Source organism: Anabas testudineus, chromosome 13 (genome assembly GCF_900324465.2).
Source record: "Anabas testudineus chromosome 13, fAnaTes1.2, whole genome shotgun sequence".
Taxonomy (NCBI): domain Eukaryota; kingdom Metazoa; phylum Chordata; class Actinopteri; order Anabantiformes; family Anabantidae; genus Anabas; species Anabas testudineus.
In genome coordinates, this window is record NC_046622.1 from 9659465 (window position 1) to 9947822 (window position 288358).

General features: G+C 39.4%; 5 protein-coding genes across 5 annotated transcripts; 3 read left to right on the forward strand and 2 right to left on the reverse strand.

Moving 5' to 3' along the window:
- Nucleotides 1-2829: 2829 nt before the first annotated feature.
- LOC113164752 (T-cell surface glycoprotein CD3 epsilon chain) lies at nucleotides 2830-5646 on the reverse strand. Its single transcript, XM_026364208.1, has 5 exons — nucleotides 5395-5646; nucleotides 4786-4977; nucleotides 4547-4690; nucleotides 4366-4418; nucleotides 2830-3971 (listed from the first exon to the last, which is right to left on the reverse strand). The coding sequence occupies exons 1-5, from the start codon at nucleotides 5456-5458 to the stop codon at nucleotides 3912-3914; spliced, it is 513 nt and encodes a 170-aa protein (XP_026219993.1). The 5' UTR covers nucleotides 5459-5646; the 3' UTR covers nucleotides 2830-3911.
- A 2751-nt stretch (nucleotides 5647-8397) lies between these two features.
- LOC113170124 (myelin protein zero-like protein 2) lies at nucleotides 8398-24462 on the forward strand. The gene is made up of 5 exons (XM_026372057.2): nucleotides 8398-8670; nucleotides 19110-19279; nucleotides 19603-19813; nucleotides 20572-20743; nucleotides 22143-24462. Exons 1-5 carry the CDS (start codon nucleotides 8616-8618, stop codon nucleotides 22273-22275), a joined length of 741 nt encoding a protein of 246 aa, XP_026227842.1. The 5' UTR covers nucleotides 8398-8615; the 3' UTR covers nucleotides 22276-24462.
- A 3117-nt stretch (nucleotides 24463-27579) lies between these two features.
- On the forward strand, nucleotides 27580-38017 carry mpzl3 (myelin protein zero-like 3). Its single transcript, XM_026373548.1, has 6 exons — nucleotides 27580-27812; nucleotides 29811-29977; nucleotides 33415-33628; nucleotides 34637-34793; nucleotides 36147-36216; nucleotides 36433-38017. The coding sequence occupies exons 1-6, from the start codon at nucleotides 27743-27745 to the stop codon at nucleotides 36511-36513; spliced, it is 759 nt and encodes a 252-aa protein (XP_026229333.1). The 5' UTR covers nucleotides 27580-27742; the 3' UTR covers nucleotides 36514-38017.
- A 4820-nt stretch (nucleotides 38018-42837) lies between these two features.
- Nucleotides 42838-55369, forward strand: gap43 (growth associated protein 43). Its single transcript, XM_026363457.1, has 3 exons — nucleotides 42838-43154; nucleotides 50016-50667; nucleotides 54080-55369. The coding sequence occupies exons 1-3, from the start codon at nucleotides 43125-43127 to the stop codon at nucleotides 54157-54159; spliced, it is 762 nt and encodes a 253-aa protein (XP_026219242.1). The 5' UTR covers nucleotides 42838-43124; the 3' UTR covers nucleotides 54160-55369.
- A 1517-nt stretch (nucleotides 55370-56886) lies between these two features.
- lsamp (limbic system associated membrane protein) lies at nucleotides 56887-217492 on the reverse strand. Its single transcript, XM_026341770.1, has 8 exons — nucleotides 217112-217492; nucleotides 110902-111046; nucleotides 109990-110077; nucleotides 86351-86476; nucleotides 70526-70657; nucleotides 69288-69408; nucleotides 62413-62561; nucleotides 56887-60677 (listed from the first exon to the last, which is right to left on the reverse strand). The coding sequence occupies exons 1-8, from the start codon at nucleotides 217264-217266 to the stop codon at nucleotides 60580-60582; spliced, it is 1014 nt and encodes a 337-aa protein (XP_026197555.1). The 5' UTR covers nucleotides 217267-217492; the 3' UTR covers nucleotides 56887-60579.
- Nucleotides 217493-288358: the final 70866 nt, after the last annotated feature.

Below are 288358 nucleotides of genomic sequence, written 5' to 3' on the forward strand. Positions count from 1 at the left end.
ATCTTGTACATCTAAATCATCACTGGAGGAGCCAACCGGGTCAGGGAAGTCACTCAGTTAAATGGAGATCACCAGAGGTCTGTGGATGCCTTTCAAGTCCGATTACTGGTGGTTTGAAAAGGTTAGTGAAAAGCAAAGGTTAGGGCATTTGAGGAATATTTCTCTGCCCACATCAGCCCATCCTCAAAGATCAGGATTGAACTGACTGAAGTTCCACAGTGTAAATGAGAGAGACTGTTCGTATAGCAGCTACTGTCAGGTTATTTCACCGCTCCTAGCATCAGTACAAAGGCTAAATCCTCCATTTTGGTATCATCAGACCACCATCACTCAGTTTTAGAGGCCTGTCTGCTGTATCAGCAGATTCACACGTGTTGTAAGCAGAAGGAATAGGTGTGAAAACTTCCAACAGGGAATTTTATGTATTTCGTTAGAGATTTCAAGATTTTAAATATGTATATAATACATCATTAGTATTGATCATTTCTATTTGATAACAAATGTTGAGAGAAGTTGTTGCATGCTATTTTAAAAGTGTCCTGGAAAACTGTTTCTGAGAGGTAGGTAGGTGTCCCACTGATGGACATTGGTGGCGTCATTTATTCTTTCTTCTGTATTTGACCTGGAAACAAGCAGGAACTGCAAAAAGCTCAGCGGAGTGGCGTTTTATTTGCTGACATATGAATTTGACGCCATATCGGCAGCTGTTGTGCACGAGGCAGAGCGGCCGTCTATCAATCGCAGGGCCTATCTTTTCATGCCAGACTCCTCCTGTCATACAGTTTATCGAGGTATCCTCACCACTTTGTTATAAAACTGTTAGAAGTGGGCTCACAAATAAGGTTTCTCAAGACTTTCGGTTTTTCTCCATCTAGTAAAGAACCTTCTGAAAAGATTCTGGAGAAACCACTGTTGAATCTATTTTATACAATTGTGCATCCTCATGTCCCAAATAAATAAAACAGAGAAATAAAAAGAAACGGTGATGTAAGGAAAAAGGAAGGCAAAGACACTGAAAATATGTTTTTCTAATATTTTTTTGTTTGTAGTGACAGACATAGCTTGAGCTTTCCAAACTAGATTTTACCTTAGAGCAGCTTTGCCGTAGTTTAGCTCCTTTTGAAAACTAACATTTTTCTGTGTAGTAATTAGTAGCGTGTAAAACTACTCAATGTAGTTTTGCCTACTCTGCCAGTTGAAACTCTAATGATGCTAGACTGTAGGCTGGGATGACACAAAAAGGCTACTTGTACAGTGATGGACCATTATTAATCTAATTAAATGATATGAAATAATTTATTATTCAGCATTCGGACGACGCTTTTGTCCAAAGCGACTTACAAATCAAAGAACAAATGAACTGAGTAAACGGTTTCCTTTGATGCCATATTTTCACTAGTAGTATTCAGCATAATTACTGTGTCTCTCTGTCCAGTACATTTCATTCTTAGTGGCGAAGTCATTTCATTCCTGCTCTGGACTCTGTCTGACTTACAGTACAGTGTTATTGTCACATTCATCAAATGGATCAGTCTCAGTCTGTATTGAATTACTCCCGCTTAGGGATCACCAGATTAACCAGGACAGCAAAACATATTCATGAAACTATATTTTTTATTTTATTTTCACTTTGCTTGAGGAACACTTCTTCCAGCACTTATAACTGTGACTGTCTTTCAGAGGTCTGTTTTTAGTCTGTTGCACCAAAGATACGAATAGATGAGAATAGATCGAATAAAACAGAGAGAGAGAGAGAGAAAGAATTACACAAGAAGTGTAAAAAGGATAGAGGTCAATGGAAAGAAAGATTAAAAAAGCCCTAAAGGTTGAAGTAAACACAAAGAAGAGAAGAGAAAGAAGCGAAGAAGCTGACTTCAGAGGAGGCCTCCCCACGTCAGACAATCTAATAGCTCAGATACTTTGATCACTGCTCCTGACGCTGCCGAGTCAAAGCTACAAACTGCAGTTTTCTACCAGAGCTGAGGAGGAGAACACAGTTCAAACGCCATCGCTTAGACAGCTCGGCTCAGAGGCACCGATCAGCCCACACACTCGCACACACTCCAGCTAAGTTCTGACTCCAATGAACATGCACACACGTTTCGTGCACTCGCACAAGGTCTCGCACCACACCAATGTGTGCATCTGAGCACCGGTGTTCACTCATGCACACACACGCACACAAGCTTGTCAGCCAGATGTAGGTCTGTATGTGGGAGCGGTTTTGGTTGAAGACAGTCAGACAGCAGAGAACATCATCTGTAACACCCCCCCCCCCCCCCCTCCCATTTCACCTCTTTGTTTCTCTTTCACACAAACATACAGCAGATGTAGATTAAGATAATTGACGTGTGGGAGTGTTTCCACTAAACACTACACTTTTAAACAGCATACAGTAAAAATATTAATCACTAGTAATCTGCATGAAGAAAAACACATGTGGCATCACATTTCCTGTCATCGTTTCCATCTGCACAACTGTGCTCATTCGTTGCTGGGAAAATCACAGTGATTTTGTTAAAGGAGGTTCAAAACAAAGCACCATACGTTTCCATTGTGTTCAACTGTATGAACACATTAGTGTACGCGTTGTGAAACACTTCAGATGTACGAGATGTTTCCGAAGACAACATGACATGTCGCTCACTCGAGGGAGGCTCTAGTGATGAAGACGTAATGAAGGGGATTGTGTTCATGTGGGTGAGCTGCGGATATGAGCTGTGGCTCTGAGGCTGTTTCATGAATCACATATGCATGTGGTAGCTGTACCTGAAGAAGCATTTCAGCACCGTTTCCAACCGAGAGCAGAGACAAAAAACGAGAACAACGTAGAGAGTGTGGTTTGTTTATTAGTGACACTTGTTGTGCCCGTTGCATTAATAAGAAGATAAAGGCAGCAGATTAGAATGAAAATGGAAAAAAAGACAAAAACCAAGTAAGCAAGTAACAACAGCTTTGTACAGGAGCATTTTACACGCCTCTTTTCACTATGTGATACATCAGAATGTAATATAATATAAACATAAATGAACATAAAATGCGTGCATCTCTCCATTCGCATCTACACCCAGCGACCCCTCTTTATTCTTATTTGAAATTTAATTGATCAGCGGTGCTTTTCCCAACAAACAAAGGTCTTGGACACAGTGCTGTTCAATTTGTTGAATGGCCAATCAGGTCAGCTGTGTACACACTTTCTATTCTATTCTATTCTATTCTATTCTATTCTATTCTATTCTATTCTATTCTCATTGTGCATTTTACTACTATTACGTTTAAATACGTAACTGCAACACTTGGTTGCAAAGTGATTACATTAATAATTTAGAAGGAAACTGCCAGACAACGACAGTAGCTAATTGATCAACGCGTTGACGATAGACGAGCATTGCACCTTTTAATTTTTCTTTTGGTGTGTTTAGTTTCTCCCAAAACAAACATGACGGGGTTATTTACAGTTTTATGTTGTCTGATCAAATGTTTTTTTTTTTCGATCTGATTAGCTCTATTTATATATCTTCCTGCAACTATCTATTCATAGCAACATGCTGAAACTCTATTATACTGAATAATCCACCAAATGCTCAGTAGCTAATTTTGGCGGCAACATTGTTTTCAGTGTAACTTTTAAATACTGTGAGCACCACAAACTAACATCTAACAACTAAACATCCATTCACCTCTGTTATTTTGCGGTGGTTAGAGAACACCTGGACTAATTCAATCTAAACTAATATAATTGGCTAGGTAACACCAGGGAAAGAAAATTTGTCTCCATGCCGCTCGGATTAAATGACTCAAAAAATCCCAGTGGCACTGGGAGCATGATGATTCTCTCTGGTTTCTTTTGTGATGTTTGCCTTCGTTCATGTCTTCAAACCAGTGACCTGGTGCAGTCAGGTGACTCTGCTCTATCCTGTTCTGTTCACAATGGAGTAAGTGTCCTGGGAGCGAGTGTGAACGTTCAGTTGCTGCCAAAACAGAAACAGTGTCTCAGGGTCAATCACACAACATAACTCGTCATGTTTGTCATGAAACGGTTCAGGATAACAACATCACAATACGCAAAATCAATTTGAAAACAAGTAGATTTTCATTCATGGTTAGTTTATTAACCTAATAAAGTAGTTTTAATTAAAGAAAACATTTAAAATACACTTATTCACTTTTACTTTGTGAGTAAAATAAAAAAAAAAAGTCTAGATTTCAGCTGGACTGTGTTGGACTGTTTGACAGGACATAGGCACTTCCTGGCGTCTTTAGTTTTTTCACTTTGGTTTGTGTATGAGTGAAACAGTAAGTATTTCTACTTTTGGGCAGAGACAGCCTAGTGGGTTTTTTTTTATTCCAAGCTAATTTACCTACCTCATAATCTCGAGATGGGGTAGGTGGAGCTGGGCCTCCTGAACGAGAAGGAGCTGGATAATGACAGAAATACTGAGGTCATGCATTTGTCCATGAGACGCACTGTGGCTGATCTTTAAATCAAGATAATAAACACTGTAGATGTAATTCTGTGCTTGAGTGTGAATGAGTGCGTTCTTACGTTTGGAGGAGCGCACTGGTCTAGCAGAGCCTTTCTTCTTGGTGCACCTGTAGATTATCATCATCACAATCCCCGTCCCGATCACGTCCGCGACGATGATCAGCCCAAACAAAGACGCGTCCAGCTCATAACAGTGTTCACATACTAGAGGACAAAGAACAACGGTTGAAGAAGTGTTTAGTCAATAAGGAAAACTAACAGATGGGACATTGTAAGAAATCATACGACTCTTTACTCACCCTTTCCTTTCACATAGAAATAGTACTTCAATTTATCGCTGTTTTCACAGTGTTGCACTTTGCTGAGCTTGTCCTCATATTTGACTGTATAAAACTCCGATTTAGTTTGATTTATTTCTTCTCCATTTATGACCCAAGTTCCCTCTTGTGGACAGGTCATTGTGACTTCTTCCTTCCAGAATTCTACTTTTCCTTAAAACATATGGACAAATATTCATTCATTTCAGTGAGTTTGCTTTTGTAAAGGTTCCACATACCTATTACCTCTTAGAAAGAAAGTCAGAAGGCTGAAACTGGCTCCTAAGACTAAACTTCACACACCACTGTAATGTTTTAAAAAATAGCTATACACTACGGCAAAGAGCACAGTATATGAAGACATCAGAAGTGATGCAAGTTCACACTTTAAAACATACCAATCTTTCAATGCAGCACTAACTGCAGTAAAGTCAAATACAGGAAACTGGTGAAGATTCTTTGAAAATGCACTTAACTGTCTTACATTTGCCATGAAATGTGTTGATTTAAATCACGACAAACATTGTGAAATGTTTTGACTTGACTAAAACGTGAACTAAAATTAAAAAAGGCATAAAAAACTGTATTTACCATCAGCAGCCTTCACAGTAGCTACGAAGAGGAGAACAACAGCGAGCGCAGTTTGAACACCCATCCTGATTACCACCTTGTTACAACCTCTGAGTTTCCAAATCTTATTATTGAATGAATCCGATTTGTGAATGTCTCCTGCTCAAGAAATAAATAATATCTGCTGAGTGAGACAAAAAGATTTAAAGAAGATGTGCTGGTTCTCACTCGGTCTCTCTGTCTGTCTCTGTCTTTCTTGCTTCTCGCAAACACACCACATATGCACACGTACACGCACACGCTGCACACAACAGGAAGCGTTTTTTCATGTGATGCATCCACAGTTAAACCTCAATTTGAAGTCAAACTGAAGAAGTATTGTGTATAGAAATAAATAGTCATGTGGATTTAGGATTAATTCTTGATTGACTTCTAACTCATAGGCTACAACTGCAATCTAAATAAGAAACTAGAGGTGAATAGATCCTCTTAGTTTAACTGGTAACACCACATTCTGCGATAATGAATTCACTTTCCAAACCGTTCTTAAGTCATTTTTAGCAAGATGTAGCTCTACACAACAGGTAAACATTCAAACTGTATAAATGCAGCCAAAATACTCGATCAACTGTTTGAGCGACATTGAGCTTCGAAGATCTGAAAACCTTTCCTGGTGGACTTTGCCTGTGGGAGAAATGGTGGCATCGTCCTTGGCTGTCATGTAGTTTGTAGACTTATAAGAATGTAGCACGTGCAGTTTAATTTCTCACTTCATTTCATGATAGATTTCAAAGATAAATGTAGGTTTCTACAACAGTGTGTAAACTGTCATGTTTCCTTTCTCTGCCTCCATCTGTCCCCCACCCTGTCCCTACACTAACCTGTCTCCAGTTCTCAATCTCCAGTCCTTCCACACACCTGTTCTGGTTTCCCTACTCCCTGTATACGTACACACTGTCCTTTTCCACCTGATCCGTGCTTTACCTGTCTCATGCTTTGTCCTGTCTGATGTTTCTGTGCCTGTCTGTCAGCCTGTGTCACTGTGAGCCATCATCACTATTTTCATTATTAACCGTCCTCTGTCCATCCTTGTGTCCTCCCTACCACCTGCACCAAATGTAGAAGTAAACATGTGCAAAACGGAGCGTGGGTAAGCATAGTTTTGTAGTTGCTGAGTTCAAGTCAGCAATCAATTCATGAATTTTAAAGTCTGTGGTCACGGAGTGCATTTTGTCTTCAACGGCAACTGACCTGACTGCTGTTGTATCGGCTGTTTGAGGAGTTTAGTAAAAGTGTTACCAACTGTGAACTATTCTGTAAATGGAAGTTACTGTAACTGTTCATGATTAGTTGTAATAAACCTTCATCAAACATACACTGGAAAAGGCAGAGAAAGAAGCACTTGGTAACTCTTTTTACAAATGACTGTGAATGGAGGTCATTTGTGAGCTTTATTTGTACAATGTTAAAGATTTGTTTTTCAGATTTTTTTATGTTTCGTGTGTCTGTTTTTTTTTACAGCAAAACATATTGAATATTTATACAATACTATGTTATAATTTGCATTTCCCCACATGTCTACACAGTATTATACAGATGAGGATAATTGTATTAATTATATAATACCCATAAAAATAAAAACAGACAAAGAAATCTGACAGAACTTTAGCTGAACACAGTAAAAATATATTTTTCAATATTTAACTGATATACCATCATTATATATAACTACCTATGACACATAATAACTTCTAATGTGGTTATTTGGCTAAAAATAACTGGTTTTAAAATACTAGTTGCACCTTTTATAAAGTGTGTCGCTGTTTACTGATGCAATACATTGGTTATTAGCCATATATACTAAAAAGATGTGACCTGCATGGTTGTGAAAAAGCTCTTTGGCTGTCATTACGAGCCGCCCTGAGAGTCAGCCGGTGATATTTCTTGCACATTGTTCACCATCCCCCTATTTCCTGTCCTCTACCTGTATCAGCTCTCTAATAGACATAGGAAATGTCTGAAATGTAAAGTAACTGATAAACGATCGAGGATTTCTCCCTTCCAGCTCTTAGCTGGTCATCTCTAACTATAGTTATAGATTATAATATACGGCGCTAACAGGAATCCATTACATTACATTACATGTGCAGCTGTTAATACATTTGTAATCAATGACTTTGGGTCCATATGCTCTGTAGCTGCCCTCCACAAGGACAGAGATCCAACACTTCAATGCAGCATGATGCCTTCAAGGTGAACTGAAGAGCTAACCAAAACAACAAATGTCATGCTGGGGGCATGAGGAGTGCCAACCACCACCATTTGTGGTCAGCCAAATGTTCTTCTGTACATGGGGATTTGCTGGAGTCACTGGGCTTTTTCAACTTTCTGACAGACTTCAGACTAGAATCACAGTGCAGCCTACATCAAAGTGCGGCTCTGCCCCCAAGTGGTTCAGCACAACACAGTCAGCCATTTTCATACAGTGAAGACGCTGTGCAGCCATCTGCTGGTCTCCAGTTGAAGGAAAGAACCATCACATCAGTACCTCCCATGGATGTTTTTTTACCATGAACACGTTCAATCAGCACTGAGATCCGTGGTGTCTAATTAAATGTGCATGTAAAAACTGAACTGACCAGCTTATTGATAGAAAATATGGAAATAAATACTGCACATAGGTCAAGACCACGCAAAATCCTATAACATGACGTCATACATGTTAGTGGCCTAATTTACCACGTCACCACATTAACTCAATGATCATAAATCAGACCTACATCTATTAAAGATCCTGCTTGAGCACATTATAGAGGATTCAATGCTGATTGAACTTGTGTGTCGGCGCGACAGCTCAGTCACGGAGCCTCACATGTGCGTTTTACGCAGGAGAGGAAACGGTTAAGTGAAGAATGAAAAACTGGCAGACTTGAGGTTTTTAACATGTGCGAGAGATAAGCAGCGAGGAGAGCGGCAGACTTTGTTACTCCGCCCGAAAATGTGGTGGGAGGGTGCTGAAGGGAAATGTTTGAGGGCAGCGGCGAGTCGGGACGCGTCTTTGGAGAGACAAGGTGGAGGACAGAGCTCGCCGTGGCTTCATGTTTGCATCCCGCTCGGTGGGGGGATAAACACACTTCTCGGCCTGTTGTTGTTTGTTTGTTTGTTTGTTTTTTTCTGTCACTTTGTGGCGACGGAGGAGCCTCAGTGGGTTAGTTGACTCCCCGGATCCTGTCGTCCATCCAATGTGCGTAAAGTGGTTGTGCTTCTTCACCGTCCTGTCTGGACTTGCAGCTTCAGGTGAGACCCCTGTTTTTAATGTGTAGTAAGGAGATGAGTGAGTGATCAAGTGAGTGAGTGAGTGATTTGTGTTGAGATAATGTCAGATGATGATTTGATTTTATCTAAGTGTCTGTTTTGACATTTTTAAATTTCAACTCGACACATTTGTTTAATAAGATTATTACTATGTTCAGTCTAGGAGCCACGTATCTATCTATATACTACGTAAATACAATATCCTAATAAGTAAAGAAAGTATAAAATAGCATTTCTTAACCATGAAATTAGATAAAAAGTCCATATTAGCCAACTTGTCAGTGTTTTATGAGAATGTGGTTTGTAAAAGTTCACATTGCCAGTGTTTTTTTTTAAAGCCTGTGGAGACATAACAAGATGCAGGAACCTTTTAAGATGCTTGTAGACTCCCAACAATCCAGTTTCAAAGTTAAATTAAATTAAATTAACTCCGAGCACCCGTCGTGCGTCTTTGGGAAGTGGACATCTTGGCACCGGGCGGGTCGCTGTAGAATTCCTGAACGCCTTAAAGCAGCCAAGTGCAGGAGCTACTTGTGACACTGTAATGACTTTACAGGATTCATCACATCCTGGCCGCATTGTGTTTTGTTTTTGTTGCTTTACCGACCATTAATATACAATAAGACTGTAATGTTGCCCGATGGACGCATCAAGCCACATGCTTCCTGCACGGGGGGGTCCAGGATATGTCAGCTGGATCACAACAACTTGACAGATACACACACAGTTATATAAAGAAACACTAATGGGTCATTTCCGTTTGTATAGTTGCTCACATCTCAATACTTTAAAGGCTCATAGAACCTGTTTCAACATCATGAATTGGTGGATTAATGGAAGTTGTCTGTGCAGATGTCAGGTTGTTTAACCTGTGTCCATCCCTGTTAAGAGGATTATATTGATTGAGCATGTCCATTCACTGCCAACTGGGTTTTATTACTGTAGAAAGCTGCAAGAAGACTGTGGCTGCACATTAGTAATAAGACAGTCACAGACGAAAATGTGCAGAGGCCGAGATAGTTAAATACCAACATGTGGATTGAAGGAAGCGTGTTGGAACTGATTACAGCCCCGCCGCATCTCACTTTTCACGCCTGTTATCATTTCCATCGCCTCTGGCGTTATTGTTTTGTCAAAACAGCTTGGCATGATGAAACAAGCCAGCCAGACTCGGCTCGTCTTCACCAGACACACATGTTCTAAAATTGCAAATATGTGTGCAAAATATTTTCGTTTTCATTTCTCTCTTTGCTCAGTTCTCTTTCTTCAGGTAGACAGATAAACAGCACACTGGCTGACACGTTCAGCCATCAGCCCTCCACTGTTTTGACATGCGTTTGCTCTCATCAAAGACAGTTGGTGTTCATTTGCAGCCTTGCTGTAACGAGTCTATTTTTAGGAGATGTGATATATGGAGACCAAACAAATATTCCTGCTGCACCGAAAATGAAAACATAATCACCAAATCACACACTTGAGTGCTGTAGTGGTAAGAATCCATCGATAAACGCACTGTTCCTGTTTGGCAGGAGTTTTAGAAAACACTGTGAATCATAATTTGTGTCAAAATCGAATTGCTTTCCAGAAGATGCGTGATCATTTCCAGATTTTATGTTGCAGTCGTTGATCGTCAGCTCCTGTGGTTCCTGACTCTTACGGAGGTGGTGGCCCACACAGTCCACAACCACCACACTCGTAAAAAACATAAATGGATGGATTAACTTGCTACTTGTAGCTCAAAGGCAAACATTTGTTATTGGGGTGGTTTTTAGTTTACTGTCATTATTTGTGCTTTGAGTGTTCACCCAAACTGGAGTTGGTGGACAGAAACATGATGTGTAAATAATCAGCTGTTAACATTTTATTAGCTCACCATTAAGGGTAATGATGTGTTGATGTTGGAGCCACAACTTATTTCTGCTTTAAAATTATTAATGCTCCTCAAACAAATTGCAGGCCCCACCCTAGACGTGGGTGTGCTCAGCTGTGCAAATCCTTTGACAAATTCTTCTGTTATTTAAAATGTTGAACTGCTGCTTCTGGGGGGAACCTGTTCAAAATGAACGTGTTGCCCGAGGGTACAGTGTGATCTTTATTGAAATAGTTCATTGATAGATGAACTAAATATCTGTTGCTGGTGTCTGCTGATAGTGGTGTGGACTCATTCACCTGCTCCACAAACTGACTCTTGTTTTGAGCTGTTGAAATATTTATAATAAAGCTTTTTTTATAACTCTATTTACCATGGACAGGTGGCCAAACGTCTTTCCTGTTGCTTTGCTATTGACAGTAGCTCTGCCTTTTTGTTGGTATGCTACGGAAGCATGAAACGTTCATAGGCTGACGTGCACCAACCTGCTCGTACTTAGAGACGCGTGCGAACAAATGGCCACTGTTGACTACAGAATATGAGCTGATCACACTGGTTGTTTAGGCTTCAGTTTAAGTCCACAGCAGACAAACATCTTGTTGTATCTATTTACTGGGAAATAGTTATCTCCCTACGATGATGGCCTTAATCTCTCCACAATAATAGGTGAGGGTAACAAAGCATGGCTGAAGTTTCTGCTATACTGTTTCGATACACCCGGGAGGACATCTGGTTTGTTTGTGTTGGGCTGAACAAACTGCCTTGTGGTGTGTGGAGTTGACGCGCTCATATACAAGAACGCGCATCTGTGAAGCATTTCAGTGTAAAAGGAAAGCACTCCATGTGTTTTTTTTTTTAATCCTAAGACTGCTCGTCTCCAAATGTAAACAGGAATTAGAAATCCATTTCTCACTGACTAGAAAGCGCCTGTGTTTGCACGTTCATCTGAGGTGTGAGTGTCTGTGCGCATACACACCGCGTCTGTGCCGATTAAAATTCAGCAGTGGGATTACGGTTTGTGTAGTTCCAATCATGTATACTCTCTGTTGGCTGGTCCTGCACTCTCTAAACTATTTAGAGTTATGGTAAACAGGTTGATTTTCTAGTGAAAGCAACACCACTAGATTTACCGCATAGGGAACGAATAAAAAAAAAAAACACACCAGGAGGCCTTTTTGAATCATCTGGTCTACAGAGGAATTCCATCATTACTTTTGTTATTTGGTGAATCATTTGTGATTAAATACAGAGGAGCCAGGGTGGTGATTGATGGTGCGAGGCTGTCTTAATTAGCCTTTTTTCATGTCTAACGTTCGCGTGCACTCTGGTATCTCACCGATGAATAAAAGTAAACACTGCACATTAGTTAAAGCTCAGCACAGGCAAAGACCTATCTGCCTTTGTGCAATTATCTGGCACTGCTCTGAGCTCTTTTAAAATGATCTAGGGAGTAAATTAGGGGCAGGGCAGGTGAGAGGCAGGCTTCATAAATTAATTCACACACAAACACAAAAAAAGCATGGGACTGACATATGAGAGTGGTTTTCTGGATTTGATATGATTTGAAACTAGCTTTGGAACATTTATATAAATAGCACTGCAGCACAAGGTCCAGACAATTTCTTATTCGGGCTCATAAAAAATACAGACACTAGCTATATAGCAGGGGAATACTACTTTATCATGTTTTATTACATTTCCAAAGGCCATAAAGGGCATATTGCATGTTATCAGCCACTCAGTGTGTCAGTGTGTAGAATAAAACATCTAAAAAAATCAATATATGCTACTACTGTACATTAATAATTGCAACAAATCTTTTTTTGAGGGGGTTTTGAGACCACCTCAAAAAGACTAAGTGACCGTGATGTAGCAAAAGGCAGAGAAGCCGAGCTAGCAATAATTTAACAGGAGGAAAAATAGTTGACACTGCTCGTTTTTACACAAATGAATACAGTACATGTATATATTGGACTTCAGCGGTATAATAAGCAGTATGTGAATTGTACCTGTGGTGAGAAATTGCTGCAATGAGGGGTGAATAATGTGAGAAGCTGCTGCTGACAGTGGCTCAGCTGAAATACCCGTGTGTACTGAAGGAGCAGCATTAGCTGTCAATCTCACATGGTCCTATGTTCGACATCTCATGGAAAACTCCCTGATTAACGGTCAGGAACATAATCCTCACGTCTAAAGTGAGAGGCATGCAGGACGGTGCTTTTCATTGCAGTGACAGCGGTGATGTCTTGTCTCCCTTACTTGCACACAGCTCACTGCAGGCAGGGAACCTAAGTTAGCTCTGTTATTCCTCCAGGTAGGAAAGCAAGGATGGAATATGTGCAACATACAAAACAACTCAGTAAGATGGTAAACTGAGGTCCACTTAACTATATTTTAATTTGATCTGTGGCAATATAACAGATCTGAATTAATGTGTTATTGTTTTTTTAGACATCACGTCCTCATTTCAATGAGCATATTGTCTGTTGTCTGCACCTTACAGGCTATTAAAATAACATAAGATAGACCACTAGCAGCTCTTGGGGTCGATAAAAAGATTTGTTGTTATTTTTGTGGTAGTTATGCTTTTAAACTGAGAAACAAATTATGCTGTTGTGGCTGCACAGTGCTTGCATGTTGGCTAAATCTGCACGTGTGACAATGTAGGACAATGTGGATACATGTCAAACATGAATTCAGAAAATGTGATTCTGCCTTAAAGATTGGAATTAAACTCTAAAGCCTGTAGTATGACTGTAACCAAAATCAAAGCAACATATATTGTCATTTGCTATTATTCATTTGATCTGTAGCAGCGGTGGAAGTCACTGTGGAACTGAATTTACTCATAGTACTACGGGACACTAAAGATGTGGTGAATTAGTGAGACTAAGCCTGTCCTTTGAGGTTTGGATTGTTCTTCCAACAGAGGCCTGTGGGTGGGTGAGTTTGATTGAGGTGTACGTGTTGGACCCCCCCCCCCCTTGGGGCGGTTTAATCCCAGAGAGGAGTTGTTGAGTCAGCTGCGAGGTAGGAGTGAAAGAGGTTTGATGGATTAAACTTATCCTCACTGACCCACTCCACATTTCCTCTGTACACCACTACCTGATGAATTACAATTGGCCTGGAGGAAGCAGGAGGAGAGCGAAAGAAGCAGTGGAGGAAAGAGTTCAAGATCGAAGACAGAGATCGATGCTCGGCCTTTGTTTGGGCTGACCTTTTGAATGTTTTCAGAAACACTTTTGTGTAGTTGAATGTGGGATAAGTAGAGTTAAGGGAGAATATTTGCCACATTAAAACAGCAATATGTCTGATTTTCATACAGGAAATAGTTGTTTATTCTCCTCAGGCTTCCTTCAGTGCTGTTCCAAATACCTGCCGTCTGGTATTTCTCTCTTTGATAGATTTTTTACTGCAGCATTTTTTGCTTGAGCAAATACAGTAACTAGTGATGAAAGAAAACAGCGCCACCTGCTGAAAGTCAAACTCCTTAAAGGAAAGTCCTGCCCCCACAGTTTGACTGACAAATGATCCTGGGGAGTGTCTAGCTCCTTGTCTCTGACAACCTCGGCTCCTAAGATGTCTACAAGATTTTCTCACAGGATGGCGACTGATGAAAACAGACACCCTCTCTACTTTGAAGACTCGGCTTAAAACATTACTTTTTGATGGAGTCTGTACAGTAAATGAAAACTGAAGTTGAAACAGGGAAAGAGCTTTTAAAAAAAACTTCTGCCGCAAAACCTACATGGCTGAAATTTACAGCTCCATATTTCCACTTGGCAGTTTCCCTCTCTTGTCAACTCCTCCTCTGTGAACTTGTTACCTGAACCTACTATTCCCAGCCGTGCATGAAAGACAGGCCTTGATAAGAAAAACAGAGAAAACTAACCTGACCCCGTGAAACCTCTCACAAAGGACAGAAGAGGATCTTTGTAATCCACTGAACGCTCTGTGTGTTTGGCCCCGTCCTAAGTGTTTCCTCCAAAACCGGTGTAACAGAGAATCACGTTTCCTCCGGTGGTCCCTTTGTTTCTGAGCCGTAATGAAGAGAGGAAAGGCACAAACACAACCTGTCTGGGAAACAGTGTAATGAAACCAATTTCCTGATTCAAGAGAGCCAGGCCAATGATTTCTCCTGCAGAGTTTCCTCGTCTCTTTAAGAGCCCGAGAATACATTTTTGCAAATGGAAAGACCAGATCTACGGTGCTACAGGAAACAACTCTTTAACAGCGATAACTGTGTGTTGTCCTCAGATACCGTGACGTGATCTGATCATGGATATTATCATACGTAGGAAAAAAATCTTTGTGCCACCTGCTTTCCATTTAAGTAAGTGCAAAAGAAATCAGATTGTGTGCTATAAGGGAGGAATGGCCGGTTCGCTCTGTGGCTTCATTTGTTTTTAAAGATATTTGGAGAGAATATTTAAAATACCAGAGAATGTTTACTGAACAGATATGATGAGAGTTCAATATAGCAAGCGTGCCTCCCAGCACTGTGAAACACTCCCTAAATGGCTGAAAATGCAAAAGTTTTGGAAATAATGTCCTTGGTAACGGTTACTAAGTAGAATAAATAAATTGGATCTAACGGTTCAGTTTGTTTGCCCGTTGGCAGAATGAATATCCCAACTAGCTGAGTTGAAAGTGGAAACATTTGTCACACACGATGAGTATTTCTCTCTCTTTTCTAATTAATACGTCTAACTAGATACTAAATATAGTATAAATATGTTTATTATAGATAATAAATATAGAGTGTCATTTCTACACCCCTCTCCCCGACAGCAATTGTCCAATCATAGCTGAGCTGCCAAAACTAGGCACAGCTTCAGGTCACTATTCACCAATCCGTGAATCTGACATTAATATATTTAGCTTGCTTACTGTAACTGAGGCACTGTTGAAGAAATGTGCAACTGTGCACTGGCAGATACAGTATATAACTGTTTTACTGTTATATATCTGGCAGCGAGAGACATTGTAAAGGATCTGTTGATGGGGTTTTGCAGTAAACCTGCCTACACGCTTTGACATTAGGTGAAATAACATGAAGGCAGGTCAAACACTACTTAATATTTTCTCTGGCTCTGTGGAAGGCGTTTATTTAATCTCAGAACGACTGCCAAGCACAGAAAACCCAATCACACTTGAGTGGACCTGTTTTGATCATTTGTATTTGCACTGTGTGGCTTCAGATTTTGCAGTTTGTCTCCAGTGCTATTGACACATCAAATAAAGTGCATTAAAGTTTCAGCAAATTCATTTTATTGTGATATATTGGACATAATGATGGATATGGACCAATGCCAACAGCAGTAAACATGGAGAAACTAAATGTATGTTGGATTTCTATGGTTGTGAGAATAGATTTAATTTATTTTATGTAGCATCTGTTCTTGAATACAAACTCCCATTGCATTTTACAATGACAGGAAACATGCATAAACACACACAACACGTATTCTTTCTCCAGTTTTAATTACAATAAAGTCATATCTTTGCCTCTATTCTGGATCTGCCCTCGTCTGTAAGGTACATAACTTCATCTTAATAAGCCATGAAGGCTCTGTCTCTGGATGCTGGGTGTGGTCAACATTGGCCAGACAGGATGTCCAGACATAAACAAGTGAACGACTTTGTATGAGCAAAGATATACTGATATGAGCAGAAGAATGGATGCACAAACAAGCAAATATACAAATAGTATTATCTAATGCCCCCCTTCTTCCATGTAGTTTAGGCCTGTTATTGCAGAATGTAATTATGTCGAAGAATACGTTTTCCATCACTTTGTTGTGCTCTAACTCCATCCATTCACTCTTTTTATCCACTCCTGCAATCGATCATTCTGCTCTTTTGTGTCACTTAAACTGTCTCTCATTTCCGCTTATTTATCTCTCTCCTCTAATTGAGTAACATTCTGTGCTCTTAGTGTCTTCACTCATGTAACGGCATGCATCCCCCTCACCAATTAGTGCCTGCTAATGACGATTAAATAGTGATCACGCACTTCTAGCTGCAGGGATGAATTACAGTAGTAATTGGGGCACTGTACATAGCCCTAACTATACTGTTTTTCTGCTAATATCAATTTTGTCTTCAAAAAGGCCTAATTAACTCTAATTTTTAATAAGCTCAGCTTACGTCAATGGACAGCGTAGTTAAAGGCGCTTTATTTATTTATTTTGCTCAAAGAAGATTAGCAATGCTTATTTAAATTCTTATACTCTAAATAGGTTGGTTAAGGGGAGATTTTTGAAAATGTGTGTTTTAGTCTGGAGGACACGCTTCCTTTCCTCATAATACGAAACATAATGAATCATTTGAGCATGAGCTTTTACACTATTTGCCAGTAACCTTCCACGTGCACGTGTACCAAGCTGAATGTTTAGGTGCATAGAAATAGAGGTGTTTAACTGTTGATGCTGATTAATGACCAGTGAATGTTATTGTAGAGACGTACCCCTTCTACTGTACATGTAAACAGAACGTCGCTACAGGCTCGCCTCAGCCGTGCTGGCATCAGTTAAAGGCTAATGTCACCATGACTGCAATGTCTAAGGAACATTTAAACGGAGTTCCTTAAAATTTAACACAAATTTGGCACAAATTTCAAAGGTCAAGGTTCTAGTGACCTTAACTTCAGCAAATCCTTGTGAACTGAACTGTCAGAAATACATTGAGGGAATTTCTTGAATGTTCCCACAGCTGTCAACTTGGACTCTGTGATGAATTGCATTACTTGCAAAACAAAACAAACTGCTTCAGCATATTTCTTGACTACAGCAACAATCTATTGAGATAAGCCTTAATTTAAATGTGCTGTTGAAGAACTATTGCTTAGTAAGCAGATACTGCAGTCACACTGCCCTGACTTATTTTGTTTCAAGACTTAATAAAAGATGGACATTTCTTGCAGTGCTGTCTTGCTCGCGTGTACTGTACACACTCCTTCGAGGTTTCATCCGGCTCATTTAAAACACATTAGGATGTTAGAGCGCTGTCAGTGCTCAGCAATGAGAGAGAAAACTGTCTTTTGAATGGTGAGCTGTGGCTGTCTCGCTGCCCCGCTCCCTCATCCCAGCCCACAGGAAACTCGTGCCAGCCTGATAAGAAACAGAACACCTTGGCCCCAGAGGGTCCCCACTGAAACTTTTCCATGGCTCCTTCTTTAATGCTGAATGTGACTGTAATGCAGCCAAACAGCAAACAGTATTTCTCAATGGATTTCTTCAGATTATTCATATGCATCATAATAAAATGTCATAAAAGTTTTGTGCAGACCTTTTTGGTAAGTGATGGCACAGTATTTAATTTATTATTTATCATTTATTTATATATTTGTACGGTATTTCACATCATTTTATATTACACTAGTTGACTGCATCGACTAAAGCCACCATATCATTTAGTACATTAAAATAAAACCTGGGATGACACTTGTGCTCAGGTGATTGAGTCTTATAAACTAGTCTTCTGTCACCGTGTCACTGATAGTCAATGCTCTTATCAAGTGTTTGACTTGTTCTGCAGGGTCCTCATATAGAGTGTGCTAATCAGATTAGTATAAGTCGTGGTTACCCTAAGCACGTCACGCCTGCTCGTTCTGTAAGCTGATGTGTGCATGTGCTGACTTTAACAAGGAGAGACATGCCTTGTGATGTTATTATCGCATATAGAGCTCCCTCTATAAATAGCTCAGGTTATTTGAATGAGACGGCCTACATATAAACTCCAAGACAAAGACTTACATACACATACCCACTGATGCTAATTTATAACAGCGAAGGGTCGGAGCTGCCTTCACAGACAGTGTGAGGGAGATGTGATCTGCTGGTTCCTGGGCAGCAGCTCAGCATTTAGTCTCTTCCTGGGACAGTTCATATACGTGGACATGTTTCTCCAGTGTGTGTGTGTGTGTGTATCAGCACTAACTCCATTCTGGGGAGCTCCATCAATCTGAGCCAAATCGTTGCCAATATTCCTCTCCGCTCTTCCACTCCATTCATTTTCCATCTAATAGGTCTGCCATGTACTGTAAAGATTGATATAGTCCAGATCTATGTAATATAGAGTAGACTCTCAATTTCAGCCCTGTCTCAGCTGCAGTAGTGAAGCTAAAGTGGTTGTTATTGTTGTGTTGTTATCTGATGATCTGAAATGAGTTTGGACTTTTAGGATGTAATGATGAAGATGTTTAAAGAGAGTTTGCTTGATTACAGATCTGATCTGTTTCCTTTAGCATTTGGAGCAGTCTGCAGGATTTTAGTAAGCAGCATGCTGTGTTTATGTAACCAACCTATAGAGACAATTAAGAATATTTTTCTTGCAGTAGCTCTGTGTAGGCAGAGGTAAGATCGCTTGGGTACATTGAATACTCTAAAAATATATTGATGATGGTGAATTCAAACTGCATATGGTGCACTGTATTGCCGTTTATGTATTTTGTATTTCTTTAAAAAAATGTATTGATTTTGCTCTGTCTTGCATTCTTTGCACTGCTGAAGCAAATTGTGCAGCTGTGACAGATATTTGTATATTGCAGGCGTGCTGCAGGTCAGCGGGATGCGTATATATACACCTGCAGATGTGCAGGCCGTTAATGGGACAGATGTTCGTCTGAAGTGCACCTTCCAGAGTTCCTCTCCTCTTAACGCAGATAACATCGTCATCACGTGGCGCTTCAGACCCCTCGTATCAGGGCAGGAAGAGACGGTGAGTGTGTGTGTGTTTTTGAATGTATGTATGTTTTGGGCTAATTCAAATAAAACCTGCCTCATTGTGTCAGGGAGCTTCCACCCCCTCAACCGACTGAGAGGAGCCAGTGAGTCATCATGCTCCCAACAGAGTGTCCGAGACAGACTATGTGTGTGAATGTTGAGAGTATAGAGAAAGAAAATGGAGCAGGTCCTGTTGTTATTTCTGTTTGAGAATAAAATACCCTCTTTCCAGCTCAAGCATCATTTCAGTATGACTTTCTACATGTGAAAATCCAATCACTGGTCCAACCAAATCTACCTTTCAAATTCCACCTGTAGGTCTTCTTCTACCAGCGAAAACCTTATCCTCCGATGGATGGCATTTTCAGGAAGCACATAACGTGGACTGGTGATGTCATGGGTCGTGATGCCTCCATCACGATTCGAGATGTCAAGTTCAAGTTCAATGGCACTTACCTCTGCCAGGTCATGAATCCTCCGGATGTCTCTGGCTCTGTGGGTGAGATTCGACTCCGTGTCGTCACCACAGGTCAGCAGATTGATTTTCCGACGTTATACATTCATTCGGTATGCTGTACTGTGCAAATATACTGTAAAGGAACAGCTGAACATTAATTGAGTCTTTTGTTGTGTATAAATATTTTAGAGGTCAACATAGCAGTGTAGCCATAAGTTATCCCAAAGGTGCTGTTCAGTTGCACAATGTTCTTGAAGACGGTTCACCTCTCCTGAGGAAGACTTCATCAGTTCTGACTAACTGGCCTAGAGTGGCAGGTGTATAAACTCTGCGGGGTCATTTAGCTGTTGACACTTTGATGGTCACCTGTGGGTTACTGTTCTACCCAGTGTTCATGCGCACCATTAGGTTCCATGACCCAAAGTGTGAATGGCTGTGAAACTGCCTTGGGAGTGATGAAACAACTGCATTATAGTTGGTGTTGCCTATCTGCTTGTGGGCTTCATTCCAGTTTGATGTACGGTACATGTCCTGCTTAATGCCCACTTCAAACCATCAGTCTTCAGAGTCTTCAAAGTAGCGATGAAGACTATCAGATGATAGGTGACATGCTGGGCAAGTCCAGTTGCCACTGAACAGCACCTTCGCTTTGATAACCATGACCTGAATGACTGAGTATCTCCACAGACCATCCAATAGTCCATTAGATATTTTAGTCTGGGGCCAGAGCCATGTCTGTAGCATGTCTAACAATTCAATTAACACAGATGTAGCTGTGGGCAGTGATAGCATTTTATTTCAGTAATCCCATGTTTCCTTCTCGCCTACAGCCTCATTCTCTGAGCTTGTCCTTCTAGCACTGGGCATTGGGGGTGGTATTGCTGTTGTGGTCATCCTCCTCGTTATCATCATGTCCTGCAGGCGGTGTAAGAGGAGGAGACAGAGACAGCTAGAAGAGAGCGAAGAGGCTCCCCCGAAAGATAGAAAAGTCCCAACTGTGTGGTAAGAGAAAAACGAACGACAGAGGGAGAGGAAGACCCTCTCCGTCTGACTCTGGGGATCAGAACATGTGTGGCTCCTTTCTGGAGCTGTTTTCCTACAGGGTGTTTCACTTCCTCCTTCGTCTCCAGCTGCAGCCTTTGGATACCAAATCTGGATCAGATGATGGAGAGCTGTCAGTGAGCAAAAAATAAATTGACAATGTGCCTTCAGTGTAGACAACTTCAGACAGAACTTTAGCCACACGGCGGTGCAGCTTTTATCACCATGTGTTTTGTCGTTTGTGGAGAGGAACAATTGTTTTATCGGTTCATCTTTTCCTGTTCAGTTAAATGGGCTCCCAGACAGATTTCCTGTTTATACTTTATGTTTGATGATGAAAAGGTAGAACAATGGTTTATTCCTGCTGTTTAATTTTCCATTCATACATGTCAACCCCCAACATACAGTACTAACGCAGTACATGCCAGGTATGATATATTATTTCAAACAATAATCAAACAACAGAAACAAGAGAACAATGACTGAAATTTTAAGTATCAAATAATGAGAAATGTTGTGTAGCCCTGCACAGAGCTTTTATTAACATTCATTTCAATTATTTTCTGTTTTACCTATCTGGTTCACCTGCATATGCACATGGATGCTGGTGTACAGTTACCTTTCTATTTTGTTTCACTACTGAAGTTATATTGCTGTATCTGTTTTGAGATTCTGAGGGGGATTTTGTAATTCCTGCAGAAGCTATCAAATAATCAAAACTTGATTAAGAGCCCATGTTGGAACAGACAGAGTTGGAACAAGACATTTCGCAACTTTGCAAAAAAATGTTTTTAGCACAAAGCCAAATACAGTATCTAGCCTAATGTTCTAAGTTTTTTACCAGCTTCAATGGTCTACTCTGTTTCACATCATGAGTTATTTTGTCAAACTGATGATTTGTCTGTATATAGGAAGGTCTTCCCTTTGGTTTTCAGATCTTTCTGTAATAGGTGCCATGTGTTGTAATAACTTATGCACAAGCCTTTTTAAAGCCAGGCCTCTTAAGGAAATGTTGCCAGCTTTGCTCTCATCTTGGTTGATCAGATTCTTTCAGACTTCAAACAGAATCAGTCACTGAAAAACTTTGCAAAGGAAGGAAAGATTTTCATCCCAATCACATGCACATGAATAAACAGAGATTTTCACTGTTCACTTTCAACTTAAGGTGACTTAACCCTGTGCGACTCTAACCCTTTGTCCTTGTTGTGTTTGTGTTGTCTGTCTTTGTCCTCTCCCTCTTTTGTGTGACTTATGCACATGCATGTACTAATAATTTATTTATATGACATGCATGAATCCCTTGCTGTGTGTTCTTATGTGCTACACGTCTCCCTGTCCCCGCTGTATGTGCGTGTCCCAGCCACCCATTGAGGGCAGCACACACCTACCTATCAGAGACGTCCTTAAAGATTGACAGTTCTGGTGACATGGTCTCAGAGGAGGAGGGCCTGAGGTCAGATGATGATGACAATGATGGTGATGACTCCAACTGAGAAGAGGGGGACAGACAGAGAGACAAAAACACAGATAGGAAGCCACGAGGAAACTTGCTGGAGAAAGGCCCCTATGGATTTATATCCATGGTTCTGCTGAGTATAGGCTAGACTAGGAGTTGGCAACTGTGGTCCTGGAGAGCCACAGCCCTGCTTGTTTTCCAACTATCTTTCCCTCCTAACAGGTTTAGAATCTGAAGCTGTATTTTCTGGGATGGTTGGCAAACAAGAAGGACTCCGGCTCTCAAGAACCAGGTTTGGTTACCACTGGGCCAGACAATGAAAGTGCAGCTCCTGCTGCTGAGCGGAAAAACAAGCACCTCGTTCCTGAATAAAGGAAAAACAGAAAGAACAGAACGAGAGTTACGTTTTCACGTTTCCTTATATAACAACAAAGAGATTGTAACAATGCTCCAAGTCTTTGAGAAGACAACATATGCTGGCTTTATTTTTAAAAAAGTGCAGAAATATTCATGTGAGGGAAATACATGCTGGGTTAAACCTGCAGGGAATTGTAGTGAGGCACTGTAATTCTTATGTTGACTTGGCTACCAGGGGTCAATTTGTGCAATAACTGTATGTTCTTCTAAACATTGATCTTGTTAAGTATATAAAGTCAATACTAAAATCAGCTGTAACAAGCTGCTTTAATTTCAGATCTTGGCATGTACAATTGCCTACAAAAACATACACACATTGTGCATGAACATGACATGGGAATATTAGGCTTTAAATGACATCTTTGTCTTACTGTATGTACAACATAAATGTTTCATAAAAAAATAATAATTTGGTGCACAGGGTTCAATTGATCTGAAGTTATCTGACATCGATACAGGCTCAAAATGAAACATATATGGTCAACACTACAGCACGTGGTTTGGTTAAATGTCCCCTTTCACTGGACGGGAAACTTAGGGGTTTGGAGGTGCTTCTGGTAGCCATCAGCAAGATTCTGCCATCATTCTGGTTGGATGTCTGACTTCTCCTCTTGGCAGAATTGATAGGGTTCAATACATTTTTCTAGTTTTCTGGGACAGATCTGACATATGTGTATGGAGATTGTCAACCATCCAACTTGTGGTTATCCCAAAGGTGTTGTTCAGTGGCAATTAAATTGAGTAGCAGGCTTATGAACTCTGTGCAGGCATTAAGTCAGTACTACTTTGGGTTGTTGACTGAGGCTTTTGTAAATCATTGTCCGCTCCGTGACCCTTCATAGAGCGGACAATCTGACTATCAAAGTGTCAACAACCACAGTGACAAGATGGTTCCTGGGTAATTCCTGGTCGAACCAATGTCGTCTCAGTTCTAGAGCCAGTATCTGGTTTGCCTGTTCCGGGGTACTGTAGAAAGATGGTGCTGCACCAGCATCCTCTCTGAAAGAGGACCCTATGTGGATACGAAAGGCTAAAGAAAATACAATGCGAACACACACACCAATGAGTACATGCTCAATTTCATTTCTGCTAATCGATCCCTCTAAATCTTTCACACTGCACCTTTAAGAGGCCTTGAGCTTTGCAAATTAAAATACATTTTGGAACTTTCAGCACCACTGAAATCATAATCAGACTCTGTGTGTTTAGTTTTGATCCTGTGTAAATGTCAGAAAATCTCAAATGTACTAAACCCAAAATGGTTGTGGTTTTTGTTTTAAAACATATGTTGTACAATTGCTTCAGAAACCCTTTTGTTTGCCATTGTCAGTAGTCAGGTCAGGTGTATAGATATAAAGAAAGGTTGAGCTTGTATTTGAGACAGTAATGCACAAGTCCAAGAGCAATTTAGAAAGTGTGTTCTCCTCCATCTGCATACTGACAAGCAATATATCATGTCACGTTACTTTGAATAAAAAGCATAAATGGGGTGTTTCTGTCTTTTAAAGGCCAAATACTTGATCGGCAAGCCTGGAACTCATGCATGCACCTGTCCTCAGTGTCCCGTGGGAGCACACAGTCAGATCTGAAAACCCTTTGATTGCAAAATGTCCTTGAGTGCCTGTTTTCTGTGTGTGTGCCTGTGCGTGCACCACCTCTGCTAACAAATGATTGTGATAACCTGTCCTTATTCTGATGTAATACTGAGCAATATGTTTATACAGTAGATTTGCTATAGTTGATGTTGTTAAAAGATTTTATACATGTATAAAAAAAGATTTTCTAATAAAGATCTTTAAATCTTCTACCACATTGTGTCACATTTTATCACATAAATCTGGGCGGACACTGGTTGACCCATGGAACTAATAAATAACACACGCAACCTGACATGATTTGATAGAACTCATCTATTATGTAAGAGATGAATCTTGTTATGCTGCATTTATTATGCATCGTTATCTTTAATGCAATGCATCCAGATGTGTGTTTATGGTGTGTCTGCTTGCAGAGCTATTATTTGTTTACCTGTAAGCATACTGTGAGTCATTATTTAAATTGTTTATGCCTGCCTCTGTGACTTCAGGCTGGGCTTTGCTCATGTGTTAGACGAGATTGTACATGGCTATGAATATGTTACTCGGTACTGTTTGTGTGTGTGTGTGTGTGTTTGAGCCTATTTGTGTGTATTGATCAAAGTCTATTCCGCTGGGTGCAGTTTAGTTACTGACTGACAGATCTAAAGTGCTTGTGCATGCATGTGTGGATTGGTTGACTACTACTAAATAGTGGGGAACTGTGGGTGAGAGATGTGGGCTATTTATTTCGGCGAAATAATTACATTTTGTTGTAGAGAAAGGCCACTACAGTTGAGCTGACAAAACAACAGCGTGGGTGTGGAAATGAACATGTTCATGGCTTGTTTTGTAAGCAATGACTAGGGTTTCTTATGCTGCCCATGTCCAGGCACGACATGACACTTGCATACATACAATACTGCACATAAATAATCTCTAGATGTGACAAAGATTTTTCTAGCAGGACCATTCTTTAGCGCTAACCATTCATTGCAGGAAAACAGCCGCTATGCTCTCTTCTCTAGTAACAGCATCCTGACTAGTCCAGAACATGGAGCGACACACAGAGCACTTTGCGTTTGAGTGTTTCCTTGACCGCTGTTACTCTCTCCACCCAGACAAACACAACTACAGCTGAGTTCAGTGGGTTCATGCCTGTGGAAAGGCATTCTGGGAAATATATACATACATTAAATATTCAGTGCCGATAGTCTATCAACACTCGTACTTTGAGTATAATGAGAAACATAATTATTGTATTGTTATGTTAACCAAACTCTACAGAGAGTTATTTCAGTGTCATTGAATAAACAATTCTCCAACAGTATATTCTCATTAGGCTACTGCAAACTAGAAGGAGAGACAAATGTGGACTTTGTGTAATAGAGGATGTCTTAGCCAGTCTTTCTCACTCTCTCTTCATCCCTGTCTCTAAGTTGCAGGCTGCCTTCCACACCTTGGGGAAGAGTTGTACCTAGCACTGAATTCCTTTACTCATACTTACATACTTAAGTGCTTAGTTGTACTTTATGCGTATGCACACACACACACGAACACGTGCTTGAAGAACCAGGTTGCTAAAAAAAAAAGAAAAAGAAATCTAACTAATCAACACACACACGCAGCACTTGAAACACAATCTATTTATAAATCTATTCATTCTGCAGGTGAAGAGTCAGCTCTACATTCCTCGGTCCTATTGTAGAATAGAGTCTTGGATAACCACTGAGTAATGTTGTTGTGCTAGTTTCACTTCTGTACAGCCTCTCCTGTATATGTAATACCTTCAAAATACATGGAGTATACTGCGGTGTAGCAGATGCCATAGATGCAATAACTATTCAAAGCATATAAAGATGATGAAAAAGGCTGAAAGACTGTTGGCCAAATGATAATGGGTAAATTACATACACTGTCTGTCTCCAGCAATTTAAGTCACCCTTATTAGACCTCTCCTGTGCTGACAACAGAAGAACAGGTCTCTTGTTGACCACCGTTGCCAGGAAAGCCAGTTAATGAGGAGATACTTCGATGTGACTGAAAAGATTTCAGCTGAAACTGACACCACGCTACTGTAACCAGACAGAGAGGCCCCTGTATTCACATACACAATAGACGGCACAGTGTAATAGTTTGTCTGACTGCCTCTCGTCAGTGGATGGTGAGATTGCAAAAGATGGTTTACTCAATACTACACTTCTAGAAGTTGGGAATGCTCCCAAGACAAGTCCTGTTACTCAGTATCTATTCCTACCTCAGTGTGGGAACTTGTACATAATATCGTTAACAGATACAAGACAAACACTGTACTTGTGAATGGATGCAGGATGGATGAAGTCTTCGTCTCACTCGACACGTCTTCATCTCTTATCAGTGAGAACACGAGGTGCAGGACAAGTGTACATGTGAAGAAATCGTTCTGCTCTGTTAAAGGGTAAACAGTTGCCCCGCATATCAGCTTTAATGTAAAGAACCTGCATCTCAGCCCCCAGGCCCCAGACTCAGAGGGATAATTGTACATGAGCTGTAGCAGATTAGAAGTTAGTTGTACATTAATTCATATGGAGTCATTTGTACGCATTTGTATGTATGAAACCCCTGATTTCCACAGTCCCTTATTAGTAAAACTCTAGGCACAGCTACTTTATAATTTTAATCAAGTCAGGGAACAAGGTTTAAAATGAAGAATAGGCATTTACCTCGAACCCCTTTACTTTTACAATACTCCAAATTAGTTTGCACAATAGAAATAGCTGTACAATACACAGGAGATTATTTGCTTTGAACATTTCCCCCCCTCTAATGGAGCCCTGCTGTTGTGCATTTAACTGTTCATAAAATATCCAGCTCTATATACAGCAGGCTGCAATTCCCTCAAACACTGAATAAGACTGCGGCACAAAGCAGATACATGCGTACACAGTTTATTTCACAATGAAAGGTGAACAGAATGAATAGAGGACGTTGCTCTCACTCGGTGATGGGCCATGAAATTAAAATGAGGATATGCGACATGACTACAGCATCTCTGCTGTCAGAAAGTAGGAAACGCTCCTGGCGCAGACCAGATAGATGGAAGAGTGGAAGTGATCCATAAATAAGCTTAAATGAAAAAAAAAAAATAAATAAAAAAGATTGTACTTAAGTGCAGCTGAGAGAAAAAAGCATTACTGTAAATGTAATTTAATTCAACTATATATATATATATATATATATATATATATATATATATATATATATATATATATATATATATATATATATATATATAAAAGCTTTAATCTGAGTGACTACCACCTTAATTAAGGTAGTTTTTTTTTTTTTTTTCCCAGCAGCTCCACTTCCTGGTGCACCTGTTAGTCAGGTACCTCCTCACTCAGCAAGCGATACTCACCTGAATCATGGGCGGATTTTTTTCTACAAACTCTAACGTAACTTGACCTTATTATTATTATTATTATTCATTTTTTTTTAATCGTCCCACAGCTCAACTCGTTTCCACAAACTAAGATGCGTCGCCTGCGCCGTGGGAACAGCGCTCTGAACGCCGTTCTGCTGCTGTATTTGCTCGTTTGTGTCGGTGAGTAAACGGGACGGAGCTCGGCTCTCGTGTTTCAACACGGGTTTCAGCCACAGAGAGGGGAAAAAAGAAAACGACTCGTTTCATGTTTGTTTTAGTTTAGCAGGGGGCTGCCACTGCCTTCAGCTGTTCCTCGAGAAGAAAGTCTCAGTTTGAATAGTTTAAAACGCGCTTTTTTATTTTTTATTTCTTATTTCTAAGCCCAGACAAACAGAGCCCTGTTGTGTAACATGATGAGTCTGACTGTTGGGCTTTAAATGCCTGTCAAAGACTGGGCTGAGATCTACATGTTTTTTTTTATTTTATTTTGTCTTCAAATGGACCCATCCAGCTAACACAAATCTCTAATGGAAATATGTAACAACAACACAACATGGTCTTAAATGATGACATTTGTGGGAATAAGTCAAACAGCCCTCTGAAGGCAGCTGTAGTCCAGGAACAGGCCCTGATAATCCCAGGCCTGTGTAAGAAGCCAGTCCTCTGAGGGATTTGGACAAGTGGTATGCAGTAAGTTAAGAGCGCTGTCTTTTTGCCAAGGATATTACAAACATGGCTCTGAACTGTGGGCAGTTGTTTGCCTCTCTCTGGAAGCATCTGACCTTTTATTGAAGGGGGGGGGGGAGAGAAAAGAGAGGGACACATACGGTTAACTGAACGGAGCTCGGTGCAACCTGCAAACGTAGGAGCAGCTTCACATTATTAGGATTTGTCTTCAGTAAACACTTGGGTTTTGTCTTAAAAGTGTCTGCCAGGAAGTCGAACACATGCTCTTTTTTTTCCCCTGTCACACCAGGGCAGCCAGAAAACACAATACCATGCTCTCTTCTTCCTGATTTTTTTTTGTTTTTTAAATCTATTTTTTCCCAATTAAATCTGGAGGCAGGTTGTTGATCAGAAGAACAGGTGTAAACATGACCACTGGTGAACTGCCGACTTTTCCTGTCTCGCCACTATCTCTTGATTGTCATGTGTCTTCAGCTTAAAGAGTGATTCATGCCTCTGCTTGTTTTCCACTCACCAGACTAAAACTTTGTTTGTACTGTAGACATGCTCACCTCTGGGTCTTTGTAGATGATCCTGTGATATTTCTTACACCCTATTTTTTTTTTTAAATTATCTTGGATCTTATCATGGATAATATGAGTGCCTGTAGTGTTGGTCTAAAATCACATGGTCGCTGATCGCTGGCCTTATTTTGCTCTCATTTAGTCTGTAGAGGAACATTTGCTGATAGGATCTAGGAGGTTCATGCCTTGTTAATTTTGAGTAAAATGTCTTGACGACTATTTGATTGCTGTGAAATATGTTAGATTAGAGCATTATTCATTTTAACTTTGAATTCAGTTAGTTTTAATAGCGTGGTTAATGATGTACACCTATGAAGAGAACATTAATTTAATCTTTAGATGATTTGGTGCTGAAATGATCTAAACTCAAATGGTTTCTTAGCTAAACATTTAAACATCTTCTGTAAAATAAGCTGTAAGTCTTAAGGTCTTCTTCATAGACACAATCTAACAAGCTCTTATGCATCCAGTATTGCTGTGGACGCTCTCTCACTGCCCTTGGCATTCTGAACGAAGTGATAACAATGGAGAAACGTATAGAGAGAGACACAGGGACATCGTTTTATCTGCAGTTGACAGGCAGATGTGTCACAAGTCTGTCAACACAGCAAGAGAAGCGTGTGAGAAACATGTATTAAATGTCACTCAGTTCACTCTTTGCTGTGCCGGCTCTTTCATGTCACTATAGCGTGGACACATTTGTAGATGCTATCTTTTTTTTTTTTTATTTGCTGTTTTTCCTAAAGTACATGTTTAAAGTGTCACTCACAATATATCCTCCTTTCTGTCTGTTTCCGCTCCGCTTTGTCTTCTCGTTCTATTCCAACACCTCAACCTGTGAATCTGCTCCCCTCACATTTTGTTTTCTGCTTTCTTGTGACACTCTCTTGCTTTTTCTACTTCTTTTTTTCCATCATTTTATCTCCAGCTCCTTCTTTCGTGTTCTCCATCAAGGTGAATACTCCAGCAGAGCTGCATGCATCGAAAGGAGGTACCGTCACGTTATCCTGCACTTTCACTTCAACGAGTAGGCCGACAAGTAAGATGACTGTCGACTGGTCATATACGCCCCAGAGTGGAGGGCCATCACAGACTGTGAGTATATATTTATCTTAATTACTGTGAGGACAAAACTGGAGTACGAACATTGTTACAATCGTTCCTAAATCATTGCAGTCCATTTAAATTGTAAATTGTAAAAGACATTTACTGTGTAGGAGCATTTGCGCAAAATCCCTGCTTTGATTTGTTCTTCGATCTATTCACTTTCACTGAAACTAAAAGTATAAGAGAACAAAGAAAAGGTCGGAGTCGGTGCTATAACTAATAACAATAAGGAAGGAATTCAGTTGTTTGCATTTAATTTTTAAGACCTGACACTGACTGTGTTCATTGCAAAAGTGTTCAAGTTCCTTTGCTTACTCTGCATGGACGTGACTTATTTGCATTATTCAAATTCTTGACTCATGATTTCTGAAGCTACAGTGGCGAGAAAAAGTATGTGAGCCCTTTGGGATTACGTGGAGTTTTGCATGAATCGGTCATAAAATGTGCTCTGATCTTCAACTAAGTCACAACAATAGAAAAACACAATCTGCTTAAAATAATACTACACAAACATTATATGTTTTCATGTTTTTATTTAACATAACATGTAATAATTTTTCCGACCGATTCATGTAAAACTCCACGTAATCCCAAAGGGTTCACATACTTTTTCCTGCAACTGTATATGCATAAATTGTACTGTTTGTACCACTAAGTTTGATTCATTAGCATCATAGTAGTAGTCATCCGCTAAGTTTTTAGTCAGTCATCCTCCAGCCTTGCTTTTGTGTCTATTTGAGACTTCCTCAGGAAACCCCGGCTGGTCAGCAACCTTAACATCTCTTCCTCTGTGATGGGATTGTGGTCTTGTTTGAAATGTGTCCAGATGTATCCATCTCCACCTTTAGCTGCACTAAACCCTCTATCTCCTCACACTTTATCCCCTGGGTTCAGTTTCAGTGACCAGTCCACTCAAAAACCACCGCATAATTTAAGCAGTTCCATTTGGACTTGAAGATAGACATGGCGTGTGGTTATATGTAATTGCATCAGAAGCATAGTAATCCATAGTATGGTAGCTGCAACCCTATATCCTATAATTTCCTATAGGAGCACTCAGAGTTAAGTGTAAGCTAATGTTTTGTGGCTACACTGACATGGCGGTTTGCTGGTTTATTTGTTAAAATGTAGTTGTCTGGTCTCCAAGTGTGTAGGCGAGGAGAAGAAGGACTAGGTGCATATTGTCAACATGGTGTGTGTGTGACTATTAGTCAACACATAGGTATTAATAAGATGTAAGTGCAGGTTGGGGAAAAAAAAAAGGTGTGTCAACTGCTTTGCAAAGAAAAGCCACACCAGTGCCAGCGTTTCCTTAAACCCAGACCAGCTAGTTTGTTTTATCCCACATAAATACAGAGTGGCACTTTCTTGATACGACCTATCGATGGAACCAAGTCTGGAAGTTTCTAATTTCAGCTTCTGAGCTTTCATTTACTTTCCATCCAATTTCATTAACAGTTTTGGCCGGTTTATTGGCTTGTGTGTCCCGCTCGTATATCACACTGGGAAAGGCCATGAATAAGCATGTGAAAAGCTCCATCAGAAAATATAATTTTGCTGCCAAAGCTTTAGTGTCAATCTGAAATGCTGCACTGCCTCAGTGCCTTGCATAATTACCCCAGTCGTGACGACAATTAATTTTGTAGATTGGAGAGAGGCTGGATGTTCAATCACATATCAGTGGACGCTGATGATAATTGGAGGATTTGGCAGTTGAATTCTGCTGAATAATGCTAAAAATAAATGTGTTATGATGATCTAAAACTTTAGTTGGTCACTATTAGGTTTGCCAAGTCAGTGAAACCTTTTGTCTAAAATGAGATTTGCAGTATAGGTGGCCCCGGATGAAAACAATCCAATATCCTTGGCTGTGTTGCAGCAAAATTCTCCTAAGTTTAAAAGGACTGTTGGATCGTTTGTTTCTAGACTGAGCAGACTTTTTTCTGTAGTCACTGAGTTCAAGCTGCTCTCATGTAGGCTCGTTTCTGCCAGTTCCTCAAATAATAAGTGAATAACAGTACAGAGAGATGACCAGGTTTATCAGACTGTCAGGAAAATGCAGCTGATAGACACAGTTGTAAAACCATTAAGTTTTATCAGTGTCTTAATCATAAAGTGATTCTGTTTGGGTTTATTTATTTAGTTGTAGGATGGTCATAAACGGTTATATATGTTGACATTGTCTCGAGTGTGCAAATGTTTGGGCAGTAAATGTACTGTGATCACACCAGGCGTACGTTTTTGCATCATTAAGTATGGAGTTCATTTTACGTTGGTTACTAATCTGTTGATTCATAGTGGTGGAAAATAAAACCACGTGGTCTGTGATGGTGTCTTGTATTAATATTTGCTCTTCATGTGCTGCCCATGATTGTGATTTTTGCATAAGATCCAGAATCATCTACTAATTGGATAGTTAGAGATGTGGAAGGTTTTATTCTACTGTAAACTGATTGTAAGGTTCATTTACATACGTAGTATGCTTTCTCTTCTGCTCTTCTTTGAGTACTGATGAAGGCCATGCAGCACTGATCTTATCCTGCAAATAATCATAAGTGCCTCCTGAAATCCTCATGTTTCTCATCTTTCTCTACCAGATCCACACAAGATGTAGTTGGGAAGAGTAATGTCCACCCATTGATATCACATGACTACTTACTAATTCTATTCCCTTATCTTAATGTAAGAGTTTCTTTTCTGGTTTAGACTAAAGTTTTGCCCTTTTTAACCGTTCAAGTTTGTTTGAAAGACTTTATTTTCCACTGAAAACTATTAGCTATAATTTAATCATTTCATTTTTTCGTTTGAAAAGTTTTCTATGTAAATCTCTAGTCCTTGGTGACTAATCTCATAGAACTTCTTCTATGATCAACCCTCCACTCTTTGTTTACTCTGTGAAATTACATACACTAGTATTTTCATGTTCCCCCATCTCCACCCACACAAACAACATACTCCGGATGTTGTGTTTTGGAGAGGTCTAGGTCAGCTTGATGTGAATGTAATTAAAGGGATACAGTACAGTTTGTTGTCAAGAAACAGACTGAAATTCAGTGTTTGTGAAACACATACAGAAAATGTCTTTATCTGCAAAATTTCACACACTTCTTTGCTTGTTGCTCAATCAGGTCTAAACTTGTATTTCTTATACTGAACACAGAGCCCTCTTCACTCTGCTGTTGACTGTATTGCCAAAAGAAAATGTCCCACCATCTGTCCCACCACCTGCTGCTCTAGACATTTGCTTTAGGCAGAAAAATGCTTAAGATTTAGGAACTATATGCTCTTTAAACAGGCAACTGATTAATAATTGGTCATTTTTGTAGAAGTCAATCTTCTTGTGAGGTTACTATACTTATCTGACAAAAGACAGTTGATCTGTTTTATAATTGAATATTTTTTTACTCTTCCTCTTCTCCCTCCAGTTTTTCCACTTCTCCTCCAAGGCGTTCCTTCCATCTGTAGGTCAGTTCCTGAATCGCATCCAGTGGCAGGGAAGCCCATCACGTGGGGACGCCTCGATCTCTCTGATCAACGCCACTTTGAATGATAATGGGACCTATACATGCTCCGTCAGAAACCCTCCTGATGTCCATGGGTCGCCAAATTCACACACTGTCCTTACTGTCACACCAAAGAGTAAGATGGCACAGTCTTAAAATCATGACCAAGCAAGCTTCTAATCTTCTTGTTTCACTATGCACAGTACTCATTTTTGACCTGTGCATATATTATATTATCTTATATACATGTAAAATAGTGAAAAAAGTCAAGCTGGACTTCTTTAGATGCATTTTTTTATGTAAAATAATATTTAACTTCTAAAACATGTAAAGTTTTATATTTGTAATGAGTTCAGCTCAGATTTCCTCTCAATTATATACTGTTATATGCAGAGATATCTAGATCCTTAGTGGTTGTGTAAGTCTGCCGTATGCTGACTCATACAGTACGTATTTGCGTCATTATGCTGTGAGAAGCCTGTAGATGTTTAGAGACGATGGAGAGTAACTAATCAGATTGGCGTTACATAGGTCAATGTTCCTGGCCTAAATTAGTAGGTATACAAATAATCAGTGTAAGTTAGAAGAGGATAGAGGTTCTCGTAGTACTTAAACTGCAGACTGAGTTAGACGAGCCTGAACTCTTGGGTCTGGGTGGAAACTGCTGTATGTAACTGGAGGCACTGGCTGGTTAGCTTAGCGTAAATACTCAAAGCGCTTAGAAACATTTAGCTTGCCTCTGGTGCAAGGTGATAAAATCCACCCACCAGCATCTCTAAATCTCACGCACTGACATGTTATATCTTGTTTATTTCCTGGCTGAGGGCATGTGCCAGACAAGCAGAGACAGCTCCTGGCAGTTTTTGGGCTCTGCCAAGAAATGGGGACATAATATGCACGTAACCCAACGTATAACGATGACACGTCTGTACACTTGTTAAACATGATAATGCTTTATGTTAAACTAAACTACCTGGCTGCTGGCTCCAGCTATACAGTATATTGAACCTCCAGTATGAGCTTAAATGGTCAGAAAGGAAAGAAATAGTTGACTGCTTACAAACAGTGTGACACATGTACTGTGGAACTGACTGATATGTGTGGTTAATGTTTGTGTAATGACTTCACATCTGTCTTTCTCTAGAGCTCAGCATTCGCTTCTCGGACGTTGCGGTGCTCCTTGGGTTCATCGTCCTCCCCTCCGCTCTCATCACCCTCATTCTGATTGGACGGATGCTCTGTCCCAAGAAACAGCACAACCAATCAAAGTCTCACAGATCGCCCATAGAGGTCACTGAGGGGTGAGTAGATTTAGCCAGCTGCTGCTGAGGGTGTTTGGTGGGGGGAGGTTATTGGTAGTCATTACAGGCTTTCGTAATTTACAGTAGATGAGATTCTGGAAAGCTGGTTTGATAAAGGTTAAACAAAAACGTATGTTTGCGATTGTATAATTTACATGGACAGGATAGAATAGTTCACTTAGGCCTATTATATATTTTTTTGATACACTGTGGAAATAGAAGTGTACCCTATCTTGATACACGATAAGTACAAAGCTATTAAAGTGATTTTCAAAAAGTATAATTTTGCGATATCTCTGATGTGAAGATGCACAACGCATTTATCTACCCTAGCACAACAACAACACAAGCTTGTTGTCTGAGAGCAGGAACAGTGTTACAGCATCCAATAACAATTTAAAAGCGGCTGAATGAAGGAGAGATGCGTACCGAGTGATGCTGCCTAGTTTTTAAATCAAAGTTTGCCTAAAGTCGCACAACACAAAAGTGGCTCATAGAAATTTAAATAAGGCAGTTTCTACCACAGATTTCTTTTATTCAGATATTTCACTCTGCATATCAGCTGCGTCTCTCTCTCTCTCTCTCTACTCTTTTCTTTTCTTTCTCCTCCTGCACTGCAATATGAACAATGCAAAAATAGACATCAGAAAGCAGCGTGTTCTGTCAAGATACAGTTAATATCTGTGAGCCGTGCTTTCAAAATAAGTCTGAGATGGAGGAGAAATCAGATTGCATGTATATGTGGATTTCCAGTAACCAGTTTTTAAATTGCATGTAAACTCCATTCTCTGTATATGCCCACTAATAAGTGCTGCCCGTGACCTGTGATAATAAAAATGAAATATAATATAATTTTTAATCCATATCACACTTATTAAAACGCGTATGAGAAAAAGATTTTCTAACATTTTGAAGCACTCTATTCAAACTGCATCATTACAAATCTTGTTTCCTTCTATTGTTCTCTTTACTTGGCATTTCTACAGTGAGATGACCCAGAAAACTTTATTCAGGGTCATCAAGGTGTCTTATTAAAGCAGGAAAAAAACATATTTTTGAAAGACTAGTGAAGTTTAAAAGACTAGATTATTAGACAAATACCAGTCATACTGGAGCCTTATTTACATAGATAAAAAAAACAAAAAAACAAGATACAATGGGTAATTTTGAAAAAGGTGTTGATATGTAGGAACAACATCTGGCTGATAATCATAAGAAATCATTAAACTGAATCAGGCATTTTTGGCGTAAATAAGGGATTTATGTTGATAATAAAGATCCTTAGCTTAATACAATTGTTGAATAAATGTTCTTGACATTACTGACCGTTATTCTTGTCCTTCTTTTTGTCAGAGAAGAGTACGGCATCCACCAACCGGATGGCAAAGTAAAGAAGGCCACATGCTGTAACCTATATCTGATGGTAAAGTACAGAATATTTAATTATAGCACAATGTCTTCCATCCCATAAATATCTTAATGAGACTTGTCTGCCAGATTCTTTTCACTTGTTTAATTTTACATGCCCTCTATGGCTGGCAACAAGACTTAAGGGTTTATAAAATATTGATTTTTCCAGTTGTTTCTGGGTCTGTAAAAAAGTGTGTGTGTGTGTGTTGTGTCTTTTCTGTCTGTGCAGGACTCTGACGATGAATATGAGTATTACAACCAAAAAAAGAGGCCTTCCACAGATGAGGGCTATGCTGAGTCTCGGTGTTAGAGAACCCTGGTGGTGGGCAGGTGGAACTGCAACCTCCGCACAATGTGGTGCCTTTACAACAGGAGATACTGAATGGAGATCAATACTGGAGTAGTGTCATTTTCTTTTTTTTTTTGCCACAGTGATTCTTTCTACAGTACTGATGTCCTTATATTTCTGTCACAGTACCTCATTGTTGGCAACAGATTCTTCTTCTTGATAAACAGCTTTTCAGATTTTACACTGCAAAGAAATTGGGGCCATGGTGTACATCGTACTCGAGGTTCAACTGAGGGTCATATAAAACCTCAGTAGTCCGACTAAGCTAATTTGAGGCAAAGTTAAAATGTTATGAAGACAATTTCTGCTCGTTTTGTAGTTCTTGGTCAGCAGCAGCGTAGGACTGCAGCTTTTTCTAATCCTGGCTCCTGGTAGTTGGAGAATTTTCCCATTTTGTCATTTTGAGACACAAAGAAGTTGCTTCGACTGTGTGTTTGGCTTATGACAGCGCATGTGTGTGTGTGCCTTTTAAGAATCGATCAGCCTTCCTGCTGTCATCCAGGCGCCTTCGGTTTGCTAAGTAACACGCTGTTTGTGTTTATCCAGGCTGTTTTCAACAATGCGGGAAATTGTTCCACAGTTTACCACCTCAGTGTTCTTGAAAGAACCAGGTTATAGCGCAGGTGAAAATGGACATACATGCAGCTTTTGCAGGGAGACAGTAAAAAGTAGGTATAGGCAATTCTCAGAAAACATATATAACTACTAAAAGGCCATTAAAATAGTAACATTAATATGACTTTTACCTGAACCTTGGAGTGTAATGTTGTGCAGAACGAGAGCTGTATATCTTGGCCCTATTTCCTTGCAGTGTATTTGCATTCCTGATGATATTTGAAACGCTGTGTTCAATGACAAGAGGCATCTGTAGCGACCAAGACTTAGTAGATATAGTAGATAACAACAAAAAAAAAAAAAAATCCAAACTATTTCTTCATTTCTAAACTTGAGCTTGTGGGCGTATTGGAAATGTGTTTATTCCATCTGTACAGGTAAAAAGCTGGTATCATTCAGTACCAACAGACATTTGCATGCAAATACACAGATGAGCACTATATTTTTATATTTTGCGGTGATTTGAAGGAGATAAATATTTGTTGTCTAATTTATTCCTAATGTCTGAGCAGCTGTATGAAATCTGTCTCTGTATTATGTCGAGTATAGAATATTTCTGTTAAGGTTTTATTATAGGAGAGAAAATGGCTAAATCTGGAATATTATGTGTGACTACTCACTACTATTTATACACATGTGTATATATATAAGATTTGAGTTCTCTGTATATTACTGTACTATGTCAGAAGCAAATGTGTGTGCCATCTCATTTCTCAGTAAACTTTGTGCATGTCTGGATGTGGTTATTCCATGTAATATAACAGGACTGAGTTGTGGTTTTGGATGCACAGCTTGCTGGTGTTAAATTTTTTAGCAACATTTTTGCCTAAATAAATAGTTTATGAGCAGATTCATTTGACTTTTGTGAGAGGATCAACATGACTTTTTAAAAATGAAATGGATACTTCCATCAAGTTAATAGAACGAATGCGATCATTTCAATTGATGCGTCTTTGTTAGCATGAGAAAAGAGAGAACATTTGTTTTTGTTGGCCACCATTTTCCAGTCTGCTCTTTTTGTTTGGTCTGTTGCACTATTCATGAATAGGTCTCCTCAACTATTCATGAATGTTCTTGAATATTCCTTAAAAACTCTAAGGACAGCGTGTTATCTCTGAGCTTTACTCACAAATTGTGGCAGCGTCTGTCTTATCTGCATAGTCGTGGGACTTGAAAGTCATGAGAAGACCTAATAAAAAGTCACCAATTGAAATACCCAGAAAATGATAAGTCCTCATTCTGTCTCATTTCTTTTCTAGTTCTCATTTAGCTCTAACATGCCCTCTAGGTTTTAATAATTTACGCAGTGCTATGGCGAAACAATTATCATTCCTGCTTCATCTGAACTACCATGGCAACAGCTTACTCATGACAGGTATGAAGAAGAATTTTAAAATTAACTCAAGAAAGAAAATCTCTTATTTAGATTTTCTAATCTCTAGTTTTAGTTCTAGTTAGAATTATCATCCCGATGTAGATCTGCTTTTTCAGATTTTATTATTGGCTAAATGTTGTCCAGCAGAGATCACTGAACATGGAACCAGATATAAAACCACCACAGGATGTTTGTGTTTAGTGATTAGTGATGTCAACGTATGTGATCGTACCTTGGTAAGTAGGTTTGATTTTCATCCTACATGTGATTGAGGAGTGTGTGAACAATAAGTGATTTTATAATTTATTTGCAAATAATATTGTATTGTTGTATTATTAGGGGCCAACTAGCTAAGTGATTGCATGCATGAGCAAAAAAGAAGAAAGAATGCTAAATCAAAGAACTATGCATCTGGAAATGTGTGTGTGTGTGTGAAATCTTTTTTTCAAATCTGCAGAAGGAAAGCCAATATTTCTAGAAGGATAATGCACTGACTTTTCTTCTTAGCCTCAGGTTGAGTTTCAGTTAAATGTATTAAGTCTAGAGTGAATGTAGACATGACAGGAAGTCAAATACTTCATACTCTATTGCCCATAGGTTTCTTCTTTCTCCAAAACATTCAACGCTGTAGTAAGAAAAGGAGACTGTTGATTTAGAGAACTGGCGTTTTTAGAGACTTTTGCCAACATTGCACGTAAAGCATCTGTTGGACTAATTTCACTAAATGTAAAGTTTGAGAATAACAATTTGACAAATAAGATGAATATCTTGAATTAAGATTGCGAGAAATTCTATACTGCAGGTTTTTACATAATTTAATGCTGTTCTGGTTGTGGCTAGAGTTTGTGTGCACCCACAGTTCCCCTGAGAATTGAAATGCTGCAAAACTTTTGAATGCTTTGAAACCGAATCTGATGGAGGTATGGGGATTAAGAATTTGACGTACGGACTGTAGAAGACACTTGAGGCCATCCCCCGCCAACCCCTCCCCAGTTGCTATAGTCTAGGTGATTCATTGCAGGCGTAACACCTCATGGATATGTTTTTAAATAAGGAGTGACCTTAAATAGTGGTGGAAAGTAATTGTATGCATTTACTTTAATCAGATCTGTCAACGTCTCTCATCTCTACAAACAGAAATAGTTATTAAATGATCTATTTTAAAGATGTCAAAGAAAGAGAAGTTATGTGTTTATTCAGTGCCAAGAAAAAGTATGTGAACCTTTTAGATTTTTATGGTTTACTGCAATAATTTCTCATAAAATGTGATTTTCTTGCTGCCTAAAATAATAACACTAAAACATTGCTAATTCAGATCTTTCATGTCTTTATTGACAACAGCCACCTTTATAAAAAACAACTGGTTAGTGTGATTAACATGTTTTTACCTCAATAACCTTGATAAATTATACTTAGATTGCATGTGAATCTCATTATCTTTCACAGTTAGTGACCTTTCACAGTGCAAACGAGGCGCTCCATCTCAGACTGCGCTGTTGATGTACAGAATAGATTATGTACTGGTCAAGATTGATTTACGTGTAAAAATAGGATTGTCTCATGTACAAACGCCCATTTTATCTTTAATTAAGTAAAGATTAAGCTTTTGAACCACAGTGACAATATAAAACCGGGCTCCCCCTTGCCTCTTTTTTCTATAAGGTATACTTTGCCATCTCAAATGAGGTGCAGTTACCTGATATGCAGCACATAGAGCTGCTACAGCTTTCTTTAAATAGTTTACAAAAAGTAGGGCAAAAGCAAACAAAACAAAATGAGAAGCAAATATGATTTAAATGACTGGGTAACTATGCTGTAATGTTGAAAAATAACTAATCAGTGTAACTAGTAAGTTACATTTAACCTGCCGCTTCACTCTATCTACTAATGACAGGACGATGTGACAGTATTGATTCCTGTAGTCAGTAGAACAGCAAACTGCTACACAACAATCAAATAACTGAACATAGATTAGTGCACTAAGACACCAGGAGCTGCTACTTTAGGCTGCTTCAGTTTGCAGTCAGCCTCAGCCTCATTTGGCCTCTGGGGATTTGAGTGGTTTTTATTTTTTTCACTTACTGTAGATAATGCTGCACATTTTAATGGGAGATTATGATTGTGTTGGTATTATGTATTCCTCTCTTAAAGTATTTAACATGCCGCTCCCAGTGTGGGGATTTCATGTGAAGTGATTTGCCACTTGATGTTTAAATGCTAATAATGTGAAATGTTTTATCAATGTGTAGCAAACAGTACTCGCTGTCTCCATTGGTGAGTACTGTTACTGAATCGCAATCGTGTAGTTAATTATGTAGGATATAAAAGTAAAACACATACTTAACAGATCTTCTAGTGTCTAGTGGGGTATGTCTGTTTCTCCAGCTAATAATTATTTTTATAATACCTTAATCTGTTGCTTAATTAATTGATGATTCAGCTTAGAAATGAAATTTAGTTAAATTTATAAGTTAAAGAAGAACAATTATGAAACATCCATCCCTCTGAGGTAGCATGTCTACTGATTAAATGACTAATTATTGGTGATTTCAGTTTTATTCTGGGTCATAGCACATCATTTGGGTCTTTTTTGCACAATCATCAAAATCACTTCTGTCTTCTTTCTTTAGTCAGTCTTGGCACAAGCATTTGAGACATTCTCAAGACAACTGGACAGAAAAAAAAGTCAGTCCCTTTGAACGTGGTGCTTATCTGCTTCTTATTCCAGTGGAGTGGCTCAGTCGGGGACAGTGAACTGGCAGCTGTTTGGCATGAATGTGCACGACTGTGTGAAAGTAAAGCAGGGCAGTGCTAAGAAAGATCATGCACACTCAGCACAGCCCTGCTTTATCACAGTGTCTGTGTCACAGAGTTTGCCGTAGACTATGATGACATATAGTGATGATGTACTGCAGCCAGGAAATGGTGCTAGATTTGCATTTGTGACAGTGGCGACCACCACGAAGGCTAAGCCTCAGTGGTGCAGGTTAATGATTTCCCCCACAGTGAAGTGGATGTGGAACAATCCTGTATGAGAGAAGAATAGCAGAGCACCACCTCTCAGGACTTTACCTCTTCTTCTCTCCATCCATATGTTTGCCTATACTCCCAATCTCCATCCCTCCCTCCATCCTCATTGTGTCTGTAGCATCTGCCGGTGCTTGCCGTGTCAGAGCGGGGGTGGGGACTCTTTTGACACTACAGTGTGTGTGCGTGTGTTTGTGTATATGTGTCTGTGTGTTATGAAAGACAAATGCAGAGTGTGGGTGTTTGCATGAGCATGTGTCTGCTTGCCACACTGTACAGTAATGTTTATAAATGTAGTTGTGGGGATAATGCATGCGCTGTGCCTGCTCATTATTCCAGACTGTGTGCAAATTTGTGCACAGAGGAAGGAAAAAAAAAAAAAAGGGGGGGGGGGGGGGAGAGAGAGAAAGAGAAGCAGTTTGCCTCGCCTGCCTGTCTGCCACACCCGGCCTCTTGCTTCCTCCTCCTACCTTCATCCCTTTCTCTCCCTCCATCTTTCCTCGCTCTCTCATATACACTCCTCCTCCTCCTCTGCTCTTCTAGTCTATCTGCTGGTGTTTCCATGAGAACAGAGAGCGTTGGGTATGGGGGGGTTGGCGGTGTGTGACGTGTCCTCAGATCCTCGGAGTGTGTGTATGTGCACGTATGATGCGCGCTGCTCTCTTTCACACGTCTCTCCTGGCAAGAGCTGCTCCCGGCTGTGCCAGAAAACATGCTTTTGGCATCACCGTGGCAATTTGGACTGAGAGCTCACAGCCTCATAACACTAGTCTAAGATCCAGAGAGTCTGAGAGGGAGCCTGAGCAATCAGAGCAAGTGGCTTCCATTTGAGTGTCTCTTTTTCTTTTAAAAAAAAAAGAGACACCTCTTTTTGTGTGTGGAAGGGGAGGGAAAAAACAGAGAGGCAGTTATACTGCGGAAAGAAACAAAAATACCTAAAAACACAATAAAAAAAGATGTTAAGGCCACAAATTGGAGGTATCCAGTCAGTTATTAAGGGAGAACCTTTTCAGGGTGGGGCCGCAGCTTTTGCCGGAGCCAGGCTGAACGAGAGGAGGAGGAGGAGGAGGAGGGTGAGAAGATGTAGAAGAGAGGAGTGCTGATCTAAAAGAGGTGGGGGGGTTCATCACTATGAGCGAGAAGAGAAGGAGGAGGGGGATAGTGTGAAGGAAAGAGGGGAGGAGAGGAGGGATGGAGGGAGAGAGGCGAAGGGAGGGGTTTAAAGGGTGGGCTTGTAGTCATTGTCAGGCAGCGAGGAAAGAGAGAGAGAGAGAGAGAGAGAGAGAGGTGCGTCCAGGCAGACCGACTGAAGAGCGCGTGTGTGCAAACTGGGATGAGTAAATGCACTGGGCAGCTTAGCTGTTGATACAGCCAGAGAGAGCGAGCGTGCGCGCGAGAGAGAGAGTGTGTGTGCACGAAAGCGAGTGAGAGAGAGAGTGAGAGAGAGAGAGAGAGAGAGAGAGAGAGAGAGAGAGAGAGGGTGAGAGACAAGAAGTGAAAGGGAGGAAAAAAGGGAAGAAAGAAGCAGAGAAGAAAAAGAGAGGATACTACAACTATGCTGTGCTGCATAAGAAGAACCAAACCGGTAAACTGCTCTCATTTGCTTTCCCACTATTTTCAGCTCTTATGACAAAATGCTGCGTCTCAACTTTGAACTTTGTGATTATTGGTTAAGAGTCAGATTAGGGGGCTTGAGGAGAGATTTGAGGGAAACGTTGGTGTAATTTCCTTTGACTCCGGGCCTGGCTTGTCTTTGTAGAAGTCTATCCAAAGAGCCCAGACACGCCTAGTTAATGTGATTATCCCGCATGAATGGATGCTACCACAATGCCTTTCAGACCTCACACTGTACTTGCAGAGAGGCACGAGACTGTAACTCGATCTTGGGCATCTGGGCATTCCCTTTTATTGATCAAGCACTTGAAAAAAGTGAAAGATTATTGAAAGGCGCTTGATAGATTCTGTCTTGTGTCCATCAGAGCTAAAATGCTCCCTCATCTATTCTGGAGCCACTACTAAAATGAACTTAGCCGAATCTTTCATTGTTAACGATGCAACCCATGCATTTCTAATTGATGCCTTAAACGGGGGTCTTAGTGTCTTTTGTACTTCTGTTGTCTTGAGCAGAAACGGGTGGCACAAGAAAGTAAATTTCCACACTGAGGAGGAAAAAAAGGGTGGGGTATGGATTGAGTGAGCAGCACCATCATGTCAGTGGCCTCAGGGGAATACAATGGGAATAAATGAGTCTAAATGGATTATCATAGCCCTCCAGCTTTATAAGTGGATGCTGTCAATGGAGGGTACAATGAAGTGTGCACTCATTTAAAGGGTGTGAAAGGGTGGTGTTGGGTACTTTATAATAACACATAGCTATTCACAGTGGCAGGGAATAATAAAAATGGGTGTTGCTTTAAAGCGGGTGGGTCTGGACAGTCAAAGAGAAGATGGCACTCTCTTGAGCTTCACTTGTATTCCAGCAGCTATCATGGAGATTTTGTGTGATGAGGATCAGAGCCGGGTTCCTGCTGCTAAAACTGATTATGATTTTATCAGACCTCCTAGCACACTGGATTCCGATGGCACTTCATTGCTTTTTAAATGTCAGTCTGAGTGAGTCATATTAGCTCTGGCAAGGAGGACAGAGCGAAAGGAAGCAAGGCTTGCCAGTTGAAAGACATGCAGGATGCAGCGAGGCAGGCAGGCAGGCAGGCATGGAGAGAACAAGCGACAGGGTGGAGTGAGGCTGGCGCACATGGAGGAAGATGGAGGGAGTGCAAGAGGAGGAATGAACGAAGAACGAAGGGAACCTGATTGAAACAGAAACGGAGGTGAAATAATTAGATGGGGGGGATGTTGCAAGATATGGGGAAGGAAGGGAGAGGCAGGCAAGCAGCCAGGCAGAAAGAGAAAGAGGGAGAGAAGGTGGATGGTGGCTACAACCGACAGGAAATGTGCTGGTGACAGAGTAAGAGTTGGAGAAGGTGAGTAGGTGAGCAGGCGCAAAGGTAAGGATGATCAAAGGGGGTGGGAAACGTGAAGGAATAGAAGCCGGCACGCTGCTCACTGCAGCCATGTGGGTGAGGCACCGGCTTTTCCCACAGAACACCGTCAGTGCCTTCAGTGTGCGTGTCTCACCTCAGGGAAAAATACCCTCCCAGCCTATGAGCACTTATCCTCCCGCTCCTGCCTTTGAGGAGCAGAGGCATAAATTAATCCAGACAGACTCTGTGGGCTTCATGGATGAATGAGCAAAGAGCATGGTTTTTCTGCTTTAAAACACAACAGAGCTGCTGAGGGTCCTGCATCTGTGGAGTGTAAAGTGCGGCTGCAACATCTCCTCTATGGGAGTGGCAACTAGCCATTTATTTAAGTCTCAGTAGCTTCAGCCTCTAGTTTTAGTCTTAGTTTTGTGCAGCTATCAAAAATAAACTGCAGATCTTAAGATTAGATCCACCTTAAGTCCAAGTTCTTCTAAAATTCAGGCCTTCCTCCATGAGTAGGTCTATTTGAAGCTGTCATCCCCCACCTGATCCTTAATATTGAAAATCCCTCTCATAATTGCTCTACTTCAGCTCCACCCCGAACACCGTCCCCTTGTTCTCCTCCTAGGACCATGCCTGCCTCTATAGTCATAACTTGTGTCTGCTAATCCCCTTGCACTCAATGCCCTTTTGCCAGAGTCTGGCTTCAGCCACAATGCATATTTCCAGTTCATGCTTCATCCAACCCCAGCTCCAGCTATTCCATCATTCTCCTTGCCCCTCTCCACAGCCCCACTCCCCATCCTTTTCCCTGGACCCTATGAGATCAGTGACGATTGCGGAGCCTTTGTTCAGGCTGAGAGCTGGTGTAATTCAATTAAAGGCTGCTCCAGAGGATGTAATGACACCGGCATATGGCCACTTATTTGTTGCTGCGGAGCATCTTTTTCCTGAGCTGTTGTAAAAGAAACAGTGCATCCTTTAACATTGCTCATCAATGCACTGTCAAAGGGGCGAGAGAGAGCGAAAGAGAGCAAGAGAGAGATGGTGAGTGGGGGCTGTGGCAGTCACCACCTGAGCCCCCCTCTCCTCAACTGCAGGAGATAGCCGGCTAAAAGGGTGTGGTGCTTCGCTGTGTCTATGCGTGTGTGTGTGTGAGAGAGAGAGAGAGAGAGAGAGAGAGAGGGTGAGAGAGACAGAGAGATAATGAGTGGGTAGCAGTTAGCTGAGTGAGAAAGAGAATGAAAGGCGACAGAAAGAGAAAGAAACAGAGGGAGATATTCAGCAGTTGCAGACAGCAGCCAGTCTCTCTGGTGTCTGGATAGTTCCTGCAGAGAAATAGACAGCCATTGGAATCATGCTGGCATTTTTAAGAACGAGGTGTCATTGCAGGTAGTATGTGTGCCACCAGCAGGGTGGCTTATATTATATCCTCGCCTGCCTGGGAACTGTGGTAATATGACAAATGTTTTAGGGGATTTAAATGAGACCAAACACTGTTCTTACCAAGAATATCTGCTTTAATAATCACACATTTTCACCAATTACACATCAAAGTGAATGAACTGAAGGGCAATTATTTGAGCAACTGCACCTGTACGATTTGTGATAAAAGAGCAAAGCAGCGTTCTGTAAGTTCATCATTATAAAGGCCAATATTAAGTCATATATTTATGTCACCTCTAATAATGGCATTAAATCAAAGGCAGATGGGTAAGAGAAAGAGAGTCTTTCACTTTAATGGATCAGACTAATTAAAAATAAAAAAAAAACCAAACATGATTATATGCACACCTGGTGTATACATTAGCCCGAGCTGGTTGTTCAGCCAGCATTAACCACACTGCTTCATGTCTAACTTTCATTTCTCCTCCCCCTCTCCTCCTGAAACAACTCTCTAATTGCACTGGCACTGAGGCAGTTGGAAGGTGGTGGATTGTTACTGTGTGTCACTATGAGGGGGGGGGGGGGGGGGGGTAGGGGGGGGGGGGTAGGGGGGGGGTGGGGGGTGGGGGGGGGGGGGGTGGTTTGCGTGTGGCTATGGATCTGTCGGTAAAGCCATTGACTCTAGGGTGTGGTTCTCACGACAGCCAGTGCCCACCCAAGGACAGAAACAGACAGGGAGAGAGCACCGACTGCAGTTGATAGGCAAAGCTGTAATAGACACATCCAGCTGTCAGATAATGTACTGAGCACATTTTAGCACGGCCATTTATTACCTTTACAGACAGCTTAGGCAGAGGGGTTTGTCCTGTGCTGAATGCCACACTAATATTTAGATAAATTAATCTGTTGAGCTATTGCACATTAAGATTCAGAGCATGAAGGAAGCAGCCATTATTTGTCACCTACATACAAACTACAGCAAGCATTTAATGCTACTGTATATTGGACTCTAGCTGTTGTAATTGCAGGAGGATTGCATAATTGTCTGTTTTGCAGTCATGTAAGAAAATACTATTATATTGCAAACATACCACTCTGCTAGATAATACAAGCAGTTTTCAGTGGTTAATGTGGCGTAGCTATGGCAACCAGCAAGGCCATGTTCTGAGAGGAAACACTGCAGGATAATTGCAGTATGTTATTTGATTAACCTGATAATGCAAATATGTTGTCTCACTGCAAGTTAGTCAAGGAAGAGTTTGAGCGGTCATAGAGTCTAAGTGTTAAGACTTAAACAGAGTGTACCTTGTGGTGTGTTGTACCTTTGGGAGTATGCTGTATTTATGAATGAAAATGTGTGCCGCACAGACACGGAGTGGAATAGCGCCTGCAGGAGGATACGTGACCAGGGTTCAATTAACAGTCAGTCTTCAAGAAGCAAATATTAAAGGATGTGCAGTCATTTTTGTACAAATAATATTAGATTTAATGTATTACAGCTCCTATTCATTAACCACAGGTGACTGTTAAACATGCATAACAAACATAGTTAATTTTGACAGTGAAAGCTCTTTAGTGAACCAAACGGGCCATAGAAACACACTACAGCAGTCAAAAAATCCCAGCACAGCACTTCTGAAGGGTGATGCACAGACAAATATCAATAATTCAAATGATGATGCTACAATTGTGGTCAAACCATGATGGCAATCTTTCTCTCCTGTCCTCATACACTGATATGAGATCACTTGGCACTCTGCTGGTATTTTTATTACATTTGCACTCACACACACCCAGATCTCTAATGTAAATGACATCCTCTCGGTTCCAATAGTGATGTCATACCCCTATATTCCCAAACACCCTCATCCATCGCTTCCTTTTTGCTCTGACTCACTGTATGCAGCCAGTAAGTAATTCTATTTAGAGTTAAGTGCTCGAGTCAAAAATTTTGGCAATTGTCAGCACCCATGAGATCAGATATTATAAAAGTCCTGTAAGTCACCAGAGACCTGCAAAATATTAAGAGCAGAGGGCGTGCCAGTGGTGCTTTGTCTGTCTCCATGCAGGTTATATGCTTTAAATGCAAGTTTATTTCCTCACTTAATTGCAAATAGTTTTTTTTAGTCTTTACTTCAGGTTTTAAATATTACTAAATTCAATAAGCAGTGTTAAGGCTCTGGAAATCTACCTCTAACAGCCAGCACTACTATGATGTTTTTTTAATATAACATTGCACAAAATTGCTTCAGGAAGATGGTATATATATTAAGAATTACAGAACGGCCCCAGGCAGGATTTACACCCTGAACTCAGAGGATCGCATGTGAATAAAGGTGGAGGAGGTGAATATACCAACACAGCTGCACCTTGGCCTCACTGCTCCAATATTGCACTGACACACTGACCCTGAAGAAGACATGTTGGTTTAGGGCCTCTGGCTCTTAAATCATGTCACATAGATGTGATTCCTCACACAGCCAGTTGCCCAAGTCAGATCTCATTCACAGCATAATGATGCTCCTAGAATATCACAAAATAGACTGATGGATGTAGCTACCGAGTCACATATTGAAAACCATTTCTACTGAAACTCGCTGACCCTAAACAAGATGCTACTGCTCGGTGGCACAGTCTGACTGCATTCATTGATACATACACAAACATACAACCCCCCACTGGCCTCACACCACACCCTGCCACTACATCACACAAAACCCCTCCTTAGCCATGCTGATTTATGTGTTCCTATTGGCCTGCTCCCCTGAGGGGGTCAGGTGCGTTGCCAATCAGGGTGACATATAGCCCTCCATAGCACCAACCAGCAAACAGCGCTGTGATGAGTTAGCACTCTGGTTGTCAAGGTAACCTTTGATAGCTGGGAGGGGTATGGTAGTGAATGCTGAGGAGATTCAAGCAGGCAGCTTGTTCCCTAACAGCCACAATTGGAGCAGTAGAAAGCTACTGTAGAGAGGGAACGGCCTCATTATTGAACATTTATTTCTTCTTTTCTATTCACAATTTTAAGGATATCGTGCCATAGAGATGTTTTATATTTAGGCTTAATGTTAACAAGAGGACATAGAATAACTGCAATAAATCCCTACAGTCGTTTACCATGTCCTAAATCCAAATGTATCCAGTTGAATAGGTGCAGACAGTTATACCACACATATATCTTTTATTGTTGTCATTCATAGTGACACCAAATCTCCCTTTTCTATTATCTAGCCAATCAAATGACAAAGCCTTGATACCTGGAAGAAAGAAAAAAAAAAAAAAACACACACTCAAAACCATTCAGTTCTGCAGCCTCCTCATATTATCATTTGGCTAAGTGATGCTGCACTGCTTGCATGCTATTTGACAATTTGTGTTTGCTTCGTGTTGCTTATTCACGTTCATTTATGGTGCACATTTAAAGCTTTTTATTGGTTGGACCTGTGCTGGACAGTGTTTTATCTTGATTTGTTTGCCTATTCATTTTGAATGTACTGATTTATTTTGTTTGCTCATCATTCATTCATTTGATTTGATTTGATTTCTTTTCATTAGATTTATATGACTCATAGCACAACCCACTATTTGATGGACAGCTATGGACCCAGTTGCCTAAGGTAATATCATTGAACCCCTTTCCCCTCACACCGTGCACTGCTCCTAACCCTGTTCCTCATGCATTTGTAAACCTTTATTCAATTCTAAACCTGTCCTGACATCTTACCCCAACTGCTCCTGATCTTTAATTCTACAATAATAGTTATTATAATAGTTATTAATATACCCCTTTAAAAGTTAGCTAACTACCTAATGTTATAATATATACTTTTGTCTTTTTTGTCTTCTGATCTTTTACTTTATTACATATTTAATAAATCCCTGCTGGGATTCTAAGTACAAATAAAAATATTCCATGGTATTTTAGGATGATCTTCAAACTACATACCACCACATTAGAGGAATAGTCTAATGTGTAAAAAGGCTTTTTAAAAACCAATACATTTCCTTGGTAGTCTCCAATAGACACATACATGTGCTTCACATGTTGATCTGCTGTATTTCCTCTTGGCTACCAGGTGGAGAAGAATGAGGAGGCGGACCAGAAGATTGAACAGGATGGTACCACCAATAAACCCGAGGACAAGGCCCACAAGGCTGCCACCAAAATACAGGCTAGCTTCCGTGGACACATAACTCGGAAAAAGATGAAAGACGGAGAGGAAGAGAAGGAAGGAGACAGTCCTGCTGCTGCAGAGGAAGCAACAGAGGGAGGAGAGGAGGAAAAGAAAGCAGAGGGAGAGGAGACACTTGCAAAGGAGGAGGAAGCTGCAGGAGAGGAGGCCAAGAAGGAGGAAGAGGAGACAAGCCAAGCCAAAAGCCCAGTGGCAGACAAGCCAGATAACTCTCCAGCAGCTGCTGCTGCCTCTCCTTCAGGCGCAGCTACGTCTACTGTAGCGGCTGCCCCAGCTGCTACCTCTCCTACGGCTGCTACAGCACCCTCTGAGCCCCAAAAAGAGGAGCCAAAGGCAGAAGAAAAAGCTGAGGAGAAGCCCAAAGATGTGGAGGCCCCAGTGGCGGCAGCCAAGAGTCCCACCACAGCCACAGCTGAGGAGAAGAAAGAGGAGAAGAGTGAAGAGAATAAGGAGGAGGCCAGACAAGCCGATGTGCCTGCTGCTGTCAGCCCAACAGCTGAGAAGGAGGAGCCTAACCAAACAAAAGATAAACAAGGTACGAATATTATTCTAAAGCCATTATCTTCAATTCATCACAGTAGTAATCATTAATAAAAAAATATTTCTTTGGCACATACACACATGCCAAATAAATAAAGCCAGTCTGAATAATTTAAGGTCATCTAAATCAAACACAACTTTTTGCACATGTTTGCAAAGAGTTAAAAGACGAAAATAGTTCCAGACACTATTACCGATCAAGATTTTAGGAAATTACTTACTGGAAAAGGCTTTTAAAGAAGAATAGGCAAACTTTCCCATAGTTCACTTGGCAGCCACTGCAGGAAATAACTGCTTGTTGAGACTTTGGGATTTAAAGATTTTTTGGCACTGCTCCATTATTCACTGGTTAACACCAGGACACAGCTCACTATTATACTAGACAGCTGTGTATCTCAGTGTCTGCAATATGATGAGGCAAAGATAGGGATAGAAATACCGGACGGGAACCGTTCAGTGTTTGAGAAGAATGATGTTGTATAACAGGCCAGTGCTATCTTGGACATGATTATTGTGAAGAAACACGGTTCTATTGTTTGGTTAATAAAAAGACTTTAGGTTGTGTAAAAGGTTCATGACCATTTCACAAGGGCTCATAAGATTTTCATGATAACGGGAGCAACATATTAAAATTGGTGCTACAATAATATATTTGAAAACACAGTGGCGAATTGATGGTCCCATTAAATACACACGTCATAGCAGTTCAAAATATTAATATCCGTACTGTCTGGACACCAGCCAGTAGATTTAAAAGCTATAGTAGAACATGTACCTAAGAAGAAATGCAATGAAATTATAACATGGAGGCAACTCGCTCTCACAACATACACTTGACATGACCTCATTCTGGTCCAAGGACTCTCAGACTGGGTCAGACAGGTATATAATGGAGCATGCTCAATCTGGAGTAGGTGGGGGTGTGAGGTGGGAAACACACACACACACACACAGTTACACTACACAGAAACTAGGTCACCTAGGTAGCACTGCCTCCCTGTTGTCATAGTTACCACCACGATGGGATATCTGGCCTGCATGGAACAGAGTGGGGATAACAGGTGCTCTGATTTAAATGAATGATTAATTATCCCTACTGGTCATGATCCACACCAGGGAAGTCTGTCACAAACAAACACTACTTGACAAAGAACTGCTAATTAAGGAATGAGCTGCATGCTTGAATCTGGCTGCAATCTGCTTTACCAATTGAGTTGACTCAGAGAACAAATGAATATTTATAAGTAAGTCACTAAGTCAAGGTTTGTCAGCTCACAGACCAGAGATGAATGCACAAGAACGCCAGGTACTCTGATTTGACTGAATAATTTATAAGGTAGCCTAGATATGAACCAGATTCTCCACCAAGTCTGTGACACTGACTCCTCTTAGTTACATCTAACCAAATTGTTAATGATTAGCAAATCATGATGACATAGTACTGTATATCCACATATGAAATAACAGCATAGTGCTTTAGACAATATAAAAAAGTAAAATATATTTAAAAATTGTATTTATAAAGTAAAAATGGCCTATAGTAAGAACTGGTATTTTCTTTGAGCAGTAGCACATGATAAAAAAAATGGAAGTGTAGTAGCACAATACTGTTATTTATATGATCAGTGTTGAACCAAGGAAATATCTTTGTATTCCTTTTAGGTTATAGACGGTACAAGAAACCAATGCAGGAATTTTTGTTTGTGCTAGTTTAAACTGAGCCAATGAGCTGACATGGAAACATAAATTCCTGGTGCAATGTAAAGTATTAAAATGTAGGCTCTAAATTTTCTTAAGAGAGTAAAGAGAGAAGATTTTTAGAAGTCTGTGCCATCTCAGTTTCAGTAGAGTTGACACCTCAGAGTGAATATTGAAACTGGGCTTAAGGATGATGACCACTAATGGCACCATAAAAAGAGTGAAAAGTATTGGACCTAGGATAGAGCCCAGTGGCACTCCAAATGTCCATTATTTATAATAAGCAGCTTTAAACTGAGAGATATGTTATGGTACAAAACCACAACAAATTACAAATGCAAATGAAATTTAGAAAAAAGTAATTTGCGTACAAAATACGTATTTAATGCTGACTGATGTGAAGTTTTTGTACTCCTATTTGCTTTGAAAATTGCACGGTAAACTATGAGTAATGTTCTCATTAACAGTTTACTGAAACAATTTTTATTTGCAAACGCATCAGCAATACTAAACAAGCATGTCAGCTAGTGACATTACTGATGTAGATAACTGAGGTGCACTGATGTAAAAAAAAAAAAAGGGTTAACGCCATGTAAATTGTTTAAAACTGTATTTGCATCACACAGATCAGTGACTGCAGAGAAGGACATTGTCCAGTCTGTCATACTAGCTAACAAACTAATTACCTCTTACCTGGAAGATCTGCTATGACTCATGCTGCCTTGAGTCACACATACCAGCATTAACGCTTGATTGCCCCACTTCTCCTTCTTTCTCTCTGCCTCGCCCTCACACACTCGCACAGACAACCATGCCCACACACATGCACTCCATCACCCCAATCTCCAATGCAATGATGTCATTCTTTGATGTCTCCTCTCTCTATTAAAGAAGTATGAGATCACCGGCATATGACATCATTGTTCTCAGGGCACTTGGTCAAGAACAATGAAATTAAGATTTTATTATTTTTAGGCAATGACTAGATATAATAAATATATTTTAGCAGCAGAATATCATACATTAGAAATTATAATAGATTAACAGAAAAAAACATAAATCACTAGCACGCAACAAACATGTTTCGTAATGGCTTAGTGATGTATCATTGATATGTAATCCACCACTGGATGTTTTCACAGCTTAGTTCACTGTGGGCATCACACAGTATCAAATGTGACAAGCTGAGATACTGCTGTTAGCTTTGTGTTGTCAGTTCAAATGCTTGATGCGTCCAGTAGGAGCACTCTCTTCCTTTATTATTTAAAAAGCCAATGTGGGATTTCAGACGTTAGGTTGCATCTTCTGACTGATGTGTTCTCTCAGATTCAGTAGAGTTGACACCTCAGAGTTATGTAGTTGTATTTGTGTATTTTCTCCAGAATGAAGAAATCCATTTTCATGATTTTTTTATGTTAACTTATGCTTTTATTCTTATGAAGAATCATCTGAGTTGATATATTTAAAAGCTGATGTGTGAAATCTTTGATGATCATCCTAAAAAACTCAAAATTAATGAGATAAAAATGAAATAACACAAATTAAAAACTAATATCCATAGGCTAATTTTCTCTCTTTCTTTTTCTTATCTCCAACTCACCTTTTATCTCTTGTGTTCCCCTTCTTTTCACCCTTATATCTCAATTTCCCCCCCTTGCTTTGCCTTTTTCTCTTTGCACACTTCTTCCCCCTTTTCTCCGTCCACACAGATGCTGCAGAGGAATCTAAAGCAGAGGAGGCCACCCCGGCAGATGCCGCTGCAGAGGCCACTGAGTCCAAGGATGACTAAGGCAAAGTCTAACCTAAAGAAAGCAGAATTAAGAGTATGAAGAATAACACAAAAACAAAAATCTAAAAAGGTTACTCTTTGCCTTCCCAACATGAAGGCAGTCCGTTTCTATTTGTTTGTCATTTTTTGTGTGGCAATGATTTTCTCATGTTGGGGGAGTTTCCAGCGTGAAGTTTTTTGGCTCAAGCTAATACTATCAGCAAGTGGTGATGATGATGATGATGATGTTGATGTTGTTGATGATTTAAAAAAATGATTATTACTTTGATAATGATGATGAGGAGAAGGATTTGATTTGGTATTACTATTTAATATACGTGAAGCAATGGAATAACTGACCCAACTGGATATTTACACATTTAAAATGCATTGCCAATGCAACACACTTTATTTGCATTGCATTGCAACCTTTTCTAAACTTATATTGCAAGTAAAATCTGTTCTGCAAATGCACACATAAAAGCAAGCTGGTTATAAAGTGTAACTATAGTTTTCAACACGCAAGTGTATTGAGAACACGCCAAATAGAAAACAGACTGACACATCCAATAAAAAACAGAATGTACAATTAAATGTGTGATATTTCCAGCTGGGCAGCTTTATTCTGGATCCAAAACCAACATATACAGGACAATATTATTACTCTCTCTCTATTCTGCTTGACTCGATCAAGCTCGGTTTACACCCCTTTTACAAACTCTGGTTACTTACAGTACATTTACAATAAAGGACCTGTTGCCATTTAAATGACATGATCATATAATAAACTATAGAAAACAGCTATAGTATTGATGTAACTGGCTCTTACATAAAGATTTGTGTTCTGCCAACCAAACGTGAGAACAGTAGCATGAACCATCGAACCAGATGCATGATGGGAACTCTCCCTCTGAGAGGAACTTTTTCGCAGTCACAAAAACTTAAGAGGTGTGGCGGCTTCTTTTTGATGTCTTTGGTGTTGTTATGACAGTTTATATGAATTGGAAAAAAAAAATACTCTTGCACTGATGTTACGAAAAAAGTAAAAATAAAAATCAAACGAAGAAACAAACAACAACAAAAAAAAAAAGACTAACTTTTCCTATGTTCCAGTGAGTGCAATGTCCAGTTTCAACCTTATCAAGGAGTTCAAACTTGTGAGAAAAAAAAATATGAAAAAATAAAAATGGTTTCAATGTCTGTTTTCAAAATAAAGCAAATGTGCCAATTACCATCATACACTGTGGAGTTTGTTTAAAGCCGAGGTAACGTTTGCTGTTCCCTTCAGTGGGCAGAATATGGGGCCAACACAAGAGTCAGATGAGGTGATATCACTGCGATATAGCCAGCAGCTGATTATCACTGGTTAGCATAAAGACTGGAAACAGGGGCAAACAGCTGTGAAGCTGTGTGAAGCTAAAGAAAAAAAGAATGTACCTTACTAAAAAGTCATTAGACACTTCTCTACAGAAACTAGTGTAATAAGGATGTGTGGGACGGTTCCTTGACTGGCCGCACATCCCTGTCACTCTTATAAGTAAGGTGTTTATTAGCAAGCTTTAACTGCTTTAGATGTAGTTTTATTAGTAGAGGCAATGTTTATGAAGGGAACAACACACAATTTAGCATTTTGGCCTGGAATTATCTTGGTTATATTCTAATTTGAGAAAAGAAAATAATAAAAACAAGATAAATCTGGTTATCTGCATTCCCATGTAAGTCATCCTAACAGTATACATAACAGTTTCTAATCATATATGTAGGGTTCACTGAGGTGGTTATTCTGGACCTATAGGAAATAACATGACAACTTCTGCTACCTGGGTTTGTTCATTTGTTGTTGTTAATTAGAGATGCTAGTATGCATGTGTACATGCTAATACAGAGACATAATTGTTTAAAGGATCATATTAAACCTATATTTACTATATATACATTAAAAAGATTGTTAATATTACACTTTTTTTCTGTCTGGATAAGACAGCATACAACGTACGTGTAAGCAATTGTAACATCCAGTGTACAACACAGTAAATCCCAACTTCAATACAAACATATGACTGCCACGCAAGTACAGGTGGTTAATAGGAATGAGGATCACTTCCCTGTAAAGTTTAAATTGCCATCATCTTTACTTTACCAAACCTTCCAGTCCTTCACGTTGGAAATAAATAACACTGTGCTGAGCAACCCCCATAGAATAGTTTAAGATTAGATATTGTACTCAGAGACCCCCCAACTGCTCTTGCAGGAAATTCTGAATGTTCCTCATCTGCTTCACTGGCCACGTTTTCCCAGCTGGTGTGGGGGTTTGAGCTGGAAACCGAGCAGCTACAGATTTGTTTTCCCAACCCTTGACACTGTTACTTCCCTCGTTCATCTTAAGAGTCAGAGGCAAATAATGCAAAAAAAAAAAAAAAAAAAAAGTCTGCAAGTCTGCAAATATCGTAAAAGGTTAGAAGCATAATTTGGTTTGCTCTGACACCTAGTGGAGAAACATTTCACTGCAGCGGTTCTGTGGCAATAAACCGCAGCCACATGATAAAAATAAATAACTGAAGCCTGTGCCATATAGTCATTAGTGTGTGTCCATATGTGGTGGTGGTAACACCAATCTTACCTTTCATCATCTGGAACATCCGCTTGTTGATGAACAGAATCTCTGTGGTATTTTTCACACTTTTCGAGGACAAAAATGTCTTCCAGAGAGAATATAACAATACATATATTATTTTATTTGCATGTTACATGGTGATAAACACAACAGTACCATTAAGATTCAGTGTGTTCCAAGCTATCTTCCAAAAACCAAACAAAAAAACAAACAAACAAAAAAAACAAGGTTACTTTCCCCAACATCTCAAGTCACATTCAAATACAGAACATTAAATGCAAACTTTATTTTGAACATTTTCTTTTATACCTTTATTACATTTAATTTTTTCAAAACTAACTGCAGTTACCTTATGCCATAATAAAGTAAAGTAAAATAGAAAAGAAGGGACATTGCTGCGTCATAATCCATGATTGAATCTTAATTTCCCAAAGGGAAGTACAAACGTGATAGTTACATTTTTTTTTTTTTTGTTGAAAACTTTCAATGTGGAGTTGTATAAACACGATCGTATGGATTTGCTGACTTTACAACATTCTACTGTAGAAATATCATACTGTATATACACACAGAGGATGAAAAGAAAAAAAAACAATCTAAACTTAGAGGGTTATCACTGTAACCATAGCTCAACAGAACGTAGAAAGTTAGCTGCTTGGCCAACTCATTATGTTTCTCATGCCTCATGTATGTCACCTATCAGGTGGGTTAATACCAGTGAACAGTATCAGATGAATACACACTCGCACATATGTAAGCCAGTTTTTTTTACAGTGAAGCGATGTTGATGTTTTGAGGCAATGCTCAACAGTAAACTAGAAGGTCGGTCTACAGGGGTTGGTGCCGTGTTCATAGGCTGGCTGCTGGTCTCTATGAGCAATGGAAAGACTGTATTTTTAAGTTTCTTTATGCTTCATGGATAAGACAGAGCTTCATGGCTTTTATATGCTGTAAGTGGTTTTAGTACATTAGTCAGTGCTTATTGGCTGGTTTTAGCCTGCGTGGACACACCGGGACGTGAAAATAACCTGAACTGCAGAAGGCTTAGACAATGATAGTCGATTTATTATCCTTTAAAGAAGGTTTACTTCCACTTTTTGCCTCGATGCGCCAAACTCCAACCATCATGGATCTCAAGCAGGGTACAATAAACCAATAAAGGTTAAACACAATTTTGAAATAAATGACCCTGTTCTGGTTGTCTATTAGGGTATCCTCAAACCAAAAAAAAAAAAAAAAAAAAAAAAAACGAAACAAAACCTTTGTCTGAGAGTCTGCCCAAGGCCAGCATTGCTCTGCCCTGAGGTTTTATTTGTATCCGACACACACTAAGACGGACAGACTTCCTGGTATCACAGGCCGCTCTCATGCAAGCAGATCATAAAGAACTATCCCACCACAGCTTCCAGACCACTCAATTGTAATTACAGTAAGAACACAGCTTCTGATGATAAACTGAATTCCTCAAGTATGGGCAAGCCTGAGGCTAAATATCAGTCTGCAGAAATATAATATATTAGAAAACATCGGGCTATTCCACATAAAGTGGATACACAACGGTCACTTGCTCATTTGAAATAATAAACATAAAAATAAGATGATAAAAGCATAAAAACAAGCAGCTTTCATATCACATCCAACACTAAGCACTTCGACTGTTAGATCTTGTTTATGTAGAGGCTGATAGAAATTACAGAAATGTTGTTTTACATTTTTAAATGTATTAGTTCGCATCCAATTCTGGCCTGTTTCAGTCTCTGTACATTTCTACTTTTCACCCACACGAAAATTAGTCTGATCAGATGGCATCACTGCAAATTCACACTGCCGTAGCCTCAGAAGCATTTACAATGAAAACACTGGGAACAAGTCTTTTAATGTACGATGACAAGGATGACATTAATTACATGTGTGTTTTACAGTACTAGTACTATCTTGCCTTGGTTGTTAGAACACACATCCAGGATGGGATCCAGGATGAGGATCAGAGCTGCGAGCTGGAGTCCATTAACTATGTCATAGCAGGTCAAACTAAATGGCAAAAAAAGCCAGTTAATAGTGCACAGAATGAGCAATTCTCACCACAACAGCAATGACCTCTCAGCTGTTTCCTGAAAGAATTGCACTGTTTCAATGGTCTCCTTCTTGCAGGTTTTAGAAAATATTGACACAATTTGGTCATTTGGAAATAAATTCTGCAATAAGCCAAATAGATTTTGTTGTAGAACGTGTAATATAACAATATTATTCTGTTGTCATTCTAATATATTGGTGTAACCATTTAGCATTTCTTCTCATACTGAATTCCTGGAAGATGGACAAGCTAATTATAAACCCATTCCCTCCCATCACATTCCCTTTAACATAATGTAAGCCAACATTTGTTTTGTCAAGCATAGGTATAATGCAGGGTTGTCATTTCAAGAGATCTATGCCTTATCCATCCTTTAATTGCTACCCTATTCAGAGACATGGACACATAAAATCTGCCTTTTCATATTGTATACGGACATTTGGATTCAAGTATATATACACAATGAGGCAAAGACAAAAAAATAACCTCAATTTCAATATATTATGAATTGTTCTTTATAATTTCATATTAAACCACACATACTTTTTTTGAAAGAGAAAAACTATAAAGTAAGTCATTCATTGGTGTCATACATTGTTATCCAATTTTCAGCAGTACAGAAAAATCATCCTAAAACTCAGAAACTAAAAGCAAACACTGTTTGTGGGACAGCGTATGTAACTAAATGTGGTGCAACCAAGACAAACAGCACTAACAGTGCCTCTGTTTCCTGTTGTTCCAGTAGCAGAACAAGTCATCCTATCATAGAGAAATACAAAATTGTATGTACAGTACTGTATGTATCATTAGAACCTACTGTGTTTCTTTTTCTTTTGAAGTGACAGTCCTGCTGTTGCAAAAAAGAATAAAAAAAAAACAAAAGAAATGGGGTTTTCATTTGGAATAAAGGCGAGTGAGCCAATGAATGACAGCGTAGATATTTATCACCAGATAAAAGCATTTCCTTCTACTAGTAATCTGCATACTTAGCCTCAGTAGGATCAGGACGATTCTGTTCACTGCATCCTCAATTTCTGGTTTTGGTGTAAACAATCCAAGTGTCTACAGCATCTTAAAACATCGTCGCTGATTGGAGAGATACCTGGCAAATGTTCTGTATCTGGGTTTCAGTGTGGTAGCATCAAATTATGTTAGCACAGACTTTAATATTAGGCTCTAGTCTCATTACAGAATCCGCTGCAGTTTTTCCCTTTCATTTCTGGAGGTGTTAGTTTCAAATCATTCCGTATATATTTGGCAGAGCGTTTGCATGTTGCCCATTAATACACTGGCTAAATACAATTTAAGTTAACATTATGCATCTATGAAAGTAAGAAAGGAATACAACTTTCATCTTCAGTACTTCAGCCCCTGCGAGTTGCTTCGGCGTTTCATTCCTATGAGGACAAAAATACAACAAATTCCAAACCCATTCCAGACCCCGAATACAAGATATAGCAGAAACAAACAAACAAACAAACAAACAAAAAGAATCACTGTTTGCTTGCTCTGTCCTTCATATGACTGTTTTTTGTTGTTCTTATAACATTTTACTTATAACCCTTCGCTTTTTGTATTATCTGTAAGCAGTGTTTGAGAGCACGTAAGGTTTTTGTATCATGATGCAAACAGTCTGGGCGGGGAAAGGCGGGACAGTTGGTAATAAGGTAGCAATTAGGATGTTGGTGAGCAGGAGAAAAGGAAGAGGAGGTGGGGCGGGGGTGGGCGGAGGACGAAGAGGAGGACAGTGGTATTAACACTTGAAGAAAAGGCAGGCGAAGGATGCCAACAGGAGCCACAGTGATTGAGATACACAGGCAGAGCCGTTGATATCTCGACCTGTCCCAGGTCCTGCACACACAGAAAGAGAGAGAGTTTTAACTTACAGTGGTGGTCAGAGTCAAAGCTCACTGCCTTGCAGACCCATTTTATATACAACAATCACTATAAACTGTTTCTAACTATTGCCATAAAACTACATATTGACATTTGTACCTCATCTGAGTCGGCAAATACAATAAATGTCACATAAATTAAGCATTTAAACAAATTAGCTGGAACCTGGCTGAGGACAAACTTTAGATGTGTAGAGACATCTGGTGGCGGTACTGTGGTACTGACCCAATTAACGCATGACAGTACAAGAAAGAAATAAATGGTAGAAATAAACACTGCAACTTATAAAAACATGCAGAAAGGAACAAAGCAATCTTTAATAATCTGACATTTCCATTTAGAAAAGTGCTGCATGTCCACGATGGCTCATGATGTTCAATCAATCGGTCAAAATAAACAAACTATCCGAGATAAATGCAACTACAGTGTTGCTCCATAACAGATGATGACATGTCAGCGCTGTGTTCACAGCTTGTTTCCGCTGCCCCAAAGTGGCCGAAAAATTGAACTGAATTAATTGAATCTTTTCATAGCTTTTAAATGTTGGCAGAGACAATACAACACTTTCCCCCATCAGAATTCGCCCACTAAAAGCCATGTTAAATATATGGTCATTGGTCTGTATTGTGTATGGCGCTGCTGTTTGAGTGCCAAATTGAGATGGAGTGGAAACCATGTCCAACTGGCTCAAACAAGCACTTTGCTAGTTGGGTTTTGGAGTGCATGGAAAACACCTGCTGTGAAATCACTGATGGGTGTGGGGCCAGAAGTGCTTCAAAGTGTTTTTGCGCCTTTTTGTAATTTAGTGAAACAGCTGTCTTTGATATATGTAAGCTGCTTAAAAGTCGATTGTTAAATAGTAAATTCAGTGTTCTGGATATAGAAATGAATCAGATATTTCAGATGTCTAATGTGGTGGAGTCAGTCACAGTGCCAGATGAATCTTGAGCACATTTTGGCTCAACCATTTACCAAGTACATTGCCCTCCAGTGACCAAAAATCAATGACACAATTTGAAATTGCACACCATTCGTCTGCTTAAGAAATGTATCACAGCAATTCTCCATCAAGGTAATAGAAAATTAGATTTTGTACATTTAGTGATTAACATATCGGTCTGAGTTGATGTACAAACCCTGAACATTAATTTACTTCACCCACATATCAGACGTCACCTTCCATCTTAAGCCACATTCCTGGATTTCCATGAGGACACACACACACTCGCACACATACACAATATTCTGTCATGCAGCACTGAGTGAAGCATTAGCCAAATGACTAAAAATTACAACAGCATGGTTTTACTTTTTACACTAGCTTCCAGTTGTTCAGCTCTTGCAGTGAAGCTTAAAAAGAATCATATAAAACCACGGGGAACTTGCTCCCTGCTGATTTTCGATGATTCAGTGGGAAAATTAGTTTAATAGAATTCACTTCAAACACTTCAAAGTCATCCTGTCTCACCTTGAAACTCGGTGATTTGAATGATGGATTGTTCGAACATGGCGTAGAGGCGATACTTGGCATGATACGTTATGGTCAATACTTCATCTGCATAACAAATAAAATCCCTACAGCAGCCACAGTCACATCTGTGGCACTGTATATGGTCAATAAAACCTAATAATCTCCCATTTGGGATTTCAGTGGTGAAGCGAAGTGAATAACAGTTGTTTCTGTACTCACTATAGAGGAAAAGGCTGGCATTCTGGACGCCCAGTCGGTTGGAGGCCACACAGGTGTAGTTCCCGTAATCCTCTTCAGTAACATTAGCAATCACGAGGACAGTGGTAGTGCCAAGGATTTGGATGTTGATGCCCTGGGTATTGGACAGCCTGGATAGGAGAGACATACAAAAGTGAGGGTATGTTAAGTAAAGTACAAAGTACAGTTTCTGTACAGGAAAGAGAGATTTTACCTTTTTTTTTATTTTTCTTTACACAAATTATCTTGGATTTTGATCAAAAGAGAAGACACACTTCATGTATTCTGTACAATTAGTCATAACCTACTTCTGGCTTAAAATTAGATTTGATTATCAGCCTTACAGCAGCATGACACTTTTCACAATGTGTTTGAAAGGATTCAGCTGTATTTCTGACGGTGGTGTGACATCCCGGAGGTGCTGCATCTTCAACGTACTGTCATATACATCTCCTAACATTATCCTAGCATATTAATCATGATATAATTCAAATTCTGTCAACATCTAAAATTTCTGCTGAACTTATTTCTATGAAAAATAGATTTCATACATATTTTATTTGCACATTAAGTCTGAATGTTTCTGTAAAACTAAAATGAATTTCTCGCTAAACATGGAAGGGCAACAAGAGTCTGAATGCAAACCACTGAACTCAAACATGAACAAAACCTTAGAACAACTTACTCAAAAAGTAATAGAAAGTATTTACTGCATAAGAGGAAAGGTCTTCACATGATTATATACCAACTTAAGTTATACTTTTGCACTGCTGAACGCTTTGGATTTGCAGGGGTTAGCTTAGTGTCAATGAACTTTCTGAGTGTAGGCGTTGTGCTTTTTAAAAGAGGAGATAAGCCTTTCTCCTTCTGGAACAAACCTGTTTTTTTTCCTTAACAGTACGACACAATGCTGCTTTTACCAGAAAGAAATCTTTAACCTCGACCTTAATGATGTGGCGAGAAAAGAAAACATTTCACAAAGGCAATGTCACTGTCCACGCTTTCACTTATCTCTGCAGAAATGTAAGATGCAAACCTTTTCTCAAGCATGAAACACACACGTTGCTGATGTTTTGTTTCCAAGCATGTGCAGTTTTTATCTGTTTTAGTAGAACACATGACTTTGTCGTCTTTTGTTTTTGCTATCAAACAAAGAGGATCATTGTTATCCCATTATGGGATTAGTATTCCGCTGAAGTGGCACTTCTCACCTGTGGGAGTCTTAATGAGCACCAAATTCTGCCAATCAATTATGTTAACCTTGAACACCTTTTACACCAAATGAATCAATACAATTTGCTGACTCAGCCTGTTTACCTCACTGATGAACTACTCCTTGCATCACCTCCTCACAACCAAATAAAAACTCTTTTAATAACCCAGCACGGCACACATAATGGATTCTGCTTGTTCTGGGCTGATTGAGCCCTTTCATATCATGAATGAGGTGCAGTTCATTTAAGGCGCCTCAACTTAATCCTGCTTAAGTCGGGATAATGTGGTAATCGGAATTTGAGCAGGGGAGCGAGAAGTTTATGCTGACACATACTTGGCTGATAGAAAGTATTAACATAAAAAGGGAAGCGCACATCATGGCACAGCATAATTTGGCTCACTGGGGAGTGGCAACTTGATAAAATGCTGAGGTTCTTCCCATAGGGACACCTTGGGAACAGTGGCGTCTGAAAGCAAGAAAGTGAGCGAGTCCTAAGGTAAGGCGAGTGCACCAGCAGTGTCCGCACTCCATCTTAAAGCCAACCCCCCCCCATCCAATGATAAGACCGGCTGCAGATATATTCTCCAGTGTGTCCTTCATGAGAAGTGACTGCACTATTAAAAAGGCCTGCCTGTCCACAGAGCATGCTGAGAGACCCAGATAATAAACAGCACTACAGGGCGCTGGGAGCCTACAGCTATTTTTTACTATAGATTACAGTGCATGATTGTAATACGCTAACTGGGGAATAAAGTGACCCAAACAGGTCAAAAGAGAGAGAACTCTCTTTTGTTTTCGCAGTGAAGGTTTGAGGTTGGCTTTACTTGCAAACAGGCTGCGAGTTCAAATGGCCAGCAGGGAACTAAATAGGAAAGGAAAGAAACGGGAAACTGGATCTCTGTCCTCTAAGTGCGACTTCTCTTCTGTTAGAATTTATTGAGCTCAACATTTTGGCCGACCATTTTAACTTTTAACACGCTGGCACACGCTGAACTTCTCCTCGCTTCTGATTTCAAGTTTATCCTAAAATATGCCTGTGTCTCTGCCAGCTTCTTCATCTGTTCTAATGGACTGGAATAGATTATCACAGAGGCTGGCAGAAATTATGCATGTCTCCCTTTTGTGGAGGAAAGTTATGAAACGTCCTCATCACCACAGTGCCGCACTTCCTTGCTTCCTCACAGGCAGAGGGCAGCAGCGCTCCGTCGGCTATCTGTAGTGATTACTTCTTGATGCACAGAGTCGCTCTGCTACATTAAACCATAGAGTGAAATGATTTGACCCCTCTATTTGGCAGAGGGCATGGAGTGTGTGCAAAGGCCTGCAGTTGCAGGGCGGCAGAGATGAAAGACCAGAGCAAATCATCAGATGGACAGATTTGATTCTGTAGCGTGTGGGAGCATCTAAAGTAGGTTATCACTGCCAGAGAAAGTGACAGGCCTGTTATGATTCAAGGCTGATGATAAATGAAATCAAGTGGAGAGTCCTGCTGAGACTTGTAACCCAGAGATGATTGAAAATGGTCCGGTGTCTGTGACAGCCATGCATCAGCTGCCAAAACACACAAACATATCTGTCTGTCAGGTTAGCCAACAACTCACTTTGGATTTAGATAGACCGATTTACTGCACAAAGAAGAACCATTCTAGTTTGAAAGATGCACGATTAGACAAATGCAATTATGTAGAATTAAGTTATGTGTTGATTTGAGGGGTTCATAACGTCTACTGCAATTTACAGCCTAAGCAGATTTGATTTGATTTACAGCTTGATCCACCACGCGCTGTCGTTTAAAAGAGAAGGGAGCGTCCTGACACCCACGTGGTAACCGTTTGATTGGTTATGAACTACTGGTCAGCTGCTTTAAGACCATGATCAGTCTCTACTGATGCTAAGTGAGTCTCTAAGTGGCACGGAGACGCTCAGATCCTGTAGAAGTCCGAGATGCTATGAAGTTATATTTCATTTATGTGTTAGAGCATGAGTTATGTTTGATGTTTTCATGTGGATATTAGGAATGACGGAAGACGGACAGGCACAAGGTTAGGTCAGTTAAGCCGCTCCACTCAGAAGAAGAGGGAGAAAAGTGAGCTTTGCAGACCAGTATGTGTTCAGCAGCTTGTGCCAAGCAGTTTGGCGTGTTTACTCCTTCAGTTTGGTTTGATTGGACAGGTGTGAGCAATGCTTTTCCAACAACAGAGCTCGACCAAAAGTGTGTGTCTCAGTCCTTTTCCGAGAGCACTGCGGCGTTAACAGAACCCACCGTGAGGAACCAAAAAAGTAGTGAGCTGGCAAAATAAGCCAAGGTTAATTTGAAATTGTTGTGGTTGTCACGCCGTTCACAAAACATTAAGGTCCTGAGTGATAGTTTTAATACCACTTTTCCTCACAACAAAGTACTTTGAAAGTATTATAGGAGATTAAGGAGAACAATCAAATACATCACTGCCAAAATAATCCTGGATCTGAGGAGTATCAGTAATTAAAATATGAACAAAAATATTAATTATGAACAAGAACATTAGTTTGTTTGTCAAACTTCAGTGTAAAGAAGGGATTAATTGTATTTGAGGTTGGAAAAAGGGGAGACAAGTCCTCTGTCTTCCCCTTTCATGGGTTTCAACTTGGACGAAAAACAGTCAGATGTCTACAGATTATGGAAGCCAAACTGCAAATGCCACATACAGGCCAAACTGTCCACTGAGCAGTGATTGTCCACTTTAACATAACTGGCAACCTTTGGATTTCTCTGTATATGTAAACAGTGTTCGTAAGGCTGTCATCAGACCAATCACAGTTCCCTAGCCTAAACAAGCACACAAGGTTATAACTCAACTGGCATTTATGTGTTTCTGCACATTTCACTTTTAATATGCTTCATATTTAAAAGTGAGATTTTAAAGAGGAAGTAACATATGTGAATCACAGTGACAATAGCACTCTCAGCGACAAGTGAGTGGATCTCCACCGCTAAAAGCTACTGAATCGGTCATTCAGCAGAGACAGTATTGTTTGAAGTGGTCTGAAAGATGCAGTTTAATCCTCACTTCTCACACAATATCATGTACAGTTTGTAGCCACCGAGTGCATATTTAACAACACTTATACTGTGTTCTCATTTTAAAATGAGTCAGAGGGAACCAGAGCAAGATGGAGACGTTGATTTCAAGCAACTCATGGCGCCAACATTATCTAAGTAGTTACAACTGATCGAATCTTCAAGAAGAGCTGTTGTTTTAGGTGTCAAAAACTGCATAACGATGTGTGAAATAAGTCATTTGAGTGGTAAATCTGGCACCGTTTTTTAAACTAGGTCCCAAGTGAGAATTAAATGCTGGGCAGTCACCATAACAAACAAGATTTCTTTGTGATTTAAATGCAGATTTCAGGGTTTCCACTGATAACTTGGGTTCTGATGAGGTTAAACTGATTCAAAGGGAAGCAACTGCAGGAGCAACCCCCCGACTAAACAATCAAGTAAATAAGACACAACAGGCTACAGTGCATTAGCTCTGATTCTTGGGGAGGGGGGCTACAAAATTAACTAGCCAAGCAAGGATAAATGATTTTATTATGGTGCATTAACATCATCATCCAAGGAGAAAGTGCAATAACACCTTTCTCTAGAAGAGAGGAAAAAGGGGCTATGAACAGGCACACTGCCAAAATCCTCCAGGGGAGAAAACAACTGAGATAGATGGAGGCTGGAAACAACAGATAATGCAAAATATTTCAACAACCATAAATCTTTCTATTCAAGCACTCGCATGATAGGCCTATTACTTTAGAGACCATATCTGTGATAACACTTAGGACATTCCTCTAATATTTTTCTCCCAATCTTCACTGAACTTTTAATGCTGTGGTCTGGATGCATGTAAAATTGCAGATCATGCTGCTCCACGTGCAATATTTTTGTCATTAACTTTTTCCACTCGAGCGGCTCCGTACCGGATCTGACTCAGATGGTGAGTTTGCAGCAAAGGAGGGAATCTCTGGGGTTATTAAATGACAAGTGTTGGAATGGGGGAACTGGTTTGTCACTGCCGTTGAATGTCATTACACTACAATCATTTTCAAGTGTTTTCCTGATATGCGCACGACACTTAAAGTGATAGCTTTCCCGATGAACATCTGTGTCTGGTCACACGATTTGCAGTTTCACAGGAGACAGTACAGTGCAGGAAGCCTGATTTCCATTTCAGTAGAATTACTTGTGGTATGAGAAATGGGTTACCGAGATTTTCAGTGACTCCAGTTCATAAATTGCATGCGGGCGAATGCTCGATCTGCTCTTCTTCTTCTTCTTCTCTTCTCAAAAGAATGTCACAGAATTCACAGCTGTCTTACACAGCGATGTTCACCGAACAATGGAATAACAGCCTAGTGAGTGATTAAGTGGGTGATTAGTCATTATCAAACTACACAGATGATGTCATCAAATTATCACCGGGATGTGACAATGGGACCACCGTGAGGGCACATTTGACAAGGGGATCAAAGAGATCCATTGTTCCCACTGGGTAAAATGATATGGAGCATGTTTGGCACAGAGAATAAAGTGATGAGGCTGCTGCCACAATTGTGGGAAGAGGGGGAATCATCTCGAGAGAAAACATGTTGAAAGCCTGTGACCTGGGCCACTTCAAAAAGGACTGCTCATTGAAACACAGCGGGTAGGACGCCAGTGTAGTCCTGTTGTTTGAAGACAGCTCTGAGATTAATGCTCATATTTACCAAAGGGTTGCACTAAGGTAACAGTGTTCATTATGGTTTATAATTTAAAAAACAATGCTATTCATTAATTTTGCTCATAACAATAAAGTCTCTTTCTGGCTGTCATAGTCATGCCTAAGTAAATTCAATATAAATCTCATTATTTTGCCACGTAATTTTAATTGTAGGGGCTACAACATCAAATTGCGCCTTCCCTTAAGGCAATTCAGGTCAAGTGATGTAAAGGTTATTTTTGCAATGTTTCATTATATACGTGTCACCAGCCTGCATGCTGTAGCTGTAACTAATAATCAGTCATCACAAATCGGTATTTTTCCAAACTGACTCAAAATAATTAAAGTGTAAAGTAGTTTAATACAAAATTAGGTACAAAAACTCTTTCCCAAAGAGTTGTTGCACAAGTACAGTAAAAGCTTTTCAAAGTGTTGTGAAAGCATTTTTCAACACTTCATTGTTTCCAGTAATTTGACATGGAAGGCAGAAGGTTTTCCATACTGGAAGCATTATAGGAGATCGTTACCGTAATAAAGAAGCTTCAGAGCATCAGGGTACCAGCCTTGGTGGATCAGCCTTACAGCTGATGGTTGTGATAAATGAGACTAATGGTGTGTGCTCCATTTAATGGCTGGTTTGACCGGTGGTAAACAACTCAAGTATTTTAGCACAGGCTAAAGCATAAAACAAATGCAAACTGAGCTTGACACATCCTCGTCTATCAGCGTGTTTTTTTAGCTACATTTGTATTCCCAGATGTCATTCAAGGTCATGTTACCGTAAAATGTCTCAGTGCAGTCCGAAACAACTACAGAAGATCTTTTTAAGGTGGATAAGATGATTGCAACTTGATGCACTTGTCTTTTTGTTACACTGTTGTAAAGACTGATAAATGTGCAGGAAGTTTTACCTTTTTTCATCTCTGTACCATTCGAACTCTGGCGTGGGCACAGCAGTGACTTCGCACTGCAGCATCCCCATCCGGCCCACCGGAGTTTCCGAGCTCTGGGTTTTCCTTATTGTCGGAGGATCTGCAGAGTAACACAGTGTCGACATAAAAACAACAACCAAACAATTCTGATGTATGGCAAAAACCATGCCTTCTATTGCCAGTCAGTGAATACAGAAGTACACCCATCTCATGTGGCACGTCTTGCTTTCTTTCGGTTTTCTTTTCCTAAAAAGTGAAATACTATTATTTAAGAAATAGTATCGTGTCAAGTGTGTCTGAGTAGTATGACTGATATAAGCCTGAGGCAGAGTTAAGCCTTTTGACATAATGACAAAGTCGCTCTGTATTGACTCTCACCAATAAAAGCAAACAAGTAAAACAAACAGACAAATATATTGGACAAGCTGAAGGCTCTTTTAGCTTGTGTGACTATTTATCCCAGTGTTATGATATCAAGTCCCAAAACTGCTGTAAAATAAATTATTTGGGGTTCGACTTAAAACGAGTCAGTGCTAAAAGTTCAGATTTATCAAGTTTTTGTGAAATCATTCATATACATATAAACGAATTCTGCAAATATCACACTGGCCAGAAATATATCCCATGAGGATTAATGTTCATTTTCCATTTGGAATTAAACACCAAAAAGTGCCCTAATATAGAAATATTTATCATTTAATCCAAGCACTCAGACTTGGCTAAAGTACTGTTTGGGCAAACAGCCATAAGTGATTTGTTCAGATCAAAGAAAATTCTGTAACTCCTTTGCGGGGAGTTGGTTGATGATGTCTCATGAGCTGATCATCATTCCTGAACAGCCAACATATGAATTACACTCATCTGATCCAACGTAGACTCCTCACAAGATGTAATTAGGTGATCTTATTTTGAAATGCTAAGTGTCTCTTAAATGAAGATGTGGAAATTAGTATGGAAATTTGCAGTTGCAATCAAAGTTATAGAGCTTTCTTTTTTCTTTTTTTTACTTGGATTTGTGTCAGCAACACTCAAGGGTTCTCCAAAACTTTCAAGATACAGACTTCACTTCTGTTCTAACCTTAACTGTAATCTTGACTTTTATCCGGATTTATCTGTTGAGTACTGTTTATCATCCATGTCTGATGTGAAACGTGACGAGAAAATTCAATCACTGTTCAATTAGGAATACACTGCAGTATGCGTCTGTTATTACTTACAGTTGACAACCACGTTGACGTACTTGATGTCTGGTGTGGCAACGTCATTGCTGGCCTTGCATTCATAACGACCTGCTTGGTTTCGCATGATACCTATAATGTCAAGGAACTCTTCTCCTTCCAGCGGCTCCGCTGCAGAGTGGAGAAAGAAGGATTGAGAGAAGCAAAATGGAGAAGAAAAACATAAAAGGAACAAAAGAGAAGGGAGAGGAGAAAAAAAAACAGAGGTGAGAGAAGTTAATGTTTGAGCTCTAGTGCAGGGTAATGAGTTCTTTATGACTCCTTTTCATTTTCACTCTTATTTTTCCCCAGTGACTGAACCAGCATCATGTACTGGTCAGCTCTGGGAAATGAGAACACAACTAAAAGATAGCTCTTTTTTTTTTTACTGATCATCAACTTTTTGACCCTTTAAAGAAATAGTTCAACATTATGGGAAAGTTAACCACTCTCATATCGGTCTATTAGCTATGGAGCTGCAGCGAGCAGAGAGCCTAGAAAGCACAAGGCTGGCTCTCTCTGAGAGGAAAGAAATAGCTACCGACCATTGCATAAAGCTCAATAAACAGAATAAAAACAATGCAAAGGCTGCAAGTTGTGGGTGAGGGTTGTGTGCCAGGCTATTTATTGGCTGGGCTCAGTTATTTTCTTAATGCTTGTGGCCAAGAAATAGTCGGTTTGGACAGCAAAAGGCTGTATGGAGTCACATGTGCAATCCTCAGATATACACACCGAGACTGAATTTAACTGTAGGTATAAAGGCACTGAAAATGGGGGTATTTCAGACAGACACACACTTTTCTCAGATCTATATAATGATCGACAACATAATCTCATACAATATACACAAATGTCATGTATATAGTTTCTTTTGTTATACTGAACCTACAATACTGAAACAGACTGAAACTGAAACAATCACATTCTGTAGTAAAATATCATAATAAAAATATACATTATCTAGCAAAATAATCTGCAAAAGAAAAAAAAGCAGGATAAACAAACACACTTGAAAAGTGGATATTTGTCAGAGTTACGCAAAGACACAGACTTCCCTTGATGCTACGTTTTATCTGGTTTCTAAACTCTGGCATGATACGAATGTAAATCTGGTGTCCCCTAAAATGGACGTTAGTTTTGCCGCCCACGTCCTTTTGGCTTGTCTACCTTTGGAATGGAGAACAATACAATAAAATACAAAGCAATAAATTCTAATACAGGATCCACCCCAAACAGAAAACACTGTGTATTTACATGAATGTATAAAAGAAAATGCATGTTGTAAATGTCATGTTTTGCAGTATCAGATGAATGTTTAAAGGTGTTGGCATTCTGAATGAAAAAGTAGAAAAAGAAAATTAAGAAGTTTGCAAAACAGATCGGCCAACATGTTGGTCGTGGTAATTGTTCGAATTAAGTTCACAGCACACACTTTAGTGCCGTGGCTTTAGTACATTTATAGTGTTGTAAACACACTCACAGAAAAAAAAAATCACTAAAGCACTCCATGAAAAAATAAAGCACAGAGCTGCTTAGTTCTTCACCTCAACCTGCATGAAGTAGTCATGCTTGTGGGACTGTTGGGCTGTGAAAAAATGATATCAGTTCTGATATTAGAAAGGTGTGGGGGAAGATACCTTTTCTCCATCCATCAAGCACTTGCAACATTTTAAATTTAAAAGCCGTAAAGAGATAAATTAATAAGGGAGCTGATTTAGCTGCAGCATGCTTCCACATCCATATTTCACAAGAGAATAGGAAATAAGATATGTACTGTGCAATTCAAATTCACAGACAGGCCAAGTTCAAGAATTAAATACTTTACAACTGAAAGTTTATTCAATATTCAGCAAATTGTTAACCTTCGTTTTAGTAGTTGTTTGTGTGAGAAATTCAATTAACACAGGAATGATATGTGCAAATGTCAGACAAAACATCCGAACTGCAGACAAATGTCTGAGTATTTGTTTAATGAGTAATCCAACTAATTAGCCATGTTAAGAACATAGTGTCTCATTAGGAAAGAGCCGCTATGTCTTATTAAGATCCCTGGGTGCATCAAGAAGAGGAAATGCTACATTCTGCCATGTTCATTGCAGTTCACCTTTAATCCCACATACAGGAAGCATTGGTGTGAAGCCACTGAGATATGTTTATTGTGTTCAATCATGTATTTTATGCGACATAATACTTTAGTTATTTGGTGTGTGTAACATAACAGATAAGTTATAATTAATGCTGCCTATGATATACACATTATACACAACATGTTTGACCTCAACATTTATGCATACATTCAAGACGGAAAATGAAATGATTGGAAACTGTAATAGCATAAAAAGAATCATGTGTTTTGCAGGCAGTAGGTCAGCCGTGCAGATCTCAGGGTATTTCTGCAAAAGATACAATTATCTGACTGAATGAGGGAAAGAGTCCCAGAGGAGCCAGCGAATGCAATAACTACAATAACATATGGGTCCCTTAATCTAGGAAAATAAGGAATAATAAAATCTTGGTGGTGGAAATGAATTGCACATAGGAGATCTCTGGGGTGGGGTGGGGGGGGGGGGGGGGCATGCACCACCGCCTGTAACAACAGTAAATGTCAGTAGTCTCAGTTGTGGGCAAGTTCATGCTCATGTTCCGAGTGAGGGGCTGCAGGCTCTGTGAGACCGAAGCGCTGTGCCCTGAGAATTGAACCGGCAATTTCAGGGCCCCTGATATGGGAGGTTAGTTGAAAAAAAAGGCGGCTGTTCTGCTTTGGTGAACACACAAAATGCTGTGTCGTTTCATGCCATGAAGCTCACAAAAACAAGAGTTAGCAACACCCCACAAACATCAGCCGAACTTTTATACACGACTGAAGCTCAAATGCCGAATATCTCGAAAACTTCGCCGGGCTTTGTTGTTTGACGCAGAAAGAAAGAAAATCAGAAACAAACAAGCACAAAACAACTCAAAATTGGAATAGTGATCACAATCAAGTGCATGATTGAGACGGAGGTCAGCTGATCCAGCCTTATTTGATGTGGAATGAAAGATCAGTGGGATCATGATCAAAGTCTAAGACATCTCGTATCCATCTCTGGCTGGACGCTACGCGACTAGGCAAGTATGATTGAAAATCTGTTGCCATGGAAATTCTACTAAAGCTCGATCTCTTCTTCGGGGCTTTGGTTTGGTGCTGGATGGAGAGTGAGAAAGAGAGAGAGAGAGAGGGAGAGAGAGAGAGAGAGAGAGAACCAGGTGACGGCGAAGATCAAAGGAGAGAGACGAGAAGAGAAAGAAGAGAATTTAAATGAGAGATCAGAGGAAATGGCTTGATTAGTTGTATAAGCACAGCAATTAGCTGTCAGTAATCTCACCTGTTGTGTGTAGAGTGCATCATAATCCTGAAGAATGAATGGGACACGATATATGGTCTACAGAAACAATCAATTACAATATAGCATGTCACACATGTTTGTCCCCAGTGCAGCTTCCTGCAGATGAAATGCGCACTTCACGTGTTATCAATTTAATGAAGCATAATAAAGATAGATCAGTTCATCTTCTTTAGGGAGAATTAATAAGTGTGTGTGTATGCGGTTGTGTACACACACGTTATTATGCCTGTGTGCTGAGCCGTAATATTTCTATGGTGGGTATGAAGCAAGCGAGCATGAATAGGAGTGACGACACATTTCCTTGAAGGTTTTCAGGGAGCAGTGAACGCAGTGACTGATTCAAAGTGTGCACATTAGAAAAGCCCCATGAATTCTGGCATTACACTGTATTATATCATCACATTTTTATGCTAATCTAGATAAAGGAGGGAGAGAGGGTGACAGAGGGGAAAGGAGTAAATTAAGTATGGGAAGGATGACGTGTGACTATATATTTATATATATTTTTTCCGTATAGGTCAAGATAGGTAAGTTATTTAATAGGTATACAAAGCTGTATACAAAAGGTATACAGCTTCAGTAACAGCTTGGTGTCTTTTCTTGGTGGAGCAGTGGGTGAGAGGGATTGTAGACCTGGATGTGGGAGATGTTTTGTTAGTGGGGCATTGTAGCTGTGCTACAACTAGTGTACTAAAGATGGAAGAGATGCAGTCAGCAAACTGTAGTTTGTCATCAATGATTCTCTAAATTGATGTTCTCCCACAGAATCACCTTTAGAAGAGTTTAAATTGTGTGAATGAGACAGCCTAAGCTTTTCTATTTGTGTTGTTTTTATCCACAGAATAAGGTGAAATCAACATTTGCCATCTCGCTGTCAACCTTCAGCTTCCACTGTGTCTTAAGATGTTAATGATGCGTATTCAGGTACAACTTTATGGTATTTCTAATTCAATCATTGTCAAAACTAACCACACAGATACTGGCAAGGCTTTCATGGCTGTACCATCACCTCTAACATATTCCTTCTCCTTTTTTTCCACACTCATTGACACACACGCACGGACAAAATCACACAAACACACACACACACACACATGCGCTTGAAGGTCAGAGTTTGAATCCCAGCCAAACAGCACTGTGATTTTTGCATGTCCTGTGATTATACATTATGAGTGTTTTTCTCCAACTTTTCTCCTGGAACACCTGGAGTTGGGGGCACAAAAGAGTCAGCAGCCTTGAGCTACACCAGCTATAGAATTCACAATGAGCATCACAGAGAATAGACGGCAAAATGGATTGTCTGATTTCTACTCTGAAAGAAAAAAGCATCACGATCGCAGAAGGTGTGCTGGACCCTTGAACTGTACTGTTTGGGCAGTATCCTCCTGTCAAAAGTGATACAGTTTTAAATATATTTTTTGATATGTGCTCTAAGTGCATGATTGTTGGAGCTATCAAAGTTTTTAATAAAGCTAGTCCATGACTAGCAGCGAGGACTGTGCCACTAGTCTTAAACTAAACTACTCTTGCAAAGCATTTCTTTCAGAAAGCAATGTTTTAAGAGCTGTTGAGAAGTAATATCTCACATGTGGGAGTTTGATATATTGGTGGAAATAAACCCTCAGGCATACAGAGAATCAAAAATCACTTCACTCAAAAAAAAAAAAAAAAGATACTGTAAATGGAAACCATGTAATAATTGAGAATTACAGGAAACATCTTGGAATAATTAAGTTACACACTAAGCTGCATCACAGCCGAGAAATGAAGCACTTCAGCCGGTCTGTCTAGCCATTATCATTTAAAAGCTTCTGGAATTTGTTGGAAAACTAAATAAAAAAAAAAAAGTCCAAACTTTGGGACCTTCCAAAGTTGAAATATTTACTGAGTACTAACAACAAGTCAAATATGTTTTTTTGTTTTAGATTAGAGATTTAAATGTGTTCTTTAAACCGCCTTTCACCCTGTCTTGGACGACGGCTCAAATTGTTTTTCTGCCACTCTCTAATTTGCCATGCAGCCCTGGCTCTAGCCATTCTGCAAAAACAGTGCATATAATTGCTGTCTTTTTCCACACATTATTCTGTTGAAAGCCCCATGGCCTTTTGGGATATGCAACAGCAGGCTTCTGGAAGCTGTGGGGCCTGGAATAAGTATTGTACACTTCTACAAATGTCTGCTGGATGCTGATTTGCATTGCACTGGCAATTTTAGGGTTGTGTGAAGAAACTACAAGTTTTCCATGTCAATTAAAGGACTCTGTAGGAGTGAGGGACAGGTGTAGGATAGGAGAACCAACACACTTACTGTAGGTCCGTACATGGCCTCCACCTCCCAATGCAACAGAGGGGACCAGAGGGGGAAGAGAGAGGCAGAGACGGAGGAGGGGGAGGGGTGAGGGATGTGAATCACAAACTGGCAACTTCAGCTGGCAACTGGATGGCACTTATTTGCATATCCTCATGCATCATTCATCAGCATCATTTTACCACAGTGCGAAACATTACATTTATTTTGCAAATGCTAATTTATGTTAAGCAGTTGATTTTGAGAAACTTCAGAGTTGAGTTGCATAAAAGATCTTGCGACATTTATTTTCTTTTGTCTGCGTGAGCGTGACAGTGTGTGTGCTGGTGTCTGTATGTGCGCACGTACCCATCACGCCCCTATGGACCCTCAGTAGAGTGTGTGTGTGTTCGTGCTTGGACCGTTTGCCTTGACTTCATCTATAACAGCCACATGGCTGCTATCTTCCTGTCAACAGTTAGTGTGATTTAAATGATAGATCAACACATAATTACTGAGTAAAACTGAAAATATGACTTAGTTTAGAAACTTTACCTCATTTAACTTCATAGAAATCCTGTTGCCCAAACCAAACATGACATAAAATGCAAATATTTATCAATGGAGCAAAATATTTCTATGCTAAAAGTAAAACTGGAATCTAAGTTCCAATGCTTGTGTCAGACATTAAACAACAAATTTCCTTTTTACACTAATAAAACATTCATCTCTGCTCTCTAGTAGTTTATGGAAAATCCACCTGATGTGTTTTACATCCAGGAATAAAAAAAAAAAAAAGCATGACACATATCCTAATGGGATTCATCTTGCTAATGTGCTGAGTTTTATTTCCTGAATTCTAATGTCCTATTACGCTTGGCAGCAATATCTGAGGAGAAATCCTACATGAACAATATCTTTTCAGCAGTCTGAGGACAAAAGGAGAACTTCCACTTCTATTCACAAGCCATTTGCTGCCTCTGCTACTGGCGGTGCAGAAATAACACAGGTGTTGGAGCCAAAAACAAGACGGCTGTTTATTTGCCGCTTCTTGAGCCGAAGAAATGATATGCACAGTGGAGCGGTGCAGCCGTCTGTTTTTCTGAACACTGTCATTCCTCTCTCTATCTCATTTCCCCACTCTCTCCTTCTTCTTCAAACTGCTCACAGACCTTTGTTGTTGTTGTTGTTGTTTTTTTTAAGCTGCTTCAGTGTGGTTCCTCTCGATGTGGCCACACATTGTACAGCACGGTGTAACGTGCGGCTGTTTGCCTCATCCAGGTCCGATGGTTTAAAAGGAGATTAATTGTTGATAAAGCAGAATAGGTTTAGTGATTGAATTCCCATGAAGGGGAGTTGGGTTGCTTTTTCTCCTACTCACCTGATAAACGGATCTAGTCTATTGTTGTGGGAAGACTTCTCATTAGTGTCTGGATAGATTCAATGGGCTTGCGCTCGCCATGGGAGAAGAGGCTTTGTGTTACAGGAGGATAGCAAGGTCAGGCACAGAGTATCACCGCTTACTCCTGTATCGCTGTTTTTTATCTGCCCTCTCCTCTCATGTACACACACACAGGAATAGCATCATTCATACACCCACAGTGAGAGTAAGATAAACTCATAACCACATTGCTGCATCTCTAAAAGGCTGTGTAAGGCTTGGATTTATGGATACATGTCATCAGTAAGTGCACATAAAATAGTAAAAGGATGAGTTTATATATAAAGATATACCACTGTCATGTGCACTTGTCACTACACATGAGTTTTATTTAGTTACTGAATATAACACCTACATAATAACTGTAAATGATTTGTCTGCACTGTAACTGACAGATGACATTACTCTGTGTAGCACATGTAAAGTTGTGTAACAATTTGATATTTTTATAGACCTACTACTACTACTACTACTACTTGTCCTATTACTCGTCATAGTATTAGGGCTGCTGTAAGGATTAAAATAAAAATGTAATATTACTATTTTAAAATGCGAGCCACATTCTTTTGGCCAGCTTCTAGGTGTGACTGTGGGTAACTGTGTTAATGTGATTTGGCCTTCATGAAAATGCGAGGTGGCCTCACAGTGAAAATACCCAATAATTAAGTTAAAAATATCTGAATAAAGTGGTAATTTTAATAAAAAACCTAATTATATTTACAAAAAAAAAAAGAATTTGGATTACCCAACTCTAGGATTTTAGTATGAAATTGCATTTTCCCATCAAATATTACAACACATGTATAAACATGTATTACAATTATTCTTCTATTTCTAATATTTAACGAAGAAAAACACACGTTGGTTTCTTTCAAATTAACTAGGCTATCCACACACAGAAATCATTTTCAGAGCCCCATAGTGAAGTGCTGACTGTATTCAGATCACTGTATAGACTCAACCAATATTCTTGCAACACAAGTTGAACCTGAACTTGAGGTCAGATATTTTCCCTGTAAAAATGTTAAGGCTGCTATCAATATGATAAATAATGATTTAATGTAAAGTTATATTCTCATGCATCACAACACAAGCAGTAGCATTTAGCCACCAAGACCTGCTTATGTGCCTTCAGTCGGTCTTGACATTCATCCTACAACACTGGATAGATGAACAACATTCTTCCAACACATATATTCCCTCAACTGTAAAAAGGGAGCAGTGTCTAAAATGTCATCTCCATAATTTATCATTTCAAAGCATTCCAACATTTCTCCACTAATTTCGTTTTTTCTTTCATTTTTCATTTCTGTGTTGCTCAAGGGCATGTGAGAAGAGGCTAGATAATGCGTCTCCATTCTCCATTCTCTTCTGCTACTTTTAAATTTGTGCAGAAATTCAAACCATAAACCTCCGAATCACAAGTTCACTTCTCCTTCAGGATACTGCCTCCCTCAGGGGCCGTGTGTGACTGGGGGCTTTTGAAAAAGTGCTTATGGACTGAAAAAAAAAAAAAAAAAGTGCTGAGTTTCGGTACAGTTGTGACGTTAAACAAGTAGGAGCTCCAGTGTTGAGCTCGGCCCAGCGGTGACTACACCTAATGAGGGTGGGCAGACCCGGGGCGAGCTGTGCTCGTGATGTTCTGAACGCCGTGTGACAGCAGACTGATTTCAGACCAGCTGCTGATGGTGCTGATTGTAAACAAACAAGCGACAGTCAGCAGATCTGAGACCTGCCGAGAGATGAATGAACAGCTGTCTTCTCTTGCTTCGCAAAGGGATGGTGTTCAATTGGCACACATGCACACACACACACACACACACACACACAAAAACACAAGCCTGTGCACAGCTGAAGATGGGAACAGGAGGTATGACCTGGACTGTTCTGACAAAGACCTGTCACCACCTTACCCTTCCCTCCCGCAATCACCGGGGCTGTCAGCTGACAGCCTGGCACACGATGATGTGTGTGTTTGTGTGTGTGTCCTGCCTAATCTGCTCACACTCTCCTACTACAAGACTATCTCCAGTCTTGCCTGGAGATAGGCGCCCTCCCCTCTGAGAGACACAGATACAGTATGTGCATATGTGCAAGTGCATGTGTGTACTGCGCTCTTGAACTCCATGTGTCTCCCCAGACAGTGAGATGAAGTGCAGAGAGGACAATTGAAGTGACTGTCATAGTCTGCTGCAGGAAGAGATGGGAGGATGATGGAAAGAGGTGGAGACAGAGTGAAAATGAGGCAGACGAAGACAGAGCGACAGCTGAAGATGGATAGACAAAGAGTCACAGGGAGGAACAGGGAGAGGGCCTTCCAGACAAGGTGACAGTGCTGGGGAGTCTTTCCTGAGCCTGGTGCTGGAGCATGGCCGACACTGGTGAGGCTGGCGTGGGAGGGATGTCAAGGGCACTCAGCATCAAACCTCTAAAAGGCTGCCCTGCCAAGCACTGTTATAAAAGGGTTATGACTTCAATATTCAGACAGATCATATAGCATAGAAGCTTGGGCTGTGATCCAAATCAATTCATTTGGACAGATGTCTTTGTTGCAATGAAACTGCTGTGGTAGATTCATAGCTTACCATTTAAAGTTAGGAGATGCTATTATCTGGGGGGCCTTAAAGGTTCAATGTGTTGCTCAAGGACATTGCAACAGTAAACATGACTGCTGATGGACAGGTTATAGGTGCTGAGGAGCTTAAACCTTTGAGATTTCGGTTACAGGGCGTTCTCTGCAGCCTTTTGTCCATTCAAATGCCAGAGTGCAGCATCGTAAACAAGTCAAGGCTGCTTTATAGCTTGAATTTAAATCATCAGCTCCTCAGAAATCCAGATGTGTGTGCCTTTGCTTGAATGGAGCTAAGGTTTACTGTAGCCGTCCTCCCTGCAGCGCCAACACTCATATTACACCAGAGAGGTGAGAGGATCTTGAATGCATAATTGAACGTTAATTAACTACTGGAGTTACTGTAAGTAATGATAAGAATGATTGCACATCTAATGAAACTGGCCATTTGCATACTAAAACGCTGTTCTCTCTAACGTGATCTCCTTCCTGTCTCTCTTTTCCCCCTGTCTCTTTTTCCCCTTCCTTCCCCAGGGATAGCATAATTTCCAACAGTTTCTCTTCTTTCCAGCGCCACATGGGTCCTCTTTGTGTCATGGAATACCAGAGGCAGCCAGAGGGCATGTATTTTTCATACTTGTCTGGCTCATATTTTTGGTGGTCTTAAGAAGGCATGCAGTGAACGATTCCTTGCTTGACCAGTGGCTCCATTTCCCCCCTCATCACTCTCAATGGGGTGCTGCAATCCTCCCAGCCTCCCACTGCCCAGAAGCTCCAATGCCCGACGTTCTGCTACTGTTCTGGGGTGGTTAAAGAAAAACAGGAGCGGGCCGAGGGTAGTGGGGTCAAGCTGGGAACCAACCAACTTGAGAGATGAACACGCTTGCAGGTTTCAACACATGCATGTCGTTCAGACACTGGACACTTTGAACATGTACACTGTGCATCCACTCTCTCTTCCTCACCCTCGTCTTTTATCTTCCTTCCTTCGTCCCAGCCCACTGAATAGCCCTGCTTTCCCAGTCCCTCCATGCTCTATTGATCATTCACCTCACAAGTCCGGGCAATGAGCTATTCAGTCAATATTCACAGCAGCGCCCACGTAGTGGCTGAATAGAAAAAAAATAAAAAAAGAAATGTTTTGATAAAAACTACAAGACCTGCAAGATGACACACTCCGCGCAATATGCCTCCTGTCTCACAAGTAAAATAGATGTCACACTGCTTCTGCAGGCAGTAATACACAATATGACTACCTCGGATCTTCAAAGTCTCCGCTACTGCACTCAGTGACTGTGGTCAAAGACACCTATTTAATGAGACACCGATGTGATGACACGTAAAACTGATGCGTTGGTTGTTTGTCCTGTGGTTCTTGAGCTGGTTGCATAGAAAAGCTGAATGGAGCCAATAGTTCCAGTCAATATTTTTACATTAAAATTCTATGTATATACTGCTTACTTCTATTGATGAATTACATTGATGAAAAAGCCAGTTTAAAGTCATTCATGGTTGCTAAAGAATATATACGGATCATCCACAATTAAAGGTTTTCATCATTACTCTGGCCACTAAAGAGGGATGTACCTTACTGAAACTCAGCTCAAGTGACGCTGAGCATATGAAGAAAATAGGTACACATATATTACATATATTTTAACAGGTATCGAGTAAGACTAACAACAATTAAAACCCTTTAGGTGAAATGACACATGCACGCTTTAATGAGTACCTTGTTTGCTTATTTGCCTGCGAAAAGTGTCTCCTGCCTCTCTGTCATCTTAGATCATACTCAGAAGACTGTAATATTTACCAAGCCACAGTATTCCTCATTTCAGCTGATGGCTCTCAGCAGGCTTGACACACAACGTCAGAAATCTCTGCTTCAGACCTGCTTTACCAATGCATTATGAGACATCAAAAAAATTCACTCAGCTCGGTCCCAACAAACAGACGAATGTAGCAAGCAGTAACCAGTCTTTGTGCCTAAATGACAAACACAAGCAATATGTTTGATATAATAATAAATATATACAGCATTATACTGTACACATCCTCAGCACTGTAATCGCTCTCTGTTTATTTTTTAATCTGTTCGGCATGCCATGTTATTATTAAGAAACCCAACACGTCAGTTATAATCTAATTAGCTTTGTGAAAACTTGGCAACAGAAGCAACAACAGTTAGTGCGGAGCTGAGAAAGAGCAGTTTCTGCTTGGATGGCCCCTGAGAAACCCGGCTATTAACTATCTCATGAACTAATCCTAGGATGGAATACCAATTTACACAGTCAGCTGTCAACGTTTGACTCCAGCACTGGAGGCTTCATTCAATTCAGGTTTCAAGAATTGTATAGGATTGCTTTAGGTTTCACGTCTGAGCCCCTGAAGAAAAAACAAAAAAAAAGTTTTACAGCAGACATATTCCAGAGCTGATTTGTTACCAGCTGCAGTTTGATGACTTTCTAAGTTGTTACAGTCAATTTGTCAGTGTGGTTTGTAGCAGTCTCACGTTTTACAGTTTGTCAGATTGATTTAAAGCAAACTGGGCTCCTTGCTTGCTCCTTTGGCATGAATTCTATTTCAAATTTTACAAAATACATTAAAAAAATGCATAGTGTTACCTGTTTATACTGTACTGCAGTAATATCTCAATGCTGAAAACAGTCTCGTTTTGAGGGTCTGCCAAAGATTAACTGCTTAAGCAGGTATGCATATATGACTAGGACAGTAAATTATTATTGAACACAGATCTGCTGGTGATGTTGATGATGATGATTATTATTATTATTTGTCAGAATATGGTAAAGTCTAAAGTGACATAATTAACAATCCAAACCCATATATTTAATATATATATATATATATATATATATATATATATATATATATATATATATATATATATAATATATTTAAAGCTTTGTCATAAAAATGAGGAAAGACAAAAAAGCTAATTTGACATTGACTGACTAACTGCTGAATTGAATCATTGCAGCTTTAAATATGACCGACTGAATTGGGCAAAGTGAGCTAGTGCCATTTAAACCAGTTTTCTTCACGTATATCTTTAAGGGCTTGCTCTAGCTTAAGGTTAATTGTCCCTAAGGCCCACATAGCAACAATCACTACAACACCATCCACAATAGGATGGATTATGCTTTAGCTAGTGGAGCTCATCCTTTTAGAAAAATTTACATTTCCATTGGGGACTTTTCAAAATGTGAAAAGTGTCACCATGTCTTTTTCTCTTCAAACAGTAAGGCACAGTTTGTTCCTCTGTCAAGGCCATGCAAATGTATTTTCTAAAAATAATTGCTCATTTAACACACTTCGCGGGTCTAAAGAGAATTTCGAGTTTAAAAACAAACAGTGTATCCTCTGTCTGACAGACCAAAATCTCAGGGTGAAAGTCATTAATCTGAAGGACAGTTGTATTATGTGGCCTAAAGAAGATACCACACTGTCATCAGTTTAAAGAAGATTTTCCACACGATGTGCTTGTATCTGTGTTTGGACGATCTCAGACTGCAATTTTGTGAGAATGAGAGTCTAATAAATTGACTACGAACACTTGCTAAATGAGGAGATTTTGCCAGGTTCCCTCAGTAAAATCTGTGGTTTAGGATTAGATTTACATGTAAATTAAAGGGGGCTTGAATTATGCATGCAGTGGTCAGGGTTAAAGTCAGAGAAAATAATGTAGTCACTGGAGGGCTTCAGAAAGACAGAAGCACAGGGAATCTGGCTATGTAGTGAGTTTTTTTATTTTTATTTTGGTTTTGTATGTGCGAGGACCATTTCATTTCCACACATTCATGCTCAGCAACATGCACATAAAGCCACCAATCTGAATATGAATATACATGCGGTTATGTAAGGAGGAGCTCCAGCCAGCTTTTTTGGCACTTGTATTGGTGACTCAGACCCCAAATTGCAGTCTAGTCACAAATTTGACTTGAAAGGTGGTGCCTGCCACGGGACTGTGATGCAGAACAAACCAACTGTCTAAATTGTGTATAATTAGCCATTAGCGCTAACCTTGACCTCGTGATACTGCTGTTTTGGATGCCTGATGTTTAAATGAGCTTGTTAACTTTGTTTAAACAGTTTTTCATCACGTATTACATTTTAATAATGAAGTGTCTTTTTGCATAAGCAACTGCCTGTTGCTAATTTGAAGCACTTTATAAATGTATTATTTGTTAAAGGCTGCTACTAAAATAAACAGACACATAAAATACAGGTGTCTGTTTATTTTCGGCTACACATTTTATTATTTTGTTTTATTTAGATTGAAGTTACATTTGGAAACGTTAATTATTCAGCTACCACACACAAAATGCTTAATGTGTTTGCCATCTGCGCCTATTGTTAGTTTAAATATATTCAGTTAGTGCATCTCCTTTGAATGCATTCCCTCTTATAGGTTTTAGCTTTTTCTTAAAAGAAATATAGTATTGTGCTTAGAAGCTTTTAGTTGTGGCTCCCTTTTGCCAAAAATATAGTTTAACTGCAGTAAAGTTTACCAAGTCTGACCATTACCATATGGAGACTTGATCCTCCTGCTACACAATATTTCACTAGAATACAACAAAATATTCAGGCTCTGAACAAAAGACTTGAATCTCGACTTGGACTCGTATATTGTGACTCATGAACATCTGTGGTCCCAGCAAATAGTTGAGAGCCTCGCTAGCTGAGCGAGGCGGCGTTTCCACTCAGGCAGACGATAGCATGAGGCAGTGAGACCACAGGCTGCCAGACATCATTATCTCTCTCAGCAGTCCCCCACACGCTCTCGAACTGGGTTAGACTTATGGATTCTGGGGCGAAAGACACCCACAAAACAACATAACAAAAATATCAACAGTTCCTGTGTTTGCAAATAGTGTGGGCCCCCCTCCCCACCCCTTCTCAGCGGCCACGTGTGCTTATGTAGACTTACAGGATTCGTTCCTGCAAGGACACTGACAGGATTTCCATTTTATCACACTGTTTCCCTTTCACCATTCACACTGTTTCAGCAAAGAACAAGGGCTTGTTGAAGGTGGTCTGCCCACTACTTCTTCAACAAAACAAAGAGAAAGTGAATAATGAAAAGAACAAAAATACCTTATGGAAGAAATTGCTGCACCGGCCTAAAGCCAAGTCTACTGGAGCTCCAAAGGTCTACCATTGGATGTTGCTCTTTACCTCCCTCTATCTCCGAGTCTCCATTCATTTTCCTGGAACAAAAGCTGTCTAAATGTACAAAGAAGCTTTACCTACAGCAACTTTGTGAGTTATCTGAACCTTGAGGGCTCCTCTGCAGAATTCTAGGAAGAAAATGAAAAGGAGCTTTCAGCTTTCACCACAGATGTATAAAGCAGCCAGTCAGATCCATATGGCTCTCAGGATTAGGCTGAACAAATCACTCTCCTTTAATGTAAGCAGACAAAAAAGGCAAATCCACCTATGCACGTTGTTCAGCGTCAATGTGCCGGAAACAGATGTGTTTGATGAAACATGTCTAGGGAGTTGACAAAGTGACGCAGTAACTGATGAAAACACACAAGCAGAATGGCTTTCAATCACAGCCAGGCTGGAGCATCACTATTTATCACACTACATGCTTATCAGTGGTTGGAGAGTGGCTTTCTCCTAACCTAAATCTCAAAGTGACAGTGTCACTAATATCTGAGGAACGCGTACTGTACATATCTATCTATACACTTATGTATATTACTGTTATTTAAGCCTTTAGACTATTTTTTATATTTAGGAAAATCCACACCCTGCAGCTTTGGCTACTAATAGCTCTTGTTTTCACTATGATATATGACGTTCTGAGGAGCACAGTATTTTTAGTGTGTGTGATGTGTCAGTCAGTTGAAAACTTTAAACTTCAAAAAAAAAAACAAAAAAAAAAACCTTATAACAAAAATACGGATGGTGCAGCATGTTTGGAGCACATTATTTATTTATCACACATCTCGAACCCTTACATACTGTACAACATTAAATGATGCCGATGATGTTCAAAGAGAAACTTTGGTTTTTAGGTCACATAAAAAAATAACCTGGCCTTTGTATGATGAAAGACTTTAGAACAGCACTAGACTGGCGCACGTGATAATGTGTACTGATGGGATGATTCTTACCTAAGGGGTTGAGCAGCCGCCAGGTGATGACAGGCTCCGGCCTGCCACTGGCCAAACAACTGAGCGTCACGTTGCTGCCCTCGTTCACTGTGATGTCTTCTGACACCTTGTTGATGTTGGCTGGAACTGGAGACACAACAAACATGACATCAAGGTTAATAACATTGCTATTTTTCATGAGTATGAAGAGCAAAATGTGCTTCATCTCGCACAGAGCATGGTGCAAAACGTACTGAGAGATTCCAACATGTACAAAATTACCGGCCAACATTTTTGTTCTTTTTGTGTAACTTGAATTTCTGAACATGTTTTATTCATATTTTCCACTAAAGAAGAACATGTTTCCTCAACAAAAGAGGTGAGACTGTTCCGCTAGACGCCCTGCTAGCTTATCATGAGAGAACAGAAACTGTTGGCGACTGTATAAACAGAAGTTAAATGCAAACATGAGCTGACCTTGATTCTCTCACTTAAAAAGTTTGAAAAAAAAATGCTTTGGAGAACCGTTTTTCCTCCTGCTATGGCCCTCAGAGGTACTTACTGTAAACTTTCTCAACCAAGGATCCAAATAAGCAATTTAATCTCCTGCCCCGGGACCTGAGCTCATGAAAACAGATTGCTTCTCTTGTCATATGGGGACCCACCAGACGCTTGGCACCGATTCTGACTTTAGACACATACTTTCAGAAAAGTAGGCTTTAATACACGACTCAAAATGTAAAGGTGAAATGAAGAATCTTTTGAAGTGTCTGTATGTGTGTGTGTGTGTGTGTGTGTGTGAGAGACACTAATGTTCAAAGTACTACAGAGTCATTTCATCTCGTCTCAGCGTTTAATGATCATCCTGCCTTGCAATCACCATCTAGTCTTCATTTCTACTGCTCTCACTCCCACACAAACAAAAACAGAAGCCTAAAGAGAGAGAGAGAGAGAGAGAGAGAGAGAGAGAAACCCAAAGAAATAGATGAATTGAGATGACAGAGGCTGCCTTTAAGTGAGTCAGCAGCTAAGATGCAATTAATCACGAAGTTTGTAGAGGGCATACATCACTGTTTTCACAAACTGCGCATGAAGTAGTTAGGATAACGTATCATTTATGCAGATATGAAGCTAGAAATACAAGTAATGATCAATGACTCTGGAATATGCTGAATGCTGGAACATGCAGGTGAGCAAATGAAGAAGATTTTTTTTTTTCCCTAAAGTTAAATCTGATGAGTGGATTTATGTGTGTGTGTCATGCCTACATTGATAAAAATTGGATAAATCTTAACGTGGAGAACACCGGTACCTAATTGGTTACTGTGGATGCTATGCAACTGTAGTCTGGCTGTGGACCTTTGTTGCATGACATCCCTCTTCTTCTCATATCCTTATGTTTCCCAGCTGCATCTCGACAATCAAAAATGAACAAATAATCTCGAGAAAAGTATTGTTAATATTTTCAGCAAAACATGTACATATCTTTGAAATGTTTATGTGATGCTAGAGTTAAGAACTTTATATGTTTATCAATGTTTCTTAGGAGAAGAACAAGCAAACAGACTTTATTATAACCCTATGTAACCCTTTCTCCAAGTTTTTTTTATGGTTGTTCTCAATAAAGACACGAGACATTTTGTTCACTACAATAAAAAAATTGGGTCCTAAAGACAGCAACTAAAACTCATGAGTTTTCTATTAAAATCCATCTGCAATGATGAAATGATGAACAAAACAGAGATGAAGACGAAATCATTAAAACTGTTGACCGTATCATAAACCTATTAGGCTGGTATAATGTTCGTTAAATTCAGTGTTTTCATAATGAATGGTTAAATATGAGTAGTTTATGGGGAAAATAAAAATCATCCTACCACTTACTGCTTTTTATTTTTTATTTTTTATTACCATTCTGTCTGTTTGAGGCTACTACCTGTTCATTTAAGCAATGTGATGAGATAATGCTAGGTGAATAGTCGCAGCTTGTGGCTTGTGGTATTTGCGGTTAGTAGGACTGAAGGTTGCCAAGAGTTGTATCCTGCTGCTGTCAATTCACAACACAGAACAGCAATGTTCCCTGACGCCAGCTGCAATGATAACTGGTTGTTTTCTGAAAGCACTTTTACTGCTTGTCTAGAGTTCAAGATGAGTATATATATATATACTGTATTAAAGTTTGTGGTTACATGTATCTAGGTTTTTTTGTTTGTTTGTTTTTTATGACACTATGATTATGATACTGCACTAAGGGCACAGTTGCTGTCACTTAAACTCTGTGATAAGTTATTTGTCTTTATTTCCCAAATACATAGACAAATAACTCTCAAATACAGTGTATGTTGTCATGTCTTGAATGCAACTACATATCAGGGAAGCTCGGAATGGACTTGAATGCAGCTACAGTATTATAGGTATGCATTTGCTTTTATCATCAATGAAAACAAAAAACATTTTCTCATGATAAAGAAACAAATGTTCACGCTAGCCTGAGAAAACAAAACCTTTTTTCCTGATAATGACATCATTTATTGGTTCATTTGATCACATCTGATGTCTCATCCTTCAAAGTTAGTGTTAATGAAAATATGACTCAACTATCAGACACTCATTTTATGTTAATAAATTATATCGAGATCAAGAAATAATTAACTTGTGACCTCGAGATAGATAATGGCATAAAAAAATGAATATGTGGTCGTTCCCGGCTCCCATACTGCACGTATCTGGATGTTAGTCATCTAAAAGATGAAATCATATTGTACTCATAACCATCAGTGAGCATGTAAATTACAAATTGTACAGATGTAATTTAGGAAGTTAAAATATTTACCAAAATGTCGTAAGTATGAGTCAGTGGTGTTAGACCTTAATTGCCAATGATTAAAATAACAGGCTAAGGTATAGACACTTTAGTTTGACCTTTATTTATCCATTCACACATTTATCCATAGCAGCAGGGTTGGAGAGGAAGCTATTAAAGCATATTGGTTACCAGCTGAAAAGTGTCAGCAGCAGCACAGTCAGCTGTATAAAGTTTGTGTGCAAAATTACAGACTGCCAACTCTTGACAATTGTTGTCAATCTGTCCATAAACAGGGCACTTAAACCCTGACTGCTCTATTAAAGTTACTCAGTGGCCTTGCAATAGAGAATTCACTACAGCAGTAATCCTGCTGTAGATGATATCCATGCCAGCAGGTATTATGGCTTCCTCTTGCAGGGCGGCATGTTTTCAGCTTCACATCTTTCATTTTGGTGGAGCGACTTTAAAGCTTTCTCTTTCTGTGCTGGCTTCACTGTATCACTAACAAACACACATATGGAAAATCCATACTGAAAGCATTTAAGGCTGCCAAGCTGAAAACACATTTCTGAGAACTACATCATGAGGGAATTCATATGTTATTTAAATCTAATAGAAGTTGCTGTGTTGAATTGAAATTAAGCTGTCCCGTTCCTCCATATCGACCATGTTTTCCAAGAAACAATATTTCACTATTTGTCTCTTTTAGATTGTTTCTCCAGAAAGGTTATTATTGAAGCTTTGTCTCCGAACAACATCGCTAACAGCCTCCACTGAACTAACATCTCTCTGGCTCTCCCTCTTACACACACGTACATACTCACAACATCCCCAAGTAACCCGTCTCTGTAATACCAACTGACAAGACAGTCACAATTGTGCCAAACTGCATTTTAAATGAAGTCATACAGAGTTACTGCTGTAGTCAAATGACCAGGCTGAAATGAAGATGGGTTTTCCAGATATGGGGAGATGGAATGCGGGGATGCCGGGGCGTAGGAACTCAATTGAGGTGACAAAGAATCCAATTGTTTTTTTCCCCTCACCTCAAAAACAACCAAAGAGGGGTGGGGTGGGAAAGTTGATTTGCTCAGTAGGTAGGATGTGTGACTGGAGAATGAATCCTTGGAAGCGTAGATAACAATGAATCGGGTATGAAACAACTGCCCATACTCTGATAACCCTGTCACCTCCATAAATGAGAAGAGCGACAACAGGAAAGATGGAGAGAGGAGTGGAAAAAGGAGGTGAAGATAGAAAGACAATAGTGAATGACATTTCAGCTCTAACAGCCACATAGTGCCTGGTGTCCAGCTGTCAGCACTGAAGAGGGAAGAGGGAGAAGCAAAGAGTGAATTGTATTCTTAGTCATAGGTCAATCTTGAAAGAACAATGTTGGAAAGGGCAGCTCTTTGAAAAGCACTTCATCCCTACAACTGCAGAATGGATGAATTCCGCAGAGACACGCTGCACTCTCTGCTAATGTCTTTTCTTATGGCTTGGTTTGGGTGAATTATGTTATAGGCACAGGCATGGGCTAAAAACATCCACCTTTAATGTCCCGTTGAGTACAGAACAAAACAAAAGTGCACACTCCCTTTCACATGCACTTACATCTCTGTCCTCTAGATACTTTATTACCTTATTTTCTCCTGTAATTATATCTTTCACATCCACTCTCCAAAGCACAAGCTACACTTTTCAAGAGCATTTTTCCTCTTCAGATTTGGCAGCCTTCATCCCCCACCCGCCTTAAAAACAACACACAGACAAAGAACCAAAAAACAAAAAAAACATGGCTTCCCCAGCTAACGATCTTCTATTTGGTCTGGTTTTCCAATTCCTCAAAAATAATAAATCTCTGATGAAAATGTTATAAATACACTGACCTTGCATTCAACTCTAATTCCAAACTTCAAAGTACGAAAGAAAATAAACACAGTGAAAGACAGCGTGAACAGAGACAGGCAGAGAGAGAGAGAACAAGTAATTAAGGAGGGATGTGTTTGTAGGTTGTAGGTTGTGCATTACCAGTGTGCCTAAGTAGAGGAGGCGACAAAGCATTGAACTTATATCTTTGCATGTTTGACAGCTCGCTGTCCTTTCATTGTTGGCCCTATGTGCACACACTTATTGCAAAACAGCCCAATAAAAACAACAAGCAATTGCAATGTCGATAAGAATTGAATAGAAAGAAATAACACAAATAAATAAATTATGATTTGTGTCTGACTGTAGTCGTTAGAGCTTACTATTATTACTTCAACCACTCCGGATGTGTGATTAAGCAGTTATCACGACTGTCATTATTCAGTGTCCACTTATGCATCAGAAACCCCGGTGTGATTGTATATAATGACTCTGCACCATTTCATTGTTAAATTGAAGGATCTGTCCCTTTTCCTCCAGGTGGTTGTAAAGATTAATTCATTGAACAAAGCTTTCATGCAGCTAAATGATAGATAATTGGAGAAAATGGGTAAACGTTTTCATTGAAGTAGTAGTAGTAGTCTTGCTATAATTACAACGAACCTATTTTTATTCCACTAAACATTATTATCCTCCACTTTACAAATGACATCCGATGTGGCAGGTGGTTAACACTGTCACCACACAGCTAGAAGGAGCTGGGTTTGAATCCACCAGTCAGCCAGGTGACTGCGTGCAGTTTGCATGTTCTCCCCCGGTTAGGTTGAGTGGTGACTCTAAATTGCCCATAGGCGTGAAATGTGAGTGTGAATAGTTGTCTGTCTTCATATGTCAGCCCTGTGACAGACTGGTGACCTGTCCAGGGTGTTCCCTGCATCTTGTCCAATGACAGCTGTGACTGGCTACAGCACCCCCACGGCCCTTAACAGGAAAAGTGGTTTAAGATAATGGCTACCTTTCAATACCAAAGAGGGAGAAATCAGGGACATGGATGGGGTCAATGGGTGAGTAGCATGACTGTCTTCCACACGGGAGACAAACAGTTAATCTCCTTGTTTTTATTAACCATACATATCCAACATGCCCTCATGTCTATATTTCCTGAATTCCAGTGACTAACTAAAATGTGATTGATGTGAAAACACCACTAGTTTGTTTCAGGTAAAAACCAATCCTGGTAATGTGCATTTGTCCTTTAATTCAGTTACGTCTGAAGTAAAATACATGCACAAGCTGTGCAAGCAGCCTAACACTGGATTGGACCAACAAACCAGACAGAGACAACATCGACATTAAGCCAACTAGATTCTAAAACACAGGTTCAGTGCAAAAACAACTTGCCCACAGGCATTTCAATAAACTCTGTCTGGCAACATTAAAATACCAAAACAGGTACATTTGACATGCATAGTGGATAGATGAGCAAGCCAGACACAGGAAACATCAGGAAAAAAACTGATCAAGTGTGTTTGGATGGACAACAAAGTGAGTGTTTATAAGAGTATAATGTTTCACTACTGTTTGGTCACTGATACAACAGTCTCTGTAACAATGTGGAAACAGAGTTTTCTTCATATACAGTACAATGCCAAGTCAGCATTTTCATTTTTAGAGAGGCCATTTTGGAAAGACTCCATGTTGTGTGGAGAAAAATCCATTGTAGTCTGGATGAAGGGCAAAAACAGAGAGAATAGTGTGTCTTGATGAAATTAGTTGGATTAGTTTTGACGTAGCCTGAGATACTTTGAAAAGGAGGGTCTTCTAAAAATCTAAATGCCCATAAAGATTATCTGTCCCTCAAACAACCAATAGAAGCATCATGTGAATTAGTACTCTTATGTCTGAAGGCATTTCTTGAGATACAGGGAAATAGCACCCCCATGGCAATTCTTGATGCATCATAATGGTGGATGGCAAACCAGCCACTTCCTTATGTTTATAGAATACAGTTTGGTTACCTTGAGGCAATAAAATACTAGGCATAGACACAAAAACAACATGGTTAGGGCACTGTATGCAAAAATAACTAAATAATAAAAAAACTGAATTGAGTGAATATAATCTAGGTTATACAGAATGGTTCAAATCATATATTCTATCAGGCGATAAAGTTGCAAAATGAAAAGTTGAAGCATGTATGATTCATTTCGATGTTTGTGCTGCCAGTATGAACAAAACAGTTTGTATGTACCATCCATGCGTACACATGATTGTGTGCAATGAAGAATGGCAAATCCCACCTGCTCCACATCTGCTCATACCCAACAACTAAAAAATGTCTCTTTTGGTGTACTATAGGCCAAATGCTTATGAAAAACAAAGTAGGGCAGTTCTTTGAGAGAAAATGGTGCAATTATTAAATAAAAAAAGAAAGAAGATTGTGAAGATAAACTTCATGGACAAGGTGGTTGTGCTCAATGTACTGCAGCTCAACCTTGATGTTTGATTTGGTATTTTAACAACTGACAGGTCCAGTTTAACAAAAGTCATGGCTCCAAGAAAGATGATTAATGTTGTGAACACTCATGGAAATGCTAGAAAACACAGCTTGACCTTAAAGGTGCACAAATAAACTAATAATTAACAACAATATCATCCCTGATTGTCAAAATCTGGAAGGAACAAAAACAACAAATAGATAAAGCATGCACCTTAAATCAGGATCAGAAAAATAACCAACTTGTTATAGTGCTACTTGTTCCCAGAGAGCTCTGCTCAGAATTTCTCCAGTACTCTCACTCTCCCACTCTCCATGTTTCCCCTTCGGTTCTTATTTCTTATAATGGCAGGTGGTCTATTCTCTGATGTATCAAAAATACACAAACACTCTTGCTTAGTCCGTCTCGGATGCAGGTGTATTGAGCATGAAATTAGCCTTTGAACAGAAACAGAGGAGGCAGCAGGTAATACAGGATGCAACCTTGCCCACCTGGACTGTGTCAGATTGCTTTATATTGAAGCTAAACTGTTCATTACAATTCAAGGATTACTGAGCCAAACTCGGTTTTGCTCTTCAGGACACCCATAGAAAACTGCAAACAAGAAGTTTTGAGCCTTGCATGTAAAAAATCACTCTTAGTGTGTCCCCATCGTGGACGACTGGCTAAGAAGAAAAGGAAAACATATGTGACTTTACGGACAAAACATTTTGGATTGTAAATTAACTATTTTTTGTGCAATGGCATAACTACAGTTTTATATCAAAAACATTAAAGTAGGGCACTAAATGATCTATACTGCCATTGTTTTATGTGTATACCATTTTACATGTTTTGTATTTTCCCCCTTGGGTTCATTTTGCTTCCTCCTACATTTACCCCCCACTGGCTCTCAATGCGACATTTAGAGGAGTGATGTGGCAGCGAGTGTAGAAGAGGCGGGCGATTATGCACAGCTAATTTGAAACCATTAGAAGATAATCAGGAGAAAACACTCACAGCTCTTTAGCTTTCAGTGCTTGGAAGCTTTACTGCCAATTACCTGCTTTCTATAAAACAAGGTCATCCCAAAAACTCCTCTCCAAAAGCCCCAAAAATGAACAATAACCAGCTTGTTGGTCATCAGCGTGGCCCCTGTCGCAGCTCTGATCGCATAACTTTACTTTAAACAAGCACACGCTGTGCCTCGACGCTGCTGTGTGTTTATTTCCGTGCTTATGCGATTTTTGCCTTTTCCTGCGACTCCACTTTAACACATGGATTTTACAAGGCAATCCGTCATTGCTTAAACTTTAGGACTAGAAATTCCAGGGATGAAAACACACATCATCAATCTTTGGCTTTTCCAGGTGAAAGGAGGAGCAGAAGAACACGAACCCCACAGTCACATGATGTTGGTCTTTAACAAATCTGCAAGAAAGATTTGCCATCTTACACTTACTATGGCTTATTAAAAGAGTTTTTGAAAGAGGAAAAAGGGCCAAAGGGTAGATGAGCTACAGTACGAAAGAAGAAAAGTACTCACTGTGCTAAATCTCCATATGCCTGCAATGTGCTTTTGTTGATAAAGAATATCTCTTTAGGTTAACACTAAGCCTTATGGCTGGGCTGTCGGTCATACTGAATCATATATTCACTACTGTATGCATATCGTACACCCAAACACAATCACAAACACACATTCTCTAACTTAGGGAGTTATTGATGTTGACATTTTTTCTCAATGTAGGACAAGATACATCTGCATGAGCCACACACACACGGTCACACGTTGTGGCACCACATGCAAAATACAGAGGAGCACTGATCTCGTTTGATCTGAGACCTCGGGGTGTGTTGTCTGCAGCAACACACATACACACTAATTTCTCTGTGCCTCTCACTGCAGAATTGAAAGGAAGGGGAATACATAAGTCTGAGAAGTGGGCTGACGCTGCTGTTAGTGCTGCAGAAGAAGGAGCTCGAGTGGCTCGGCTATGCCACTGGGCTTAGCTGTTGCGAAAACAGGAGAGAAAAAGAAAAGGTAGATGAGAGGGGTGATGACAGAGAAGACACCAACTGTAGCTATCAGCAGCGGCAGTGCTTTAAAAAACCCCAGATGCCTGTGCAGCTTTCAAAGGAAGTACCAGATACGAGACAGATGCAATGGCCTGCTAGAGGCACCGATGGAAGGGAGGGAGGAAAAAAACTGAGGTTTCTCTCTGTGTTTTTCTAAAGGAGAGATTTCTCCATTTGAGACTGATATTTAGAGCTCATTTTACTCAGGGACACTAAGGTGATTAATTAAGGAGATGCTTTTTCAGGCTGTGTTCAGGGTTCCACAGGGGCAGCAACTTGTAAATCACTTGAAGATTTAATTGGTGTTTACACTGAAAAAGGGAAAACAAGAGCTGTGAGATAGAAAGGTGTACTATAGCATTTTATTTTTGCTAAGGAGACATACACACTCAGCCAGGAAGGGTCAAAGAAGAGAAAATGCTACAATTTGTTTTCATCAGACCAATAATGGCAGCTCTTGCACTTATGAAAAATGTCTGTTTATATATTCTATAGAAGCTGTAATTCTTATCTTGGCCTTACTGAAGTAGCTCCGTAAACCCGTTGCCTCTTCAGGAGGCAAATCTTGGTGCCCACAAAGTGCGGAGGGCTTACCAAAAAAAGGCAAAGCAGATTTTGCGTTCAAGCTGTCAGATGATTTAAAGGCTGATAATATCACACAGGCCCATGATAATAAGAAAAACAAATACGGCTAGACAAGCTAAATCCAAGGTTACAGAATTTGGCTGTAATGGCTGCCTCTCCCTCTAAAGGTACCATTTCTTCAGCTGTTTAATACTTCCTGCCCTTTGTTCTTCCACTCCCAAAGCCCATTCCTCATTATGTCACTTTGCCCAGACAAGGGTTATTGGAGACCACAAGCCCTCCCACAACCCAGATACCTCCGCAGCTCAGTTTGGATGCCTTTTATGCCCCACTACTTCCCATTTTCCTCCCAATGTGAAATCACCCTGATCTTCTCTTTATTATTCCAAAGCAATTTCCAGCCTTGTCCAGTACAGCTGGTTCAGCAAAACATGATTTCTTTTAGGGAGTCAAAGGTGTTGTGCATTTTTTTTTTCTTTATCTTCTCAAGTTTCTCTCATTCATCGTCCCACGACTTGAACTGATTAAAACTGAACAATTAGGCTTCAAACTGACAAATTACATTCAAAACTCCAAAGTGCTAAATCTACAGTATATGAGCTGCAATGGTTTGATTAAGAGAGTGAACATTTTAGAACACACACAAAAGACTGGAGCTGCTCGTGATTACTGAACAGAAGTACTTATTTTCTTCATTACAACACATTAGTGAGCCTGCACAGTATTATATTGATTTATGCAAAAGTGAAACTAGAATTCAAAGCAACAACATACTATCTCATGCAGGCATTAAAAAGGTTCTATCAAATTACAGCTTGAGTTATTGTGGCATTCAGATGGCCTTTCAGGATAATTCCCTTGATCCTTAAAAGCCCTCAAGGATGTTCTGTGGAAGTCAAGCCAGCAATCAGCACTAGCTAATCAATACTACCTGATTTGCACCCATTTGCTACTATTCATTAGATTAAAGTGCGCCCCATAAAGGGGAGCGTGAGTGTGTATTTCTTGTGCACATGCATGTACAACAATGCCTGTACAGAATCAAACGCAGACTTCTTTGCTAGCAGCCTTTAACTTTGAACTTGCAGCCTTGCTGATGAACTCTCACCACCCAAGCTCTTCAGTGGGACAGTGCAAATGAGAGTGCATCACATTATTCAAACTTAATCTTTATAAATACGTATGTTGACTATATAATTCTCAGTGTGTGTTGGAACAAGGTGTAGAAGGAAATGGCTGGGTTGGGGTTCACTGTGGCTAATAAGCCAATTATCAATAAGGAAAATGACACACTCCAAGCCTGCACAGGGACCTCACAGACTCCTGCAGTCGCTACAATGACATAAATGTGCAGGGTTTTGCACCGCCTCCTGCAGGAAGCATAAATTGGCCTTTATAGGTTCAATTCGCTGGCCCAGTGGGCTAAGGTTAGATTAGAGGTAAGGTTTCATGTTGGAACTGAATGTCAGTCTACTGTTGTAAGGTTCTGTTCTTTCTGACCAATCAATTCAACCTTCTCCTGATGTAGTCTTACTTGTCATATATGCTGCAGTAACTAGTAAGGCCACTAGATGTTGCCAATCTACATTACATAACTGTTAACACACATCCTCAATCAAATAAAACTGTGTGGGAACCTGGCGTCACTCCTGTTCCACACAACATACAGTGCATTCAGTAAGTATTCACAGCTTTTGCTCAGTAGTTTGTTGAAGCACCTTTAGCACCAATTACAGCCTCAAGTATTTCTGAGTGTGGTGCTACCAGCTTGGCACACCTATTTTTTGGCAGTTTCTCCCATTCTTCTTTGCAGTAACTCTCAAGCTCCATCAGTTACAATGGGGAGTGTCGGTTTCTCAGAGGTCTACAGACAGTTTCTTGGACTTCTTGGGTTGGTTTGTGCTCTGACATGCACCGGTGGAGTTGTGGAAACATCTAAAGGATGATCAGTTGACGCACCAGAGCTAATTTCTGGGTGTCATGGCAAACACTGTGAATACTCATGTTTTTTTTTTCTTTCAAATTGTCACTATAAAGTTTTGTTTGTAAAATAATGTGAAATAGAGTGAAATAATAAATGTATCCATTTTAGAATAAAGCTAAATGTGGAAATAAGGTAAGCTGTGAATACTTTCTTAATTTCTTCTTTTTAATTTGAGGAAATTGTCATTTAAATGTGGCATAAACTTTCTGGTGTCTCAGAAATTAAGATGTATGTAATTTTAACTTTCTGTAATTTTTCTGTCATGGTATATTAAATCTCTTCAGGTGTTAGATAGTCGTTGATCTCTGGCTGAAAAAATACAGTAACTACTGAATAAAACAACTACTGAATACAAAAAAAAAAATGGGTTGGGCGAATCTATATGAAAGTTTACACAACTTGAAGTGTCCCATTTTGCTTGGAAATGCGAAAACGAATCACTGCCTTTGTGTTAGTGTTGATTGGGTTCCAGATCTGTAGACTCTCAACCAGCTTGTTGGTTCATACTGTGTGAAGAGCTGTGAACAGCTGGTAGAGTGGAGAGCACCTGACACACTCAGCTGGAGACCACAGCACCGTGCTACACGCACACGCACACACACACACACACACACACACACACACACACACACACACACACACACATACACACACACAGGCTGTAACTGGGCTCACAGCTGCTGCTGCTGCTGCTGCTGGTGTTACGCTTGTTGATGGGCGGGTTGTGCCATCACACTATCTCTCCTGTGCCTCAGTGGTTGTCACTCTTACTGCCTTTCAACTTCCTCTTTTAAATAAGCAGCCCTTTTATCAACTCCTTTTCTTTTTAATGGAAGCATGCACATTTGCACCTGCGCATTAAGTTTGTGCACACAGTACATAATACAACCTCTATCCCTATGCTTATCTTTTTCCCTTCCTATCTTGCTTTAAATCTCTTTTCTCTTTGTCTTTTGCCATTCTGTCTCCTCAGCTCATCACTGTCACTCCATTTCCCTTCCTCTCACTCTTCCTTCCCTTAGTCTCTGTTTCTGTGCTTTGCCTTGAGATGCAGTCTAATGAGCAAGTGGCTGGTGGTGGGAGAGTGTTTTCTAGCTCTGAGGAGAGATAACAAGCCCATATGTTATTTACCACAGTGGCCACCGCAGCAGCCGCCCAGTGCCAACTCTCAAAGACCCTCCCAGGAACAAAAAAATAAAAAAAACAAACAAAAAAACAAAACAAAACATATTTGCCATCAAATCCATAGCTGTGCCATCAAAGTGCTGAGATGAGGCACATACTCGACAACACTCAGCTATTTTTTCTGTGAGACGCCTTTGCACTAGAGTGCAGCATTTTGTAATGAAGAGTCGTAAATATTTTTCTTCCATAAGTGATTTAGGGAAAATATTTTTTTTTCCATTGCTGAGATCTATTTTTACTCCCTCCAGGTGGCTGTGTACTATGCATGTGTGTTTAAAAGAACTTCAAACTGTTTGTGGATTAGTGTTAAGTCTGAACCAAGTGATACCGAGGTACCTTTGAAGTCAGTTTAAGTCACTTTATTAAAAGTAACCTTAGATCTGATGCTTTAGTTTTTATATTCGCATTCAAATATATGAACTATCTTCAGTGACTGACAATTGTCAGCATCACCTAAATGTTTTCCTACTCCAGCATTTTTGAAAAGCAACCTTACATCAAAAAGTTATCTAACAAGACATATGCTCCATCACGAGAGATGTTTAGCACACTTCTGTCACACAGACGACTTGGTACGTAAAGCACTGCATCAGCATTGGCTGCCATATGGGCCAAGTAAATAACATGCCAAACATCTGGTGGGGCACTGGGCACTGGGAGATGGAGCAGCCAAATACACTCACTAGAAAAGGCACAAGTGTGTAATCATTCACAGCACATGACAGATGTCAGCCAATAAACAAAAAAACTACTCCTGACATGAACAATAGTGTTCGGATCTCCTCTTGCATATGCTTGTCAGTTCAAACTGAGCATTAAACGTGACTAAGACTCCACAGACACGTTAGTGGTGCTGTGCAGTTTTTTTTTTTACTGACTGCTGGCAGGAGAAAAGGCTACAGAAGTGGTTTGAATCCACATGGGACACAGTAGTGCTGAGTCTGAGTCGTCAGGAAGCATCTGAAATCAGATATCTCTCAGTGTGCATCTGAAGAGCTGACTTGTGCCACTGACACACACACCAAATGCACACAAAACAAAGACTATTCTTCTTCATGCTGCTTTCTTCTCTTCCAAGTTCTAAATGGATCTAATAGGTAGAACATTTAACAGAGCACACCAGTCACATATAATGGTTCATCAGTTGAAAATGATTAATTTCTTCTAATTTTTCGTCTTCTGTCCTGAATAAAAGCATCCAGTTAATGTACAACAGAGTGAAATGTTAAAAATACAGCTGCAACAAATGTAGGTGACATTCTTTAAAGACAGCCACATGTTGTAACACATAAGACACTAATACACTAATACATCCTCTATACACACCAAATGTATTATTTTTTTTACCCCTTAGAGAAAGCAGGTGAGGTCAGGTTTAACTGTGCCACTCAATCTCACTTCAAGAGGCATTCACAAGCACGAGGAACGGCATGCCAAAGGGTTGTCCATCTATCTGACAGGCCCGGGACACATAGAGGGTGGAAAAAGATGGAGAGACACGATACTGGCAGGTCCTACACAAGTAATGGGTATGTGTTCAGACAGTGGAGGCGATGCAGAAAGAAATAGTGGCCCTCTACATCAGAGATAACACCAGGGGCAGATGCTGGCCAGAACTTATGGCCAATGGTTCACCTGGTTAGTCTGTGAAATATGGCCTAGATGGCTCACTTGCAGCCCCTGTCAATACCCCTCCTGTCATGTGTGTCCATGGGATGCCCCCATTTAAATGCATGAGAGCTCCTCTTGCAGCCAGCATAAAGAAGATTAAAGGAGACTGTAGTTTTATTTTATTCTTTTACTTTTTAGAGACTCAGCCTAGGCAACATAAGCTCAGCAGCCCAGGGAGAAAAGGGAATGGTAAATAGTTGCTTTCATTAAAACTTCAAGGAGTCAGTTTCATTATGAAGGTTCAAAGGCAATGGAAAATGTGTGTGGCTGCCTTCTCCCTCTCTCTTTCTCTATCTCTTACACCTCTACTTCATCCAACTGTGTAGCTACATGGAATAATGGGCAGTGTGACAGCTGCAATGTGGAGAGTGCAGAGTATATGGATGTGTGTCTAGTCACTGGTCTGCCATCATGCTCACAACTTGCACAATGAGGTGAGGCAGTGCTGATGTCTGGCCTTGAGACGTACAAGCACTTCTGCAGGGTTTATTGGGGACGTTTAAAAGTCTTGAACCTTGGGCTTTGATTTCTTCTTAATGTGTCGAGTGTTTACACTCTACAAATAAGGCATCGCGAGTTTTCAGAGATGGATGAATCTACGTTTGTAGCGACAATATGAAGTGATGCATTTAATGCTGCACTGATTCATATTTTGATATTAACAGTGGATCAAAAGATTATGTGTCAAGTAAGATAGGTTGCTCCTAGTGACAAACCCAGAGAGACTTATCACCCAACTGTGCTGTTCTCCACAGCTCAGCAGAGAGGCTTAATGTCTTTTCTCTCACTGGCTTGGTTTTTACAGCTCGCAACTTTACTGACAGCTCGGTCACATATCACATTAGTGTCATTTCTAGACACGAGCGAAAAAGTTCTGCTAAATTGATTATGTGCTACCTGGTGCTACCATTACCAAACAGCATCAAGATTAATTGGTGGATATGGTGGTAGTCTAAAGAGCCAGAATTCTCCCACAGGAGTTGGTATTTACTGAAAGCTGAGCTAAAAGCTGCATTTCTAATGGGCTTCATCAGAAGGTGAGAAATGCAATCCCAAATTAATGCTCAGTGTCTGCTCCAAGTTGAAAAAGATCACTTTTTCCTAACATATTAGGCTTCATAAATTAATAATACATAAGTGTTGTGGTTAAAGCTTCTACCACTGCCCCATGTGGCCAAAGAAAAAAATAATCCATTGATGCAGATGTAAAAAACTAAGCATTTGTAAAAATTTACCACACACCACAAAAGCCAGTCAGAGAAATGGCTACAGAAAGAAGTTAAAAAACATTTTTTGGCGGTGAGAATTTATCAAAAAATGATTTAAATACAGTAGCAATCTTTTCAGGTGCAACATATCCCTATAACTTCTCACTTTTCCCAGTTGAATTCCTACAGAACCATCCATTCTGAAAATCACAATGGTGAGAGAAATGTCAGATTCTGCACTTCACAAATCCGTGCGTTCCTCTGCAGCTTGCCAAACACGCTAAGCATGATTCAGCTCAAATCATTGTAACACACAATACAGTATGCGTCATTTTAGACCAAGTTTCTGCTGTCATCTTAAAAAGATCATCACTACACCTTTAGACAAAGCTACGCGGCACCAAGGGTGGTATGCTGTATGCTATAAACACTAGACAGAAACTAAATTCTTCCATGCTTTATGTGATCTCTGACTGGTGGTAAGACCTTGACAAGCAGCTGACAAGCTTTGCCTTCAACGTGAGGCTGCTAACAGCTGCAGGAAGGAGCTTAGTGAGGAAGAAATTTTGTTTATGTGTTTGCTTTTCTTCCTTTGGTGAGTGGTACAGTAGGTTCATTGATCTCTCTTAACAGGCTTTTTTCAGACAGGTAAGGAGGAATCATTCAGCTGAGAGCATGTAGTCTGATCTCCATGGCTGGCAGCAAAACAAGCCATAATGTGTATGTGGGTGTGATTATGGTGCTGTAGCACTAGAGCCAGACAGACTGCCGGTTTCTAAAATTAATGGTGGCCATACCTAATCCTCATTTACCCTCTGCATCCCTTTTAATTCCCCAGTCTTTCAATCTCTTATCCTGTCCAAACAACATGATGGTTTGTGTGAGAGGAGGTAACAAAATACCTCAGCAACAATACAGATAAGGAGTGGTCCAAGATGCAGAAATGTGAGGGGGTGTGCAGGAGCAGAAGAAAAGAGGAAGGAGGAGTAGACATGAGAAGAGGTGGTGCAAAGGATGGTGGATAGATAGCTTCCCAGACACCACGCTGAAAGGTTCTGATTGTCCCATGATAATTGTTAAAAGGTCAGTCTTCTTCCTTGCACAGACTGTAGAGCAGAAGATATGCGCCAACACATAGCCACACAGACTATATGCACGCACACTCACCAGCCCCCTCCTGCTGGGGTGCTCTTTAGAGTGACATGACTGACTTTAGAGAGTTCTGCGGATTAGCTCTTTAAATACCACAGCATTGTGATACAAGGTTGGAATAAAAAAAAAAAAAAAAAAAGAAAAAGAAAGGAAAAGACAGATAACTGTGGAAGAGGAGGCACTTGATGGTTCTGATCTGATCTGTGATATTCAGTGATGCCTAGCAGGGATAAAGGTTGTTTCCTGTGGCTGAGTGAGAGTCGATAAAAAGCATAGGGCTCACACTGTTAAAAACAAGGAAAAGAGCACTTGGCAGATATAAAATAAAGGTTAAATCAAGCATCATGCTTGAGGAAAGAAAAAATATTTTCTAGGAGTTCTTTGCTTACAACAAGAGTAAACAGAACTCTAACACTGCAGCAAACTGTCGCTGCATTTGTCTGATTTTTTATGCAACAACATCCTGCATAAATTCTGTCAATTCTCCATGCTCCAGAGCAAGTGTCTGCAGTACATTAACATGTGTCGCTTCTCAATGGACACAACATATTGAAATGGGGTCACAGCAGCCAGGGAACAGCTGCTTACGGGACTATTCACTTTGTCTGCTACTTTATAGTCCCTCTGTTTCCGTGACATTTATGAATGAATAATACCATCTGTCTTGGAGAGAAAGCTGCTCACAAGGAAGGTTTGGGTGATAACTTGTAGATTTAAGGGCTAATCCAGATTGCCTAGACAGACTGTTTCAGGCCATAAACCCAAACAAAAATAAGACTTATGATATTGTATTAAAAAAAATAGGTACAAAGACGCAGTCTCGTAACATAAAAAACAAGGTTGGGAGAAAATAAAACAAGCGAGTTGTTTCACAGGTTACGACAAGACAAATTTGAATTGTTTTATAAAAAGGCCGCTAAAAGCATTTCATATAGGTCAATGCATATTGAAGATATATCGTTAATTTAAAAGTGACAGTATTGGATCAATCCTGATATGAATCAGCTGATTAAGCACTGTCAAGAAGGAGGTAGACGAAGGAAAAAAAACAAAACAAAACAGAAAATGATCCAAGAAAGCAGTCTATTACAGTGCGAGACACAATATCAATACTATTGACAAGCTTCATGGTACCTGGCAAGCAATCAACACACACATCTGTATAATTGGCTTCGCAGGCACACACAGACACACATGCATTCATTGAAAAAACACAAGCAAAGTGACAATTACTGTCAACTGTTGCAGCTCCTTCAGCTCGGGATGCACGATTCAACAGAATGACTTTCGATTTACACATGGGCAGATTAAACCAGAGACTTGAATCACGGAATAATAGACAGCCGAATCATTTGCTGACTATTATTTTGCTAACTGGTGAAATAGCACAAAACGTTCTATACACTAGAGTTCAACAAGCTGCAATATTTCTGACTGGGGTCAGCAGTTTGCATGCTGATCGGCAGTTAGAGTACAGCGAGGGCTAAACGAAGTAAAACTTCCAGTCCTGTGGGGCGAGTATTATAAGAGGACCTCATGAGATGAATGAATCACTCTCCAGCCGCTGGATTTTATAAAACACATTTGCATAGCATATTGAGATTTGCTGAATTTGCTGAAACATTGCTTGTGGATGCTGTTACACAAAGGACTGAAGAAAAAAGGCTGGGGTGGGGATTGGGGCTATTTTGGGGCTTATGCTTTATGTTTTTAAAAAAAAAATCTCACCCTGATTCCTTAAAATAATTTAGTGGTGTTATGTAAACAGGACTAAGAGATTACAGTCATACTAGTATGACTAGTATACATTTAGTACATTTAATCTTTTTTCTACTGTAAGATTCATGACAATCAACAATTTCTGTCTAGTCCAAACAGGCGGAGTGACAGCTTGACCATCTGAACAACACTGCCTTATATGACAATGTACGCTCGCTTTATCATTCATACAGCACTTTTGTTAAGGGTGACCATTTGTAGTAGGAGCTTGTCAGTTCATGGCCAAAATTACGTTGTCTTTATCTATTCCATTTCTGCTTCTATTTCCACAACAAAAGAAGATAGAACTCATCCATCCTCTGGAACAAGAAAAATAAATTGCATGCAGAGTTTGATTGAGCGGGGATTAATTTTATCGGAGGATCTTTGTCTTCAACTAAATATAGTACAGTATTCATCAGCCACAGACATGGCAGAACAGATTTGATGTTGTCATACTTCCTAATGCAAACGATTGCTGTGCCATGAACTCAAATATTAAACACTAAGCAATTAAGGCCAAAATGTTAGTTTTTCTTTTGGTTTACAGGGCATGGACATTCCTACATACTTAATATAATAATAAGATATCTCCTATCACCATTATAACGATTCTCTCGTACATGTCTACTCTCACATGATTGGTGCTGCTTTATTACCCTCTTACACAGTGTTATTTCATGCTCGCCACTGTGCCACTTATTTTTTGCTCCTATCTGATCTAGTTTCACTGCTGTTGTTCACTGTAATGATGTTACTATGTTACAGTACTTGTTTAATAGAGTTGATTATACCCCATGACACTGAGCAATAGACCATGCATTTAAGTAAGAATTTGTTCTTTTAGTGGCTAACTTGATATAACAATGTTTAAAAATAGACACAGAAAAGGAAGAGAAAGTGAAATTATATCCACAGTTTCCACGTCCTCAAGTTTAATCAGTTCCATGCAAATGGAGAAGGCTTTAGTTCATTCATTATGACATCATGGTTGCAAAGAAATAGCTATCAATCTTTTGCAATACACATCAAATGACAAATATTTTTATTTTACATTGGGGATAATGCAATGCGTCCAGTAGCATTAATTACAGCCAAGTGGTTTGTATGAGCTACAGACAGGTTTGAGCACTGTGGATACCACCTAGATACAGCATCACCCATAGAAAGCTATCAGATGCAGCATCAATAGAAGACACTTATTACTATTTGATCAAATGATGGAATAAGAAATCTTGAACTTTATTCAGGCTTAAAACATCCATTTAATGTGGCAGTTATCATTTTAAGATGGGTTACTTGGTTCAAGGAGGTAAAGTGTGAACCAGCTGTGCTCTAGTGAGTTTTGCTCTAATGTTATTGAACCAAAGTCGAAAGTCATATTGTTAAACGAGTGGTTAAATGTGTACTAATTCATGATTCTGTCCATTTCTTCAAGATTTTTTCATGATTTTTAACTGTGGTCATAAATAATGCTTACAGTACATCCTCTTTTCCTGTCTAAACTTGGCACACATCAAAGTTAAACCATCAAATCACCACGACACCAGCCTGGGCTTGCTCGTCGGCTAAACTTCCAGCTCTATGTTTCACAAAAATCAAATTGGATTGGGGTGGAAAGCCTGCCATTAGATTGGGATTCTTGTCATGTGCAGTGACCCTGCTGCCTGGTGCTACTTGTCTGCGCCTTGTGAGTGCACCACTTTTTCATCCCTTGCAAATTTACTTTGTCTGATCATTTGTTTTCCAATTACGTCTCTGTCCCTGCTAGCGGAAAATTGTCAGCTTTGGTTATATGAACCTGCTCTTGGGTCGGTAACCAGGGGCAATGTTTGATGCTTGAAACATTTTCATACCCATTAAAAGATGAAGACAGGGTGAATTATTATCCCCCAGAGTTGATTGGGTTTTGCGGGGGCTGGTTTAGGTTGCTCTGTGTGATGGTACTGTATATGAGATTCACACAAAGACACACTGTTATCTTCCCCCAGTGAAAGACTCAAACTACACAGGGAGCAGTGGAAGTTGGAGTTGAATAAGTAGTGGATTGTTCATGAAGTAGGGTTTTACTTACACATTCAGTATTTTCCTCACACTTGTGTTTAATATTATTTGACCACAACAGCTTCTTAGTATTTGTTCACAATAACACATTCAAAGTAATTGCCAGAAACATACACCTTCAGCACTGCACCGCACATTACAGTAAATGAAAGCTGCTGAACTGAAGCACAAGAAGAAGATTACACCCACACAGTGGGGAAATGCAAAAGATGAGCATAGCAATGGCAGGGAAAATTGAATGGGAATTTGAGAGACAGGGCAGAGGACAAAATCGCAGAAAAACGAAGCAACAAAATCAATGTTTGGCTATAAATGTCGCATAAGCTGCGATAAATGAAGCCACCGTTAGAAACTCGGAAAGTCGACGCTAGACATTCCAGTGATCAAATGCTGAATAGCCGGGCACAATGGATTCTTTTAAGGAGAGGCAATTTGCTGCCATGGATCCCAGAAGAGGGGCATCAATTCACATACTGACCTTTAGAAATGCTATTAATGGATCATATTGTCAGTTGAGAGTTAAATGAGAAGTTGTCTAGTGCGTTATTGTGTGAACATCTAGGGTTTGGTTTCACATCAGACACTGAGTAGGTTTAAAGTGGAAAAGGGCAGTCAAAACATTATATTTGTCACTGTACATATACTGCCGCGTAGTGTGTTTTCCAATGGATAGAGTAGGCGACAGTTGAAGCAATCATGCAAAGACACAAAATATACGGTATTGCTTTTGTGTCTGTCAGGCAGCCTGACTGTTACTGACAGGTTAGAAGCAATTTGTGTCAACAAAAGTGTAACACTGCCACTGTACAGAGGCTTAGCAGTGGCATTTTGATGAACTTTTTGTTTTGCTGTTGGCCTTGATGCATATTTCTTTTATGTTTTTATTGCATATTTTTCTTTGCCTTTATTCTCTTATATAGTCTTAAGAGGTGCTAGAAATACAGAAACATTTAACACAAAGACAACAAGGGTAAAATATACTGACATTAATCTAAAAAGTGTCACAAGTCTGCAGTTGCTCTATCATAGATTAGAATATGGGTTAAAATGAGGTCTTTGTCGTGTTTACTTGTTCACTCTTCGCTCTTTATTAGATATATTCAATGGCTACTTGAGTTTGTTGCTGGCCCAGCTAATGTTTGCTATCAAGTTGCCCATAAGTCGCTCTACAGCTGGAAATAGCACTTCAACATAAAAGTAACAGCAAACTGTAACATTTGAAAATGGGTTTGTTAAAGGTATATTTGAGCTATATTTCATTTTTAAACAAGTCATTTTATTTTAAAGTGTAAATTGTTTTACACTGTACTATAAAAATAAGAAAAAAAATGGCATATTTACATGCACAACATATAAACTAAACACAAGGCAATATAAAAAGTATATATTTTTAGAAATACTGCAATGAAATTCGAACACACATCGCTTAACCCCAAAAAACAGAAGACTAGGAAATAACATTTATTTTAATAAGCAGGAACCAATACAATTTCTTTAGACTTTGATTTAAAAGAACAGATTTCCAGTTTGTTGCAGATACAAGATGCATAAAAACTAAATGCTGCTTCTCTGTGTCTAGTTTTAACTCTGGGGAAAAAGGAGAGCGGTTCAAGATAACCTGTGAGGTCTGGACTCCAGACTATGTAGCAGCAGCAGATTACAAATGCATCTTAGCTGTAAACTAGTCAGAGCTCTAACAACATCCAACAGATGCATTTTGAAATCAATATTTAAGCAAATTGGTGCAAAGATCTGAGAACTTTCTTGATCTTAATTAAAACTTTATCAGCAGTTCTGAATAATCAGTGTTAAAAAATTCAAATCTATACAGTATATGTGAGCATGGGCTTGTTTTTTAAGCCCTGCTCATACATAACCTCTGGACGTCTCGCTGGGTGATTTTGCCGATGTTTGTTGTCATATAAATTTATTTGAAAAAAAAAGTATTTAAATAATACAATTAAATTAAATCAGATCCATACGATTTCTGGGTCAGTGGCAAGTACTTATATTTTTTATTCTTAAGAACCATGGCAGCATGGTAGTATTGTAGATGTCTGTGTATAAGTAGAGGTCAAATTTTTTGAATGCATCTGTTTTATATTTTCTAAACCCTACTTTGAAAATTCCTTGTGAAATTAGTTGTGTGGTAAAATGCTACTAAGGCTTCAAGGGCGAGCCCTACTCAAAAATGTTTAGAAGCAAAGTTTTACTGTTGCCAAATTGTTCAATAGTTTGAAGAACTTGAAAATTTAAATTTTCACCCTTCAGGTCTTGGATCAACTCTTGTAGCACTGTGTCTGTCCTGCTCTACTCCTGATAATCTTTCGCTGTCAACTTTCTTGCTGTCTTCATTCAGGAGAAAAAAAATTTATTTCCGATTCTTTGAAATGGAAAACTAACGCTGAAGGCTTTTTTCAGAGCGCTTAACAATAATTTGAACTTGAACAAGATCTTCTGTTGCTGTAGGGGGGCATTTGTGACATACAAATTTATTCTCTGACAATGCATATTCATGTATTTTCATTGCAAACACCTTCGAGGGACACATTTTCACATTTAATAATAGACAGTGGTGACACTGATGTGTCACTTGTTTGTGTGCAGTTGCACAATGTTGTCTTTCACTATTGAGACATTTAAAATGTGAACTTAAATGTGTAAAAGAAAAATTTGTGTTCAGTGGCATCGTGCTTCTGTTTAGGGCATGATATGCTGTGATATAATGTATTTACCCAATTCTCAAATAAGAGTCTTTCCAGCTTGCATGGGTGTGTGGTGTAATGTACGGTAGATGTTTATTTACAGTATGTACAGCTTACCTTGTACAATGAGGTAGACCTGAGAGGTCTTGGGCTGCTGCTTAGTCTGAATGGAACAGGTGTACGACCCCTCATCATACACGTCCACCTACACACAATAAAACAGAATATTACTATATTACTACTATATTAGTTTGAATTTGCACTGTATAATTGGATCACATAATCCTGGCAGAGCATGATGCTTTACTTAATGTTACCTTTTTATTGAATTGTGGCTTTATTATTACATTTTGCCTCCTATTGATTCAAATTTAAAATCAATATTTGTAACCACAATTATAACTCATTAACTCTCAAAATTGAAAATGCACACTAGCATTTACAGGACATGCTACTGTATGTGGTGATTCTTCTGAATGAGCCGAATTTTTTTCTTTTCCTCATCCACTCGATGCATGTTCTCCTTTTTTTCTCCCCCATTCAGTATAATTCATGTATATGCAAACTGGCTTTCTGCTGGCTTTAAATTACATTTAAATTGAACTAAACTGCAACAAGAAATTATAATTGGATAGCTTTTCTTTTTACATAATGAGGAAATGTCAAGTTGCAAAATGTTAATACTGAATATATCAACAAATGTTCACTGGTATATTTAATTTGTTTTGCCCAACATAACTGCCATATAAATATATAAATACATATATATATGCATCATTTTATGGTTATGTTTAGGTACTCACAGCAATTTGGTTAAGAAAAAAAACATGATCTCTTCTTAACCCCTTAGTGTTTTTATTACCTTAGCACAATTAATGCTCAAAGTTTATTAATATTTAGGTATGATCCCTGACACAGTTTGTTTACGTCTAAGAATGCAGCTGTTATCGCGCCACAGATCGTGATGAATGAGGTATATAAGTATTATTGTATAGTCCACTCCAGTGTACCCTCTATGGTCAACATTACCTTTTGTATGCGCAGGCTGTACTCCAACTGTCCTTTAGTGACCAGGTCTACTCTGGGGTCCAGAGACCACTTGTCCTGGCCAGCAAAGATGATGTTGGATCTATTGAGCCAGGCCACCCTGGACACTTTATCATCAACGTAACACCTGTGGGCACGACAAGAGCGGCTGAGGTCAGGAAAAGGAAGCAGAAATAGAAGGTTTGTTTTCTCGTTACAGGATACAGTGTGGAAATGTGTAAAAAGAAAGGACAGTTGATTTATTTCACGTCGTGATATATAACCTTATCATACAGGAAGTACAGAGATTTGTAGAGGGCAAAAAAATACTGTAACACCAAATATGCAATCCCATAGAGCAGGTGTTAGACGTTAACAATATTTTGGAATCAATGGGCCAAGCTTATATTATTCAGTATTCTAACACTATTCTGCAGTACTGTGTTAGATACTGCTGACCAGCAAAGGTTTTCCAAAGTAAGTTAACTTAATCAGACAAGTCAGCACTCCATATATCCTCAGGTCTCAAAAGTAAAGCTGAAGAGAACAAAGTTAAGAAGCATCGCTTTCTCTCTGCCATCCTTACATTATCCCTAACATATTCTCTCCGTCCCGTTCATTCGTTCTCATTGTCTCCCTTTACCCCTTCATTGAATCTGCCTTCCTTCTTCTCTCTGATAAATACATCTCTTTTCACAGTGAGCCTATATCTGTGAATGAGAAAGGACATCGGTATCCTCTTGTTTACTTCTTGTTGCACGCTGTCAGAGCATTACGCCAAGTAAGCTCAAGCTAAGACACCTTGCGGGGGAGGGAAGGGAGCCGAGTGTCTGCCTAATGAATAAATGTAAATGTGGGAAGACGTCGGAATCAATGAGAATGGATATCACCCGTGATGCAAGCCGACAGTGGATGCGCCTCACATACAAATTCCAGCGACTCCCCGAGCTTTGGCTGTGCAGACTGCTTTGGAGTGTGTTGGGTTACAAGAGAGTAGATTAGCAAGGCAGTGGAGTGAAGCTGTTTTTGGCAGGTGACCCCGGGTGATGCACAAAAGTGGTGGTGCAGTCACCCCAGCCTGTTAACCAGTGGGAGCAGGATGTCAGATTTGTTGAGGGCTTGTACTCACAGCTTGAATCCTTGTTGATGTTCCATCCCTTTGTGTGGAACCCTGATAAATCCCTGTATTTATTGACTCTTTGACATCTACCTTCTACTTCCCACACACTCTCATATCTTTATGCAGTTTTGTTTCAAATAGCTTCAGAGCTCTCATTAATATAGACAACTAAAATGCATATTAAACTAATTCACACAGATGTTTCCTATGATCATGGAAATCTATATGAACAACCCTTACCCAAAAAACTGTCTACAATCCTGAAAAAATACATTAGAGCACTAAAATGGAAAGTGAATAATAATTCAAATTGTATAAGATAGATCACTTTATGACTCACATTAGTAAGAGGTTTGTGCTTTAACCTCTGCAAATAATAATGAATGATGGCCCCCTGCAGTAAGTGATTCATTCAACTTTGATGTTCAGACATTTAGAACAGACCTCAGGGCTTTTAAAGAAGCAAAAACATAATTTGCACTTCAGTAGAAATGTGCATAAATGTGAATAAAATATCTCAATATGTTACTTAACTGAATAGTGACATCCTGTACTATAGCTGGAGTTGAGCAATGAAACAAGCAGATGAGGAAGAAAAACTGCTTACTGCATGTGACATTATTACCGCGTATGGCTGCATCTTGTATGCAGGACTTTTCCTCCAAACATATATCATTGTACAGACATGAAATTTTAAGTTCCTGGTTTGCTCAGCTGAATGCCAAAGCTGCATGTGTGTTTTATAGAACATCTACTAAGGTTTTAATAGGGTGATTGACTGTTCACCCTATTGTGCCTTAGAGAAACATTTAAACACACAGTGACAGGCTGAATGGCTTTTAGACGTTTGCAGTCAAGCAATAAACTGCCCTGGCTGACTGAACTGTTGTATCTTGCTTGTTTTTATCAAGCTTGTTTCCTCTTATCCCCTCTTACTACTTGTCTCTTACTGTGATGTAACCGGGAGAAGATGGAAAAAAAAGAAAAGGGGGCAGGTTTAAGACAGAAGGAGACATGAGTAGACTTATGACTTTTTGCTTTACAGATTACACTAAACTGCATGGCGTGACCTGAACCTGAATTTTTATCGTATACTATACACACCAGGAATTCTAGAGAAGCATTTTATACAGGTATTGCTGGTGGCCCTGAGAGCTGACAACACTCCAGCGTAAGGAAATAGATGCAAATAGACAAATGACAAAAGGAAAACAACTTTCTCAATTTGACAAACCAAATGCAGCATTTCGAAAAACTGTTGCAAAAAGACAAAACACAACCAAATGTGACATGAGAAAGCTCAAACAAACACTTACACAACTGACATATTAGGGTTTTTTAAAAAAGGTTTTGTCCTGTTAACTAATGAAGTAGCTACCCTCCATAGCAACAAGTGTGTCCCAGTTGTTTCTGCCACTTTTTAGTGCCCCCCTAGAAACAACTTTCACATCAACAGCAGGCAACTAAATGGCTCTAGGGCCCACAGACACTGCTGGGGCACTTTGTTACATTTCAGCCGGTGTCTTCTCTTTTTGAAATGCCATTTTTTATTTGGTTGAGTTTTCTGTATCTGCAGTATAGTTGTTTTTGCAACTGTGTTGTCAAATTGGTGACACTGTTTTCAAAATTCACTCATCTACTTGTCTATGTGCCTGGGTTTTCTTTAGGTGCAGCGCTCTGAGGTCGCAGGGCCACCGTAGTACAATACGTACTTGAAATGTACTTACACTTACTGTAATTGTTAAAAGTATTCAGCATGTTTGTCGGTTACTGTTATGGATCAAACACTGCTTCTTGGCCCTGAACACTACACAACGTTATGATATCATAGAAGTTCAGAAAATGTCATAGCATTCGAGTTCAAGGCAAAATGATCTGCGGTCTGAAACTGTCACTACATTTTTATTACTGCTTACTGTTTTCCAATTAAAGGGTGACATTGCAAGCTGTTGCTTTCTGCTATGTCAAGTGCAAGTTTCTTTTGGTGTTCTGAAGCACCCTAATGCTTTATTATCATGAGAAACTCAGGGACTGTAGAATTGTTATTTAGCCAATTGTAAACAGAGATTCATCTTGCAATTAATATGTAAATGTGACTTTATAGTCCTTTAAAATGGATTTGAGATAAGACTAAACTTGTAATTATAATAGAATTCAGCTAGGAAAAAATACAAAAAATAAACTCTACAAAATTAAAGTGGATATAAACAGCTGTGGAAATTATACAAACACATGAACATGACATTTCCCAACAGCTGGTAATTAACAGTGTTTAATTTACAAATATCCCTTTGTATGATAATCATTAGTGAAATATAAAATGTGACCATGCTCAAAAGAAGCAGCATTGTGGAACATTGCACATAAATAGGCCTACAGTACCACCGTGCATTAGAAGCTGTAGTCTTAGGGTTAAATAAGTGAAATTTTCTACTGGTGAAGCTACCTCAGACAACAAGAGCCTGCTAAAGAGGTAATTCCTACAGCATACGAGCCTCTGAAGAGTTATTTCCAGCATTTTTCTTCTTATTAAACGTTTAAAGTATCACATACTTGGAATGGCTCATCATTTCTTGTTACTGCGGCCTTAACGTTTTTTGCTGGCTTCATTCTAAACCAAACTAAAGCCCTAGAAATTGTCCACAAAAGTACATAAACTGATGCTTCAGGCTATGCAAGATCAATTTCACGCATTGTTGTGTTCTGGAGTGTGTCATCTGAAAAATCTCTATAGAAATGCAACCTGCAAGAACTGCAGCTATGCAGGAAACGCCAAAAGTTAAATCCTTTCATTCAGGTTCACTTCTGCTTAAAACAGCCAGTTTGACAAAGCTCTAGTTGAATGTTTGAATGTCCATAAGCATAGTTTACATCACATATGTGCATTTACATATAATTACTTGTACTTTGGTCATGGGAACTCGCTGATTAGCTCATATTGCCCTCTTAAGGACTGACTGCATGTTCAGCTGGGATATGTGTTTCTGGGAGGTAAACCAGCCATTTACATTTGCATTCATGTACTTATGTGGACCGTGGCTGGGGCCCAATGCCATGTCTACATAGAAGGCACAGAGTGAGAAGCACATTAGCCGCTCAGCATGTATCTGCAATGGAGGCAAAGGGAAACGCAAGAAAATAGACTTGAAGTGTAAAAATGTGCTCCTGGCTGTGGTTATGTGCATAATGCGTGAATGAAACACAAGTTTTGTAGACAGCTGGATTGATTAAAAAAGGAGTGTGACGGTTCCATCAGATGAGCATGAAACGGACGACTCAATGTAGCTGAAACACCTTCTGTGTAGACACAGCGAGTCTAAAGGCATTGAGTTTCCCGCTCCATAATAATGTGATTAGGGACAATGAGTTACAGTAATGCTAGTGTCAGTATGCTAACAAACTTACATTTACAACACTAACAATGTTTAGCAGGTATAATTGTCTTCGTTCAGTTGCATTAGGTGCATTAGCATACTGGTCATTAATTTATTAATTTAATTTCAATTTGATTAATTTATTGTGAAAATGCCATGCAGGAAGGAATTAGAAAATGTATTACCATTGTTTTATGAAATGTGGGACCCCAGCTATAAGCTACTAAAGAAAAATCGAAATAAACTCCTAATTTGTGAAAAGATCTAGTGCTCTGAAAGTAATATCAAAGCAGATTATTCTAATATGAACTTTGGGCATTGCCTGGACAATCAGGTCCAGGACATTATAATTGAAGAAAATCTGTTTTGACTGTGAATAGAATTTACTACTGTGGGTGTAATTCCCCCAAGAACTTCACTGATAAATACAGGGGATTAATCATCCCAATGAACCTAATTGTATTACCTCCTTTCCAATGGCGGTCACCATATGCTTCTTCCATATGAGTCAAAGAAGTAAAACACACAACACACGCTGCTGTGCATGCCGCTGCACCCAGACTTCAATCACAGTCATATTCCGCTTCTCTGAACGTTCTCATCTTCCTTTGCCTTATCACTTTCCCTCTCATCTCCTCGCACCTCTGCCTTGCCACTCCTCCACTTCTCTCCCTCTCGCTATCCTTGTTTTCTCACCCCATCTGCTTCTCATCCTGGTTTTTCTCACTCCTCTCTGTAGGTTTCTTCTCCCCTCTCATCTCTCCATCAACACTCCGGGGCAGTGGACAGTGGACAGAATGGAATATAAATCAAAGAAACTCTTCATTGATCTTTGTTACAGATTGCGTTTCGGCTGTCTCATGCCCTCTACTTTGTCTATCTGTTCCCAATGTGCTCAAGCCTCTAAGGGGTCCTGATAACCCTTGGTGAAGAGTGTAGTGTATTCTCAGTAGTAGCTATTTTCTATTCTCACTAATGAGATACTACCTGGGAAGTGGAGAACTTCCTATCACTTGTCAGAGCTGATGTCTGCCTGTAGCTTTCGCTTCCCTCTTGTCGAGAAGCTGTCATAGTGCGTCTACGTAAGGGTTCTGTTTCTAGGGCATCACTGGGGTCCTGCTGGGCCAAAATAAGAAATAAGAGCTTGGCTGTCTTTGGCTAATCTGAGAAACATTCAACAAGTCACTTTGACAAAAAGGGAACGCTATTTAATTGGGATAGTAATGAAAATCCATGCCGTTATGTGGCTACAGTGCTCAAAATGAGTTGTTTGAGTTTCTTAGATCTATCAAGTTATTTAAGCAATGTGACTTCATGTATTTTAATACTAAATTTTGCAAAAAAAAAAAATCTTCCCTTTTTAATCAACAGCAACTCTTTGTTCACAATCCTCTGCAGTATCCTCCCCAAGCCCATAATTCCTCTGCAGAATACATAGTCTCCACTAACATAAAAAAACATGTAAATGCTAGCAAACATTTGGCGGAGCTTGTAAACAAGATGTCTTGTTAAAAGCATTTTTTTTACAAGATCCTACAAAGTGCTATTGTTGTTTATCAGTCCCTTCTGAGACCTAGTCTGGATTTACACGAGGTCTTGCTTGTGATGGAAGCCCAGGCTGCTGTCCTGCGCTGTTTTACCCTGAGCTTTGTTGATGGATGCTCTGCTGTGCTATATTATACTCTTTTTCTGCCCCGCTGTGCTGTGCCAATATGGAGTGGCCAATAGGCTATGGCTGACAAGGGACTGTGTGGGCTGACAGATGCCTGGGCCAGAGCTGCTGAGCTGGGCTTGTGTTGACAGGAGGGCTGGGCTGGATGGATCCCTGCTCCAGGGCTAGCCGTGGGGGAAGGCCAAAGAGCAGGCAGGAGCCAAGGAGTGAAACTGTAATGAGAGGAGTGATGTGGTAAGACTGACAGAACAGCCACACCACCCGCTATCTCCATCGATACCCAGTTCTCCTCATCTCACCTTGTCTTATCTTTGTCTTTTTTTGCTTCTTTGGCACCTCTCACCCTTTAACAAAACACTTTTTTTCAATTTCCTCTTTGTAGGGCCTCTGTCTTGTTCTGCCCTCCACCCTCTTCAACCTTCTGCCTCGATCGTACTCCCCTCCTCTCTCCCTTTCTCCCTTTTATCCTCAGATTGACTGGTCAAACAGTGGCACTAAGGTATAACTGTGTAAATGCATGTGTTAGTGCAGATTTGGATGTGTGTTGGAGCAAATACCCTGTCTGCTACTTGGAGAGAATCTGAAATCTTTTCTCCGAAAGAATCAACTTGTTTCATCAATCAATAAAGATTAAAGGCGAGGCTGGCACACCGGTTGTTTGATCGAAAAATCTGCCTCACTCCAGCCTGGTGGGCAAGAGCTACCACGGCTGGCCACTAAGTTGTGTTTAGTGGCCAGCCGTGGTAGGGGGCACAGCAGATAGAGGAAGGGAGACGGCGAGATTACCAATCAGAGCAACAAACATCCACAGAAAGAAATGATATGCCACGGAAGAAAAGGGACAAAGAAAGGAGATAGAGAGAGGAAATGTAAGCTATGGGATAGGAGCAAAGCTAAAGCTGCATACCAAATCAAAGTTAGGCCATTGCTTTATAGCCCTCAAAGCAGTTTCTTGTCCCAGATTTCTTCTGTGTAGCAGGTTAAATGTATTTCCGTTAAGGTCTAAGTTTATCCCCTAGGACTGGGCTTAGCAGAACAAAGCATTTATTGAAATATCTGGTTTTCCTGTAGAACTCACCTTACACCTTTTCATATTTGACAAAAATGAAAACTAAACCAATATTTTTCCCTCTGCTGCTGCCACGTCTAATTAAAACTTTAACATGAACAGACATGCTAATGTTAACATGACACTTTGAAGGGGAATGTATTTGATCTATTTATGAGTGTCTGCTTCGTGGAATTCACCACGTGTATGTTTATTGTAAATTAGCAGGTAAAAATCTTCTATACCTTTGAAATGGTGTTGACACTGATGGTAAACAGGTTGCATTAATTATTGTGTTTTCAAAAGGCGGTTGTAGTGTTTGAAGACTGTGACATTTCCTCTACAAGCTTAATGAAGCATTTATAGAAAGAAATGATGAGGGTGTTATGTTGAGGGTCATAGACTGACTTCTTTCATTACTCTGGATTTTGAACAAAGCTGTTAGGAACAAGAATACCCCCTCCTATGGGCCCTGCAGAGTTTGAAATAGGAAAGCACATATCTCATAAAGTGGTCCTGCATTCCAAGATCCAAAGCGCAACAATAGAGCTGTTTTAATTCTTTAACTTCTTTGAGACCTGGAGTAAGTCATTACAGTCACTTCAGTTACTACCTTCATCTTTTGCTCTCTAAAGCCAAATTGTTAAGCCATCCCTGGTATGGAAATCCCTTTGGGATATAACTGCATAAGAATAGACTTGTTGCTCAGTTATTGTGTCTTTTCTCCTTTAAAGTTTTCAACTTCAACAACCTCAAATTCTCATATATTCTTCCTTCATGAAACTCCTCCATCTTGGTTGGCATGCATAAGCGCTTAGAGCAAGCCATTAATCAGGGCAGGAATGATTGTTCTGAGACTTGGCTAGCAGACCTAGCAGGGGAAAATTATTAATCAAAAATGGTTATAAACAACTCAAGAGTTTCCACCTCTGTTTCATTCGAATTCGCTTCCTACAGGTGTGATTTCACCGCTAAGGCTCTGCAATTGCCAGAGAAGTTAGTTTTCCATGTGTGCTATGCCTTTTCATGTGTTTGAAGCCATTCGACAGAGATGTTGTGCTTAGGTCTGCTGTGAGGCAAGATTGAAAATCTTCTCAGCAGCTGTTTGAGCCAGTCAAAGAGTGTACAGGCAAAGCAGGCAACAGTGGAAGCCAACATCTAACTGCTGATCAGGGTTCATGCACACGTCAGCAGTGCACAAGGCCTGACGCTTTCCCTGTCAGTCTAACTTCACTTTGACCCATTCATCCTCATTTTAAAGTCGATGTGGCAGCTCCTCCATAGCTTCCTCCTCCTTCTCCTATGTGTTGGGTTTCTAGGCAGAATCCTAGTATAAGGGGAAAGTGATCAGATGCAACAAGCCCGTGACGGATGGTACCTCATTGAGACAGAGGCAGGAGGATCTATGGCGAGGGCAGAAAGCTGCGATTAAATCTCAGGAGAGGTTCGGTGCGTCTGTTCTGTATTTTCCCTTGCCCTCTTGGGAAACTCTCCTTTTCTTCTCCATTTTTTTATTCTGCAAACTTTATTCTTTCGCTGTCTTCCCAATTCATTTTTGTCCTATTATTTATATCCATTAGTTACTTTCTTAATCTTTACATTCCCCTTCCCATGCTTTGCTCATTCTCAATCTTTCTTTTTACTCCCCTATATATCTGTGGTGTGACTGTACAACATAATGGCCAGTCAGTGCATGTACAGTGCAGTTCCTTTGCGAAGCTTACAATACAATTGTATATTTGTTAAAAGGTTGCTATTTAAACAGATTGTATCACATTGCATCAGTGTTGTCTTTTACCTGTGTGTATGCATATGTGAGCTGTTTTGTGTAAATGAAAGTGTGTAAGTATACAGTAGGGGAGAGTGATATTATTGCTAATGTAAGCCACATGCCTCTAAGAACTGCAAATTATACTCATTATGCCACAATTACTGGCTGCAGTGTTGACCTTTTCCACCCATCGCTGTCTTTACACTGCATTCCCTTCTCAACCTGCTCTTGTTATTACAGGATGTCACATACTATAAGGTCTTGTCTCCAACGGTGGCAGTGGAACTACTACTTTATTTCCATCTGTGTGCTCTGCTGTTGTACATTATACACAGACAGAGGTGAATAAGTTGATGATGCAGTGCCACTAAAGGCGGGCAAAGGCAAAAGGAGAAAAAAACAACTCTATGTGCTAAAATACTCCACTTCCACTTCCACTATTGTGGCTGTGAAATGAAATGCAGCACCATAAATTCCATCTGAAGGAAGCAGGCTTATTTGAATCTTTTAGCCCGACATGCTATTTATGTTTCATGGGAAAGCTTCTGATAATGTACAAAGTAGAACTACCAAGGCTGAACTACATCTCAGCAACATAGATTCTATGCACTTCAAGTAGAGCTTTAGCAAAGCACAAAAAATCTAACAAAAATAAGTCAAGAGCTTTTGTTTCAGATGTGACTTCAGATGTGCCTTAAATAATTACGATGTGAATCAGAGTATGGAGTGCAGGTAATTTCATCAGCTTTTCCTCTTACAAATGGCTTATATATATTTGCGTTCCACATCACTCCGCATTTCTCTGTTGTTGGTTAATTTTTGAATACCTGTCCTTGTTAGGTCAGTTGTGAGAGTTGCCATTTGATTCTGGATCTACAATGTACAGCATTTACGAGTGGACTTTAAAGGTTAATCAACAGCGGAGTCAACATCTCAAATGCGAGACTGACAGCTGTCATGTCAAATGAGAAGGTCAGAGGATCCCTTCTGCAATTTGTTGCCAGGGATAGAATAGTTAATTCACACGTCGATGCAATAGCAGAAGCTGAAAGGTTGACAGCTATTCTCCATATCTTTATGAAATGTTGCAAGCACTTGGGTAGACTGCCTGTATCATTTAAATGCATACATTTTGAGTCCAACTAATGCTTTCTACTCATACAATAGGAGAAGTAAAAAAAAAAAAAAACATAAAAAAAACTTTTGTTCTTAGATCTGTATTACAAAGACCTTGATCTTAATGAGATTTAGCTAAAGTAAAGCCTATCTAATCAATCATGAAGATAGATTTTTTATTCTGAATTACTAGGTTATTCACAATAACCCAGTTTTACAATATTAAAGTTTTAAAGTTTTTCCATGCAGAAAATATTGTGGCCACGTAAAACCAGATAACACATAGCAAAACAAGGTTGAGTAAATAAGCATTCAGGGCCTTCAATGGCATTATTTTGAATATCTATTGCAAATTTAGTTGACATATGCATTTTACATATGCAATATAAATACAATTAATGAACACATTTCCAAACACCTGAATGGATTGCTAGCTGGAAAGGATTCATTAAATACCTTAAATGATGTAGTAAACACCTGTTGATGTGTAAATGTAATCTCAAGAAATATGTTGGTAAATATATGCTCCACGATTTAAATATAAAATGCAGACACATCTCCTTTGCTTATGTGGGTATATCTTTAACACATATTTGCCCGTGTGGAAGAAGAGAGGGCCGACCTCCTGTTGTGTGCCTACAACGTCAATTGATTGTGTAGCCATGGCAACATTAGAACATGTCACAATCTAAACATATGTTGCTACAGATCTCTTATTTTGTCCTTTCCATGGGCTATAATCATAATTAGTCTTTAACAGAGCCATTTTAGATTGTGCTACATGAACTCAGCATGAATCACACTGCTGTTATAAAGGGCATCCATAGCACATAGCAAAAAGGATAACTCAAAACTTAAAGTGGGTCCCTGAGCCTGTACAAGACTAACTAACATTAACAACCACTGTATACCAGACAAGGTATAAGTGCAAAAAAAAAACAAAAAACAAAGACATCTTGAGCCATGAGACATTGTGTTGGTATTGGTATTTAAGTCATAGACTGCACAGTCTTTTATAACATGGAGGCTTCTAAAATACATTTCAGGCTTGCACACTGCAACAACACCTAGATTACAATGGTGATAGTGTAGTGCATATTTACTGATGAACTGGATCATTCAATAAATGACCCATGTGGCCCCAGATGTGATAATAAAGCTCTGCTGTCGAACTCATTGCAGCAAAATAAAGACATTCTAAAACCATAAATCAGACTTAGCAGGGAACTCATATATTAATGTAAATAAATAATTATCTAATAATTGACCTATATTACTGTCTAATTGCACTACACAAATCTTTTTAGCACTTTGCCTCTTCTTGTAAAAGCATGGACGCAACAGATCTTAGATCATAAACAAAGCAAATGTGTGTAATAAATGATTTTAAGAATGATGACAGCAGTTCACTCATGAACAGAGAAAACACTTTACTAATGGAACTGCTCTAACATGTACATATTAACCTAATGACATTTCTTGCAACAACATTGAGGTAATTGCATATTTCATTGCATGATTTCTCTCCAAATTGCAGTCCTGTTCATATACGGGGATGCAAAGTAACATCACCTCAATAAATAGCTTTTCAACAGCCATGATTAATGTCTTATAATATTTCTTTGAGTGCTCACATTTGAAATCTTTTGTTAAAACCTGGGCTCTGCTTTTCTCAGAAAAAAAGAGGCCAGGTAGGGCTGATAATGAAAGAAGAGGGGATAAAGAAAACGGAATTACAGAAAAGATTTATAACTTACACAATAACGTTATTTGAGAATAAAAGGCTTCGTGCTCTCAAGCTCTGTCATGTGTGGCAGGCTGTGTGCTACCGCTCAGAAGGACTTATCTGAGAGATAGGCATGGGTAAAATGAAGATTCTGGGTAATGATCCAGCAATGCATTATTAGCATAACAGCCCGGGAACCTTCTCTGAGATGGTATAAACACAGACAATCTAGCAGATTCCCTTTTAATTGCTTTCTCTTCTGTGCGGGGCAGAAAGAAAGAGAGGGAGCAGTAGAGTTTGTCTTGTTCCTCAGAGCAACTGTTCCAGCAGATAATGCCAAGAAAGCCTGACAGGGAAAAGGGATGAGAGGAAGACGGAGGAAACAGTAGGCAAAAGAATGTGCTTTTCCGGGATTGAAATCGTTCCTGCGTTTTTCCTGCTTCTGCTCAAATCTATGAGAGAGAGAGTGAGAGATAGCTTGGAGCTAGTAATCATGCTAAAATACTCAACTGACACCAGAAAATAAACAAGTAGAGAAATGTAATTTCATCACAGTGGTGGCTTAATAACAAAAGAAACTGTGCTGCTGTTGTTAAACTCTGTCTCTGTGCAAGAGGAAATTAGCCCGTGGCACAAACAAGGATTAGGAAGGTTTTTAGAACATTAAAACCAAATACCACATGCTGTTCGTCTTTTCATATAGTACTACTTAACGCAACAGAACAGTATCTAGAAACCACTAATAGTTGCTGTTGATCCACAGTTATTGCCTAGGGCGATTGTTTACTAGACTAAATGCGTTCAAGTGTTAGTTAATGAGAAATCACATTCCTGCTGACCATTTTATCAAGATGGATGTTTTGATAAATGGCAGGCAGTTGCTGGGTTTCATAAATTGTCGTGTAAAAAAATATAACCTCTCTAATACTTACGGTTTCATTCTGTGTTTGCACATCCAAAACACACATACCTATACGAATGCAAGGATTCTCTGCTGCAATCTGTCCAGTCAGTTCCTGCATTATCACAACTGCATGGAGCACATCCAGTAACACACTCTGGGAGTAAGAACACACAAGATGTACTAGAAACAGCTCCAACTCTCCACTCTACCTTCTCTATCAGGGTCAAACACAGGACACACAATCTGTCAGTCTGTTGGCTGTTATCACGGATAAAAAGAAGATAATAAACGCATGTTTCCAAGTCGGTAACACTGCACCGACTGATGGCATCACAGTAGCACCGTATGTACCTACAAGCCACTAGACCACCATTACTGTGTGAAGCAATCTAAACGCAAACTGATTTTGATTCCCCTCCAAGTCACTTGCTTTGGTGCACTTGCTCACATCAACTGGAAAACCCATTTTGCGGGGCCTCAGCCCAGCCAATTTCTATCTGTCACAGGTTGTGGGGAATTGACTGTGCGACATGTAGCATATCACTTTAAAGTGACAGTAAAACGGGAAATCACTTTGTGCCAGCCACATGGTCTTGTCGCCTTCCATAAGAACTTTGTTCAGTCAGAGAGAAAAGTCCTTAAAGCTAAACGGTTTGTGAGGGAAAGATAGCAAATCAGTGCCAAGTCCTGTATGCCTGCACCCACTCAGGACACAGCTCAAAAACTAACTGCATCTCGGGATTGTACACTTTAAATTGACAAACTCACACAAGATGTGAACCGAGCACATGCACGCAGTTGCATAAACCTGAACGCGCGTCTGCGACATCACTGTCACAACCAAAACGTTCATCCACACAGGAGCACACATACATGCATACATACACAGGTGACTCACCATCCAACAGTCAATCGCATACACACACACACACACACACATGATAGGTATAAACTACCCACGCAGAGAACTGCGTCTAACAAGCTGAGCTCTCAGGGCAGGCTGAAAAGTTTGCCGTTTTACTCGTCTATGACAACCGGAGATGAACTTTAGGAAAGTTTCTATAGCTACAGAAGCACTGACAGATGATTCAATTTGATCCTGAGGAAAGAAACAAACAAGACGGAGGCGGCCTTTTCAGCCACAGGTACGAGCAGTCTGACTACAGTCACGCATAACCCCATGGTGGCAAGGTAATTTCTTGGATTCTTGTCATAGTAGATTTAACAGCGGATGAAGCTTGAAATGTGACTGTAGAAAGGTGGAAACCAAACTGTGACCCATGAAGAAATTTCCATTACCACAATTATTTTGTTACTGACAGCTGCACCTTAAAAAAATTTCCGGCTTAACATTTAAACCACATTTGTTTTCTGTTAGCCTCTGTTGCTATGACTACAAAGAAATTAAAAGGTGCGTTTTATTTATTTATTTATTTATTTATTTATTTATTCTTTCCATTTATCTAGCGAGGGTTTTGTGGAACGGGTAAAAACGTTTAATAGACACTATTTATCACTGCACAGGCATCATGTTTTTATATTAGTGGTGTTAAAAGTGCAGTATACGCTGGGTGAAAAAGAGCTGAATTTACAGAGTGTTGTTATGAGGATTGTAAAAAGGATAGTTCATTTTTACATGGGAGCTGTTCATGCATTTGTGGGAATTTGATGTTTCTTTTAAATGACTGTGTCAAATTTATTGTGTTGAATATCAGTCAGTGACAGAAGTGTGTGTGTGTGTGTGAGGCACAGAAAATTGGTTCAGACAAAGACAGATTGCAGGGGTGTAGTAACAGTGGGAAATGACATGCTCATACAGTACACAACATTTGAATGCAAAAGGCAGTTGTGCAAATGTTTCATTGGTTTGCATGCTTTTTCTCGGTATGTATGTGCGCAAGCTGCGATAACCTTGAAGTGTGTGATACTAATCTGGATTGAAGTGAGGGACAAAGCAATTTTAGACGAACTTCGCGCAACTTAAAATATCTGTGATGCATCTGATGGAGGGTGAAGCTCTGTCTGTATCACTGGGCGTCACCGCGTGTGTGTGTGTGAGACGCTGTGAGCGCCGCAAGTCGTAAATCACTTGGACAATGCTGTGCTTCAAGTTCAGTTCAAACAATGTCAGAGAAGAGCAAGGACTTCACACTAGAAATAAAATGTAGTGTTATTTTTACTACGAACACTGGGAGCTGTCATTTTATAGATTTGCATTTGTTTTTCTTTCTTTCTATTTTTTTTTTTTTTCAAAAAGGCCTGGAGAGAGGTGAGAGCGGAGCAAGCTAAACACAATCAACTTCTTGAGGACTATTGTTTCAAAGAAGAAAACCTTCTCTGTGATGAAGTAGCTGTGTCAGAGATGTGAATAGAAATTCATTTTGTGAAACACTTTTGATTTATAAGGCTTTTCATCCAGACTGTTTGGTGATATTTTATTAAAAGTAGCACAGTTCGTATCGCGTTTGAGGGTCAGATCAAGACTGTTTGGGATCCCAGACTCAGTTCAGTTTGCTTTGCTTTGTTGCTGCTGTTTTGGTGAACTTTCTTGAAACGAAACTGTGAAATCAGAACATCTGGCTGGTGTTCTAGGTGTGAGAAAATTTCATTTAAAATCCCACAGAAGATTTACAGCAGCTAATTTAAAATCCACCTTTGGAGCTGAGCCAACAGTGTGTGGCTCACATCATGTGCTTAGATACATGTGACCGTCCAACGCTGTCGTTAAGTCAGCGATTCTAGTTAAGTCAGTAATTATAGGATGTTATTGGCTGCCTTCACAAACACTATTTCCCATTCGATCTGGAGTACTATTGGCTAAACATCACGACTTGACAGAAGACTTCAGATTGTAGAATTACTTCTGCATAAAGCTTTCAACATCCAATAGTTCATGCTGTGGTGGGTCACTTAACATTGCTAGTTTCATCAATCTGTCATTTAGACATATCCGCAGCCACAACTGAGAAAGAAACAGTACTCATGCACTATTGACTATACTGTACATGCAGGATTTTTCTTACTACAGCACGGCAGACAAAATGAACATTAGCATTAACATACAGTGGACCCAGAATTTTAGGGTGACTTGAGTTTTTGGTGCAGCATGTATACCAGGAACCCTGACACTAAATGGCTAAAGTGGAACTCAGGTATAATTCATGTAATCGATAAGTGCTTCTGTTAAAAGGTAACTTCACATCCATCTGGGAAAGGGAAAAATCCAAATATGAAAAATAAGCTAATGACAAACAGAAAAAAAACAAGCAGCGATAAAGACCACGCTGCGTTCACTGGCTGTGTTAAGAGTTTCTTATGAGTTACAAGGAGTTTGACACTGGCTGGCACAATGCTGCTTGCCGCTGACTGCTTCTTTGGAGTGTTTTGTTGCTCAAAGACGTGGCAGCAAAGATGTAAGACAAGCCAAACATCAATCCTTCTGTCTGGAATTGCTTGTGGTTTTGGACTCAATAAACTGTTTGCACAATGGTAGATCAACTCGAGCACTCTGTGAAAAGGGTTTCAAAGGGGATTCTCTGCAGTCGGTGCTGGCAGCAGGCTAATGGCCAAGTCAGAAATCCATCCAACGCCATAGGAAATATTTGAGTAGAGTCTATAAAGTAAGCACATTCTCTGAACTGCTCTGGCAGCCTGTTAAGCTGCCCTAATAAACAAAGAAATGAACCACACTTGGTAGATAAATGACGTTAACTATGTTTTCAGGCAGCACTGGATTTTAATGCAACCAATATTGCAATTAGAGACCAGGGCTTTATTCTATCTATGTATTTAAATTACCATTATGCTATTTGGGCTGAACTCATTCTGTAGCTAAAGATGGTAAGACAGAGCCTTTTAACGAATAAGTCATCAAAGTATCAGAATCTCAAAACAGCTGGACTACCTTCATTTCTGGATGTGCCTGTGGCTGTTGGCCTCCCTCTCTCTCACTTTCTCTGTTGGCTCTGGCAGCAAAGAGAATAATAGAAGCCAAGTCTGACACACACACACACACACACACACACACACACACACACACACACACACACACACTCATATATCTATATATATATATATATATATTTTATTTTTCTTATTTCAGCAAACGTGTTTTTTTCTTTTCTACAGTACATAAAGCACCTCAGAACTTGAAAGAGAGGTACAGCTGGCCTCTACTGTGGCCCCCCTTTCCACTGTTGCAGAAATACAAGAGACCTTCGGAGGGAAAGCTTTTCTTCTAGTGGCTGTACAGTCTGTTAATGTACTGTAGCATCACTTAGTGTGGATGTTGAGCATCGCTTCAAAGTAGACAACTTTTATTGTCTCGGACTTACTTATGGATGTTTTACACAGATGTTTTGATACCGAGCCACACATTTGCCAAAGCAACTTAAAAAGGTGATTGATTATATGTCAGTGTCTGTGGAGATTCTCAATTATCCAGGTCCAGAAGTTCCACTTCTTCAGTTTTAAATGTTATGTTGACAGTGAATCAAAACAGGACAATTGTGGATATGAAAAAGCTGTGCCTATAGTAGGTGTCTGACTCCACAGCAGATGTGGTTTTGTTCCCTGCTTTTAGTTTGCTTTGAATTATGCTGCTCAGAGAACAATAACAAACTAGTTTTGACACCAAAATACAAAACAATGTTTGGCTTCCCTCCTGTATAAAAACTATATCAGTATGTTCCCTAGAATAAAGAAGACACTATTGATGCACCAGCCAAGTTGTGTTTTGCCGTAACCTGTTGAGTGGACTAGTTAAGATGTCATCTCCACTGTTCATTTCACACCACGACCGCAACAGCTGCAACTGATTTGTTGCTTGCTCTCACTTTTGGCTGCCTCTAAATTACACCACGCAGGGAGGGATCCGAAACAGCGCCTGCATGGCAAAGTCAAATTTTCCTCTGAATTCCTCAGTAGTTGTCTGAAAGAAATGAATTATTCATTCAATTCCAGTCTGATGCTAATCTCGACAGAACATTTGTTCGTCTTTTAGGCATGGCTTTCTGTTACAGAAACAGGCTTTGATTGTAAGATCACAGTTTTAAAAGTGACTGAGAAAATGTGAACTAACCCCTATAAACAAGAGCAATTGTACCTGTAGAAGTGCAGTGCTCTGGTATTTTAATCACATCTCTGATTTTACATGTAAACCACAGTTGTCTTAATTAAATTATATCTTATCATATACGGTAAAGTATGCTATTACTGGCTTTTTCCAAAACATTGTGAAGTTCTAATATTGAATCACCACATTCCCATGTGCATATCAGAGTACACAAACATAATCAACTTACAGAGAACCCTGTTTTAGATTATCATCAGAAACACATATCCAGTCACGTGATTGTTACAGTATACTCGGTCATATGTGGTATGAGTAGAAAATGTTATATAAAATATAAATGAATTAATATTTATAATATGTTTACCCATGATAGAAAGGCAACGGATGCCTGTAAGGTAGTTAGTTCACTTCAGGCATCAATAGGACTCATATTTTGTAGGTAGTGGGTTACAACACAGTGATTCAATATGATGTTTCACTATTCAAGTTTAACAAACCCTCTGGTGGCTGTGAAAACAACCACTGGAACAAACCACCTGCAACACACGGTGACAAGATAAACCTAGTGATTTCAGGACCGGCGTCACCAGAGGTGTATTGATCTCAACACTAAGTAGAGTCGAAGTGCTGCCTAAACAAACCTAATTTTCTTATCAAGGGAAAGACATGTTTCTGCAAAGTGCTTTGCTAATGAACATGCTTTTTGGTTTTGTGGTGACAATGTCTGACATATGAAGCTACAGCTTTCATCATAACGTTCTGCTAAACACATCATTTTAATAACATTATTGAGATGAAGGAAAACATACATATTTTATACTACACAGCTCAACGTGCAAAAAGCACTTTCTGCAGCTAGCAGGGGTTAGCTATTTGTAATGACTACTTAATGTGAAGAGAGCCCTCATATGCCCTTTCACTGCTAAACATTATCAGTTTGTTTGCTTTATGCATTTTGCATTCTGTGTTTCCCTCTTGGATAAGCTTACAGAACAGAATCTCAAGCTGCAGTTATCTTATTTATTTCTCCACTTGCAGCAGCAAAGCCATGTCTAATAAATAAAACTTAAAATAAAAATCCAATTTACAGTTTTAACACATTTTGCTGCATTGCATTGTCATGAATAAATAGTTTCTTTGCACATTTCTTGTGCGTGAGTGAGTTTACAAGGCAATTCTCATTGCGTGATGGAAAATGAAAATCAAATGTTTGCTGTTTATATTTTGATAGCTGAATGTTTCCACCCTCTACAGAAAGTCTCAAAGTGACTGTCTTTATTTTGAAGATAGCAACATCAAGGGAAGTCAAATTGCGGTTATAATAAACCTGAGAGTTTTTCATCTCAAGTGTTTATCCTTAATCAATACACTGTAAGCCAGGGGTGTCTTCTGATGTGACTCTGGGTCCAGCTTTAATACTGTCTGGCAGCCCAGGTTTTGTCTGTGTGGGCACCCTGCCAGGATGTAACTGGGAGTCAGAAGAACAGATCTGTCTGTGTGACAACGAACTGATCCCTCCCAAGCACAGTGTCACTTGGTCTGTTCATTAAAGTGAAATTCATCTGAAGTCAGACTATACAGGTTTTACTTCTTTGAAGGTAATGCATAAAAAAAAAAAAAAAAAAACATTTCAGTGAGAGACTCTGCTAATAAAGTCCAGTTTGACAGAGTAGGAGTGAGAATTGCTTATTGAGATGTGCAGCTGGTTTATACTTGTTTGTCAAGAATGGACTTGAACGTGGCAGTTTTTGCTACAGTCCTCCCATTTATCCATTCATGTATTCATTCATTTAGCACAGGATGGAGTTTCAGTCTAACTCCCGCATTGGTGCAGACTGATTCAAATGTCAACTTGAAATCTAAGAGTGTATCTCTGCAAGGTAGAGATATCAGGTCAGTGTCAATACAGCACATAGCATGAAAAGTAAGGGTATGGACATCACGTGAACAAGGACGTGAAGGATTTACTGTACAGTGTAAATAATATGTGCCCTTTGAGAAGAGGCTGTTGTGCCCCTGCTAATATTAAGTTCAAACCTACACCAATCGTTGGTAAAAACAAACAAATGACATTCCTTTGCAATTAAACTGCTGCCACATGTGGTACATAATCAGTGGGTGGTGCATGTTCTGATTAAACATGGGTGGGGGTCAAAGTCTGAATTGAACATTTCACTGTTCTGTCATGTACAGAAACTACAGCTATAGTCTGTTTTTTAAATGTTTACTAGAAATTTAATTAATTTAAATGTATTGACCAAAACAGTGTGGAAGTGGTGCTGAGTTATTTGCTTCTACATTAAAAGTTGTAGAACAAGGTTTCCAGCCAATCAGAGTACTTTAACAATTTCTGCTTGATTAGTAAGTTTTGCAACTTCTCATTTGTTTTAATTTGATAATGGCTAATGCCTGGAGCATAGAAGACAGAAGAGCTCGAGCAGCTTGATTTTAAATCTTATGCTACTGCTAACTTAACAATAAAAATGTAATTTAGGGGCAATTCTGTTTCTTGTTTGTGATTCCTGTTTATATACAAATGTAAAGGCAGGTTTATCGCTGTAAACAGAGCATTACTGCAGATAGAATGTGATTTTTCTTTCGAAATACTACTCGTGCAGTGCTTCTATTTAAGCCTTTAGCCTAAATATTAGAAATCCTAATTATTAGTAAGGTGTTGTGCAGAAATCGGCTGAATTTTTTAATCTTTGGCACACACACAGCACTTTTCCTTCCCCGTTTAAGCAAGAACAGCTTAAATATTTAGCTAATTTATTTTTCTAACCCAGTAAATACTTATCTACAAATGTTTTATTCGTCCCTCTTACCCACTCTTGGATTTTTCATAACATTGCTTAGGGATTATACTGCTTTATCTCATCTACTACATTCTGAAAAGCTTTTGTAAAATTTGGTGAAAAAGTTTAAATTTGCTCTGTGATGAGTTGATGCTGTGGTTTACTGAGAAGCTGCAAGAATCTCCAACTTACAACAAAATTTCATTTCACCCGAAAGCTGTCTGCTGTTTACTTAATGTTCGTCTTATATTAACAAAGCTCATGAGTACAAAGCTCCCCACAGACAGCTGCACAGAGTGACCTGCCCTTGGAAAGCTTCGCCTTGAGATGGGGAGCCAAATCAGAAGTGATAAATATTCGGCTCAGCTAAAATGTACTGCAGCTCAGTTAATAAATTAGCAATAAAGGAGAGGTCAGGGCTTCATCAAAAGGAAGTGTGCCTTTTTCACAGACTTTAATTGGTGTACGATAATTTCAAGTGAAGTAAAGCTGAACCAGAACAGAATAGAATAGAAAATAAAATGATAAAAGACAAAAAAAAAACAATACATAAATAAAATTTTAGTTGCATCACTTTGAGTGTGGTATATTAGAGTTCATGCAGATTTAAATATATCCCAGGGATGGTTTTATGATAAATGCAACTAAAAGGCGGTTATAACAAGTGTAGGGAAGATTTATGGTCCACGTCTTTACATTGATGCTTAAAATGCAATGTTGTCTCTTGGTGAGGTAGGGGAGGAAAAGGAAGAGTGGTGGAAGCAGCCTGGCAATTATCCCTCTGGTGTCTCTCGAAGGTGAGCAACACAGGCGCCATTTCTCAGTGTGAGGTGACCACTCCCTGGAGACTTAACTAGTTAGAATTGTGGTACCGCTGTCAGCTTTCTTTGCTCGAATCCACTCACCATGCTGTGTGTGCATGTGCGTGCATCTCTGAGTGTGTTAGCAGCATCTTTGGAGTAAGGAGAGCTTTTGTCCAGAGCTTATTACCCAGAGTTCACAGCAGCTAGACGGTTCTGGCATTCAGGTCCTTGGCTAATGAAGTGTCTTGTCAGGGTGTATGTGTGTGTGTGTGTGTAGGTGTGCAGAGTGTCCCACTGAGGTATCACATTTAATAGTACTTTCACAAGCCATTGGACTGGAAAGTGTAGACACATAGACACATACAACCCCTATTCCTAAAAAGTTGGGACGCTGTGTAAAATCTACATAAAAAACAGAATGCAATCATTTAAATGCATATTTTATTCACAGCAGAACATACTGTGGAAAACACATCAAATATTTAAACAGAGAAATGTTTTTAAGAAAACAAAAAGGCTAAATTAAAATTGATGGCAGCAGCACGTTTTCAAAAAGTTGGGACAAAGGTTAAAAAAATGCTGGAAAAGTAGGTGTTTCTAACAATAAAGAGCCGAAAGAACATTTTGCAACTAATAAAATAAGCATTTTAGAGAATCAGTCTCTCAGAAGCAAAGATGGGTAGAGGTACACCAATCTTTGAAAAGCTCCATCTAGAAATTGTTCAAAATAATGTTCCTCAGCGTAAAATTGCCAAGACTTTGAAAATATCATCTTCTACAGTTCATCATATCATCAAAAGATTCAAAGAATCTGCAGGAATCTCTGTGTTCTGGGAACAATGTTGAACGCCCGTGATCTTTGTGTCTTCAGACAGCACTGCTTAACAAATTATTCTGTGATGGACATCACTGCATGGGCTCGGGAATACTTCCACTGTCTGTGAAAGACAGGTTGCCGTGCCATAGACACATAATGCAAAGAAGAAGCCACATATAAAAATAATATGTAATACACATTTGGAACAATGCTGAATGATATATCCAGGTTTTAAAGCAGCATAAATCCCATCCAGTGTTTGCATATCTCAGCAGGACAGTGGTAGACTGCATACATCATCTATGACAACAGCGTGTCTTCATAGTAAAAGAGCTGAGGTGATGAACTGGGCTGCCTGCAGGCCAGACGTTTCACCAACTGGAAATATTTGGCACATTTTGAAATATAAAATGTGACAAAGAAGACCGTGGACTGTTGAGCTGTTAGAATCCTATATCAGCCAAGAGTAAGACAACATTTCGCTCCCAAAACTCCAGCAACTGGTCTCCTTAGTTCTCAGACATTTTACAGACTGTTGTTAAAAGAGGAGATGATGCTACACTGTGGAAAACATGGCCCTGACCTAACTTTTGACAAGTGTTGCTACCATCAATTTCAAAATTACTCTTGTGAAATATGGGTTTATGACATCTGCAAATCTTTGGATTCTGTTTTTCTATAGATTTTACACAGTGTCCCAACTTTTTTAGAATTGGGGTTGTACTTTTTAAAAGCCTGTAAATAGGCACGGCTTTGGACAGTGACTGTCTAGATAAGAAGAATAATTATCTTCCACCACACTTTAAACAAGATTGGCCTGTCACATTATTCTCGTGGAAATAATGTCAATATCTATCCTTAAACAAGTGTATTACAGTAATATTTTATTAAATCGTTCTGACAACAACAAAGGCATTGATTAATGACTGTATTAAATGCCATGTTACCCTACATAACACCCACAACATTTTGAGGGACACTCAATTATTGAAGCAGCCATCAAAATGAACTCTAAGAATAGGTGACAGGATAATTTTCATGCTGTCTAATGATTGCACTATAGTTACATCACCGAAATATTACACCATATTTATTCGCTTGTCAAGCCCACACTAGACAACATATTCACAATTGCAAATGGAAAGGTAAAAACCTGTCTATCCCATGACAGCCAAAAATGCTGTTGCTTTTTTTTTTTCTTCTCGTTTTTTTTTTACAGCTTCCCAGACAGAACTAACATCTTTAAATGCCTAAGAAGGAAGACTTCCTGAGGCAATGAGAGACATGCAGTTCTTCCTGTGCAATATATCGTAGACACACACTGAAGTTTACATTCTTCTCAGTGCTCTGACACGTGGGAGGGAAGTTAAGTGGTGGTGGTCTTTAAAATGAATGAGTCGCCTAAGGCCTGCTCCTAGATAGCGGTGATCCTGAGCTCACTGGTCTTGCTGCTACAAATGTGTGTACTTGCATGTTGGTGCGCTTGCAAGATGCTGTTTGTGTTTTAGAGCTTCGGGGCCTGTTACACTGTCAGCGCAGACAGGAACTTGAAAATGTCTCCTAAAAGTAGCCCAAATATATGTTTGTGATTTTTGAATTTATGTAGATGAATCATTAAACAGAACATTTTGACAAGTACAGTACACCATATGCCTTGTGGGGCTGCAAGGGCTTGTTTGTACAAGTAAGAAGAGTGATGTGAGCAAACAGCAGCGTGTCTAGTCTAATTTGACGCAGCGGCGTTAATGAAGATCTAGCAGCTTGTTGTTGAGGAGGGAACTGATCGAAGGTTTGAAAAAAAAAATAAAAAGGCGTACAGATGCTTTTATGTTTGCTTCGATGAGTGAACAGATGAAAAGGTAGGGTAACACATGACTGAGTGAAAGATGGAAAGATACAGTACATACGTACCGCAATGAATGACAGGCTGATGATGGATGAATACCTTTGTTTGTGTTACACCGTTAAGCGTGCAGACAGATTGTCCTGCAACATTGCCTCCCTACACCTGGCGCACGTGCTGCGCCGACAGCTGTTCATTCAGGCATCATCTGCATCTGACACAAGATATATGAGTTCCAGCTAACCCCACATTATTATAAACTTAACTGAGTTAAAAGCCTGTTTAGTTGAACATTCCTGCTTGGCTCTGATCAATAATGTTAGATTACGTTGCTGACAACACAGATGCAACAGGTGTTGGGGAAATATATGCGAGTGCATTTGTCTGTAGATATGTTTGTGCCTGTTACTTAAATTAGTACAATATTGTTCTGTCTCTAGGGTTTTGGATCCGACTGCCAAATCTAGCGTGTATGATGGGGCAGAGTGCAAATGCTGAGTTAAAAATCAAACAAATAATAAATTTAAAAATAACTAGAAAGCACAGAGCTTGAATAGTACATTTTAGTGCATGTTATATATTTTACTGTAGACTTGCAGAGAGATATTAAATAACATTGCACACAAACAGGAACTACATGGTATCCACATCACATCAATTCTTTACTTACTTAACTCCGGATAATTTACTTGAAGATTCATATGTATTACACTTATAGTGGTTAAAGTAGCCTCAAGCCGAAACAGAGACCTGCTAACTCACTTCTAACTCCTCACTGCCTCATTTTTTTTTTCCTTTTCAGACTCCAATGCTGATTAAATGAGTAAATCATGTGACATATCAGTGTAGCCATGGCATGTTCATACGGGGCAAAACCCGACTGCACCTTTTCATCATTTGTGATGAACAGAAATTTGGCAAATAGGGATAAAACAAAACAACTGTCTCACTTTGAACAAGGTGCAGGGTTTAGTTTTGTTTTTGCAATTAAAGCAAAGCCTGGACAAAGCTCATTAAAATCAAGAGAGTGATCCATCACACTTCTATTGCAAAAACAAATCACAAACTGTAACGAGGTGAGTTCAGAGTTTTTCACATTAAATACATTTCAGACGCCAAATCCAATGACTAGTTTTTATTCATGTGTACTGTAAGTGTTTTGAATGGATAAAACACAAAAAGTGTTTACATATGCATTTCTTTGAACGCAGGAGTTCTCCTTAGAGGAGTAAAGCAGGAAGACAAACAACCACTTTTTAAGATCTTTAAATTCAGATCTCTAAAGTTACAGCTAACCCCTGCAATGCAGCCTATTTGTTGGCACTATTTTAATATGATGTGCTTGTTAAAACAAAAAAACCCACTCTATGAATATATTGTAGTGTAGTCTTATACTAATTTGTGCTAACCGAAGCTCAAACACATATGCCAAGTTTTCATTTTTCTTTCTTTAAGATCACTTCTTATAAAAATCCCTCCTCATTTTGTCAGGTGTCTTGTTGGCGTCTTTTTTGTTGCTTAGATATCAAAAACAAATATATTTCGCCTGAATCATCCCTCAAACTTTAATTTTTTTATGTCCCACATGTAAAATATAACTCATAGCCTGGCTCATAATAAAAAATGTTTTCATAAAATTGCTCTATAACGATGATTGTGTGTTTACGCAGCATGTGTGCAGATAATGCTGGATGAAATGGTGCATTCATCAACATTAAAAAAGAGTGAGCAGACAGATTGAAGCTACACAGCTAAGTGTGGGGCTTTCAGCCTTCTAAGGAATAGAACGACTTTACTTAAACATATTAAGATCTTTACCCTCTTGACAGAGTGTAAGTTATTTCCCATTGCAGTCGGACTTTCCCATGTAAATGACTTTCTCCTGTCTATCTCTCTCCTCCCAATAATCTACCCCTTCTCTCTCTGTCAGTCCCCTTTGTTGTCTTAATCATCTCTCTCCTCTGGTGAATTCCTCTGCTTTCCTCCCAACTCCCTCTTCCCCTCGCTGTGATGGTGGGGCTCTAGCCTCTGGACCAGTCGGAATAAACACAACATCCTTCTATCTATCTTGCCACAGGCCATTCCCTTATCCCCATCAGACAGGACTTGGGGGGGAAAATGCCGCCAACAAACAAATGTTCCGCCCGCCTACAGACACCAAAGCACATTTCCATGGACATATGCATGCACGGCCACACGCTCTAACACACACAAACGAACAAACAAATTGGATGCGAAACTTTTTAACACCCCATCTGGGGAGAAAACTCTTGTTTTTAAGCCTTTTGACGCTTAATATAACGCTCATTTTATAAACATGATTCACTGATAATCTCCTAAGCTCTAATTCTGATAATTAGTTTATTTGTCTAATATGGCTTCGGTATTGTGCTATGGCCTTTAATGAGGCAGCAATAGTAGTTATCCTCTTGGAATAAGTTTGACGGTGCAACGAGGCGTACTTAAACCCAATGAGTGGACATTGTAATGTTTGTTTGTGCCGTTGTAAAATGTTATCACAATAATTCTGTACTAATTCTGCTCTTCTGAGCCTGTATGGAGCCAAAAGTTCATATTAATATTAAAGGCATTTTTCTGATGTTTCTTTTCCCTTTATCTTTCTGCTAACTGTAATACAAGACGTGCTGAGAATATGTAGTCGTTACCAGTAACAGTACAACCTTTTCATTTTCTGGATAGCTAAAAAAATAAATAAATACATGCCACAGCAGTATCCCTGTTATGCCTCCTCTTCTCATGCTCTTCCACTCTATTCACTCCCCACCAGCCATAAGCCCAACAGCAATTCTTAATCCTTCACTACAGAATTGTTACTGAACTTTGCTCCTCTGCCCACCACTTCATAACTTACACATAAACATGCCATTTAGGGGATGCATATTGCTATAGTTGTAGCAATAAAGCATGAGAATGGGTCGTACAGTTATAAGCTGCTAGCATAAACACATTTATTCAGGGGCACTTTTTTTTTCTGATTGAATGAAGCAGCATATTTATTATTGTTAGCGGTTTGCGAGGAGGACGGCTGGGGTGGATGGTGAATGCATGAAGAACAAGACTGCCACAACAAAGACCATGGTTTACTGCCACAATCCTGTTCATGGATAAGTCACAGTGGACTCTTTCTTAGACCACCATCTTTACCAACTGCAGTAAGTGCCACATCAGGTGGCTATTAAACTGCACAGTCCGAAATCTGAGGGAAGAAATAGCTGTCTCAGCTCGCTGCATAAAATACAGGCACCCTTAAGATGCGAAACCTCCCGAATGACCGAAAGCAATTCATTTTTCTTTAAACTCCTTTTATTTCTGATGCATTTATTGCTGGCCATCATTGTAAGACAGAGATATGTTTCATTCAGAGGCCTCACTGCGAGGCTGCATCAGTCTTTCCTCCTCACTTAACCCCCGCACCAACAAGTGTGAGGTGCAGATCCTTTGCTGCAGGTGTCACACAACTTAATGTGCAGAAAGAAAAAAAGAACAGGAAACCCTCCTGAAGGGTTAGTGTGAAGCTTTACCAGTCTGGGACCTCTGATGACAGAAGAAGGGGGTGATGCAAAGGAAGTAAGTAGCTGAATAAAAACAGAAGGAAAGAAAGAAGTGATTGAAAAGGGAACTAACAACTAGCGGCTTTGATTAAAGGGTTGTGACCAAGTATGTAGGTGTGTGTATGGGAGTTATATGACACAATCAAACTCCTGACCAGAAAGAACAAAGCAGAGGACAGAACTCCTGTTGTTAGAAACCGAGTCAACTCCTTCCAACAATGGCGGTGGGCTAAACTTTAACAAATCTGTGTGTGTGTGTGTGTGTACATCACAGTGTGTGTGGGCTGTGTGCATGCAAGTCCGGGAACACATGTTGAATTCATAAGAGCCAAATCTTTCTTCCTCCAGGCGAACCGGTGAACTGACAGTGTTTCAATATGATTACACACAGAATACAAAGTACTTCTTTCTGGCTAAATAGATTACTCGCTTTTCAGGACATCATTTATTTTCTGCAAACAGATGGAAATAGTGTTTGGGAAGAGTCATGCTAAGATGGGCACAATCCACGACTGATACCCATAACCCCCTTACGTACAGGTCTGTGCAGCTCTAGTTAGGCTGAAAACTGCTTAGGCATGAATAAATTAGGCATCGTGGTCTAAAATGTAGATGGAGGATCAAATAGTTTCACTACATGGGCATCTCTAATGAAACAGAAGCAAAAGAGAGGAACAGTCTGGATCTCATGACCTCCTTTCTCCGCTTGTATTACTGCACACACCAGCTGTGCCAAGAGATGAACAAAGTCAGAGCCTTTTCTCCGTCTGGTATCAACTTCATCACCAATTGTAACTCACATATCCCAAAAGAGGCATCACACATTGAAGAAAAAACTATTATATGACATTAGTGGCAACAGTATCTAATCTGATCCTTCTGTGTATTGATGCAACTGTGTGCCCATTTTTTTGCTCTTGCTTGATTAGAGGTGACACTTGATTCTAAATTCAATAGAAGTGAATGGGTACTAGGTAGAAACACAAACTGCACACATTGGTCCGCCCTCGCTGGCAAACAGTTTGTGTTTATCTTTCTTTTTATTTACTTATTTAGTAGCAGCAATGTCTGATTGGCTGTATTAATGTCTTAATTAACTAATTTGCTTTATGTGGAATAATGTGACTTTAAACTCAAATAAAATATTTGTGCTGCTTAGACCCTTAATTAAACATAATTACCCTGTGTGTTTAATACTGCCATACTACATCCTATATACACTTTCTGTCTGTGCTCACTATTCGCAGATAATGGTCATGGGTTAACAGTGGCTTTCAAGCTACCACTTTCATTGCATCTATTTCACAGAACTCAGGGCAAAACAATGTCTTGTTCCGGCTTGCTTGGTTCAATCGGAACTGGGGCAGTCATTGTCATGGTGGCATGAATGCACTAGATCAAGGATTACTGTGTAGAGTAAGGGCTTAGTGGGGCAGCCATCATGTCCCAGTAAACCAGAGAAGCAGCAGTACCTGCCTGATAAAAGATGTTCAGAAGACATGTATGGAGAGAGAGAGAAATGCTGGTATTTACATTTTTGGCATGACCATGGGATAAGCGGGATAATTCACTCTGTGCGTGTAAGAGAATTTCAATGTGCTCTGCTTGTTCGATGGTTGGTTCCCTCTGCTTGGTGCATTTAAATCCTTTGATGGATTACTTCTTACATGTCAATCAACTGTAAGAAGGCAGAAAAACTGGGTAAAACTCAGCTGTACTAAACATGAAAACTGGATCTAGAGACTTTCACGATAGAATCTCGACTCTGTACAAAGATAGCACTGATTTGCCTCAAGTGGAAAGCTACAGCCCTTGTACGGTCCACCTACCAAAATAGTCACGTATCTTTCTTTTCTCCATGGCTCTCCACCATATTCTTAGCTGTAACACCTTCTGCTCTCCAGTATATTCACATCCTACCACGAGTTCACTGCATTTCTCTATGACAGCTTCAAAGGGAGCATCTCTCTGACATACTGCACAACCTCTAAATGCCAAAGAAAATGTGCTTTCTTCTTTGCTCCCCACATTGACAGTGAATGGTTAAGATAAATATTCTGTTTATCTTTTAAACCCATCTTTTATATCTGCACAAACCAAAACAGCAACAGCAACTTAAACTAGGTAAAGTTTGGGTAAAAAATGTTTGTGAGTACATCGAATTGATAAATTACATATTGTGGAAGTGATTACACTTCCACAATAGCCTCTCATTAACTTTTCCTATTCACACCAACCACCAAGTGGGATTTTCAATAGCATTAAGTGGCCCATTACTGTGTGTCTGTTCTACTCTGCTGTGTTCAAATCAAAGGTAGAGGATCATTGTGCACTGTGGTACCTCTAGAAATGTTCATCCAGATTAGCGCATCCAGCCTTCAAGTCTTACAGAGTTAATTACAACTATAAATTAAGTCCTGAAAAACACAGAGCAGGTTCCTGCTGATGTTAAATTTCTCTCAGTGGTTTCATTCCTGCACAAAACAGCAGCATGTTTTGGTGTGTGTGTGTGTGTGTGTGTGTGTGTGTGTGTGTGTGGGCCTACAATACATCTGCATCTAGCTCAAATATTATTAAGTGATAGTGGGATGTAAGGTACATCAGCTGGGCGATGGGAAACAGCTGTTTGATTTCACACTTCCACTAGCGCTTTCTCTCTCTCTACCTGCGCTCTCTTTACCTCCCCACTCCCCTGCACACCACCTCCACCTCCGTATCTGTCCAAACCTTATGCCCTCTCTCCCCACTGAATATACAATGAAGCCTTTCAGACAGCAGCCTCTTAGGTCTTTCAAACCCACCACGATGACACGCAAACACAGACACTCACTCATACTCACGCACACACATACACACACAAAAATACAGCTTGTTCTGACCCAGACCACTGGGCTGAGTCAACATTTCAATTATTTATCACAACTCTCCTACTACATACAGGGGCTGTCCAGCAGAGGAACTGAGCAAGTTGTCACCACAGTAGCAACAGTGATGAGTTCTTGTTGCTCTGCTCAGCATTTTTCTACTAATACAACAAATTGCTCTTTGCAGTATCACAGTAGGTGAAAAACATTATTTTTCATTATTCTGTATGTCTTTCTCCCCGTTCCTTGTTCCTCTTAAACGTTTCCCTCTGTCGTGCACACAAAGTGGGAAAAGCCTTATCCTAAGCCCAACACTTATATACATGAGTCTGCAGAGTCAAATTCAGCAGCAACATACACACATATTACACAGTTTTACTTACATATACTGTATGTACTTTATTCTTCTGTATCACTAGATTTTTGGGGGCAAATGCAGGTCGCCATAGTAGACCTTTTACTACGTTAGTGGAGAGCTTCAGTCAGTAGTTGCAGATTCATATTATTGATATAACATACATCAAGCAGAACATTATGTTAAATTAAAGGCCTGTGCACACTTAAAGACTAGCTACAAGTGATAAAGACTGGGCTGTTCACACCTAAAGAGTGTTTCCCCCAGATATCACAAATTTTTTGTCTTTGCCAGTGCGGAAGCAGCACACACCTGACAACTGAGTGGCACGTGTGAAACACAATTAACAACCGGTCATTAACAACTGGTGGTTCTGAGTGTAGACAATATCAAAAGCCCTGCAAGAACGGACATTGTCATGAGTTATTGTTTCCAAACAAACATGGATGCTACCCAGCAGCTAGCAGGCATTTATATGCAGTGCGAATTAAGCTAAAAAAAGAGTTAGGACCGGATTCTTTACACTGCACAGTGCAGTACATGAAGTTGTTAAAAGTATCCCATTCAACAGCTGCAAATTTAGTGATGCATACAAATTAACGCAATAGTAATAATCTGATTTATGCACACTTTAAATGAGCACATACAAAATACCCTGTTATTGGTTTAATGGCGCATGATTAAGGAATTAGCACCACCATCTGTTTATCTTAACAAAACAACCTCCTACTGTAACATTTGCATAACACTAATAGATGGAAACACAGGTTTCACATTTTATTTTCTGAATATACAGTAACGATTTAGGCCACAGCTGGATGGTAACATGACTATAGTTAATCACTGATTTGATAAATCAATACACCCACAAAGACTGTGAAAGTGTTCTTCTTCTGTTTTGTTTTCTTTCCACTACTGTCTCTGTCTTTGTCGTACAGTCACACTCACACACACGTTCTTCCTTAAGCCCAGTTTATGATATTTTCTTATTTAAGGATGGGGACAACGGGAAAAAAGCAATACACCATCAGTTACCTGAAAATGACCTCTTTTACCTCAACGTGACCTGCCTTCAATTGGTGCTCTCGGCACTGGATGCAACAGATAAGCAACAACATGTGCACATGTGCTGATGAAGACGGAGACACAAGCACATTGACATCCAGCCCTCAGTCAAATTATCTCCACCTAAATGGATTTAAAAAAGGCTTGTGCCTCAGAGGCAGTGGCAGCAAGTTCAACCTACTCAGAGAGCAGGCAATGTGTGAGACTGAGAAACACACACACACACACACATATATATATATATATATATATATATATATATATATATATATGTATATATGTTACAGTGAAACCACTGTTTGTGGATAATTGGTGTGTGTTGCTCATCTCTAACATCCTAATGTATTCATTTCACTCGCGAGAAAAGCCTGTTTCCTAGATAACATGAGCTCAGATTTCGTGTCCAATTTTCAGCTTGCCTTGAGAAAAATGAAGAGTGCAGGGCTGTTAAAAGTGATCAGACGCACAGCTCTTGCTCAACCAATCTACTGAATGAGGCTCCATTCAGTCTTAGGCTCAAAAATCCAATTATGCGTTACACATCATGTTGTGTTTGCTGTTATTGATTGAGCTTGAACACTATAGTGGCACCAGCGTTGTCCATTAGGCAGCCCCCAAAAAGCATATCCCAAGGTCTGAAGTGTGTTCTACACTGATAACTGCATGTAAGGCTCTGTCAATATCGGAATCATATAGAGATATACAGTTTTAGTCATAAAGGCAGGAAATGAGTCAGCACATTTGAGTCATGAGTTCCCTTGCCAAGGTTAGTAGTAAATGCATGGCTAAGAGTTTCACCTTTTCTAGAAATAAATTATAATGACAAAGTGTATTTATGATTTTTTTATTTTTTTTTTGTCTTCCAGCATAAAATTCTTGGCAACCGTGCTTTCAGTATCTCCAGCACTGTTAAAGGAGATATCATCTGTCCTTTGTGACTCTGCACCTTTTGGACACAATAAAAATTTCTCTTGCGATCAGAAGTGAACTGAACTGAACTCTTTTCTATTATAAGAAGCAGCAGCGGGGGGTGAAATACTTCTCAGAGGAATAAGAGGAGTGGATTTGATTGCCAATGATTTTCAATAGCCCCTGATACACCCACTGATGATGTTTTCCTCCTAATCCCACCCCTAGAGGTAAGTGCACCAAGTTCCCTGCAGGACTCTGACCTTGCTTCAGTTGTTAGCAGTAGCATGACATTTCTCTTACGCTTTTAATCTAAAAGACGAGGATGATATGCAAAATAAAGACTCAACACTCAAACTGAACGTCCCATTGTTAATGTTTCTCTCTCTGCGTGGCCATACATGTATATTTGTGTTAGTATATTCCACAAAACCAAGATTTGTGACTGACTCTGGGGCCTGTCAGTCAGCGCGGTCACACCTCAAGACGTTTTCGAGATATACCCTGAGAGTCAATGCCAACCGAACTCTCTCTAGAGACGCATTAAAAATGTGCCACCAATGACAGCGGCCTTACATCAGTTGAAGATCTCTTTGTTATGTCTCTGGTACAGTGTGGCTTTTTCATTTGATTTGTTCACTTTCATCTTTTTTGAGAGCGCTGAACTAACTGTACTACAGATATAAAAGCACTTTGCAGGGAAAACAAAAGGCTGCTGATTCCAGCTGTATAATTTCAAGATAAGATTCACTTTATTTTGTCCCAGAAAGTTTAAATACTCCCTCTGCAGAGTCTGAACTCTTAACCAGAGCGCACAAGATCTATTGCAAGTGTGCTCGGCATATTTGGTTTTAGAGGCTCCGTCTACTTCTAATGGAGAGTTTGTGTTGTTTGGATGAAAAACAGAAGAAAAAAATCTTATATCAATACCAACAGATTGGATTTTTTTTCATTGGAGCATTAATGAAATCTCTTCCTCTGTCACTGAAGCTGCTTTTAAAATGTTTAGAGCCTTACATTAATTTTCTGGTGAAACCTATCTGGTCCAACAAAATGCAAATGTCAGTTCGTCATTCAGAGCAGCTCTAGATTTGTTTTCTGTGGTATTTCCAACTGAGTGAGACTAAATGAGCTGCAGGGGATTGTGAAAACAGGAGTGATAATCTCTTTATGACATTTGTATATAATAAATATAGTAAATAATTTTAAATAAAAGCAAGAAGATTAACTATCATGTACATTTGGGTCTGCAAAATGTTATCTTATTATCCGTAAGCATATGGATGCACCAAGTTGCATCTCAGAATTGATATATCAATATCTAATGCACAACAGCAAGGCTCGTTGCATAGTGTGCTTCCTGTGTTTTTGATGTGGACAATCAATAGCTCTGCTTCTGCAGTATATCAATATTTTATCAATGACAATTTTCCAATGCTAATTTTCAAAAAGAATCCCCACGTCTCCAGATTTACTTCCAGCTCAGCCAACTGACTGCTGGAACTATGAAGGGACAGCTGTAGCAGCTTATCCTTAAATCCCATTTGTCAGTTTCATGTCTCCACACGTTTTGATAAAATACTAATGGGAACTTGTCATTGCATAATCAGAGCATAATACTTTAATTAGGAATTTAAATATTCTTAGATTTAATCAATACAAAACTCCAGCGTAAGTCACTGTAATAGGTTTAGAAACCTGATTAGAGTGAATATTGAAGAATATACAGTACAATACTAAATAAAAAATCTTAGATGAAGATGTAAAGCGCAATTAAATTCACGGTATGCAACTGTTGATAGGGAGGCGCTGTCAAAGCCTCCTGTGATCCAGTGAGTGAGACTTCCCATCCTGACTAACTTTTATATGTTACGCTGTGGCTCTAACGACTTGTCATGTGTTTTCACACATGCCTGGAAGACATTCACTACTCATGGAATAAATGAAGGCTTCACCACCTTCTGAGTGTGCATCTCAGTGCGTCTAACTAAAAAACTAAGTGGAACTAAATGTACTTTTGCTGAACTTTTCTGAAACTGTAACATTTAGCGCAGTCCTCAAGAAAATAACCTAAGATTTTGTATTACAATGGGCGACAATCTTCTATGATCGTATGACTAACAAAACGTCGACTGCCAATGTAGACTCCAGACACAGGGGCCTTAGAAGCGTCACCATGGGGGATGTAGTGGAGTAAAATACATTCCAAGAAAAATCCCAGCAGAAATGAAGACGATCTTAACACATCCTCATCGTTATCATTGGGTTGGTGTGGAGATCAAGCAATACCATCAGCTATGCAGGCAGATGTGTAAGGCTGGCAGACACATACTTGCACACAAGCACACTTGGCTCATGGAACAATAGTGGTTGAGAGATTGAATTATTTAGGCTCGCCAAAGCAGCAGCGTGTACCAACTCTCTCACTCACTCACTCACTCACTCACACTCATGGGCATGTAAATCCATACAGCACACACATTAATTCAGTCTCTCTGTTGCTCCCTACCCCTCATCCTTCAAAATGACAGAAAACAAGTCAGTTGTTTCAGAGTGGTGCTCCCTCAAAATCATTCCTTTACTACACAGGCAATTGTATGCAGCTTGCTTCTTAATAGAGGCCATATGGACACAAGGTCTTGGGGCTGAGAGGGTTTGGACAGCAGTGAGACTCCACAGCTGTCCTCTGGCACCATCCAACACCCCTGCTGGTAGGCTGCCATCATTAAAAGGCCTGGTGGATGGAGGGGAGGAACCCTCCAACCCCGGGGTGAGTAATCTATAACATCCACAGGCTGACAGAAAGATCACATCTGGGCGGACAGAGTGAACAGTGAGAAACGCAGACAGGGAAATGTGCAGACAAACACATGCTGCTAGCAGGAGAAGTGTGAAAATGTCAGCTTTTATGTATGTCTGCAAACACACGCGCGCGCGCGCACACACGCACCGCGCACACAGCTGCAAACAGCGGAGGGTGATTGCAGTTAACATTTCCCAGGTCACAGCCTAAACTGAAATGAAATTATTCTGTTGTCTGTTTGCATTTTACCTGAAAATACAGCTCTTAAGTGAACACATCTGAACTAACTGTCCAAACTTGTTTTGCTGTATCTGTACAACATTCACTCAATATGACACCAACATGATTAACTTTGCAACCATACTTTATATTTTAAACACTTTGATTCTGTATAATTGTTTTTTTTTCCCCTCCACATAAGTGGAATGTGTTTTTTCCCTTTGTGCACACAAATTATATTTTGCTGTTTCCTAGTCTCCAGAAGACTAGAGCCACACACACCTACCAACAGCATTCACTGGTTTCTAGAGGTCCCCCATCCTCTAAACGTCTGCTCTGAAAAGGTGAGAAACAAGTCACGCAAGTTACTAACAACCCGGATGGCTCTGATCCTTCGAGAAGCACTTTGATGGCTTTCAGCCTTGTTTCTATGAATTAGTCATAGGTAGGTCATGTCCTTAGCATCCACAATGTGATGCACAATCACAATGTTTTCTGCATCACTGCAGTCAGCTGTAGCAGCCTAGTTTACTTTCGCCAAACCACAGACATCAACACACATCAGTGGAGGGTTGAAGAACTGCAGGGAGAGTCTGACTGATATAAGATTTTGTTTTCCTACCTCTCTGCCTTCAGGGAAACATCCTACCTTACACTGTTAGCAAGCTGTTAGATTTGGAAATGACATTTTAGACAGACTAAATAGATTCTCACTAGGTATACACTGACAGAGGACATTATGGATTACTATAGCACACTCTCAGAATCGAAGAAGACCAGCAGGATAAGCCTGGAAGAAGCCCGACCATCTCTTGACCATCAAAATTAGATTTCCTTGTATTCAGCTAACCGCCTTGGTAACCTTTTAATAACATCTAACTAAAATGAGTTGGATGCTATTTAACTTCACTCGTGCAGTACAGTATTATGAATCAGTACAATACACTAGGAGATATAGTACGTCTTATAAAAGAGCCATGTATACAATGACAGCCCTCTGTGAAAGGGCCATGAGTGTTCTCTTTATGAAGGAATGGATATATTTTATATTTATATATTCAGCAGCATTCATTACCATCATCTTTACAGTTTATTTAAAATGACTAATGATAGAAACACCATAAACGGATACAGTACAATAACAGTATATTGAGAACAGCACATTGATGACTTGACACTGTTCTGTATTTCATAAGATTTGACGCATATTTTAAAGACATTTTAAAAGTCTAAGCAATGCACAGCTGTCTTTTCAGAGCAAAGGTAACTAAACGGTGGCACTGTACGTTATTAAAATAACCCTTTATCTCTGGAGGGTTACTAGTCATGTGTACTGGTGGACCCCAGGCTAGATTTTTTTAAAACTATTTTTATACATCCTAATGAAGTATGATAATCTAATGCTTAAAATATAGAGTCAACAACAAGAACATATGCAGCTGGATAGAGTAGTGGTAACATTGGTACCCTCCAATGCGTGAGAGCAGGGTTCGTATCCTGGCTGTGGTTTATCTCCAGTTGTCCTTAAACAAGACCTTATGCTTACTCTGGCTTTGCCTTGTACCTTGTTAGTCACTTTGGATAAAAGCATCTGCCAAATGACTTAAAGTAAATGAAAACATATAGTAAGACTCTGTCAGACATAGATAAAGTGAAATAAATATGCAGATTTGTAAATGCACCCTCACCTTTATAATTAAACAATAATAATAATAATAATAAGTACTTATCCATGTTACATGTAAAAATGTTGTCAAGTGTTTTACCATTTTAGACGTAATGGGTAAATAATGAGCTATTTCTTGTATTTTATTTACTCCTTAGGCACACTAGAGTAGATAAATCTGAGAATCAATACAAATTTGAATTTTCTCCAAAACATGTCTCGAAAGAGGAGTCAGAGAGGTGGCAAAGTGGGAGGGTGGCAGTCAAATATTACCATCATCTATAATTAATTCAGCAAACTCAAGGCACATATAATCCTCCAACCCACGGACACACACACACACACACACACACACACACACACACACACACACACACACACACACACACACACACACACACACACACACACACACACACACACTCTCTCACAGTCATACTCTGCAAGCTAAATGGCTCAGTTTCTTCTACAGCAGTTAGAGGTCATGTGGTCTCCAGTTAGCCAGTCGGGGTATGTCACCACTGCTAGAATTCTAACTTGCTGTTTTCACCTGTTATGCTTAAACACTGCTAGACTAGTTATAATGCTGCTGCCTTTAGAACTGCAGTGGGATTCAGCTTCCATTTCAGGAATAAGATATCATTTCAGTGGACAAAACACTGTAATTATTGTACCACTGCACTGCCATTTTCTGGTAATCCTTTGCAAATTTTCAGGTCAGGATTGAGTCAAACTTGAGGTGTGTTTAGGCGTATGTGTTTGTACACATGGGAGGAGAAGGGGACCTAGGGATTGCGTGTGCTCATGAACTTTACAAATTAATTATGCATATTGACTTAACCTTCAAGGTTATTTTAGAGCTTGTCTTTTACATCTGTCCACAGTCCTGTCTCCTAAAAATTACAGTCCTATACAAAAACATTGTGACTGTAATTGAGTTTCTGAGAACGTAATCACATGATAATTATCTTCTGATACACATACTTTCATAACATATTTCCTGAATATTCATTTTTAGGACAGATCTAGAGTTCTTGTGATTTTAAAAATGTTTTTATTACCAGTTCAAATCAGGGATGTGCTGATGCTGCATCCCCTTACCACAGTGACAGATACTAGCTCTGACAGGGTCAGCCATCTTCCCTCTGGCTAATTTAAAATGTAAAAAATGCAACAGGTAGGTGTAGGCATTTGTAGCAGACTAACGTGTAAGGCTTTGATGTTATTTGTTATAGCGATTTGTTATTTGTACAATTTTCGAGCGATTTTAATAAGCTGGTAAAATGATAACACCCACCCCTATCCCCACCCCCCAACACACACACACACACACACAGACGCACTTTTATTTGCATACATAACAGTGAAGCATCCACCCGAATCATTCCAATAAACAAGCAAACAGCAAAACTGACTTCCTTCACTAACAAATATACACGATCCCTCTCCCATCCCCACTCCCCGTCATTATTTGTGTGTCTTTGTGCTCCTGTACAAATACACACACACAAAAAAAAAAAAGCAAAAACAAAAGAGCAACAATCAATGTTTCATTCAGGAAACAAACTGTCTAGATTTTCAATAACATCAAAGTCAAAACACGGACTAAGCCAAAAATTTTGTTATTTTTCATTTATTAATATGACAATGTGCAATTGCGTTTTTATAATCCCATACAAGAAAACAAGAGCAGACTTTGTTTTGAAAGCTAACACCTCAAGGCTGCCACCTTTGCTCTAATGGCATTTTCTTCCAGCCCCTCTCTAAAATAATTAATTGCATTGCATATTGGACTGTTAAAATTCGTGTCTTCTTAAGGTGGAGTCATAATCCTTTAATAACCTTGAGAGAAAGTGATGGCATAGTGCTGCATTGATGAATGTAATGCAGCTGACTGTTTGCATGTATGACTGACAAGCTGCTCCAACGACAAGCTGTCCGTTTGATTGACTGGCTGACTGTCCAACTGGACTCGCTTGTGACCGACAGATTAACTGACTGATATGCTGACATAACTTACTGTCTAACCAATCACTGACACCAAGCTGATTGGCACATGTCACTTGAGCTGGTGGGTGGCCCAAATGGGAGGTTTGGAAGGGGGTGTTGATGTGTGGGGAGCTGCTTATGCTGCTGAAAATGGCAGGAAAGAAGGAAGAGGAGGAGAGCTAGAGAGGTCCATGTTTCCCTGTGAAGCAAAAAGTCCTCCTGAATTTGTGTTTTTTTTTTTTAGTCACAGGCATCCTGGGCAGGCAGACAGGGATAATAACCTCTGGCTGTCAGCATGACACTGCGAGTTGCAGAGGAATGCCAGCAGGCACAAGTGGCCTACGTGTGTATGTGTACTTCCTGCATATTCCTTTACTTTGCCTCGTATGCATGTATGCCTGTTTGAGTGTGTGTGTGCTTTTCTGTGAACCCAGTTTGTAGTTCTTTAACAGTGTACACCTCCCCGAGCAGTTCCATCTGAACAGCCTCAGCTTCACAGTTCGCAACAGCCGCAGCTGTATTGCACGCCAGATACTGGGATATTTGTGACACAGGCAAACTGGGCTCAGCTGGCCCTAACTGGCATTTTGACGGGCAAACCTTCCAAATAGAATAAAATTGCTCCAACTTGGCATGTGTGAAAATAGCATCTTCTCTCTTCCTGTGATACCTGTGGCACCTTCTGCCCAGCCAGCTAAATCTCTGCAAGCTTACCTCAGGTGTATTGGGAATTGAAATTATATTCTGTTTTACTGGCAGTGCTGGGCCGAGGTGTCAACGGAGCTCATCTCAGGAAAATTGGAATAAGACTACAAGTCAAACTATTTTAACCTAGTGTATGTGCATGGTGAAATTCAGCGGGGACTTGGTTCAGGCTCAGGTTATTTGCAACCATGAAATCACTGGAGGTTGAAACAGTTCATGTCCACAAAGCCAGAAATGACTGACTGATCTGAAAATGTGAAAAGAAGAGATGCCACTGACCTGCACATGTTTACTCCATTAACACAAGTTAATGTGTTTATAACTAGATCTATTTGAGTAAATGCCTTGCATCATTTGAGAACACAACTGGCGGTCATATACAGAGAGATACGGCGTGCAACAAAAGTCCCCAGCAGGAACCGCTTGATACATGAACAATTTGAATTTATTACATTTTGCTTTAAATTTGATTTGCTTTTGCATTTTTATCTCTCATAGTATGATACAATATTCTCTTTTAATTTGATGTGGTATAAAAAAAACACAAGAAAGCTGCATTTTAACTTGGTGAATGCAAATACCAGTCCCTGTAGCGCTACATATCCACAAGTAGCTATTAAACACAGACAAGAGGGATTAAGTGGATTTGAGATTCTTTGTAACAGCAGAGAAAATTCAGCACAGAGACAGTTTACATTTGTTATACACCCATTTAACTTCAACTACCAATACTGCCTGCAATTTGTTGCCATTTTGTTTCACTGTGAAAACTTAATGAAAACCATCCATCTCCTTAGAAGCATTTGTCTGATCACTGTTGCAGACTATAGATCCCCATGGCAGCTAATTTCAGAGGTTCCCCACAAAAAAGTGATAATGTTCAATATGTTGGCATGAAAAAGACATGTCAATATTTTATCAGAGAGACATTTTAAATCAGAGAGGAGCTAGGGGAAGTCAGTTCATGGGTCATTATAAAGTTAATGTCATTGAGGCAATCAGGATTTTTTTTTTCGTCAAATCCTTTAGGCTGCCTCCATATGGTACTAGAGTGACTTTCACAATTCATACTTCACACATCTTACTTCATCTTGCTATAATGGCTCTCCGGGAGCAAAGCTGTGCTGATGATAATCTTGCCAGATGGCGTAAGCTGTAAAACAGTAGAGGCAGCTTCTTTCCTTCATTTAAATAGTTATTTCTCAACAGGGGATGTAGCTTTGGACAGGGGAAGATGAACACGGTAAGTGATAACCTCAGTGTGAGCTATTTGTTCCCGTTGTGTGGTGTGTATAATGCCTTTAATTTCAAGTAAATGTAGATACTTTAAAATGGTGTTAGTCCTCAATATGTGAAATTTTGTTTAATTTAAGTAGACAGTGAGTCAATACAAACACCCATTCAACATCCAAACCTATTCTGAAAGACACTGGCATATTTCAGACTACTGATTGATGCTGTGCATTGTCTAAAACAATGATGTTTTAAACTGCATTGTTGGCAGAGTGAAATATGCCAACAATGCAAGTCAGCATACTATTTGTAATATTTATAATATTTGCATAAGACACAATATTCCATCCATAATTGAGACTTTAAAACTAGATTTCTAGTCTCTTCTAGAATAACATACAGATCAAAGACCTGGCTATCACGCAGCCACACAAAATGAACACACGAAGCATTAGAAAACCTCGGATGAGCATGTCTTTATAAATGATCCTATCACATTTACATGCATAAAATACATGCTACTGGCAGAGAGAGACGTTCATTCCACAGTTAAGTATCAGACTAAAGGACATTAGTGAGGGAGAAATTAATGAAAAATGCATGCACTTAGCAGCAAAGTCTAGACTTAATGCACAACATTTTGCCACTGGAAAAGAAAATTCATAAGCCAGCCACTGCACTGTTCTTCCCCCCTACTTGTTATACGTACAATGACAAAGTATTGTAACTATTCTTTGGGAATTGTGCATGCTACAGGGCTTTATCAAGCTTGTATGAATAGCTATTCATAAAATATCATGAGGTCAGAAGCTAACACTCTGGAGCTACATTATTTCTGTATGTGAACAGCAACAACTTGGTTTGTTACCATGGAAATGTGGCATGCCATGTTAACTCATATTGCTCAGAATGACAATTAGGTATCTTTTTGTTGCAGTCTTTGACAATAGAGTTTTTAAGGACACTCTATTCTACCCTGGTACAATGAAAAAAAGATTAAATTCAGCTTTAATTCATCAGAATTGTGACAAAGAAAGTTTCTCTACAAAACCAAGACAAGAAGTAAGAACTTTGATAAAGATTCATAAGTAATATTCACTGTGTCTCTCCCTAGAGGAATGAAGAATAAATCTAACTGTGGAAGGAGAACATAAAACCACAAACATAGCCTCCTTTTCTGTCTCTATCCTCCTCCCCATCACATAACGTTTGCTCTAAAACCCCTTTTCTAATAGAAATCAGTCACTAAACTTCCAAGGGAAAACCTCATTAGAAAAGAGGAGCAGACAAGTAGACTTCCATCTGTCTCCCAGTCTACTAGCTTAATGAGCTTTTACTTGTGTGCTACAGCAATTACAAGACACGACTACATTATTAATTCAGGGCAACACTGTATATATACTGTATGCAGGTTTGTAGAGTAGAGAGCTGAAGTGAAACCAGAACGTCCAGCAAGAAAAAAGAAAATCCCATTCAAAGTCTGTCCAGCCTCACATTCTAATAAGTTTATAGATAAGCCAAATCAGTGCCTTATTTTGTCATAAAATGTAATCTGATCTTTATCTAAATCAAGACGTATAATAATTCATATATTACTAATTTTTATATTAACCAAGTTAATGTGGCAAAAAAACAACACAAAATAATTCTGATCTTTTCATGTCTTTATTGAGAACAACTATAACAACCTCATAGTGCTAGTGAAATCTTGGAATAAAGACCTCAAAAAGCTAATTGGAGTCAAGCATTAGCCTACCTGGAAGAAAATTATTTTAAGGGTGTGGACTAGAGATACTTTGACTGACAAAAAACACTTTTTCAGTTTGCTCCACACAAGGAGAATACGCTTATATGAACCATGCTGATTTACATAAAGCATGAAAGGGAACTGCATATTATTATGAAAACATCATCCCAATTGTAAAGTATGGTGAAAGAAAAATCATGATTCGGGCCTTCTTTGCTGCATCAGGGCCTGGCCAGCTTCAGGGTAATGTGAGAATGTCTGTATGTCAGCTGAAACTCTGTAGAAGTTGGGTGATGCAACAGGAAAATGATCCAAAACACTGGCACAAGTCCACAATAGCATGGCTTCGGAAAAGCAAAATCAATGTTTTGGAGTGGCCAAGTCAGAGCCCGAACCTCAACCCAAAAGAACCACAATAGGACCACACATGAGAAGTCCAACGAATATGAAAAGTTCTAAAGTTCTGTGTTTAGAGTTCATCTCTGGCTGGAAAAATGGGCTAATTCTAAGTGTCCACATACTTTTTCCACTAGCACTATGAGGTTTTTTATGGTTGTTCTCAATAAAGACATAAAAGATCATTTTTTTTGTATTATTATTTTAGGCATATTATATTTGACAATATTTTTGACTTAGATGGAGATCAGATCACATTTTATGACAAATTAATGCAGAAAACCATGAAATTCGAAAAGGTTTAAATATTTTTCTTGCCACTGCACATGAGGTCACAGTGAATTCAGTTTATACTTGATCCTCTGGCACCCGGCAATTGGTAGTGCATATGTATAAAATATCCAGCCTTGGAACACAGCCTTTTTTCAAGATTAAGTGTAACTGGTCAAAAAGTTTCACTGGTGGGTCATGAAGTACAGGAGTTTATTGAAAACATGGTCTGATATTGTTGCTTAAGCAATAGGTTTGTAGGTGTTTAAAGAACAGGATTTGCCATGAGATATACAGGTATCATATAGGTATTTGCAGGCTAAACATCACAGCCCCCGAGACAGAAAGGGTGAGTCAACTAACTCACTAACTCAGAGCAATTAGTGACTCTAAATTGCCAATAGGCGGGAATGTGAGTATGTATGGTTGACCATCTCTCAGGCCTGTGACAGACCACCCAATCGTGGGTGGGATAGATGGTTAAGATGATGGATAGAGAGATGGACTTCAAGCTGTAATGGTTAAAGACCTATCCAGTATGTTCCGATTCAGCCAAATCGCTAAGATTTTCAACGCACAGTGAATCAAACTGTGAAAAGTTTGCAGCTCGTCAATTTCTTTGTCAAGTGACAGATAGTTGGTGAGAAAAAGACTCGGGTCGGCAGGGAGTTAACCTTTAGCTTAGCTTGCAGTCCCTGTAGTCCGTACTGCAGCTGCAAAACGTCAAAAACACACACAAAAAACACAACTATATGGCGATTTAGCTGTTAAATGTTCTGTCTATGCTCACGGGCTAGCTGCTATTGTTGTGTGGTTGTCAAATACTACTAAATATAATGCTACTGCTGGAAGGACAATTAGTAAGAGGAATAACCGTGAAGCAGTGAGTCATAAAACAAAAATATGGAGCTGAAAGACACTGAAATGTATACAACCTATAAAGATGGGTGATAATTCTTTGTCAGTTCATTAATATAAGAGTTACTGTTTACATCACAAATGCTCATTGGATTCATTGCTAATATAAAAATATTAATTAGAGCAGCTGTTCAAAGACTTACTGTAGATGTGCATGTTTTAAGGAGCAAAATTAATCAAAACAGTTTCAACTGAAGTGTTGGCTTCTCAGCTCTTTTCAAACTAATAAAACTCAACAAAACCATTTTACCCCCCACCATGCTTCCTGTGCACCAGACTATTTACAGTACCTGCTACTGCTGCGCTTGACCAAATCAGAACTCAAGCAAACAGGATTGCAGACAAGGACTAACGGGAATACAACCACAAATTCGAGCTCATTTAAAAATCAATCAGGTCATCACCTCAGCAACTTCCTTTCCAACATCTTTATTCCTTTACAACATCTCTTTCCATCTCCCTTTTGGTCTGCCTCTCACCACAAAGCTGCCTTACTCCAAATGATTGGAACCATTGAGCCGTACGAGCATCAAAGTGAAATAGGGCGGTGGGAAATGCATGAAATGAGTAAACATATGAAAATTTTTCAGGTGTTTATGTTTCAGCGAGCAGAAGAGATGGTGCAGAGACATGAGTGTTATTTCCTTCACGTCTGTTGGTGGAAATGGCGTGAAATAGTCTATTTCACAGGCCGCTGGGTGGAGTGGGTCCAAAACGGCACAGACCTATACTTAACTCACTCTCAATTAAACACTTCACTTTGCAATGGAGCACAAGGTGATGAACCCACACTCAATATCACCACACTGTGGAGCAGCTGTGGGTTCTGTGGGTGTTGCTCGTGTTTACTGATGACAGAAGTCACCGTCAGTGCACGTGTGAGGGGATACTGCTGTTTACAGTACTTGTATAAGAGTATGGTGTGCGTGCAATTGCATCAGCAAGCAAGTGCGTATGCATATGCGAACTATTGGTGGTTTTATTTCCGCTGACTGTGCAATACATTTCACAAGCAAAATCTTTCATAGGTAAAAGCCTCTGTCGGGTTTGTTATCAGTATTGCGCAGGGCAATGCTTTATCTTACACCATATGTGCTGAAGTGTGTTGTTGGTTAATACTTTAGGTGTAGGTGTAAGCCTCACTCTGACTGAGCAATGCAGTCATTACACTAAATACAGAGGAATCAAAGAAATTAGTTATACAATAAAAAATAAAAACAAATTTTCATTATTTAAACACAAAACAGGACACTTCAAAATTAGTCAATGCCATGAAAGCTAACACACAAGTGTGATTTGTGAAAAGTGTGATCTGACGCTGATGCACTGTCACATATAATACTGCATTGTTATAACTACCTTGCAAGCAAAGGGATATATTAAGGGAAATTAGTATTATCTGTGCATCTTTGTTTAGCTTTTAACTCCATGAGGACACATCTCCTTCATAAAGATTCATAGTGGTCAGTGGAACGATGTCTGTGTATACGGATGACATTGCCTTAGTCTTTATAAAATTGAATATTTAGTTCTTAGAGCATTGTGTAAAAGAAGAAATTTGATTTTAATAAGAGTAAACAATGTATGTATGAAATGGGGCCTCTTCAATTAGAAAGTAAATTTATTAAAGATGTTAAGTTTCACATACAGTGTAGTATAGTAAACACACACTAGCGTATAGTACAGCATCTGGTCCTGGACTATCACTTGAAGCTCTAAAGCATTTTTTTTTTCATAGCTTCTACACAAGCTTCACGGTTTGCTAACTCATACATAAAATAGTTGCCATTGCCAGGAAATCACTGGGAAGCCCCAGATAACGCTGAATATGCTGTGTATCATCAGTACAAGAGATAAAACCCGTGCTTTCCTCAACACTGTACTCTGGACTCTAACAGTAGAGTACATTAAGATTTATGAATGGAAAAATATCTGATTTTGAAATGGAAACTGGGTAATGAAACAAAGTCATGCGATAGAGTCAGCACGGAGCAACCTCCGCTGTCAGCACTGAAGTCATGGCTAAACCATGACTATCTTGATTAAGCGCTATAACGGCCTACTGGGCCAGTGGAGCCCCTATGGGGCCTGCCATCATTCCCTCAATCCGAGAAGTGGAAACATACCGGGCACACAGAGGACATAAAATGTGGAAGTGCACTGTTGTTTCTTTTCTTTAGTAGATATGAATTTAGGTTTAAATGAAATCAGGGTCCAAGCAAGAGCGTTCATTGGTTTGCAAATTACATATTTGTGCACGCTCACAGTCACAAGACAACAGCACCATGAACACAAAACAATCCAATTTTAAATATTTATGGTCCTATGTGGCAAACTCAATTCCCACACCTGATTTAAAATACAAATCACCACATACACATTAGTCTCCTCTAATAAGCATTTAGCTAATATTGGCTTAGGTTTGCTCTGCTTACAACACAGGACATATATAGGACATTCCTTCATATGTGACTACACCTTTGCAGTGTAATAGTCCTTTGGGGTGGATGGACATACACATCCTTCAAGTACACCAGCCAGAGAGCCCTTGACAACTTCAACAGAGAGTGAAGTGTAACATACTATACCCTGGATAAACAGCATTTTTGTCTTCTATGCTGAAGGTGCACTTGAATCATACTCTAACATACAACTAAGAGGGATATAACTGTCCAGTGAGGACAAAGGCATTACGTGTAAAGTTCATATTGAAGGCACCTCACAAAAATGACTTTGATATAAACCAGATTCATGTCAGCTGCACTACTGACCTCCTAACAGAAGCATGATACAAGCCAGTACCAGAGTAATCAGCCTCTATTTATTTAAATCCCGTTGTCTAACAAATTTAAGAAATAAACATAAAATACAGACAAATAACTTAAGTCTTTATTGAGAAAGGCAATAAGAATTGGAAAAAGCAATAAGAAAACAGACTGATATTCACTCAGTCTCATTACAGTTTTAAAATTACAGAAGCTCTGTAACAGTGGTTACAACACAACTTTGTTAGATTTTATTTAACACGTGAAGATGCCATAAAAACAGAAGTTACTATTCACACAGTACCCTGCTTCAGAATAAAATCAAGTTACTTGTAAACATCCCACACATTCCATATCACACACATTTCCCACTAACTTGTTCTGTAGCTTCAAGAATTCAGTTCAGAAAAAGTTCAAGCTTTCATATTAATACAACATGGGGGGAAAATGCCATGTTACTGGCAAGCTTTGTCAAATCAAGCCAATCTCAAGCCTCTATAACCACTGCATTTAGTCCTGCCATACTCTCTTGACACTAGAAGCTGTAGAAGGGAAAAGCCACACTCTCAGGGTGCGTTACTATCAAATGAAGTGCGCCCTAAGACTCTGAATATTACAACTATTTTTGATATGCCATCAGCCACAGTCAGGTGCACTCTTAAGGCATTCCTTTACCTCCTCTTTCTGAGGTGCATTAGCCCATTCCTATTTACTCTACTGCTCCTGAGAGACTGTGATAAAAACATCTAACCAAGCCCTCAAGTGCCTCTAGGGTCTAAAGCCCAGTTTTCTGAGGCTGTATCAAGTCAGTCAGAGTGTCTGTGTGTTTAAGTATGAGCCGAGCACTGTCTATGTGTTTACCAGACTGTCCTAAGAGCACCCGTACTAATGGCCCATGGTAAGGTGTGAGTGAACAGAGGGGCACTGCTAAGCTCCACTATTTCATCTCTGTGTGATAACTCTTTCGCCAGCTTCTACTCCATCCTTTCCACCTTTTTCATAATAGATGCAGTGCACCATCGCTCACAAGCTGCAACTAAAAGGGCAAAATTCGTGGGTGGTGACTCAGAGGGAATAGGTGTATGGTCATCTTATCCTGTCTCTCCCCATCATGTGAATACAATTTGCTCTCCCTTAGTACGTAATTGCTTAGTAAGCCTTGCATTGTAAAGTATGCTTGCAAACACCAGAATGAAGCAGAGTGTAGCAGAGTGAAGGATGAGACAGTTTATGATGTCTCATTGGTTTCTTTGCAGAGCTTGGCATTGATTTTGAATGTATGTGTGTGGTAAAAATGCATTTTCTTACACCAGAGATTGCCTCAGGACCTAATTTACTAGTAAGCAAGGCAGAATGAATGATTTCATGTTTATGCAACACACAGGTGTACAGAAGGCGGAAAGGCATGATGGATTTTGGAAAGCCACACTTTCACATAGTGTTTCAGAGCATATAATGTGGTACTGTATCTGTAGGGGGGCATTCAAGGTTATAGAAAGCATTGTTTAAAAAAAAAATGATTAGGGATACATTTTCATCATACACAATGAGTACAGAGAGATGTATTTCCTGGTTTATTTGACAAACACCCATGTGAACATAATACCAAAAGGGTCAGGCAAGTTAGCTTCCTCTGGAGCAGTAAATGGGCCATGTCAGGCACCGACAGTGATCCACTGGCTGAAGAGCACCTTACCTACCCAGCACGAGTACTGGTTCAGTAACACCATTAGAACCCTTGAGGATTTCTTTTCACAGTCTTTGAAAGACTGCAGAGAAATGGTTCTTTTCAACACGTATTAAACGGACAAATGTTTTTTTCATGGACCTTAACCAATCAAATGTGTCATTTCTTCTCAGAAATGATCTTCTATTGTCTAGGACATCACCCAGATCACTTTGCTACCATGTGATACCTTTCTACAAGAGCTACAATAGCAAAACTTCAAATGGCTTCAAAATATGTGTTCTGTTCATAATTTAGGGGACATGACAACATACTGTGTGGACTACATTTCTCTCAACAGTATGCAGAGTTATTCCATCTCATATGGAGATGAAGAAACATAAAAACACAGTGCCATTAATGTCAGAAATGATTATCAACACTAACTTTCATGTAGCCTCATCAGTCAACTTGTGGGAAATAATTAATTCCATCTGTCCGCTATCGAAAGTGGTTTACATATTTGATATGCGGGCTTCAGGAGTGGAGCCCAGGAGAGAGTCAGGCTCGACAAGCCCCAGCTCCACATGGCTGCATTTAATTAGGAGGGATGCTGGAGAGGATGTGGGGGTGGTGCTTATGTTAACTGATTTCCCTCTTTAATCACTGCTAATCTCCAGTCATTTTCACAGCACAATGCCGGCTCATTCATGAAGTCAAATTAATAAGTGAGGAATATACTGCCGGCTGGCTCGGCCTGGCATCATATGAGGTTGGACTCCTATCTCTTCCTGACTCTCTTTTCTCAATTATTTTATCAGCACCTCTAGGGAGGTGAAAGGTTCTGCAGAAGAAATGGGGAGAAATAAAAAGTGTCTTTAAGCATGAAGAGACATAACGGAATAAGTATTGAATTCAATATTGCATCATGGTAGTATGATTATATGTGATGTGTTCCTAAAGTCTAAGCCTAACTTGTCTCTGTCTTGGAGAGAGGCTCATTGAAGCATCGACTAATATGGCAGTTTGGATTATAAATGTATCGTGAATAACAGACGATACATGTGAGAGATTGAGAAACTGCAATGTTTCAGCAATTTCGACAGAAGAGGCTATTTTTGCAGAATAAGTTTGACTACTATCATTAAAGCAACCAGTGGCTTGATTGTAATAATCTAAAAGCTCTACCCCTTGTGTCCTAGAATTAAATTAAATTGGACAGGGAAGGGAGATGAAGTTAAGTGGAGACAAGGCTGCAGCTGCTCGCTCAAATAAAACTACTCTTGGTTAGAATGTCTTTAAGGCTCTATACTTCGGACTGGCTGCAGCTCATTGGCTTTGGGTTTGTTTCACGAAATATCCCTGCTGTGTCTTCCTACCTTTGAATTGAAAGATTCATGATTCATTGGCGATGGTGTAACCCTGGTCATATTTCTATGAAGGAGATGATATATTGTCAGGACATTGAGTTTTTGGCAGTTGGTCTCAGACTGTATTATGTTTCCAGGGAATTCAGTCATACAGTGGCAAGAAAAAGTATGTGAACCTTTTGGGATTTCATGGTTTTCTGGATTCATTTGTCATAAAATGTGATCTGATCTTCAAGTCAAGAGTATTAAGAAATATAATGTGCCTAAAATAATAACACAAAGAAATTCAGATCTTTTTATTTAGAACAACAATAATAATTTTCCAAAAACCTAATAGGTCTACAATTAGCATACCTAGAAGACAATTATTTTAACGGTGTGAACTTTGACTGACAAAAAACAAACATTTTGAGTTTGCTCTGTACAAGAAGAATACACATATGTGAGCCATGCCTCACCAAAAAAGATCTTTCAGAGGATCTACTGTGAAGAATTGTTGATTTACATAAAGCTGGAAAGTCTGACTTTAGAAATTCACCAGTCTTCAGTTAGGCAAACAATTTACAAATTAAGACATGTTGGGACTGTTGCTACTCTACTAGGAAGTGGTCAGCCATTAAAAACGCCTGAAGTTTGGAAAAGAGCACACTGGCAAAATGTTTTGTGAACTGAGTAAACTAAAATTGAAGTATTTGGAAAGAACACACAGCACTACATCTGGTGTAAAAATGGCACAGCATGTGATCATGAAAACATCATGCTTATTGTAACGTAGGGTGGAGGAAACATCCATACATCACTGGCTAGCTTTCAGCGATTGGGGGGAAGATGAATTCCCAAGTATATCAAAGAATTCTTCAGGATTATGTGAGAATGTCTGTACATCAGCTGAAACTCTGTAGAGGTTGAGTGATGCTACAGGATAATAAACAAAAAAACTGTCCACAACAGAATGTCTTCAGAAAAACAAAATCTGTCTTTTGGAGTGGCCAAGTCAGAGCCCAGATCTCAACCCAATAGAGATGCTATGGAAAGATGTGCAGGTCTGAACGACAGCTACAGGAAGTGATCAACAAGTTCTTAATTCTAAGGGTTCACATACTTTTTCCACTAGCAGTACAATGTTTTAAAAAAACTGATTTTTTTTTTATTATTATTTTAGGCACATTATATTTGGTAATACTCTTGACTTAGATAAAGATCAGATCACATTTTATAATAAATTAATACAGAAAACCATGAAATTACAAAGGGTTGTAACTTTGTCTTTGCTTGGTAGCATGAACTAAGATAAAAGTAAATATTATGATTAAGGATCCATCTTGGGCCTAAATCTTGTTTATTACAATCTGTGTTGCACTATATATATTTACTGAGTATGGTGTAGCATGTCTATGCTGATGACACAGTCCTATACACTACAATGCTTTATATTACCTGTCCAAAGTTTGGACAAAGCTAAACCTTCAGGGGTTCTTACATATTTGTATTATTTTAACATTGTACGGTAATACTGAAAACACCCAAACTACAAAAAAACCCATATGGAATTATACAGTTAACAAAATGTGTTTTATGTTTTTCACTTTGATGATGGCTTTGGACACACTTGACATTGACAATCTCATGACCTAGTCAGCTTGAATGGTTGTCAATAATCTTGAAGGGGTTAATTAAGATATTAATTACTTGTTTGCTGCTCCAGTCTTCGGTCCAACATATCCCAAACAATGTCAGATTGGATGATTTAAACTCATCAAACACGTTTTTGAATTGAATGATTTAATTTGCATAAAATCTGTCTGTTATTTAATTATTTTAGAAAAATTCAATTAAAATGTATTTGATTACGTTACTAAAGGTTTTTCAACTGCACTGCAGATTTAAAAAAAACTACTTACTAAAGAAACAACATTTTTCTTATCACAATGTGTGAGTACATTGAGAGCCACTAGAAACCAGAGCCAAATTCCTTGTATGCACAAATATACTGGCCAATAAAGCTGTTTCTGAATGCCTTGTAGCATTGCTGCAATGGTTTCAACAAGAATGCCAAAAACTAAATTAACTAAAAGACAACTTTGAGTTTTCTATAAGGAGGTGACCCCTACAAGCCAAATGTTGACAGCTCTTTTAATGCTAATCTGACTTTGCTGCCAAATTGAAAAGAAAGGATAGAGCATGTGTGAAGGTGAATGAAACTGTTTGCTGTTGACTCGAAGAAGCAACAAAGTATGTCTTATTTATATCCCAGACTCTCTCTTATTCTACGCAGCAGGATTTGAATGAATGAATAAGCATGGAATGCAATATCCACACACTGCATGTGCCAGTGTGTGTGAGCTTGTGTGTGCGTTTACTGAAGGTCAGTTATTCTCCTGCATCCTGGCAAATCCCCCTGGCACTTCTTACATACTCCAAAACATGCACATGCATGCACACGCACACGAACAAACACACACACATACACACTCAGAAACCAGTTCACATCTCTTACTGCCAAGACTGTGTCTATGTTGAAGCTGACAACACAACAGACCTTAATCCCTCTACCTGTGACTTTTTACAAACAGGATTAGTCCCAGTTTCCCCACTAAATTCCTGCCGAAATGCCGGTAAATCCTGGGCTGCTGGCTGATCTACAGGCCATGGCCCTAACCCTCTGTTTCATGTCCTGAATATGCAGTTGCTCTTATCTAAATGAACAGCTCTGCTTGAATGTGGATATGAAACACCTTCATTCCTCACTTGTAAACTCTTCAGCATGCTGCCATGTGGACAGAAAAGCAATGCTGAATACATGCATGACCTGGGAGCACACAGCACCAGTGAACGTCCAGCAGTGAGAAAAACATGTTAATCTTGTTATTTTCCAAGTAACGTAAAAAGACACATAAAATCAGCAGGTGGAACATGATATCTATGATGCAGGAATAAGAGCATGCAGAACAACAACCAATATCAGTCAGCTTGACTTTTTGCACATCAATAATATGGTTTAATGTGGGGGAGAGATGGATAGAGAGTGGAGGAACATCGACGATGATTTACTTATCAGGCTGAACAAGTTATACATCTAAACACTGTGAAGTAGCACATTTGCAATTTATGAGCACGATAGTCACTGTAGCCAGGCATATAAATGAAACCAGGTAACCACAGAGGAGTAGAAGGCTGCAGAGATTACATTAAAAAGTTTTGCACTTTGGAGAAGACAAATGTCTACAGCACTGCTGGGCTTACATCTTTTCACTCATAGGAATTATGAGTCATTGATGATAACAACATAAAATCGATGGCCCTTATCTAAACAACTACTTGGAGCTATTTTTGTGATTAGTCATATAAGCTACTGTAGGTAAACGCAGGTGACAAAAGAAAGGTTAGATCGGCTTTCTGAACATCTCTGTTGTTGCACAAAGTTGTTATTTAGTAATATCTAAATGCATTTTTCTATAGAGATAGGATTCTGATATAGGTAAACTATAACATTTTTGTTTTTTCATGGAAAATGACAGACATGTAAACATTTTTGTATTGTTGCTGGCCACTTTATTAGGAGTACAGCAGTTAAATCTAATCCAAACTCAGCTTTTGTTTGTTTGTTTAAACTGTCAGAAAAGCAAATGAACAAAAAACATTACAAACACCCCTTAATATATAATAAAGTAGCAGTAGCAGTGCTGGCATGCAGCTAATATGCTGATGCTACCTAATTAGCACTAGAGACAAAATACAGCTGATTAGCAGCCATTCAATGGACATAAGCAGCTTCCTAGTACAACACCATATGCAAACATATTTATTTATGAAACCAAATGAAATAAATAAATTGATTCGAGCATGCTTAAAAGACATGAAGGCCTGGATGTCCTGTAATTTTATACTTCTAGACTTAAATCTAAAAGACAGTGTTAGGCTCAAGTACAACTATGAGCAACCTTGAAGTTATTTGCGGACCTTGCATTAAAAAAAGAAAAATTTAATTTTAAAAAATCTATAACTTCCTTGAAGCATGGAAAATATTTTTGGTGTTTTCTGGTGTTTTATCATGCTTCTCTATTCCAGGAAACCAGAGTTATATACAACATGTCATTTTCAATCATGCAACTGGCTCTACTTTGATGTAGCATAAACAAAACACTGTGATTTTTTGTGGTGTAATTTTTGTGTCATATTGTGCCTTCTGCAGGCTCTAACCAGTGACCAACCTCCGTTGTAAACAAATGCACTATTCCCCCAAGTGAAAATTTGTCTGACAACAACAATCTCCTGTTTTGTGCTGCATGTCTTAAAGAACAACTCCGCACAATATACAGTAGGCACTTGTTTCTGACTATATGTGAAAATGACTTTAGTTTAACTTAGAGGAGGCAGGCTGAAACAGCTAGGCTGGATCTTACCCAAGGTAACAAAAACTACTTTCAAGTGCTTTAAAAATTTACACATTATGATAATAATTCATTAAATCTGTACAGAAACAAAGCCTAGCAATGTGGGACCATTTTCTGGCTGGGCTAAATTGGGTGACTGCTGGCTCTAGATTCAGCACAAAAACAAGTAAGATTTCCCAAAGTCATTATTTTTAGATAGAAGAATTATTTTTATTCTGCCTCTGGCCCAGAAAGAAGGGTTATAGTGAAAGAAATACAGTTGTATGGCCAGGATAGACAGTGACATATTTTCTTTTTCCCCATTCTCATTCAGACTTGTAAGTTTTGTAGTTTGCTCATTTTAAAGTCCCTTGTAGCAGTGATTCTCCAGGGCATAGAGAGGTGTTAATAAGGGAGGGGTTAAGGGTTGCTTTTTTTACTTCAAATTACAAACTTGCATCTCGTTTACATGTTTTAAATCAACTATTCTATCAAACATTCTGTGTTTCACTTTCCTTTTGTCTTGATACTGTATCTCTACATCCATTCTACTTTTCTATTTCTTCTTATTCTAACCGATTAAAATTTATTCTGGGCTTGAATTTGTCAGACCTTTTGTAATTATCACGGAATAAAGGAGAACGGTACAACTGGACAAAACATGCAAAACTCTCTTTCCTGTGCTTTACAAAGGCCATGAGAATTTCCGTCCCCGTGATGGTACTTCTAACTAAACCTGAGAGGGGAGGGAAATTACACCAGTACTTTGCTGACAGACAGCTTCTAATCTTTCCCAAGTTTTGTACTCCAGCTATTGGTTTTGGGAGATAAACACTTTCACTGCTTTTAAGAACCACTTAGTCTCTACTGAGATGGAGGAAAGGGGACTCTTTAGATGGATGCAGCATGACACTTCAACCTTGTAGCTTTCCACTGAGTTTATTAGGTCCCCCCCTTAGTGCAGAAAGATTTGGGAGAGGAGTGCATCAGAACCGGCAAACCCTTCACTGTGCTTTTCTTAAAACTGTCACCTGGTCTAAAGGAAATAATAACATAACAAAGTGATATACTGTACGTGCCCATTTGTGTGTGTGTGTGTGTGTGTGTGTGTGTGTGTGTGTGTGTGTGTGTGTGTTGGATAGGAGATGAATGCAGGCAGCACTGATTACAGCGCTGGAATTACTCTGTGATTTATAGACTGTGACAGCAATCTCCAATTCAAAATCAGACATGCTTGTTTTCAAGTTTGTCATGGAGCATGCAAATAAATAAAAATTAGCTATATATTCAGCTCAATGCGGCAAACGTCACATTAGGGATCATTGCTACTAAATGGTCCTGGAGGGCATGCTTTCATTGTGCAAATCAAAATAAACTGTATCTTACCTGTAGTAAGGAGGGTGGGTGACATGGGTTCAGGCAATAACAGATGCAAAAGACCATAGAAGAAAAAAGAAGAGAAAAGGTTTGTTACTTAAGATGACAATTTAGTGTATGACATGATTCTATCCAGAATTATAATGTAGGTCCTTCGCTCTGCAATATAGTGGCACAGACAGGTATTACACTCACAACTATTTTGCATATTCTTACATAACTCTCAACCCTGTTTGGATTTATTCCGCTTGGCTCTACCATTCGGAGCATGCTAATATTTTCTAAAAATCCATGATACCTCAACAAAGACATGAGTCATTTAAAAGCATTTATATTGTATTCCATTACAGCAGCACACAGTGTAATAATAGAATTGATTAAATAGAATAGAAAAAAAAGAGTTCAACTGAGGAAGTCCCATTATCATCATCATCATCATCACAGCAGAAGCAACATCCTCTCCCACCATCATGATCACTACCACCATCGACAACACTACTAACCTCTGCAGCACCATTATCAATTCCAATACAAGCACTGTAATCATAATCAATTTCAAAATCCAACCTGTACTAAAAAGAAAAAGAAAGAGGAGAAAACTTCTTTCAATCAACCAAGTGTAACATATCTAATTTTAGATTAAGCTGAAGAAAGTGGTTCAGGTGCTTCAATGAGCCTTTTACTTTCTATGGATGGATAAAATGACCCGTGTTGGTTTTGCTGCATTTCTGCGAGGAAACATTCACAGTAGCACACTGCAATAAGCCATTATGTTACAAATGCGTAGGTACTTGAACTACCTCTAAAGTTAACTGAGAACTTATTTGATACCTTTTCGGGTAAGGTTGTTAAAGCAACTACATAAATTCACTTCAATTCCCAATGCCTGAACTATAGACCCATCTGACATTGTGCCTCATAATGAACAATCCGCCAGATGGAGACAGTTCCATTTCCTGTCCTGGTTGGAGCCCAAATCCCTGTCTAGTCTGTTCTCTCAATGGGTGTAACCTTTCAACCTCCCCTACTTCTCACTGCAGCTTCCCGTGGGGCCTTATCAAGGGATAGACAATGGTTATAAATGGCAGCAACGCTTCTTTGCTGCTGCTGGTGATTTCATGTTTCAGAGAGGAAAGGTATGTGACTGATCTCTGCTGTTCCAGGGACAGATGTTGAGCTGTGGAGTGGGCTCTGGCTCGGTCCTATTGAGGTAAAATAGCGGAGTATTGATTTGGAAGACTGAAGAGTAAAAAGCCAAAGCTGGAGCGACCTCCAGCAAGGTCACATGTCCCTTGGTAACTCTTATAACCAGCACCCACTGGAAAACACTCCCACACACATGTACTGTAGCCATACAAAAATATATAACAATAAGAAATTACCAATAAGGAACAATTATAGGCCTTTTCCAAATATATATAACAATGATAAATAAAGTAACAATAAAAAAACACATGAAAGTTTAGAATGGTGGCACATTCTCTGTTTGGTTTCCATAAGTTCTAAATTTATTGGCAAAGTGCACCTGTAGATGCCATTGAGATGTTAATTCATATAGTGTTAATAATAGTGCAATAGTGAATAGGAAAAAAATCTGCCAGCACTTGGAAGTATAACAGGCAACTATAATTAAAAGTAATGTCTTAATAAAAAATTGGCCTGACAAATTCGGTTTATTACGCATTGTTTTAATGCATGAATTCCATGCATTTATGCAAGTATTTCAATAAGCTAACATGCCCTAACAGAAGTTAACTGGTCAATGTAGTTTAATAAGGCAAGTCTTGCCACAGGGCTAAAAGCAAATAATGAACTACTTTAAAATCAGTGCATGGTAAAATTACACACAGACTATAAAGTAACAAAAGAATACCAAATGTGTTGCAATGGGACAGCATTTTACCTTAGTCTAGTCAGAAAACTGGTCTCAAGACCATGAGTGAGTTGTGAAAAGGTTACCTCCTCTGATATACTGAACGGGGAAGGTTAATGAGTAGGTCAGAAAGAAGCTGTGCCACATAGCTGGCATTTAATTTACTGTGCATTTATACTGAGACATTACGAACGTCTAGCACTTTGCTTTACCAAAGGTCCCCTGCTGTGAAATGTGCAGGCAGGTTTGATTGTGAGCTTTGAAAGCAACAATTTTCAATTGGCTATTACATGCTTACATGCAGTGTTTGACAGTTAAGACATGACTACATCTATGTCAATGTAAAAGAAATGTTGCATTCTGAGTTTTGAAAATAATACCACAGCCACTTGTCCAGGCGTTGTTGTTTATTAAATGCCTGTGGATACAGCAAAGAGTTTCAAATCAGCTCAATCCTTTATGAGCTGCACATGTACTTTGAACTGTGGCCAGATGGGAAGATTTATTGTGGTGCAAATTCAAACTTATTTGGACGCTATATGCACTGCATTGCTTTCAGCAATGTAGGTTGCACTCATATATTTCCAATACTGATATAACAGAATCTACCTTATGATAAGGATAAACCATAACTGTGAACTCAGCATCCTCTCAGCTTTGAAATTATAAAACTAATATCTACCTTTTCTCTCCCCTGTAACTTTCAGATTTGAAAAATTACTTGACAGAAGTTCTTGATTTCTTTTAGCATTAGAGATGACATATAAATGCAAGGTTAGTCCCAGGAGAGAACAAATGTCATTCGATTTAAAATCACTTTACAATATCTGCTTCGACTGGTTATGTCTTCTTGCGAACCACCTGGCTAACCTTCTTTTCAGTATCATAGCGTTTCAATTTGGTCCTGGGGATTGAAAAGGCTTTTTCATCTGCAGGTAGTCTTCGATGGTCGTCTCACAGAGATCCCACCTTTCTCTGTACAAAGTGAATCAAGGTCTGGGCAGAAATGATCCTAGAATGAGACAATGTTGGAGGGAACCCGCTGTGGTTTGAGGTTTGGGGACCATAATATTAAGCTGTTGCACACTAGTGGTTTTTGAGGAATGCAAAGTTAATTTCAGTCAGATGTGATTATTTTAAGGTAAATTGTTTAAAAATAAACCAATTGCATCGCGTTAGTTCAAAATCTAAATCTACCTTTACTATCTATTTTTACCTTTCAGGTAAATTACTGACCTACAGTACTGTATATCATTTAAGTCACATGTGTTCTATAACTTTGCTTGTGCCGTTCAACACCATGTTTGGTTTCTATCAGAGAATATCCTCCTGGGTGAGAGCCGACTGACAATTGATGTTTGTATTCCGTCTACAGTATGTGTGGTTGATTCAGTCATTGATTGTTTGGGGCGTTTTGTTCAACAGTCCGAAGGGGACAACAAGTGTTTAAATTGCACGTTTCACTCCACATAGAACGATGATGCAGAGTGATCCGCGGCCAACATCAGCACAAAAGCATACAAACACACATGTGCAAACACACACTATCCTAATCAATCTGTCTGACAACCTCTACTGGGCATTATTGAACAGAAAAAAAAAGAAAGCAAGAAAATCAATAAGCCAGTGGCCACCCTGAAATAGCTGCTGCTGTACCGTCACACGTCATCTCCACATGTGCACCATTCACTATTTTGGACTGAGTGCAAGAAGAAAATGGCATGACATACAAGCAAAGATGCTGAAAGGTAAGGAAAGGCCAGAAGCATGGGTTTTACAAAATCAAGAGACAACGTCTAAACAGTTGGTAACGAATTTGTGTCATTTACCAACTTTGTAAAAGATGCAAGTGCATGTTAGTTGAATTGCTGGGAATATGATGTGATTCAAAAATAGAAATTAGCCTTCCTCCACACAGTGGAGCACACAGGCTTGAATGAAAGTAAATGGGAGGTATGAAATGAGCAATTACCGTGTGTGGTTCCCTTCAGGCCAAACACCCACTTGAAGATGTTTTGTCTGTAGCCATGTCCCATTTGCTGGGTGTAATTTCCAAACTGATGCCTGAGAAGTAGGCACAGGAAGAGCACTTACAGACCTTGGACAGCAGTCTTTTAAGGATACACGTAGCTCAAAAATCATTTGGTTGATATCTAATTATGCTCTTTTATCTATGTATTTCACGTGAAAAGATTAAAAAAAGGCATTATCCATTGGATTCTTTTTTAAAATTAGTGGAAAATGAAAACAGTAATGGGTATATGTGCCAGAGAGACAGAGTCTGCAAAATATCTTGGAAAGTTCTGAAGTGTTTAATGTGAATGGGACTCGCACATTTGTGTTGCTTGCAGCAGCATGGGCTGACCTTCTCACAGCAGGACAGTTTCAACTGCCAAATCTTTATTCTGAGCATTTTGAAATCTCACTTGAACATGAATTGAGTCAGTGCTCTCTAAAAAGAGACATCCCATTCTTTAGGAGAGAGATGGTAAATGGGCAGTATATTTCATCAGAACTGCGTGTGAGATGGCCAAGGAGTTTCCAGCACAATGACATTTCCCACTGCCTTTCTACAATACCTGCAAGATGCAAGTTATTTAGGGAAATAAAAACAGAAGCGAAGTTGCAATAGAACACAGCTGGAATCTTTGGAAATTCAATACAATCCGATTAAAATTTCAATAAAATTTTATTCATATATCACCAAATCATCAAAGGTGTCATCTCAAGGCACTTTTACAATGTAAGGTTTAAGGCCTTATAATATATAACTGTATACATAATTATATAGAAAACCCAACAACCCCACTTTCGCAAGCACCAGCAGAACCAGGCTCAGGGCGGCTAGCTGCCTCGACCGGTTGGACTGAGTGGAAAGAGGAGATGTTGTAAGGTTAGGGGGGAAATAATGCCCTATGCATTATTAATGCATATTGATATTCCATAGAAATAATCCAACAAGGTAATAACTAAGTCTTTTACTAAATGTATTTATTATTGTCAGCTAAATATTAACTTTTTTATGCATGAATTAAGTGTTTTTATTCCTCTCTAGGCATAATAAAACAATGCAATTGAAATGTGTTTTTATGAGTTTCATAGAATTACAAAAAAAATAACTAAAAAGAATTACATGTGTTTGACTTTTTAACAAAAATAAACATGTATTTAACAAACCCATAGCAGAGAATGATATACTGTGTGAACGCTATGAAATAAAATAATAATAATAATGCTAATCTGATGTTTTCTCACATTTTAACATATTCTAATAATTTTCAAAAATGTTGAACCTAGCCGCTGAACTGCTGAGTTTCTAGGATTTTCTACAAAAATACAGAGAAATATTGTCAATGGCTCTACTACCCCTAACCCGTGAATATACACGCAAACAGCTTTTGAATAGCTGTCCACTGTAGTGACCACTATGCATGACAGGGAAGATTTGATGAAGCAGTCAGAGAATGACAGAGAACTTTAAGGTTTGGGTGTGAAGCCTGGATGAGCATGACAAGAGGCTACATCTAAAAGGTCATGACCGGCCTGATGATTGGTTCTCCCACTCACCACCCTTTTTCACCCCTCATCCTCCTTATCTCCTCCTCAGTATGTGTCATAGAGGCTCTATAGATTCTAACCTTGCTGACCTTCGCAAGCACAGAAGAAGGATAACACGAAACACATTGTAAATGTGGGAGAGGAACACATGTGCAGGCAGACACAGACTCAAATGTGACAAATGTGCACAATCCTCTACTCTACACAGTAGGCTACTTGGTTGGTAAACTATGTGACAGTGAGCAGAGAAAAACCTGTACAAGACATACCATGGTTACTGGCCGTTATTTACACACAGACTCTGAAAGGATCCCTTGGGAGGATGGAGAGTGTGTGAAGAGGAAGAAAGTGAGCAGCTGAAGAAGTTCATGGACACATGCAGTGTTATATCTTGCTGCACTGACGGAAATATGAGTGGAGAGGAGGAAAGAAGGACAGAGAGCCACCAGGGGGCTGTAGATCAAGTCCACAGGGGTCTGTAAGACTCAGAGAGATGGGAAGAAGTGGAAGGAAGAAATGAAAGGAGAGGAGAGCACAGAGACATGGACATTGGAACCAGCTTATCAGCAAGCTTTCCCCTAGGAGAAGTGGGGATGGAAAAGGATGAGGGTGGGGGTGAAAAACAGAGAGATGCTTAAAGAAGGAGGGATGGAGTAGCGTTAAGGAGAAATAAAAACAGTGATTAAATGGAGGAGTGAGGGGTGCATGTGAGATAATTACTTGAAAAGGAATAAGATAAGAGAAATCTGTAACATATGGCAATGATGGCAAAAAGGCAAATATCTAATGTAGCAGAAAAGTTGGGAGTCAAAGTGTAAAAGAATGAGTAAAAAGAAATCAAGAAACAAGAGGGTGATGAGAACTTATTAAAGAGATTAATTGAGCCCAGGACAAGGAGGAAAGAGAGTCATGACAGCCAGGAGAAAAAAAGGCCCCACTGAAAGAGCTCACCTCTCTGTATCCTCAATGGATAGAAACTAGAACAGCTTTATTTAGATCTCATTTGTCAATACTTCTATACATGATTTAGAATTTCCACTAGACTCTTTATGTGAACATATTTTGTTCCCTGTTTTGCAGTAAATCTGATATTAACATGAAGATTAGAAAATGTTCTTCCCTGGTTCTAATGAAAAAAACATGCAAAACATAGTCACACAGTAACCACAGGTATCACTGGGTAGGCTGGCAACTTCACCAATAATACAAACTGCAGTAAAATTACTGGGTGATGTATGTAGACTCTTTGTACACCCACTGTGTCAGTAGTACATGGCATCATTAGAGGATCCTAACACCCTGGACACTCTCCTCACCTGATAGTGCAACAACTACAACATCAATACTTTAGAAAACCAGTTCCAAAGAATAGATGGAGGAAACTTTGGGGGCTCTAACTGCAAAAGCGCTGTCACCTCTAGTGTTCATTCTAACACCAGAGGCATACAGAAGATCTCTACCAGAGGATCTCAGGCTACGTGCAGGCTCATAAGGCTTTAAGAGCTTTTATGTAACTACCCAACTCAGTTAAAGGGTCCATAATTAAAAGAATAATATAGCCTTAAATTAGTTTAAAGTGCTCACACCTTCAGAGTCCCTTTGACTAAGTATTTAGGATAATGTTCTCTACACCAAACTTGTACTTAAATAGATTCACAGCTCTAGTCATTTATAAAATCCTCTGCAGAGATAACCCCAATTACTGCACTCAAACACACAAATGGCTACTATATAATGTGTGGTGTACTCAGGGATTGAGAGCTGGGAATCAGCAATGAGAAGATGAAGGCAGAAAAGTACAGAGAAGCAGGCACAGAGAGAGCGAAAGGCTTTGTCCTTTCAAATTAAAGTGAGGTCAGAGGTCAGAGTACAGGGAAAAGCTGATGATGACACCGGAGACCTGAACTCAAACACATCCTCTGTCCTCTGCTCTCCACTCTCTCGTTCCTTGTCTTTCCTCTCATTTTCTGTAAGAGCGTGTGCGAGTCAACACACAAATTGAAATCGCATGCCCCACTCGCTCTCTTTCCTCATTGTGGTATCGCGCCCTGCATTCAGAAAGTCTTCTCTTTCTTCCACCTCTTGCTCTGCAAATACCTTCTGTATTGAAAAGTCAAATCATTGCGCTCAAGCATGAGATGTGATGTGCATTTCAACGTACAGCCAGTAGAGCCACGTCTTCTGGCCCCTGGTAAGAATTTTCAAGGCTCAGCTGTTGTACAGTAATACATACAGAGCAAAGCACATATTACACAGGATTATCTTGGATGTAGCTTTTCCAGAGGGTTAAACCAACTGTACAGTAGATCAGGGATGAACACTGTATGTCTCTGTGTGTGTTAAGGGAGGAGATTGATGGGTGCCGAAGAAAAGAAAATGAGTATATAAACCAGCATAAAGCTAAAGCTACACTGCAAAAATGTCCAACTGAGTTTAATAGAAAATATTTCAGGCATGAGTTTTATTTAGCTTGAAACAAGTGGCAGGCAGTGTAGTAAGAAATGTGATTTGACAAGTATTCTTAAAATGAGTCAGGACGTCGAGATTTCGACCAGGATTTTAACAAACATCCTTTCACAGCGGAGACACGACTTCTAACTTATTTTAGTCCAAACAGAAATAGCTTGTTAACTTCTGGATTACCATAAAATGTTGGACACATATCCACTTCCCCAAGAGGATTTCTCGGAATAAATTGACGATCGCTTGTCTTTTTTTCACCGTGACATTTTGTCTTTGAGTAAAATCTTTTCAAACTTTCAGACTTGCCCTGAAGTTTGCTACATAAAATACTGTATATCCACACTATACAGAGGATGGATCTCGTCATCGACATTGGTGCTCCTCTTGCCTTTTCTTTTACCTTTGACGACTTTTGACCAAGAACAGTGGAGTTCACTGTGCAATCACTGCCATAGATGTATGGTACGTGCTGTTTCTGTAATGATGCAGAGGTCAGTCAGTGTATCAAAGCTTTCCATCTCCAACACAGTTCATGTGTTAAAAACGTTAAGTGACTACAAAACCACCTAGTGGTCAAACTAGGTTACCACTGGAATGTGTTTGCTCAATTTATGTGTAGAAATATAAACAAACAACAAACTTCCCCCAATCCCCAGTGCTTTGACTTATACTTTATCTCAAACATCCTGCCAGCTTTGAAGCACTTTGTGAACCAGTAGCCCAGATGAAATTGCACATCATCAATTACATCACATTCTCTGACAAGTCTTAAAACAAAGGTTCACTTTATGCTGCCCCGAGTACTCGACACACGCCAACTCAAAGTGTGCAGATTATCATCAGTGCTGTTCTGATTTATTTGGTTTTACCCATCAAAGAAAGGCATTACGCCTAATGCTTATTCTAACAGTAGGTTTCTATTCTGGGAAACGAGACAAAGCATTTAAAGCAGTATAGTTATCAATGAAGCGAGACAGGACAAAAAACTCGAAATGCTGAAATTAGACATTAAGACTACATGTGCCACCATTCAGTCGGGAGACAATAACTTCACATAAGATGTTTTTGTCTTGAAATATTATAAAATATTCGAAATATTATAATGGGTGTCAAAGAATATACTAGGTGTCTTGAAACAGACATGTTCCTCATATCTAAATAACTATATACAACACAATTAAACTTACCATTTAAGGTGAGTTACAATGACTTGCACTAAAGAGACCACAAAATATCAAATGTAATACACCAAGCAAGACAGAACTGGGTCAAATTACTTACTTTGTGTAACATACTAATGGCAAAGCTGCTCTTTCTCTGTTTGTGCCATAATTGCTGCTCTAGGCTACAGTACAAGCACCACTGGCATGCTGGGGCCATCCAGGTTGCCCTGATGTTTGACCTACATCCTTACCTCTGTTAGTGTTAATAAGTTAAATTATTGTCTCCTCTGGTGCAAAGAAACAGCAATTTCCAACTACTGCAACCATCAGCTTTCCTCTGGAGCAAAGACACTGTTAGTTTTAATGCTACAGGAGAGGCCAATACAGATAACACGGCTTTCAGGAACGTACATTGCTATCTAAAGGTTAAACTGTCTGTTTGCTAAAGCATGACGGTACTTCTGGTAATGGCTACAATTATTTCAGAGTAGTACAAAGGTTGCTGTTAAGCACGTCTGGAAGCGATCTTTGATTCAGCGGCGATCAGAGACTGCGTCTGTGTAAGTTAGTGTGTGCTAATGTCTTCTTGTCCTGATTTTGTCATTTTCTCAAATTATCATTCTACAATTGAGAGAGCAGCTGACTGACAGCCAATGGAGATGTTATCTTTGTGTCATGATGTATCACATGAGTAACCAGAGATGCACGAGTGTGTTGCACTGAATGTGACAAGTTATCCTGTAAGTCCTATGTCGCCTACCAACACAATCTGGCTGTGTTTTAACAGGTCCCATGATGGTCTCTCATATAGTAGAAGAAGCCCTTCTGGCTTTTGCTACTAAACTGTGTAAGATTGTTTTGTAATGATATTTGCAGACCAGGTTTCAACTAAACTTCTGAAATCACAGCCTGTTGTGTGTCTTCTTCTGAGGAATTCAAACACACTATTTCTTTCTGCTTCTCTTATGTCCACTGTTCAGTGGGTCTTGATCCTCAAACCAATGGGAAGTTGTAATTGCATAACAGGATTAAAGGCTGAGACAGTTTCTGAGGTACAACTGGTAGTAAAAGTCCATCCTCAATTAGGAACCTCCCTTGCTGCTGCCACCAAGCCCTGGGGCTTATGGGTGCTTCCTGACAAAGTGGGTTGTATCGTTACCACTGGGGAAGTATGGGCAATAATGTTATTTCTAATTGAAAGTTCACACAGAGGCACACACACACATTCCCACAGTCCTAAGGTAATGGTACACATAGATGAACATTTTTCAAATGCATGTACAGTTTGTGATCAGTGACAGTGACAAAACAGTCACATACACAGTGAAGAAGAACGTTCTGTCAGCTGCATAGGAAGCGCCTGGCTGACATAATCAATAAAGACAAGAGAGTCATAGTGCATTCACAGCGCTGTCTAGCCAGCCCTCCCTAGAGTGGCATGACCAACATACCAGATCTGTCCACAAATCCACAAAGCACCCTTGCTGTGTTCCTTTAATTATATTTTTCTGAGCTGTATCCAGTGTTTACACATTTTTTAACCTCCCCAGATGTGACTCTCTCCTCCACTCTGTCTTCTTCTGTTTTCCATATCGACTTAAAAGATCCTACTTTCTGTCCTCTCCGTTCTTCTCTTGTCTCTTGGCTGTTACCCCTGCCTTTACCCCCATCTGCCGCTCTCACACCTGTGATCATCCTCTGTATCCCTGCATCCATAATGAATAGATGATTGCAAGTGTGTTGGCCTGGCTAAACTATTAATTAATCCCAAAGTGTGCGGCTGTCCATGGGCATGGGGCGTGCAAAGGGAAGCAGCAAGCTGACAGTTCAAACATATTAATCACAAAACACTAGGAGTACTATACTAACCAATGTGTATGGGGGGGTATGTTGTGTTCTAGACGGACAAACTGTAGATAAAATAGTAGATAAAAAGATGATTATCATCAATTTATGTAAAACACTTCCATGAATGATAATTAGACCATATTGGCAACAGTGTATCTATCCACACACACACACACACATATACACACACACACACATACACAAAGACAGTCTGACTTAGAAGTGGATTTATATTGCAAGGGGTAACAAATCCATCTCTCAGGCTTCTCCACTCACTAGAAACTGTATATCTCTGGCTGTTTGACAGTAGATCAAACTTTGGGCCATTAAGAACACCTTTAGCCACTGGTGTGTGTGTGTGTGTGAGAGAGAGAGAGGAGGAATGGATTTGGAAAAGAGAAAGATACAAACACAGAAACAGAGAGAGGTAAAGAGAGAATGTGGTGCAGCCCACAGCCAACTCAGTCTAAATGGCTCCTTAGGGACTCACTAAAGCAGAACAATCGATTTCAACAATGGACGACTTAAAGAATGAAAAAAAAGAGGCTGTAGTGTCCTTTTCTCTCTCTCTCTCTCTCCAACTTTAGTCATTTCCTTCTAACCTATTAACTGATTTCCCTCACCTATTAACTGATTCCTTCACTTATAGTGAGGTAATGAGAGAGGCGCCCTTGGAGCTTTAATGACTCCGGTGGAAAGTGTTGCATTACTGTGAGGGTTTTCACCTATCTCCATTTGGTCTATAATGATGACTATGATTGGATTATCCCTTAAACTCACATAAGCAGTCATAGATAGTGGATGGAATCATTTAACTGGGGTACGACACATATACTCCCATGCATACTCGTGTCTCTTCTTTTTTTATGCTGATTTATTGGCTTGTAATCAACATAAACAACGTGTGCTTCATAGGAGGAGGGTGGGCGTGCTTTAGACTGCAACAGAATCAAAATGCTGAGTTGAAGCTGTTGATATTTTGTAACGCAGTTCATACAGTCTGAATTTTTTAGTTGTTTCATAAAACTGGCTGAAGTATAATTGGGACTCTCCGACCTCATTTTTAGTAGAAGGCATGCGGTTAAATTGCCATCTCACCATCTGGTATTAAAATTTGCCATTTCACATCAGCTATCACATCATAAGGGAAGCCCACATCCTTCTGGACTGAAATGTCAGCTCTGTTGGTGATGGTCGGGTTAGCTTCAACCATCTGACATATTTAGATGAAATTAGTGTGCTCAGGGCTAAACCATTACATAACTAATGCCAGTATGAAGCTGCAGCAGTTACCTTTATACTACGTCTGAAACGAATGTATAGAGTACACAAGCACATGGAAGTTCAAGACATAATGAGTTTATATGCATTTTAAGGCACTTCCTGGGAGGAATCAGCTTGTAGTGCACAGCCTTGAATTAAAGTGATCACATGGTGAGAAAAAAAAACCCATTAATGCTCCATTGACCTGGTTTAAATACATCAGTTTATGTACTTTTTATGTCCAAATAAATGCAAATTCATGTACAGTAAGGTGTTTACCGAATTGTACAGATTCTCATTACAGCAAACAGTAAATAATGTTATATGACATGACATTTACGTTGTGTTTTTATATAGCTTTCATTGTTTATTAGTGTGATTTGTGACTAGTTGTTCGGCTGTTACCATGAAATGGAAATGCTTAATGGACGTCTATATTTTTCTTAGAATAGTAACTGGAGCTACCGACAAGTCTAAACTGAAACTTACCAAAATAATTACTTTGACCGTACAGCATCAGCGCTAACATCAGCCATGCGTATCTCTAAGCGGCTTTGGACTGTACTCATGCGTAAGGTCAACCCCGGTCAATTATGTAGTTATTTCAGCTTGGTCTAGCAATTTGGATTTTAATCTCATGGCTGTTATCTCAAAATCCACTTTATGAAGTATGGAGTGAGGCAGCCAGTGGAACGCATATTTCAACCTCTTGTGCAGACGTTCTTCCAGCGAACAAGCCAGTATAACCTCACAGACAATAACTGTAACAGGTCAGGGGAAAAGCAGAGATAAATCTGTGCGATGATTTGTGCATTTAAAAAAAAAATTAATAAATAAATAAACACATGACAAAAAGAGTCAGAATTTCATCAGTCAGCTCACTGTCTGTGCTACCCTCCACTCCTCCTCGCTCCGCCACAGGACTCATTATGGAGTGCTTTGGAGATTGGCTAAGATGCTGCAGCTTAAGATGAGAGAACAATTAGTGTCAGAAAGCATCATACTCTGCATTCTCTGACAATCCACGAGGGCTGTTATCTCATATCAGTTATAGTGCGTAAAGATGAACAAGGAGGATCTGGAGCTGTAAATGTTGTTGAGGCAAACAATAGGAACATGCCAGCGGGACAGGGAGAAGCTCTCAGTTTGAGGATACTGTAGCCATCTGTGCAGAGTCTTCATAAAGACTGGATTGATGTGCGTGCCACTGTTTGCATATGTTTTTTTCCCTCCAATGTCAAGAATAAAGTGCATGCCAAGCACACTTCACAAACAAATTGACTTGATGAGCACTATGGGGGGCATCAAAGGAACGGGGAGCTGCTATTGTGTGACTGCTGGCTCAACAGCAAGTGTATGTCTGCATGAGCGTGTATGGGTAAATGTCCTTGAAGTGCACTTGCTACACACAGGGTGCAAACTTGACGAAGCCACCTTCTACATAACATGCTCGAAATACAGAGCAGCAAGTCAACAGCTATGAAAGCACAGAACAGAGAGAGCAGTGATTTTGCTAATGGTGCCTTTAACTATTGATATCTCATGTATGTAGTGGAAGGACAACTGGCTGAACATTTCTGAAACATTCTCAAGGAGAAAGCAGAGGCCTAATTTGAGCTTACATTTTATTTCAAGGTCAGTTTTTTTTTATTTACCCACGTCCACCAAGCAATGGCTGATAATTAACAGGTTTAGATAACTGAGAAAGGTCATATTTTTAATTGGTTCAATGATGAATCATGCACGATATAGCGATTTTTTTAGGGGTTTAATGGTTATCCAACTTCCTGTGTGGATAACCATTTGACATTCTGTTCACTTTCTACGTATTGTCATGCTCAAATCAAGTTGAGCTTTCCATTCACACAGGATTAGAGATGGATAAAATATATATATATATATATATATATATATATATATATTTTTTTTTTTTTTTTTTTTTGCAGTAAATGAGGATGTGGAATATTACTGTATTTTCAGTGACATGTTGACATATGTCTACCTGGGGATGAAGTTGATATATTATGGTAGTGATGCTTCAGGTTATTATCTTGTTTAATGAGAATTACTTCTAAAAATGTGCTTTTCTGTAGCTTGTATTTTCAACATGTATCAAATGGAAAAATCTGCTAATTATTGGTGCTTTATGGCTCTCAGGCTTTCCCACTTTACTATCAGGTCTTGTACAATTCCTTGTGCATCTCAGCCACTGTCACTGATTAAGCTCACCTGCTGTGTATCAGGGGAAGCCATGTGCTTCTTCTGATAAACAAGCTTCAATATGTTTCCCAACAAGATCCCATTACCCCTACAGCAACAGTGGTACTTCGTTGCAGCAACAAGGCCATGACCCCTCACCAGTTTTCTGTGACCAGGGACACTTGCGTACAATGAATGATGAGCCTAAAACCACTGCAACCATGATACGAACACAGAGTTTTGCAGATGGTGAATAAAAACTACTGTCACACCAACTACTCTTGTCTTGTTTTATTTAATTTAAGACCATACAGCTGGTGTAATTTGTACTGTATCTGGGTAATGAAAAACATGCTTAACTATAAATGCACACAAAATACATTACAGATGGAGTAATATTATAATAGGAGCTTAGCCAGGTGTGGGTGTGAACCCGTTCCACTATCTTAAGTAAGTCTGGCAATGAGCTACATCTTTGTCTGCAAAGAAAAGAGTCATAATATTTTTCAAACTACGTCTCTGCCTACCTAGTGTGCATTTTGAGATTTGATGTAGAATTGTGATAACAATAGTGCTTGTTAATACCAGGTGTCAGTGCAAGTGCATGTGACCAGATGGTTTCAGCTTGAACTGTAGCAGTTAGCAAAAAACGAAGAATGGCCTGCGGGTCTGTGGAAGAGCTGCTGATGACGGCCACCCGCGGTGCACTAATGTGGCAAGAGTTTTGAGTGCATGAGTATAAACTAAATTAATAGTAACGGGAATCTCAAATCACTCCTGCCAGGAAAAATTCCTTGGGGGGTAGATGTTAGAATGGCTGACAGGCAGTGGGATAATATTTCTGTTTTATATGAGGTTATAAAATCTTGAAGTTGCATTTTCTTTTTCTCCTTTTGGCACTAAATTATAATATATGTCTGTTTTTGTAATGTTTTTGTACAGATTTATGAAGAAGCCTTAGGCATATCGTTGATGTAAACATCTATACAGATGCAAAGAATCACATAAAGCCCATCCAGGGGTCTATGAAGTGCTGTCTAAATGTCATAAGCTGAGTTAAAGACTTGCTGGGTAACTCTTTGGAATCTCATTTAAGGTTGTTGACAGCAGTATACTGCAGTATACTACAGTATGTGCTACTAAGGTAACACCATCCCTTGATAATATAGCAAAAGAAACTCAACAGCAGAAACCACATACAGTAGAGTGGCTAAATCATTCAAATATACAGCAGAATAAGGAAAAACGTATATAATACCTGCTTCTTTTAGAGTTGAATGACTAGACAACTCATCTCAAGTGGTTCAGCAGAACCGAGACTGACAGTGATAAAATGACTCTCCTTCCTGTTCTGACAAAATAAATGTTATAAATAAATATATAGCCAAGTGAAAAAACACTTTAGCTGTGTGTACGTGTACGGCTGTGTGTTTGTCTGTAGCACGATGATTATGATGATAAGCAGGATGTCCAGTCTACATGTGAATGGTTATGTTCGTGTGTGAATTTCTGTTTGTATTTATTTTAGACAGAAAGTTTGAAACAGAGGGAGGGAGGAAGAAAAAAGGAAACTTTAAAAAGCGACTGCTGACTAATTTGTGCTTCCTGTCCATGAACCTCCGTTCAACTCACTGCATGGTTTATTCTCAAAGGAGAGACATGTTCTTCCATTATTAAAGCTAAGGTGATTCACTGCCAGGCAAATCCAAATTCATCTCCTGATCAGAACAGAAGGATGCTATTAAACTATGAGAGTTGAACCTGTGATGTTCTTCAATTCGATGGTGTGACCCGTTAGTCTATTTCTCATTTAACTTCACATTCATTCCAATTTATTTTATTTCACTGTAATGGCGATGGTTCAAGAATCAGATCACAGATTTCAGCACTGACCAAAAGAGAGAGAGAGAATAAATAAGGTTCTTATTTGTGACTCAATAGTTATGATGGGAGATTGACACACTGACAATCTTGTACCTGAAATTTTAGAGTTAGCATGACAGATGAGAGGTGGTATCTGCTGGTGCCTTTGGTAACTTTCCATCCACACTTCTGTTCAAATGCATCAACAAAGGTTGGATAACAGTTTTGAATGCAATTTTATGTGGAGTAGCCAACGAAGCAGCCCTGTATATTGCTGATCCCATTTTGGAACATTTTTCACACTGCAATGTCAACCAAATCTAAACCCAATGTCAACTTCCAACTCCTACAGTCTGCTCATTACATTCCCATCCCAATGTGCATCATACAGTTTAAGCTTAAAGAAAGCCTTTCAGCCCTCTGTTGTTGTGAGTCAGTGTATATTCATCTCGAGCTACAACAGAGGGATCCTTTGTGCCTCTAAGGCCTCTTTGCTGTGCTCTTTTTTGCCGGCCCCTCTGCCACACACACACACTTTCACTCAATGAGCGAATCTCAACTATTCCTTCCTAGCTTGGCGCAGGGAGGACATTCCATTGCTTGCATATTAATCACCTCATTCATCCACTAGTGCAGCATCCGTTCTCCAGCCAACAATTAGTCCCTTCCTTCCCCTGCTCCTCCTCCTCCTGTTCCAAAAAAGAGAGGAACCCCAACATGGGTCAAGCAGCCTATAATCAGCAGGTCACTAATTACAAAACTGAATGACTACGCTGATGGCCGAGGCTAGACCCTGCAGCATTTACTCATGCGTGCGTGCGGTGTGTGGAGTGAGAGATTATTCATCAAGGTTGACACTGATAGGCCGCAATTCTTTTACACTTCGAATGCTGCCTCTAGGCAGAGACTAAAACCATCATTCAAGATTAACATGATAGATGGAACTTCATCAGGTGTTTCTTTTAGTGCTGGAAGTTATTGTTTCGGTCGGCATCCTCATAATCTTCTCAGCTGTGAGCAGAGGCAGGAACAAAGCACCAGAGATGCAGCTGCAAAAAATGTGATAGAACACAAATCCAGATTGTCCCTTATGTCTTATTGTCCCTGGCATTTAATATCACAGCTAGGACAAAGGGCCTATAATGGCCTGGGTGGAGACCAGTCAGGCACTAAGATGGTCAGATAGTGGGACACTGTGGCACCACTTGGCCCCTGTAAGTAATGGCCTGGACACCTCCATCCCTCTCCTCCATCACACTAGTGTAGTTCTGCCATCCCTCATGCCCTTTCTGTCTCTAGTTTTCTCTTCTACACACATAACACAAATAGAAAATAGAACTGGGCAGAGTGAAAAGGCGGGTGATGAGAGAAGGGCAGAAAGAATAGAGTGAAAGGATAAATAGAGGAAAAAAAAGTGCAGTTAATGGAGAGGGAGGACTGTGAAGGCATCACAAAGGAAGAGAAGGTCTCACGAAAAGAGGCAGAGCGACAGTAAGTGGGGGGGAAAAAGACAGAGAGGGAACCGGTGCCTCTAGATGAGTTGAGATAGTCATACCTCCCTTTTTATCCACTGACAAAAAGGCCAACCCCCCATTCATGCCTGTGGGAATGGCTGGGCCACATAATGAGTGCACACAGTGTATACAATCAGCTAAGGAATGACTTTGAGGCCAGCAGAGTATTTCTGTAAAATCTCCACTTGTAGTTAGAAAATCTTTAATATTCACTACTAACAAGTGCACTGAACCAGGGACTGAAGCTTATTGTGTTGTATTCAAGATTCAAAAAAAACTTTATTAATCCCGGAGGGAAATTGTTTTGCCTTGTTACAGTTGCTTTCAACTGAGACAGATAGAAAGGGAACCACATATGTAGATTGGATGAAAATAGGTCAATAATTATAGTTCAGGGTGGAATGACAACAAATATATGACAAGAAATTGTTGATAGATTGATTGATGGACACAGGCAGAAAGGATCTCCTGCGACATTCTGTGGAGCACTTAAGGCTGATCGGTCTCTGGCTGAACGTGCTCCTCTGTCTGAGGGATAGTCCAGGATTGAGAGGAGTTTGGACAGCATCCCCCTCTCAGCTACAACATGTAGAGGGTCCAACTCCACCCCCAGAACAGAGCCAGGCCGCTTGATCAGTTTCCCCCTGTATAGAGAGACAGGTGACAGGACTCCCAGATTTCCTGAGGTCCATCACCAGGTTCTTTGCTTTACTGATGTTGAGTTGAAAATGATTTAGTCCACACCAGTGCACAAAACTGTCCACCTACCCTAAATACATCTTGCAACTGCAGATTCATCAGAGAACTTCAGAAGATGGCAGGACTCTGAGTTGTATCTGAAGTCTGAGGTATATAGGATGAAGAGGAAGGGAGACAGGGGAGTGTCAACCTACATGTTTTTAAATTAATCTCACAGCAGTGCAGGCCGGATGGTGCTGAATGCACTGGAGAAATCAAAAAACATGATCCTCACTAAGCCCCCAGGCTTGTCCAGGGTGGTGTATGTGCGATGGAGCAGATTTATAATGGCGTCATCCATTTCAAGTTGGGGTTAATAGGCAAACTGGAGGGGGTCAAGTGAGGGTTTGACCAGAGATCGGAGGGACTCCAGGATCAGCCTCTCAAAAGCCTTCATAATATTTGATGTCAGGTCCAGTGGTCTCTAGTCATTGAGGACTCTGGGACGTGGCGTCTTATTCATGGGAACTAGGCACAACTTTTTCCACCCAAGAGGAACTCTCTCCAGATGAGGGCTAAGATTGAAGATATGTTGGAGAACACCACATAGCTGAGGAGCACAGGTTTTCAGCACCTTTGGGCTGATTTCATGTGGCCCTGCAGCCTTTGTGGGGTGAAGCCTGTTCAGCTCTCTCCTTACCTGATGTGCCTAGATGGTCATTATGTGGATGGTGACTGAGTCGTGTGGGGCGTGGACTGAGGAGTCTGTAGTATAGTGCAGGGGGTTCTAAAGGTCAGGCTGGAATCTATTGAAAAAATTATTGAATTTGTTGGCCCAGGTCCACATTCCACTCAGTCCTGACAGACATCAGTCTCTGGACCCTCTTCACTGCCTTCCTGTCACCTGATCTGACTGCCTTCTTTTTATCATTCAGGATGGCTTTGTAGAGACTCCATCAAGTTGTGAAGTACGTAAACTTTGTCATTTTGAAAGACAAGCACTATTCTGCAGTGTTTTCACTTAAGATTCACACTGACAAGACACGATTTTCAGTCCTGCTGTGTTACTCAACGTTGCTGTCTGTCTCTTTCTTACGCACTTTTTTCAATCAGGTAGAGACCAAAGACCAGCTGAGTATGAAGTCTGACATGACAGATCTACCTGTATACACTATTTCAAAAGAACTTGTCAAACAATTTGGCCCCATGTTACAACTTCACACACACACACACATATATATATATATATATATATATATATATATATATATATATATATATATATATATATATATATATATATATATATATATAAATAATAGGTCTCTGCTGGTGATAGCAGTAAAATTTTAATTTGTTCATTAGCGCAGCCTCTGAACTAACCCAGGACACTTTCCAATCATGTTCCCCCAACAAGCCATGCTTTGATCTACTTCAGTTAATGACAGAACTATATAATCAATAACACAGCCTCACTAAGTGTCACTGAACTCCTAACAAACATACTTCACATGCACACACATGCACAAATCCAAAACTCTTTCCTTCCTCTCCCATCCTCTCTCGGTCTTCCCCAGCGTGTCCTAATTTGGTAGTCCACTATGCCTGCAGGTCAGCAATCTGTCTATCTCTTATTAGAGATCTGTCATATTAATTTAGAAACCCAGTTTTTGGCAAAATAGAAAAGTAGTAGGTCTGTGCTGGAACACATTTTATATATTTAATTGGGTAGGGAGAGAGACTAAAACTAGTACACGCCTCTCACTTACTTACTTTCCTATACAGGGGAGGGCAGTGACTGATATTCTTATCTGTCTTGGGCCTGTGACAACATACAGAGGAACAGCATATAGCAGCATAGACCTGGTAAAGTTCAGGTATCTTCTACTTTAATTCCTCACCAATACACTATTATTGTGCCTTTATTACCTGTCATAATGCTTCAGTGTTCATGCATGTGTTCAATTTAATTAAACCTAATCTATGTGGAAAGAAAATAATAACAAACAGGTATAGTGATTGTGTTATTTATTCAATCCTCTCTAGGTTTGCATGCTCAACAAGGGCATGGTAGTAATTAATTGGAGCCTGGAGGTTGGAAGGCCTATCGCATGAAGTCAATACGGCGGCAAGGGCCATGCCTGTCCTGTAATAAGCTGACATAGTTACGGCCGTAATTGGCTGGTGCAACCAAGCGACAAGGGCAGGCCAGTTGGAAGCACTGACCGTGGAAAATTAGAGAGGAAGCTTTAAGATTGATCACCGAAAACCTCTCCACCGGGCTCCTCCGCTCATAATAACCCACAAGGATTACAGAATGACAGGCAGACTAATCTGAGGGAAGAGAGTATAATTGCAGAGGCCATATCTCTCAGAGCGTTAGCTTTTTAAGCCTAGTCATCCATTTGTGAAAGATGATGCCTTGTGAAAAAAAAAGTGGTGTACAAAGAACAAAGAAAAGTTCATCTTGCATAACTGCTAATTTATCCCCATGCCCAATATTCGCTTTGATATTTACATGTCAACTGGTTGTCACCCTGCATACTGTCCTTGATGCGAGAGCACTCAGCAGATATTCCCTGAATCTCTCCTGGCTCAACAGAGATAAAAAGACACGAGGAGACACGGTGCCGGTGGTGAATGAAGACGTAAAGCTCAGCCCTCTCCCCACAGGTCTCAGCTGGGACGACAGTATTGACAGCCGTGGCTGTTTGCCGTTTAGTATAATTGGAATAGTGATTTCCATATAAACAGGCAACAAATTGTTACAAATGACGTGTTAAGTGAGAGCGCTTAATGCAAGGTGGCGGACTGCGCAACACAAATTGGGAGCCGGAACTAGCAACTAAATACATACAGTGGTCTAAATGGACCGGAAGAGCATGGGGAGAAGGACTCGAGAGAAGATGGCTGAATTGCTGAAGATGCTGAAAGTTGGGAGTAATGGTTACAATGACGCTCGTAGTACAGGAATGTCTGGATGAACGGGAGCGTAAGTGTGCCTCGTCACACCTCTGCCATGTTCTAAACACCCTGAACTCCGGAAAGATTGGCTTAGACATGCATGGACACATGCATTCAGCCGCTGTGCCTATGTATATAAACTGCCATCCACATACTGTCTCCATCCCATGTTGTGTAGAGCTCCATTTATCTGTTAACAGCTGTCAGCACACACACACATACATGCATACATACATACAAAAAAAAATAAAAGTATGCCAAGACAAATAAAATAAATACACATAATTGGCCAACTTGTCAATTTCTAAAGGTTGAAAAGGTTGTAGAGTGTGTAACAGTCTAAAACATACACTGCTATACTTTTTATGGTGATACATCATCATCAGGATGGATAAGATTCATGGCAGGGCACTGGTTGCTGTTGATGTTAAATTCATGATTCGAACATAGAGTAAATATATATACTCTGTGACAGGGGTGCACATTAGGAGGGTGTTTTCACCATTTGATATTTATATACCATATACTTGGCCAGCGTATATATACAGTACAGCTTGACAAATAGATCCGTCCCTTATGAATTCCATTCATCTCTTGCTGGGGGCAGCATATATTTTTCAAGGTTATGAAAAAATGCAATGAAATTGCCTGCTGACATCAAGACACATGCTGCAATAGTTAAAAGTACGACAGAGTGAATCCTCCAACACTGACACTGTGTTTTTGTTTTTCCACTAATAGCTCTATTTTTCTCATGCCATATATCAAATTAATTTAGTGCCTGATATGCAGTCCCAGGCTATTCTGATTTAAATAACTAATGAAGCGCTTCTTGCTGCCAAGCAGGAGCATCTGCTCAAAGAGACGCAGAGTCAATTTTCATAAATTCGAAACACCCTCTGGGGAATCACAAAGAGAGAGGGAGAGGGAGGATGGATGAATGAGGAGGAGGAATGGTGGGATAAACAAGGTTAATCTGTACGTTAATGTAAAGCTTCAGACTGTCACACGTCTAGCGCTGTAATAAAACACAACACCAATTGCACATTCGTCCAGGCTGTTACACAGTATGTGAAACTTTATGAGATTTAGTCCAGACCTAACCTACACCACGTGTGATCCCAATGATATAATCAGCACTAATCCCAAGTGACTATTGGTATATGTCGCAAATTATGTCAGCACTTGGTAAATGATCGCCCCCTGTGGTGGGGACATGTTTGTGAAATCAAATATCGCAAATGTGATGTGACTTTAGCAGCATATCAGTACTATAAAGTAGAAGTTAATATAAACATGAGGTGACAGATTGACAGTAGTCAAGCACTATTACTTATTTGTCAGCTAATTGGCAAGCCAAGTGGATAGAGTAAGGTCATGTGAAGTTCTTTGCATGTTGACATGGCAACACAATCTATATCAAACACCTCCTTTAATATGGAAGATAGATTAAGTAATTATTTTATTTGTGGACACTTTGACTGACAGTGCTGGAACTTAAATGCTTGCATTGCTGTTGCAATAATCACTGTTGCTCATCATGGTGCTGCCAATCACTAATCAGCCCAACCTCAACTAAAGCATCCACGTGTAGGCCTTGATTGTTGTACACGCCAGACACGTTTCAATTAATTGAAATAAATCATGTCAATAAAGTTGTCTGACTAGAAATGTTTAAGCTACTCCAGCAACTTTAGTTTTGGCAGAAATTTTAGTTCTTTCTATCTCTAAAATATTAAATGGCAGTAATTACATGGATATTGTTGTTTCGAATATTATAATTATTATTTAAATACTAATTGAAGTTGTAAAATGTTATTATTAAAATCTCAGTTTTGTGTTTGCTGAGCCGCTGAAGGTGCAGTTAGCCGCTCTTTATTCCTATGAGGCATCTCGGTTTGCCGACAATGCTTGTTCTTTAAACGTTCCTTATTATGTGATTGGAATCTTTTGTATCACACAGAAATTAGTCTAGGGGGAGTGTGCTAAGATGGATTTGAAGTACAATTAAATATAGACAATAATGATTTTAAAACGTTAGAATTAACCATGCACGTAAATGCATTATCCCCGAGTCATGTGCTTAATGTGTAAATTATTCAAAAATATAAAAGTTTTGAGTACACCTAATCTAAACTAGATCAATTATATTACTCGTTTAGCAGCCACTAGTTTGAATCTCTTGCAGGAGAGGAAAAAAGAAAATACATAAACAGGATTGGTGGATAGACAGATTTCACAGAGCAGTAGGGTTGTGCCCTGAGGTTAGATGTATGTACACTATACCAATGTTCTGTACAAAGGGTGTTTTAGTGAAAAGGAGAACAGGGCACATTATACGAGAGTCTGTTAAGAGGCAATAAAATGTGGATCAATAGCTGCATATGTATGTGTGAAGGCAGACCTTGATAAAATGCAAATGCATATAGCTGAGAGAAGGTGAGCATAATGAATTCTATACAGAAAGTAGTGGTGTTTGTACTTTTAGCTATACGAGTGGTTGTAAATGTTAGAGGTAGTAGAGGCAGTAACTGCACTGTAGATAGTAATGTATTGCCCTCTACCTGTACATGTAGAAAACTGTTTCAAAACTGTTTCAAAACTGGCCCCAATCAGAGTGATAGCTGACACAGTCTAATCAATGGCGGGCTGATTAGTACAGTTTTTCCAAAAAAAAAAAAAAGAACCCCAACAACTTCCAAATGCTATCACAGATAATGTGTTATGTACTGTATGTGATAGAATTCAACTACTACATTAATGCGGTGCAAATTTACTATATGTGAATGCACTGAGAGGTTCGTTTTCAAAGTCAAACGGCTGTGTGCACGTGAGTTAAAGAGAGAGAGAGAGTGGATATGTGCAAGTGCATGTAGTGAATCAGTGGGATGAAGTCAAGATCTTCAGTGACACCATTAGATGTGTCACAAACCAATTCATCTGCCATCTCCTGAAACTCGTTTCATTACCACCATCACCCTCAGAGTTCGCACATGCTTCACAATCGCTCATGTCTCCATTGATTAGATCTGCTGCATTTGGAGCAGTGACTCATTTTCTCTGCATGCTGAGGAAAATAAATGTATCAAACTCTATAAAGCTGCAGACACTAGAGAAACCCTTCATAATGTGGCTGCGCAATATCTTCCTGGAGTACGACAGTGAACGTATTCAAGCTAGAAAAAAAACAAGGAATGTTGATTATTTATCAGAAACCAAACAGATGACACTTTTTTCTCCCAGTGCACATATATTTTATGCACATAAAACAAAATCAAAACAAGCTCCTAAAGCTTCACTGTTGTGAATCTTTAGTCTTTCAGAGCACTTTTTTTTCAGTTGAGCTTAATCCACCAGAGATAAGACTTGCAGTAGTTCAGTGGAGCAGCACACATCAGGTAAGACAGCAAAACTTAGCAAGTACTTAAACACCTGCACAGATGCTTCGAAGAATGGGGACGCATGATACTGTAGCTGTTTTTTTTTTTTGTTTTTTTTTTTGTGCAAATCTCCATTTCTTTCTTTTCCAGGGAATCTTTGAAGCTGTGAACTCCGTCTCTGCAAGATGTTCGATATTGTTTTCCCCCCAAGATCAACGTGAGCCACATCACACGGTGCCACAGTCAAAGAAGAGCTATGTAAGACGGGCTGAAATGAAGGGAAGCGATACACATTTACAAGTGCAGCTAATTAGGATTCCTTTTGGAAGGCACGTCACACATTGCCACCGAGCGTGGGGCTCTGATGTGCAGAGGTTGTGCAAGAGACTGCAGTAAAAAAGCCCATCAAAAGACAAACGTCTCCTAACCAGCCCTTATGCGTTAAAGTTCAAGATATGATGTATTTTTCATTAACATTATGTCATCTGCTTGTGTAAGTTATTGTACTGTAATGAGGCAATTTATCTCTTCTTCAAACTACATCCTTTCCACTTGACTGGTGTGAAAAACTGCTTGGAACTACGAGGCCCCTCTACTCCGCCTATTGATGCTTTTGCAGTAATAACTAGAGGTGGGTGGTTGAAGTTTCTGTTCGCAAACTTTATATGATTATGCGTCTATGTCTGTGTTTGAAGATTTATATGATACTACAGACTAAGCATACATTTGTGTATATAGGGGCACCTCAGCGCAGTACCTGTGAAGTCGAGTTTGTAGTGGTACGCTCCCCAGAGTGCTGCAAAGCTTGAAATGAAAGTTCCCCTAATTATTGTTTATTTTTAAACTTGAATTAATAAAACTCAATTTGTCCACAGCTAGGAAGACGCAGTGCACTTTGAAGAACCCGCAACGAGGGGAAGCACCCTGTGCAAATAAAATAAATCTTGATTTGTACTCTGCTCTCGTTTGTAGAGCAGAGTAAATGTGCAACACACTCAAAAGAAGTCAGTAGCATCTGAATAATGAGCTCATTACTAAATATTTCAGCACCTGAATGTCTAACGTTTCTGTTGCGTGTCTTTGTGTGTGTATTTGTGTGTATGGTTACAGCACCTATCTACTTAAACAACTTAATATCCTGTCTAAATCTAGTTGATTTGGTTGTGTGTTAACATAATTAATAAGGATTCTTTCATGCATGCCTTTTTTTGCATTCTCACATACATACGTGTATGCCTCCTAGGTCACTAATCCTCTTATTAAGTAAACCTTCACCATAAGATTAGTGTCATGTCGGAAACTCAGTTGCTAGGGGAGATGCAACAGGCCTGAACGCTCCGTTCTTTTCGAGGAACAGCACATCCTGAGAGATTTGAGGCGCACAGAGAGAAAACAGCTAACACTCGAGAAAAAGGCAAGAAATAGTCACAGCTGATTTATACCTCTAAAGAGCTTGACAGTTTAAAGAAATTAATTTACGAGGATGAGAATTCAAAACACATAATTGTCCTTCATAGCCTCTGATGTGAAATGTTGTGAGGTTATGTGCTCTTAATAAACAAAGAAGCTCTGGTGATTGTGGGGGGGAAAAAAAACAGAGGCACTCAACAAGTCTTTTAAGAAAAAGGGTTTATTCTATTTGACACGCATTTGAAACTCTCCGCTCATTAGAGAGTAATTTGGATTTGACCTCCAGTAATCAACTATATCCACTTCACATTCTCATTTGCATGTTTATTGCCTTTCAAGAATCACAGCACTGTATATGTATAAAAGGTGAATTGATTGTAAGCTGTCCACAAACTAAAGCGTGAAGGAACTTGAACATTAATGTTCTTTTGGGTTTTTTTGTTTGTTTGTTTGTTTGTTTTGTCACTAATTGTAATGTTTAACAGGGATTCACAAGAAATGATGCAGTATGTAATCCAAATGGTATTAAATACAATTATGTAGCGTTAAACAGGCCTCGGATAACAAGCTTAACATTTGATAGCGAAAACCAGCCTTGACATCACTGGGAGGGTGTGGCTCCATGCCACATTTAAAACCATTTGCAATTTTCAGAAGCCATATTTACTTTTCAATGTGTTGGCAAAACAACTGGATGTGAGAAGCCTCATTCCACTATCATCGGTCCTCACAGACAGTAAAAACATCCTCTTCACTCAACTGTTTGTTCTTATATTGCAATTTTAATTCAAAAACAAAGTTAACTCCTATAACTAAAAATATGAAAAAAAGAAGAAGAAGAAACTATGAGCACTGGGACATGTAAAGAGACGTGTAGACAATGGGTGCTTGGAATAGCTGTATTGGGTGAGAAATGAAGGCGCCAACAAACAACAACTCACTAACCCTGCCAATCACCACGGTAGCGAGGTTTGACATTACTGTACTTCTACTATCATACATCCTCTCTTCATTACTACAGTATAATCGCATGCAGCATATTGCATCCCTTCAAAGCTCTGTATTTTCTTATGCAGTTCAATTTATCATGGACACACGCAGTCAGCCACTCTGTCACACATCCACAATGTCAAAACAATTACAGCTCATGGAAAACAAGATTCAGAGCATGGAGAGGCTCTGCAATCCAGTCAAGCAGAAGCAGACCATTAGCCTTTCATTAGTGCAAAATAGCACGGAGTTGGAGGAAATGCACATTGAACTGTTTTGTACTTCTACATACTATGACAAACAGAGATATTGTTATTGTGTTAAGTGTTGGAAGTTATTTAAATTACATTACTCATCATGAGCCTTAGCCATTAAAAAAATCCATACACATATTTCATACTACAATTTTCACTCAGGAGGAAGCAAGATGGTCGAATGAAGCTGGGACAGATATATACAGAGAGAGATTTGTGTATCTGGTGGCAGAGAGAAGTCTAGCTGATGTCTGGGTGCAAACTTATAGTAGATATGTCCATGTTCTGTACATGCATTTACACATGAATGCGTGAAGATCTCAATTTTGAACATGACACCAGAGGAAAAGGGTATAAATGTGAATATCTAGGCCAGCAGTAATGAGTTTTCAGTCGCTGCACCGCCAGCCACACTATGATCTATTTCTATATTGCCACTGGAGCTGGCCTTCCTTGTACTACTGTATACAATGCCTACCGTAGCCTACTGAATGTATGTGACTACACGTGTGTGTGTGTGTGTATGTGTGAGTCAGTGTGTTGGAGTGTTAACTACATGGGATAACAGAGAATGTCTGGAGAAACCAGCACTAAGGGGATGTCATTGTCGGCTGTATATTACTGGCAAGTCCCAGTTATTTTTAGTTAGTGAGACTGAGTACTGCTAATTTAACAAAAGCACGCACACAATATGTTTATTGCGTATACAGCAACACACCCACAAGCTAACCTACAAATATGCACCACGTCAATATAATCTATTCTGCACATGTGCGAACACAGACACCCTTGCAGTGCTTATGGGCATGCAGTTGATTAGCAGTAACCTAATTCAATAATATTCACTACATGTAGGTCACTATAATCTAGGACCAGTGCAGTGGTGGTATGTGAGTGTGTATGTGTGTGTCTGTAATGAGTATAATAGGTCTTCAGCAAACCTGCTTATTGGCAAACAGCAGCAGATCAGCCAGGTTTCTACCTCTGCTTATAAATGTCAACATGAGCTTTATTGACACAATGGAAACCTTTAAATACTGTATACTTGGATCCATAAACACAAACAAAGTTTTATCTGTGACTACAGCTTGCAGACAGTAACATTTAATAGTGAAACAAAATGGAGGACATTTTCCATCCTTCTTTTATAGTGAGCGACTGTCTATGACTTCGTTTACATGAACTTAAGTAACCAGGTTACTCAGAGACAGTTGCTTTCTCCGAGTCTACATGCACTTAAGAAACCTGATTATTAGAAATTGGCATATACATGTAATATGATCTCTCCTCCATCTCAAACTTATTTTGGAAGCATGTCTCACATAATTTACCATAAATTTTAACGGTGACAGGAAACACTTTTTTCCGACTTCTTATATATTTTTTGTCGTGTTCATGTTGCTGCAGCGTGACAACGCAGAGCGGGAGAGGAAGAGAGTGTGGAGAGACACACGCAGCACAAACCGTCTCAATAAAAGAAGTTTCAGGTGGAAAGCGACTAATTTAGATTTAGATCATTTTCAGTCAGACTTTAGGCAGGCATTGATTTAAACACAAGTCCCTCATTCAACCATCTGCTCCCTTTTGATATGCACATGTGCTCTCCAGGGTAAATCTACCTAGAAAACTTGAAGCAGTCACCATGGGGCAATTTTGATACATTTTCCCATGTTGAACCCTGTCACAATAAAAAGTGTAATAAGTGCATCACAGACACTAAGCATAGGTGCAGGTGGGGAGGTTTTGTGCTCTATGGTTCAGGGTCCTGATAACTTCTAGTTTATGTTGTAGTGGATGATGTGAGTCAAACAAAAAGTAGGTGGGTTGGTAGGTGGGTGGATTACAGAAAACCCACCCACACTGACCAGTACCTTTTGTTTGACTCAACAGAAGCCCAAAAGAAGAAAGACAGGCATCTCATGACAGCTCTCAAGACCCCAAAAGGGCCTTTAACAAGGCAGCATCCTGTTCCAGTAAAAGAACAACGGAACAGCCAGAGTCCCACGTCCAACGCAAAAACCTGGTTATTCCTTACATGGCTTGGGGTTTCAGAGAAGCTGAAAAGGATTTTAAGAACACACAGCATACCTGTCTATATCAAACCCACCAACACACTCAGGCAGAGACTCGTCCACCCCAAAGACCGGACTCCAAAACACAAGTTGAGCAATATAGAGTATGCACTCTGGTACAGTGAAGAATGCTCTGAGCTGTACATTAGAGAAACCAAACAGCTGCTACACAGGAGGATGGCACAGCACAGTAGGAGCAACGCCCTAACACCTGAATCAGCTGTTGTTAAGGACAAAGGACACTCTTTTGAGCACAGTGATGTTCACCTTTTGGACATAACAGACAAGTAGTTTGAGAGAGGGGTGAGGGAAGCCTTGCATGTGCAAATCAACACCCACTCACTCAACAGAGGTGGAGGACTTAGACGCAGCCTGTCTCTTATTTATCATGCTGCCCTATCATCAATCCCCAGAAAGATGAGGTCCAATTCACACCTGCACCAGGTTGGACACACCTAACGACCCACTTTAGAGGATAAGAGGAGTTGGCAGAGGGGTGACTATTACATCCTTCACAACCTCCCCTTCAATTATTTCACCTAACAAGCCTATTCAGGCCAGGGGTGAAGTGAAACCAAACCAGATCACTGCCCTTATGAAACAACACTCAGGATAGTGGCATCTTGTTCTTTTCATTCCTAAGAAAAGAATGAACGTACTCCTCAGAACATGTGTGTTGAAGGCACAAGAAGATCCAGTACTTTGATTTAGCAACATCTCACGCTGCAGAAATAATTCTCACTGAGTAAACTTCAGCGTGGCCAAGTGGGGTTTTGCCAGATGGCCAGTACAAGATGTTTATGGATCAAAAAACTCCATTAGTTTATTTGAAGCTGCAGGCCAGCTGCTTGTTGATTTCGGCTGGCAACAAGATGTTAAAGGAGCAACAGAAATGTGATGTTGGGGACAGGGGAACTGGGTTTAAGTTGTGGATAAATAATATATAAGTCCTGGCGTGCCTTGGTTTGCCCTGTAGTTAAAACATGAGCTGTTACAGCGCATGGCACTCTGCATGACAGCTTCAGAAAGTTCAGCTAGGGTTTGCCTTTCCATTTTTTTTATTTTACCACTGTAGTCATAAGGGCTTTCATTTCCTCAACACTCTGGTTTCAGGGTGGATTGTCCACTCAATTTGTTTCTGCTGTTTTTTCTGAGCTAGCCTCAGTTCACTGAGGTGGTAGCACTCAATTAAGAAGTGATATCGGGGGAATTGATAAAAAAATAACTTTGATGAATTGGGGAACTCACTTCCGTTATGATGGTGAGAGCTAGCTGAACAACACAGAAAAAGATGAAAGGACAATCTGTAACCGAACCTAGGCGTGCTTAGAAATATGAGCTAGTATAATGAGATTGTCTAAAAATTATCTCCCAGGGCAGGACAGAGATGAAGAACTGCTCTGCTATTGGATTCAATTAGACCAAAGAGAATTTCTGCCCCAAAACAACTTTGTATTTTGATCTACAGATCCATTTTTAATAAAATACAAATTTAATCAAAGGGAATGATAAAAACAATGCATGGGCCAAAACTTATATCCAGGTTATCGTTCATCTAGTGCTTTTATACACACACACACACAAACACACTCACACACAAACGCATCCAACTCAAAATACCTGCTTCAAATGTTATAATCAATTGCTCTCATCAGTTGTCATAAAGTACAAACATGGAGGTTAATAGGGCCCTTCTCCAACTCCTAGACTGACAGTTTTGAAATGAGAACCAAACAGCTGTCTGCTGTTTGATACAATACAGTCACTGATGAATTCATTCATTGCCTTCCTATTGTCAGTAACAAGAGGTGCAACCGTTGCCCATCTCAACGGGGAACTCAGCTCTAACACTCTCAGAGCAAACAAACCACAAAGAACAGGCCACTGCTGGGAATTAAGCACAACAACTTGTGGCTGTGCTAATGACTAAGCCACTGCCCCACAGTACCTTTCTTCTTCACTCTCCAATGCACACCGCAGGGGGCACATACGAATACAAATACATGCACAGGACCACTCTCAAGCCCAGCTTGCAGCATAGAAATAGCTTTGTCCTCTGTTTATGAAAAATAATGACAAAATCAATCAAACACACTGAAAGACACACATGGACCTTTTGCCATCATGGTTACAATAAAAACTAAAAATAGCTGAAAAAAAAAGTGTTTCCATATTATGACAATGTCTCTACCAACTTGCATTTAGCTCATAGACTCTGAGGCTAATGCTAAAAATCTTCACGTCTGCACTGGGTAACACAGTAACAACTCTCTGATCAACTCTCACAGCCACCTTGGCCCTCGCTGAGTGGAGTTTGGATGTTCTCCCAGTGATTGCTTGGGTTTTCTCCGGGTGTTCCAGCTTCTTACCACCATCAAAAGACTTGCATGCTAGGTTAATTGGTGACTCTAATGTGACCGTGAATGCGAGCGTAGATGGTTGTCTGTATCTGGATGTCAACCAGTGATAGACTGGTGACCTGTACCCTGCCTCGCACTCAATAACAGCTGGGATTGGCTCCTGCGAATCTTAAGAGGTTCGGGTTACGGATGAAAAATGCAGGCCACGCTCATCCAGTTTGTTTACTCTGAATGATTTGAATTTGAATTCTCATAAAAGTTGGGGCTTTTTTGAAAATAAATAAAAACTTGAGTTTGGGAATTGTTAATTACAAAGACCTTCATAACAGCATATGCCTTTCCATAATCCTTGAAGACACACACACTAATTTTTACCAGAAAACAAGATGAAACATGGACTCCAGTCCATCTGACATGAGCACAGAGCTGATGTATGGCTTCCTCTTTGCGTAGCATAGTTTCAGTTTGCATTTCTGCATGCAGTGATGGACTGCAGTAAGTAACAACAGTTTTCCATCACTGCTCCACTGTTGGATGCCTCACCAGAATGGTGTTAAATGTGTGTGTGTATGTGTGCAAATGTGCTTACACGTGCACACAAATGATGAGAAAAGACATGGGCAAACATTAATTTCTATGATGTAAAAAAATGCACATCCACTACACTGTATGCGCATGCAGACAGCATTTAATTAAACAATTACAACAACATGCTCAGCAAATGTTTCCATCCAATGAGGATGGTTGAAGCCATGCATACTAGTGAAAAATATCTACTGCACAAATACTGTACATATGACGTGGTGTGTGGATAGAGATTAATCAGATTATGGAGATTGTCACAGGGGCCAGTGCATTTGGCACTAAACTCGGCCTGCAGGCACTCACTGTTCCCACAGTAGAAAATACATAAGTAGGGTTTGTCTGCAACTTGCCAACTCTGTAATCAAAGTAGAGAAGAGAAGACTTCCTCAAGAGTGTGTATTCTTTTATAGCTTGTATTTTGAGACCCAAATTAGAGATGATGCAAGAAATAGTTGTGTAACAACTTGATTTTATGTAATACTGACACTGGTTTCTTGTTGGCAAAAAACCCAACGAGGAAATTAAGCTGCATGATTTTATTATTAAGCAGTAAAGTTAGTTAAAGTACTAAAAACTGATGTTCAAGTGTAATATGCCCAATTGAAAATAGAACAGCATATTATAGCACTGCCAAAAGATAAAACCAACTGTAAATATCATTCTATGCCAAGTAGATGTGTAATGATGAATGAATATACTTTTGGAATCACTTTCAGTGATACATGACACAAACTGGACAAACTGTAGATTTTGTATTTGCATTTAAGTCATAAAGAATTTAGGTTTATCTAAAGGCAAAACTAGGAGCCTACCTGGTACCCACTGTGTGTATATGCCATGAATATCAACAAACAAGTCTGAGCAGAGAACACACATCACGTTTCCAGCTGTGTTTGCTATATGCTGTATATGTGTTCAAGTTGGGTAATTGTTGCCTGAAGCCCAGAGGATCGCATCCTCAACAATGTGACTGAGCCGATTGTATACAGTTCTGATCTGAAGGACCCTAATTGGCGGGCTCTCTGCTGCTGAAACTGCTGCATGTCTCAGAAGTGGCTTTGCCTTATGATTGATTATAATTATGGCTTTCCTGCAAATCCTGGCTTTCCTGGGTGGGCGAGCTAACATGTCTGGCAGAGGCTTAGATGAGGGGGTAAAGCACAGTAATATTCTGTGAGGACACACAAACATGAGACACACACACACATACATCCACACACACACACACACACACACACACACTTCTTTTCTCCCAGTCCTGTTCTTGAACAGTGGATATGGGAGTTTGACAAAACCAGTCAATTAAGAAGAAGCACTGGCTTCCTCTGGAGGAAGCACAGAGGAGAAAATTGGAGAGAAGCTGAGAGAGAAGAGGATGAGAGGCAAACAGATATAATGCAAAAGAGGACGATGGTGAGCACGAAGGCAAGAGACCAGCAATGCACTCCAACTGCATGTATATGTGGTTGTCTAAGAGACGTATCAATAATATCCACACGTAAAGTAAGTTTGCATGGGGATTGTTCATGGAAGATTCTCCACTACATACCTGTAACAGCAGGCACCGTAACATGCTCACATTGAGTATATAGGGAAGAAACCCATAAAGCCAGAGATAGAGAGACATTGGAGTTGCTCGTGTCTAAGAGAGCATTAAACAGAAGTGTGAAAAAGAGCACAAATGGCAGCTTCCACATGTGGAAAATGCATAGCCTGGAGCACACTGACATTTCCACCCACTCAGTGATCAATCTCTCCCCCCTCCCCCCCCACTTTCTCTCCATCCCTGCATCTCTCCTCTCTCTGCCTCTCATCATTCTCTCTTTGCCAAATCATATGAGGCTGATTTCCTTTTCAAGTGCCAGCTTGTTTGTCACAAACAAAACTGGTATCATGTCTCTTTGTTTTCCATAATGAGATGTAACAAAGGTTAAGTGTATACATTATGTTTTCAAAAAGCCTTGCATTGTGGGGTGGTGGTGGTGGTGGGGAGTCTCATTTTCTTTGTCAGCAACCAAATTAAGACACCTGCCAAATTCTGGCAACACGGGGACTGGCAGCCGAATAGGCAGGAGGCTAAATAAAACTCTCTTGACTTGTTAGATCTTCCCTGCAGCAAAAGGGATTTTTCTATTGTTTCTCTTTTACTGTTTCTGACAGTGACACAATTGCCTAAAACCTGTTTGTTAAACAACAGTAATGTTGAGCTCTGAAGTCACACACATGCACTTGAAACCCCACCTTCAGACTTGTTACCACACACTAACACACACTAACTGAGGGCAACATCGGCTTGGAAAACACAGAAAGTTGCACGCCACACTCTTTGTCAACGGCACCATCGGAAGCAGCAGGCATGCACTTGAAAACACGTCCCTCAGGTTGTGCCTCTTTTTGTCACGGCTGCGATCGGATGTCTGCTTTCTTGTAACCAGTGATCTCTCCCTCTGTTTCTCCTCACAGAATACAAACACAACATTTATCACTTTCTCACTGTGCTCCATATGGTGGATTAACCAGCTCTGATATAATCAGATTTAAGTCAGGTGGGATGGAGCTGTAGATCCTGCACCATGTCAAACTGCTTTTAAGACTCTTGGAATCAATAGACTTCCCTAAAAAGAGTTCTTTTTCTCTCAAAATATATTTTTCTTCCCACCAGCATGGAAAAGAAAATTTAAGTTCTTGTGTTATGGCATGCTATCACACTAAATGATAAAACTCGTAGCTGTTATACTTTTGTCTTACAGTCAATAAAGGATTGTGGAGGCACAGTGTGAAACACTTGAGTTTTTCTATCGTGCAGGTCTTACACAATTGAAACTACAGAGATGTGATGATGTGTGCGAAGGAAGGAATCATTGGGATTCACAAAGGCTGTACTGTATTTTACATTTAACATAAAATTTTTGTTAAACTAAATTACTGACCCATTCAGTGAGTTGACTTGCAGCACTGAAACAATAGTGTTACAGCGACTCGCTTTTTATAAAACAAGTGAAACATGATTTAGAAGTCGCAGATGTGACTGTATTTAACTGAACAAAATATTCTAACAGATTCAAAGCTCTTATTTATTAATTATTTTTTCAGCCCCCCTCCTTTACACTGTTTCCAAATGAGTTCAGACTTACAGCAGCCTGTAAAACTTTAGCTAATATGTATTTTAATAAACCTTAACGTAATAAATTGTTGCAGAAAATGTCTAGGTGAGTGCAAAAAAAAAAAAGTAAATACAGCACAGTCAATCAAATATGACATTAATGACAGCATCCCACTGCTTATGATAATGGGAAAAGTTCATTACCATAATTAAAATGTGGATATTCTCCAGAATGGCAGTTTATTAGTACCATCACCAGTCCTCCTACTCATGCATGTCGTCATTATTTTCATTAATGTCTTCCCCACTGCTGTTGTCATTACCGTCATCATTGCCAGCATCATCTCATGGACTTTGCTTTACCATAAGGGCAACAGAAATCAGAGGGAATTGTGCAGGGCTCTGGTTTTTGTCCTTGATATAATGTGTACATTGCTCCAAACATTTGTTCATGTTTTCCTATTCTCATAAAAAGTTACTTATTGCTATTCAATAAAACAATCATTCAATAACATTTTTTGTAAGTCAAAATGGAAACTGGAAAGCTCCACTCTACTAGTTTCCTCACATGGAGTCTCGCTGTGTGTGTCTAAGACATGATACAGATGTGCAGCAATGGGCCGTACTGTAACTGCAACTGTAAGCCTAGAACAAAAATTGAGACTACCCACGGGGAAGTACTTTGCTCACTCAGACAGAAAGTGGGAATAAAACACGCAGCTGGTGCATGAGTCCTTAGCTTGGTCTCTGAAACCATCCTAGAGAGAGGTACAGTAGCTTAGTATAATAAGAGAAAAGGTAAAGTAGATTTAAGTTTTTAAGATTTTAGTTTGTACAACAGACATATCAAAATAAATAGAAAGGAGAGGAGACTAGAGGGCAGCAGAAGTTTCACATTATTAACAGAATACGAGTAGAAGCGGGGGGTTGCATCAAGCAGGGAGCAGAGTGGGACACTGCTGGACCAACTGGATAATGCTGATGCTCAGCAAATCTAAGAACACTGTTGTACAACAAGACACATCCAACTGCTGGACAACTAATTACACATCAGAGAGGAACACAGCGAGCAGACATTAAAACTGATCAGCATACTGTATGTCCTGCAAATATACCCTGTTAGTTATATCTTCTTAAGGACATGAGCAATGTTTAAAACCCCAAAATTAGCTTTTGTAGATTCACATTAGACTTTCTTATCTTACCAGTGTGTTGGGCAATGGATCTCACAAACCACAACTAGGTTTGGATATACCCTTAGGACATCCACAGTTTTTATTGTGGGTTGCCTGTAGCATCAAAGGTTTACCCAATAAGTTATGTAAAATTGAAACAATAAATAAAGAAAAACATTTAATCAGAAATAACATCATAATATTTTAAGATAAAGTAGGCACAAATATGTACAAAGAAGTCTGCAACAAACTGAGCATACGACTAGGGCATTAATGTAGACCGCGTGATTCTGCTGCCCTGGCAGAGTTGGTCTATTTTGCAGGTTAATAGCTACAGTTTTGAAGTCAGATCATGTAAAACCATCAGGTGTTGTCTGTAGCCTCTGGTGGTTCTTCAAAAAGATGTAAAAGGAAATTTTGAAGATCAAGGAACTCTTCAAACTGGGTGGTTGGGTTTTAAATCACATCATGGTGTTAGAGTGCTAAACGGAGTGAAGGCTGCAAAATCAGTCCTGAACCAAACAAAACATAATAAAAACCTAATGCGAAGATTCAAGGTAAAACAATAAAATCAATGGTCTAAGAGTGACTCAGAGTTCACCAAGGCATGTGCTAAATGCATACACCTCCACACGAGCACACATAATAGCGCGTACACACATTCACACATAAGGATACAGAGGCCTAAGCCAGGGATAACTGCCTATCTATCACCGTGTACCTCCCACCCAAGGACGCGCACAAGGCCGGGCTAAAGTTGCCCCAGCATCTCTCACTGACAAACTGCCCCTCTGTCGATTTTTTTAGTCTGTTGTTGGTGCATAAATATGAATTAAATTAAATCACCTTATGATCAAGACTTTTATAAATTTTTGTTATTCATGTCTCATTGGTACAATAGTGCGGCTTTACATTGACCAAAACAATAAATAAATACTGCAAATGATGTAGCTTTTTATTTTTCATTTATTTTTAGCATGAGACCTGAGCTGTAATCTATGTTTTAGCACATACAATATAATGAAATATCTACTGACAAGCACCTGCAGATGATGACATGATAGATTAAAGAGCTTTCAAACATAAAACTCATTTGTTTTGTAGTTAAATTATTATATATACCATCCAAGTACATGCAGATGGTTGATACAATTGTCATTGGGGTGGGGGGCATGGGGTTGCCTTTTTGTCAGGTTTCAGCAAAAGCCCCTTAAAGTTTCTGTGCACGTCCCTGCTCCCAACACAGAGTGAGAGAGATTGAACAGGATCCTAGGTACACTGCAGGAGAAAGTCAAGAAAGGCTCGAATCGTGAAAATATTCGCAAACACGGGTCAGCCTCAGCCAGGCAAGAGGCAAACGGGAGCATCTTAATTCCGGCGGACACAAATGCAGAATGTCAGTTTAGTACCTAACATGAATTTCAAACCAAACAGAAGAAAAGCAGATCGCATGCTCTGATCGCATTGCGTACCATAAGTTACTGTGGCAGAAAGAAGAACAACAAACACCTTGCTGACATCGTCGGTGTGTCTGGCGGTGGCAGAGACATCAGACAACAACTGTCCAGTGAAATGTGCTCTGGACAACTTCAGATGCAGCAGAGCCCAGCTACTTTTGTCAAAAATAATTAAGGTAACATAGACATAGTCCAGTCATGTAGTCTCTCTGATAATACAATATGGTAGAAAAGATGATTGCAGTCCATGGGACAGTTAGTGGAGTGTGTCTGCCAACCCTTTTGGTGTATTCTGCCATGGTTGATTGGATAACCATAGAGGTTTCTAATCCTTTTAACCCTGGCTTCTCACATAACTGGTAGTGGCGTGCACACACACATACACACATATACTGCTGTAGGTGTGTATAGAAATGATAATGGCACTCACGAATGCAAACAAACATACTGTAAAAGCGGAAGAGCTCCAGTCCTCTCGTCACTTCCTTCCCAGCAACATCACACAACTTACACCGCCACCGTTCATGTGTATGATTTATTTTTGAAAGCCTCTGTTGCATGGATATAAAAATTTAATGAATATGCCCTCAAGAAATAAAACAAACATTATTTTACAGCAGTGGTTTATAAGATTCTGAACCAAGCTATGGTTAAATAGGCTGAGCAGTTTCCTTCTTTTGTTTCTTCTGTGTTTGAAGACACAAAGAGCGGCTGTTAGTGCCATTTCCTCAAGGGAATATGTATTTGTACTTGGCCACCTGTTCCTACTCTTTGGGTACAATGTTTACTTCAGGCACACCACATTGCATTTCATCCTCAAGCACTGTGAGACAAAGCAATAAGATGTAAATGTCTGCAAACTTATGCATTTTAGGGGCTGTAGCAGTTAGGCAAATTGAAACTTAACTCAACTTGAATTAACTTTTTTCATGCTTTATTTGCACATAAAACAGCAAGTACAGGTCAAACTGTGATTGTAAAAGCCAGATATGGTCTTCAGGCAAAGTAATGCGGAGTCACTGAAATTCATAAACAAAAACTGTTATGGATAGGGAAAAGTGGAGCAATGTGAAGTGTGAATCATTTTAAGACAGGATATTCATAACCTATATGAGCTTAAAATGCAAGCAAACACCCATTTTGCAATATCTGCCTCTGAATATTTTTTCTCTAAGCCATAATTACTGAATGCTACCACATATTTCATATGTTTAATAAAGAACATAAACTTCTGAGATGCCACTTTCGCCAGGCCCTTTATTGTCAATGCACATAGGCATCTGTAATCTTAGTTTATGTAAATATACACATTAATGCCATAATTTATCCACATTATAGTTATATTATCATGTGTTCTAAAGTAACTAGCGACTGTCAGCTGCACATCTATGACCATCCATGCACTGGGAATAGCTTTTAATGATGCCAGTTTTATCCATGGCAACAATATACTGTACTTCCAATTTGTGAAAACTAGCAGTTGATAAAATCCTTCCTCCTCCTAACTGTCCTGACATCATTAATATGGTGTTAAATGGTTTCATATGTTTTTATTATTTATAGAAATTGACTGAACTGAACAAAGACAGCTGATTTGTATGGATACAACAAAGCAGTAACTTTAAACTAGATCTCAATACAGCACATTTTTGCATAGAACATTTCCCTTGTTGTACTCTAACCACAGTATGAATACAAACTGGCCGATCACCTTTTTATTCTTCTCTCGCTGCTAGACAGACAGACACCAGAATATAGCACCGGCTGTCCTCAGGTGATGTAAGAGCCTTTGTACGCAAACAACCTTTTAAATGTGAGTGCACTGCAGTGCTTTAGCTAATGAAGTTTAAGTGCTGAACATCAGGTAATAATGAATTAGTCAAGCCTGCAATGTACTCCCGGGTCACATCCAGGTCTCTACAAGCCCATAGGTGGTAGCTGACAAGCAGGCTTTGTCGAGGGTCAATGACACATTACAAAAAAAGATAGAAAAAAAAAAAAGAGCTAGAGCCATGAATCGGGAACTAGCAGTAATCAATATTTGAACTACTCACTGGGGGACCTGATTTAATTGGAGGTAATCGCATACCATGTAGAGACACGAGTGAGATTTCTGTAATTGGAAACAATGTTGTTCCATTGGGTAAAAGAGTGAATTTAACTGAATGGGAATGATAAAAAGGGCAAAAGAGATTAGCGATGCTAATTTTACCTTGTTAACGCAAAAACCTCAAGATATAATCCCACCATGCTCCATACATTTAAAATTAAGGTTTTTCAGTTAAACTTTTCAACAACTGGCACAGTTAAAGGTATACAAATCACAGGGGGATATAGAGCAAGTAGGCCATGGAGCCGATCACACATCTCCATCTCTTCAAATGCCAAATGCACAAGAGAGAAACTCTAATTAATCTCTTGCACCTTTACCACTGTGGCCGTTTCATGCTATTTTCTCTTGAAATGGAAAGTAAAACTCAGTATGATAATGCAGATCAAAACCTGTTTCCATTAAGTCTACTTACAACATGTCTGTGAAACAAATTCAAACGGTTTCTCTTGGGGTGCACATGAGATTTTCCTGGTACAAGTGGATAATATGATTGTGCAGCTGAACGTCACTTAAAACATAGTAGCTTAACAATTTTTTCTATGCTGATTGAAAATCATTAGTTGATTAAAGCACATATAACTTCAATGGGTGCTGTATTAACCTAAGCAGTGGGTGATTGACCAAGATGCAAAGTGGCACTCCACATAAATAAGGTATTGTTCACTTTTTTCCCCCCCATTAACAGGTGTTGCTGCCATCTCCAAAACCTGGCTGATTTCCCCTCACTAGGTAAATGGTTTCAAAGTAATTTGCACAGATAAAATAAGAATAACTAATTCTTTCTTTCGTAATATCATGTGTGTGTTTTTTTTTTTATCATGAATAACAATTTCTTCACTCACATGTTCAAGGTATAATGCTTTTTTTTTTTTTTTTTTGTAAAAAATCCAAAGATAAAGGAAAGAAAAACATCAGATACATTATCTAGCAATAGCCTTTCTAATTACAGCATGCACCATGCAACCAAATCATCATATTCAAAGACCACTCTCAGCTACTTAATTGTAATAACAGTACCGTATGCTGTATAATTAAAGCATTAAATCAAACACTGTATTTCAGAGGGGCAAAAAAAATTTTCAAATTAGATCATCTTTGATAATGAGAAACAATGAGCTCAGGAGTCAACTGACTTTCATCATCAATAACACTGTCTTCACTGGCATTTAGAAATGAGATGGGGCATTACAGCAATTAACAAAGTTGTTGCAAGAATTACAGATACTGCCACAATAAGCTATCCACATTGCTGCTCTTGGTCGTCTAGAGGGTTTACTATATGTTTAACCTTAAAGACAGCATGCTTACATCATTCACACAGGTCAAAATAGAACAAGCACCCCTACAAGTATAAAAATGGCATTGTTCAATAAAGAGTGGATCTACCATGTTATATATTCCTTGTAGCATCCAACATGACACGACCACTCATTACATCTGTTTATTACTACTACTCACTGCAAATGAATTATTATATTCCCATGCTTTAAAGTGACTAAGTGTAGCTACATTTTAGCAGTGTGGGTGGTTCATGTGTTTTTTTCTGAATCCACTTCAGCCCTACAAACATGCTTTTCACACAGCGACGAAACATATTTGTCCTGTACCTTTGTTGTTTATAAGGTTTCTTGTTTTGTATATTGATGAAAATATATTCAGTAACTACTAAGTGTCTCCACATATTTCAGATTAGTGTCATTAAATACACGCATGGATACTCACTAGTTATAAATCGCCAACTACATTGTCAGCTAAATGTAAGAGTAGGACAACAAAGCAGAATAATAAATTGAATTGCCTCACATCCCTGTCATACAGGAATGAGTATAAGTTATTAGTATGTCATGTGCTCGTGTGGCTGCAGGCACAGGACACAAAAACATGAAGAAACACTAATTCCGTAAAAAAAAAGCATACTTTAAGAAACGCAGGGATTCAGAATACACAGACACATCACATGGATGCTTTTTAACGCTTTGTAAGTAAAGCAGTATAATTTAAATAAACATATACTTCACTGACAACATCTACGTGCACCATGAAACCACATCTCTTATCATAGTGTGATGCATCCTGTTCAGTTTGTATCAGTAAGCAGTTTTATGGTTTGTTTCTGCTGATCTTGGAAGAGATTGGGGGGGTGAGGGGGGGGTAAACAATGACTGTGCCCATTCAGGACTATACTTACTGCAGGCCTCTAATCTGCTTTAAAGCCATGTGGATTTACAGCTGCGGGGACACAAGTCATCACAGCTGAAAAACACACATGTTTCAGCTTTAATTTGAACTCATCCTGACTGGAAGATTTAAATGTATTTAACCTGCTTCCAAAATTCCAGCTCAACCCTTGTTTATTCACTTTATACATTTGCCTCATTTCATGCTAGGGTTACCAATAGACTTAAAGAGCATAAAATTAAAGTCTAGTCTATGCATCATGCTTTTAAAATACCCATGCAACTCAAGTGATTTGTTTAATCACAGATTTCATGTTTTGTGACATTTCATGCTCTAGTTAAATTTAGTCACATGTAGTTACATGCATAGACGCATAAATGTATCTCACATCAATTAATAAAGGAGAATGTGCAAGTACATCTTTTCACAATTACAGCCAGTTCTACAGGGAGACAGATATAGGAAGGTCACTGCTGTTTACAACTTTATTCTTTGAGCCTTATACCTAGTGAATTGTGAACTGCATGTGCATTATTTTACAGTAAGAAGACTAGAACTCAGGTTTATGGATTAAGGCTTTTAGTTTGAAAATCTCCACTAAAGGTAATAAACACAGGAGTCCTTGTGAGTTTTTTTTTTTTTTTTTTCAATTCCTAATTCTGGTTTGTACACACAAGTTTTACATGACACCTAAATTGAATGAAAACTGGCTGTATAATAGCTGTCAATTTGGAAACTTCCATCAGTGAGTATGTTTTTAAAGCAGCTATAGTGATTTTGTAATTAATCATGATGGCACACATGCAATGATACTAAACCTCTGAAAGTTGAAAGCTCTATTACAAGGCAAAGCCTGAGTGAACAGGAGATATGTAATCATACAGGGCAGTGAGAAAGACACACAACAACAGAGTACATTAGGTTCTGAATAATGATTACTTGCGCTGTACCATTTTTAAAACTACATCTCCTGCAGCTCTGTAACACACTGACATTTTTAGGTTTCCTGAGAACAATAACAATACTCTTCCACTCTACTTCTACTGCCATCGCCTATAGGTAGCCAGAGGCTGTGAGAAATTGCTGAGTAGTTGCACTTAGAGAGAGTCTGACCACTCCAACAAAAGCCTGGTAAAGAGGGAAATGGAGTGGAATAGCTTTTAGGGAGAAGCACGGCTTTAATATTCTGTTGTATCAAAAATATTTCTGGTTTTGGCTTCCCTGCTTGAGTTATTCACAAAAACACGTTGAACGCACAAAATGAAGAGCTCAGTGTCCTGATATGTTTTCTCAAGAAGAACCAGCAAACATCAAACTACAGTTGGAAGCATATCTGGTTGGGAAACCCACTGAACTGTTGAAGACTGCAAGCTACAGATGAGCGTGTCAGAGCCATGTCAAAAGACTGCACGCTGTCTCGGCAGGCCATTATTCAGATCCTACGGACCAAGATGAAAGCCTCTGGAACTTGTGGTAGCTCACAACCGTTCCAAAAGACTTCGTAAAACTTTGAGGAATTGGCAAAATATCAACCAAACCCATCCCCCGTAGTTTTCCCCCCCTCACCTCTGCAATGTCCCAAGCCAAAATGGGGACAAGACGATAATGACCCAACTGGCAGCCACTCAGCTCTCCCACTGTAGCATCATGAGTGAAAATGAAATTGATTTGAAAATCCTACGCCGGCCCGGGCTGGAACAGAAGGGATTATTGTGCTGATTGTACTAATACTGTGTCCCTGCCCTCCCCCCCTCCCTCCCACTCTAATTCTACCCATCACACTCATCTGACTTCCCTCCATTTATGCCTCTCTTTCTTGTCGAGGGCTCTTTGGCAATCATTCTTTCCTTTTTATACATTTTCCTTTATTGTTCTCATATAAAAAAAAAAAAAAAAAAAAAACTTGATCTCGTTCTTCCCTTTCCTCTTGCTTGACTTCATGCTCACTTTGCGAATCAGGTTAAGATAGCACAGCTGGTGGTGGTGTTAGGGTGGGGTGGGTGAGACAGAGGGAGGCCTAGGGATGCTCTAAACTGTAAAAGAAAAAAAAAGCAGCATTCCAATCTGATGAGCTGTAGAGAGAAAAATAGAGCCCCCCCGGGGCCGCACATCTCAAATTATGTTGCACGGTTGCCCTCTGCCCGGAAATGCAGACATTGATCTGTTTTTCCTCTGTCCAGTTGGAATACAGCCTGGACTGGATTGCCCGCAGTATCCCCTTACCAAGGCTTTTTACTGTCTGTGAAAATAAATACCTGCACTTCATCTCATCATAATTTAATGTGACAACAGGAAATGTTGATTATAGATCAGTCCTATGGAATATTAGTGAGAATACATCCATTTTTGTGACATGTATTCACAAATGATTTTTTTTATTACAGTAATAACTATATTAGAGTGTCAACAGTGAACACAGGTGAGTTGGCGAATGAAGACACAGAGCAGTGAGTTAATGTGGCACCAGGGCCCCTGTGATTAACAGGTTAGCCAGAAAAACAGTGCTGATGACTTCACGTGATCCCAGATCTGTTGGTTCTTTCAAAGTCATGTTGAGCCTGTTGTCCTGGCAACATATTTACAATCTCAATCCAATTTGGGAGTCAGCGTGAACTAAATACCATGTTGTGTTTAAACAGCGTCAAAACAGGAGGTTCATCCTTTTATGGATGTGCTATTCTCTCATGGGTGGCCCATTGAAATTAGGGACATGATGACACATACACACACAAACACACACATGTGAAGTGAATAACTAATGCAGTACAACATTATAGATAATGTGTGTGTCTGCATATGAGAGAGCGAATCGTAGGATTGCACTATTAGAACATATAGAATTAGTCATTTGAAATTAATTCATCTCAAATAAACTCTACACTTTTGCCTCCTACCTGTGTCTCAGAGGATGAGTCTCCCTGTCGATACCCTCTATATTGAAATGGGCTTAAGTTCTGTGCCATCTGTCCGTTTTAATTAACTCCACACTTTTGGAGAGTTCAACACTTTTTGAACAGGCTACATCAGGCGTGTTTTAATCAGGTATCCTCCTATTTTTTCCATTTCTTGGAAAAGAGGAACATCACAGAAATAATGTACATGTTTAGGGAGGAGAGTCATATTACATTTTACCAAGTATTAATATGAACAACATGCTTACAAAGAGTGATTCTCTAACCCTTAAATATGTCCATTTCTTTAATTTACTTTTTTCCCTAGTGCACTACATATATATGTACATACATGTTATTTATTTGTAAAGAATGCTCACATGACAATTACTGTATGGGTTAATATATTTAAAGTTGTTACTCATCATGATTCCAGTTAAAAAAGAAAAGAAATATCATTATCATGTGTGAACAGGCAGCAAGAAGCCAGACTGTTGGGTGGTTTGTACAGCAAAACCACTCAACAACTAGTTTACCAGAAGTATTAGTCTGTACTGTAAACGCTTGTGTAATAGTCAGAGTGTGTGACCCTTGCAGCAGGAATCTTTATCAAACTATAAACTACATAAGCACAAGGAGATAACTTGAGTCCTCTATTGGCAAATGGCAACAACTGTTCATTCAGTACAGGTTTTCTTGGATTAGTGCCATGTGGACTGTACAATTAGACTGCTCTCCGGTAGGATATTAAGTGAATGTGAGCTAATTTCCAACATTTGTTAAGTCTATGTTCTTTGGAATGTGGCTAATAAACACCGCAGCTCTCAAAGCCATCAGAGTTCAATAGTTTAGGATAGAATAGCGCAAATGAAAATATGTATTCACTATTTTGAGGCATTATGAATTGCCTTGGAACTTGAAGGAGACCAACATCATATCGTATGCAGAGTTTAAGACTCTCTCCATAGTATCTGGCTGACTTACTCAAACGAAAGGCAGAGTTCCGGGGCAAGTTTTGACAATAATTCTCTTAGGAGCAAAGCACAAGTGCAGAATCATCTTCCCTGAAAGTAACAAGCCAGGCAGAGTGTATTGTCAAAGCACAGATAATTGACCCAGAGGAGGGCAATCTCAGAGACTGTGTCATTAATGCTTTAATAAGCAATTGTCAATTATCGGGCCTTCGCCTGACATTGCAACCTTCCCCTTAAGGCCCGTGTATAGAGGGGGACTCTAAAAAGCAATTAAAAAGTAAACTATTGTGACACAGAAATAGCTTGAAGAAATTTGTGAAACTTTTCTTTTTCTTCTTCTCAGACTCATATTGTGACTTGCTGAGGACGATAGGAGTTTGATTTCACTTGTTGGCGTCATCCTTATAAAAAAACAGACTAAGTCACCATGGAAGGAGACTCTGAAATATGGAGTGTTTTTCAGTGACCTAAATCTTATAGGTCTGAAACATGACTGCCGGGATACGGGCCTAGATTTAATATGCTGGTACTTACGTTCAGGCTTTCCAGGGGCAAATGTCACTTCAAGCAGATACAGTTTTTTTAAAGTCCCCCTTTAGAGCAAAGAGACAGCTGGGGGACAAAAGTAAGACCCAAATAGTCGATAATCTTTGAACTCAACACAGAGCCACTACACCATTAAAATACTAATAAAACTAAGATGCAGCATGGTTCCCCTGCTCACCTCTGAGAAAAAGCATGTTACACAAGACCAATTAGGTATCCCAAGAAAGTATATCATAAAGCTTTACCACTCACACGTCACAAGAGTTTAATTGTGCAGCCCACTGCACACTAGATGAGCTCTGATTCCCTTCATACTCCAGCTGATGGTATAGAAATGTGCATCTAACCCTGTCAAACACAGGGACTAACTGTGGAAAAAAAAAACTTTCTCCTGGACTAAACCCTTGATGACCTGCTTTGGCAAAAGGGTTTAAAGATTAAAAGTAGCTACGTCTGACACCTACTTTAAGAGAACAAACGGAAAAACGGGTATAGATTGTCTGTGTATCAACACTATGTTCTGGCTACAGTATGTGCACCTGTCATAAAAAAGTACTAGTAGATATTTGAATTACTCAAAACATAAAAAAAAAATTAAAATATCTGATTATTAATGTTGCCTTGTATTAATCTAGAGTATTTCCATCATGATTCGTAATATATTTTTAAATGTGGGTTTAAAAAGTCCTACAAACTGAAGCAATGCATTCAATATTTTCACAACCAGGATCGATTAATGTATAGCTTTAACCGTGAGTCATAATGTTGGTGGGAATCTGAATGTTTTAAGCTTAAAGAATAAGACTAAGTTTGGTTATTTATTCAGCACGACACAGTTCTGGGACCCTGTTAAAAATAAAATTCATTTCTCATTTCAGTTGCTAGGCCTGCTGCTGTGACTTCTGTCACAGTGGCTGTTTCACCACATACTGTTTCTCTACTCCAGCACTGCTCCTCTTGTGCCATGAATGTCACGACTGCAGCCACAAGCTCCACTGAAGGAGCACAGACCTTATTACACCCCCAGGTCACCAATATCCCCTCAGCCTTCACAAAACCCAGCTTATGGAATCAGATACATTGTGTAGCACGACAAATTACTACCCAACGGCCTCCCACCCCAGCTCAAAGTTCTTGCATTTTAGTCTTCATGTTTTGTTTTTTTGGTTTCTCCCCCCCCCCCCTTACCCCCGTATCCAATTTGTCAGGTGGAAACTGGGTGTGAAAAATGGTTGTGTTTTTCAGTGGAGCCACAGGGGTCTGAGTTGCAGTTTATCCTTGCATGACTGACAGTAAATAAGATTGATCACTAATGCCACCAAGACACATTACAAACATCAAATTAATTATGGCATCCACTGAGTGATCACCACAGATAATTATTCATAGATCGTTTATCAGGGATAATGGTAAAATAGTGGACTTAGGATGCAAGTGTGTTCTTGGAAAGGAAAATCTAATTTGGCTCTGGCTGAGTGCAAAGCCTGCCATCACTTTTAAAGGAAACAGACTGACTGGGTGACTAAACGGCTGAATATAGCAAAGACACAGTCAATTGGATTTGGAAAGTGAAACAAATAGCTGTGACCCCTGGTGAGTTCAACAGTAACTGAGTCAGCTGACTAATTTGATCAGCAGCTACCTGAATGGATGGTACCTGTTTGCAAGAAGGAATCCATTAAAGGGATTTATGCCCCTTGTGTGTGTGTGTGTGTGTGTGCCATGAGCTTGCTTATGGCACATGAGCAAACAGGTTGTGTGTCTGCAGGCGTTCTGACAGACCGTGTTAAAGGTCTATCCCATAATTGCATTCTATATTCTCACAGTAAGCAGGCAAGACAGAGCAGTGGTTTGGTAAATACACCACCCAACTTAAGGGAGGTGGAGGTAGGGCGTGAGTGAGGGCAGGAAGAGAGAAAAATCTATGTGATTGAGTGTTACGTGGGGAAAACATTCCTCCAGTGGACTTCAGTGCGTTCCCTGAGAGGGGGCTTGGGGGGGGGGAGGCAGAGCGCCGGATCTGACAACAATCCAAACAACCAAATCTAAATCCTCTTGCATTTACAGCCTGTCACAAACACATGGCTGTGGTCACGTGGTCACTGACATCTGCCCAGCAATATCACAATAGACAGAGCTGACAGCTTACATTGTCTAGGAAGTGATGAAGTGGGGGGGGGGGGTCAAACAGGGAGGCACAAAACTGACTCCACTCATCAGACAAAAGTGGATGATATAGGATCCTGATATGCATGTAGGTGTAAACAATGACGTAAAGCAAGTTAGGATTAAATTATTTTCCTTTTTATACTGATGGCACTGCATCTTCTTGTCCCCTATAGGCAGCATGTGGTATTTTTTTAAACATCCCACAGGGAATTATAGAAACTAAACTCCACTGCACTGTTTTTGTTTCCTCGCATCATCAGTTTGCGTCTAGGGTCGATATCTGTGCCATGAACACACACACACACACGAACACACACACACGCACACACACACACACGCACAGAGGCAGCATCTCTAGACAGCGTGACGCACCAATCAAGAGGTTCTTGACTTTCGTGTTTTTTTGTTTTTTTGTTGTTTTTTTTTTGGAGAGGGAGCCTCGGTGCTCACAGCTTCGGTTCTCTGTGCATCACATGAGCGACAGTGTTTGAGCTTTATGTTTATCTTCATTAAAGCCGACTCCATCAGGACTATTATCTGTTTATTAATGGGAATATTACACTGGAGCGGATTCCTCCAGGAACGGATGAGGAGATACAAGTTGAAACCCCGGTCACATCAACTCAAGCATCTCCCGCTATGCTTTTTTTTTTTTTTTTTTTTTAATCTTGTAAGAAACATTTACCACAGTGAAAATCTAAATAACCTTCCTCAACATATGAACGCAGTCCCCCGTTTGCTACGGCGAGCTGTGGCACGCAGACTCCGTGCAGACTCCGTTGAAGATGCTGCTCCGGATCTCGACAGACACGGGAGGAGAGTGAAAGTTGGAAGATAACACTTACTTTATGATGGCTGTGTCGCCCTGGCGGGTGGTGATGTTGTCGGTGGCCCGCTGCATATCCACACTCCGGACAGGGAATCCTGTGGGGATAAGACATAGCAGTCTGAAAAATGATGCTTGCAATTGCCTCCAACACGCTTTGCGTCCGGCTTGCATTTTAAAGCACAGGAGCGCGCGTTCGGCAGCTATAAATCCAGCGATAAAAAAAAAAAAAAAAGAAGGGAGAGTAGTTGTCCAGACTTCTCGGAACACGCGGAATGCCTTAGGTCCAAAGCAGTCCGGGACGGATGGGTTCCCTAAAACACTTTTGAGACCTATGCGTGCGTTTTTGCGCGGGATCCTCGCTCTATAGTCCACTAATGTGCAGCGCTCTCCGCGTAAAGTCACGGCACAGCCAGCAGCAGCGATAGAGAGAGGATTGCTTGTGTTCACTGAAAATCATTCCCCAGCACCTCTCTCTCCCTCTCCCTCTCTCTCTCTCTCTCTCTCTCTCTCTCTCTCTCCCTCTCTCCCTCTCTCTCTCTCCCTCTCTCTCAGATTATCCAGCCGTCTGGCTGAGATACTCCCCTCATTGGTTGTCAGGACAACAGCACCACCTGAGGTCCCTTTCAGTGAGACACAACTTAGGACACGAAAAAAAAGGTGAAAGAAGTGAACCAATCTCGTGCAGGAATATTGTGATGAGCAGTTAGGATGAGGATTTTGTGTCATTTTGTCACAAAAGTGAAGTGGGGACGAGGAATAATGACACTTTCTGTGAAATTTAGTAGAATATAATCTATTCATCACACCACATATATCATTTGTTTCAACTGCCTAGGTTGTGCATTAAGACACTGTCCTTGTGTGAATCACTACCGAATCGCATTATTATTACAAGGCTTCAAACAAACTATACGCTCAAACAAGTGTGCACTTAATTTAATTAAGGTTGCCATGAAATCTGTCATTTAAGACTGTACACTGAAAGTATTTATATGTTTTAAACTTCTATAGTGACAAAACAACCCCCGCAATGTTCTGAATTTCACATCAGGAATGACTTTGAGAGAATGACGTTCAGCATTCTCTCCTAGTCTAATCTGTTTATTCGGACTTAAGTGGAAAACGGGAGAGAAAAACAAGATCCAAGAACACAAACACTCTGTTGACCATGAACAAGGCAAAGCTTGAATAGCTTAACCAGACATTATCGCTGCTTGTCTAGACTCATGAGGCTGTACATCCAATTTCAACCAAAGCAAGGATACAATTTTGAAGGTGTGACATACGAATGCAGAATGAGCTCCTAAATTCAACACTTGCCAATCAAGCACCAGCTTAATAGGCCGTGATCTAATACTCATTTGATGATGTGCTTAATGAACTGCAGAGTAACAATTTAGGCAGTGCATTTAGCACTTTATGTGATTCATAAAATACATTAATACTAATGTGAATCATTGTCAGTCGATGCACGATGTTTCTCGATTTTGTTTTGTCTCAGTGGCATTTGGTTAATAATTTACAATCATCCACGTTACAATGTTGTTAATTCTAGCACACAAACTTTCCACAAGGATGTAAGTGCAAGATGCAGCGAAAAAACAAAAAGAACCTCAATGTAGTACATTTATACTAATAGTGAATGATGTTAGCATAGCTGAAACCTGCGGCATCGCTTCCCCTTATAGCTAAAAATAAAGCAATTGTTCTACTGAACATAGTACAAGGAGTAATCCTGTTCTGCACCCTGATTGAACCAGTGACAGGCGGTGTGGTTAAGCCTCATGTGCCGCATCAGCAGATTTTAAGCACCAGACCAGACGCAAACCACCCCTTTTTAAAAACCGCCCCTACAGCAGCCGTAGCCTACTGTGACATGTAGGCTTTAAAGCGCGATTAGAGAAAATGGAAGAGTACGGCTCAAAAGGAACTGCAGCGAAGTAATTGATATCTGTGAGCGAATGAAGGTGCTAATGATAGTGCATTAGTTAAGTAGTACTAAGATGTTTCCAGCGAGGGGTGCTTGGAGAGCTGCTCCCTACTTGGCCCTTAATAATCAGTGTCTGTTACCATTTCCTCAGAGCTTCTGGAGGTTTTAGCTGTCTTGGAGATTGCACAGTTTATGAAAAAGCATATGCATTAAGAGCACTTAAAAATGGACCACTGGGCTACGGAGAGGAGAGGTGCTTCTTTGCATACAGATGCATACAAGAATGGCTTCATTGTGGTTTTTAGCTATAACTTTAGTTAGACATGCTGAGAAGTCGGTCATTGATCTGAAAGATAGTGTCGGTAATAAGTACAAATCTTCCTTGTACGGCAGCGAGATGGAGGAGGGGAGGTCAGGGACACAGCAGCTTTAACCACTTCCTAACAAAAAGGCCAGTGATCCCTCGCTCTACCCCACACTGAAGAACACAGACGAGCTGAGGGCTGGAAGACGGAGGGGTTATCGTTATGCTTGTGGAAAGCTCTCAGTGGGGAGGTTTAGACAGAAGAACTACTCATACATTCTGCTGTGGCATACACAATATAAACTGTATATAATATATTGTAAGTACAATTTCTAGGAACATAGCACTTGGTGATCTTCCAGTACTACAGACTCTTCCAATTTGAATGCAGTTGACAGCTAAATAAACACTCTGTAGGCATAGAGGCAGTCCCTTAGTTTGGTTCACTGGTGATATATACAGCACATGTTCCTCTTTGTACCACTTCTGTACTAGTCTACATAAAGCAGGAATGATAACAGATGAGTTATGAACAAGTGCAATATATACAAACATAGACATCCCCAATGATTCATTGTATCTGCTACTAGCACTGCAGAACTAAAGCAAAGGGCCAAAGATAATATTTTGGGACAATGGATGACATAATAAAGGGAAATACATAATAATTGAAATCTACTTAGCTAACTACTGCAGTCTGTGACAGATAACTGATGAAACCAACGACAGTATAAAGGAAATTACCTCCTTTGAGGGAAAAGCAGAACAAGATCTATAATTCAACTCTGTGTAGTTGAACTTAAGAAGGTGACAGAAGGGGACGCCCCGGAAGGCGTTTTTATTGAAATACACCAGAGACTAATGGAATGTGACTAGAAATCATTTCTCTGCTTCTCCACACTTGGAAAAAGGGGTGATCACACCGAATAAGAAATGATGCTGATGGTGGGATTCTCTTCAAGGTTGGATACAAACCTGCAAATGTTTCCTATGTTTGTTAGTGGAGTTCCTCTACATAGCCCCACCAATCAAAAAAGGAGAACTGGACTTGACTCTGCATCGTGTGTTTGTGTGTGTGAATTTATATCGGAAATGCAAATGTAGGGATACAAAGTACTAATGCATATTTCACTTACATTAACCCAGCATAATTCCGATTATCGTGGTCATTATTTAACACTGTTCAAAAACTCTGCAAGCACCGGGCTTTTTTCTGGGGCAATTGTATGGCTAATAGGTATAACTAATGGGCTCATAACACAGACATTCCAGTTTCATGCTTTGTTATGATACATGCTGTTTGATGTGATTACAGCATAAGAATAGAACAAGATAATTGGTTACAGTAATGTGGGTTACTGTAACCCATGGCAAGCATGTGCTGCATGTTTATATCCATTGTCTCTGTGCAATTTTCTACTGTTTGTTTCAAGCCATGCTAGTTTGAACAAAGTTGGTTGAATGACACTGTTAAGGATTATTGCAGTCTTGATTTCAGAGTCCAAAACAGCAAAAATAACCAAGTCATTGTAAATATAATCATTGTAAAATTGCGATCATCACTGCAGATATGATAATTTTGTTTCTGTCTTCCAGATACTAGATTTGAAATGTTCCAAACAGTAATAAATATGGTATGTTCATGTCAAGGCTTTCTTGGTTCACAACAAAGCATTTCTGCCCCATTTAAATAGTCGCTCGACTTGGGCGCCAATTATTAACGGGCAATCTGCTTTAAAAAGTAGGTGCTGGGAGTTTAAAAAAATGGTTTCAGAAGCAGGAACTGTCTAAGGAAAGATGTTAGCAAGCCGTGACAGCGTGGCTGTGTTAGATAGATTTTGACCATTTCTAACCAGTAAGCTGTACACGAAGGATTCACAATGATAATAACATGCAACTGTTAAAGCTTTACCAATCCTGCCTTTTACAGAGACTGTCCTCCTCTAAACTTTATCATTTGTTACAGCAGCAAAAAAAAACAAAGAAACAAATAAACAAACAATGCATGCATATTACCGTTTACTTGCAGCTGCAGTGAACAATCCATGGTCACTAACTACTTATACTTAAATAGTCTCCGTATATAATATTAATATGTTTTTAGGGGGGAGCTGGGAGTGGATAGAAGTTACAACAAAGTAGGACATTCCCACAGGAGACTGGAGTTTGATTCCAGTAAAAAAAAAAAAAAAAAGAAAAACGGCTCTGTGCCGTTTGTAAATGCAACCCCACTGTGTTTGAGCTTAATCTCAATGGAAGATTGATGTTAATGTCTTGCAAATCAAGATCTGTTTATCCGTTTACTTAATGATGTCTACAGACAGGAGGAGACAAGGTGGAAGTGAAGATGTTAGCACACACTGTAATTATGCTGTATATGCACATACAAAAACCCCACAGAGAAGATGCTAATTTAGGACAATGGGGAATGAAACTGTTCAAAAACGTGAACAATCGTGGTTTCGTCCAGCGTGCACGCACTGATGCTTCAAAGCCAAATGTTTCACTACATTTTGCTCACAAACCCAACATTTTGCCAGTGGGAGCATGCATAATTTGATTTCAAGTACTGTGCCAGTAGAAAGGTCAACAGCACACCTCACAGCAGCAAAGGGAAAGTGGAGCACAATTTTCCAGCAGCTCAGTCGTTATTGTCCCAGCTTGCAGTGCTGCTGCCTGGCCACAGCAAAATCAGCATCTCTGCCTCACTTCCCTGCATTTCCTCAGTGATAGCCAGGGACTCGTACAGTAAGCGCCGTCTTCTCTGACAGCATTTTCTTAATGGCAAGTGATCAATGAAGTTCTCTGAGCATATTGATGAGTAATACAATCCAGGAGGTAAAAAATCTCATTGTTCATCGTCCACCTGTCAGTAAATGTCTGTATTATACTGTATGTTATGTGACAATTCTTATATATAGATCTAAGCAATCCCTTTTGGATTCAGCCTTTACGTTGTGTGTCATTTTGGAATAAATGTCTTTATAGGTGAATTTTCTTTCAGTATGTATTCTTCATCCTTGCAGCCCGGCTTGATGCTGGCTGGTGAAATGCAGACTGTAAAACAGTTTCAACAAGAACACGATCTATAATAGGAGTCTGACTACCTAGCACTATCAAACCTCTGCATGAAAACAAATGGCACTCAGCTCTGTTATGAGCTATACAAGATCAATGAGATATGCTTGCCCTTTTTTCCAAGCCAAATAAGCTCAATGTCAAACCAGGGCAAGCTGCTTTAGCAAAATGTATCTCCGCACACACTCACAGTAAATATGTTTGAGCATGTACGTGTAGGGGGCAAAAAGCCTGAGACAAGAGATAAGACAAGTTCTACCCCTTAATAAAAAAGGAGAGGATGCATAATTTGTCCTGGCAGTCCTATCAAAACCTGAGTCTTGGCAACAAAATGCATGATATGCAGGAAAAAGGATACCAAGCAACATACTCAGCAGTATACTGTATCACCACCAACACACATATAACACACCTTGGCCTGAAGCCTCTCGCTCTTCTCGCCTCTTCTCTTTCTCACTGTCAGCAGAAACATAAAACAAAGCAAAACTCTGGCACCGAGCGCGCTAAATTGTAGACACGATGCTCATGTGATAGTTTTAAGTTTGGTGGGGGGTGACAGTGTGAAGACCAGTATTATTATTTTTTGTTTGTTTTTATCAATTTAAAAGCACAAAGTACATGACCAATCTCTGTCTGAACATTCATTCAGCACGGCAGGTGTGTGCTGCATTTATTATAACCTGCTGGCGAGAGAGAACGGCGATAAATGATCACCTATAGATTTATTATGTCCATTTTTGCTGCTTTGGTTTGATAAACATCTGAGTAATGTGTTCTACATTCCCAAAGAAGCAAATTTAAACTGGCACGCTGCCTACTAGTAGTGGTTGCCAACACCTTGCAACGCACAGGAAAACAAACTTCAAAGAACATATTAAGCACCAAAACACATCCCAACAGCCTCCTTTTAGGACTCCTTTGCATAAACACATAACCTTGACAAAGCTTCCGCTGGCCTGTGAGTGGTTTGTTAGCGGTGGTTAGTGGTTCGTGGTGTGTTAGCAGATGTGAACTGAACAAAACCGGCTTTTGAAAAGCGATTTCCTTCCGCAGACACAGCAATAGACGGCGTGCTCCTGATATCAATAGAGCGACTTCTATACCTGTGCTGTGTAACGGGAGTGTTTCTAAATGGTTGTTTTCTCTTCTGCTTCTATATTCTGACAGACAAACATACTGTAATTTATATTTGTTTGTGCGGATGTGTGGGAGTACGTGTGTGATGCTGAATTTTCTCACAAACAGAAATGTGTTTGTTCTGTTTCCTATTGGGTTTTCTTCTTTGCCTCAAACTTTTCATCAATATGTGCTTTGCCAAAAGCTGTTATGGTCCCAAGCCACACTTCAGATATTTCATACTGCCTCACAAGCAGCGAGGACCACAAACTTTTCCTCAATGACTATTGGAATTTTTCTCATATGGAAATGTTTTTTCTTTAACCTGAGTTTTTAAAGACATTTGGGACAGTGACATGTAGACACAAATGACCCGACCAAGGCATAAAAACACACAGCTTTCCAAAACAACACTATTATCCTGAGGTACATTAAGCGGCACGGTGCATCAGGGAACTTTCTTTCCTGTTTATTTCCAGCTCATACACAGTGAGTAATAGTGTTTGACTTTGAGTTGCTTCATTTCTGTCACAGCTCCTGTAAAATACAAAACGAAATAGTCAGCAAAAACCCTGAGTAGCATTATCAGTTAATGCTGCATTTCACATGGTCAGTGTTGAAAGAGAGCAACTGTTTCCACTATAGATACATTGACAATGCAAATGCCCCAAAGTTCCATGTTTAGGGCAACTCTGTGTCTTACCAATATGTATATCACCAAATGTAAAGCACTCAATCTCCCTTGATCTATCAATCCCCACTCTGTCTCTACACTTCAAACAAACAACATCTCCTCAATCTAATTGCAAAAGAATTGGATTGAGTTGGCCCCTGAGGGTCATCCCTCCTCTTGCTATTCAGTTCTATTAGAGAGCTCAGGCACAAAGAGGCCTTGCTGAGGTGGGTTGGTTTAGCTGCAGTTGTAATGTTCAAGGTGAAAACCTACAGGGTAAAATGATGAATTCCTTGCAGAAGTACAAGGATGTACCGTTAGACAGATCGAAGGAGCGCGTCCTTGTGAACACAAATCCACTCCATGAGTCTATGGAACTGTAAGTCCATGCAAACCATTCTTTAACTACTCTTGCTTGTTGCTGTTTTTCTTATGATAAATTATAGGATGCATCTAAGTTATAAGTGATGGATGACTACTTAAGAGTTTTAGAATATGCATGCACTATTTCACACGCCACTCAGAGGATTGTATATATATATAGTTTTTAAATTAAAATCTGTTAAATAGGGATATTGCTGTCATATGCATATAGTTGCAAACTTAACTATTATGTGCTTCAGATATCAACCAAAAATACACCTGTTGTACACTGGCCCTTCCAAAAAAGGAAATGTTGTGACAGTAAATCAGTACAATGCATGTATGTACAGTAAGTAATTTACCGTATAGGTTCCTGGCATCTTATATTTTATTTAATCAGGGTAATTTCATAGTTTTGTCAGTTTCAAAACTAAACTCAAGTGTAAATACAATAAAAACACATAATCACAGAATATTTGGAAAAGACACAACTAATTTGACTCATTTCAGAATCCTAGAAAGTTGGAAGAACATCTACCAAGCACTGCACATCTGCACTCTGTGATTGTTGTCTTTATTTAGTTTGTGTGCTATGCACTTACTCACTGATAATAGCATCTGTGGCTAGACAAAGCAATGTATATGCCCAGTGCATTCATTTATTTCCATAAATAAGACCTGGTATGAGCCAAAAACAAGCATCAGATAAGGGGAAATATGAACACAATCTTACTCTAAATCTCCTGTTCTTATTAAAAATTTCACATCTTCTGAACACACACACACACACACACTAAAGAACTACACCAGCTATTTCTTGCAAAGCTGTTAGCAGCAGCTCTGGAAGCTAAAAGGCTAACAGTCACATTTAGGTAAATTGTAAGCAACTGGTAGATGGAAAGGGGGAAAACTTGTGCAGGGAAGGATTTAACCCATGGGTAAGCAGGAAAAAAATTGCTCAAAACCAACACATTTCTGATTAAGCATTGCCAAACCACAGTGTGAAAAGAGTAGACACACACACCCACGTGGAATAGATGTGCAGAAATCTAAATTGTTGTTTTACCAAGCAGCTCAGTGTGCCTCCAAATCTCATATCTCCACCCCCGCTTCCATTTTACTCCATCCGTTCCTCTCTCTCTGTCTCGATGTTTCTCACTCAGTTGAATAATGTAGACCCCTCATTGTTTTGTATGAACAGAGCGATTCCCTGAATGGGGTTCTCTCTGAGGACTGGAGAGCCACAGGCCTATCTGCAGGCCCTCCCCTCTAATCTGCACTCTCCCTCTGTTCTCTTAATTAGGAGGCTATGGACAAGGAGGCACAGTAATTGCAGTCAGTTGTTGCAGATTTCACATTTTATTCCTCCCCGGTGATACATACTTGTCTTCCTCACATGTTCTCCGCAAGTGAGATTTCATTCATCACCGACTTCTTTATCGTTTTGATTTTTGTGCACATCTTTATCAACATGTTTTTAGCTATGTTTCACACATAGAAAGATAGGCAAAGACAGGAGGCTAAAGGGCAGAGTAAATAATGACTGGGGAAAGAAATGCCAAAAGCCACAGAAAGTCAATAACAACAAAATAACCTTGGATGACTAATTGCTTATTAGGTGTTCAAGTTAGGTGTCAAAAGGAAAGTAGAGGAGGGCCATTACTTTATTTGATGGCCTTATTTCATCTAACACTACAGGCTAAACTGGTTTGTGCTCCTTAAACCTCCCTTGACAGAAATTAATATCTCTCGCTTTCTGTCTCTGGTGCATTACAGGGTAAATGTTCACACCAAAGGGACGACAAGTCCAACGCCTCTGGGCGCAGCACCCAAGGGATCTTCACCACCTTCATATATCAGCCATAACACAACTTTATCATCCACGAAGCTGACACAGTGCTCTCGTGTTTACAGGCAGGTGATCCCCTCGCAGCAGCAGGGCTGGGTGATAATTATTAATAACGATTTTCAAAATAACTTTCACTTGATAGAACTTTAAGGTATGGTAGACAAAATATACTGTGTCCTTTATGTTGACTGTGCCTGTTTTCTCTGTGTCACGTGCTGCTGTGCTGCTACAAAAATAATTACCCCCTGGGGACAAAAAGGTTATTGATTGATTGACTGATTGATTGATTGATTGTCAGCAAACGTTAGCCCTGTGTTCCAGTAGTTAAATTGCTCGTTGGCCATTACAAAAACCCTTTTGTAATTCAGTTAGCACAGATGGAAATGTAAAGCGTTTCATGAAAAACTGACTCTATGAGTGGCTAAATTATTGAAACTGAAGTTCTGAACTGAATTCATCCTTTAACACAAACCATATCCACCATAGCAGAAGAAAATTCCAATTGACCTTCATAATCCTGACATTTCATGACATAAGGTCACACCTATTGTTTTGTTTTTAAGCTTCATAAAACACAGTGATGTGTGTTATTTTAAAAATGGTACCAATTTTCTTCAAGCCTATGAATACTGAAGTCGAAAGTCAGATTTTTTAACCGAAGCCCTGAAGGCAGCATAATGCTGCACTTCTTATGTTCACATTTTCACACATTTATGAAGAACACTGTCGGCTCAGCATTGCGTGAAGAGCCGAATGTGTCAAAGTAAAAATGGTGAGGGGAGCAGAGAGATGGCATGTGACAAATGTATGACCCGATATGTGCATACTCGCACATACACATGCCTGATATATAGCCAGCCAACCAGTCTACAGTGGAAATACAAAACAGAACAGATTTAAGTTATACTTTCATATGAGGGCTGACCACCCCAGCAGGAGACCACCCACTGTTCCAGTTGGCCAGTCTGCCCCTGGTGCCTGATTTAGCCATGCATACATTACTGTTTTTTTCATAAATATACATGACAAAACAACTTTTCCTATAGTGCATTCTTCCTCTGTCTAAACTCTCTGTATTTGCCACCAAATGCACTTTCCACATGCAAACTGTGCTTTATGTCACTAAAAACTTGACCTTTGTCCAGGGTGAAGCTACTGAGAAGCTAGATTTCTGTGCAGAAGCTGATGTTTAGATAAGGAAAACCGTAACATCAGCGTGTATGTCTCAGCAGTTCTGGTATTACCATTATAAGGCTTTTTTGCACAATGGCAGACACAACCAAACTAAGGCTGGCACGCACTGCGAGGAGAGGAGTAACTTGGGGGTTCAGTGTCTTGATGAAGGACACTTCATCACTTCACAACAAGTATTAAAGGAGCTTAGGATCAAACCTTTAAAACCAGGTTTTGTGGACACACCACTCTACCTCCTCATGCACAATCACTCCTTGTATTTCTATAATAAGTAATAATGTTATCAGGTGTCATTCAAGCTGTTGTCTGCCCACAAATTGCCTTTAGTTCAAACTATCAGTGTCACAGCAGTGGCCTATGGCCAGGCTAGATTTCCACCAACAGACAGAAACAAAGCCAGTTTTAGATCAGTATGAAAACAAACAAATTCACCCACACAGCTTTGGTACACACTAGTTATCAATGAAGACAAGAAAAATAAGTAAGATGATTACAGCAGGCTGTGGTGTAGCTCCCACGCTTTATTACAAAGCACTACACTGCACTTTAATTGAAAAAAAAAAAAAATCTTTTTAAATTAATTTTTCTACAATTTCATGAACAAAAAGCTGATTTTTTTAATATAATTTTAATGAGTAAAAGTATGTTGTTTCGTTAACACTCCTCCAGTACATACTCTATGGTACTCTAGTCCTTACTTTCGAAAGAGTTCTACCTAATCTTGCAACCATTGCATAGCGCCGCGGCGGAGACTGAGGGGCAGACAGAAGGAGAAAGAAGATATACAGGAAACTGGGGAAGGTCAGGAGGGAGGGGAGGTGACCTGATTCACACAGACACATATGTACACACACAAAAGCAGTGAAAGTTACTATAATCCATCACTGCATTAGTCATCATTCCTGGGCTTGCTTTAATGACCCACAGCCGTCTGTTACGGTTGGAGCCAGAGGTGAGTCCTGGGGTAGTAATACACACGTGTGCAGCAGCATTCATACATGGGTAGAGGCCTGGCAGTGCAGCACAGCACTGCCCGTCCATCTGCTGCCGCACTATAGCTTTAGTTGGATATCTTGCAAAGGACATAAGCAGCAGGGTGTAGCCTGCTGGTGATTAAAGCTTTATGCTCTAGCCATCCAAAACTTTACTTCATCCCCAAAATGCACTTGTGACTTAGGTAAACATCACCCTTTAGAGAGAAACTTAAGAACTATATTCATGCGCTTATTCTTGTCACCTGACATATACTGATGCAAGTATACTGTAACGTATCTAAGTGCTAGACTGAATTAATGTGTGTGCTACTTCAACCTGCATAAACAGAGGATGTGTCACCTTGATGCTTCCAGGTCGAGGTTAGGGCTTGACAGTCTGCTCATGAAGACTCTATGAAAGACTTAACCATACTAATGTGTGCATTTGCCCAGCACTACCATGCCCAGTCAGTTAGCCATTACCAGTTTGTCTGTGTCTGGAAGTCCCACTGGATCCATGCAGTGGTTTGTTTTTCCATTATGGTTTCTGTTTTTCAGTCTTTGGTTTCTGCTGCCTGATGAATTCACAAAGTCGTCAGTTAGGCCCGTCTCATTGATGTCAAGTCTTTCATCCTGGATTCTGTTAGTCCTGACTAAGAGGAGGACAATTAACTACCACACCATAAACAGCACATTCTCTACAGAATAGCATTGTAATGCATTTTTTTTTTATTGTTTTGGTTTTATTCCATCACAGAAGATGAAATGAGGTTTAAGTGCTGACTTTTAACTTTGAAGGTATTCTGAGGTGTTTGGGTATTGGGTAAACAGTGTAGGATCCCGTTTTTTAGCCTTAGGGGTTGATATAGGTTATGAATAAAAAGATATTTTGTCACAGTTCAATGGATGTGACTGCAAACACCCACAAATACAACTCAGTCAGCACTGTAATCTCATAGTTATTGTTTCATTGCAGTTCTAATGTGCAATGTAAAACTGTTTTCACTTGCAGACAGCTCAGTATTATTAGTTCTGTCTCTAAAAGTCCAGCTTAATAGTGTTATACAATATTAATTGTGTCCAGACAGGTATTGCTTGTGCAACTTAATTTCATTCCTGCTGCTCTGAAAAATTAAGCATATTTTAGTTTTTATTTTGAGCTGCACCTGACAGAAGGTCCTAACATAACTGTACATACTTCACTACGTTGAAGACAGTAGAGATAAATCTATTCTAAAATATTAAAATTAATGCAGATCTGTCTTTTAGGCCAATTTTAAGTCCATTTCCTTTAAATACATCAGTTCTTTTGTTGTGTTTTGGGCTACGTCTTTCATTGGCATGAAAAAATAAATAAGAACTTGGAAACAACATTTGATTCTTTAGTTTTTTGTTTCAGTTCAGTAGTTTTATGACAGTAAACTGTCACTCAGTCTCTGAACTATCAACAGATGTCTCTTTCTTGGTGGAAACGAAAGTGTCATTATGCATAAATAAAGCACAGATGTGTACACACACACACACACACACACACACACACACACACACACACACACATGTACAGGCACCCAGACAATACAGCCCCTTCTTCTGTTCAGGCTGAGATTGATGCAATTAATATTTCATGATTCAATCAAGGTCACCCAGAGAATGCAGAGTTTTCGTGACATTAGAAAGACATTTTTGATGCTAAAATAATGACTTTTGTACAAATAATCGTTTGTTGAAAGCAACAAAGTTGGCACGTGCATCACCAAAGTCACACATCAATCAGTCAGATACATCAGCTTTAAACTTGTGGAATACTTTGCCACATTTTGCACTCTGCTCCCCTCACCTGTTTTACTTTGGTATTAAATATCCACTTTTATCGATCATATGCATATACACATAGTACATAGATAGTCAACGCTTGTTAGTTGGACATTGCACCTGTTTGTTATTGTGCCCAACAGGTTGAGTAATGGTTAATGGAAAAATGCAAGGGAATGTGATAATTGGCAGAGGCAAAAAGCATATTATGTCCGAGCATTACAAAATAATGAAACCATTAGACAGGTAAGATCAGTAGACATGCTCTAGCTTCATGGATCTGCTTGCTGATTTGTATTTTGGCCAACCACTGATCATTTGTGTGGGTCTGATGCCTGTTGACTAAATGTTCATTCCAGATCATTTTGACAGAATTATCCATACTGTGTGTCTACCTCTGTTGTACAGTTCCCAATTGCTACTGCACGAAAAGATGATTCAAATGAAAAGTGGATTACTAAAAGTCTGAACAGCATGATTTACATACAGTAAATGGAACTCTGTGATGTGTGGTTACAATTTGTACAGTCAGGTATTTCAATTCCAAGCCTTCTGAAGAAAAGATTCAGCATCACAGTCGGTCAGCTCTCAGACTTGACATTCTTTTATGTGCTTAGCTGTTTGACAGGCTGAAGATAATTTCAAGATTTTCCTGAGTGAGTTTGAGAAAAGATGAAGCTAAGCTTGCTAAGCTGTGGCGTAGCATGTGCTGCTGCTCAGCACTTCCACTGACCCGGGGGGCATGTACACAGTGGGGAAGAATGATACAGCTGATGGACTCTAACCACTTCAAAATTAATAATATAATGTATATTCAGTGCTCTGTGGCCCCTAGTCAGCTGCCAACCCACACGCCTATAATTGCCTGTGATGCACTGTAAACTATTTATACTGAATTGCAGCAATTGTGCTAATGCAACTGCAATTGTACCTATACAACCTGACACCACTCACTGCAATATCTATAAGGTTTCTGCACACTTTTCAATATCAACCTTAATGTTTTTAAAGAAAAGATAGAAAAAAGAAACAGCTAAATCCCAGCACAGAGCTCCTCAGCAGTCCAGCTGCATCTGAAAGGGTCACTCCTTTAAAGACTCAATATATGCATTCTGGACAGAGAAGACCAGTGGTTTAAACGTATAGTATAAAGGAGGTCAAATACATAAAAAAATAACAGGAGGAGAAGAGAAGGTGTAGAACACTACTTACAATGCACACCTTAAATAGATTGTTAAGTTGGATGCAGTTTCAGGCAGGATTCAATTAGTCCTATTGGTAAATGATTTTCACTAGAGACTACCATTATAATTTACCCAGTTGATGAGGGTCTGGACAGACTATGTATGTGTATGTATTTGTCAGAGGACAAACAGAAGGTGTGAGTGGCCTTAAGTGTTTTAAAATGATCTCACACTGAGCAAAAAGCACATTAATAAAACCAACTCTAAATTATTCTCTGTTAACTTAGGACCTAACAAAAGTCTTATGAGTCATTCAGACATAAGTGTCATGACTTCAATAACTGCACTATTCTTCCAATGGTAGAATGCTGGAAATGCGCCACACTATATGTCTTATATTCTGTGTTATATACAGCTTATTGTCTGTGCAAATTCAAATGTATAAGACTGTCACTAGTGTAGATATGTGTTATACATGTACAATCCTGTTACTACTATTCATGACAAAGTTTTCTGATTTATTTACAGGTGTCCGAAAAAGCACTACAGGTGTCAATTTGATAGACTAAAGAGACATTTCATGTTGATATCAAACATTGTTTAAACTGTGTAAGCAGTGTCTTCAGAAGATTGCTCTGTTAGATGCTCTATCAAGTCTCAGAATCAAAGCAAACCTCTTTGCTTTTATGTAGAAATGCCGGTTTCTGCTGTGTTTCTTTATGTCCTCATGTTAGATCTCATAGCAACAGAGCCTGGCCCCAATTAAGCCAGTTTTCAAATATGGTAAGTGTGAAACTGTCCTGAGAGGTAGAGATTTCACGTTTCGCCCTTATTCATGGAGGACTAATTATAAAACTGGCTGAAAAGGCAGAGTGATTCTTCAGTGCTCTGTGTTTGCTGCACAAAGGGACAGATACAGTGGGTAGCTCTGCGAAAAACCTCTAATATACATCATCTGAACTGTCTGAAAGCCATTTAGATTCCACATCACCATCAACGCAGCTGGAAGTGTAAAAAACAACAACAAAAACATTTTGAACAGCCAACAGCCTCTCTGCAAGCTGAAGAAGATTCTTTTACATCAGAGTGCAAATAAAGAAAGATGGATATTCCTCAATGAAAGACAAATTCACCTAATTAATCAGATTTATATCATCTATTACAAGAAATAATCATTCTGCAACACTTAAGAAAGGCAAGGTGTATATATGACACGAGATTTGCAGTTGACACTGTCGTCGCCACATTGGTCCTGCACAGGTACTGTCTGTACTTTACCATACCATTCCCGTTCTTTGCTCCTTTTCTTTTTAATTTTTGTGCATTTTAATAAGGCTCTGTCTGTCTCTTATTAAAATGATGAGGTTTAACAATAGGCTGGAATGCATATTAAATCCAAACGAATGTCTCAGACTTCCTCTCGATTTTAACAGTGTAAAACAGGCTGTTCTGGATTTGAACAATCTCTATGTGTTTGTTAAGAAAGAATCATATTGTTAGCGTATAAAATATATAAACTTTGATATCCAAAAGGGATTAGCAGTGAGGTGGCACAAAGACCTGAAAACAGGCCAAACATTTCTATTTTTATATCATTGACATTTTAAAGCATTTCCAAGCGTCCTCTTAAGTTTTTTTTTTTTTTTTTTTTTTTGTTTTGTTTTAAAGAAAGAAGCATTTTTAAAAGCATGCCACAGAACTGTCAAGCTCTCAAGTCAAAACAAGGTCTTGAGATGAAAAAGAAAATCCATCCATCACCCACAAAGAAGTGAAACAGAGATGCAGAAACACTGTACAGTAATAATAACATTGGGAAATAGTAATACATATGTAAAATAATAAGTAAGGCATCACCGCTCGATGTGGCTCTGTTGTATTATGCTGCATTACAATTCAGGACATTTTTAGACTAATTGACTCTGAATGCAGCAAAAATAAATAAATAACTTAATAAAAATGCAGTTGAGGAGTACAGCCATCTGTCATTGCTGCATTCTGTCCTCTGCTACACGCCGATTAGGAAATCTTCCAGTGTGGTGATTCATTAGATGCTGGATATGTGCTCTTTTGATGACTGGCTGATTGATTGCTTTTCTTCTGCAGAGCTGTAAGTTGTCTAACTTTGCCAGCATCTGTGTTTGACTGGAATTGGCTCATAATATTAAAATAAAGAAAAAAAAGAAAAAGAAAACTCTAACACCTAAGATGGATGTGCAACAGTCTCACAATATCGGGCAGTTTCTGATAATAATGGTTCTGGCAAAACACTTGATAATAACTGATTTCACCCACATAGCACAGCACAGTAGAAGGACTTTGCAATTATGAAGGAGTGAACACTTAACTGAATCAGTGCTGCGTTTACCAGCAAGCCTTTCTAGCGCCATCCATTTAATTTAATGACCCGGTGGACCTCTCTCCACCAGTTACTGAATGAAAAGTGCCACAAACTAAACTGCATTGTTTACCGTTGTTGACAATGTAGAACAATCGTTGAAACAATGAATGTGTATATGTTGAAAAGACAGAAACATTTCTCCAAAATATAAAATCTCATAGAATTAGCTCAATATACAGAAAAAAAAATAAAATATATATATATATATATATATATATATATATATATATATATATATATATCATGCCATTTTCATGTCAGCATGCTAAATTTGTAGCTACATTCATCTGCTGGTTATATGAGCATCTCTAAAGGCCATTAACGTGTAAATTATTTAATAGGAACAAAAACCAAAGCGTAAAAATGACTATTCACATGGGATTATGTGTCAAACTACATCTCAGCTGTGAGCAGTCAACCAGCTGTAGGCAAATTGCACTAAGTAGGTAAATCTACTCCAATATCCATTAGTTCCATTATCATTATTTCTTCTTTAGAAAATATTAACATGGGCTGCAAAAGGAATTGTGTTTAAAGCTTAAATAACACAACCAAAAAAAAAAAAAAAAAAGTTCAGATTCTCCTCCTTTACTTGGAAAAACAAGCTCACTGCTACAAAATATGTGCACAAACAAAAACCAAAAGGAGATCAATGATAAAAGGAGAGAAAGAAATTCAAGAAAAGAATAAACTCTGTACAACTGGCTGATAAACAGGTTAGGGTAGAGTAACACCTGATGTTCATGGGGAAACAAATCAGTATACAATACATCTGTCTAAAAATATGGTCTTACAGTCTTAGAAAGACTTAAAGCCGAGCGATTTTCTCCCCAGGCTTGACTTCCTCACAAGATTGTCAATCTATTCACGGTAAAAACAAGCTTAATCCCCTCACAAGTTAACAAATCCACTTCTTTTTTGAGGGACACAGTTAAGAATTCTTACACCGACAGTACGTGTTTTTTTTTTTGTCTTTGTTACAGTCATCAGCACCATTCTAGAGAGAACAAAACACTCGCTGGTCCAAAAATAAGATCAGTGAGAGTTGCTAAAGTGAATTGTAAACAGTATTAAGTTTACAGGGAGTTCAGCTTCAGCTTAAAATAAAGTAAATCAATGATTGGTCGGTTTATGGCTGGTTATGATTCTGCATTCACCTTTAATGACCCAAGCAACATTTAAGTTTCTTTATTTGTCTGTCTCCACTGTGTTCATGGGTCCTAACTTTACCTTAACTCAATTTTTCTATCACTGTACACTTTAAAACATGTGTAATTACAGTACTGCACACTGCGAATACAATGCCCCATAATCACAAGCATTTAATTACAGCTGACAGCACCCATGCTGCTGTCGTTAGTGAAAATGAGCAGACAAGATTTCTTGCTTGTCAGTCCTTCATCATATTTGTCCCATCGTCATTACCCTAAGTACTGACCTTCCTTGTTGGAACAGATGGAAACAAGAACCACTTCCTTCGCACAACTGGATTTGCAAGCGCGTGGCACCGTGTGTGTTCCTGTTCCAGCTTTTCTACACTTGTAAAAAACAGATGGCTTCATGTCACGATGGGCGATTCTTGCTAAATTTTTTAAACATTACTAAAGAAGCCTACAACAACATAACCTCTTAAAATAAAAAAATAAAAAAATTCTGTGTTGTCCTCAACATGACCCCGGCACATCACACCTGCTGACTTTGGGGGGCACTTACCACATGTAAAATGATTAATGGCAGTTATATAATTCTAATATATTAATTATTATGTCAAAAAGACCAAAGTCCACCAGAGAGCAGGGTGAATACAGACAGATGTAATGTGTTGAATGAATAATTTAACTGCTGCATACTACTGAGGCAGATGAGCTACTATGGATAACAATAACATTTTCTAATTAAATAATAAATTAATACATTTACTAATTTAATATTTAGATAGATTTCTCACCTCAAGTAGAAAAGGTGAATTTTTCAGATTTGAGAAATAAACTTTTTGCTTATAAGCGTGCTTAACCTGCCACTGTCTCTACAAACCACACACAGTGAGCTGTTTTATTGGTCAATTTAGCTCACGTTAATCCTGCTTTTATGGTCAGTTCGTCAATTTGTTATAATATTTCTGCAAATAAGCTTCTAAAAAGTGGGAGTTGTATTTGCTAAATTGGAAATATTGTCGGTAATATATTTAAATGGACCAAGTAAATCAAATTTCTGAGTATAGTGATTTTTAGAGTCTGGAAAGTCCAGTGAGGAAAAGTCAGGACAACCAAACTGCTCGTCTCCATTATAAAAAAAAAAACAAAACAAACAAAAACAAAACAAAGATCACATGCTTATTCTACCTACTGTCTAAAAACTGATATATTGTTCAAAATGTTTTCGACATATGAATGATTTGCCATCCCATTAAGCCCTTCACAAATGAAAAGCACTGTAATTACTCTTGCAGATGCTATTATTGGCTGGGTTTCACTATGAGAAGCTTTTTACTCATATCTTTTAATACTTAGTGTTTTATATAAACCTCTCCCTCAGCCGCCTATGAATTCTTGAGCCTGCACATCTGCACAGCCAAGAGATGCTGCTTCAAGTCCTTCAAGAGGTAACAGCTAAAATCTTTCCTTGAGCACGATGTGGGTTAGGGCCAGCTCTGGCCTTATTGGAGACATAGTTTAGATAGTAGCATATCAACATTTATCTTGTAACCTACAACATGAAACTTAATTGTTATTTTTTCCAGTTTATTTATTTATTCATTGCATTCCAGAAATCATTCAGTGTGAAATGCTAGTTTATATAATTTTGATGTTTAAAAAAAAAAACATGCAAGAGTAGTGGTAATAGTAGATGCTGAATAAAAGTTTAAGAGCATATTTTAAAGTGAAGCTTAAGCTGTAAATCAAGGAAGTGCCTTTTAAATTTACAATCCTTTTTCCCACAGTTTTTTAAAGATGAGTTTTGATGTATTTGTTTTCTTGCTTTGTGGTGAAGGGATGCCTCCTTGTATTTGCATGTTTTGTTGGCAAAACTAGCTTATCAGTGACATGTTACAAATGAGAAAAGCACAACACAAGAGTCATCAGTTACCCCTAGGCGACAGCATTTTGATGTTCTCAAAAATGAACAGGGTCTATACAGCAAGCTATGAAGCTGAGCACTGATCAATAAACACTGAGTCACGTACCATCAGAATTATTTGGTTATACTTTGAGTACATCACATTAACATTTAACTTTGGGGCGGGATCTTTGTACATTGAGTAGACTGTGACATTGAATTGAAAAGTCCAAAGTGAGCAGCTCCAGTTTAGAGATGTGATATCTGTCCAGATTTAATCTGTCTAATAATGATGCCTAAAATAAAACCCTTTAACTTTATTCTTTATTACCACACCTGCAATTTTCAAATACTACATGTGGCAAAGCAGCAAAACAGCAAAGAGTCCAGATAGATCCAGGACACTTTCTTACACTGGGTTAATGGAGGCTACAGTTCTGCTGGGACATAACTGTCAACTACCACCCACCCATGTAGGCAGTCAGGCACAATCTCTCTGGGGAACACATCAACACTGTATAGAGATCTTAATATGGCCTCGTTGGGGGACTGGTGGTGATTCTGAAATGACAATGACCTACACTCTTATCTGGCTACATGTGAGGGCCAATCACATATGACAGGAGTGCAAGAAGTGGAAGGCGCAATTCTTCATCTCATGGCCGACAGAAACAAATCATCTTTTTTCTTCCATGTGGGGGCAGGTTCATTTTACATTTTGGTTCTTTAAAACATCCTTTATAAAACCCAAAGTGATAGTAATATTTAAACTCTTACACTGGATCCTACTATACTAATGTACTGTACAGTATGTTGAATGAATACTCCATAGAGAAAATATTTTTCTACTTTCACAGTGAAGGTTATGCTCTAACATCACAAGTAGTCTCACATTAATGGCATTTACAGAAGCGGAAATTAATACAAAGAGTGTGAAACAGTAATTGCCAGTTGAGATGAATCCCTTTTTTTTTTTTTTTAAAAAGATGCTTTAAACATCATGGTCATGATTTATTCTTCAACAAACTATCAATAACGTGAATCAAATTGACAACTATTCATGTTTAAAAAGATATTATGTGCAGCGAGGAAAGAAAGTTAATTTGGAACCTCTCTGTTGTAAGCATTAGTAAACAAATAATTGTTTGAATTTCATCATTGAAATGTTGTGTCAATAAATGTAAAATGCTGAATAAAATCAGTGAAAGTCTAGCTATTGTGAAGTGAAATGTGGAGAAATGTGAGAAAATGAGCTAAAAAACCTTGGGATATGGTGCTGTCCAGTACAGTGGGTATTTAAAGATTTTTTCCTACAGTGCTCTGGCTGGTTTTAGCAGAAATGTCAATGTCTGTTTGGTAAAGGTCTCTCTAAAAAAGACTCAAATAAAAATCACCATCTGCACCTTCTCTATAAAAGCAACTGCCAATCTGCTGGGAGGGTGAACTCGCTTCTTTTAAATATCATCTGTTGCCGAAACACACAGACCAGGAAACTTCCTCAAGGCATTAGCCGTTTTGTTGGAATGATGCTGTAATCAAGCTAAGCTACTGATCAGAAAGACAATATCGTCAGACTGTTCTTTGGGGAGATGGACCATTATGTCAAAAGTGGCCCTTACTGTCCTGATGCGCAGATGCATAATTAAATCTGGATGTATGTAATTAGTTTATAGCTGTAACGATTGATGATGCCATAATTACAATATTCCAGAGAGGGCGACTTTGCACGATAAGAGTGGATGAAGAATGAGTAACATAATGACTATGTTGCTCCAACCGCTGAAGAGGCTGTGAGCTGCAAAGAGTTTCCTGCTAATCTACCCCAGAATTTTCATTTACTTAAGTGCACAGTTGCTTGTTAAATATAAGCAATAGATTCAAGTATATGTGTAAATAATCTATAGGCCAGCACTGCCCATAAATGTGTTTCATGCATGGGGCATCCATCGCTAGAACTCTATAAATGATGTAATTGTTTTGAATAAATGTTCTGTAGTCAGATTAAAAATGCCATTGCAACAAACACAAACAATTATTTATTGTCCATAGAGTCAGCTCTAACTGGTTCTGAGTGGTTGGGTTGGTGCAATTCATACTTTATGTATTGTATCTCTAATGGAAATGCCTATTAAAATATAAAACACATGTATGCACCCCACTGTGTGCTTGTGAAGTTGCTTAGTGTTTATAGCCCAGGTAAATTGATCTATGTTGCACATTACGGGCCAAATTACAAAAAAGGCATCATCCCAATGAAGGCTGGGATAAGGGATGAGGCTTTTCTTGTTGAGGGAGTAAAAGACAGGAAGTACAGAGGGATACGACATATGGACCACCTTTCCAACCTTGAACAAAAGAAAAAAGACCTGTCGCTATGACATTCTTCACTCTTTTGCAGAAGAATGATAAACATGTGGCTATGGCAACAGATGTGTAACATCGTGAGAGATGATACATTTGCAGATGTAGTGACGGGTGAGTAGGAGATAGACCTACTTGTCAAATTAGATTCATTAATTAAAAGTAGTGGAGAGCACAGAAGTAAACAAGCTCTGCTGGGGCGAAAATAGAAATGTATGAGCATCTCTACACTCATGAAGTTATTTAGGGGGTTTGGTGGTTTTATCCACTCATCACAACAAGGCATGGAAGATCCAGTATTATACTGTATGACGTCAGTGGAAGGTAGCGAAAGAGCGCACTTAGAGGGTTACATACTGAGTCATAAAGTAAAATTTAGACTTGTTTACTAAGCACTATATCAAGATGATAATGTAAGTTAAACCTACACTATTGTGTTGAAAACTAAGTTAGAGTTAAAACAACAGTCAGAAACACTGGATGTTTGGGAAAATCTGGGCTTCAGAATTAGAAGCATGTCAAAAATAAATAAATAAATAAAGAAAGAAATCAGCGTCTGACAAAACCCTTTTTGTCACACAGCCGCGTTTTTTTTTTTTTGTTTTTTTTTTTTCTGCCAGCGCCGCTCTCTCATATACTGACATTTTCTCTCTCATTTCTCTGCCCAGTTCCATTTCAAGAAAAGAAATCTGTCTCCTGGGTTCCAAAGGAGTAAAAAATAATCATAATTAGCTCATTGGGGGAGTTGCATGCATACATTCAGGGAATCATTCTTATTTTAAATGGGTTTATCGTCCATGAAATTGCATATAATGGGAATTTGTCAGTGGCTCATGCACTGATTGTATTTCCCTGAGCAGAAGTAGAGGCAGACAGAATTAGAGTTAGAGCAGTAGCGGACTGGGTTGGCTGAAAATGGGTGGAAAGGGAAGGGGGTGCAGAAGCGTATGTTCAAGCACCATTTGCGTCTGCCATGCTATTGTCCCCATTACACTCCTAATCACATTGAGAGAGAGCGAGAGAGTGAGAGAGAGAGAGAGGAAGCTGAGAGGAAGGCAGGCATGCTGCCTTGTTTACAAACCAAATCTGTGTTCTCCCAAAGCGAGACACATCATTAGCAGTGGACACATCCCATCATACCCATCTGAATAGTGCAGCAGCAATCGATGCTTCTGTTCACCCATAAAGAGTAAGAGCCAAACAACGGCCGGCACCTAGAAATCGCAGCTTCCATAAACCAAAGGAATTTACCTTATCTCCGCTTTCAACACTTGAACTAGCCCCTCATTCTACTTTCTTTCATCTTAAGAGCCGTGCGTTTTCACCGCTCCTCTGCAGCCACCTGCTCAGCTCCTCCCTCGCTGCATCCAAACAGCAGGACTTCAGCCAGTTCAGTGGCCAGGCCTCATTTATTTATGGGTTGCCCCTTGAGATCCAGCACTGCTCTGGTCTGATCCCAACTTCTTGCCACCTCCTTCACCCACCCCATCCATCAGCACTCAGCTATTTCCCCAGCTCTTTAAAAGTTCACCCTATCTGAAAGACAGCATCAAGCCCTGGCTTAGCCACAGTCCTCGCCAGACGCTCTCTGCATTTCAAAGTGGTTGGTTGGCCTGAGATGCAGAGAGAGCGAGAGACATAGAGGCAGAACGTGGGAGAGAGACAGAACGAGAGTAAGCCTTGGGGAGTTCTTCACACAAAGGTCGATGACATATAGTCCTTCACAAGCTGTGCTGCACATACATGAAGTACATGTGCAAGCAGCAAGTCACTTATAAACATAAATGCATACACACACACACACACACGCCGTTCTCTCTGCTGGATTAACCTGACCTGCATTGTATCAACACTATCTGTGAATTCATCAATGCCAGAGAGAGCTGCCACTGTTCTGGGAACAGCTCCATAACCTTGTTGCCCCTCCTCCAATTCAAACACACACACACACACAACAGCACACTACAAGGGGATCCATTCAGGGGGAAGAACTATTGCTCAGAGCACCTGGTGCTCTCATAATGTCAGAGTCAGATACAGACTGGCAACCTGTTTTTCAGAGTAGGTAAGGAGAACTTGTGTGCGTGTGTGTGTGTGTGTTAGAGCGCATGTGCAAAGCCTTTCATCTGCACCCATAATTGCATGTATTTGACAACGCTATTACAGGTTTCATATCAGTGTGACTGTGCATCATTTCAACAGAATCCAAAGATGCTGACACCAACAGTTGTGTCATCTCCTGTGTCATCACGTTGGCAGATTTAAAGGAAGCATCTCTACATCTTTCTGTCTTAGAATTACGGTTTAATCATAGCACATTACTCACGACAGCTTTGTGATCATGAAAATGTAATTCCAGTTTTGTTCAGATACATCTTTTAGCTTAATAGTTTTGAAAAACAAGTGCGTTTTGTCAATTGTCTTGTTCTTCTTTGCTGTCATTAAAACCATGTTCACACTAATTCAGATTAATCTGAAAATGTTGTTTATGCCTCAGAAAATGTTCCATCGGCCGCATGCATTCAAATTCATCATCTTCAAAACAATATTAAACTCCATAAATTATACAGACCTCTGTACCTTCCCTGAGGGACAGTTTAGAAATGCCCCTGAACAAATTCAACAAACCTAAACTCTCATCTCCACATTATTGGACATTATAATTTTACTTTACCATTTGACAATTGATTGTTGTATGTATCTGCCACGGGTCTTGGTAAACATGATCTGACCTTGGGGGGTGTAGAGGAAACAAAAGTTACAGTGATGATTTGTGCAGCATCCACTGGCTAATTCCCAGCCCTGACACTTTTGTTATATGTCTCACTCCTCTTTCTCTCCCTCTGTCCTTGTTGTCTTTCTCTCCCTGGACCATCAATTATAGGAAAGATGCTAAAGCAACAGAAATCGCAAAGAGTTATTAAGTGTCAAGATACGTTTTAATTACGGAAGTTGGCAATAGGAGAACAACAAGTCGTCAGATGAATCATTTAGATAATATTCATATAATAAGTTGATGGATAGCACTGACTAATGATAATATAATAGATTTGTACTCTTGCCCAAAGAATGTCATTGTCACAAGCCAATACTGTAACAATGACCTGTCAACGAGAGAAACCATTCAGCAATCTGATGTCATTTTACTTTGAAAATCATTTGTCAAGCCTTCCTGCCGTATTGGCAACACTCAGTGCTCAGTAATGAGAAGAGGAGGAAGAACAATGAAATGTGCAATAAACCATAAATTTGAAAATAAACGCTGTGCGATCAAGTCTGTCTGTTGCTTTGAACCTAAAAGTGTCTGGTCCCATCCTGTGCAGCAAACCTCATTTACTGTAGGTGTTTTAAAGTGTAAAAGTGTAAAGAGCTTTTGCTTGTATGTACAGCTGGGAAATCTCATGAAACATAATTGAATACTTGACTGCTCCATTGTAGCCACCCAGATATAAGCCTCCAGTCTAAGCCTGCATCCTCAAGGACTTTGATTCCTACTGGCACTTTAATATTACACTGCTTTTGATTTATCATTTAACATCAGTTTGAAAATTAAGTCATGCCACGTTTGAAACTGCTATAGCCAATTAGAATAGCCATCAGCCTTATGGGCCTCCATGGGAAATGAAAGATACAGGCAAGAGATAGTGGCACAGGTGGAGAGGGAGGAATGAGGAAGACAGCGAAGTGGATAAATGATAAAACCGAATAGATAATGACAGTGAGGGGTAGAGAAAATGGATGGATCAGAGGAGGTAAGATGAAGAGAGATGCTCCACGGGCTAAGGAAAAGAGATGGTGGGAAGCAAAGTAATGTAGAGCGGTGGAGTGAGTGGCAGCTTGAGAGAGCGAATCAACAGAAAACAGAGGTGGAGAAGGAGAGAGATAAAGCGAGATACAGTAAACATGTAGAGGAGGACTGCAACAAAAAAATAAGAAGAGAGAAGAACAAAGGGAGAGAGAGGAAGACAGACAGTGTGAGATAGCAGGAAAAGAGAGGTGTGATGCAGTCTGACACTAGCTAACCCTCTGGATCCAATCCCACCCCCATCACTCAGAAAAGCAGAGTGTTCTTCTTTGATCCTGAACACTTTGAACATTCTGTCAGGCTTGTACTTTTACACCAATGAGGAACTATACGCAAAAAAAAAAAAAAAAAAAAACTCTCTGGGAGATGGATGAGTTGCTTGTAAGCCACTCCACCAACACTCCTCCTTTTACCATCATTGTTCCCATGTTTTGATTTTCTACATGTGATGCAAGGAAGAGGAAATGTGAGGGGAAAGCTGTCGGGGTGGGGTCAGGATGAATCAGGAGTAGCATATCAGTCGCTGGGGTGGAAAACAGAAAGGATGGTGGATATGGTTAGGAAAAAAAACATGTTATAAAAAGGAAAAACAATTAAACATATTTCTCCCAACCAACTAAGGTATAATTGAGAACAAGAGTTCCCTGCAGCATCCCCGGTGGACTTTCTCGCTCTGGCTCTGTGTATGTGCCTTTTATCTTTCTTCTTAGCTTTATCGCTCTTCTTAGCAACAATGAAAGTGTGTCTTTAAAGAGAGAGGCAACAATAAGGCGCTGATGATTACATGACTGCCAGCAGCCACCATGGGCATAATCGCAGCCTGGCAGAAGCTCCTCCGCCTGCAGTGCATTAAAACACAGACACACACAGAGACACACAAGACGGATGAGCCTGAGCATGCAGAGGGCCTTTCACTCATCATTAGGTAAGTCTTGGTCATGGGGAGTCCTGCTGGGGTCTGCTGCAACTCCCTTACAAGTGGCAGAGTGGGACACACGGCATTTAAACCTTGTTAAAACAGACAATACTAATTGGAAGGTTTAGTTTTAAGGAGGAATACTGCAGTGCGTTTAAAGAGTGAATAAACTGCAACATAGTAAAGGCTAATTGGGAGTACTTGGCCTTGGCTGTTTTGTCGAACACATAAAGCTGCGGTGGAATGATTACTAATGTCTGACATCAAAGGAAGATAAAACTGTAAGCGCATTACCACGGTAGTTATGAATCTGCCGTGCGTCACTTTATTTACTGCCTGGGAATAATATGACAAAGTGTTAAAAGCAGAGCTGTTCCTCTGGGATTTCTGCAGTGAAGTATTGTTGTCGAGACCAGACACATGCACAGACGCTTTGAGGGGCTGTTGCTGTAAGCTGACAAAAGGGCAACCCCTCCCCTACCTTAATTTTCAGATGTTCCATAATGTACCTTTAAAAATTCCATTGTAAACAGCATTCATTTTTCTTTTTATCCCATTCTCACTGGCATGGCCTTTTTCCAGTAACACTCTCACATTTACAGTAGCTATTACCACGCTCATATGTACCTGTCTGGTGTGTTTCCTGCTGCTCCTCTCTCTCTCTCTCTGCTTCACTCTCTGGTTTGGAGCCTTGTGGTTGTACCTCATCTTTCTTTGAGTTATTAGAATCAGAACTATGAATAGCATTGTCCACAGCGTATTTATTTCATAATCCCAGGTTGTTAGCCTGGAGTAGCAGGCTAAATCTAGTTTTGTATGTAAAAACCATGTACTGTACCAGAGTATAGAATAATTACAAAGTACACTGTAGGTCTAAAAAAAAAAAATGTATTGATGATGGGAGAGTTGGACTGCTGAAAATAGTCTTCTACAGCACATCCCAAAGATTCTCAATGGGGTTAAGGTCTGGACTGTGGAGGTCAATCCATGTGTGAAAATGATGTGTCATGCTCCCTGAACCACTCTTTTACAATTTGAGCCCAATAAATTCTGGCATTGTCATCTTGGAATATGTCCGTGACATCAGGGGAAAAAAAAATCATTGATGGAATAATCTGGTCCTTTAGTATATTCAGGAAGTCAGCTGACCTCATTCTTCTGAAACATAATGTTGCTGAACCTAGACCTGACCAACTGCAGCAACCCCAGATCATAGCACTGCATAGGCACTAGTCATGATGGGTGCATCACGTCACCCGCCTCTCATCTTATCCTGATGTGCTCATCACTCTGGAACAGGGCAAATCTGGACTCATGAGACCACATGACTTTCTTCCAGTTTTGGTAGTTTCATCAATCCTTCTTAGATGTTTTCTTGATTCATGCCAATAATTTGACCCTTCTGAAACAGATTAACATCTTTTTTCACAACCACAGGATGTGTCTTCTGACATGGCTGTTTAGGAAATGAGAAGCTACTCACTGCATCAGTTAGGGTTAAATAACTTGTTGCCAGCTGAAAAATAATCATCCATGCAGCAATTAGCCAGTGGGAGGCTTGCCTACTTAAAACCTCCAGGTGTTGACTTTTATTTTTGGACGGATAGTGTATCATGAATATACTGGGTCTCCCATTACCAAGATTAAACTAATCTAAATTGATTTTAGTAGTTCTACTACGAAAGGTATTATTTTCCACATTGTCAGAAATCCATCATCTAGGGACCATGAAAAGACGTAAACATTTCAAAGCATAAGTGAATCTTTTGACTTGAAGATGGTGCTGAACAAAAAAAATCACACAGGTTTATCCTCTGGATATTTTTTTTACCAAAATTCACAGCTAATTAACGCATTGGCACACATTTTTTTTTTATCATTATTTACACAACAATAAGGTAGCTGTTCTTATTGAATCTCACGCCACAACTCCCATAAGAGAGGTTCATTACACACCCACTTAGGAAGCCTTGAAGTGTAATTATATCCCACTGGCATAATATGTACATTCTGTCAAATGGGACCATTCAGAACTGACAGTGTCTGCGGGTGTGGTGGTGAAGATGCGAAGCCACTAAAACAAACATGCCAGATTCAAGTTCGTCCTTTGGGAAATCCTGGTTGTGGTAAACAAAGACGCCTTCAGGGTTTTATGGCACCGAGGTCAGACAACAACACGGACACATTACAGTAAAACCATGCAGATGCCAAGACAAGAAGTAGCAGCAATGTCTCCTGTGTAAACACATCTGACAGAGAAGGTGTGTGTGTGTGTCTGTGTATTGATGTTTATAGTATGAATGTGAGTAACTGAGCCACCGGAAACGTCCTCAGAGACTGCAGTGTAAAGTGCAGAGATGCAGACGCGCAAAGCAGTAGAATGTGGAGGATACATGTTTTACACAGCATTACTGTGTCTCTTCACAAAACCACAGTGTGAAGTCAGATGTAAGGTCAAAGCACACAGTTGTTCCACAGCCCTAGATTTTCAATACTGACATCTGTCTGTTATCTGCTGCTGGACAACAAAACACACACTCAGATAATTAACCTACGCTTTCCTATACTGTAGAAAGGAAGCGTGTGATAGAAAGAAGAGTCTGTTGTTAACAAAGACGTTTATGACAAATTTATTGTTGACTATTATTGTTATTATTATTACTACTACTACTAAGTATTTTCTTTAAGTTGGGCTTGCTTCTCAAAGCACATGGTGCCCTATTTTCAAGAACCATGATGCATGTGCAGGTGGTGGCAGTAAATCCCTCGTGGCTACGAACAGATGACTTTTTGCCCCGCCAATCAACTATATGTATGCTGACCCACTCAAACCCTAAGAATTGTGCTGTGTCAGCGGTTACGTCTATGTTCACACACAACGCTCAGTCCTCCATTTTTTGTCCATCTCCTGATAATGACAGCAGCTCTATCCCTGTAGGAATTTGGACAGCGTGCTCTATTTTTAAGGAGCATGCAGATAATTGCAAATCATTGAATGCAGGTAGAAACGTTAGACAACAGTCTGGAAATGTGCAACTCTTTAAAAGTGCACACCACACTCCTCCAATTAAAAGTTGCAGAAGGAACACACATAGCAGACCTGCTATCCTCACATGACCACAGGGATTTAATCAATATGTTATTTTATTTATTTATTTATTTAAATTTTATGTGCATCTAAGCACAATATTATGTTTCACGAAGAATTTATGGTAAATCACAAAGTAAGCATAACATGAATAAAAGATGTTCAAATGTTAAGTGTTGGCAATGTCTGTTTTTTTTTTTATGAACAATACCTAATGTAAGCACTACAGTGGCATAAATGGTAAGCTGTGCAGTTTTGAGTCGCTTTGTGTAACAGGTTTATATCCCCATTAGCGTGCCCTCGACCCATTTTAGCACCAAATATGTCACAGAAAATTACAGAACAGATGGTGAAGAAAACAGCTGCTTGCACATTATTGTCAGTTCACTGCAGAAAGGTCACTATTTGTTTAGGAGAGCACAAAAATAGGGCTTGGTACAATGGCGTATGTGCAGGAATCGTAAACATCCCTGTTACATTGCATTATATGGTTTCATGCTCTACAAGGCTTATTGCAGCTAAAGATGGAGACAACTGTGGGTAACAATGTAGAATTATATCTGACAATATTATTGTGGAGTCCTTTGAGCTCCTATATATGCTTTATTGCGGGTCTTGTACGTTTTAGATGGCTGCTGCTGTTACAGAACTTTTCATCATCCTCTAAATCAGCACCCTGCCAAAAAAAAGATGCACAGCATTTCTCAGCTCAAAACTTTCCATGACGCACACAGTGTACCTTTTTTTTTTTGTTGTTGTTCCTCTCGTTTCCAATGGCGGATATAGCAAATGCAAATTCACTAACTATGTGCAACCTGGACCAAATTAGACTAGCAGGATAATTTGATCATTAATGACAATGAAATTATGGTTTATTTGGCCGTTTGGCAGTGACAGAGCCTCTCTGGTGAATTGGGAAAGCAGTACAGACTGTTGAATAGCGAGCAACTGCTAGCATCAATCATTATTTGGCCTCATTGGAAAGCTTTGGCCCATCCATATGCCGGTGTGTCCATGGTCACTGTCTCCCAGTGGAGAGGATTTGGCTTTCTGTTGCTCCGCAGATGTTCTTTGCTTGTGTTTGTTGCTCCTGCTGATTGTATTACACTGTTGGGTGTATGTATTCTTGTGAGAGTGTAAGTCCTTTTAAAGGAGATAGGCAGACACATTGACATGGAGGTACTGATACCTAGTTGCACTTGGATCTGGTTCAATCCAGATCTGTTATCAAGATAGGGAGATTTGTTAAAGAGGCAATGTTAAGCATAATGTTATGGTTATATTATTATTATTGGTGTACCTTTACTCTGCATTTTTCTTATAACGGACTTTATGTAGTATGTCATCTGACCCTCTGTATGATTAAACGCGTGTTAATTCAGATCCCGTCTCAGAGACACATGAGATTTACGTTTGTGTGTGAAGTTACAACAAGAAATACAAAAAAGCACAATATAGCTCCTTTAAACTCTACATCTATCATTATAACTTTCATTTAGATTCTCTGTTAAGCTAACCTCTCTCGGACACTACAGGCTTTAGCAACACACACAAACACACAGACATTATCAGCATTATAAGCCCATCTGGTGAGCTGTCTGCCAACAGCAGACTTATGAGGCCTCTTTGAACATCATGTTTGTGGTGTAAGACAAAGATGAACTACATGGCTACTGTGTTAAGAAGCTTCAGTCATTTCACCATTTCTGTGATCAGGGTCTAAAATGGGATCGCCTTTAATATATGGTGAAAAGTGACCAATTGACTTGTTGGAAAGCCATGAGCTACACATGGTTGTGTTTAGAAGGTCACTGGTTGGAAGCCACACTAGGGATATGTGAAAGTAGCGCTGTGTTCAACATAATAGAACATTTAATGAGGAAGGCACTTAGTATGTAAGAAGAATTAACTGTACAACTGTTAATTCATAGTTAAATTAGGGACGATGTGCATTTTGGTCCTGTCAATGGACATATCATACTAAACAATGTGTGTGTCTGTGTGTGAAGTTTTTCCAAACCACTGTGTATTAGTGCACAGTATGTTAGCACATGAGAGGAAAGAACGTATCTGTGTCTGAGCAACATGTTGTGGAAATGCTTGTTTTAAAAAGTCATGTAGAGCATCTGGGGGGGCGTCAGCAACAGTAGGTCTTTCTCTTTGTGAAGAAAGTCTATCGTTTCTTCAGTTGGGCACAGCAGCAATCGCATCTCTTCTGCTGGGACTGGTCCTCCCAAGTGGCTTTCACACTTTGATATGGTGGCCAAAGTATGCTTCCACAACCAAAGACTTGAATGGGCATTTGCATCCCAAGTGTGTGTGTGTGTGTGTGTTCACCCAAGTTGCAAGGAAGTGAAAGCAAAGAAGGTGTAGGAAGAGAGAGGAGGGAAAAAAGGGTCCAGGAGAAGATGAAAGAGAAAGAGCCTGGAAAGAGAAGTAAGGGAGCACAAAGGAACAAGAGCACGGAGCTCTATCCTCCAGGCAATAAAGAGAAACTGCAGAGGGAGGGAAAAGGAAGGAACAGAAGAAAACTTGAACTCCAACCCCCCCACCTCTCCTATGAACACACATTGACTCATGAATGCAAACAGTTGAGCTACACTCCTTTTTTTCCCTCCATGTTTTCACTATATTTTACATAACGTGACATTTCCACATATTTATCACTGAATGGCGGTGTAGAGATATGGTTTTAAGGCACAGTCAGTGATTACAACACAGTTATACAAGTCTCCATTTAGCTTCTGCTATTTTTTCCATTTTGCATGTATAGGAAGTAGGATAGGATAAGAAGGGGGAAAGGGTGCTGCAGACTGGAGGCCTCCTACCTATTTAATGTCTCCAGAGGTTTTTCTTTTACTTCTTCTTTAGAAAGATATTTCAAAGAACCAAAACAGCATTCTCAATATAACATTTAAAAAGATAAGTCTATCAAATCTCAATCCCATATAACTGTGCAAAAAGGTATTCATAGTTATTGCTCTGAGAGCTCAGAGGTTTCTAGCCAGTCTGGCTTGAAATTCACTTGACATATTGCAGCCAGGTATAGTTTATTATAGCTCTGCCACTGGGACAAAGTGCCTGCCTAAAGCACCTTTTGCAGCTCAACTTTTCTGATCGTTTAAATGTATGATTCTGGCTAAAAGCTGCCTGTGCAGCAGCTGCATCATATTTTCCTCAAAATACCAATTGTATTTTCCTAATTCATTTCAAAACGAATTGTCACAGGCAGCCCGAAGGTTTGCAGGTCGGAGAAACCTGTTTTTTTGCAGTTAAGACTTCTCAAATGTCCCCGACATGCTTCACAGGTCCCCGAAGACAGAGTGTCCAACAAACAGTGAAGAGAGAAAATGCCTGTTGTTGATGCCAGTGGTGGTGCAAAGAAGCTGTGGCATTTTAACGTCAGCGGGTGTAAATCTTTTCCCTCGTTCCATCAGGAAAGCAGTACCTGACAAAGGAGTGCATAGCTACTTAAGCTACTTAGCTGATGAAACAGCAGCACACCTATCAACAGCGGCACAATAGTGTGTATAAAAAGGACAAGTTGTGGCATTATGGGGTGATATAAGCAATGACTTCCTGGAGTCAGTGGTTGTTTGGTAACCTCATTGTGACAAGACATCTGACTGATGTGTCTTTTTAAACACTGTTGTTCATAGAGCTTAAAGGATGACTTTTTTCCTTTCCCCCCACTCTATAGCTAGTAATAATTTATAATCTAACAGTGTTTCCACTGTATAGATTAGGGGAAACAAAAACTACAAATGGAATTAGTATTAACAAAATTAGCTATAGTTTGTAAATGAAGTAAAGTAAAAACAGTAGAAAACAGGACGGCTTGTGCTAACACAGAGCTAAGTTGTAAAAGCTTTAATATATGTGCCTATGTGGTTCCCCCAGAGTGGCAATAAAACAAAAATGAAAAAGCAAGTGGTGGATGTTAAAATGTCCCAGAAAATTGAATGACTTGGCATATAATTACTCTGCCCTGGTGATGATGCTGAAGTGCTGAAGTCTCTGCAGGTCCCAGTTCTCCTGCTCAAAATGTGCTAGTGCACTGCAGAATACTGCACATGTACCATTGCCCGGTTTGTTTATTAGGTGACAGCTGATAATGACTATTTATTAGATTTTATATTTGTTTAAGAGCATTTTGTTATTTTTAACGTAAAATTGTCGAGTTGATAATTTTACTCATAAAATTGATGCAGACTTTTCTTATATTCAATTCATTGCATCATAAGGAAATGCTTTGTACTGCAGGCCACCACGAGTTTATCTAGTATTCCTTAAAACACAGTAGTTTTAATTAGTTTGTACATTGATTGACTACTTCATTAGGTACACGTGTATTAACACGAAAAAAGAAGTGGTTACCAGTATTCATTGTCACTTTATTGGTAACAATTTAAGGACCTTTGACCTGTGTAAATACTCACTGCAGCTGCTAGATGTTATCAAGCTATAAAATGTACGTGTGGGTCGAATTTTTCTTGCTGTAACAAATTACCTAATGTCATTTTTTTTATCCGTGTATGTACAAATCAAATTACAAAATTTGCCCTGTTTAGAAACCAGGAACATACTCACACCCTGCTGAACATTAACACACACACACGCACACACACACACACACACACACACACACACACACACACACAAAGGCAAACCACTCACAGTTGCAGCTTTTTAACTCCAAAGTTATTTTATTCCAGGCGGGAACATAGGGGAGACGGATGCTATCAGAGAACTGCAGACCTGCTCTCAAACTGACTAATCACACAGCCAAGAGAGAAAGACTCAGAAGGAGTACCCGAGCAGGATACAGAGGGGGAGGAAAGAAAAAAAAAAAAGGAGCAAGAAGGGTGTGGGGTGGGATGATCAGAAAGAGTGTGAAGACAGAGTAGGGATGCTACAAGAGAGCTAAAAAAAAAAAAAAATGGGGAAAACATTTTTTAAAAGTCTGAGCCGTTTCTTTACCACCACATAATAAACTGCAGTTATTGAAGTCACTGGAAAGTTGAATTTTGAGTCAGCAGCTTGTTACGAGGGATGCCAGTGGTGAGTGCTGGTGGGCGAAACATGAGAAGAGTAATCCGTTTAGCTGGCGCGGTGCATGTCATCACATTCCTTTAAGGCTACATTGTGTTACACAACATATTCCACAGTAATTTTCCGACTTCCTCTGAAAACATTTTCCAGGTAGCTCCGATTCAGATTCTTACACTTAAATAGCTTTTAATAACTCCTATTCACATGTAATTTACAGTGGCTTGAGAAAGTATTCAGACCGCTTCACACTTCATTGTGCTTCAGATTTAATTGTAAATGGGTAAAACTGCCATTGTTGCCCATCATTATAAAATAAGTTGTAATGGCAAAGCTGTAAAATGTAAGTTTTATTAAAACTCGTGCCATGAAATAAAAGCGTGACCTCCATCTAGGCTGCGGCTCCGTCCTTATTATTTAATTTATTTTCTTAAAGTGGTTAAAAATTGGATGCTGTCTCTTTGATGCTCTACGCTTGGGGGAAAAAAATAATTATGTCATCAAAATCAAATCCAGGAAGTATTCAAATTTAATCTATCATTTGATTAATCTGATAGAAGCATTAGTTTATCATTAATCTTTAATCTCAAAGTTCACTGTGAATGTCAGAGTGGATGGATATCTTCTCAATTAAAATGGGTCTGCTTGCACGAAGTGGCTGTTGCAAGTCCTGTGCAAGGATTCCCAGATTGCATCGTAAAAATTTAAATAGCAAATCATGCAAACTGTGCTGGCCTCCTTGCCCTTGGTTTGTTGTTGTTATAACCCTGACCTTGAGTGATGAGGACTAAAAGGGTTGTTCTGGATTTAAGGTGATCCTCAAATCTATTTCCCTTTTATTTATGCAGCAGTGAGAGCAAGCTCAACCTTTCTTGACAACGCACAGAGATTTCCACATCACATTAAAAAAAGGGTTTGGAAGAGATTAAAATTTGCTTTATCGCGAATCCACAAGAGCGCAATTATCCCCTTGCCTAGCATGAGGGGGATCCTGGCTGTTCATATTAACTCTAGTCACCTCTAATCTCTGTTCAGGTTTTATCTTGGCCTTTTGAAGACAATGCAGATTCACTGTGGATATTTCTGATACTGCACTACTTTAGTTCTAGAGTGACAACGTCTTTTATAGTTATGCATTTTCCCTCGTCCAGTGCAAAACTATAATACAGATATTGTGCTTTATTTCTCCAAGGATCTAACTAGCAACAACATTATCAAGACAGTTTATTTAGCTATTATTATGCTGCTGTGTGTAAAAGTCAACACCAAAAGCAGCTTATTACTACTTTACTGCCTAAACTTGCATAAAAACAATTAAATAAAGTCCTCAATTTAAAAGGCAGCAGTCAAGCAGTCCAAATTACAAAGTAATTACAGGAACATAGTGTTTTAACAGTAGCCTCTAAATATCCTTGTTTGCACAAAGATGGGGACACATCAATTAGAGATGTGCACACCTCCACAAACACACAAACACACAACCAAATCTAAAAAAAAAACAACTCACCTGTAGGCATACAGTAGAAAAACACATTCATGCACAGAGCCAGAGCTCCCTTATCTTGATCTATTAAAGTACACGACCTCTATTGGTAAAACAGTCAAGACCATGTACTCCTGTGTCATTAGATTAGTGAACCTTACAATCCTCACAAGCCAAACCAGTGTAGAACAGAATGAATCCATAATGGGAATGACATAGAGATAATGAAGACAACAGGCAAACAAACACCTATATCTTGATTAGCAATCACTGTGAATTGTGTCATTTAATCATCATTATACTTGCGACACACACAATCAAATAAATGAAATAAAAACAAATAATAAAAATAATGTGACAAGAAAGAGAAAGCCAGCTAAGGATAGGTTGTATCGCTCTCTGCTTCTTTTGACACCAGAGCATATTGTTTATTTGGTGCAAGTAATTATTTGTATTATTTTTAAACACTTATTAATCATTTAACCTCTTAAACATTACAACATTAAATATTAAAGTGCCTTAGGGCAAACTTGTGATATTGGGCTATGCAAATACAACTTGACTTGGCCTTACATAAATAGATGGGGGTGGAGGTGGGGGCTGGAGGGGAGTGGTCAGAGCTCAAAACAATGTTTTGAAATGTGTGATTTAGTGCAGAAAGCAGTCGGAAATTGGAACACCAGACTAGATAGGTTGGTAGGTAAGAGCAGTCATCTATGAACTAATACTATTACAAACTATTATCTAATCTTACAGTGCAAAATTCAGTTTTGTGACTACTTTTTTTGTGGGCTGCCTAATAAATATAATCTTATAATAATCTTGACATATGTATTACACAAAACCCCAATCTTTCTCTAACCCAACCACCATTTTTCTTCTTACTTCTTCATCCACCTCTATCAGTTGTTTTAACCTAAACCACGTTTCCAAACATAATATTTCTATAAACCCAGGTTACCATTGTGCCTAAACCTAACCAAATCTTAACAAATTACATACTGTAACTAAAGCAACTGATTGTTAACAAGCTAGCTTAGTGGAAATCTGACCTGTCAATGGACTGCAGATGAAAATGATCTAGAAGATTACAGTGTGTACAAATGGTAGTATTTATCTTTCACATTGTTCATTAAAAACAACATGAACATAAATACATCAAAAATAATAAGTGTAACTCAAACATGCTGCACAATAAAACACATACAAATTATCTTAATGTGGGCCATTTGTCTTGTTTTACTTTTTTCATTTTCTAAGGAGATGTTGTTGTTGCTGTTTTTAACCTAACTTATTTAGGCCAGCGTTTATTCTGATCTCCTGAGTTTGTAATAAAGAAGAAATGATCAAAACACTGGATGGACGTATTGTGTCATGTGCCCACGTGTACACACACACACACACACACATACACACAGTGGTACTTTACATTATCATCAGATTTTCTATTCATAGCAGTGCTGGGTAAGGCTGGAGCCCAATGGAGAGGAACAAAGAGATTTCTGAATACAGCTCAAATGGGGACATTTCCACAGCTCATCTCATATGAATGTTTCCAGGGTGCAGCTGAAGGGGAATTAACTGTACTGTCTTGAAGAAAAGAAATTGCACTTAGAATGACTTTGTTGTCACAGATGTGGATTTTTTCAAACATGCTTGTGAATAGAAGGTAGCATGTAGCCCTATTTGAAACCAACACGATTCAGCACCTACAGTGTATTACGTACAGGGCATCAATTCAGAAAGAAAATGAGTGGGTGTTTGTCCCAGGTGGGAGTCATTCTTAGCCACAAAATGTGATATATGTTCTCTCTTCTCCTGTTCTCACATTGGACCTGTCAGTCAGTACTGCAAAAAGGCAGAAATGCCTTTAACACTTATCTGTTAAAAATGATCAAAAGGCTGTCTTCTTCAGCGTTGGGGGAAAAAAAGAGTTCTTGTCACACAGCCAAACAATGGTGTATCTTAAATGCAGTGTCTGGGTAGCTCAGAAACTTGGTGCTGATTTCTATCTTTTTCTGTTATGTCTTCTGTCACTTGACTTTTTTACTTTTGTGAAGCCGCGCTGCACACAGGAAGAGAGCCAGTTGATAACCAAGCAGATAAAAGCTAGAGAAACAGCAGTCTTAGCATTAGCCATTACCCTTTAAGGGTCTTGCCCCACTCACCCTGCAACCTAAGTGTCCCTAAGGAGAAAAACAAAACAAAACAAAACAAAAACTTAAACAAAAATAAATAAATACATTAAATACAAAACTGTCTTAACATTATGCTATTACATTTAAAAAGAAAAGCCTTCACTGACCCTAATAGTGTTATTTTAGTAACACTAAAACCATCATGTTAGTTGGGGAGGAACATACATTACAGTACAGCCAGTGTGGTACAAAAAAGAACATTTACAAAATACTGAGCCATGATGAAGCAAGGCGAGCTTCGTTTTTTTTAAAGGAAGTCATTTTTTTTTTGTCACCTAACAATTATTGTATTAGGTGGCATTGCTGCGGGACAGAAATAAATTAGTGTTTAGGCTGTGATCATTTCAAATTGCACGGTTTACCAGCTGAGTGGATGAAACTTTCGACAACAGTGGTGGAAAATTGAAGTAACAATATACAGCTTAGGCAGCTACCTGAATGCACTTATTCAAGTCAGTCTGTGCGCACCAGTGAGTTCAGATTTAGTTGCAAGAGTTTAAGCGTTTTCATACAAAAGATTCAAGGGAATACCCACAAAAGAAATTACTGGCTTTTTTCCAGCAGAAAGAAAGAAAGAATGAAGGAACGAAACCCGCTGTCTCAGAAAGGTTGTTAGTATCCCCATCTAAAGTATTTCCATGGTTATTTGTGCTGATGAAGCATTGATTCCCAAGAAACCAACATCATTTGGCTCTGACGAGCCTGGGTTTTAAACAGACCGCAAACTGGCAACTGTGACAAAATACACAAGAAGAATGAACCAATAATATTTGAATAATATTTGAATTGACCAGTTTTGCACAGCTAATTTTATGGCCTGTGAGCGCAGGATCAATCAAACAGTCTGAATCTGGCAACAGAGCAAACTGCTAATGGTTGGCATTCAAAAAAAAAAACATGAAACCACCAAAAATAACTAATAAATAACTCTAATCCAAGTTGGTACAGTACATAGTGAATGCTAATTTCATCTAAATGATCATGATAGCTAATCAGACCCCAACTCTTTCAGATGCTTCCCTCTTCTCATTGATGAGCTGCTTAGAGCGTGCTGGTGTGTTGCCTGCTGTAATATGTGGGCTTGTTCCCATAGTTACTGGTGATTGGAGCCTCATTTATTTCACTAACTTGGTTTGAACAATTCTGCAGGATTCTTCAATAGAAGATAAATTAGCATAGAGATTGAAAGCAGACACGAGCCAGATAGGTATAGGCGCACATCTCATGATTCTCTATTTAATTGGCAATGTTGCTATGTACCATTGACAAAGGTGTTTAATTTTCAACTGTCTGTTCTGACCTGGGAAATGATTGATTGGTGAGAAAATTCACAGAAAGGAAGAAAGAAAGAAGTTTTACAGCACATTTTTTCGCCCTTTTTGCTTCCCCCCCCCCCCCCCCCGTACTTTCAAACTTGGCTCCTGGCAGATGAACATACTGCACTTTATTAGCATTATGTCAAATAAATGATCTATCATAACATTTTATGTTAAACAAACATGAACAAAGCTAGAGGCCCCTGTTGGAATCACCTAAGCATGGGTGGCTTTTCCTTTTGTTGTTAGTTTTAGTATGCACCTTTTGAAGATATTTCATGGGAACTTGCTATTAAAAATGCATTCATATGAAGAGTAAATGAAGTGCATTTTTAAAAGATGTATCATCAAAGTATTGATGTATTGCTGCTCTATTCAGAAGGTAATAGTTGTTCCTTATTTACCATCCTTCTAGGTTTTTTCAAAATGAATGTTCCTGTTCTTTCTGTTTGTTTTAAGCACTCTTGTGAAGTACCCCCCTTGTCTTAAATGCGTGGCAAACACTAAATGAAAGGAAATTGCTTTCCATAAAGTGCCATTTGAAGAAGGAGCACATGCTAGATAAAAAAAGGCCTGAACCATCTCTATCATGCTGATCAAAAGTGACAGCTCTGTATTGCTTTTGACTACGTTTGGCCAGCCCCAACGGCAGAGGAAAAGAAATAGGGAATATCAGTCTTCAGCTCCAATCCTTCAATAAAGACAATAGTTGGCCCAAACACATGGGGGGAGATGAAGGGTGAAAGTGATACGATGTGGCATTCATTTTCCCCAGCGGCAGCGTTTACCACATTTCATTCAATAATGCTAAGTCTTTCAGGGGACACTGCCGGACTAGTGTGCCATTAAAAAAAGAACTTAGGGGATTATCAGGGCACTAAACAGGCACTGTTTCGGTGAGATGGAGGGAGGGATGGAGGAGGAGAAAGCAAGTGATGGCTGCAACAGGGGTGGATGTGGAGATAGCACAGTGGATGGTTGTGAGAGTGCAGGGACAGTGAGATATGATCGTCAGATAGTAACTCAGATATAGGCAAGTGGAAAGTGGGAAGTGCAGGAAGGGGGAGGGAGAATTTATTCAGGTGCTGGTCATGCAAGCCTGCACTGGAGATTTAAAATCCTCCCGTCCCACCCATGTTAATGGAAAAGCATCAGTCATGAGTAGAGAGCCAGAGATAAATACATCATGGTGACTGGAGGCCTGATGGCAACACGTTCTGTAGGAGTCAGGAGTCAGAAAAGGATGTAGTGGAGTGATGGGGGAGGGGGTGTTAGTCATTAGGCCATCGCCTAATTCTAACTACACGCCTACATCTTCAGTCAGCACCAGAATGCTTTTAGTCATCAGGCATTATAATGTTTGATTTTACAACGTTTTGACTAGATCATGCTGTGTGTCATAAAATATTAATAAATACAAAAAGAAATGCTACAAAGGTAATGATATAAAAATGATTTTGGTTCTTCAGCATCACACAACAATTAAAGTTAAACGTTTTCATCGATTGCAGCAAACAGTGAATTGAGAACTCTATGGTTGTATAAGGTTAATGGTAAATTTTACACCTGATGGCAAATAGTTCCTTATTTACACTTTTAGCAGACTTGGAGCAACTTTAGCATTTACTGTACTCACCTGCAATCTGTGCACACCTTCCTCAGCTGTAATCAGACATGAGTAAAACACTTGTGGGGGGACCAGGAGACAGAATGGCCTTTAAATGAATCTGGCTTATCCTCTAATCTTGGAAAGATCTGGGAAATACTCAGCCTGAACTTTATGGTATCTGAGCAGAGTCATGAATTATGAGGGGAGGTAAACTGTCGGCTGCGTCTCTCTTTTCGGCCATTAAACAGTGCAGAGCCGTAAAAGAGCCAGGTCAGGCAAATAAGTACTGAATGGCGCTACCAGCTTATGGAGGAGCTGATGCAGAGGAAGTGACCTGCTGGGCTGATGCTGTCCTCCATACATCAATTATTCAACGCCTGACATTTGTCATTTGAATAGCGCTTTGTGATGACTGGCTATTGGTAAAGCTATCTGGCTAGGTTAATCGGCATCCACCAGGCATTTTAGAGCTGTTTATGAGAAACTGTAAAAGCGCATTTATGCTTGTATATAAAGATTTAATTTATAGGTGCTATCCAGTGGGATTTAATAAAACAAAGGACACAGAGTGTCATCTTTTTTTTTTTTTTTTTGTGCGACATAAGATTGTAGCATGTGTCAAAAGGTTGTGTGTGACATAAGATTGTAGACTAGCCATGCAGTGTGGGCTGAAAACATCTGGAACATCAGGAACATCGAGCACCTGAGTGCACCATCTGCACATAGGCTGGCTTTACTCATGACTACACACACACGTACACACACACACACACACACACACAGATGCTGTGCTTTATAAACAACAATAACCAGGTTACATAAAAGCCAAACAAGGACCATATTAACTGAGTTGACTCATAGGATTTTCTGGATTTGTATATCATTTACACAATTAATCTGTCCAGTGCACACTCTCATAAAGACCTTACATTTACAAAGAGCTGAATCGCCAGACCTTGAAACCTTTGTTTAAATGGACAAGTAGCCTAAGGGCATTCCTATATACAACAGCTCCTGGGATTGTCTGTACTCTAGGATTACACACAAAAACGCACACACACACACACACACACACACACACACACACACACACACATATTCACATTCACCCACGCTATGACATGCACAGAGCTATCTCCTCTAACCTCCAGCTGACCGTTGCTTTGCGTGGTCATGAAAACAGTAAATTATTATAGCAGATTCTATATCTTTAACTATGTATGACGCATTGCAGCTAAAGTATAAAGGTTAGTATGCATCAGTGGAGTCAGCAAACTAGCAGAGGTGAATACCAGAGGCGCCGCCGCTTAACCAAGTGGCAAAGTAGCATGAGCACAAAAAATTATTTTGTGATCTGACTGGCATACATCCTAGTTCTCCACAACCCAATAATCTGTGGGTCTGTCAGCAGCCATAACACTGAAAATCTCTAACCCAAAAAATATCTCCACTGAGCTGGCCATTGGCTTGTGCCATGTGGATGGTGTGTGTGTGTGTGTGTGTGTGTGTGTGTCTGTGTTTGAGGCCATATGTGTGTATGCCTATAAAAGAAAGTCCAGATCAAAGCGCCCCATGGTGTCCATGTCCAGCCAGCTTGGCAGCCTGATTAGTTCACTCCCATTAAAGCTACAATTCAAAATGACCAAAAGAAAAAAAAAAAAAGAAGCCAACAGGGGAAATGTGTAGACAGGATGTGAATGGCAAGGCAAGAATAGCTATAGTGTGAAAAATACATGTGTGACGTCTATTTTTCTTTTTTCTCCGTCTTTTCTCACTCTCTTTAGTTGTAGGAGGCCTAATCAAAGTGGTAGGTTACAGTTTATTTCCTATTCCTATCAAAACCTGACATATTCTAGAACGTTTAGACTAGGGGTTGTTAATTCATGCCAATGACATACAGGTCATCTAGTAAAGGAGTAATTATATAAACTTATACTCACCTGCAAACAAACACATGGATTCCAAACTGTATGTTGCTTTGGTAATTCATGATTCCCTATGTTTAGTACTGTAGGACACATAGTGAACACTTGTATTATTATTAATATGTTTAAGGAATTGATATTCATAAACATATTAACATATTGGTTGGATATTTGGTGAGATATTTATTTCTGCATAATACTTCATCTCCATCTTCACAGGACTGCTAACTTTAGGCACAAAGGTGACCACTACAATGTCTCTATTCAAGTGCTGTTTCTGACTTTGTGACTCCAGGTACAGTATGCACTGCCCGTTGTGATCGCTACGTACAGCAATTAATATGCACTCAATACGTTTTGATCATTGCTAAAAGTAAACATAAGCTCTTATTGCTAGCCCTTGTTAACTTTAGCCTTCAGCTACCTAATTAGCGCCAACTCTCCTTTATGAATCACTCTCCAGTTAAACTACTCTAATAATGACAGATCGATCTTTACAGCAGAGCTGTAGAGAGTTGAAACAAAAAACTATTTTGAAATTTAGCACTAGCTCTAAACCAGCCCTGGGACTGACTCTGTGGAAGAGCGGGTATGTCTTGCCCAAGCACATGTCTACAAGTTTGGTGTCTTTAAATATTTCACTTGTAAACAGTTTCAAAAACTGACCAATGCGTACGTTGACTTTGACATATACAGTACAGAATAATTGCTTTTTGCTGGAAGTGGAACAAAGTATGTCTGGATGTTTTGTGGTGCATAGGTATACAGCAGCCTCATGCCTTCATTAATATTTTGAACTTTACATTTTCAATATAATGAGATGTTATGCTGGGAAAAAATACAGAGTGAGATACGGGGAGAATAGAGGCAGAGGGAGGGAGGGAGGGGGACAGATAAAGAAGGCCTTGCACCTTGACTTCAATCAGTGCCTGTTGTTTGCCAACAGCTACACTCTCCACCTCTCGTCACACCTTAGGTCAACTGGGTCAAACCAATTGCAGCCCAGACTCTGGCCTCTTTCAGGCTTTCTTTCATACAGGAGCTGAATATATGATGCAGATCTACAAAATGTGTCTGCTCAAAACATGTTTGGTCTCTTTCATATGAGACTGATGCCACGGGATAATCTCATGACGAGATTCTACAAAATTACTTAAGAGCTTCCGATACCTAATGTACTTAATGAATTAGTTGCTGTTTTATCTTTATTGAATATTTATGCCCAATGCTCAATTCTAGCATATGTTTACTAACTTAGCATAGTTTGATTCATTTAATTATTAATGGATGTCTGTCAAGTGCTGGGTATTCAACTCCCTACTACTTATTAAAGTGGCCCTCTGGATTTTTCTTTTCAACAAACTAAACTAATTAACTAAACTAAACTGTATGTTTACATTCAGTGTAAAAGTATTTTAAATCAAGTTTTGCTTGTGGTACATCATGGTACATGTTTATTATTTATTGTAGTGTGATCACAACCTGCTCACGGAAGGAATAGTGTGAACGTATTGCCTTGTGACATGATGTGTGAATATACATTAAATAGAACCGAAGTGAAACAAAGTGCTTCCCTGCAACGACATACAAAACATGTCATTTATAGCATTTCACACACCATTCTGACCTGACTGCTGATCCAAAACATAAAGAACATGTCATATATGTGCTCACACGTTCAGCAAAATAAACGTACGGTTCGTACAGTTGGACCGACTGCATCTGAGAGCCTGTATATTATGAAACGCAGAGACTGCGGCCCTGGAGGATTCCTCAGAGATGGTAGGAACGGCGCTGAGGTGGAACACTGTACAGCCTCACAGCCTGACAGGTCAGTGTCTGCCATAACCCATAACACAACGAAATGAGATGACCAACCGAGTGCATCCAAGTAGTTGAAATGTTTCAACTAACGCACTTACACATTCCTGTGTCTCTATCTGTCCCTCAACAAACTGCACACCTCCCTAGAGTTAATATTATGTTGCTTTCTACAAACTGTATGTGTAATTTAGAAAATGAAAGAAAAAGAACTGACATTATATTTTGTTATCTTTAGAATCAAAAACAATATTTCTGTTCCCTGAAACTGTTGGAAGCTGTAACCACCAAATTCTGAACTCATTCTTTATTTTGTTTCTAATATCAGACAGCTTCTGTCAGAACAAATTTAGACATTCTCCTCAGAGAAACAGTGAGTAGACCGAATCCTGCCTCTGAACACATTTCTTTTATAAGAAACCTGAGAACACCATGCAGCCACTTTCCCTTCTAAAGCTCTGCCTAGAGGCAAGCCTCCACCTCCGATACCAACAAGTGCACCTCAGGGTGGAGAGGAGATGGAAGGGGAGGGGAGGAGCGGAGAGGAGAGAAGATGTTCCAGAGGAAAATGGATAAACAGTGGAAAGGCATTGCCTGGAGCAGAGACGCTTTACTGCTGCTGACTGTCTAGTGAATGGGTTAATCTATCGATACACTGCTCGGTTTGTTGTATATACACTAACGCGCATTAACACAGAGACACAAAACCATATTCTTTAAGAGGTTCTATTTACCCCCTGAAGTTAAGCTGAGGCTTCAGTGAGAATGCCTTCTTTCACTTGTCAACTTCGAAAAACACTCTTCCTCTGAGGCTCTGTCAGCAAGTTGTGATGGATAATAGGCCAAGATATTATGTGTTTGTGCCCTAAGGGAAGTATAGACACATCTGCACACTTGAAATAGTGTCACGGCCAGCTCCTTCAAAGCACAAGTTATTTTATTCATTGTGAACCCGTGCAATATCAAGAAACTCTTAGACGGAGCACAGGCAATATAATGGATAAACAAAAAGGGAACAGCTTTTACGTTTAGCGCATAAAAGATTTAGAAAAAACTAGGAACAGGGACAAGATATGCTGCACAAAGTGTCTAAAGTGCATAACCTGCTCTTTGTTTGTGGGCCCTGAATCCAACACACATATCTGTCAGCCTTTAGAGTGCAGAAAAAGGGAGTTTTTCAAAAGCAAAGCAGCAGATTCTCTCAAGAGATTTCCAGGCCTGTGTGCACTCAGCTGAGTTTTTGTCTTTAATATAACAATGAAAGTACAGTGCACAAACATATCTCCACTTTTTTTTATCTTGAAAGTTTTTCCATCTAACACATACAGTATTTGGCAATTTCTTTAACTTTGTGTATTTGCCACATTTTTTTTTTTTTTTTTTTGTTCTAATGATTGTACTCTGATATGTGGATTAGAGCTGTTTTCACATGCCGGGGCATACGAGTGAAGAGAACACTCTGCAACAGATAACAGATGCTGCATGAGTCATGAACACTAATCTTTTAAAGCAACCTATGATGGCTCAGTGGGCGTTAATCATCTATAACATAAGGTCCACAGCTTTAATCAAAGATCAATTCTTCCTTGATACCGATGTGTCTTTAAGGATATCAATAGGGTTCATTGATAAGACATTAGAGGTCACTACTTGAGCTGCAATATCCCAAAGCAACTTCACCAGTCAGATACTGGATCTGAATTAGCATTCAGGATCAGTGCTCTGCAAAAACTGCATTGTTTTTATTAGTGCTGTCTTCCTGTATGAGATGAGTGGACCAGTATTCACTGCAGCTTTAGGCACAGATGATTTATTTGACATGCATTCTCCTTTTTCGCTGCAGAAAAGCATGGTTGTGAAATCAGATTTTGTTTGAATGTTATTTTATTTTTTTTATCTGACAAGATAATATGATAAAGAGAATGATGTGAAATTTCCTGTAGTTGTAATCTCAATGATTTGTTAAGACTGAGTGGGGTTGTGTCTAAACATTGAGAATATTAAATTATTTATCAACTTCCGACAGGAGCACTTATTCGGAAACTATAGAAGCATCAAAACAACAAAATTATGCGAACAGCTCAGATGCAACAACCCTGTTCCAGTGTTTAGCTCGGTGAGTGACACCTCTGCTTGTGGGACAGAAGTCCTATAGGAACCAGCAGGTGACAGAGATGTCACATCCAAAATAAATTAAAATACTTTTTTTTTTTTTGATATCATTATGCAGATCACATTATTAATATATGCAAGTAATCTGAGGAAAAAGAAAGAAGAGCTGATGCAAATCAAGTGCAATTCTCCCCAAAAGACTGCAAGAATGTGGTAATGATGGTTTACTCGCATAGCCCTCTCTTTTTGTTGGTGTCACTTGGAGGCTCTGCGACGTGAATGAGGTTTCTCAAGGGGAAATATAACTAAATCACAAGTGCAACACCTTGCATTCAAAATATTGATTTAAACCTGATTATACAACAACCAAATGTATTCATCTCTTCCCTGTGAATATGGTATTGGCAATCATTGCAATGCCTGTCAGACAACTCACAATAAAGTTAATGAGCGCCACAACTGTTTATATAATTCATACTGCCTCAACAAGTGAATGATAATGCTGCAGTAATTAGCTACTGAAAGCTGAGTGAGACTCTAAGTTGTGGTTGGAAATGCTGTAATTAATTTTACTGTATGCATGCCATAATCGAAGGTTAATAAAACATTTAGCGAGAGAGGGAGAGAAACATGAATGGTACCGATAAGAGCAGACGTGAGGAAGGCCTACATTACAGTGCAGCAGGTTCACAATGCGCCAGGCTTTCTGGTTCAACCTATTCGTTCAATCTATCTACGCATCATACTTGTTTACATATTGTGTGTGTCTACTTTATTTATTTATTATTATTCTATTTATTTATTTTCTGCCTTTTTAAGCCTGGGTTTCACGCCATTCACTGTCAGCTGCCAAGTCTTTGTTTTCCTCACTTAGAGTCACTCGGGCATGACCAACTCTCGTCCTCCAGTTTCCACCTAATCATCACTTCACTGGTTGACAAGGACGCTCATAAAAGTGGTGAATTATTTGGCTCGGGTCAAATTGAGCTTTTCGTCACGTCATGGCTGAAGGATATTTCACAAATCCAAACACTGACTGATTTCATGTGCCGGACGACATTGACCCACAGGAAGAGTTTCCCTTCCTTATTTTGGTTTGAGGTGGAGAAAGTGATAGAGATGAAAAAATATATATGGGTTGATGGATGGATTAAAGGTCTCACTGCATTAGCGTAAGGTTAAGTCAAGAACTCGTCTGTTTTCCATATTTTCCTGAGCTGCCCGTACGTGAGATGAATTCACCGGATAGCAAACGTCAATTGAATATGTTATGCTTAAAGAGGCTGTTTCTGTTTGACCTCTTCAGCCCATGAAAAAAGCGCTTATGGCCTCTTCACTTCAAAGCAGTTTGTCCAAAAAATAAAAATAAAACAGTCAGAGAACTTGGAGACTGCAACTTTTGGTTCCGCTAAAATTGCCTTTAGCAGTTCTATTGATGGGATTGGACATAGTCTTTATTCCAGAGCCAAAAAACAGATGAGATTTTATTATTTATTATGATTTTTTTTCAACTTTGCGTAGCCAGCCAGAATGTATGACTTACATCACAAATGTTCTAATACTGATACCAAATTGTGGGATTCAACGCTGGGGGCCAAAAAACATTGTACTTATCTTTGGCCTGAGCAGCCTAAGTTTGAAAAGAGACTCAAAAGTACTCAATACAGAGTTGAGATCGCCTCAGAACTTTAAATTGACTCAAAGCACAGCTCTAAATTGATTTGGAGAAAAAAAAAAAGTGTCTGTATAATTCAAACTCGAAACAAAGTGCAGTAATGAGATTACTTTTTTTTTCCCTGGATAGGGAATGGGGAATGAATTCTTATGTTTGTTACATGTGTATGCGCTATAATCATTACAGCTTTCACAGAAAAGACCCTCTAGATTGTAGAGAGTTTCTGATAAGCTAAAGTCTTCCAACAGAACATGTGCCTCTTTAAATGTGGTTGGTGCTGATAGTAATAATGAAGAAGACGGGAAAAAAGAGTTCACACTAGCGGTATGCTGTCATGGTTTGTTTACTATCCTTTAACAACTTAATTTTCCAAAACATACACAGATATTTACAAGGGAAAGGAAATGGATGATCAATATTGGCAATTTTTTTGTGTTTAGTTAATATGAAAGTTATGGGAGCAACATGTTGAATTTAGTCTGGCGAGTGGATGAAACTCTAATACAGAAAGTATAGATAGTAAGTTTTTAGTGTTAGAAGTAGAGTAGAAAGACAAAAAAAGAAAATCTGTTCTATCTTTGCTATTCTCACAGCGTACCAAATACAGGATCACCACCTCTCTACATTGCACAACCACAGAAGAAGGACGCCTTGTGTCTGACTCTGCTATCAGTGTTCATCAGGCTCTGTTTGGTGCCAGTAGCTACACAGCTTATGGGCTCTATTTTAAGCAAAGGCAAGTATGAAGTCAATATGTGGATCATAAGCCCCAAGTCATGGATGAAAGAGAATAGAGCATGTGTGATATCCAAGTGAATTTTTCTAAAGGATATCAGGGGGAAAATGTATTTTATTTCATCCACAAGAATAAATAATTGATAATTGAAAATGTCATTAATAAGACAGCAAATAAGGAGAATAAGGTTTATCCATAATCTATTATCTCAGAAGGGACTAAGTGCAGGGGATAGGTTGCCAGATCCAATACATATACTGTAGCGTACTGTATATAACCTCACTTTCAACCTCTCACTTCACCCAAGCTGCACGGTTTTTGAAACGTGCGTATACCCATGCAGAGAACTGAGTAGCTCCACACAATTTGTATTACTTTGATTTAAGATTCAGGATTCCCACAAAAATAATTATTCCTAGAGTTAAATGGTTTTGCCTGTTACAGCTTAATTGTTTTCCCTGTCTAACCATTCAGTCAGTGCTCATGAACGCTACGCCACTAAAGTGGTAGAAAGGGATTTGGGTCTGACTTATATAAAATAAAAAATACGAATCTAGATACGAGTGGCATTTCATAAAAGTGGAAACTCCATTCAGCATTTCTATAAAAAACAAACCAAAAGACACACAGGGTCACTTTTGTGGTGACTGTGCAGGTTCAAGGGGCAGTTCGACCTATTTGCTCTCAGCGAGATCTGGCAACAATAATTGCACCCCCACATAATCATGGTGATAAGTTCAGTTCAACATTTTTCTTATATAATTATAATAACTGTCATCAGTTACACTGATGGAGTTTTTTATGGCCCTGTCTACTTCAACAGTTTTGGGATGTCACTGAATACATACAAACATTACTAATAATCACAGCAAAACCAAACCAATAAATGTATTCGCAGACAGTGTAGCAAGTTACGGAGCCAGGATAAACACATCCTATGTGTGCTTCAATAATTAGCATCACTCAGGCCAACAAAAAGATAAGGAAGAACGATATATTCATCTTAGTTTTACTTGGTGGATCATAATGGATCAGATAGGAACCGGATTAGCGATTCTGCTTCCACCCTCCCTCAGGAGAAGATCTCTGATAAGCCCCATCCATTAAACTTGACTGTCTCATTCAAAGTGATGGGACAGATCTGTTTATCAGCACTCCGACTCTCAGATAAGAGACCATATAGTCTGACGACATAGGAGAGGAGCTGAATTTAGACACGAGAGCCTCTGTGAGGAACGTTAGTTCCCCAGTATAGGAGAGACATCTGCTGGCTGCCAGCTGTCTTACAGCTCTAGACAGGCATCAGGGAAAGCATATGTTGATAGTAAAATGTTTGGCTTGGCTGTCATGTTCACATTAACCTCTTCAGTTGTATTTATTTTAGGCGATAATGCAATTAAAGGCTTAATGATACAGATGAGGAGCAAGCTGAAAAACTCGAGAACAGCTAACAGAAAATACACTTAATAGATGAGTAATGTATTAACACATCCCAGTTGGCCTTTTTCTCTACTACAACATGTACGCAGTTAAAATTTTCAAGCTAAAAGAAATCAAAAAATAAATAAATTGAATCATGGAAATTCCTATTTTTCAACTATTACCAAAATCCAATAAACCTGCCAAAGCTGGCATGTTTCAGTCAATTCCATTCACAAAGTTTTGTAATAACACATAGAAATAAATGAACTGAAAGATAGAAATGTTAATTTGTCCAACTTCACAGATAGATTTTATTTTTCATTTTTCTTATAATAAGCTATTTAAATGACATAAAAGTAGTTCAACAAATGGTGGATTTCCCTACCAATGCATATTGGTAGTACATTTACCAATGTAGCTTTACTACATATTCTTTATATCATAAACTGTTCAAAGCATTGTCACAATCATTTCATATTCTTAATTATCACAAAATAAAACTGTCAGGGGTTTTCATATAAACCCGACTCAACTTTCAACAGCTACTTTTCCCAAAATAATGGTCATCATTTCTTACTTTAAATTAGATTTGAGCTGCGGTTATTCAAGGAGAGTGATTTCTGAGTCACAAATATGTTTGTTCACTCAAGCTGAATCTTTTTAATAGGTCAGTCCAGAGTGCTGATGCCCGACGAAACCGCAATAACTCAAATGACACATGACCGCAGACAGCAGGGTCTCGTGTAAGGCAAGTGAGGGTTAATGGAACTGGAAGCACGGGGCGGACGGTGCTTGTTTATAATCTCCAAAAGAGAAAATGTCAGCGGGGAACCCTGCCCGATTTCAACAGGGAGTGAACAAACTAGTTAACAAACAAATTACAGAATTAAGAGCCACAAAAAAAAAAGAAATAAATAAAAATAAAAAAATGTTGGCAGATCCTAACTGTGCTTGTGCGCCCTGTGCGTGCATATACACACACGTGCATAGCCAAAAAACGTGTCGTGATTTCTGATGTTTGCACAGACGGCTCCACCAAACATATGAACAAACTTCTCTCATTATTTATCAATTTAGCTCATATCCACATTTAATCAACACAGCCATATTTGTCTCCAGCTGCTCTCTGTTGTTTCGATGCTGCAGTTATATGGGCAGCAATCTCTAATTTGCAGCCATATGCTGCCAACCTAATTCTTGTGAGAGGTCCATGTTTAAAATGACTGTGTGCTATAGCTGCCAAGTCTTCTCTGACTAGAATTAATTAAAAAGTACTACACTATTCCATCTGCCCGGCACATGTTGGCAACCCCAATGTTTCACACTTTTGGGAGGCAAGTGGAAAGTAAGTTGGAAAAAAAATCATCTTAAGTCGGGTGATAGCGTTGGAGACACCGTTCACAATAGGGCTGCACAAAACAGGAGCATATTGATGCTGGAAATGAGCACGGCTAAGCAGCTCAAGGTGCATTGCAGTTTATTCTATCTGACAGCACTATCCAACACTTGGCATGAGCCAATTAATTAACCACAAGCTCAACCACAGGGAGAACTAATAGCATTATTTTGTGTTAAGTACTTGGTGTTGGACAAGTAGGACAAAGTTTAGAGTTGTGTAACAGCACTGTGATGTGTAATTCATGAAGTGCAGCTATTTCATCCAATTCCAACAACATCCGCATTCAGGCTGCTGTTCAACATGCTAATTGCCCTAGCCACTAGATATGCACTTTTAATGCAAACGTCACTGACATGGCTCTAAAGCGTATCGGCCCAAACAGGGCACTGTTTGTTTTAAACTGGATGGTTCATGAAGGATAAAGAGAAGAAATTTAGCTTTGCTGTATAGACAAGATGACGGTTTGCACTAACGAGCAGGTTTGTCTATCAGCGTCCACCGAGTTCATATTTCAGGTTACACTGACTGGTGCTAACTGATTTGCCTCCAATGGACTAGATTACTTTAGAATCTATTCTATATATCACTAGAATTAGTGTTAGTAGTGACACAGTGAAGAACAACAGTGTAGTTAAACTCCCGACTAGTATTGTATACATACATATTCTAACCGGGTATTTATCAGGATGTGGGTTCTGGACAAAACTGCTTCCCTTCTTGCACTTCTGGGCCTGGCTGCTGTTGCTATAGAAACATCAGAGAGAGAGAAAGAGACACTGACTGCAATGGATGTGTGTGTGTGTGTGTGTGTGTGTGTGTGTGTGTGTGTGTGTGTGTGTGTGTGTGTGTGTGTGTGTGTGTGTGTGTGTGTGTGTGTGTGTGACAGAGCTAGATCTCAAAGAAGACTGTTGAGCTGTGTCTAATGAGTAGAGTGTGTACTCACACTCATCTGTGCAGTGAATGTGGAAGCCTGTAGCAGGTCACATCTGACTGAGAGTTAGCGCCCTCAGCACCCACACGCAGACGTGCACACACACACACACACACTCTCCCTCCGACCTTTTGCCGTCGTGGAAGGATACACAGTCATGTATAGACTATAAGGGCAGTCTGTTTAAGAAAGTAAAGTATCTATGACTTGATGCTAGTTTTAGTGCAACTATAGATTTTGTTGATGTTTACTAAATCTATATTCTGTTTTTCTATTGGCAAATTTTACTAAATGATATCTTACTTTAAGTAAATTGGTGTTTAGGCCATTTCTAGTATACAGTAAATATATTAATCACTGCAATACCCAGGGTTGAGCTGCGGCTCATCTTTGCTGGGTCTCTTCACAGGGCTTGACTGGTACATGATCCCTTCTGGATTAAGTAACTGAATGTAGCATCCCTTCAGAAGAGTCTGTGGTGTGGAAATCAGATGTGATGCTCTTTCTATCTGCCAGAAGGAGCAGCGATGTTAGAGGCTGTAAAAGCATGACTGACAGCAGACTCTAGGGTATGAATTTTATTTATTTAAAGCCTTTTCAGCATTTAAAAAAAATAATAAAAAAACAGCCTTGACACAGCCACAGGTGTGGAGGGAAGTATTTTGTATGTCGAATGTCACCATTGAATCAAACAGTGACATATGCCATAGTTCAAGGCAAAGACGGGAGCTGCTTTATTATAAAATATTATTATATTATGAACTATTTTAGTGTTGGCATTTGAATGTTTTTCTTTAGGAAACAACTAGGAAAATAAAGAAGACATGTCTAACACATGACTCACTCTGGCTGGTCATTTTGTTTTGTCCATCTGGGTTTATAAACATATCCAAATGTGTGGACTAAGCAAGCAGAACAAACAAATTCTTACCTCCGATTCCCAGGAGACGTTAAAACTGTCTGTGTACCCGTTCTAAATAAATCACAATGACTTCTGATTTGAAAAACGTGCCGGCAGCATTACAGACTTACAATGCGGAACAACAGGTAGGCCCTCTGTGTTTTTAAGACTGATGTTTAATGACAGTGCTTTGCTAATAATGTGGTTTCAGAGTTGTTGTGTTACATCCACTCAACACCAGGGCTACAATTACACTGTCAAGGACTTAAGGGGGTTGATCCAACCTGATTTGGTGTGTTTGTGTGTGTGTGTATGTGTCAGTTTGGCTACTTCTCAACACTTTTCCGCAGCCAACATTTGTCTGTCATGTGCACACTCCTCCCACATTGGGTTCGACTAAAGCGAATGTCTACATGGTCCAATGCACTGAAGAGCGTTCAGAGCTCTACAGTGAAGACAGCAGGCAAGCTTGATACAGGCGGACGGGCCAGCCCAGTAAGTAAATCTGAAGGACAAAGGACACTTGTTTGAGGACACTAGTGCACAAATTCCCTCGACAGAGGTGACGGTCTCAGGCACAACCTGACGACAACATGTGACAACAAGTGTCCATGCTACCAGAGAGGCCACATTTGGTTAATTTTGTGGTTTCCCTGAAACGTTGTAAAACGTACTTAGATGAATAGTGAACGGAAAAAAGAAGAATGTTAAAACTCTGACAAAGGGAAAGGCAAAGGTAAAGATCTAAACCTGTTAAATGTGTGCTAGTGCTACATAAAGCTTTCTCTGACTTTGAACTTTTTTGCTGCAGAGATGTTTACTGTTTACATTTTAATGAAGACTGCAAGGTCACACAGTGGTGCTTTGCTTCCATCATTTATTCACACCAGTCAAACTTTTCACTGTGTGATGTGAAGCCTTAGAGACTGCTTTATAGTTCAACTTTCAAACTCATTTTATTTGTGCATATCATATTTGAAACAACTGAATTTATACATTTTTGGATATAATTTGCATGCATTAAGGGTTCGAAATAGCACTGCGCACGAGCTGACCTCAAAGAGGCCGCGTTCATGAAGGCAGACTGATAACACTTTAAGTTGCCTTGTGCATCCTGACAGAAGTTATCTGAACACAGTGTAAAGAGCACATCACACAGTAAGAGGATCACTGTCATGCACATGTGTCTACATTTGGAATTCATTTGATAACATATTTACAAGGTTTTGTCCTGCGTTGCTGCTGTCTCCTCTAGGTCTTCCTGCTGCTAATTAAACGGAAATGTCATGCTGGTCAAACCAGAAAAAGCCACATTATGTCTCATATGTGATGACTTTGTGAGCAATGAGACAGATGTTGCAGGCATTTATATAAAAAGCAGCATCAAGATATAGATGCATAGTATCTTTGTGTTTTTTATTCATCTTTAAATACTTAACCATAACTTAACTGTGTCCTCTGTGCTGAACACCATGTATCTCATCTTAGCAGTAGTAGTAATTATGCTCACATTTGCGTATTGATTCAATTTTTTGTTTTTTGTTGCCACTTTTTGTAGTTGTCTGTAAAAAAAAACATGTAACTATAGTTTTTAATGTTTGAACCAGTATTAATAAATGACTACCCGAATAATCCTGGTTGGTGCAGTATCCCCACATGGACTTATTCCTCTCTTCTATGGTAAACAAAACCAATGGTGACATTATGGCACTTTCCCACGAACAGTGAGTTTTTATATGTAGTTTTAGTTAATCAAACTAGATCTCAAAATAGTTTGGGGTTTTGGTGCAGTTTACAATTACAGTAAATAACTACCTTCTAACTACCCTGCAGTACATTTGTAAAATACCTATATAAACCACTGTTGGGCTTCAAAGTTAAATACAGCAGCCACTAGATGTCAGTAGATCCTCATAATTGATGTCATTGCCTTGTTGTTGTGTATTGTTACTGTAACTTACAGTATCCACTCGCTAAACACGTGTACTGTAGATGTGTGTGTGTTTATGCTTGATATGAGTAGCAATAAAATAAAATGGACAGACAGAAATGAATAGTGTCTCCATTCATTCGTGTTGTAATGACTTCTTATTATGAAACCTCAGGATCATTTATATATTCTTCCAGCAAAACCCAAGAGCTGCTCCAGAGCCCAGTCCATGCACCGTCTCTCAGAAACTTGAAATACTGCCAAAGAAGAGGGATTCCAAATAAGACCCAGAGTGTTTGACTGTGTGGCGTGTTTGTGTGTTTGTGTGTTCATGTGTGACAAAAACAGCACAAGATTGATGAGCTGCGCCTAATGTGTTGAATGTCTGCATACTCACACACTCGTCTGAGCGTTGAATGAGAAAGCCCACAGAAGGCACACACACAAACACACCCACCCCCCCACCCACAGTCTACGGTGATGGATATATCACAACAGTGTATGTGTTCTTCTAATTACATGCTGCATCAATCCTGCTGTGCTCTCATTAAACAATGACGTTTAATCTATGTCCCAGAGCCTCATCTACAATAATACTGTGATAAGGGCAAATTAAACAATGTGCACTTCTCAGCTCTGCTGATAACAACAGTGAATTTGACTTAAACACACACACACACACACACACGCTTGTGCATGTGTGCAAGCTTTAACACTATGCATGTATATGTGTGTTAAACCAAGTAGCCTTACAATGAATCAAGATGAGAGTCAATCAGTTTGAACGTTGAGCTCAAGGTTGATCAGAAAGACATCAACCTTCCTATTAGCAACAAATTCAGCAACAGATGAAGACGGCAAATGGAAAATCACTGTACACACTACCATAAATCTGTGACTGTTTCAGACAGACATTTGTATTCATCTTCTCACTGGCATCTGATGAGAATTTCTTTGTTTGTTCTTTGTTTGTTCTAGTTATCAACTTTGTTTTAAATGTTCCAATCACTGGTTTCTGTTGGAAATGAAAACAAATTTGTTGCAATCTATGGCGCACAAAGGTGTGTTCAGATATTTAAAATGGTGCAGTGACTGTTCGACCAGTATATTAACATGCCTAAAAAAGATGAGAGCACACGATTGATTGAGAACAAACAGCTATAATATTTGTGTTTATTTGCATAGTTTAATGGTATGCGTGTAGAAGAACTGCACCCTTCCACCCCCTGTCCCATGCAGATGTAACCATCATATGGGCTGTGCCTTTGATTATACAGTATGGGAAACATCTTCATTTACACCTATCACTAGAAGCATACACGGAGAACATTATATGCATGAGCAGGTGTGCAGGTGTACAGCAGTGTGACTAAATGTCTGCCAAATGACAAATGTTCTTGGTTGTCAGACAGAAAAGTGCGCATAGATTAATAGGTAAGTAGATGTTCTGGATAGATATGCATCTTTCTTGTCTGTTTGTGTTCTGTGCTGCAGCTTTTAAGGCAGCAACCGCCAACCCACAACATATGGAGCAGAATAAACAACCACGTTTTAACAATCAGGTAGGAATTAATTTAAAGTGGATCAGATAAATGACATATGGTTAGACGCTGAGAGAAAGAGACCCGTTGAGTTGTTGAATGAGATCGGAGTGCCACAGGGTGCTGACTACTGAACCTCCCACACGCACACAGACACCCACACACACACAACATGCTACATGTGTTATTGATTGATCTGTCCGGTGAAAGGAAGAGGTCGGCCCATACCGACACATCAAAGATTTTATGGAGGTGATAAATATGCACATGCAAACACGTCATGCTGTAAATGCACAAACACAGGTCACACCTGTGCACCGATCTGACACATGCTCACAATTCTGTTTCTCTCTCGCCCACACACTCTCTGACAGACATACACATTGTGCTATAGCACCCGGAGAGTTATTTTGCAATGCGAATGAGCTTCCTTTGCAGCTCCTGTCACAGATATGAGAAGCCACATGACAGAGGTCAGTCAATGCCTCGCTAACATACAAGGCGGGGGGGGGGAGTGTTTGTTATCATCATGTCTGAACACAGCTTGAATTAAAACACATAATGCAATGACCGAGAAAACTGACATACTGAAGTAACAGGTTTAATGCTGCATGAGGATGAAGGCATAGGAAGAGTGTCAGCGTGAATTCAGTGGACGTGTGCATTTTTGGATAATACCGCAGCAGAGTGCAGCCAAGCATATTTGTAGAGATAGAGACTGGAAAATGAACTATAGTGAGAATGACGTTTCTTTTTGCACTCGGAAATATCATGGCGTGCAAGTGTGTGTTTGTGTGGGTCTCCAAAGTTGATATAATCCTTCAATGCATACTGTGTGCCATCGCTCAGATTGTCAACATGAACAATTCACCAGGGCAGTGAGAACACACACCTATAACATTATGTATTCCTTTAAAAGCTAGCTGCTTTACATGCAGCATATGTTTGTCACATGTCAAGTGTCCTGCTGATGTGGGGGTCAAAGGAGCACCTACAGTACATACTGTATGCACGGACTGGGGACTCTGAAACAGGATGCAGAAGCTAATTTACACGCCTGTAACCTTTCCGGGAGAACGAGAGCAAACTGACACGCTGACTTTCCACGTCTTGCCCGCTTCCCTCACATCTACATGCGTTTGCTGTTCACTGCTCAGAAATTCTGAAAACAGCCCAACTAAAGGTTACAGTGTGACAAAGGACTGGGTGACAAACACAGTGACCATATGGCTGTCACAAAGAGAGCTGGCAAGAAAACACAAACTATACACAGCCGGTCCTAGAAACTTGACTCAAGCTGGCACAGAGAAGTGCTATAATGACTCAGAAATGATGTTTTGAAGAGATATAAAATCATGTAGTATAAAATAAAATATAATTATGTAGTAGAGTTTTGCTAGAAACTGCGTGTGTCCTTTTGTGTCCTATGTAAAGAATACAAACATTACAGTTCAGGAATATGTGGATAGTGTGTTTTATAAAGTTACCATACATGTTATTCAAAAAGCAAACACTGCTTGTCATTTTACCTCCAATTGGATTTTATTATGAGGAGGCGAACCATGCACGGCTCAATCTCCTTGAATCTATCTGAATTCAAAGGTAGTACTTAAACATTCAGCATGTACAGTAGGCTAATCCTTGCAAGAACATAGATATGACAACACAATAGGCAATTACAGCAGGCTTTTTAGTCGACGAATGAAACTTTAAAATACAAATAGCCTTATGTAATCAACTTGAGCAGATTAAACTTCCCCACAGCCCCATTTTAAAGGGGATAATATAAAACTTTCATGCTTTTGACAGAGGAAATGTTTAAAATCTGTTACGGTTTCTATTTTTGGGCTATCTACTTGCTTTCTGTATTGCTTTCTTAGAAAGTCTGAATCACAGTCGAGGCAGTGGGAGGCTCACCTACCTCTCCTTTGCTGTAATAGTCTGATAAAAAAAACAAACAAACGCTTCAGTAGAATGAAAAGCTGTAAAACAATAAAGGTGCCAAGTATGTTTTGTATTCTATGTGCTGGGCCTGCTGTACATATCAATGCTAGTCAGAGACACTGTTTGTCAATGTTTACTGTCGAGTGTGCGAACAATAAATTGCATCTCATAATTGAATTTTGCCCTCATGTTCTATAAATACAGTTGCAAGAAACAATTGATTTCCTGTGAGAGATACAGTGGCAAGAAAAAAAACTAAGCTAACTATTTGCAGTTTCCTGGTTTTCTGTATAAATTGGTCATGAATTATAATCTGATCTTCAACAATGTCGCAAATATCAGCAAACAGTATTTTTGTGAGCTAATAAAACACAAACTGTCATGATCTACCACGTGTGGAGTAAACAAACCAATTAAACACACAAAGCAATGGTGGAAAAAGCCATATTTTTAGTACATCTGCGGTGAACGACTCTCTTGAGGTCGTTCCACAGCATCTCAATTGCATTGGCTCTGACTGGGCCACTCCATGAGGTGACTTTAGTGTCTCTGAACCTTCTCAGTAGAAGATTTACTTTGATGTTTAGGGTCATTGTCCTGCTGCACCACCTAGCTTCTTATACCTTTATAAACCTGGGAATTTTTTATCCCCTCCACCATGGCATACTGAGGCAACCAAGAAGTCACAAATCACGGTGTTCCCTCCAACAAAGTTCACCGTTGGGATTGTGTTTTCATATTGGTTTGCAGTTTTTCTTTTTTTTACGTGTTTTTTATGTGTTCTGATGGTGTAAACAACTTGACCTTAGTTTCATCAGTCTACAAAAATGTGAGTGTGCATGTGTTGTTTTTTTTTTCTTCAAAAGCATTGTTAAGTATCAAGGTGGTATTTCGTTTCTTAGTTTTTCTTGCCACTGTATAAACTGGCTCTTGTAGTGACAGCTCGGCAAAACAAAACAAAACAAAACAAAACAAAACAAAACAAAACAAAACAAAACAAAACAAAACAAAACAAAACAAAACAAAACAAAACAAAACAAAACAAAACAAAACAAAACAAAAGCATATTAATAAAAATAGAAAAATGAGACTTAACTGTAATTGGAAATAGCATAAACAAAATTATGTGACAAAAAACGACTTTATTTAATGAAATAGATTAACTAAGAACTCAGCAATGAAGTCGATGCATTATTTTTGGCCTTTCCAGGCCTCTGTTAACATCTAACCTGACTCGGGACTCTGGACTCGAACTGGGGACTACAACTTCTCAGTCCTGCACGCTCTACAACGCCCCCATCTACCCAAACATTTTAAATGTAGCACCAAACACCACCATTCAACACATCTAGTAGAGTATATGCAACAAAGATAAAATTACACATTATTAAAAGGGATAAATCTGACATCTGCTTGGACTGGATGAGTTAGAAAGAGGATGATTCTGTCCAACCCAATGTAGCTGAAAGTGAAACACTATTCATCACACAAACACTCTAGCCATATGGCTGTCACTGCATGGGGTGGAAAACCCTGGCAGTCGTATAAACTAGAAACAAGGGCAGCACAATTCACTGTCAAATGAAAATGATCGGATTAGATTAATGCTTTTATGTCCTATAGTGTACCTTTTTACTGACGTCACATCTAACACTATTCAGGGAGCTTAGAGAGCTATAAAGGACGAAGATAAACATGGACACTGCAGTCAGTCCATCAGTGTGCAGTGGCACAACCCAGCCCCATTACAATTACATGATAAACGAACACTAAACCTAACGTGCATTTTTATCAGGACCTCTGAACATCAACAACAATGAATTATTACTCCTGTATTCTCTGGTTATTATTAACTGAGAAGAAAAAAAAGTTCTGAATGCTGTGTAAACACAAACACAAAGGAGCATAATGGTGGTTTTGCACAGTCAGCCCAGTAAATTCTGCCTGCTTACAACCTACATTATTGACCACCCTCTCCCAATCAATGCACGTGGCACTCTAATGTTTAAATGCATTTATACCCTTCCAGGGGCTTATTGGTTTTACTCCATTTAAGCAGAAATACTAACAATTATCAAACTTAAAGGTAAAAAAAAAACCATTCAGCTTCTTTGCTTTGCTCATCTGCTCCCAACCATACAACATAACTTTGTTTGGGTATACAATCTTAACATAACATGACTAGTCTGTACTAAGTATGTGCTCATGTACACCCACACCTTATGAGTATGGTGTACTGTAGTAACTACCACAACTTTTACCTGTATGCATTCCATGGAAACAGTAGACCCAGGGTGGAGCAAATCAGAAGACAGCATCCCAGGAAATAAAGAAAAAGACACAGAGAAAGGAAACAATTAGCACCTAAACATCAAGTGACATAAAATTAAGTAAACATATAAAAATATACTTTTGTCAATAGAATGGAGTTAGAAATCTGAGAATACTCTATGAATGGCGGTGTAAGTAAAAGTGGTTTTGTTTCAAGCTAGATGATCTAGTTGCAGAACGCTATCTTTCTCCCTTGCTTCAGACTAATTATGTGATTTCTCATGTAGGGACAGAGGTTGGCACGATCTGGTCCTTGCCAGGGTGAGATAATGTGTGTGCCAGCTGGGCCTGGTATTGCAGCCAGAAGCTGACCTGTGGTTAGGCCTTAAATGAGGTAAAAAATAAACAAACATAAAACAAAACAAATGTTAATTCACACTAGAGGGTGATGGTCAGATGTATACACTATAAAACTACTTATATGAACCCAAGTATAAAAATAATGCAACTTCGAAGAATGGTTGAAAGCATATTGAAAGGTCAACAACTGAATTGTGGCCAATGAATGTGAATGAATTATTTGTTGTGAGCAGCTGCTTGTGTGTGCGTGTGTGTGTGTGTGTGTGTGTGTGTGTGTGTTGTGTGTGTGTGTGTGTGTGTGTGTGTGTGGGGTGGGGGGATAACTAATGAAAGTCAGACTGTACACTGGAAAGACTCCATATCTCATGAGGGGTGAACAACAACTGGAAAACACACACATACACACACTCCCACAAAAAAAAAAACAAAAAACACCATCTTTCAGAGTGAAGGTGAATACGAACTCCAGAGACCGGCTTTGTTTTGAAGTGGAAAAGTAGAAAAGAGAGAATGGAGAATGTGGGAAGAGAAGGACAGAAAGACAAAAAAAAGCACCACCACTAAACCCACTGGTGACTTTGCATTCATGGAGCCTGAAAAAAACTGGTTTTGAAACTTGTCAGCAATACAGCGAGGAAACGGTGGTGTAGAGGAGAAGACAGAGCACCACTATAAACACCCACTGGCAGATCAGCATGAATAGCAAAAGAAATCCCCTTTGAAACCTGTCAGGAGAAGAGAACTCTCGCCTGAAAGCCTTTAATTTCTCTCCTTTACTTCATGTCATAGCAGGCGGCAGTCTGCGGGTAGCTCCTGGTGTGGTGCGGAGCACAGTGTTTGTTGTAAACGTGGAACCATTTAGGACTGTCGGGGGTCTCTGTCAAACTGTTTATACATTTCTTAGAAGCTCACATGGGAAAATCAATGCGATTAAGTGATGATTAAAAGACGGACGCTGGCAATCTCCATTCTGGAAGTCCACGGACCCTAAAAAGCAGAGGCTTACGATGCTTTAGCGAGTCGAGTCCGCATCCCAGCGTGTAAGCAAACACAGTGAGAAATGGTTTTTGTGTCCTCCAGAAGCTGGGTCATAAGTCACACACAACCACAATAAAACTGAAGGAAAAAAACAAAAAAAACATTCGCACACACAGTCCCAGCCACCCAACGTGATTAACACTCGCTGCTCTTCTCTGTCTGGAGGGACAGCACAGCATGGCATCTCTCCTGCTGGTTGTCTCTAATCTGTTTTTATCTCTCTGAGCCCTGTTTCTCTCCTAACACTGTACTTTAAGTCCCTGTTTTCGCTGCCATGTCCCCTGTCAATCACTGCTCTCCTCTCTGTTCTCTTGTAATTCAAACTCAACGCTGCGTTTATAGTAGGTGTCCTGCATTTATTCACAATACATTTCATTGTTTTATCCTTCTCGGGCCTCCGTGCATCTCAAAAGCTGCCTTGTTCGAATGGCGCGGTTGTCTCATTCTTGGTGATTTACGGCACAGTCACCGACGACTGGGCTGAATCCAATCCACGCGCAGTCAATAGCAGACAAAACCCTCACTGACATAGGCGCTCCCTTGATCCTCCCCTGTCCGTTTTCTCTTTGTCCCTTTTCTTTTCACTGGACTATACAGTTAGTGGAGAGATCAATAGCTAAATGAACTGGTTGGAGTTAAAAGCAACATATGGTGAAAAAGAAAAAGGGCAACGTCTAGATTTCAGTTGGACAAGCCCGTGGAGCTTCGGCTTGTTAGATATGAGATTCATTACTAGCAATACTCTGAGCAAACCTATTAAATTGGTTAAGGCTTGACATCATGTCTACTATTATCCACTGAAATGAGTGGAGTGGAAAATGAAGTAGCAGGTGGTAGAAGAAATGGAAGAAGATTAGGGAAAGAGGTTACCCTCAAGATAAATTGCTGGCGATGTCAGAATAAAAAGGGATAATGGAATACCTTTGAGATTAAACATAACAAACTATCTGCACATACAATTTAGAATTTGAAAAAGTAATAACTGGTGAATGACCATGATCAGGAATAAGAAGATTAATTAACCTTCTTAGTTAATTTATTGTTGTTCAGCTCTGAAACACCAAACGTGCTTGATGGGGGCATATTTGAAACATTGTGAATCAGTCAAAGCAGACATCTGAAGAGTGATCATAACATTTATCACATACTAACTTTCATTTTCAAAGGACAGAATATGCAGGTCAGTCTGTGTGCGGCTGCTATGTCTGGGGAGTCCGATAGAGACAGAACATAAGAGAGCGACTCCAGCCACAAGTTGGGAGGGGGGGGGGGCAGTTCAGCTTCGGATGAGTGATAAGGGAACGTGGAGAGATATGAGGACAGGAGCAAGGAGTGGACAGCGAGGGGACACATCATCCCTCTGGCTGACCAAGAGAATAAACACTGACATCACAGTGTCACAAAGTTTACATCATGAGAGCGTGTGGCCTTTATTTAAAGTGAAGACTGCGGGGTACCACACTCTTTAAAAGTAATTGGAATAGGACTGCTCTGATATATTGAAGGGAAACTACAGATGAGCAGTCTTCAAATACAGACTGCGGGTTCCCTTGATAGAAGTAAAAGCCAATCTAATTTCTATTATCAGGTGATTTAATGTTCATTTTCCCCATTATGAACGGTCATCAGCTCACCATCTGCTGGCCTACAGTGTTGATCAGCTCAGCAGACGTGTTGTGATATAATAGGATCAGACAGGTGTAGAGACCCGTGGGATAAAAACAGCTCTGCTCCAATGAAGGTGGTTGGACTGGAGTCAGGGAAGCTGCCACGATGAAGGAGCATAGTGGGATAAAGAACCAATTCCCATTAACAAACTGATATGAATGCACCGACAGCCATATAATCATGTGTTCTATCATATCTCAGTGCATACAAATCTTTGCTAAAGTGTCATTTTTGAGCTTCACCCATTTGAATTGTAAATGCTGAGCTTTAGTTTTTCTTTCTTTTTTTTTCCTGTAGCATATATATTTTATTTTTTTGGGTGTCAGTGAATTTCTTCTTTTTATGTGACTGCATGAGTGTGGTATAATAGCTTCACACAGAGGGAGAGCGATCTCGCTCCCTCTCTGGAGATTTATGTCTCATGCAACATTTGAAGAGAGCTCAGCTAGTTAGCTTTGAAATCAAATCTCCTTTCAGCTGCCATTGGCAAAACATTCTGCAGCCAGTTTAGGAGGATAGCTCATCCAAGCTTACATAATGTAAACGTAAAATGGTGTAGGGGCTGATATTTAGCCAAACTATCCCTCATATAGGTAGGTGATGAAACATGTATTTTATATCTTAAAAGTTATACCATGCCCATCATTGTTAACCACATCCTGACTTCAATGGCTGCAGAAATCCAAAATAAAGCATAAATTGAAAATAATTTGTAACAATGCCTCAGCTGAAGGACTTTGAGGAAGCAAACAGCAATTTACATTCTGAAGACATCACATAATTGTAGCATCAGCTTCCCTGCAGCTGAGACCCAGAGTGATGCCCCAGTAAAAAGCTGTTCTGAGTCAATGTTTTGAATGAACTTAACATTAATAAAAGCTACTTGCAAACAGAACAGAGTATTATTTTTGACAAGGTAATGTTAATAAAAATAGCATGTTGTGTTTAAAGTTCAGTGTTTCTTATTGGCAGGGTGTTACAACTGCTTTTCTCTTTTCCTTTGAAGCCATGTTAAAATTACATTTAGAAAAGAAGAAGCACAGCAGAAACAAGTGAAACCTCAGATATAAGGAAAAAAAAACAAAAAACTAATTGACCATGTGGCTAGAGGCAGATTTTTATGCAGTGGCCATGTACCTTTTTTTTTTTTTTTTTTTTACTACATGTATTTTCAAGATTTCAACAAAGGGAAACTACTGCTATGCGCTACTGCTTTCTTAGTCCTCGTCTCACCCACTCTCACTGTACATTTCTGTTTTACCAAATAAAATGGCTTAAAAGCACAATAAGTTATCAACAAAGAAAGTGGCCGTGTCTTATTTGATGCCACATAAGTTTTTATGCTTATGTTGCCAGATATATTTTATTGAGAACTGTGAAACAAGAATTCACACTTTAAAGCCAAGGGGCTGGTTTCACACTGTTAAGTTAACGGGATAAATTAAGAGCCTTGGGCTTTGACTGCTGACTCACATATAGTGAGTCCACCACCATGCACATACGCTGTATCATATAGTTTAATGAAACTAACAATTTTGCTCAAATATTCCATAAAGACTGGATTTGGTTTTACCTTAGTATAGTTTGTGGACTGCAGAGAAATGTTACCAGAGGAAGTCATTAATGCTTATAACTTTGTTAGCTGTGGACATGTAAAGAAATCCAAAGTATGTGCCTTGAAATCAGAGGGCTTTCCTACTCAAAGACAAGGACACAAGACAGTTACGAGGCATGTGTTATAATCTATTTATATATAAATATAAAAGATGTTAGAGCTAAAACCCTAATCAGGTCATCAAGTAAAACTGGTCTGCAACCAGAGATCTTGAAACAGTTGTGATCCAGTTGGAATCCTCCATAACTTGAATCGACCAATAGAATATCAATTCTTCTGCATAAGCAACCTGAAATTTATTGTAATTTATTATCTGTAATCTATTTAAATGAGTAGTGAAACTATTCGACCCATCGAAAAAAGAAGCCCAGTTGCCGTGACTCAACTTACAGATAACTTCGGCTGGATGACTGAGATCCTTCACTGAGTGTTTTTAATACCGTTTTCAGTTTGTGAATTTGACTTGGCTAGTCCGCTACTTCCATTGTTGAAATGCGTGTACACGTTTTTGATAACATAGGCATAGAAGTAATTTTTTATTACACTGACAATTCAATTACCAGGCTTATGGCTTTTAATAAATTTGATGCTTTATTTTAGGTCTATGCATTTTGCCCCAGCAATTCGGCAAGATAAAATGTGCAAATGTTAAATTGAAAAAAAACAAGAAACACCAATTAAATGTTATTTCTTACACCTCCAACAAAGACACTGAATTAATTAGTTAATCAGGGTTGAGTCAAATGTGACATATCCCACTACCTCTCATCAACAGTAATCCTGCAGTTAAAGTTTTATTTAAAGAGTAACACAAAACAGTAAGCAAGTTGAAGTATGTTAAGAATAACCTTTAGCGTTTTTACAATAAACAGAGGCAGCAAATAAGCTAATTAACCTTGCACTGGGAGGGCAGACAATCATGCTTGTCCCATTATGTCACTATACTATGAGAGGGCAACATTGTCAAAGAAATAAACACACGAACACACACACACACACACACACACGCTGTTTTAAATGTGGCAATGGTATTAATATGAGCAGTGCAATTGAGAAGATTGATATTCAAACTCTATTAGACGTGGAAAGTAATAAGCTGTTGAGGAAATTATGACTGACTCAAATCTTGATAAAAAAAAAATCCATTTAATTTCAGGTTCTAACAATGTGGTGATTTGCCACATTTGACTGGTTTGCTATTTAATATTATTCACTGAAGTGTATATTAACTGTGTATATTAACTGACAGGTTGCTGTCAATAATCAACCAACTGTGTAGAGTCTGTAAGGGTATTAAGATTCACTGCTGATACTGGCTGCTCCTCATCATTTGTCACATAAATAGCTTTCACTCAAATTAAAACAGAAAGTCTGTATCAGTATTAATAAACTCAACCCCTGACACTGAAACTTTGGAAACAGGATGTTTGTGCTTTCATCATTCAATCTTAATTTACTTCTGTCAGAAGTTTGAAACGGCTCCGTTTCATCATAGCATATTAAATGTCATTTGAAAGTAATTTTTTATAATTGTATCTGATTGTTCATATGCATATCAAGATCTGAGGAGCACATTAGAATATTACCTGTCAGCCAATTGACAGTAAAAAATAGACTTTAAATATGAGATGAAATAATGAACTCAATTTGTCAGACATTGGCTATAGCAGCTGATGTTGGATGGATGCGATATGAAATGGGACTTTCTAATAAAGTGCATATGGCCCAGTATATAAGCTATGGAGTCGGGGACTCCACCAAAGGGGACGCAAAAGTGTTCATTTACCAAATGCAAACTGCAGTTAAGAGTATTTTAGGGCTCAGGGCTCGATTTCATGGTTCTTCAGCTCCTTCTGACTTTTTCTCACTCATGAAAATTACACTTAACGCGCCAACTGTAATTCATTTTCATGCAAGGTCACAGGTGTAAGAAGGAGGCTTGGAGATAACTGTCTCTTAAAGTCCGAATGGTTGTACTTCAAAGGATTCAGCATCAGCAGTTTCCCCCATTTTCATCACCTTACCTAGTGTCAGGCATAATACATTTATGATTACATGCTTGTGTGCAAGGGTGAAAGCAACCCTCCCTATTACTCCCTCCCCACTCGCTGTCTGTCAGTGACTCTTCATATTAAGATGTTGGAGGTTAGAGATCTATTTACTGAAGCTGGAGCTTTTAATAGTCAGCATTATGACAAACACTGTAAACTGCACAGCACACGTAGAAGAGTGTCAATAATCTGAGAAAGCATTGAGTTATCTACCTGATTCTTCAAACCCTCTCTGGGCTAAACAAGTCAACCAGCAGAGTGCCGAAGCTCTTCTCCACTTGAATCTGTGTCCTTCAAAAAGTTCCACTCAGAGTTTTCTAGTGAATGCGAGAGGACTTATCACGGGCTGACGGGAATGCAGAGACACTTCACAGTCATTTCGACCAGCAGACAGCAGACAAACACTCATCACAAGGCCTCTTCACCTTTCACTAACAAAAGGATCTAGTCTAGTTCAGCCCTCAATTGTGACAGTGAACAATTCTAAGAAACAAATTACATTGGATGGAAGTGGACCCAGTGGCATTACAAAATGACTCACTCTTTGTAAAACAGTAAAATAACTCAATTTAACTCATTTTTAAAAGTACAAATCACACAGCTAGAGATAAGTGTAAAAACGCGCGTGTGTGTGTGTATTGATTTCCACTGCTTTTGTAAATTATGGCTTGGTCCAATACTCACAATACATCTACATACTGTACAGCAGTAAAATCATCATCATCATCAACCTTTTTATAAAAGCATAAAAACTTTTTTTTCTCTCACTGCAAACATATTCTAACATTTCCTTCATTTATTTTTATATACTGGAGCCCTAACCCAGCAGGTTTTTGTGTGTCGTATGCAACAAACTGACAGGAGCAGCATTTATTTTGGAGAGTAAGCTACTAGTGCGTGAAAGCATCTCTGATTTGAGAACACTAATACTAAACATGAAGATATGATTATATATCATATATTGAAAAAAGCAATCAGTGGACATCTGTGTGTCCTTTGGTTTCTTAGAATTGAGATTCTAATGGGTTGCTTGTTGTGGCCTTTTGACCTTGCATTTTAATTATTACTATTGAATATGGAGAAGAAAAACACTAAACCCACTGAGATATGAAGGGTGCTGGAGATAGGAGAGGCTGTTTATTTATTCCCTTTTCCTTTCTCTCTGTTCTGGTGGAGGTCATTGGCAGCACTTACCTATAACACAGAAAGGAAGTGAAGAAACACAAGGCCACGATACATCCGAATGTACTGTATATACTGCAATTTATGTGCAGTTAATTTAAATCACGATAACACCCTGAAGACTCTTTGTGCCCATACAGCACACTGCACTTCAACATTCAGAAAAAAAAAAGGATTTGACAGTGAGTGATTTAACAACATACCGATGTTTTCATATCAACCAATGAGCAGACTGGATTCCTTGAGATAGCTTTTCAATTATATCAATGCTACTCAGATATTTTAAAAGAACATCTTCCCTTGAATTATCTTATCAACACTGTGCGTGTAGACACCTAGAGGAAGTGAAGAGGCAATGGTTTTCAAAAGACCAAAAATCTGTCTAGGCATTGGAAAAGATATCTTCATGGCTGCTGATCTATATCCAAAAAAGCACAGTAAGAAAATATGGAAATAATAAGGCTATCATTCAGCATTTTAAGATCATATCATAATAGAGGAAGAGTAAGAAAATGGGTGATTTGCCATAATCTGAAATGAGTCCAATAAATGAGTCATTTTCTATAATTTTTTACCCCAGTGCGCAGGAAAAATGGCAGACAAAGCATTCATTTCACAGTTCACACTCCACATTTTCTTTTCAGGCGATGGCTCTGGTAGAGACTGGTAGAGATACTTTGATCGGCTCATCAAAATACTTCAGAGGCGTTCATTCAGACTATGCTGTGTGTATTCAGTTTATCACAGCAGCACAGTCAATAAATAAGGAATGGTGAGAAATGTCAGCTGTTTTTTAATTCAATTCATTAAATTGTTTAATAAATTATTTATTGTGAAGCTGATCAATAGTGGCTCTTAATTATCTTTAACAAGCCATCAGTTCTTCTGTATGGAACTAAAACGTTTCTTTTCAGTGTTTCAGTCACACTGAATGTATCTCCTCAGAAATAAAGATTTCAGTGTTGTACTTTCAACAAGGACATC

Excerpts from the sequence above, each read along its gene's own strand:
- LOC113164752 (XM_026364208.1), bottom strand. The coding sequence starts at position 5,458 with ATGGGTGTTCAAACTGCGCTCGCTGTTGTTCTCCTCTTCGTAGCTACT. Across the intron at positions 4,978-5,394 it reads TACTGTGAAGGCTGCTGATG|GAAAAGTAGAATTCTGGAAG; the intron begins GTAAATACAGTT and ends ATATGTTTTAAG. Across the intron at positions 4,691-4,785 it reads TTTCTATGTGAAAGGAAAGG|TATGTGAACACTGTTATGAG; the intron begins GTGAGTAAAGAG and ends TTTGTCCTCTAG.
- LOC113170124 (XM_026372057.2), top strand. The coding sequence starts at position 8,616 with ATGTGCGTAAAGTGGTTGTGCTTCTTCACCGTCCTGTCTGGACTTGCA. Across the intron at positions 19,814-20,571 it reads ACTCCGTGTCGTCACCACAG|CCTCATTCTCTGAGCTTGTC; the intron begins GTCAGCAGATTG and ends TCTCGCCTACAG. Across the intron at positions 20,744-22,142 it reads AGAAAAGTCCCAACTGTGTG|CCACCCATTGAGGGCAGCAC; the intron begins GTAAGAGAAAAA and ends TGCGTGTCCCAG.
- mpzl3 (XM_026373548.1), top strand. The coding sequence starts at position 27,743 with ATGCGTCGCCTGCGCCGTGGGAACAGCGCTCTGAACGCCGTTCTGCTG. Across the intron at positions 27,813-29,810 it reads GTATTTGCTCGTTTGTGTCG|CTCCTTCTTTCGTGTTCTCC; the intron begins GTGAGTAAACGG and ends TTTTATCTCCAG. Across the intron at positions 33,629-34,636 it reads CCTTACTGTCACACCAAAGA|AGCTCAGCATTCGCTTCTCG; the intron begins GTAAGATGGCAC and ends GTCTTTCTCTAG.
- gap43 (XM_026363457.1), top strand. The coding sequence starts at position 43,125 with ATGCTGTGCTGCATAAGAAGAACCAAACCG. Across the intron at positions 43,155-50,015 it reads GCATAAGAAGAACCAAACCG|GTGGAGAAGAATGAGGAGGC; the intron begins GTAAACTGCTCT and ends CTTGGCTACCAG. Across the intron at positions 50,668-54,079 it reads CCAAACAAAAGATAAACAAG|ATGCTGCAGAGGAATCTAAA; the intron begins GTACGAATATTA and ends CCGTCCACACAG.
- lsamp (XM_026341770.1), bottom strand. The coding sequence starts at position 217,266 with ATGCAAGCCGGACGCAAAGCGTGTTGGAGGCAATTGCAAGCATCATTT. Across the intron at positions 86,477-109,989 it reads GGTCTACCTCATTGTACAAG|TTCCAGCCAACATCAACAAG; the intron begins GTAAGCTGTACA and ends TTGTGTCTCCAG. Across the intron at positions 60,678-62,412 it reads TGCCAGCCTTTTCCTCTATA|GACCTGGGACAGGTCGAGAT; the intron begins GTGAGTACAGAA and ends CTGTGTGTGCAG.